General features: G+C 37.3%; 18 protein-coding genes, 1 long non-coding RNA gene, 6 other non-coding genes and 1 pseudogene across 40 annotated transcripts; 12 read left to right on the plus strand and 14 right to left on the minus strand.

Moving 5' to 3' along the window:
- Window positions 1–18,895: 18,895 nt before the first annotated feature.
- Window positions 18,896–28,079, minus strand: LOC125074792 (EP300-interacting inhibitor of differentiation 3). The gene is made up of 7 exons (XM_047686215.1): window positions 27,621–28,079; window positions 25,848–25,958; window positions 24,484–24,602; window positions 23,363–23,535; window positions 22,040–22,227; window positions 21,381–21,493; window positions 18,896–18,972 (listed from the first exon to the last, which is right to left on the minus strand). Exons 1-7 carry the CDS (start codon window positions 27,739–27,741, stop codon window positions 18,922–18,924), a joined length of 876 nt encoding a protein of 291 aa, XP_047542171.1. The 5' UTR covers window positions 27,742–28,079; the 3' UTR covers window positions 18,896–18,921.
- Window positions 28,080–34,406: 6,327 nt separating this feature from the next.
- Window positions 34,407–55,940, plus strand: LOC125074722 (phenoloxidase-activating factor 2-like). 4 transcript variants are annotated; one of them, XM_047686133.1, is made up of 9 exons: window positions 34,407–34,562; window positions 49,204–49,387; window positions 50,585–50,711; window positions 51,783–51,882; window positions 52,606–52,721; window positions 53,719–53,969; window positions 55,115–55,299; window positions 55,499–55,663; window positions 55,754–55,940. In XM_047686133.1, exons 2-9 carry the CDS (start codon window positions 49,204–49,206, stop codon window positions 55,913–55,915), a joined length of 1,290 nt encoding a protein of 429 aa, XP_047542089.1. In that variant the 5' UTR covers window positions 34,407–34,562; the 3' UTR covers window positions 55,916–55,940. The 4 variants fall into 4 exon arrangements, with proteins under 4 accessions (XP_047542089.1, XP_047542091.1, XP_047542090.1 ...); XM_047686135.1 differs by having other exon boundaries at window positions 53,740–53,969; XM_047686134.1 differs by having other exon boundaries at window positions 52,612–52,721.
- Window positions 55,941–57,869: 1,929 nt separating this feature from the next.
- Window positions 57,870–59,108, plus strand: LOC125074520 (MFS-type transporter clz9-like). The gene has a single exon (XM_047685850.1). It carries the CDS (start codon window positions 57,870–57,872, stop codon window positions 59,106–59,108), a length of 1,239 nt encoding a protein of 412 aa, XP_047541806.1.
- A 1,599-nt stretch (window positions 59,109–60,707) lies between these two features.
- On the plus strand, window positions 60,708–72,493 carry LOC125074813. Of its 2 annotated transcripts, none has more exons than XM_047686242.1 (10): window positions 60,708–60,758; window positions 62,002–62,067; window positions 62,383–62,448; window positions 63,829–63,951; window positions 67,461–67,529; window positions 68,098–68,238; window positions 69,482–69,597; window positions 70,048–70,229; window positions 70,928–71,111; window positions 72,320–72,493. In XM_047686242.1, exons 1-10 carry the CDS (start codon window positions 60,738–60,740, stop codon window positions 72,453–72,455), a joined length of 1,104 nt encoding a protein of 367 aa, XP_047542198.1. In that variant the 5' UTR covers window positions 60,708–60,737; the 3' UTR covers window positions 72,456–72,493. The 2 variants fall into 2 exon arrangements, with proteins under 2 accessions (XP_047542198.1, XP_047542199.1); XM_047686243.1 differs by lacking the exon at window positions 60,708–60,758 and adding an exon at window positions 61,066–61,095.
- A 2,090-nt stretch (window positions 72,494–74,583) lies between these two features.
- LOC125074894 (ATP-citrate synthase) lies at window positions 74,584–128,288 on the minus strand. 3 transcript variants are annotated; one of them, XM_047686383.1, is made up of 24 exons: window positions 128,156–128,288; window positions 90,585–90,697; window positions 88,608–88,713; window positions 87,179–87,364; window positions 86,663–86,776; window positions 86,256–86,335; window positions 85,617–85,875; window positions 85,038–85,250; window positions 84,581–84,738; window positions 83,912–84,074; window positions 83,352–83,519; window positions 83,085–83,208; window positions 82,277–82,374; window positions 81,172–81,270; window positions 80,537–80,652; window positions 80,042–80,182; window positions 79,695–79,834; window positions 78,973–79,121; window positions 78,796–78,885; window positions 78,433–78,575; window positions 77,895–78,057; window positions 77,475–77,608; window positions 76,687–76,893; window positions 74,584–76,606 (listed from the first exon to the last, which is right to left on the minus strand). In XM_047686383.1, exons 2-24 carry the CDS (start codon window positions 90,632–90,634, stop codon window positions 76,444–76,446), a joined length of 3,264 nt encoding a protein of 1,087 aa, XP_047542339.1. In that variant the 5' UTR covers window positions 90,635–90,697; window positions 128,156–128,288; the 3' UTR covers window positions 74,584–76,443. The 3 variants fall into 3 exon arrangements, with proteins under 3 accessions (XP_047542339.1, XP_047542337.1, XP_047542338.1); XM_047686381.1 differs by lacking the exon at window positions 128,156–128,288 and adding an exon at window positions 107,245–107,393; XM_047686382.1 differs by lacking the exon at window positions 128,156–128,288 and adding an exon at window positions 107,245–107,393 and having other exon boundaries at window positions 79,695–79,830; window positions 80,038–80,182.
- Window positions 128,289–131,870: 3,582 nt separating this feature from the next.
- On the plus strand, window positions 131,871–136,410 carry LOC125074795 (zinc finger protein 771-like). Of its 4 annotated transcripts, none has more exons than XR_007120159.1 (7): window positions 131,871–132,114; window positions 132,560–132,885; window positions 134,037–134,220; window positions 134,813–134,954; window positions 135,544–135,727; window positions 135,802–136,017; window positions 136,104–136,410. XR_007120159.1 is itself a non-coding variant. In XM_047686218.1 (6 exons), the coding sequence occupies exons 1-6, from the start codon at window positions 131,929–131,931 to the stop codon at window positions 135,944–135,946; spliced, it is 1,167 nt and encodes a 388-aa protein (XP_047542174.1). In that variant the 5' UTR covers window positions 131,871–131,928; the 3' UTR covers window positions 135,947–136,092. The 4 variants fall into 4 exon arrangements, 2 of the variants coding, with proteins under 2 accessions (XP_047542174.1, XP_047542177.1); XR_007120160.1 differs by having other exon boundaries at window positions 131,871–132,048; XM_047686218.1 differs by lacking the exon at window positions 136,104–136,410 and having other exon boundaries at window positions 135,802–136,092.
- Window positions 136,411–136,869: 459 nt separating this feature from the next.
- LOC125074901 lies at window positions 136,870–136,988 on the minus strand. The gene has a single exon (XR_007120168.1). It is a non-coding gene; the product is annotated as a 5S ribosomal RNA (ribosomal RNA).
- Window positions 136,989–138,049: 1,061 nt separating this feature from the next.
- LOC125074856 lies at window positions 138,050–138,909 on the plus strand. Its single transcript, XM_047686313.1, has 3 exons — window positions 138,050–138,237; window positions 138,312–138,527; window positions 138,614–138,909. Exons 2-3 carry the CDS (start codon window positions 138,318–138,320, stop codon window positions 138,740–138,742), a joined length of 339 nt encoding a protein of 112 aa, XP_047542269.1. The 5' UTR covers window positions 138,050–138,237; window positions 138,312–138,317; the 3' UTR covers window positions 138,743–138,909.
- A 470-nt stretch (window positions 138,910–139,379) lies between these two features.
- Window positions 139,380–139,498, minus strand: LOC125074904. Its single transcript, XR_007120171.1, has one exon. It is a non-coding gene; the product is annotated as a 5S ribosomal RNA (ribosomal RNA).
- A 925-nt stretch (window positions 139,499–140,423) lies between these two features.
- LOC125074522 (zinc finger protein 691-like) lies at window positions 140,424–141,086 on the plus strand. The gene is made up of 3 exons (XM_047685851.1): window positions 140,424–140,490; window positions 140,564–140,747; window positions 140,822–141,086. The coding sequence occupies exons 1-3, from the start codon at window positions 140,424–140,426 to the stop codon at window positions 140,964–140,966; spliced, it is 396 nt and encodes a 131-aa protein (XP_047541807.1). The 3' UTR covers window positions 140,967–141,086.
- An 803-nt stretch (window positions 141,087–141,889) lies between these two features.
- Window positions 141,890–142,008, minus strand: LOC125074905. The gene has a single exon (XR_007120172.1). It is a non-coding gene; the product is annotated as a 5S ribosomal RNA (ribosomal RNA).
- Window positions 142,009–143,070: 1,062 nt separating this feature from the next.
- On the plus strand, window positions 143,071–143,930 carry LOC125074855. The gene is made up of 3 exons (XM_047686311.1): window positions 143,071–143,258; window positions 143,333–143,548; window positions 143,635–143,930. Exons 2-3 carry the CDS (start codon window positions 143,339–143,341, stop codon window positions 143,761–143,763), a joined length of 339 nt encoding a protein of 112 aa, XP_047542267.1. The 5' UTR covers window positions 143,071–143,258; window positions 143,333–143,338; the 3' UTR covers window positions 143,764–143,930.
- Window positions 143,931–144,400: 470 nt separating this feature from the next.
- LOC125074906 lies at window positions 144,401–144,519 on the minus strand. Its single transcript, XR_007120173.1, has one exon. It is a non-coding gene; the product is annotated as a 5S ribosomal RNA (ribosomal RNA).
- A 1,061-nt stretch (window positions 144,520–145,580) lies between these two features.
- On the plus strand, window positions 145,581–146,440 carry LOC125074575. Its single transcript, XM_047685915.1, has 3 exons — window positions 145,581–145,768; window positions 145,843–146,058; window positions 146,145–146,440. The coding sequence occupies exons 2-3, from the start codon at window positions 145,849–145,851 to the stop codon at window positions 146,271–146,273; spliced, it is 339 nt and encodes a 112-aa protein (XP_047541871.1). The 5' UTR covers window positions 145,581–145,768; window positions 145,843–145,848; the 3' UTR covers window positions 146,274–146,440.
- Window positions 146,441–146,910: 470 nt separating this feature from the next.
- Window positions 146,911–147,029, minus strand: LOC125074907. Its single transcript, XR_007120174.1, has one exon. It is a non-coding gene; the product is annotated as a 5S ribosomal RNA (ribosomal RNA).
- A 2,451-nt stretch (window positions 147,030–149,480) lies between these two features.
- Window positions 149,481–150,328, plus strand: LOC125074574. Its single transcript, XM_047685913.1, has 3 exons — window positions 149,481–149,654; window positions 149,729–149,944; window positions 150,031–150,328. Exons 2-3 carry the CDS (start codon window positions 149,735–149,737, stop codon window positions 150,163–150,165), a joined length of 345 nt encoding a protein of 114 aa, XP_047541869.1. The 5' UTR covers window positions 149,481–149,654; window positions 149,729–149,734; the 3' UTR covers window positions 150,166–150,328.
- A 469-nt stretch (window positions 150,329–150,797) lies between these two features.
- Window positions 150,798–150,916, minus strand: LOC125074902. The gene has a single exon (XR_007120169.1). It is a non-coding gene; the product is annotated as a 5S ribosomal RNA (ribosomal RNA).
- Window positions 150,917–151,746: 830 nt separating this feature from the next.
- Window positions 151,747–179,493, minus strand: LOC125074573 (DDB1- and CUL4-associated factor 1). Of its 7 annotated transcripts, none has more exons than XM_047685910.1 (35): window positions 179,138–179,493; window positions 172,504–172,654; window positions 172,056–172,193; window positions 171,375–171,499; window positions 170,659–170,731; window positions 169,784–169,892; window positions 169,102–169,197; window positions 168,158–168,265; window positions 167,122–167,207; window positions 166,182–166,349; window positions 165,225–165,358; window positions 164,262–164,373; window positions 163,704–163,840; window positions 163,436–163,520; window positions 163,011–163,171; window positions 162,647–162,777; window positions 162,549–162,551; window positions 161,722–161,813; window positions 160,942–161,064; window positions 160,075–160,228; window positions 159,432–159,577; window positions 159,065–159,265; window positions 158,859–158,992; window positions 158,364–158,588; window positions 157,781–157,997; window positions 157,364–157,483; window positions 156,962–157,053; window positions 156,465–156,661; window positions 155,371–155,468; window positions 154,516–154,593; window positions 153,262–153,382; window positions 152,728–152,885; window positions 152,506–152,587; window positions 151,931–152,049; window positions 151,747–151,847 (listed from the first exon to the last, which is right to left on the minus strand). In XM_047685910.1, exons 1-35 carry the CDS (start codon window positions 179,233–179,235, stop codon window positions 151,773–151,775), a joined length of 4,347 nt encoding a protein of 1,448 aa, XP_047541866.1. In that variant the 5' UTR covers window positions 179,236–179,493; the 3' UTR covers window positions 151,747–151,772. The 7 variants fall into 7 exon arrangements, 6 of the variants coding, with proteins under 6 accessions (XP_047541866.1, XP_047541863.1, XP_047541868.1 ...); XM_047685907.1 differs by having other exon boundaries at window positions 151,931–152,052; XM_047685912.1 differs by lacking the exon at window positions 168,158–168,265 and having other exon boundaries at window positions 151,931–152,052.
- Window positions 179,494–198,174: 18,681 nt separating this feature from the next.
- On the plus strand, window positions 198,175–199,065 carry LOC125074523. Its single transcript, XM_047685852.1, has one exon. It carries the CDS (start codon window positions 198,175–198,177, stop codon window positions 199,063–199,065), a length of 891 nt encoding a protein of 296 aa, XP_047541808.1.
- A 23,727-nt stretch (window positions 199,066–222,792) lies between these two features.
- LOC125074524 lies at window positions 222,793–224,034 on the plus strand. Its single transcript, XM_047685853.1, has 2 exons — window positions 222,793–222,997; window positions 223,520–224,034. Exons 1-2 carry the CDS (start codon window positions 222,793–222,795, stop codon window positions 224,032–224,034), a joined length of 720 nt encoding a protein of 239 aa, XP_047541809.1.
- A 3,554-nt stretch (window positions 224,035–227,588) lies between these two features.
- LOC125074525 (piggyBac transposable element-derived protein 3-like) lies at window positions 227,589–228,263 on the minus strand. Its single transcript, XM_047685855.1, has one exon. The coding sequence runs from the start codon at window positions 228,261–228,263 to the stop codon at window positions 227,589–227,591; it is 675 nt and encodes a 224-aa protein (XP_047541811.1).
- Window positions 228,264–230,473: 2,210 nt separating this feature from the next.
- LOC125074873 lies at window positions 230,474–231,364 on the minus strand. The gene is made up of 3 exons (XR_007120165.1): window positions 231,183–231,364; window positions 230,768–231,036; window positions 230,474–230,519 (listed from the first exon to the last, which is right to left on the minus strand). It is a non-coding gene; the product is annotated as an uncharacterized LOC125074873 (long non-coding RNA).
- Window positions 231,365–246,569: 15,205 nt separating this feature from the next.
- Window positions 246,570–253,157, minus strand: LOC125074526 (annotated as a pseudogene).
- Window positions 253,158–261,832: 8,675 nt separating this feature from the next.
- LOC125074854 (putative nuclease HARBI1) lies at window positions 261,833–263,546 on the plus strand. Its single transcript, XM_047686310.1, has 5 exons — window positions 261,833–262,197; window positions 262,462–262,652; window positions 262,723–262,855; window positions 262,931–263,072; window positions 263,151–263,546. The coding sequence occupies exons 1-5, from the start codon at window positions 261,973–261,975 to the stop codon at window positions 263,168–263,170; spliced, it is 711 nt and encodes a 236-aa protein (XP_047542266.1). The 5' UTR covers window positions 261,833–261,972; the 3' UTR covers window positions 263,171–263,546.
- An 811-nt stretch (window positions 263,547–264,357) lies between these two features.
- On the minus strand, window positions 264,358–265,639 carry LOC125074527. The gene is made up of 4 exons (XM_047685856.1): window positions 265,494–265,639; window positions 265,157–265,289; window positions 264,861–265,004; window positions 264,358–264,528 (listed from the first exon to the last, which is right to left on the minus strand). Exons 1-4 carry the CDS (start codon window positions 265,586–265,588, stop codon window positions 264,358–264,360), a joined length of 543 nt encoding a protein of 180 aa, XP_047541812.1. The 5' UTR covers window positions 265,589–265,639.
- Window positions 265,640–274,564: 8,925 nt separating this feature from the next.
- LOC125074528 (protein ANTAGONIST OF LIKE HETEROCHROMATIN PROTEIN 1-like) lies at window positions 274,565–278,576 on the minus strand. Its single transcript, XM_047685857.1, has 3 exons — window positions 278,141–278,576; window positions 275,676–276,378; window positions 274,565–274,702 (listed from the first exon to the last, which is right to left on the minus strand). The coding sequence occupies exons 1-3, from the start codon at window positions 278,434–278,436 to the stop codon at window positions 274,565–274,567; spliced, it is 1,137 nt and encodes a 378-aa protein (XP_047541813.1). The 5' UTR covers window positions 278,437–278,576.
- Window positions 278,577–288,358: the final 9,782 nt, after the last annotated feature.

Consider the following 288,358-nt stretch of genomic DNA (forward strand, 5'->3'; position numbering starts at 1 on the left):
CCTGGGCGTTCTGCTGGAGTTGATTGCGTAGTGGATCTGAGGGTTTTAAAGTATAATCCTAACGGCACAATAGAGTTTTAAAAACACTTTAAAGATGATTTCAGCCCACTTCCTCGGAGACCAAAACCTATTTCAGCTGTAGTTGATAATGTACCCCCCCTGTATTCATCTAGACTGCCTATATTAGACAGTAAGTATCAACACTTACAGCAATTAAAGAGTGTGATACCTGCAGATTGTCACTTATTTTACGATAATTTGCCATTTAAGAAAAAGTAATGTTTTATTGATCTCATTTTTAACAAAGATCTCAATGCGCAATTATTATTCAACTCAAAAGTAATATTTTTATACGTTTTAAAAAGTACCCTCTCAACAAGGTGTTGGTCAATGTTTAACATACTTAGCTATAAAGAGCTATTTTTTTTTAACTTTATGGGGATTTATGGTGTTAATTTCCTGTGTATTGTTGATTACCTAATGTACCGGTGATAAATATGTGCCAAAAATTAAACTCTGAAGTTGTCTGAATTAATAATTATAAGATGTTGATTATATTCTTTTGTTTTATTTCGGCGGACAATTCCGCGTAAGTGACATAAAAAAACTCATTTTGATTTTATTTGTGATAATAAAACCGCGAAAGTCGATTTACTAATTAATTAATACATATTTAACATAACGAATACATGCCATACATGCCTACAATACCAAGAAGAATATTATAATTTGACAATTTAAAAGTTTAAACAATGGAAAGTCATGTGGTTTAGTAAATATCATGTTTTTCCTCGTGCCTGTAAAATTCACAGCTCCTACCTTACGCTGTTTTAAACACTGTTAGTTCCGCGGTTTCAGAATATCACCGACGAAATAATACTACTGACCTATAATCATATTAATTAATTATAATTTTAATATTTTAATTACTGATCTACCTTACTGGCATTTTTACCTTGGTACCGCTATACAGTACCACAGAAATTTAGCTTTAATAATTAATTTGATAGTGCCGTAGTAATTAGATAGTAGTTTGATAGTATTTTTATCGTATTTCCGTGCAATTATTGTGATCTTGTCTTTGACTCAAACACAAAAGTGTAACTTCTGTATATTCTAGACGTATTTTGAAATATCAAATGTTGCGCACTCCAGCAAAATCTCAGAGTGATGAAAGTGGTGATTCTATTTCCCAAAGGAATAATACAAACTTGACAGGGAAAGCAGTTACTTCCCTAATGAACTCGACATTTACCTCTGTGAGAAAGAGCGTAGGGGATTGGGAGATTAGCCAGGAAAACACTAAGATACCGGTGACTCGATCCCAGCCGATACTAAGTTCAAGAAATTCGTTGTCAGAGGGAGCTCGATATCTTTCAAGAGGACTTTGATAAGCCCTAATAGTGCGTTAAAAGCTTCACCAAAGAAAAATGCTTCCAAAATCTAGAGTAGAGTTGAGTTAGCACGAGAGCAAAATAACAAAGCAAAGATCCTCTTGTCGAACTCTCATTTTGGAAGCCCTACGAAAACAAAACCGTTCTGCATTTAACGGCCTGGACACAGAAGAGGACCGAATAACTGTAAAATACCGTAAAAGGACACGAAATCCACTAAATGGTCATATTATTCTAAGAGTCCCCTCAATTGTGGAACAGGCTATTGGAAGCAAGAAAAGTGCGTATTGACCTCCAACAAATTTGGGTGGAGGACCAGTCGCCTTTAGTGCAGTGCACAAGGTGCCTAGGATATGGCCATAGCAGAAGTTCTGCAAAGAAAAGGCTGATTTATGTAGTCCCTGTGACGGCTTGCACTTAAGCGCGAAGTGCCCGGAAAGAATTTCAGGAGCCCCACCAGAATGTAAAAACTGCACCAGGGCCAAATTCGATCATTGCCCACAATACATTTAGCAACGAGTGTCAGAAGGAAATGGGACAAGTTGGCGCGAGCTTCGGAAGCGTATTGCTAAGGTTACCACAAAGAACAACTCCCAGTCCAAATATAATATAAAATGTTTCAAACAAACCTCCAAAGAAGCAAGTTAGCCACAAACAAACTTAACAAAATTAGAAGCCGAAAAACTGCTCTGGTACAGGAACCATACTCTGGAAACACTGGCGTATGGAAAAACTAACGCGGAATTCGGGTCTTTCAGAATTTTGTGCATGAAAGAGAAGTAGTGAAGGCGGCCATTGTCGTCTTTGACTACCAGCTCGATGTCATCCAATACCAGAACTGACCACAAATAATATCGTCGTTGTGAGAGTTCAGACCAAAGCTTGGCATATTGACGGATTTAGTACACTGTGTAAGAGTGAAAAAAATGGATGAAACAAGTAACAAGCCTCGGTCCATAATCGTAAAGCTTACTTCCACCAGAGCCAGAGACGAGGTACTAACCGCTGTTTCTTATTTTAATAAATCAAACAAGGAAAATAAATTACATAGCGGTCATCTTGGTTTCGGCACAAAGAAAACACCTATCTACGTTTCTGAACATCTATCTCCTCACAGTAAATATTTATACGCCCGAACAAGACAAACAGCTCGTGAAAAGGGCATTGCATACGTGTGGATTAGAAACGGACGCATATTTATTCGTAAAAATGATACATCTCCAGCCAAACAGATACGTCACATTGAAGCATTAGGAAAAATTTAAATTTTCCAATATGGAATATAAGTCCGTATATCATTATATGTAAATTCAATGTATATATGGGCGCAAGTCGCCATTTATCGGCAATGGTTTAAAATATTAATAATATAAAATAATAATTATAAGTATATTGTCAATTATCATTTTAATGTTTATATTTTATTATGTAAGTAAAACTTCATTTGGATTCGTCTTGTAGCGCCACCTGTAATGTGTCATAACGGACTATGTAATAAAAATATTATATTATTTTTTAAGTAATTCAATTGTAATTAATTAAGAGCTATAATTAATAATAATAACCAAATAGATATTCATCTTTAATATTAAACTATATTTTAAGAATGAATTTGCAGTAATTGCATTAATTTATTATAAAAAGTTGTAGTTGTGAATATCCGTTTGATTCATTTGAAAAGGACGCCTTAGAAACGGGCATTGTTATAGCAACGCCATATTGCATTGACACATTTTTAAAAAAAGACAATAAATTGTTAACAGAACTAATAAAGATTATTTATATTGATTGCGTTTCACTGCGATGGAAGCTGTAAACCCGACTACTTCTCCGACATATACTATTAAAATGTCCGCGGTTTAAAAACCAAATTACAGGAATTAAGACTTGCATCTTTGAATAACAATCACGATATTATAGCTGCAACTGAAACTTAGCTGGATGACTCAATAGATGACAATGAAATATTGAATAATAATTATTAGATTTACAGGAGAGATCGATGCACGACTTCATTAAAAGAAAGAAAGGGTGGCGGCGTCTTATTTGCAGTGTCCAATAGTCTGCACTCAAAACGAGTAAAACATCTTGAGAGTGACAATGAAGATTTATGGATTTCTGTTCGTTTAAGTGAAAGTGGTATAACCAAAAATATTTTGTTTTGTGTAGTGTACTTATCTCCACCAGTAGCGTCTAACGTACTGGATAATATCTTCAATAACATAAATGGTGTTATGGAAAGCAACTTATGTGACACTATAATTATCGGTGATTTTAATTTGGGTTTCATAGACTGGAAACCTGGTCCTAGACGAGATTATTTACCTGACAATAATACCAAAAATTTAGGATATATTTTAGAAGATTTCATGGCATTAAATAATTTTTTACAATACAATAATGTTAAAAATAGCAATAATAGAACTCTAGACTTAGTTTTCGGAAATTTTCCAGGTTGTCTATTACTTAGACACTGGAGTCCGATACCGAACTCAATAAAACAAAATTGCTTCAAAAACTAGTATAATATCTTCTTGTAATCTAGTACAGCTTGTATCGTTAGTTAATAAGATGGCTTATAAGTAAGTGAAAAAAAACAAAAGAAGGAAAACAACACACTCGCGATGACACATTCTTTTTTATAAAAATGTTGTAAAAAAAGGTTGATTATATAGAAAATAAAGCTATTTAAAATTAAATCAATGATCTGTATTATAAATACAGATAAATTAGTTGTCGTAGGCGCGAACATCATCCCCGCCGTTAAAATCACCAGATTTTAACCCTCAGTTTGATTCTCTGTTACTGGTAGAGGGCTTAGTCGTGTGAAAGGTCTTCGAAAGGTCCCTCGAGTCGTTTGAACGTCCGCCACGCGACATACAGACGTCAGCGCCAGGGAACAGCTTAATGATGCGCCCTACACGCCAACACAGTGGTGGCATATTTTCCTCTTGCAATAGCACCAGGTCTCCAAGCCTCAAAGGGATGTCAGGAACACGCCACTTTGTTCTCTGTTGTAGCTCTGCCAAGTACTCGTGTTGCCATCTTCTCCAAAAATGTTGTCGAATTTGTTCGAGCCGTTGGTAACGTCGGAGACTAGAAGCCTTGCAGTCGACGAGATTCGGTGATGGCAATGCGGTTAGCGGCCGACCAAGCAGAAAGTGCCCCGGGGTGAGGAATTGAAGGTCATTTGGAGACGAAGACATAGGACAGATGGGACGGCTATTTAGTATGGCTTCAACTTGCGCAAACAGGGTGCCTATCTCCTCGTATGTTAAATGCGAATTGCCCATAACACGCCTGATGTGAAACTTTGCGGATTTCACTCCAGCCTCTCAGATGCCACCAAAATGGGGAGCATAGGTAGGAGAAAATACAAATTTAATTTCTTCCTCACTACAAAAGGAATGTATGGAATTCTTATTAGATTTTAAAAAATTGCCTATTTCTTTCGAGGCGGCTACAAAATTTCGGCCGTTATCACAAAAAATCTCTGTAGGCCTTCCGCGACGGGCCACAAATCTACGTAAAGTTAAAATGAAAGCTTCTCTTGAAAGGTCGCCGACAGCTTCCAAGTGCAAGCATTTAAACCTCAAACAAACAAAGATACATAAATAACATTTTGTTGTTCTTGCTCCGCGTCCCTTTCGATTTAGGATAAGGAAAGGACCAGCCATATCCACACCAACACTACGAAACGGGAAGTCCACCGTAATACGCTGTGAGGGCAAGTTTCCCATCAACGGAGTCAAAGTTTTGCCTTGCACCTTCCTACACTGTAAACAATTGTGCACAGTACTTCTCGCGAGGCGCCGGCCATTAATGGGCCACACATAGTTCCGCACACTAGCGAGAAGCAACTGTGGACCAGCGTGTAACTTATGCAAATGCTCCCGCTCAAAGATAAGTTTAGTTAGGTAGTGTGATGAATGTAATAAAATTGAATGCTTGCTCTCAAATGGAAGTGACGATTGGTCTAAGCGACCTCCTACACGTATCAATCCACTAGCATCCATGAAAGGTGTAAGAGCTATAATGCTAGACCGAGAGCTGATTGTCCTATTTTTAGCCAATAAGCCATATTCGACAGGAAATGATTCCTGTTGTGCTACGCGACAAAGCAAATGAAACGAGCCTTGCAATTCTTGCACACTTAATGCTTCTAGACGCTTAGACTTAGGATTTCTTAAATTGTAAAGAAATCGCAACACGTATGCATACACTCGCTTTAGTCGATTTAATTTAGAAAAGTTATGGAATTGAATTACCGATGAAATGCTATTATCTAGATTGGCAACATTTGCCTTTAACTCTAGACCATTTAAGTCTTGTTGAAGATTTTTGGACAAGGTAGGCCAAGATGATTCGTCTTGCAATAAAAAACTCCGGACCAGACCACCACAAATTATTATTCCTAAGCTCTTCAGGATACGCCCCGCGGGAAATGAGATCAGCCGGATTCTGAAAAGTAGGAACATAGCGCCAACACCCAGCATCGGTTAACTCCAGCACCTCTGCGACTCTGTTGGCCACAAATGTTTTAAGTTTTCTAGAGCTAGTGCGCAGCCAAGCAAGGACGACGCTAGAGTCACACCAGTGGATCCTGCGTTCTATAGGAAACCTCAACGAGTCAATGACTACCTTACATAGACGAGCCGCTAGCACAGCGGCGCATAGTTCTAGGCGAGGTATAGTGCAGGCCTTCACAGGTGCTACTTTCGATTTGGAACCTAAAAGATTAACACTTACGTTGTTTGCTGCATCTACAGACTTAATAAAGACGCACGCGCCGTACGCTCTCTGCGAGGCGTCCTGAAGGAATGTAATTCTATTATAACTGGTAAGTCGCATAAAACCTGCCTAGGTATAGAGAATGCAAATAAAATATTTAGAGTATTATAAAATTTAAGCCAAGCCCTTTGCATATCATTTGAAATTTCGTCATCCCAATCAAATTTATCTAGCCATAACTGCTGCATAATTAATTTAGGGATAATTATACAGGGGGACACAAAACCTAGTGGGTCAAAGATTTTAAAAGATGTCGATAATATAAATCGCTTAGTTATTTTCTGAGTACTAGGAGGCATGTCAAAATAATAAAATAAGCGATCTATTGCTGAGTCCCACCCTAAACCGAGAGCGCTGGCAGACTCACTTAAACCAGTTTATCAGTAGAACTTGAAGAACAGGACTGCAGAACTAAAGGAGAGTTCGATTTATATTTGCGTAAATTAAAACATCCTGCCTTTAAGGCCTCCGAGACAGATTGTTGAATGCATTTCAATTCATTTTCGTCATTGCAACCAGTAATTAGATCATCCACGTATAGGTCATGTTGTAGAATAGTTTTCGTGAGTGGATCCTCGCACTCCTCCCCCAGCTGCCAAAGACACCTCGTGCTCAAATAGCTAGCACTTGCGAAACCGTAAGTAATAGTATTAAGTCTCAGTGTTTTGAGAGGCTCACGCTCATCTTCTCTCCATAAGATAAGTTGTAAATTGCGATCAGACTCATCTATCACAACTTGCCGGTACATCTTTTCTATATCCGCGGTCAGGATGTACTTGTACAGGCGAGCCCGAACTAATATGGAAAACAGAGAGTCTTGAATTTGAGGCCCTACCATCTGAATGTCATTGACAGATACGCCGGAAGAGGTGCGAGCAGATGCGTCAAACACCACCCTTATTTTCGTTAACTCACTGTTCTCTTTGAACTCGGATGATGAGGCAAGTAGTAACATAAATTCAATGTAGGACTATCGAGTGTTACTTCCGAGAGATGACCCAATTCTGCGTATTCCCGGATAAACGCTATATACTGAGATTTGACCTCAGGCTGTCTCTTAAAGCGCTTCTCTAAATTATAAAATCTTTTCTTGGCCATGGTATGTGAATCACCAAGACAGTCGGGTGATTTAAACAAAGGAAGTCTCACACAGAATCTACCATTGGACAAGCGACGGGTGTGTTGCACGAAATGCCTTTCACATGCCTGCTCGCTGTCATTTAAATGAACTTTAGAAGGAATCTCCTCTAATTCCCAAAACCTACTCATTTTAGTATAAGGATCATCATCACCTTGTGCAAAATTAGTAAAAACAGTATTACACTTTACATTATTATTAGTTTCCTTGCTATACAAAGGCACAGGACCACCAATAAGCCAGCCCAACTTTGAACTGTGTAATCTAGGACACCCTGGGCCCAATGACTGTTGCTCAGAGCCGATTATGTCCCAAAACAGATCCGAACCGATGAGCATATCAACTTGAGACGGTTCATAGAACTTGGGATCCGCTAGGATAATATTGCTAGGAATTTTAAGTGAACTAATATCAAAACTAGAATTAGGTAGCGAACTAGTAAGTTGGCTCATGACATAAAAGTTGGATGTAATATTAAAAGACGTATTAAATGATTTAATTTGAACAGCACAACATTCTGTGATAGTTCCTGAATAATTATTACCAAAGCCAATGACATTCGTACAGCTTAAAGGAGTGACATCTAGAGACAATTTTCCTTTCAAATTTAAAGTTAAAAATGAGGTTTGGCTGCCACAATCTAATAAGGCACGCACGGTTACCGATTTACGCGTCCTTGGATTGACAGCCTCAATCAGAGCTGTCGACAGTAGGACTTGACTAATATTCTCATTACAAAAGTTGGCTAGTGTGTCGAAGGGGCCAATATTGCTTACAGCACTAGTTGTATTGCCTTCGACATTTGTAGTAAGGTGCAGGAGTGAGTTGTGCCTTTTTTTACACTCTCGGCAAGGACCGAAGCGACATTGACGAGAAAAATGACCAGGCTTCAAACAATTCTTACATAGTTTCAATTTAGTCGTCTTGGTTATACGATCACTAACGCTCATCGCCTTAAATGATGGACAATCAAATATCCTATGCTCAGTGGAATTACAACAAGCACATAAATTAGAAGGAGACGGTCTTTGTTGTTGATTACTATTAGTGTTGCTGTTACTAGTGCACGCATATGACTTCAAGTGTGAACGTTCCGGTTTAGCATTAGTAGTAGTCGCGGCTCGCTGCTGACCATGAGATTTAGAAGAGCTCTCAGCCCTACTGCGGTGTACTGATTCTAGAATGGATGCACGATCGTTCAGAAACTTGTGAAAATCTTTAAGCGTGGGTGTATCAGTTGACATCGTATTACGGTGTTCCTCCCATCTCATGAATGTGTTACTATCTAGCTTAGATGAAACCAAATGTATGACAATAACGTCCCAATGCTCAGTTGCCTGTCCTAGATTGGACAGTGCACGCAAATTCTTAGTCACGTGATCGACTAGGAAGCGCAGCGACTTTTCAGATTCTTTTTGTAGAGCGGTAATATTAAAAAGCGAACTGAGGTGATGATCTATTAATAAAAGTTTGTTGTCATAACGCTGTAATAGCAGGCTCCAAGCCTCCGCATAATTATTGGAAGAAACTTCGAGATTCGCAACAGTACGAGCTGGTTCCCCCTCCAAATATGACAGTAAATAATGAAACTTATTCACGGGGCTAATTCGACTATTTTGATGAACTAGAGATTTAAATGTATCTCGAAATTCCATCCACTTAAGATGCGAACCATCAAACTTAGCAATGTTAATTAACGGAAGCCTAATACCGGTTTCATTATGGTCGAGCCCACAATGGCTTACATTATGATAGTTACTAGATTCGTGGTCACTGTCAACGTGACTCTGCACCTGCAACAGGGTTTGAGCCGCCACAATATTGCTAATAAAGGCCCTCTCAATGATTTCTCGTTCTGCGAGCTCCTCGTCTAACTTATTATAATTAATAACCTCAATGTTGCTTTGTAAATCATCAAATTTAGAAGATAACGCTTCAAATCTACTAAGCTTAAGAGTTAGTTCGGCCCTTTCCGTCGTAGTAAGCGTTTCCAACTTATCGAATCTATCAACATAATTTTTAAACTTGGTTATTTGTCCCTTAATAGAACTACGCTTGGTAATTAGTTCCACCAATTTTTTAACGTCGTCCTCGTTTCCCATCGTAAAATATTAAAGATTATGGCAAATTCGTGAGGAAGAAATTAAATTAAAGTTTATAACTAAAAATAACGAATAAAAATGCTCACGCCCCTTTCCGGTGGCATCTACCGCACGGGAGGTCGAGGAGATGCCTTAGCGGGCACAAACAGCGCGGCGACGTGGCGGTGCGGCGCTACGGCGCGGCGGCGGTGGCGGGAAGTATCGGTCCCGCTCACTATCACGGCAACCCTAGAATATTCGGTGGAATAATCACCACACAGAAAGTCACGTGGGACACAAGAATGACGGCGTTTAGGGCTTCACAAATAAACAAAATTAAAGAGGCACCTAAGCAATGGTAAAATTAGTTACGGTCGCTATATCGACGATAAAATTTACTAACGGTAGCCTTAAAAGCACTAAAAAGGCCAATTTAAGATTTAACAACTATATTTGATATTAATCTCTGCCTGATATTGTTTAAATATAACAAGTAAACGGAGAGATTACTTATTTTCTAGAGAGAACTCGACAATAAAATCGAATGACGCAATACCTACCATAGCTTATTCGCAAAGGCAAAAATGTAATTACGTATTATCTATTATGTTTGCACAAGTTAACACCATTAAAGGATGTTCATAAAATGATTGAAGAGGGATTAGGGCACTGAAAGGGACACTTAGCTGCAATTATAGTCTGCTGCGCTGTGAGTAGTCCAATGTCCAACGACCGGCAGTGCTAGCTCCGTGATTCCTTTCAAATGTGCACAAATGTTCCGTGGGGTTTAGCTCGTTCCTCAATACTTGACTGGACTCGGTGCGGTGCTGCCCGATAGCTGATTGCTACGGCGCTGTTGCTGACCAATTCCAGCAGGACTCCAAGCTTCCACAATCAAAATACTTGAATCGATATTGTTTTCGACAGTTTTTGTCCTGTCACGGTCGCCAATTATGTCTATTACTTAGACACTGGAGTCCGATACCGAACTCAGTAAAACAAAATTGCTTCAAAAACTAGTATAATATCTTCTTGTAATCTAGTACAGCTTGTATCGTTAGTTAATAAGATGGCTTATAAGTAAGTGAAAAAAAACAAAAGAAGGAAAACAACACACTCGCGATGACACATTCTTTTTTATAAAAATGTTGTAAAAAAAGGTTGATTATATAGAAAATAAAGCTATTTAAAATTAAATCAATGATCTGTATTATAAATACAGATAAATTAGTTGTCGTAGGCGCGAACACAGGTATTACGGTTAATAATAGCCCACACATACTAACAAGGGTTGACCCGCACCATCCACCTTTGGAAATTAATTTAAAATTTTTCGAACCTTGTATGTTAACTGAAAAACCTTTTGCTACTCATAATTTTAAAAAAGCTAACTATGAGCTTGTAAATGCGAAACTCAAAGCTATTAATTGGGAATCGGAATTTCGATCAGCTGCCGACAATGTGGATGATATGGTGTCTATTTTTTACAATGTATTAAAATTAATTATCAATAATAATGTACCTAAAACTAAACTTAGAAATCGAAAATATCCTGCTTGGTACTCCTTAGCTTTATTGAAGATTATAGCCGAAAAAGAGAAAACTAGATTAAAATATAAAAAGTATGGTAATCCTAGAGACGCTTTACAACTGTTAAATTCCCGTATTACAAGAGTATCAAGTAGTTGTTATACTAGTTATAGGGAAGGTGTTGAGGGAACCGTTACTAAAAATCCGAAAAAATTTTGGTCTTTTATTAAAACTACTCGTGGGAGCTCTTCTAATATTCCAAAAGAAATGAGGAAGTCTGATTGCAAAAATATTGCTAAAACTGGCGAAGAAATATGCAATCTTTTTAAATTAAAATTTGAATCCATTTTTACTCAAGATAAGACTATCAAAAATACCAACATATTTTCTTCACATAATACATATCCCCAATTTTCTCTAAGCTCTGTATACTTTAGTGAACGTTCCATTCATAAAATTTTAAAATCAATTGATCCTTGTAAAGGAGCTGGCCCTGATGGAATACCTTCCATATTCATTAAAAAAACTCACAACAATCTAACTTTGCCACTAAAATTAATTTTTGAAACTTCGTTTAAGACCGGGGTATTTCCGTCAATATGGAAAATAGCTAATGTTATTCCTCTTTATAAAAAAGGTGATAAAGACTTAGTCGATAATTACAGACCGATATCCATACTAAATCATTTTGCTAAAGTATTTGAATTCATTATTTGTCAATCATTATCAAAATATAGCTCAAAAGTTATCTCAACAAAACAACACGGTTTCTGTAAAAATAAGTCTACTATTAGCAATCTTGTAAGTTATGTTACAGATATCTCCAATTGCGTTGATAGCGGTATTCAGGTAGACTCCATCTACACAGACTTTACTAACGCTTTTGACAAAGTTGATCACTTAATTTTGTTACGCAAGCTAAAATATTATGGAATACACGGGGATCTACTGCGATGGTTAGAATCTTACTTAAAAGACAGACTGCAACAAGTAGTAGTCAAAGGTTATAATTCACAGACTTATACTTAGACCTATTCGGGCGTTCCGCAAGGTTCCCATCTTGGTCCTATACTATTTCTGTTTTTTATAAATGACATTACGGACTACATAAATCACAGTGAGTGTTTAATATTTGCTGATGATCTAAAGCTGTATAGGCCTATTGAAACTGTTAATGATACAGTACTACTGCAGCAAGATTTGAGTGCTGTGCAAACTTGGTGTATTCATAATAGAATGGTACTAAATATTAATAAATGTCAGCATATCAAATTTAGTAAAAAAAAGAAAAACTTCATACCATCAACTTACTACATAGATAATCAATTAATATCCGAAGTTGAAAAGTTACGAGATTTAGGTGTAATTATAGATAAAAGAATTCAATTAAAAGATCACATATATATGTCGGCGCAAAAGCATTTTTAGTTTTATCTAATTATTTTAAGTTAGTCTTTTAACGATTACTTTGTTTAAGTAAATCACGTGGTAGGAAATATTTATTGATTAATTTGTTGTGTATTGTTAATCGGATCTTTTAACCCGTTTTATGTTGCTGTAAATTCATATTGCAATTTATTATGAATATTACTTGCGTAAACATAATTTTTGGACAATTAATTTAAAATTTAATGTTGGCATAGCAGTCGCATAACAACTAAAATGTTTTGTAACAAATAAATCAAATTATTATGTAATCGTGGTCCAAAAATTATAATTCGAATTTACAAATAGTAATTGGTGATTTTTAATGTGATTTTTCTAATGTAAAAGTATTTCCGCCGGACAAAACTAGTCTTTAAAAGACGTCGATAAAGATGGCGGAATCGATTTTTGTTTGAGCTTCGGTGCAAACAAGTGGTGTCAGTGTTGTGTTCAATTATATCTGGTAAGTTGAGAAATTGTTATTTTGATTCTAGTTTAACTATTCACAATAATAAAATTAGCTTTTATTTAAATTTGCTGGTTATAATTTGAAATACAGATTTTTGTTTAAATAAGTGTTTCATTATTTGTGATGAGCGAACCAAGTGATGCAAATTGTGACGTCAGCACTGCTGACGTCACTCTTTCTAAAAATTCCGATGGTCCCGATTTTCCGTTATATACAATCGTAAAAAAATGCTTGAAAATGATAGGATTTATTAAAAGAACATGTCATGATTTTAAAAACGTAAATGCCATTCTAACTTTATATTTTTCACTAAGCCGTAGTATTATTGAATATGCTTCACCTGCATGGAATCCAACTTATAAAATTCACATTAATCGCCTTGAAAGAATTCAAAAAGGATTTACAAAGTTTTTGGCATATAAAGATAGAAGCTGTCCATATCGCGCAGACTATAACACACGACTGAAACACTTCAAACTTGCCACATTGGAGAAACGTAGGTGCAATCATGACTTAATGTTTCTGCATAAATTAATCCATGGTTCAATAGACTCGCAAAAATTACTTTCACAAATCTATATAAATGTCCCAAGAACCGCCCAATACAAAACACCTTCGCTATTCCTAGATTCCGTACAAATGTAGGAAAGTTTTCGCCTATTATCCGATATATGAGTCGTTACAATAATATCACTTCTCATGAGATTGATATATTTAGCCATAACAGCAATAGTTTTAAGAAAAAATTAGACTGTTTGCTCAATTTGTGTCAAGATTTTGTATTTTTTTAGTTTTTGCTTTTATTTCTTTTAATTTGGAGTAATTTATTATTGTATTGGTTTCCTTTTTGTTACTTCATATCTTTCATATTTTTGTTGTTATTTTAAAGATTTATTAATGTAAGAGTGTAATGTTTTGTTATTATTTTGTTATTTGATGTGTAAAATGTAAACGCCTGTAGTGGTGTATCACACCGTACAAGAATGTATTTCTTACTTTTTCTTAAATATTTTGTGAATATGCCGATGGTGTTTCGAAAATTAATAAATAAATAAAATAAAATAAATATCACTCTGGTGATATACTCTGGATCCTTATCTTGACTTAATCAAAAAGATAGAGCGCAAAACGGGTCCCCAAAGACTAATATTAGGTGGAGATGCAAATGCTAAGAGAGCCTGGTAGGCAAGCGGCATAGAGGACCTGAGGGGTGAGCAAATTAATGGTTTCCTGAACGAAACCGATAGGGAGGATAGGGAGGGAGTCTGGGAGGGAATTTACAGGGTGATAGGTATAACTGTGGTAAGATAATATGATACACCTATACAATCAAACGGAATTACGCTGGATGCAAAAGGTTCAGCAAAGTTTCTAGCGCAGACCTTTTACCCTGATGATAGGAGGGATGATAATGACATGGACCAAGCTCAAACAAGTGTACAGGCAGAAGAAGTAAATTTGTTGGATCATAATGATACGTATGATCCGCCATTTACCCATACAGAGTTCAATGTGGCCATGAAATCATTTAACCCCATGAAGACCCCGGGAGCAGATGGCTTTATAGCAGACATCTGCACCAGTGCAGTCAGTTGCGACCCTGCATTTTTCTTGGCTCTTTTTAATGAGGGTCTCGAATACCACTATTTTCCGCACATTTGGAAAGAGGCCATAGTAGTGATGCTCAGAAAACCAGGGAAGGACTCGTACAATGTCCCTAAGTCTTACAGGACGATTGGGCTTTTTCCTGTTTTGGGCAAAGTGTACGAGAAGATGCTGATGGCTCGTCGCAAGTTTTAAATTTTACCACGGATTAGTACTCGCCAATACGGTTTTATGCCCCAAAAGTGCATCGAAGACTCCCTATTCAACTTGATGTGCGTCATACGAGGAAAACTGGAGCAAAAAAGAATCGTTACGCTAGTATCCTTAGTTATCGAAAGAGCCTTCGACAGAGCTTGGTGGCCTGCGATTAGGACACGATTAGCTGAGGAAATGTGCCCAAAAAACCTGAGGAGAGTCGTCGAGAGTTATGTACGCCGTCATTGAATCGTAATTTTCGAGCCGTATAGAGATGAGAGTTCGCAACAAACTGATAGCGATTTTAGCTTTGTCCAAACACCGTGCACTGTTTTTCACACTTTATATGCACATACAGGGATGAATCGATGGTCATTACTAATTTCGCTTTTGCCTTTTGATTAAATAAATAAATATTGAAGAATCGACTGTTATGCGGTACGAAGTTCGCAGGGTCAGCTCACATATACACATTTGTTGTAGAAGCATTTGCTACATTTGTAGGTTAACCGAATAAAATGCTAAGTCGGTATTTGAAGAAAAAAAAAATACAATACTCTTTTTCTTATCATAAACTCACTACTACCGACAATATACTACCTATGTAATATTACGATGTACTGTATATATTTATTGTATATATATATGTAATGACACATATATGTGGTATTATATATTACATGTTGGGTTAATTTTTTAATGTTACACCTCCTTACTAGAGGTTTTATTTTATGTAAGTTCGGTGACTCGAGACAGCTGCAGGCTCCGCCTAGTTCAGGCGCAACCCATTGTAGGGTAAAGGCGGGATAGATGCCACATTTTCTAAAAACGTAACTTTCCAAACTCGCGACTAACAAACAATAGTATAACTAAGAGCCGCAGTAACCCCGCACCCCAGCTAGCCACGAGCCGTCGTGCGGTGAGGATTATGTTCTTGGACTCCAGAACAATTGCAGTTACCTTTTGAGGAAATGGACAGAAATACCATGGGGATAAACGAAATATCACGACAGTTTGGAATCCCATTGAAAAGACGTTATGCTGCTAAAAATACAACGAAGCAGACACTGGGTATGTATTAAAGGGTATGTTATACAAGATATAACTAATAGGTGTACGTTTTCAATAGATTTATTAACGTAAATATTATTTTTTGTAGGAAAACATCCTTGCTTGGATTTTGACAACGAAGAAAGGCTAGTAAAATAGCACATTCTAAAGATTAGAGATGCACGATTTCCCCCAAATAGACAATCCATACATGCTTATCAATTTGCTGAAAAGCTAGAGCTAATACATAATATTGACCACGAAACCGAAATGGCTGGAGCTGCCTGGTTCAAAAGTTTAATTAACGAATTTCAAAGCTGTCTTTTAAACAAGCTGAAGGCTTATCTGTAGCTAGAGCCAAGGGTCTGAGTAGAGAAGAAGTAAATAACTTCTATGATCTTTTGATAAAATTCTTAACCGAAAATGATTTGTTGGATAAACTGGAAAGATTATACAATATGGATGAATCCGGAATCCAATTAAATAATAAACCCGGAAAAGTTATTGCGAAAAAAGGTGCCAAAGTCGTCAATTCAGTCATATCTGCCGAGAAAGGTGAAACAATGACAATCGTTGGCTGTTGTAATGCAATTGGTAATTTTCTTCCGCCAGTTTTTATAATAAAAGGTGAACAAGAAACCAGAAATTGAAGAGAGACTTCCAATGGGCTCAAAAGTATATATGAACAAAAAGTCTGCATACATAAATGCTGCACTTTTCTATAAATGGCTAACAGAACATTTTATACCCCTGAAGCCGCATGGTAAGGTTCTGCTTATTGTAGACGGCCACTCAGCACACTCAACCGCGCCAAATATGCTGCAATCTGCTGCAGATAACGACATAATTTTATTGTGTTTACCTAGTCACACAACTTCAGCTTTACAGCCTTTAGACAGAGCAGTATTTGGGTCACTTAAAACCTATTTTAATCAGGAAACTAATCAATTTAAGCGCCTTAATCCAAATAAAAAGATCAGCCGTTACAACGCAGAAAAGCTTATACGTAATGCTTGGATTCGCGCTGCCACTCCTGTAAATGCTCTAGCTGGCTTTAGAGGTAACGGTATTTATCCAGTTGACCGAAATGCTTTGCCAGATACTACATTCCTGATATCAGATACTGCACTGAATAGCAAACTCCTGGCACATCCCGTCCACCTCATCAAGTTGATCGAACGTCAACAACCCAGGCTCAAACGTCTTATTCGTTATATCGCCAACCAGAGTTTGTCAATGTCTCGGAAAGCATTGTATCCCGTGAACCTGTTGAACAAAGAACAGAGACCTTTCTACCTCAGACTTCTGCTTCTGTAGTTTGTGGAATACAGCTGGACAATCAAAAGGAAAATATTTCAGAATATGAACAAAATAAGACAACGCCAAACCACAACCCTTGACCGTGTCTAAGAGGGCGAAACAGTCCGCAGATATTTTGAATTCAAAAGAAAATATTAAACAAATTGCAAAATGTGGCTGAAAGGAAGGAAAAACTTTACTGTGATTGTGATATCTTTACTGTTATATTTAGTTTGTTATTTTCTACTTAATATTAGAACTTTGTAAATTATAGTATTAACTCTAAAAATTTTATATTATCATTGTTTGTAATTATTGTTAGTTATTTTTTTTTACTTCATTTATTTGCTAATTGTTTAAATGTTAAGTAATTAATAAGCGTGTTATATTGCAGTCTGTAGTATTTATTAAATAGAGTATTGTTAAAAAAATTGTTATTGGAGGCTAACGTAACTATTAATGCTGTATATACCTATTAAGTGTTTGAAATTGTATCTGTCATTTTATCGTATTCTTGTTTTAAGTGCTATATTTCAAATACTGTGGTGTATCGATTAAATAAATAAATAAAAACAAACGGAAACTAAGTTAGACAAGAAATACAAGGCTGAAACTACCAAAGAAAAAAGAGCACTTAAGAAAACAAAGAAACAAACCAACATGGAACGACAACAAAAAACCAAAGGAATTTTTATAGTGACAATGACGATGATAACCTAGCTGATTCATGTGATAAAGAAAATGATAAGTATTTAAAAGTATTTAAAACCAGGGTCGCGAATAGCGAAAACGGCGAATTATTTACAGTTCCAGCAGTGAAGGTTAAGACAATTCACCTCACTATACAATTAAGGGAAAGAAAGCTAAAGGTTTGCCGGTAAAGAGCATTAAGAGAGATGAGATGGACAGGATAAGCCTAAAGATAACTGTACAGAATGTTTTGAAAACTATAAAAAAACTAAGTCTAAATCCGGCTGGATTCAATGTATAATGTGCCAGAATTGGCTACATGAAACCTATACACTTTTCAGAAATTATTGCTCAAAATGTGGATAACTGAAACTATGCGGACAAGCATCATTTAAGTAGGATTACAAAATGATAATCTTTATTGCATTATTTTAGTTTTTAAAAAAGAATAAACTTTTATGATTATGCACGTTGAGACTTAAAAATTAATATTTTATACCAAATAATAATTTAGAATTCCTATGTTTGTTCAACAAATACTTTTAGAATTTATTGATAATTATATTCTAAAGACGACAATTCAGACATTTTAGAAACTATAAAATTTTTATTATTATGCCCGTGTTTCTTGGAGACAATTTTTGTATTAGGAGTAGCCTTCTCTGCCAAAACACCAATTGTCCTCAAAACCTGATGAAAGTTTGGTTGTTTTTCGCTTATACAGTGTAAAGGGCTTCATAGTATTTTCAAGGTGGGCAACTATCCATACGGTTAGGCATCTATCCTCAACAGAGGAGTTCCATAAAAAGCTAAAACGTGCAAAAACTGTAATTTATAGGTCCAAAAAAACAAATCACAGTAAAACATAAAGGATTAAACTAGCTAAATTCATAGACATTTTTTATATAAAATTAATACTTTTAAAATGAGGATATTTTAAAAAGTGGGGCATCTATCCCGCGTTTACCCCATGAGCACGTACTAATTGTAATGTTATTCATAAGTATGATATGTGTATGTTTATGTTTTTTGTTTGGCTGTGGTTTTAATAAATAAACAAATATTATAAAACTGCAGAGCCTGACGTCCTGGGTTCAAGCCCTTGGTCGGGCCAAGATCGACCAAAACGATTTACCCAAAAACCTTAAAAACACGCTGAAAATAATGATACAGATTTCATGACAAAATAATATGGGTTTCTAGGTTGCGCGTTAAAGAAAACACCGATTTTTTTATATATCTATAATGTCAATATCAAAACTTCCGGAACATAGGTTCATTAATGTTGAACGCTTCTACTAAATCCTGTAAAAAAAAAATTCATTATTAAAAAAAAAAGTCGATTTACAGAAACATCCTATATATATATTCCATTGCTAGGCCAACGCCTCCTCCCCCCTTACTATCCCTAAAATAGTGATTACATGTACGTTCGATGAAAAAGAGCTATACTGAGTTTCTTACCGGTTTTTCCAGAAGAATTTTTATTTGGTAGTTCAAATTTAAATTCATTCTTGAAGTTATACTAATGTTACTTTTTTTTTTTTTATTATTCTTTATTGTACAAATAACACATGTACAGAGGGCGGACTTAACGCTATAACAGCATTTTCTGCCAGCCAACCCAGAATAGTGTAGGAGAGTAGTCAGTAGGGTGTGCACAGAAGTTAAAGAATAATTTTAAAAAATATATACATAGCAATACATGCCTATAAATAAAACTTTTGGTTCGTTATGAAAAATTGTTCAGTTTTTATTTTTGATGCGCACGCAGTGTGACATGACAACTACAGGATGAAGCTCGCTATTATACTCTGTACAAGTTAGCTTGATCTTTTTGAAAAATGTAAATTTTTCTGATCGACATAACTTTGCAATGACGAACATATTATTTTCTTAATTTATTGATTAAAAATTGTTAAAATATATATAAATATATTTATATAACACAAAAGTCACAAAAGATTCAAGCGTTATCCGAAAATTTTGAGACTTTTTTTGGATTACTCGATATTTTCTGTTTCCCATCACTAGCCCGTCTGTCGAAAAGATGAAGCTAACTTGAACAGGATACAGCCGCCAATGAAGTGTCAAGTCGCTCGAAATAGACAACTTCACACCTTTTATAACAATGTTTATTTTATTACAAATTTAATTCGTTTAAATTTATTTGTGTGTATGTGTGCGTGTGTTATAGTAGTGATGAAAAACGAAGGAATTAGGCACATTTATCAAAATAGTAATAATTACGTGCATACCATTAAAAAATATTTATAATTGCACCGAAGATTTAGAACTTCCGACGCGCGTTGTTAAGTACACAGCCTTTTTTTATTTATATAAATACGTAAAAAAACTGGAAAATGGGTCGGCTGATGTAAGTGGTTCACCAGCACGCGTAACCAATATAAACCAATACGGGTCCGGTCTTGGGAACTAAGGTATTGCGTCCCGTGTAACAGTTACGTAGGATCACTAACCCTTCAAACCAAGACACAACTATACTCATGGAGGTGGAGTAACTGATGTGCCTTGTGCCTGTAGTTACGTCAGAAGAGTGACCTTCGAATTGGGACACCGCGAACCTGAGTATTACTGTTTAGCGGTAGAATATGTTCATTGGAGATTATAAAGCTAGATGGTAGGTCTTTGTGCAAGCCCGTTTGGGTAGATACCATCCACTCATCAAATATTCCACCGCTAAACGACGTTTCGATGTTAATTTAAAGCAGTAGTTCCCAAACTTATTTTCCTCGTGGACCACCTATTGACATGTGTCCGTAACCACAGTTTGAGAGAAACACTAAAATATGAACTAAATTTAAACTTGTTTAATATTGGTGCTTTTAATTCTACCCTTAGCAACCCTACGAGTATTTCAGCAATTAAAATCTATAAATTTGTTAGTGATTCTCTCAAATTGATAAAGAAAAAAAAAGGTGCTCAAGTTCATGTCTGAACAAGCATTAAACATTGTCGGGCGGATAGCGCTTTGCAAGTCTGTACACGAAATTGTACGTAATATCGAATACGCAAGTTTGGACAAGTAACAGTCGCTTGCCTTATTAAAATATTTATCTGCTTAGTTAGGTACTTAAAACAATGTAGGTAGGCCCTTATAAAAACTATGCTTACATTTTTGCTCTTTACTATAAAAAGCAGATAAATTTTCGTGGACCCCTATTAACATCTTATGGACCCCTATTTTTTATTCACGCCTAGGTCCAGGTGGAGCCCTGGGTGTCCACCTGGACCACTTTGGGAATCACTGATTTGAAGGATGTCGACGTTATTCAAAGCGCACTGTCTATACTCGACTCAGATATGGCAAAAATGATTTACCAGTTTAAGTTAAAATGAGTTGTGATTATTAGTTTATTATTATTGTTGCTGGTGGTGGAAATGTTATTGAGGGAACGATGGGACTAACATTTTTGTCGCTAAAAAGTCGCAAAAAAAAACAAAATAAAAAAACAGTTCTCAGTATTGTTGTGTTCCGGTTTGAAGGGTGAGTGAGCCAGTGTAAGTACAGGAACGTATCATCTCAGTTCCCAAGGTCGGTGGCGCATTGGCAATGTAAGGAATGGTTAATATTTTTCTTACAGCGTCATTGTCTATGGGGCAGTGACTTACCATCATCACCATCACGTGGCCCATATGAGAGTCCGCCAACCATTGCCATACAAAAAAAAAATGTTTGAAATAACACTCACCCTCCACCGCTCCATGTCTAAGGATACGATGAACTGTTTCTCCGACGAATTCTCCGCACGTCGTCGTTTGTGGTGAGACACCATGTCGATATAGGGCACGCCCGACGCCTCATCTGAAAAACATGGCACCTTGAAAATGTGAAAATGTAAATGTGTAAAATGACTGTTTTGAAGGTTACCGATACAAAGAGTTAATTAATTATTATTAATAAAAAGTACTGAATGAAATTTATTTATTATTATTATTAAATATATTTATTAATTTATTGTTCAAATGAAACTGTACAATAATAATTAGGGGAAAAAATCCGTATGGAGATAGTTTAAGTCGCGGGGGCATGATATTTTTTAATTCACCCCTCGAGGGGATAAAATGGGGGTAACGATTTGTACGCTATAGACAGTAGAAAACAACCGCAGGTCTATTTAGTCTTACAAAAAACTAATATATTATTTTATATATATATATATATACACAGACGCCAACCGTCGATCTATTCGTCCTTACTATTCCAATGCGTGCCATCAATCATAAAATCCTAACAATTTTTTTTTTGGTATCAGAGACATTTCGAACGCTTTCTGGGATCCTGTTATAGAACAAAATTGCCCCACGAAGGAGTCACTGACTCTGAGCAGTAAATATAAAACATAGTTACCCAAATAGACAGAGACTCTTCCGTCTCGCACGAGGAACGATAAGTGGTAGATGTTCTCCACGGAGCGACTGAAGCTGGTCGGGTCCAGGACCACGCGGAAGTAGCTACAGGGACCGTCCTTGCAGATCTTCTTCAAGGAGCGGTGGAGTATCTCCGCCACTTCGGAGCTCTCCTCTTGCGTGGCTACACTAGTGAAGTTTTAAAGCGAGTTAATGTTTTGACTGCCTCATCGGTATTACATTACATTACATTAACAGCCTGTAAATTTCCCACTTAGGCTTCTTCTCCCTTTGAGGAGAAGGTTTGGAGCATATTCCACCACGGTGCTCCAATACGGTTTGGTAGAATACACATGTGCCAGAATTTCGTTGAAATTAAACACATGCAGGTTCCCTCGCGATGTTCCCCTTCACCGCCGAGCACGAGATCTATTATAAATGCCTGTCTGGGTTTGAACCCGAATTCATCGGTTAAGATGCACGCGTTCCACAGGGCAACTCGGCCTATACATTAGTATAGTTGCTAGATATTATTCCGTACATCACGAGGCACGGGAATCAAACGGCAGTAAAAAAATAATTGGTGTTTTCTATCGACAATTTCTCAGTACCAACTCGGGAGACGGGAGTTTCAAGTACGCTCCCGTGCCTCAGAGAGCACGTACTCTTTATATACGTGTAAGAGCCATTGCACAGAAACTGCGTTTGCACACACCCTCGTTCACTATAAAATATCCTGTGTAGTCGGTAAGTCTCCTCCACATGTTAACTTCCCAAGTGATGCATTATTGATATATCAACTGGTTGGAAATGGTTAATACTTCTCTTAGCGCCAAGGGTTATAGTCGGTGATGACCAGATTTGACTTAACCATTTTTAATAAACGACCACCTATATATTACCGTATATTATATTCGAAATCACATACATATTACACATAGCTCAACCGCTAGGTGGGAACAGGTGTGACCACAAACTAACGGGAGACGCTTGATCAAAATAAAAGCTCGTTAAAAACGTCACAATAACTATAACGTAACTAATTAGTTATTTAATTATCCATCCCAAAAAAAAGTAGTTGTTGCGAGGAATAGTTTGGATTGCCCCCGGCCGCTGAAGGTGTATTCACACCCTCGAACATCGCGTCAGAACTCTAAATTCTATCCACGCAACCTCGATATCTGGAAATTGACAACGACGATCCACGTTTTTTGGGCTCGCACAACTTCTCTGCTCTGCTGCGGTTTTTCCGAAGCCGTACCGACGTGGGAACCTTCAAGAAGAGAGTCGAACACGAAAAGGCGCCCCTACGGGTGGGACTCACTTGGCGGGCTTCTTGGGCGCGCGCGCGGCGGGCGGCGGGCGCTGCGCGGCGCGGCGCGCGCCGGCCCGCGCCGCGCGCGGCGGCAGCGGCGTGGGCGCGAACGTCCCGTACAGGAACGCCACGGCGGGCGCCTCCAGGGGAAACGAAAACTCCCAAAAGTCCTCGTTACGTCTCTGAAAGGAAGCCTCGACATGATGATTTCAACCTAAATGAGTTTTTTTTGTAATGTGTTAACCCTCGTCCGATAATTAGTATACCTCCGAGAACGGATTTTACGAAACTCCACGCCTAAGGGGGCAAGACGGGCGGTTAGAAACATGTGTTTTATTAAATTCGCGCAGGTTAGTTACATCATAAAAGTCAATCGTGAAAGGGACGTAGGTGCTTGCTACCTATTTAAAAAAATCACCTTAAAATGAATACACCCAGGGTTTTTGTTATGATAATATTTTTACGAAAGAAAACTATGATGCAGACCTTTATGTCTATATGTTTAAATTTAAATACGTTTCTTGGTGGTAGAGCTTTGTGCTAACAAGTCTGGGTAGGTACTACCCTCTCATTTTACCGCCAAGCAGTACTTTGTACTGTTGTGTTTCGGTTTGTAGGATATGTAAGCTAGTGTAACTATTACACGGGACACAATAACTTCGTTCCCAAGGTTGATAACGCATTGGTCATGTAAGGAATGGTTATATTTCTCACAGCACCATTGTCTATGGGCGATGGTGATCACGTGCATTAACCGATGATCACCACTGAATTTTCATGTGCTTAATTTGTGTTTGTAATGTCATTTCGTAAACTGAAAGAAACCATCGTGAGGAAACCTAAATTTTTTCCAATTTCAATGAAATTCTACCACTTTTGGTTAGGTCATCTTGTAGCTGTGCATAAATAAATTAACATCGTTATAATTGTATTTTTTTAAAATCATAAATTAAGATCAGCTTCTTAATCCTACAGCAGGGCTAAAGCCTCCTCCACGACAATGCTCCAAAGCGAGCCGGTGGCACATGAGGCGTTTACAATGGTGCTTAGATGATAAACTCGGACCCGTCACTTCAGATTCACGTCTGTTTACTGCCACGCGGCTACTGTGATAGTAAAACGTAACTCACGATGTGGTCAGCCAGTTCGAATTTGTCGTACTTGTTCACGTTGCTGCTTATGGCTTGCGAGCAACGAACGATCACGTCACTGGAGGCTCTCAGCAGTTGTGAATCCAAGAAATTCTCCGCTGAAGAAGACAAACAATCAAGACTGTTATTACGAATCGACGACTGGCAAATGGGCCATCTGATGGTGCGTGGTCACCACCAATGTAAGCAATGGCGCTTTAAGAAATATTAACCTTGGCAGCTAAGATGTTAAGTCCCTTGTGGTTGTAGTTACACTGGCCCACTCACCCTTCAATACAACAATAAAGAAATACATGAAGAGTAGGTGGTATCTACCCAAAAAAGGTTTCGCACCAAGTTCTCGCCGAGTAGAAACCAACAGACAGGACAATGAAAACACCTTATTGGGGTGTATTCGGTACTCACCACGAATAATCCGCTCGAAGGAGGATCTTGGAGGGTTAATCGTATAGCCTAATCCAATGGAAGCAGGAAAAAGCTAAAGAAACCTTAGTTTTACGTATTTCATGCGACTTGCTAATAACTCAGCTATATTGTGCACTGCTAAGAGTTTATGATTAATATATCTTTGTTTATAATACAAGACTGATAAACTTAACTAGTTATATCCACTTTAATTTTATTTCCAAAATTTCGATAACAGTTTCGTCGACGTTCAAGACGTCATTTTCTCGCAAATCCATAGTGAATATCATAGATTAATCGAGCTCTCGACCAATGATTTCGGGTCAATTTGCTGTCAAATGTTGTTTATTTAGCTTTTCTCTTATGATTGGAAAAGAGTATTTAAACATCGTGAGCGATGTTTACATATTCCTGAACTTTGTCACAAGCGGTCGTATTAAGAGGTTTTTTGCGATGGATTTGACAAGAGAATACTCTTTAAGTTCGATTACAAATTCAATGAAGTTCGCGATGGATTGGACGAAGCGCCTTTTTAGGACTTTTGTTCATAAACCAGAGAGAACCCCGTGATATGGGATCTTCAGCACATGTTGCAAAAAAAAGAAAACTAATAATTCGGCTACTTAACGAACTTTACGACTAAATAATTTACTATAATCGCGCCTATCAGCAAACAACTAATATGTACATTACATGGTCTGTGAACTGTGTACTTTTGTGGTACTAGGGCTTTGTACAAGCCTGTATGGGTAGGTACCACCCACAAATCATATATCCTACCGTCAAACAACAATACTAAGTAATCTTGCTTTTCGGTTTGTATGCCTTCGATTAATATGCCTTCTTTACAAATGTATTTTTACAAATGATTTGAATTTATGAAAAGGCAAAGTTAAAATATTTTACATATATATTTTTTAAATTAAATACATCTTTACCGGGATGAAGAACTCTCTCCTCTATGCTGCCGTTCGAAAACAGTATATTTGCTTCTCTTACTATCTCTTTGGTCATTTCCAACATCTCCATTGTATTGGAAGTTTTATTTTCTGTAAAATAAAAAATAAAAAATCTTTATGTTTACCGTAGTTGTTTCGAAACAAGAATTAGTTGTTAAAATGTTTACATAGAACAAAAATATTATAACTGCAATAAATTATAAATGAATACCACCTGATGGTAAGTGGTCACCACCCCCTATAGACAATGACGCTGTAAGAAATAATAACCATTCCTTACGTCACCAATGCGCCACCAATGCTGGGAACTAAGATGTTATATCCCTTGTGCCTGTAGTTATCTCTTTTTAACACAAGCTTTCATGTGTATAAAATTTTCAGTCCAGCTATCGTTCATCTGGAGCCAATCCTGAGTTGAATCAGGATATGCTTACTTTGAATATGTCATTGGATCTAAGCCAATGTGTATAATTAGCCCAGCAGTGGGAAATTTACATGCTGTTAATGTTATAACATGTATATTATATCAGTTACATAAGTTATTAGTTTTAATGTATTGTGTAGTTAATGGTATGTATATAAAGGTATATATACACTGATCTCTCTATTTTAAAATGTCAGAACTGAACGAAAAGTTTCAAAAGAACTTTGTAGTAAGACTATCATTGTGTTGCAAATATAACTGTAATTCATTTTTAACTTAATCAGTAAGTAATTATATAATTAAATGATATAACAATCGATTAAAACTAAGCAAATATTATGTTTATACTTAAAATATATTTGATTTAATAAATTAAAAAGAAAATTGTTCTCTAGCTAAGATTGCTCAATATTTACAATACAAATAGTCTAAACATGTTTTGGAATATTTTTTAATCTATCTATACTAATAAATTTACATTAAACTTGTACCAATACATTTTTTTTGCATTAACAGCCTGTAAATTTTCCCACTGCTGGGCTAAAGGCCTCCTCTCCCTTTGAGGAGAAGGTTTGGAGCATATTCCACCACGCTGCTCCAATGCGGGTTGGCGGAATCCACATGTGGCAGAATTTCGTTGAAATTAGACACACCCAGGTTTTTTAGCGATGTTTTCCTTCACCGCCGAGCACGAGATGAATTATAAACACAAATTAAGCACATGAAAATTCAATGGTGCCTGCCTGGGTTTGAACCCGAAATCATCGGTTAAGATGCACGCATTCTAACCACTGGGCCATCTCGGCTCAGTATTTAACTAATGTACCAATACATACATAAAGAGAAAGATTAGTAAATAAGGTCCTGAAGCCTGTAGTTTAATTCGCCTTAAATATAATATATTTATTTTTTTGTAATTGTACATCATTATTTGTTTAAACATAATATGTAAGTCTGTTACAGCACTAAATACTCCAATTCTAGTTTAAAGAATATTTTTGAGTGAGTCGAGTCTTAATGCCAAGTTTGTATGTATAAATAGTTCAAGATTAGTTCTCCACTTTTACTATTTATACTTGACTTGTACCACTCGTGGTTGTTAAGGCCGAAAGCTCACATTTATTAAGGTTTTATTAACACTTACTGGTTACTTAACAATTATTAATTTACTTTGTGTCTTATTGTAGTTCCATAAGAGCAATCCAATAATTCTTGCTCTGATTAATCAAAATTTTATTATTGATAGAACAGTTTATGAAGTTCTCATAAAAAAAATTATGCAAGTTAATTTAAGTTTATATGTTTTAAATAAATACGTAAATACAAACCAATGTTATTCGTTTCATTGATTAGGTTTTTCATGAGCATAACTCTGTCGCGGCTTTCATATGTAAAACTAGAAGACTGAGAATCTCTTTGGGTAGATGTAGACGGACGAATCGAAGCCATGTTTACAAATCTCACAATTGATCCCTTTCAAAGTATTTTCCAGTGTCTTTTTAATCAACCAAGATCAATTATTCATAAAGCGGTTCACTATTACGCGGATATGTCACAATATTTATTGATACATGAAGGATTCGTGAGTCTCTCGAGATATAAACTTAGTTATAATTCCACTTCAATAATATCACATAATATATTTTTAATACATTAAATATTATTACAGATATTTACTCAATGTCTAATTTCAAAATTATACATTGATAACAAACAGCCAATGAGTAAAGTTTATTAAAAAAAACAAGTGTGACCATCAAAAAACATTAAGCTACCAGTACACGTTGGGTCAGTTTGATTGACGTTGGCCGTTTGATAATGAAGAATGTAGGTATTAGTTATTATCGAAATATACATATTTCTACAGCTACTATGCCTATTCCAAGCACAACAATTATTAAGTAAATAATATTTTTTTTTTTATTCTAAACTAAAACTTTTATTAATAAAAATTTTATTTAACTCATTTTTAGAAGCAAATTAATGCGCTTTCATAATTAGATATCAAATTAATTATGAATATCAAATAAAATTAGTAATTATATTCATTTTTATGTTATCATTCGTTGGTTTTATTTAACGATTTACAAAAATTTCGTCTGATTGCTATTTAAAAAATCCTTTTTATTTTTTTGTGTTTAGAGATTGTTAATGTCGATAGTAGTGATGCATATCGATACATACTTTCGATTGTTTATGGATAGTTAAGGTGTAAAGCTTACATTGTAAGTAATAGTATCGATAGTCTATCGATAGCTCGATGAGCAATACTATTGATATCAGCGATACTATAGTATAAATAAAAGACGTACCGTCTTGTATAGATATCCTAAATAGTTTTCGCGGTCAAAAATCGATAATCAAGCTATCGATAGTTCTGCAACATTGGTCGATAGAAATAGTGACAGTAATGTCCAACAACTTTGCTTCGTATCTGTCTATCACAAAACAGAGTATGTCTATATCAAAAACAAACTTATGTTGCAAATTAAGAATTTAAACTTTGACGCTCATTTATATAAAATTAACAAATTGTGACTTATCACCTTCTTCAAAATGTGTAAGAACGACACGACACATGTTGAAAAATGCATCAACTCACTAATTGAAAAAAAAAAGAAAAAAGAATACTATTTCTAACACAATATATACGTAAAATGGGCGGAGCTATCTCTACTATACGGTCAACACATTGGAGAGCTAGGGAATCGCAATCAATTATTTATAATATTATCGACATTTTGTTTTTTTTTCTTCAGTTATCATTACATAGTACAAAACAAAGTCGCTTACCGCTATCTGTCTGTCCCTGTGTATGCTTAGATCTTTAAAATTACACAGCAGATTTTGATGCGTTTTTTTTAATAGATTGAGTGAATCACTCAAGGGGAAGATTCATATATGCATATGTATTATACACGCGCAATATATTAGAGAAACACTAATAATTTTAGAGGTTTCTAATATGATGTCGTAAATTTTTTTGGACTTTCATTGCCAACGCTGGCTGAACCCTACAAGATAGATCAAAATAAAGTACTACAGTATTGTACACCTTAAAAGAGTCTACAAAAAAGTCCATGATGGTATATCTCTAAGGAATAGCCCGCAAAAACCGAATTTTTTATTCTTTACTTTTTACGAGAAGTAATGGCTTATTTTTTAAGCGATTTTAAGCAATACGGCAATAATCCTTATCCAATTATGTACCTTAAATACATTGTGCATTTAGTATAAATTGTCTAATTACTGAAAAACTGTGAAAGATGTAGAGATAAACATACTGTAATATATTTAGTATCAGCATTGCCGCGTACGAAGTCGGTATTCAAAAATATTTTATTAATTATACATATATTCAAATTTTATATATAAATACTCAATAAAAATTAAATGAAAATTAATAGTCCCATTGCTGAGCTAAGGCTTCCTCTCTCTTTAGAGAAGTTTTGGAGGTTATTCCTTCACACAGCTCCAATGCGGGTTGGGCATGGGCAACATGGGCAATTGCCTTGTTCTGCCTGCTCCACAAGAAAAGGAGGGCCCTTTTACAATAGGGATTTCGACGAGTTACAAATATTCAGTATAGGTAAGTGTTTAGATTTCGAGATATAGTAAAATTATAATTAAATCATTAATTACTATATTTTAAAAGTACAATAAATGTATTGTCAAACCTGAATGATAAGAAAATTTTCAAATTAATTTGTAAAATAATAATTAGGGTCTTCACTCGTCTGTTGGTCTTTTGTGACCCCTGAGCCTCCGGTAATTTTAATTCAGCTCTGGAAATATATTTTATTATTGTTTAAATTTGATTTATTTATTAGTTTAATAGTTCAATGTTATTTAAATAATTTAAGTATTCATATTAATTTATATATTCCATTTGCTGTCGAAACACTTGGCCCTTGGAGTAGTGGTGCAAAAAGCTTCATCAAAAGCATAACACCTCGCCTTATTGCCTCCACTGGTAATAGGAGGGCTGGTTCGTTTTTAGCCCAGAGGATCGGAATTGCGATTCAACGGGGAAATGCTGCTAGCATTCTTGCCACCATTCCACGCGGTCAAGATTTATACAGTAACTAACTTTATTTAAGCACTTAATGATATCAATTCTTATGTTAATAAAACTATTTATATATTTACTGTAATTCATTATTTTTTAATTATTGTATAAAAAAGCATCCGACAGTTTTCATGCTTAGGAGTAATCTAGCTCAAAATTGTGTAAGTCCGTAATTTTAAAGTATATTGTGATTGTATTCTGTTTGTTGACTCATGAATAAATAAATAAATAAATATCAGGCTTAAGAAGAACCGTTGAAAAAAATTGTTGAACTGTGTGACAGTTTTATCATAATTTTACGTATAAAGACCAAGATAAAGACCAATTAAACGAAATTTGTCATTAAAATGACGCGACATCATTAATCAAGCTCTCGACCAATGATATCCAGCCAAGTCAAGTCAAAGGCAAAAATAGACGATAATGCGAAAGAATCCATAACTTTATTAAATTAAACAGATCGTATGGTTTGCAGCCCTGCGAGTCCTGCAATTAATCAAACCCATTCAATTAATTTAATTCAAGTCTTCGTTCAGGTGTATCTTAAGTGGGGCCACTAAGTAGTAATTAGCCCAGGGCCCCCTAAAATCACGGTCCGGACCTGTATGGAAGCGATCGTTTCATTGCCAAGGACCGCTCTATCGATATTATAAATACGAAAGTGATTTTGTCTATCTGTTTGTTGGTTACGTTTTCATGGCTAAGCCATTGAACCGAATACTTTTTGTCACCGCACGGGGGAATACGCAAGCGAAAGAAGAAAACTATAATGTCTGATAGGTCTTTGACTTTTTTAGTGATTTCAGAAGCACCGAAAATACCTTGCATCAATCTTCTCAATCTTGAAGAGACTCCTATACTGTCTGTTAATCGGGTCAACCATTTTTTTTCAAGTATAGGTAGTTCCCTTGCTCAGGCTATCACTGAAAACTTACATGTTGTATGTACCGGTCCAGATACTTCTAGTTCTCAGGTAAGTTCTTTTGGGCTACTATGTACAGATCCATTTGAAGTAGAGAGTACGCTTATGAACTTAGACTCAAATAGTGCAATAGGTTGGGATACCATCCCGACCGCATTCCTAAAAATGGCCAAGGACATTGTTGTTCCTATCATAAGTAAAATAATTAATTTGAGTTTCGAACAAGGTACATTTCCGGAGGCCTTTAAGGAATCTATAATCACACCAGTATATAAGAGCGGGAACAGGGATGATATAACAAATTATAGACCAATATCTGTTTTTACATGTATTTCAAAAATTATGGAAAAAATAGTGAATAGAAGGCTCCAGAACTACCTTGACAAATACAGTATTATTTCCAAATCGCAGTATGGTTTCCGTAAAGGCGTGTCCACTCAGGATGCGGTCGGGGATCTCACTAAACTAATTGTTCGGCAGGTTGATAAGGGCAAAAAATGTTTAGCGGTGTTTCTAGATCTGAAAAAAGCCTTCGACACGGTGTCTGTGCCTGTTCTATTGAGGAGACTGGAGGGTCTTGGGTTTAGGGATAAATCTCTTTCGCTTCTCACAAGTTACCTTAAAGACAGAAAGCAATCCGTCAAAATAGGAGAATTTATGAGTGATACTGTTACTGTTAATTACGGAGTCCCCCAAGAAAGCGTGATTGGCCCGACCCTGTTTTTGACTTACATTAATCAATTATATAATATGGAGCTTGAAGACGGCCAAATTTTTACATATGCAGAAGATACTGCCATCGTATTCATGGCAGACACTTGGTCTTCTTTGAAGGAAACAGCGGAATTAGGACTTAAAAAAGTTGCAAATTGGCTAAATGAAAACTTATTGACTTTGAACACCTCCAAAACAATTTACGTTTGCTTTACGAAAGTTAGCAGCACTCAACCAAAATCTGATTTTATGATAAAGATTCATAAATGCCCGACCTTGAGTCTGATTGTGACTGTCCTCAAATAAATAAAGTTGCTAGTGTAAAATACCTTGGTGTTATGATTGACCAAAGATTATCTTGGTATTCGCAATTGGAACTGATGATAACTAGGGTTAGAAAGTTTATATGGATTTTTAAGTCTCTACGGTATGTATGTATAAAGTCCTTACTAAATAAAATGTATATAGCTTTAGTACAATCAACGTTGGGCTACTGCATTCCTGAATGGGGTGGAGCAGCTAAGACTGGATTCCTTGAACTGAAAAGAGCCCAAAGATGTTTGATAAGGGTGATGTACAGGAAACCATATAGATTTCTTACCACTGCACTGTACGAGATAAGTGGTCTACTTACGGTGAGAAAACTTTATATAGTAGCGACAGTATTAAGGCTCCATAAAAGCTTGAAATATTTACCCCCATCAACAAATAAACGCAAGAAGTACACAGTGCCATATAATGAATCTATCAAAAGTAAATTTGCCTCATGACAATACTCAAGATAATCTATTTATTTCTTTAATAAAATAAACCAGGAAGTGGACATATATTCCAGTACATACTATGATTGCAAAAAAGCCTTAACAGACTGTTTGTTAAAACGTAATTATAAAGAAATAGAATCCTTGCTTGAATACATCACCTAACACGCTGTGGGAATAAACAACACAGGCAAACACAAACACACGCATTCATACAGTCACTTATACACACACACACCCTCAAACATATTAATACTGCTATAAAAATACTCATTTTGGATAAACTTTGTTATTATATTACCATGATTCTCATTATTTTAAATTTTATAATGAGAAAATTATTATATATAGTATAGTATATTTTGTAACTGCTGTCTTGTAGTACTTACCTCTGATTGTATAAGGGAAGAGCGGGGCCTCCTACCACAGGTATTGATATACTTAAAAGGGGGTACTCAACGATGTATAAACAAGTGTACTACTTTGAATGAAATAAATTATTTTTATTTTTTTATTTTTTTCAGGGTCCTTTTGTAAAATTGTATATATCGACCTTAAACTGTAACAGGAGTGACAAGTATATTTTTGTTTTCTGTATTAATAACATGAGTGTCACAATTATAGAAAATTCATTCACGTGTCTGATATCACATCAATGGGACAGCAAATACGCGTCAGTGTGGATTAGAGAGAGTTTATGCGCAGGCGCGTAGGTAATCATTTCGCGCCATTTATGTATCTATAAGAATTTATAAAATTCTTGTTTGACCTTAATGACCGCGGTGTTATTTTAAGATAAATAATAGCTACAAAAACTTCTATTAGATTAATTTACATATAATTTTTTTTTTAATTATATAATGTTCATATTTTTAATTTGTGTTAAATTCTTACAACTTAGTTTATCAATAAATTTTTAAAAAAACTTTTTTTTTAATTTTCTAGAATATTCCAAAATAAGGAATGACATTTACTGCAGATTATCTTCTATACAGAGGACCGAAGTTTATCTGTGGAACCGAGATTTAATTAAAAATTTAAAATACCTACTTATTAAAACTATATGAAAAGCATATCTTTTTATTTTTGAATTTTTTTAAAATCATCCTATAAAATGTTCTTGGTAACTTGTTGCCGCACACCCCAAGATCCTAGGTTCAAACCTCAGTACGGCAATTAAACTGTTATTGTGTGTTTCTAACCAAAAATTCACAATAGCATTTCCGAGTCTGGACACTGGAAGTGTGTTTCGTGCCACGGAAATCCTGGAAGTCGTTGGACCTCTTTCTTGTCGAACTCAGTCAGAACGATCAACACAATCACAACCACCATCTTCATCAACACAATCAAAACTCAAAACTTTACAGTAAATAATAGATACTATTTTAAAATAAATTATCTTATGTTGTCTCTAAAGACATTATTTAATTGAATTCGAATTCGAAATTATTCTAAAATCCAAATATAAATAAAAAGGAATTCATACAAAACAGTTTTTTAAGTAAATCATTCGATTTTCAAATTATACATGATGATACGTAATATTTCTACGGAATTACAGATTATAATAAGTTAACAAATCGAACGTTTGTTTTGTCGTAAACAAAGCGATGCTAGTCTATAGTTCTATACGTATCTGGCAGCCGGACCTTGTGTCTTGTGTATAAGGAAAATATTATTAAAAAATAAAAAATTGACCAACGCGTCGGCCGTCGCCCAGCGGGACAGTCAGTCGCCCGATCGCCTTCGTCGTTTGTGCGCGTTCGTGGTTAATACTACTATGTTTTAAACTTCAATATTAAAGGTGAGTGTTTTTTTTTTAAATAATTAACTACACATTCTAATTACAAAACGTTTTATAAATAGTATTTTTATATACTATGCATATGAATGTTTTAATTTTACAATTTTTCGAACCTGTTATTGTTTTGCTAAAAAGTTTTTTTTTCTTTAGTTAGATAATGTTAAATGATGATTTTATAGGTACTGCTAATAATATAACCTTTGAATTTGTTTATATAACGCTTGATAATTAATCGGTAGGAATTTGATTAATACAAGTCGGATACGGGTTTTTAACGACGAGTTTGTGTTAAATAAAGTTTTTTTTTTTTTTTATAAATGTGTCTCAATTTTGTATTTATAATATTTATTATAATTTGTTTTTTTTTTTTGTCAATGTATTAAATGATCTAGGGTATAAATTCGTGGTCATGTCAACTTGAGGACCGATTGCATTCGTCTTGTTTTTAAGTTTCCTAATACTTTGAAGAAGATTCTTAAAATTAAAAGCTTAGGAGCGATAATGGCCTTTTAACGGTTCACACGGGTTTTCTAATAAGGACTGTGACTCATTAAAACATAAAATTGAACCTGTGCGAAGCCGGGTCAGGTGGTGGCTAGTATAAAAAAAGTCGACATAAATAATAGTGAATTAAAGTTAATTTGAATATTAAAAGATATATAAATGTTGTGACGCCGATTAATTTAAGTAACTATTTAAAATGACAGACATACAAAGACTTTAAACTGTTAACATTTGTTTTTGGTGTTTGTCTATAAGTAAAGTTTTAGAGGAGAAGGCTTAAGAGATGATTCCACCGCTCCAATACGAGTGTTGCATATTTTTATCCGTCGCTTGAAGGTTGCCTCACGATATCCTTCAGCGTAAAGCACAAGACGAATTATAAACACAGATTGAGTACATAAAAATTCAATAGTGCTTGCCGAGAATCCAACCCGCAACCTTCGGTTGACGTCCACGTGCTTAGACACATATGATGATAGAACTAGAAATACATTTTATTATTTATCGAATTTCAAAGATAGTATATTTATAGATACAAATATATATGCCATAAACATTCGTTTATATACTAGGAATTGTTTAAGTTATGTTTATAAATAACTATTTATCATGAAAACAATTATTCTCGGCGTTATTTTTTTCTTGTTAATATTAATTTCCTTGTTCATATAAAAACCTTATTCAAAGAGTTCTTACTTAGATTTACTTCCCTTATTTATGAATATTATATATTATACAAGATAAACACCCGGCTTCGCTTAGGTAAAATAAATTAAACAAGTATAAATATACTAACTACCGTACCACTGCACGAAATTACTTTTTGGAACACTCTTTCTGAACGCACCCGTAAACGTCAAACATGGCCGCCCGTTGAACTGTCACGTCATTAAATTCCATGGATTTAATATCGTAATATCTCGATTAAACGAATTTTGCGGATACATATTGTCGACTATAAAATCATTATTTTTTAACGATCTTTAATTGTGGACAGATTTCAATCGGGTCTATCGTAGACCTGCACGAAACTATAACACTTACAAACTTGAAATTTGGCATGTAGGTTCCTTATAGGGTGTAGACATCCGCTAAGAATTTTACGAAACTCCACCTCTAAGGCAGTAAAACAAGGGTTGGAAGTTGGTGTAAAGTCTGTAAATTTTCCGCTGCTGGGCTAAGGCTTCCCTTTGAGGAGAAGGTTTTGGAGCAAATTCCACAATTTTGTGGTTGGTGGAATACACATGTGGCAGAATTTCGTTGAAATTAGACACATGCAGGTTTCCTAACGATGTTTTCGTTCACCGTCGAGCACGAGATGAATTATAAACACAAATTAGGCATATGAAAATTATGGTGCCTGCCTGGGTTTGAACCCAAACTCATCGGTTAAGATGCACGCGATCTAAACACTGGACCACTTTCTTTATACATTTTCTTTATACTAATTAGTTAAGAGGTCGCACAAATGGGCTGATAATAAGTGGTCACTGCTCATAGACATGGGCGCCTTATGAAATCTGAATTTCTTACATAACCAATGCACCACCATTGGGAACTGAGATTCTGATTGATATCAGATGAATAAGTTACTCAACAGAATCCCGATACGGCTGAACGGATCTGAATGAAATTTCGCACAGATATAGTCTGGAACAGCACATAGGCTACTTTTTATCTTGGCAAAATGTACCTAATACTTACAAAACGCAAACAAACGCCCCCCCCCCCTCCTTACAAGCACGAAGTCGCGTGCGGAAACAGTCAGTAGATGTCTTTTGAGGATAGCATTTCAAGGTTACACCACGTTGCTCCCAGCTAGTGGGTAGCTAGACACGTGGCGGAAGTTAATATAGCACTAACAAAAGAACCCCCTAATATGCGCGATTCGCGGGCGGCATTCTGTAAATGTCTTTAGGTGTGTAATTTTTGAGGTTACACGATGTTGCTCTAAGCTGGTCGGTGTCTAGACAGTGGCGGAGCTTCATAAAACATATGCAGATCTCCTCACGATGTTTTTGTTTTGCTGCATTACAATAATAAACGAATGATAAACGACTATTTACGTAATTTTAAACGCAGTACACGTATTTACATCTTTACATACTACTGAGATTCTTGCTCTTTTCGGTACTACATTCCGAATCGGTGGTAACATTAAACTCTGTAAGATGTCGATTCAAAAGTGCTTGTAAAAGCCTAAATATAAAGTAAATTTTGATTTTGAAAGCAAAATACGCAAGTAACAGCTTGTATATTCCCCACTGTTGGGCTAAGAGCTCCTCTCGTGAGATTTACAGCGAATTCAACCCCGCTGCTTCAATTTGTGTTGATCGGGCGTTGATATTGATTTTAGTCTAATTACATTATTCTAATTATATAAATTACAAATTGATAGTTTAGAAGAATTTATAATTAAATCTGGGATCCTACTCCACCACGCTGCCCCAATGTGGGTCTGGGGATGCGAGCTGAATTTCATTGAAATTAGACACATGCAGGTTTCATCACGTTCGCTTCACCGCCGAGCACGAATGATGAATTAAAAACATACAAATTCAGCGGTGCCTGCCTTTGTTTGAACCCGCAATCATCGCTCGACAAACAAATTTAATTGAATTTATTTTAACAAATATTTTATTCTACTTATTATAGTATATGAGTGTATTCACAACGCACACGAGCTGGACTGACTCTACCATATGGCTTTTTGGGCTTAAGTCCAGGGCCCCGTGGATTCAAGGGATCCCCAGCTAAGACAAGTCAAAGTCAAAAATAGACGATAATACGAAAGAATCCATAAATTAAACAGATTGGTTTGCAGCCCTGCGAGTCCTGCAATTAATCAAACCCATTCAATTAATTTAGTTCAAGTCTACGTTCAGATATGTCTTAGATCGGCCCCTAAGTAGTGTTAGCCCAGGGCCTAAACTTACGGTCCGGCCCTGCACACAAGGAAAGATATGACGTCATAAGAGAGCGTCACGCCGTTGTTTCTCACGGTGGCGAGCCGGTCTCGTAACTATCTTCGAACCGGCAAACTTATATGTATTCTACGTAGTTCATTGAACTGTATAATTATTATTACATATGACTCTATCAAGCTCAACAACTGACCTGTCAACTTTTTTTTTTAGATTTGATTTTGTGTTTGACAAGCTTATTTAAAAAAAAAATATGTAGATTGTAATCGATTTGAAATTCAATTCGATTTTTAAATTGTTAACGAATTTTATACGAACACAGACGGTTTTGTTTTTTTTTTTTTAAACTAGTGGTCGCTTCGTGATCGAAGATCTCTGTCGTTATTTGTGGAAACTATAGATGAATTAGCAACACCAATCAAGAGCTATATAAAAAATAATAATCGGTTTACCAGTAGAACAGAAAAAGGTTATCAAATGCCTTTGTTTATTTATATAAATAAGACAATTTTTTTTTTTAATTGTGACGTTGAATGTCGAAGATAATTCAATTCAGAGCTTTGCTTACTTTTAATTGACTTTGACTTTTCGAAATTAATATTAATAAAGAGTATATATTTACACTATATACACACATACATACACAATATAAAAATAAAAACAAAAATATGACTTATGGCTAATAAGCCATCTCTTCCAGACAACAGATATACTGTGCCATGCGTATTTAATTTCAAACAAAGAGCAAACTCTGCCATCATTGATTCGTAACAGAAAATACCCTGACCTGAGAAAAACCGGCGAAAGAAACTCAGCGGGTCTTTTTTTGTAAATTTGCGATAATTAACAAATATTCAATATAAAAAATGAGGAAATAGATTTATGAACAGTAGCCTGTGAATATCCCACTACTGGGCTAACCTTACCTTACCCTTGAAGCGGGTTCGGATCTGATTCCGTCACGATTCACAATGATTTCCTTCACCGAGCACGAGATGAATTATAAACACAAATTAAAAACATGAAAATTCAGCATTACTTGATAGTAGGGCTCCGTGCAAGCCTTTCTGGGTAGGTGCCACCCACTCATCAGACACTCTACCGCAAAATAGCAGTACTTAGTATTGTTGTGTTCCACTGTTACCACTTCCCGTCCTGTCAAAATCGGTCCAGCCGTTCGTAGATTAGCCTGAACAAACAGACAGACAGACAGGCAGGCAAGCAAAAATTGTAAAAAATGTTATTTTGGTACCGTGTACACATAGATATGCATTTAATAAAAAGCGTTTTTTTTAATATTACGAACAGACACTCTAATTTTATTATATGTATAGGTAAAATGTAATAATAGCCTTGTTTTCTTGATCTCAAGATTATATATTCATCGTTACAGCTTGTCCAAATTCAGAGTGTGTCTCAATAAAGTTTTAACGTAATATTATTAATACAATCTAAAAAAATAATTTTTTTTTAGTTTATAAGCTTTTTCCTAATTTTAAGATTTTAATTTTACTTTTTGTAGTTTTTACTTCTATTTACTACTTTCTCACTTTTAATTTCTTTATGTTTAAAAATATTGTTTTTGTTGTGCATGCTGTGGTCTCCTGTAATTGAAGGAGCACATAAGTTGTGTAACCCTTACACTGTTTTATTTTGAATGTGTAATTAGTGTGTATCCTTTGTTGGGGACTCATAAATAAATAAATAAATAAATAAATAAATAAATAAATAAATAAACATTTCTCTTGCGTGGGGAATCCCCCATTGCTGGGGAATTGTGTGACGTAAAATCATTAAAGCGTTATCTATATTTTCATTGTAAGAATATTTCATTTAAACTAGTTCATTGTTCATATATATCATTAAGGAGTACGTTTTTATCTTTAATTTATCGGATTTAGAGGTCTGGAGGATTTGGTCCAAGAGGTCGGAGGTCTTAAATTATTTTCAAAATTTATTTTTAAATGTGTTTTTTTTATGATATAAGTTGGCGGACGAGCAAATGGGCCACCTGGTGGTAAGTGGTCACCATCGCCCCTAGACGATGGCTCTGTAAGAAATGTCGCCAATGCACCACCAACCTTAGATGGGGGGAACTAAGATGTTATGTCCCTTGTGCCTGTACCTTGACTGACTTACCCTTCAAATCGGACCACAACAATACTGAGTACTGTTGGTAGAATATCTGATGATAAATTCAATTCAATAGTAACAAATCATTAAAGAGTATAAAACAAAGTCGATTACCGCTGTCTGTCCATATGTATGCTTAGAGTTTTTTTAATATGTAGATAGATTTATTCAAGGGGAAGGTTTATATGTTTAATAAATGCACAGTATAGTAGAGAAACACTGATAATTTTAGAGGTTTCTTAAGTGATGTCGTAAATAAACACATTTTTTGCGGTTACATTACAAACGCTGGCTGTGAACCCTAATAGACAGATCATAGGTCTTCAAAAAGTCTATAAATCGATGGTATATGTCTATCTCCTAGGGATAACCCACAATAACCATTTTTATCCTTTACTTTTTACGATAAATAATGGCTTATTTTCGAAGCGATTTCAAGCAAATTCAAATTAAGAATGATGACGTCATTGACCAATCAAATGATTTCGTATTCGACGTTCCAAATTCGAATCATAAATACAATTTATGCGATTTAAATCGTCATTACACAAGACTAATTTATATGTAAAGCTAAGCATTGTAATAAACTGTGACTCCAATTGCAAATGACCTTGATACCGGGTTCTTTACCGAAACCGAGTTTAATGAAACGAGTTTTTATGTAAATTCCATTTTTAAATTAATAAATTCCAAAAATGTATTCTTTATGATCCAAAATGTCCAATAATAAAAAAAAAATAGTTTTTTTCGTTGTCATAGTATATGAACCTATTAGAATTTTTTTTTTATTAATATTTCGGGCCAAGACTCGAACCCTGCCCATCAAAATATTGAATCAATTGAGGGAAGAATCTCTGGTGACCTGATCGGGTCCTCCAGTTTCCCCATTTTTTACTAGCTTACCTAGCTGATAAGACTTGTATTCTATGTAAAAATACCTACATTAATTCCCTAGCTAAAAATATCTCTAGATGAAATCTTAAATTTCTATCCTATTAAGTCGGGTCGGTCGTATATATATTATTATTATTATTATATATATATTATTACAAATAGAAAATGAAAATGATAATTAAAAAAAATATTGTAATGGTCAACAGACATTTTCCTTCTATGACAGGCCGTCGATATTTGGACAGCGAAGAGGATAGACGAGTACCGCCAACCGTCATCCGTTATATATCCGGTCGCAGTGTTGCTATTTGTGACTTTAATTTTCTTCTAACAATATATATATAACAATTTACAATTTCAAGTTACGTAGATGTTATAGTTTCTGAGATTTCGTGATTAATCAGCGAGTGATATTTCGCTTATATATAATACTAGTTATCTCCCGCGGCTTCGCTCGCGTTTTAGGGGTTGGTTGTCATGTTAGGCAAAAAAAGTAGCCTATGTCCTTCCTTGGAGTTCATGTTTGCTTCACACCAAATTTCGTCAAATTCCGTTCATTGGTTTGGCAGTGAAAGAGCTACAGAATGACAGACAGACAAATTACTTTCTCATTTATAATATTAGTATAGATTAATCAAAGTATTCCTGTTTGACGGTAGAATTGTACCCACCACCCAGACTTGTACTTAATACCTACCATTTTAAATATAAATACTGAGATTACCCGTTCGAACTAATTTCAATCTATTATAAATATTTAAATAATATTAACATTAATTGATAAAACTGACCTCCGAGTTCAAGAGAGACCTCTATTCCAAATACGATTACAGTCAACAGATAAGCAAATGACACAACGCGAGTAATTCCAAGATGGCGTCACAGATTTACCCGCCATTAAGGTATTCCCTGTACAAGCGTAACTTAGCCGAAATTATAAGGAAAAAAATACTTTTTTCCAAAGTATCAACGTGGTATCTGTAATTTTTTTTATCTCTTAAATATTATCTGTGTTATAAATTTAAGTTAATTGGCTTTAAATGTAATGTCTCCTTTTAAAAAGGGGCCCACGGAGGTTCTTCGTAACAAATGTAACTAGGGGCACATGTGACATATCATCTTAGTTGTCAAGGTTAATGGCGTATTTAATTAAAATTAAAAATATTTAATTAAAAATCCAAACAACAAATAACGCAAGTGTATAAACAGTTATAAAGAGTACGCAATCGACCCGTACTATCAACTGATACTGTATTGATTTTCTTGGTATTTATTATAAGATGATTTAATCAACAAAGATAGGCCGAGATGGCCCAGTGGTTAGAACGAGTGCATCTGAACCGATGATTGCGGGTTTAAACCCAGGCAAGAACTATTGAATTTTCATGTGCTTAATTTGTGTTTATAATTCATCTCGTGCTCAGTGGTGAAGGAAAACATCGTGCGGAAACGTACATGTGTCTAATTTCAACGAAATTCCGTCATATGTGTATTCCACCAACCCGCATTGGAGCATTGGATTATGCTCCAAACCTGTTCCTCAAAGGGAGAGGAGGCCTTAGCCCAGCAGTGGGAAGTTTACAGGCCGATAATGTAATGTAATTGGCGAAGACCACCAAGCGAATAGAAATCAAATAAGAACTATATTAATGTCATTTTATATGACGCCTGATTATTGCAAGACAATTAATACTTTTTACTGTTGACGTATTAAAAAAAAAACCGTAACACAAACAAAACAACTAATGATGTCGCTGGATGAGATCAGAGTGTAACGATACACTGATGTATTGATGTACTAATTGCCCGCAACTCCGCTCATGATTTAGGGGTTGGTCGTCAAGTGCTAGGTACAAAGAAGTATCCTTCGTCCTATTCCTTGGGGTTGATGTTTGCTTCCTGACAAATTTCAACAAATCCGTGATGACTTTACATACATACTTACTCACGCATTCATAATATTGGTATTTGTTATATTATATATGTGTTTAAAATATAGACAGTACATGTAGATCTATTTGATAGATATTTATTATTACTTAGATACTATATAGGTACATATGTGTATATGTTTATATTTTATGGTATCTGTAGGTAGACGAGCAAATGGGCCACCTGATGGTAAGCGGTCACCTGCCATAGACAATGGCGCTGTAAGAAATATTAACCATTCCTTACATCGCCAATGCGCCACCGACCTTGGGAGCTAAGATGTCATGTCCCTTGTACCTGTAGTTACACTGGCTCACCGTTCAAACCGGAACACAACAATACTGAGTACTGCTGTTTCGCGATAGAATATCTGATGAGTGGGTGGTACCTACCCAGACGGGCTTGCACAAAGCACTACCACCAAGTAGATTTTTTTATAGTTTTAATGACTCTTTTCCACTATTTTAATTACAGAATATGCCAGTAAAGTACAATTTTTTTTTATATACTGCTTACATATCATCAAATATTTATTCCACGCTTTTTATAATGAATATAATCTTGTATTGAGTATACCTAAGTATTATTATTGAATGGAATGATTCAAATTTTTTACGGAGCCAATGTCTGGGCGGTGGTGACCACTTACCATCAGGTGTACCATTTATCCGTACACCTACCAACTAAAGAAGTCAAATTAAACACTACCACCGGTTCGGAAAAGGAAACACCCTGACCTGAGAAGAATCGGCGAAAGAAACTCAGCGGGTCTTTTTTTTTTTTTGTCAAACTAATCTAATATTAAGCAAACGCTTTTTTATCATTTATATTATTAATTAACGAATGAACTCAACAAATCTTATTTTATCCGCTTCAAATGTAATTTAAAACATGAATCGTCACAAACGTCACCAATACGACGATATGTTGAAACAACATAAAAGAACATAATCAATAAAGACCAGTTTACCTTGAACTATGTTTGATTCAAATTTTCTTAGAATCCTAAGGTCAAGTTTGTTACGCGAACATTAATGAACGTATAATATTTAATTTTTAGGGTTCCGTAACGAAACGGTAGAAGACCCTATTACTGAGACGCCGCTGCCCGTCCGTCTGTATCTCATGAACCGTGCTACTGTTAGACAGTTGAAATTTTCACAGATAATGTATTTCTGTTGCCGCTTTTATAACAGATACTAAAAAAAAAATATAAGAGGGATTCCATATAACAGATTATTTTTGCCGTTTTTTATCGATTACGGAACCCTTCGTGCGCGAATCCTACTCGCACTTTGTCGGTTTTTTATTTCACTTGAAGCGAAGGTTGCGATTTCAACAGGCAACGACGTAAGAAGTGCTATTCATTTTATTTGCAAAGTAAACACACAAAGTTGAACGACGTCGACAGAAGTACAAATACAATTGATTTTCCGTATTGCAAAACGTTTAAATATATGTACTAGGTAGGTATTAGTTGTCAAGTCAGAGTGGCATGCGGAAGCTATCCCGGGGCGCCCGCTGAAAAGACGGAGAGGGTACTGCTGGTTTTTTAGTGGCTATTCCGGTGTACTCGCAGTCCTGGGCACCGGCGTGTCCCACATAACCCTCTATTTCACGTGGGGAAAACGCGTTATGCGTTTTTCCAGCTAGAAAAAAGTTACTAGTTGTCGCATGCAGTTATCATCGACTTTGAGGGATTGGTCGTCAATGTCAATGGTCGTGAATGATCAACAGAGAGACAGGCTTACTTTCTCGTTTATAATATTAGTATTTATTTATTTTAAGTTGGTCATTGATGTACAAGTCACTATGAATGTATATTGTTACGCTGTTATTTGGAATTGTTTATAAAACCTGTCGAGTTGAATTCAAAGTTGACATAGCGGTAAATTAATTTATTGCTTACATACGCAAGCCGTAGAAACTGCCAACGAATCGTAGAAAATATTATTCAACAGCAAAATCGAAATAAACTTTATTCGAGTAGGCTTTTACAAGCACTTATGAATACTATGATACTAAAAAAATGATTATTTTTTTTTACAATCCGATCGAAATCTATCCATAATAATTATATACTAACATACATTAAATTAACAGCCTGTAAATTTCCCACTGCTGGGCTAAGGCCTCCTCTACCTTTTTTCCCTCCAATGCGGGTTGGTGGAATACACGTGTGGCAGAATTTCGTTGAAATTAGACACATGCAAGTTTCCTCACGGTGTTTTCCATCATCGCCGAGCACGAGATGTCATATAAACACAAATTAAGCACATGAAAATTCAGTGGTGCTTCACTGGGTTTGAACCCGAAATCATCGGTTAAGATGCACGCGTTCTAACCACTGGGCCATCTCGGCTATAAATATATATAGGATAGGTTTATAGATTACGTAATTTATTTAGATGATTCGAAAGACACGTAGGAAAAGTTAGACTCAAATAACGATACCTTCTCACTATTATACTTCTCACTCAAAAATTGCGTTGACTTTCATCTTTGACATGACGTGTGTTGTCAATGGCAGAATATGCGTAAACTATGAACGTTTCTGGTTTAGTATTAAATATTACGAGATAGACGTCTATGTGTTAACTTATCTAAGTGTTTGTAAGGTTTTCTTTTATTTTATTTTTTTAATCTTTACATATAATAAAATTGGTGTGTTTGTTTGTATTAAAATAACCCATTTTTACTAAATGCATATGTATACACGGTATATATACCAAAATAACATTTTTTACAATTTTTTTCTGTATGCCTGTCTGTCTGTTTGTTCCGGCGAATCTCTGGAACGGCTGAACCGATTTCGAAGGGACTTTCACTGGCAGATAGCGGATGTAATAAGGAGTAACTTAGGCTACTTTTATTTTAGAATTATATATAGAATAAAAATAAAATCACGCTACAATATCCAAACAACTTAAATTCAAACAACGCACACGAAGTCGCGGGGACAGCTAGTTTTAATTAATTTTAATGTATTTCTAATGCATATTTAATAAAAATATTAGCTTCCTGCGCTCCTTCTCCAGATATAACAGTGGTAAATATCATACACCTCCGTGCGCGTCTTTTTGGTAAAAAATGGGGTACGAAGTTATTGCTTCACGCGTTATTATTCGAAGTTGTGAATCCTCTAAGTTATAAAGTCTCAAGATGTATGTCGTTACGAGAATTTAGCTCATTCTACCGGAATATATGACCTTCTGAGTGCTGACTAGATTGACTCGCGTTTCGTCGAACCGGTTCTAGCATAATTTATTATATATAAAGAATATCATACGCCGGTTCCACACGATCGTCCAACAGTTCAACTATTTATCCAATATCCCACGTGTAGAGGTAGTTTGTGATGTTGGATCGTTGCCGATCGCTTCGATGGCAGTTAACTGTACGTAAGGTCAATACTACTTACATAGTCTACGATTACGTTTCCTATTCTATTACGATTCAACTTCGATTACTCCTCACATAAATAAAACTCGGCTTAATCGAAACAAAGTTGACATATTGAAATCTATTTATTTTTTATGATAAAATTTGCAAACCAAACCATTCCTTACATCGCCAATGCACCACCGACATTGGGAACTAAGATGTTATGTCCCTTGTGCCTGTAGTTACACTGGCTCACTCACCCTTCGAACCGGAACCCAAAAATAAGGATGACCGCTTTTTGGCCGTAGAATATCTGATGAATGGTACCTACCCAGACGGGCTTGTAAAAATCCCTACCACCAAGTATAATATTACCTTATATAAATAAGATCGATTACGATACGATCCCGATTATCTTTCGATCCAATTTCGACCGAACCGCAACTGGATTGTTGTGTTTTTACGATAGGAAAACGGCTGAACGGCAACGATAACATTTCGATTCGATTGCAATAGTGAGTCGAGTTGTTAGTATAATATAGAATGGGCGTCCTGATCGGGAATTGGCCGACTCACACGAACGAACTGTTACCAAAAGAAAAATCGCGAGTCTTTTTAAAAAAATATATATTTTATTAGCACAAAAATAAATCGGAGTAAAAAATAATTATTCGTTGGTAGGAAACACGGCAAGTGCTTATGGTTTTGCGATCAAATCTGAACTGAACTTTAAATAAAATATAACTCTCTAGAAAATAAAGTGGCTTAATCAGCGCTTATTCATTATGAATAGAATAGAACGCCCCACACTCTGTGTCGAGGTATTGAAGCACCTATCACTCAACGTCCTCCAGAGTGAATAACTTACTTAATGAAGGGCCTTAATCAAGACCGTGTATATATATGATATGGTGATATGATATGATACCGTGTATAGAGATATGGGTATCACCAATCCATCACATATTCTTAACCTGTAACAGGCACTGAGCCGAGATGGTCCAGTGGTTAGAACGCGTATATCTTAATCGATGCTTTCGGGTCCAAACACCGGTAAGCACCACTGAATTTTCATGTGCGTTTATAATTCATCTAGTGCTCGGCGGTGAAGGAAAACATCCCGAGGAAACCTGCTTGTGTCTAATTTCAACTAAATTCGGCCACATGTGTTTTCCACCAATCCGCATTGGAGGGAAAAAAAGGGAGAGTAGGCCTTAGCCCAGCAGTGGAAAATTTATAGTTAACGTTACAGGCACAAGGGACATAACATCTTAGCTACCAAGGTCGGTGGCGCATTGGCGATGTAAATACAGAGCCAATTTCTACTTGTGGTGTTGACCATTTACCATTAGCTGGGTATATACCGTAATGAGATTGGAACGTATATATGTGTGTGTGTTTTGATGTCGTGATCGTGTGTTGGGACTGGTCAATCATTGATTCACGAATAAACGAAAAAAAAAAATTTAAATCAGTATTCGTACCTTTTGATTGATCCTTTGATGTTTGACTCAACATTTACTTAAAACCTTATTGTGTTGATTGTCAATTTTGGACTGGTTGTAATATGTAATTATTCACCAGGTACATCGGCGTACGATGGTCGCCTTTGTCTCCAAGACGGCCCCGATATCTCCGAAAACCCCATACTCAAAGGCGATGAGGAGCTATCAAGGGTTTATCAGACTCTAACGTTACCACCTCTATCACGGTTGGCCAGCTGGACGATCGTGTCGATATCCAAATATTTGTTACCACATAACCCTCTAACGGCTTGACGGAATATTATTTAATAGTTATGTGGTAAACCTTGACCTTCACGATGGATTATAGATTTAATTCAGATCGTTATTTGATATTAATCCAACCTTGCAATTATGACACCAGCCGTCTATTCAAAAATAGTAGCAATACCCATTATAAGGAATTACTAATTTACCTTTTTACCCCTCCATTTAAACTTAAAGCTTGTGTTAGGATTGCGTTAGGAATGGGGACGACGATAGTCCAAGGGACCGGAATTGATGCTGCGACTTTTACATCGCTAGACGGTTTAACCATTGTGCTATTGAAGCTTTTATTTATTTATGTTATATAAATAATAATTTTCCGGTTTTGTATTGAAAGCTGACGCGGTCTTCAATTCAACAATAAAATCCGGCATATACTTTTGGATCGGCCATTTTATTAATTTAAATCTCACAATAAATGTTAATAGAGAAAAAAATAACAGACGTTCAATGTTCCACTGGTGGACAAAGGCCTCCTCTCCTTTTTGAGAAGGTATGGGCCCACCACGCTCCAATGCGGGTTGTTGGATACACGTGGATGTTTCTCAACCACGTGCAAATTTCCTTACGATGTTTACCTTACGCACGTGAAAATTCATTGATGCATCTGCCTGATTTGAATGAAAACTAATATTTCATGAGTTTAATGTCATCGTACTTAGAATGACTAATAAACTAAACCTGCAGCTTTACCCGCGCGAAATTTATAAATTTTTACGAATAGCGCACAAACGGTCACTCCCAATTTTATTTTTAATTAAAAAAAAATGTAGCCCAGGTCCTTTCTTGGGACTGAAACTATTTCTATAGAACATTTTATCGAAATCAGTTCAGCTGTTTAAGCGTGAAGAGGTAACTAATTTATAAAATACAAACTTCCAACCCCCGTTTTAGGGGTAGGGTTTCGTAAAATCCGTTCTAAGCGGATGTCTACACCCTGTAAGGAACCTGCCAAATTTCTAGTTTGTAGGCGTTATATTTTCTGAGATTTCGTGATTAATAAGTGAGCGAGAGAGTGGTATATCGCTGTTATATATATATAGATCGCTGTTATATTAATAAGTACATAACTATTTCCAGATGCAGAGAATAATATTGACGCTCGGTATCCTGGCGCTGGTGTGGGCCGCCCCCCAGGACATGTCGTCCGGCGACTTAGACTCAGTACTGGAACAGATCTTTGGCAAGCCAGCCCAGAAGGCGACCACAGAGAGCAGCGTCGGCAACAAAAACCAACCATCAACCATCGTGCCTCCTGTAAAAAGTAAGAGCATTAATAATAAAAAACATGTCACGGCTGGTATTCTCAATATAGTCTTGTTACTCGAGACATTTGATAGTGCACAGGTGTGCGTGCGTTCTTTATACTGAGGGGGTGTTAACACTCCCAAATGCAGAACGCTCCTGAGAATTTCTCGACAGAAAACCCTATATTTTCTATTGATCCGATATAAATATTTGTTTTATTTGGTGGTAGGGCTTTGTGCAATGTCTGGTTAGGTATGACTTGCTCATATATTCTACTGAAAAGAAGAATGCCTTATGATCGTGTTCTAGTTTGACTGGTGAGTGTGTCAGTGTAACTACAGACAAAAGGGATATGACATGTGAGCTTCCAAGTTTGTGGGGGGGCATTGGCAATGTAAGGAATTATTGGTTAATATTTCTTGCAGCTCCAATGTCTATGGGCAGTTGTGACCACACACGATCAGGTGGCCCATTTACTTGAACCTCAAATCTGGGAATTGTAGCCTTAAGCCAAAAGACCAATGAGGCAGTTAAACTAAAGGAGTCTGCCCAGTTCCTTGTCTCGTACCATAAGCGTGCTACGAGCATATTTGATACAGACAAGCCCTGGACAAGTTACGGACTTCCATGTCACCAGTATGTCGAACCCGAATATAACGGCTTAAGTGTTATATCCTTATGGTTTCCACTCATAGTATTTCATGTGATATACATGCTGAGCCTGCTTAGACAAAAAATATTTTAACGTTGCTAGCTCGCTCATGGTATGGAACGGTGTAGTAGATCCTTTATGGAAACCATATTTAAACATATTATAGAAATGCCTTCAAAACCACAAGTTTCTTCACTTAAGGCATCTGTGGCTGACTAACATCCGCTAATGTGTTGCGGTTTTTCAAGAAAAACATATTCAATTGTAATATATCGTTAAGGTCGCGCTAATTTTAAATACAGCGTTCAAGAGCTATTTTAGAAAAACCGGTAAAAATAAGAAGAAAAATCATCCTAGAAACCGAAATTTTAGTTCTTCACTTTCGAAAGCAGACAAATTTTCTTGCACTTAAGCGAGGGCTTACGAATTGTGAACTCTAATTTTTGTTGTCACGCCAACGTGGAACCCTGTCCAGTCTCCTGTTGACCCCTGGTGTCCACGACAACTTTAGAAACTAAGGCTCTACATTTAATAGTCTAAATGCATGTCCTTTTGTTGCAGAGACTGATGAAACGACCAGCACAGCGTGTAAGACGGATGACGGTTTAGACGGCGAGTGCGTCCATTATTACCTTTGTAACAGCAACAATTCCATTATCACAGACGGTGTCGGCGTTATTGATATTAGGTAAGTCATACATACACTCATACAGACGGCTGAAATTAATATTATATATTTAGAGTCAAGGTTAGCTCTAGTTAGGCTAGAAGTGGACTGGTCATCTCTCCAGGTGCCTTGACTGCTGATGAAGCCGATGCATGATACAGTGAGGACCATGCTTAGGCGAATGTAGTTTAGGACGCTCTGTGGCGAGGTCGATGGACGATTTAAAAGAGGGGGCAGGTTGTCGTTGTGGGAGGCTTTTTTCCAGCAGAGGACGGCAAAGGACTGGAAAAAAAATCAACTGTTGTGTAAAAAATTGAATCAGTTCGCTACAGGACGATAATCCAAGTCCCGAAACAAACTTAGAGAGTGCCTTAAATGTTATTTGTTCAAAAGTATTATATTATATATATATACTAGTTTATGCACGCGGCTTTCCTCATATCTTAGGGGATTGTCAGCATATTTTTTATGCCTAACACATTGTGGCTATATCGGATATAGATATAGATATAGGCCTCGGATTTCAAGCTTCATTTGTTAAAGCAATTTCATTATAATAAGTAAAAAATATTTTGTTTAATTATAAAGTTTTTCCACGTGATAATAGATGGCGTTAGTGGTAAATTAAATCGCGGTATTGTGTGGTTCATTTAATTATATAGTAGAAAGATTATTGTTGTAAAATTGTATGTCAACAACATAGTGGTCCTCTGGAAGCATTGTCTTTACGCTTGACCCAAGGTTGCAAGCAGCGTTGCGGAACTATCGATAGTTCGATTCCCGACCGAGTCGATGTAGAAAAAGTTCATTAGTTTTCTATATTGTCTTGGGTCTGGGTGTTTGTGGTACCGTCCTTACGTCTGATTTTCCATAACACAAGTGCTTTAGCTACTTACATTGGGATCTGAGTAATTCATGTGTTGTTGTCCAATATTTATTATTTATTTATATCGATAATATTAACGATTTGGACTAGTTTAGGATAAAAGTAATGGTTTTTGCAATACTATCGATAGTATTGACACGTGACAGACAGACAGTTACTTTAATAATAATATCAGTAAAGTATTATATATTTTATAAATATTCCAGGGTCCAAGGAGACAAGTGCGCTTCGTATTTGGACGTGTGCTGTATCCCCCCCGACACGAGGACGCCGGACAACCCCATCACACCGGCCCCAGAAATTCAGGTATATATTCGCAAGTAATTCATCGTCCTCATCGTCAGCCAGCCTTTCTATAGGCCGAACCTACTCTTCCTACTATAACAGCCATAAAATGTCTCTGTTGGGATAAGGCCACCTATCTCGTGGAGAAGTTTTAGAACCTATTCGACATGTGGTAGAATTTAATTGAAATTAGACTAGGCCAAGTGTTTTAACAGCAATATCTGTCCTTGCCGGTTCTTTTCGACTCTTCGAGGCATGGAACACAATGATCACTCATTTCCACCATTTTAATTACAGATTATATCAGTAAAGTATTCAATAAATACAAAGTCCATAAAGTCCAAGATCTTGAATTGAACATGAATTATTTATTAATGTTTTTTGACGTGAGCTTTAAATTATTCAATAGACCAAGTTAAAAATAACTTTGGAATCATATCATAGACACGAAACCGTATCCCAGGAAGGATTTATTGACATTTCGAAGTCAGAAACTAAGTGTTATTAGTGACCTTTAGTATATTAAATATTTGCAATTTAAAACAATTGTAATTCCTTTCACGTGTATTTTACAGTCCTGTGCCCATGTGGCTGGGTGAGACCCCTTTACAGTCCTGTGCCCATGTAGCTGGAGGAAGCCCCTGTGTGTGTAGTAGGAGGAGGAGGAGTAGGCCTGGAAGGGATCGATATGGCAACTAACATTTGGATTAACGTTTGCGTGCAATAAATAATTAAATAAAAACTTCACAGCGTGACGGCTGCGGGTGGAGGAATCCAGACGGAGTGGGCTTCCGCACCAAAGGAGATAACGATAACGAAGCGAAGTTCGGCGAGTTCCCATGGATGGTGGCAATTCTTAAGTGAGTAACGCTTACGATCCGAGCACGATTACCAGGGCTTTTGTATGAAACTGAGCACCGTATCTGCATAGCACTGTTTTATTCAATAATTACATTCTTAAACACGGAGCACGCCAGTAGATCCACTCTAGTCATTATGTATCTGAAATTGTTCACAATCATTGTTATATTTCAGCCAATTTACACTAAAACATAATAAATAGTACACGTGATCCTTCCTCATGAATCACTGCGTCCGTTGGTGTCATTCATATGATAATCCGTCCAGTAGTTTTTGAGTTTGTCGCGTTCGGATAAACATTTACTCGGTGGTATGGCTTTGTGCAAGCAAGTCTGGGTAGGTAGGTACCACTCATCAGATATTCTACCGCCAAACAACAGTTCTTAGTATTGTTGTGTTCCGGTTTGAAAGGTGAGCCGGTATAACTACAGGCACAAGGGACAACATCTTGGTTCCCAAGGTTGGTGGCGCATTGGCGATGTAAGGAATGGTTAAAATTAAAATGGTGACCACTTATCATCAGGCGACCTAGGTTCAACAAGCATTAACTCCACGCTTTTTTATCATCCATATAATCTCGTAGCGAATAATATGCCTTCTTTACCAATGTATATTTTTCAAATGATTTGAATGTATGAAACGGAAAAGTTAAATTAAAACAATTGTTGTCTTTGTGTTGTTTTTTTTTTTTGTAAAATAATTTATATGCTTGGTATTTCGGAACAGTTCGTGCTAGGCGAACTAGTATATTTCCACTTGCGCCCAAGTCAGGCTCATTAGTATGTATCAAGTCAGAATTATTTAACATTCCAGTTGAACTTGAGTGTATCTCAAGCGAACAAAGCGGAACAAAAACCTTTGCTCCATACCTTCACCTCAAAAGGAGGAGGAGGCCCTAAGGCCTAATCCAGTAGTGGGAAATTTACAGGCAGGCAGACGATGTGTTTGCAAGTACTTCGACATCGTTATAAATTATCATAATAATCTTACACAAAGCGTGAACTATGTCGATCCTAGGATCGAGCCGGTGAACGACAACGATCCGGACGGTCAGAAACTGAACGTGTACGTCGGCGGCGGCTCGCTGATCCACCCCAGCGTGGTGCTGACCGCGGCTCACTACGTGGCCGTCAGCAAGACCCTCAGGGTCCGAGCGGGAGAATGGGACACGCAGACCACGAAGGAGATCTACTCGTACCAAGACAGAGACGTCAGCTCTACCGTCGTGCACAAGGACTTCAATAAAAGTGAGTTGTGTCGTAACTGACAGACGGTTCTAATTCGCGCGTCGTCTGATTGCGATGGGACCCTGTCAAAGTGAATGGTGATACTTGCTAATGTCACTCTGAACGGGGTCCTCCTGTCGATACGACGACGCACGCAACGCGAGCTTGGACGCGAGTTTGCCGACGCGTGACGTCACGGCTGGCGGCGGACCGGGTTGTGTTGTCGCTCGCGTCTACGCAGACATAGTTTGTAGGAGGTACATTGAGTCTAGGGTTAGTTAATCTAATGAACACGAGTACAGTTAACATTTTAATGCAGTAATTTTGTTTATTAGTTACTGTCATATTCATTAAAATAAACGTCATTTCGCAGTACTGAAGATTTGTATTAGCTTTTTTTTTTCATAATCGGAGTACATGCTTAACTTACTTCAGACCGGATATTACTAGATAATACTAGCGTTCAAGCTTTCCTTAGTGTTATGTTCACATGTAAAGTCGATTTAACAATTAGATAAAATAAATATTATATTTAAATTACAGCTCGCTCTGTGCAGAGCGTCTTCACCGCGAGCGACTTTTTATATTTTTCTCTTTTCCCGCACTTTCGCGATGTGTCACTCGAGATGACAGATGCATAAATACACAGATAATATATATTTATATAAAATATAAATCTAATACTAATGAATATGTCATTATAGATCTGTGTACACTACACTCAGTGTCAGCTAAGGATAATAATTTGTAATATTATAATTTAGATAATTATATATGTCTACTGGAATCGAATTGAATTTTGTTAAACGACTCATGACCATTGAGATTTTATCTGTGGAAAAAAGATACGTAGGTTTAGCGGGCTTTTAAAAAAAGATTCAATTGGAGCAAATTTAAAAATGGCGTCTCAATTTTAGTTTAACGCTTCAGTTAAACAATAAATCTTTTTAAACAATAATTAAATAAGTTTTCTTAAATTAGAAAGTATTTACGAACTATGTGTTAAAATTAAGAAGTTTGAGGGGTTTTGTACGTCAAAATCTTTTCTGTCGTGTATAATGATGCGTGTTAAGGGTTAAACTAAATAAATTTTCTTGTTATAATTATTATTTATACCGATTTAAAACTAAGAGCAATCGTTTATCTAATATAATAATGATTGCCAGATAACCTGTTCTACGACATCGCGCTGCTGTTCCTGGCGTCGCCGCTGGAGATGGCGCCCAACGTGGGCATCGTGTGTCTGCCGCCGCCGCGACAGCTCGTGCCCGGCGGGACGCCGTGTCTCGCGTCCGGCTGGGGGAAGGACAAGTTCGGGAAGGAGGGCCGCTACCAAGTCATACTTAAGCGGGTACGTGCACACACACAAACACATATATATATATATATATATATATAGTAATGACATAAAATTTGCGCGCAATACTCGCGTCGGTAACCGACTCGGGAATCCACTTAGGTCTTGACTAAACTAGCAACTAGACCTAAAGGTTTGCTTGCTTTACACAATGATGTATTATTAATGTAAAATATAATAAAAATTTCTTCAGGTGGAGCTGCCGGTGGTGGAGCGGCGCCAGTGCCAGACCGCGCTGCGGAAAACCCGCCTCGGACACTTCTTCGAGCTGCACTCCTCCTTCATGTGCGCGGGCGGCGGCCCCAACAGGGACACCTGCAAGGGGGACGGCGGCTCTCCGCTCGTCTGCCCCATCGAGGTGAGCCCAAACTAGCATCCGCCAGAGTCTGCACTATATTTGAGTTGGAACATTTGGGGGACATATTTGAACTGTTCGTTTTGTCTGCAGGGTGAAAAGGACCGATACATGCAGAGCGGTATCGTCGCGTGGGGCATCGGCTGCGGGGACGACGGCACACCCGGGGTGTACGTCGACGTCTCCAACCTGCGCAACTGGATCGACGACAAGATAGCGGGCAAGGGCTTGAACCCTAAAATCTACACCGCCTGAGAAAATACGCTTTATAATTACAAGCCCCCAGCAACAGAGGGCCTAAGACCCTTGGTATAAAAAAAAATGACAGTCTAATATTTTTTATGAAAGTAAATATAAATTAATTTATACTTAAAAATGATTATGTCCTCTGAATATTTTTATTTTTTTGAATCTCAGAATAGACAAGAAATTAAATCTAAATACTCACCCGTGAAAATGTTTTTAATCTGTGAAATAAATAAATTAATAATGTAAAAGTTGTTTTAATTAATTGTTTCGAATGGATGTGGATGGATATAGAGGTAGGCGACGACCCAAGAAACGATGGATGGATTGTGTGAAAGGCGATATGGTTAGAAAGAATGTTACTTGTGAGAGTCATCTCACAGTCCGACTGAGAAGTATGGAAAAAGACATGCTGCGTCGACTCCAAGTAAATTTGGGATAAGGGCAGGAGGATAATTGTTGTTTTAATTAATTGTTTCAATTTTAAAATAAAAATCAGTAAAATATAAATGCCTACAATTTTAGTAGAAATAATCACATTTTTCCATCATGTAAAAATTATAAAATAATGTTAATCGGTCATATAATAACTATAGGTATAATCAGCGATATCAAACGGGAGGTCCGTTCACTCCGACAGACCGATCACGACTGACCCAAGTTCTGTTATTAAACTGAGACTTGCAAAAGAAATGTTTTAAAACCATATTTATGAACAGAGTTTGAATTTGAACATTGATATATTTATTAACATATTCTATACACACAATGATTATAATTTACAAGCTAATTTCAACTTATGCTACATTATATTTATATTAAAAGCCTGTTAAATTCCCACTGCTGGGCTAAGGCCTCTTTGAGGAGAAGGCTTGGAGCATATTCCACGCTGCTCCAATGCGGGTTGGTTAACACATATGACAGAATATCGTTGAAATTACCCACATGCATGTTTCCTCACGATGTTTTCCTTGACCGCCGAACAAGAGATGAATTATAAACACAAATTAAGCACATGAAAACTCAGTCGAGCTTGCCTGGGTTTGAACCCGCAATCATCCGTTAAGATATACGCGTTCCAGCCACAGGGCCTTCTTGGCTCTTTTTTATTTTTTTTAATAAGTTTAATTAATCATGTAGGGTAAGGTGGTACACAGTGGCAGCAAGCAGGAACAGTGGCGCACCAGCTATCTACGTCAAACTAACAGAGATATAGACACGTCTCTTTCACTCGTCGGTAACTCTTGCAGCGCGAACGTGTTCAATCGAGTTGCGCGGTCTCTGCGATACGAATTGTTTAAGTGACGAACTATTTTCTGTTATTGCCGAAAAAAAAAACTATTTGAAGGTAAGATATTCACTGTACTATTTTTTCTTAGATATGTTTCTTTTTTCTATAAAGTATTCATATAGTAGGCATATTCAAGAATGTTTTTGCATGAAAATGACTCTGAATTTGTAGGTTATAGTAGTGTGAATGTGATGTTCAATTTAAAATGGCGACCACGTTAACAGTGGATCATTCCGCTATGGTTCACAGTGAATCATGAGCCACTGTGTACTTTGTATATTATTTAAGTTTGTGTCACTTGTTTTTATGATATAATCTTTTAGTTACAGAATGCCGCGGCCCGAAAAGCCTCGGTCTATTGGAGACCACACCCAAGCAGACATGTTGGAAGCTTAGCGACATATACAGAGTGGTATGACCATAAGAAAGGCATCAACAACGTATAAAATTCCATTTACTACTTTGAGAAGGTATTATTTAAAGGCGAAGAATGTAGAAAATTTGGAGTCAATGCGTCTGGTGCCAAATTATGAAGTCAACAAGATCTTCAATCAAGAGCAAGAAAAAGAACTCAAAGAATATTACATATATTGTTCCTTAATATTTTATGGTTTGACTGAGAAAGGTTCACGAAGAGTCGCATACCAAATGGCGAAAACAAATAATATAAAGATGCCTCAAAACTGGATAGAAAATGGAATGGCTGGGAAGGAATGGTTGCGGAGCTATAGGCGTAGACACAAAGATGTCAGTCTTCGAAAACCAGAACCATGTAGTCTTGCCCGAGCGACTGCTTTTAACAAAACTAACGTCGAAACATTTTACAACAACCTGGAAAAACTGTACGAAAGAAACCCAACATTTGCAGATGGACCACGAATTTATAATCTTGATGAGACTTCTACCATGACAGTCCAAAAACCTCAGCGTATCATTGCCCTCAAAGGCCGTCGAAATGTAAGTAAAGTCACTAGTGGGGAACGAGGGACATTAGTGACAACTTGCTGCATAGTAAGTGCTAGTGGCACAGCATTGCCTCCAGTAATGGTGTTTCCTCGCAAAAATTTTAAGAATTACATGATCAAAAACACTCCTGCTGGTACTTTGGGTCTAGCAGCACCAAGCGGATGGATGAATTCGGAAATATTCCCTGAAGTTATCCAACACTTCATCAAACACACAAATTCTACACCGGAAAATCCGAGCATTTTGATTATGGATAATCATGAATCTCATTTGTCCATCAAAGCCTTAAATTTAGCTAAAGCTGCAGGCGTCAATATATTAACATTGCCCCCGCACACTTCAGCGAAGTTGCAGCCTTTGGACGTGGGTATATTTAGTCCTTTTAAGACATACTACAATGCAGCCATAGATTCCTGGCTATTACGAAACCCAGGCAGACCCGTTTCTATTTATGAAGTTGGGGAGCTTGTTGGAGTTGCGTTTTTAAAGGCAATGACACCAACCAACATAACAAATGCATTCAGAAAATGCGGAATTTTTCCATTTCATCGGAACGTATTTGTTGAAGAAGATTTTATGCCTAGCCTTGTGACAGATCGGCCATGTCCAGCTCAAGAAGAGAGATCAGTATTGCTTGGTACTTCTCGACAAACAGACTTGGGCCGAACTCGTATCCGATCCATTGATTCTGATATTACTGTTTGTGAAGATGATGTTGTGCAATCTTTAGAGCCTTTAAGAGATAATTCACCATCAATATTTGAGGATTCAGGCTTACATATTTATAACTCACCATCAAAACGAATACCGAGCTCAACAGTCGTCTCTCCGACCCTAACACAGCAAGTTTCATCAAATCACAAAAACTGTGAAAACTCCTACAAATCACAAGTATTTACTGAATCCACGACACATAACATTGGCATTCCATCTCATCCGATCTAAAAGAAAACCTTTTTATCTCCATTTGAATTTATGAGTCCAATAAAAGCACCACCCAGAAAAAATAATCGGAAAACAAGAAAACCAGGCCGAAGTTTAATAGCTACAGATACACCCGAAAAAACTGAAATAGAAATGGCTAAGGCTTCATCACTGAAAAGAAACAATCCGAAAAGAAAAAAAGTTACAAAAAGAGTATTGCAAAGTGATTCAGAGGAGGAAGAACTACAAACGAATGTTGTATACCAAGAATCTGATGATGATATGGATTGGTTGGATGAAGATATGGAAAACGAAATTACTAATTGTGTCTTAACTGAAGAAATAATTGACGAGCCTTTGGCTCGTGTTCCAGTAGAAGGGGAATATATTTTGGTTTTATTCACTACCAAGAAAAAAAGAGTGTATTATGTTGGTAAGGTTTTAGAAGAGAGAAATGACAATTTAGAATATTATATTAGTTTTCTGAGGAAAAAAAGTTACAACAAATATCACTTGCCAGCTGTACCGGATCTTGCAAGTGTGAAAGAGCATGACATTAAGTTTATATTGCCCAAACCCACTATAACGGGCAGTACTACACGCCAGAAATCATATCATAGTTTTTCTGTTGATCTGTTTTTCTTAAATATGTGTTAGAATTTCTTTTTTTTTTTTTAGTTTTGATTATTTTAGACTCTATTATGCGTGTTTTTCGATCTCATTATTAAGTATCTAATAGCTCTAACTTAATTGATGTTGTTGATTTTAATAACTTGTTTTTTTGTTGCTTCTACTTAAATTGAAGATAATTTGAATACCGAAGAAGACTGTTTTTTTTTCGTTGTGTTTTATTTTATTGATGTAATCTTTAGCAGAAGATGCTATATTTTGTTTGCTTTTTTCAAGATTGCATAAAACTGATTTGTGAAGTATATCGTTTGTTTATTTTTTGAGGTCTACGCCTAATTATTCACTGTGTACTACATGATCCATAGTGTACTTTAGGATGAGCCACTGTAGAAACCTCACGGTACACAGTGGATCAATTTCCATTTTTCAAAAAATCCCTTGTTCGTAAATTATTATTACACTATTTAAAAAAAATATCATGCACTCTTAAACTATGATAAACTCGTTGCAATTTGGTATCAAATACAAAATTACAACGAAAGGTGAACCAGAAATAAAAGGATCAGAAAAAAAAGTTAACCACTGTGTACCACCTTACCCTACGAAATTTTCACCAACACCGAAATATTTAAAAAAATTGATATATCAATTCATAAAATCAATTCATCTAATATTTACAAATTCTCTTACAAATAATATAACAAATATTTTGAAGAGCTAAGATTTGTTTGTTTGTACGTAACCTCCGGATCGAATTTTAAAAACAAATTAAAACCTATTTACTTATTTGAATTATATAATTTTCTTTATTACTAAACCCGCGTAAAGCTGGGCCGTTTGGGTCGCTAGTATTTGATAGAAAATATTTTTATTATTCTTTCGTTTAAAAATAATTTAAACAATTAAAATTAATTGGAAAAAAATAACGAACAGAAAAATTTATAGTCTAATAAAAATAACGTTATTAGAATTAATTTTCCTCATACGGTCGCTCTGTTAGGAGCGATTTGTTTGTGTAAAATGTTAAAATCATTTTATTTGGTAAGTAGGTATTTTTGTTCAAAATATTTATAATTAATCCAGTCATTATATTTATATAGACGTTTGAAATGTCTTTTCGGCGAAGAAAGATGAAAAAACGGAAAAACTAGTTACGATGACTTTATTTTTCAGTTTCGCGCTCTATATATTAATAATAAATATAATATAATGCAGGTTTCAGGTTTTTTTTTTTTTTGCTTTTACAAGCACTTTTGAATCGTCATTTAACAAACTATTTAAAGTAAAGCTACCACCGGTTCGGAATGTAGATTCTACCGAGAAGAACCGGCAAGAAACTCAGTAGTTGCTCTTTTTCAACATCTAAAATTACAGTCATGTTAGTTAAATACAATTATATATTAAAATTAATTTATTAATTTTATTTAATAATTTATCTTAATAACCATCAACTTTAGGTTAAAAATGTGTGAGACCTAAATCGTAAAACGTTAATGAAGCAACAAAAAAGTATTTTATCATAATTCTCGTATCGCGACGCACAGCGGAGTTATCGCAAAAAAACGAAATACAATTCCGTTTTCAAGATGGCGGCGAACTCACATACGATAGAGATGTTCAGCCAAGTTAAGCTTTTCTAAGCCCTTCCTACAGCACATCCATATCACCCTTGTCGGTTCATTTACATTTCTCGTTTTTTCTATGTACAAAGACTAGACTAAATTAGCAAAATTACAAAATGAGCGGAGTACAGTCACAAAAGACTATGACATGTTTAACATCGGACATCTCACCTTGTTAATTGACCATACACATGTGAGAGAAAGAGAAGCAATTAATCAATATTCAAGTAGGCTTTTACAAGCACTTTTGAATCGTCATTTAACAAACTATTTAAAGTAAAGCTACCACCGGTTCGGAATGTAGATACTACCGAGAAGAACCGGCAAGAAACTCAGTTGTTACTCTTTTTCAACATCTAAAAACACAGTCATTTTAGTTAAATACAATTATATATGTATGTTACGTCTCCTGCCTGGAAGTCAACAAGCATTAACTCCACGCTTTTTTATCATCTATATAATCTTGTATCGAATAATATGCCTTCTTTACCAATGTATTTTTTACAAATGATTTGAATTTATGAAACGGCAAAGTTACAAATGTCTGCGGAATTTTATTATAGAAAGGGATACCTTGCCTCAAGAATGATTTATTGACTTTGCGGAGTCGGAAACTTGCCGTTATAAGCTTCTTGTGTGTGCATTATGTTTTATGTTGACAGGTGCTGCTGATGGCGTCAATAACAAAGCCGGAACCAGCGTCTATTTTTGATTTCAGTTACCCGAATGTAAGTATCCCACGGCTGGGGATTATATTACCACAATTTTGATATAATATCAATTGCGTAAAAACAATAATATCACTTCAGTCGTTTTAATTTTGCTTTGTTGATTTTATTGGGTTATCCAATGTTATATTTGTGTATAAAAATTTAACGGAATAACATTTATGTATGTATCATGTTTTATGTTGAGCCAAGACGGTCCTGTGGTTAGAACTCGTGTAACTTAACTGATAATTTCGGGATTAAGCCCAGACAAGAACAACTAAATTCTGTGTTCTGAATTAGTTTTAATAATTCAAAGTTTGACACAATTTTCAGATCAAAGATGACATTTACGAGCAACCAGTTAACCTGATGACGTCCAAGAAAAATCCACATACGAAGGTAACGTGCAATTAATGAAATATAAGCCCAAAATCAAGTGTAGGGAACCAGACTCAGAATTAGTATACCATTCCCTACAAAATTTCATTATATTAGGTCTTTAACTAGGTCACTTGATCCGTTAAATCTTGTGCCTGTAGTTACACTGGCTCACTCACGTTTAAAACCGAATCAAAATCGTAATTATTGCTGCTTGATGGTAGAACAATGAGTTGTACCCAGACGAACCTGCACAAAACTCAACCGCCAAGTTGGTAACTATTTTTTTCAACGCGTTCAACTGTGAGAGCCGAGATAGCCCAGTGGTTAGAACGCATGCATCTTAACCGATGATTTCAGGCTCAAACCCAATCAAGCACCACTGAATTTTGATGTGCTTAATTTGCGTTTATAATTCATCTCGTGCTCGGTGGTGACGGAACCTGCTTGTGTCTAATTTCAACGAAATTCTGCTACATGTGTATTCCAACACGCGTTGGAGCGGCGTGGTGTAATATGCTGCAAAACCTTCTCCTCAAAGGGAGAGGAGGCCTTAGCCCAGCAGTGGGAAATTTACAGGCTGTTAATGTAATGTATTTATAAATGTTCACAACTGTATATTTATAGTATAATCTATAGGCAAGGGTGATGACACCGTGACATCGGTTGTATAACGGATATTCGGATTAAATATCGGGTTTACATCCGATTTTAGATATCGCCCTGTCTTTATTTAACTTTACATTGTACGATATGTGAGAAAGAGATGAAACGAATGTGATATCGAAATCGGCTTAACATTCGCTTCATCTCTTTCTCACAGTTGGGTTACTGTTATGTTAAAGAGAGATAGGGCGAATAGTTCATGAGTTTAATTTTATCGTACTTTGAATGCATTGAGGTACCAAAACGATATTAATAGTACTTTTTTTATCTGTCTTTTATTTGTGCCAAGAGTTAGATAGTTCTTTAGATGCGGTGAAAGTCGTGACTCGTCAACATAAAATCGATGACATCTGATTTTCCGACGATATTCGATTTTACATTAGTTTACATATATCACACACGGACACGTGTCTAATAACCAAACGGCCTCCTGTAATCTAATTTTCAAGAGAGACAAAGCTAAATGCGCTAAACATATTCTAATGCACTAGTGGTTTTACGTATTTCCAAAGCCCGAGAATATGAACGCTAAGTTCAAGACTAGTCCTTTAATGAGAATTTCTGGACAGTAAAACTCAATTACATAATACTGGACTGCTCTTGAGTTTGTACCCACGTACAGCTGATAAAGCTACAGACGAGCGGCCGAACTAAACAAACAGGTGCTCTTCCCTAGTTTAATACTTTCGCCTATTTAAATGGGGTATATTTTGTTGGACCTTATGTTTTTCACAGGGTGACGTTGAAAAACCAACTACTGAGGACCCGTGGTCTCCATACGACTTCTCCAAGTTCGATGCTTATTTGGCTGGTCTCAAAGACGACTCTGAAAGCAATCGTGTCAAGCGAAGAGCTAAGGTAAGCAAATAAACCAACAAAAACTTATTGTCTATTCAAGCCAAAAGAGAGCAAACGTCAAAAAACATTTGGCATTAAATTGACGCGATATCATTGGTCGAGAGCTTGAATAATCTATGATATTCGTAATGAAGCTGTTTATATCTGTTGAAGCTGTTATCGTAACTTTGGAAGTAAGATTAAAGTGGATTTATTTAGTTAAGTGTAATAGTGCTGATTATAAATAAAGATATATTAATCAAGAACTTTTAGTAGTGCACAATATAGCTGAACTATTATCAAATCCCATGAAATACGTAAATAATGTAAAATTATGAACGTGAAATTTTAACGCTATCCACTTGTAACTCGCCTGTAAATAAATAAATCGCTATGTCATCGAAATTTGTCAAATTTTACCGAAAACGTCAGTTCTCGAGCGAAGCGTTAGTTAAGGAGAAGTTCTGAACAATAACTGTACCATTCTGGTGTGTCCAAGAGTGTTTGTATGTTACATGCCATACTAGTACTAACACACAGAATGATAACTTATCAAAAAAAAGATTTGCGTACTTTTATACGCGGGCATTTGCGGAACTTTTTTCGAATGTCAATGCGTCAGTGAACCACGCGTATCAGTTCCAAGAAGTCGCATTCCATTTTGATTGCACGTGTATTATCAACAAGACAGGAGAACCTAATACGACGACACGTAGCCAAGGGTATTTCTTCCAAAAGGGAGAAAGTATTCTTGCAGGAATAATAAAATCTTGATAGAGAAGTTATATAAAATGAAATGGCAATAAGGTTGACTGCCTCCCTGATATAGCGGTCAGCTTATAGTGGTCACAGCCCTCGAGGCCCAGGGTTCAAACCCCAGGGTGGAGTAATGAAAATATATTTATGTTTTGTCGAGATTTCCGCAACAGCCGGAAATCTGAAAGCACGTAAAACAGTCAATTGCCTAAAATATTTCTCGTCGACTTGGAATTCGTTAGTCAAGCTCCACAAATCCTTCCTGTCCTGCTGGAATAGCTGTCCTATCGGATTATGTGAGGGAATAGAGGCCTTTCTGTTTTCGCACACACTTGCGCTCTATAATGCATTACAATGGCCACTGAGGCAGAAGTTGGTCAGGAGAAAATCATCATAATCGCAAATAAATAAAACATATCGAAGAAAACATTTTGACGAATCTTATTTCTGCCACAGAACAGTCGACGATTCAATTCCGTTAACGGGCCGAAGCTTCGAGAACGTCCGAACCACTATCTTTACCCAGAACCAGTTAAAGACCGTATCCTAGAATTCACGACCACGACGAAGAAACCGGGAATCCTACCAGAAACGATGAATCCGGGGGTGATATTCCGCGTCAGGATGTCCGACGCGATTCTACGAATCAAACAAAGGATGTACGAGGACCCAGAGAGGCATATCGAAGCTGACATAATATATACGAATCTCATAAAGAAAGTAGTTATGGACGAAATCACGAAGTTCCACAACTTGCTTCTCATGTACAAGACGGACAAAAGCATCAAAGAGCATTTAGGGGAGTGTGGGGGGAGGATATATAAGTTCATTAGTTATATGACGATTAAGGTTCACATATACTGTCTGTTTGATGCCCTCTGGATCGACGGGAACCCGTACGTGGTCGGCGATGAGTACTCCGTGACGCCCGTGGAAGTTCCTCCCGTGCTGCAGTGCGACGCGTCAGAGTGCAATTCGATTATCTTCGTCGATTCAATAACCGAACCGAAGGATGTTGAAGAGTGATAAATAAATGTTTATCGTGTAAAAGGCTTTTTATTAATCAACTCACGTGTACTTTAATGTAATTTTGTAATATACTCGTTTTATTGTTAAAGGAAAAATAGTTTCTTTTTTAATTTTATAATGAAACTAGTTTTGTTATACTCTATTTCAATGAAAGTAGGAAACAAGATAAATAAACCTTAGATTTACGTATTCCATGCGACTTGCTAATAACTCAGCTATGTTGTGCACTGCTATGAGTTTATGATTAATATATCTTTTTTGGCAATACAACGCCATTGCATTTAATTACTTATTTCCACTTTAATTTTACTTCCAAAATTCCGATAACAGTTTCGTCGACGTTCAAAACGCAATTTTTTCGCAAATCCATAGTGAAAATTAATCAAGCTCTCGACCAATGATATCGCGTCAATTTGCTGTCAAATGTTGTGTTGGCCTTTTTCCTTTTGTGGTTGGATGTAACCACATGGACCACATGTAATCTAACTTGTGGTTTCGCTCCCATTTAGTTTGATTTATCAAGCTTACTATTTATTACCCTTAAATTTATTGCTAAGAATGACAATGATATATAAATATAATTAACACTGTATAGCTTTTAGGAATAATATAAATTTGGATTACTTCCGGAGATTACCGCCTACATTAACAAATTATAGTTTACTTGCTAGTAGGGCTTAACCAAACTGTTGAGCAGTGTTGTCATGAAGTTAGGAAAGACCGACGGTATTTTTCCTCTTTTTTTCCTTTTTTACTCCTGATGTGGTTAAAAAAATAACCCAAATGTCCAAAACAATTTCAAGATAAACGTTTTTTACGATGATAATTATTTTGTAAACCGGTGTTAGTGTTATAGATCCAAATTTAGTAGACTGAAGTTGCAGTGGGCTGGTTACGTATGTCAAAGGACCGATGGTTATTGGATAAGATAATTCGTAGAGTGGAGACCACAGCATCAGCAATTGCAGCATAGGTACCAGCCAAGTTGACCGATGACTTGAAGCAAGAAGTAGAAGGAAGAGGTAGTGAGAGTAGTCGGGCTACATGCAAACTCTGAAAAGGACTTTTTTCCAGGGCTGGATTAAGTTTCTTAATGTTGTGATTTTGCTAATACAAGCGCGGATTCTCGAAAGAGCAGATATTGCATGTATATTTTGTTACAGAACTCACAACTTGTACCAATCAAAATAATTAATTACGATAAAATATTACTAATCCACTTATAAAAAAATATTATTATGATAAATATACATAATTTCGCACTACATTTAAATTTCTAATAAAATAAACATTGTAAAAAAAGATAAGGTGTGAAGTTGTCTGTTACGAGCGATTCGGCACTTGATTGGCTGTTCAGCGAGCAACCTCACCCTGTAGTTTTCATAGTGACAATTCACAGGGTGACCAGTAAGCGCGCACCATAAAAATTCAATGTCATAATTTTCTCATTTATATATTAATTTTATAAATCTTTGTGTAATTTTAATAATTTTGTAATTAGTATCAGTGGAAACTTAGCTGATGTAATATTGTATATTATTATGCCATAAATGTCATCTCATTGTTTCCCTAAAATAAAATAAAAAATAAAAAACACAAAAGTGCTACCAAGTGTGAGTTAGTAGATGAGAATATTTTCAACACACACATAGTGACCGATACTTGCGTAAATTAGATGCAATATTTAATGCAATTTATAATGTTAACAGTAATTCTACTAAGTGTTATGTTTCAAACTGTTTCAGCGTCGTCGAGGACACAACAGACATCGTAACAAGACGCGTTCGTCTACAGTCACACCAGAAGAACACGAGGTATTAATTTATATTGAAACCAGCCACCCATCGCATTAGCATCCTACTCTTGAAAGATTTTTCAAGTGTTATTACAAATAATTCTACATGGCATACAGATTATTGTTACGAACTCATCATATTAAAAAAAAAACCTCAAGTCAAACATGCAAACAGCACAAGAAATATTTTTCTTTTATTGATGGGTCCTGCTAGCCGTTCGGGATCGGTAGCCCTATAAGCCGCTAGACAATAGGCGTTCAAGTTATATATAACTGTTTGTCTGTCTGTAAGTATGTTTGAACCCCAATCAAGGACATAGAATACCTTTTTTTATACGTACGACCGTCATAACATTCGAGCGTAAAACTATTATTATTATTATTTTAACAAAGAATAGTAGCAATGCCCCTAATTAATTAAGGAATTAATAATATTCCTATTTAGCCCCCCCCCCTTTTACTTGGGTTACTGGAGACGATAATAGCCAAAGGGTTGAGGATCGATACTGCCGTATACTAATTGACGTTTGATATTCCAATTAGAGTATCTACAAGTATCTTTTACAAGTTGTTATTTGAAATTTCAGTCGAAAAACGTATCAAGCACAGACGTGCCGGTGGCGAGACGCGCGGATCTCTCCGACACGCAAGAGGGCAAAGGAAAGAAACGCAAGAAAAATAAAAAGGACAGACATAAGAAATACGATTCGTACGAGCCCCCTGTTAAGGTGAAGTTAAACTTTTTAACTTGGTGGTAGGGCTATGTGCAAGCCTGAGTAGGTACCACCCACTCATCAGATACTCTACCACCAAACAGCAGTAGAGCCGAGATGGCCCAGTGGTTAGAACGCGTGCATCTTAACCGATGATTTCGGGCTCGAACCCAGGTAGGCACCACTGAATTTTCATGTGCTTAATTTGTGTTCATAAATCATCTCGTTGTTGGCGGTGAAGGAAAACATCGTAAGGAAACCTGCATGTGTCTAATTTCAACGAAATCCTGCCACATGTGTCTTCCACCATGCCCATTCGAGCAGCGTGGTGGATTATGCTCCAAACCTTCTCATAAAAGGAAGAGGAGGCCTAAGCCCAGCAGTGGGAAATTTACAGGCTGCTAATGTAAAAATGTAAACAGCAGTACTCAGTTTTGGTGTGTTCCAGTTTTCAAGAGAGGAATGTAACTACAGGCATAAGTGACATAACATCTTAGTACCCTTAGTTGATGGCTTATTGAAAGGGATGGTTAATATTTCTTATAGCACCGATGTCTGGCGGTGGTGAGCTTATAAAAAACACGTAGTAACATTTGAGGGATAGTAGAAATATTACGTATTAAGATTCAAAATTAAATCGGTCCTGTACCGAACCTCGATTATCCGAACGCTTAATAATATCAGAAAGTTAGTGCGTTGATGCCGTTCGTCAGTTAAAAATTGACGATTTTATAAGAAAAAATTATTTTATATTTTAATATGTATATCAATTTTTAATACACTACTGTTCTGTGTAAAGATAATTTGATTTTGTTTGATCATGTCTCATAATATATAATCATATTTCGATTATCCGAACTAATCTCGGTCCCAATTAGTTCGGATAATCGAGGTTCTATTGTCACCTGGCCAACTACGAAGGTACGAAGTAGGTATGATTTCAGATGTGATGTCCGTGCCGGTAGTTACAATGGCTCACTCACCCTTTAAGCCCGCAAAGTACTGTAATTATAAATCTGAAACGAAGAGGAGGTTAATTTAATCAATGACAGCTCATGGGCAATTTCCTTTAAGAATGTTGAGAACATTGGTAGAATGTGATTATTGCGTGCTAGCTACATACATATAGTCGGTATATTTAGGGTTAAACGGAAAATGAGTGTTAAATCTAGTTTTTCTCCAAGCTCTAGGAATTTTTACATTTGTGCTCTCATTGAAATTATCCATAAGCTTACTAAAGTCGTGATCTCGGTCTCAGGAATACGAGTCGTCTTTCGTTGAGATGCCCAAGGACTTGTACCAAGCGCACCTTCGACCGGGAGTCATCTTTCGTATCCACATGTCTGAAGCCATCCTTAAAATGCAATACCGGAAGTAAATATTTATGTACATAATTTATTGTGTAATGTATAATTCGCGTGTGATCAGGTTTTTCAAAACAGAGCCATGTGCGGTCCGCCCTGCGCCTCACCGGAAATCTATATAAACGACATATTCTATCTATGTTTAATGTGTGTGTGAATTGTATATACATACATATAAGTGTGTCGAATGACCGTGTAACTCTACAGGTAATAGCTCCGCCCACTTTGAGTGTTTTATTAGGAAATGTCTTCGTGTTGCAACTTTTTTCAATGTGTGTATCAAAAGTTTTTAAATGTGTGACGTTTTGAAATATTTGTTTTTGTAGTAGTTATTTATTTAGGAAAGAGTGGTGACTCTTGGACTCATAATCATGGCATAACTCTGATATTTATGGTTTTAAGCATAGACACGAAATCTTGTACATATAAGGTAGTTTTTATATGTTTTAACGGATATCAGTTACGGTGAAGATAAAGACGAGTCAGTAATCGAAGCGGACGTGGAGTACCTCCGGCTGACGCGCAAGGTGATCAACGACGAGATCACCAAGTTCGAGGACCTCAAGTGGCTCGTGGGCTGGTTCAGCAACCGCTCGGAGCTGATCCAGGAACACATGTGCAACACCAGATATTACGCAGTTGGTAAGTTTTTCTATGTCGATTGGTTCAATCGGTCTAAATCCCGTCCATCACGCGCCTGGTCCAATTGGCAATCGCAAGTTAGTTAAATTGGATTAATATTTGTTCGAAAGACCAAATTGGCGATATATTTTACTGTAACCAATATTTTTTTACTGTGTTTACCACCTTATTTATATATCTAGAGTATCGCGCTACAAACTAACTAAAACAAACGAACTAACTTTATTATCTTGGTGTGCGTGAGAGCCGAGATGGCTCAGTGGTTAGAACGCGTGCATATTAACCGATGATTTCGGGTTCAAACCCAGGCAAACACCACTGAATTTTCATGTGCTTGATTTGTATTCATAGTTCATCTCGTGCTCGGCGGTAAAGGAAAACATCGTGAGGAAACCTGCATGTGTCTAATTTCAACGAAATTCTGCCACATGCCTATCCCACCAACCCGCATTGTAGCAGCGTGGTAGAATATGCTCCAAAACTTCTCCTCAGAGGAAGTGGAGGCCTTAGCCCAGCAGTGGGAAATTTACAGGGTGCTTATGCTATATGCTATGCTTGTGCTATGCGTGACATCTACGCTCGAAACTCGCCGAACGTCATACTACTCTACTAGTATGCGTGCACTCAGAGGCCTACTGTTGGCCACCATTTTCATAGAAGCTTGATCTGTGCAATTGATATTAAATTATCCACACAAGGTATTCCTCCCACAATGTTCACGCACTCCGAGGAGTATATGAAGCGGATGTGCTTATTCGACAACGTGTACATCGACCACATCCCATACGTGGTGGGCGAGGACGGCTCCCTGATGGCGGCGGTGGCACCACCCGTGCTCCACTGTGACGCCGCAACGTGTACCTCCGTGCCATTCATTGACAGGTATATCTTCGTAATTTTTAACCAATTACAAAGAAACTATGGTGCAATAAAGTCCTACTCAGAAGATGAGATCATAATCCAGTAGTAAAACATTTATAATTTAATATTTGACTTTATAAAAGAAATTTATCTGCGTTAAGTATATCCTTACGACCGCCATCAGCGGTGACGTCACTGAAGTCGGCAAACTCGCGTCGATGCTCGCAGGACCTTTGATATATAATGTTTGTAAAAGAAAGTTATTTGTTAGTTAACTGCTGCTAGTTATTTGTACGGTGTATTTATATAAGTTGTATGTATCACTCTCGAAATTAATTAATAACGTTTTTCTATATTGGTTAAGTTAAGAATTAAAGTAAAACAAAACAGTAATGTAAGATAATGTTATAACAACGTTCCCGGTTCCAGCGTATCCAGAAGAGAGCTTAAATTTCATATATTTACTGAAAATCTAATAAATCACGTCGTCACGTCAAGTCACGTCAATGATGTTTTGTGTGTGCTTGCATTATTTTGTAGAACTCGCATTAGGCAGAATTTCTTTGCTGACGCTCCTTCGCTCGAGAACTTTCATTTTCGATACATATACCTTGACAAAGTTCCATTCTTACAGAACGTGGATTGTATTGTTAGTCAAATACATAACAGCGTTGATAGTATTATTGTACACCAATAAACACATACATAAGTCACGTTCAACAAAGATGCACAAGAGGCGGACTTATCGAAACAGCGATCTCTTCCAGACAAACTTAAGGTAGAGGAAAGAGGGGTAAAAGATTTAAAAAAAATATCTTAATAGCAGTTCGAATTGATTCTGGAAATATTATTTCGCGAAATTATGAAGTTGAATATATTTGAGCACGATGTCAATTTTCAAGATCGAAATGAATTACACCGTATCTAGTTAATGTCATGGAACAGCCTCTAAATTTCCCGCTGCTGGGCTAAGGCCTCCTCTCCCTTTTATGAGAAGGTTACATTTTCCACCACGCAGCTCCAATGCGGGTTGGTGGATTCATAATTAAACACATGCAGGTTTCCGCACGATGTTTACCCTCACCACCGAGCACGAGATGAATTATAAACACAAATTGAGCACATGAAAATTCAGTGGTGCTTGTTGGGTTTGAACCCGCAATGATCGGTTAAGATGGGTCATCTCGGCTCAATGAAACAGTTGTTTTAACGGTTCTGTCGTTTAATAGTATCATGTTCGACGAGCGCCTGTCCCGCACGAACGTGCGCACCGTGACGCGCTGCCAGGCGAGCTGCCGCGCGCACTGCCGCAACGACCCCGACTGCCTCAAGCGCTGCTCCGACCGCTGTTTGCGCGCCGACTGAGCGGCCGCGATTTACATCATTATACACTACGAATATTACAGATCGTTTTACTGAACCTCCTGCTTACTAACTAAAGACATTTATATCTATTTGCCAATAATATGGCCAAATACCACTTAGACAAAATTAGGAATCCAGAATACCACTAATCCTACCGCTGAGGTCAATTACAGAAGGAAAAACGATAAGATAAGCTCGGTACTTATTTCATATGGAATGTTTATATGCAGCAGATATTGGAATGAAAAAGAGCAATCCGAACTATTTACAATATTAGCCCTAGGACATCATTACGCGAAGCATTCAAAAATATTATTAAGGCTAATTAATAAATCTTATTATTCATTAAAAGAACGCCTGGATTTTAGGCTCGGGTTCCATTACAAGACTCTGAATCTGTTTATTTGAAAGAGAGTTACTCTTACGCGAGTTTCTTGCGGTTTCTTCTCGCTGGAGGCCGCTTGACGAAACTGTGGTAGTGTTTAAATATTGACGATTCAAAAACGGTGCATTGTGAAGTTTACTTGAATAAAATACATTTGATTTGATTTGATGTTATAAAAACCGTGTATCATAAAAAGAGACGAAGAGGAAGAGAAAGAGATGATGAATGAATGATCGTTTGATTGACGCTTCCTCCTTACGTGACGATTTCCGCCGGTTCACGCTACATTTTTTGAGTACTCTGTTTGTAGAGATGTGTCAATTATATATATTTATAAAAATGTCATTGTTGTTATAATTCCATGTTATCAAAGATATTTGTTATTTCTAGAATTGTTCAATATAATATCCATATAAGACAGGGAAAACTATGAAAGTAAAACACAGTTTAAGAATATAAAATACAAATAAAATATATATAGCGGAAAATTTTGATAGTGGTAGTGTCACGCTGCATACCGCTGAGTTGCAGCCGAATGGGCACGCCCGGGGAAGTACCACTCTCTCACATAAAATCAGCTTAAAGTTGTAGCTAAGCTGCCGCGTTTCGACCGGTATGTCCCGGAGCCTCGATCCCCCCAAAAACGAGTATTGCTGTTGGCCCAACTGGCCTTTACAGCGTCACCGAACGTTGGGGCGAGTGTTAAGACTCTGTCTTAGAGTGAACCCCTTTGGGCTCGAGAGTGACGTTCGTCCTGTGGGTGTCTCCTATGAGATCGCACCTCGGCTCAGAAGGTAGTCGGTGGGTTCATGATGGTTGTGCAGTATTTGGTTTTATTATCCCAGGAGGGTACCATCAGCGATTGCGGTGAAGATTACTCTGGGCATCCATGCTCAGGACGTACACCACCTGAGCAGGGATGCCCAGTTTGCCCTCCGAATTCTCGTAAACGTAAAGGATTAAAATATATATTATGTTATCCCTAAGAGGCATATACCATCGGGGACCTTTTGTGGACCTTTTGAAGGTGTACATTATTTTGATATATCTTGTAGGGTTCAGCCGGAGTTTGCAATGTAAGCGTAAAAAAATGTGTTTATGTCTTCATTAGAAACCTCTAGAATTATCAATGTCTCTCTACTATATTATGTGTAAACATATAAACCTTCCCCTTGAATCACTCTATATATTAAAAAACTGCATCAAAATACGTTGCGTAGTTTAAAAGATCTAAGCATATATAACGACAGACGGACAGTAGGAAGATGATGATGTATTAATAAAAAAATTAGCAGAGCACATGATGGCTGAGAGTCGAGATGGTCCAGTGGTTAGAACGCGTGCATCTTAACCGATGATTTCGGGTTTAAACCCAGACAGGCACCACTGAAATTTCATGTACTTAATTTGTGTTTATATTTCATCTCGTGCTCGGCGGTGAAGGAAAACATCGTGAGGAAACCTCCATGTGTCTAATTTCAACGAAATTCTGCCACATGTGTATTCCGCCAACCCGCATTGGAGCAGCGTGGTGGAATATGCTCCAAACCTTCTCCTCAAAGGAGAGGAGGCCTTTATCCCAGCAGTGGGACACTTACGGGCTGCTAATGCTAAAATGATGGCTGATCTATTCGCAAGTTGCATTGCATTTGTTTATCTTTTTTCCCTTTTCGATTTGAATAGACTATACTTACGACTTATCTTCGAGAACGTATCGGGCATATAAATAAAAAAGTCGGTAGATGACAGTTAATAACAAAATATATTCAAATAAGTTGACAAACTCCAGTATGTACAGACACCGGCCGACCATTCGCAAATATACCAATAAATAGAGTTAGACACACATCGCTTACAGCTACTTCCGGAACGCCTCGCCGAGACGCCGCGGACGTCGGCAAACGATCCGTTACGCTTACGGATGGAATCCACGACGAGCATTCGGATCACGATAATATAATTATACCCGTAAGCGAAACGAAAGGTATTGACAGGAGCCGGGCTTAAATCGTAGCGATTTAGTTCAGAAATAAAAAGACTTGTAATCAAATAAAACGAAACGATAATCCATCCATATATTACAATATTCTGTACAACAGTGTCGTCGCTTAGCGATAAACATCACGTGCGACATTCTCCTTAGTGTTATTAACGTTAAACAATCCAATTAAAATATCAATAAGTATAAAAATCTTCAAAAGATCGTTGTTAAAAATAAAGTGTATAACCTAAACGTATTCGAGAGGTCGCGACTCGCTGACGAGGCGTCCGCTGGCAGCGCGTACAGTTGTGCCATCGAAAGCTTTAAACCGTCAAGGATTTCCGTCAGAGATTTAATTAAAAACATATCTATACAATTTTATTACAAACATAACATTCAAAGAGACTGGTGTATCGAATAGGGGAGAATATTCTCGTCAGATATGCATACATGAGGGTTTTAAAATGGAGCGGAACGCGTACGCGTTATAAAGGCTGCGCCACACTCGCATAGATCGCGATACAATAATATCAGTCGCTAGCTTAACGAATGTCTCGATGGCGATGTATGTCGGATAACTTACACGCGGATCATGAGATGTAATGTTACAAGTGTATACAGTGTAATGTTCGCCGCGATGTCACCGAGTTCGCTCCGAAGTGAAGTGGAAACGTTTTCACTTGAATGACTACAGTTACGTGTTCACATCTCACATTCGAAATGATTATATTTCACCTTTATAAATTATTTAATATAAGTTAAGACGTAAAAAAAATATGATCGAAATATCAAAAATTAATAAATTAAGTAAATATATTGAATTTATTGGACGATTTTAACCATCGACGACAATTAAAACATCGACTTATACATTTCAATAGAATTATCTAAATCTTTGTGACCTAATATATATTATTATTAAAAAAAAAAATGTATATATTAGGATTCGACATTCGAGAAACTAATGCAGAGATTACTTCGACACGGTATCCAAGCATCGAGTTAAAAGAAAGTCCCAAATCATTAGTCAAGCATCAAATTTATATTGAAATCAAACCCATCACGATAAGTCAGGTCGTTTCCTATTTGAGCCACCAGAGGTCGCCACGGAATGTCGGATCCCAATAAACACAAACACCGATCGATTACATAGCACTGTAAACTGAACTACTTCGAAATGGAATGCGTTATATAAATGACAAATTACACACACACACAGCGGGCCGACTTGCGGGCGTTACATCGGATACGCACTGCGTACGCGACGTCGCCAAGCGCGGACCCTCCGTCTGAAGGCGCACTCATCTGGCAATACAGTGACGTCGTACGTTACAAAAGCTGTGTCCGAAACGTGAAACATAAAATAAAACTGAATACAAACTACATCAATGATATCCCTCTAAGCGTTACCTATGTATTGCTAATACGTTTTTTAACAACTAACTAAATCGCTCGACAGGTGGCGCCGCTCGTTCCGAAGATACTTTATGTACACGTCGAATTCCCTGTAAGTATTCCACCGTCCGCCGCCGCCCGGGGGAGGCCTCGAGGCCCCCCCGCCCCGCCCCCTGCCGGCGCGCTCGCTTACAGTATTAACTAGTGTGTATGGGGGGGCGGAGCGCTCAGTTGAGCGGCGACATGTAGGTGATGTCGTCCCACGGGTGGCGGTACAGCGGCTGCTTGAGCCGCTTCTGGTCCAGGTAGTGGCCCACCAGCCCGATGGTCCGGCCGAGCACGAACAGCGCGTTGATGGAGCCCATCGCGATGTAGTTGTTGCCTTCCTCCCTGGAAATTGCGTTACATCGTTAGCCGTATTCGTTGAGAACCATCTTATAGATACTGGGAGAGATTCCGTCGCGACTCACTGAGTGAAGAGCTGGCAGTGGCGGAAGAGGTCGACCATGGCGGCGGCCACGATGCCGTCCACGTTGAGGATGAGGTTGGGCTTCTTGCGGGTGGTGATGGCCTCCACGTCCAGCGCGTAGCGGGTCACGGGCCAGGCGGGCCAGCGTGACGTCACGTACGCCTTCAGCTCGCGCACGCGGGAGTCCGGGTTGTTGATCGACTTCACTCTGAGGAGTACAATTATTGCATAAGACACGTTCAACAGGCGAAGGTAAATTGTAGGAATCGAAGTAAATGTCTAAGGAATTAGGATTAAAAATAATAGAATATCAGGTTTACTTCGCGCTGCGTGAGATGGAAAAATTTAATCCTGTTGTTATACTGTGTGATATCAGTGAGTCTCCCCCAAGCCTTTAAACCCTTATCTGCTGTCATTATCTTTTTTAAGATATAATCTATTATCGTATCATAACAAGACAAAAACCGAATAAATTAAACTATGATAATAACTAAACGTCTTTTACGTCGACAAAACTGTAAAATTAAAGTGGAAATAAGTTGTTAAGAGTAACAGTGTTGTATTATAAATAAAGATATGTTAATCATAAACTCTTAGTGGTGCAAAACATAGCTGAGTTATTAGCAAGTCGCATGGAATACGTAAATCTAAGTTTTCTTAACTTTTTTCCTACTTCCACTGTAATGGGCTACATGTTAAAACAAGCATCACGAATATCATGTATATCAACATTTAACATCACTAATATATTATAAGTACGATCTCTCCGAGCACTCTGCCCCGCGGTACCTGTGGCCGATGCCCATGATGAGCTCCCCGCGGGCGCGCTTGTCGTTGACGAACTCCTGCGGGTGCTGTCCGCGGTCGTACGCCTCGCAGAAGTCCAGCGCGGCGCGGTCCAGCGCTCCGCCGAAGCGGTCCCCCTGCGCACACACACACATTGTCAAACACGGTTCATGTCCCGGTTCAAAACCTAGTTTTTCGGATGGTACCTTGACTTTGGGATTGGCAGCTTTACAAACAAGCTACTTATAACTAACGAGGCAACTAAACTGCCTCTTGTTATATTGACCGAAAATTTTTCAAAGAAAAAGTTTTTGTTAAAACGACCCTGGATTTGAACTCAGGACCTCGAAATTTGCACCCGCATAGCAGAGACGCACAAGATTACCACTGAGAGACTACGCCGGTACTCGGGGAATAACTTACGATGGTTAGCAGTCCGCTGACGACAGAGGAGATGAGGTCCTTTCCTGCTCTCGCCGTGACCATCGTGTTGTGGGCTCCGGACACTGCCGGCCCGTGGTCAGCCGTCACGATCAGCACCAGCTCGAAGAACTTGCTGGCCCAGTCCGGCAACTCGCGTTGGAACCTACACACATTATAAAAATAAAAACATGTTTATTACAAAAACAAAAATTAAATAAACTATTACCGGAATTTTGGAAGTGAAATTAAAGTGGATATAAGTAGTTAAGTGTAATAGTGTTGTATTATATATAAAGATACATTAATCATAAACTCTTAACAGTGCACAACATAGCTGAGTTATTAGCGAGTCGCATGAAATACGTAAATCTAAGGTTTGTTTAACTTTTTTCCTATATGAATTATTAGTAATAAATATATATATATATATATATATATATATATATATATATATATATATATATATAATATAATATCCTGTTTTTCTGACGTTACAATACATAGAAATTTAACTTTTTTTTTATAGCAATGTACTCACCACAGCAGGCTGATGGTACCGCCGACGCCGAGCTGCCTCTCGAGCACGGCGCTGATGGGCACGCCGCAGTAGCTGAGCTCCTGGCCGCGCTCGTCGCAGATGGTGCTGATGAAGGCGGCTGGCTTGCGGATGATGCCCAGTTTCTGTTCACGATACATGATAGAAACATTAATAATTATACTCGAGACAATTTGTGACCTCGTTCTGGTCTACCACCAAGTAAAAATAAATAATTATAAGAACTTTAATCTTGGATAAAATCCAACATTTATTTAAACAATTTCACGTAACGATTTTTATTCAGGTAGGCACATAAAATTATATTTTGATTTTTATTTCGAATTAAAAGAAATCTTGACTCACCCTCGCCCAGTCGTAGTCCATGGGGACCTTAGGTGGTTCCACTTCCTCCTTCACAATGATCTTGCCCTCCGACACTAGCCTCTTATAAACCTGAGGATCAGTGAAAGTTTAGATAGCTTTCCTTAGAGAGAACAGAAAATAGAATAATCAGTATTGAGCGAGGACAATCCCGGCTACCTTGTTGACGGCGGCGCCCAGCGTGTCGAAGCAGTCGGGCACCTCGACGCCGTACTGCTGCAGCGCCGCGTTCTTGGCGGCCGCCTTCTCCAGCGCCGAGCCCGCCAGCGAGCCCGCGTGCCCGAACTGCACCTCCGACGTGAACATGTCTGCGGCAGAGCGACGTTGAGCGGAAACGGATCAATTGCAACAAAATGCACCCACCATGCATAATATGTATTATAAAAATAAATTAAACGTAATCAATGATTAGAGATGAGAATTATAATGATCACAAATAAGAGTCTTTATTATTCGATTAAATTCTATCGTGACATATGTCTGAATCTTTTACTTGATTACTGATGTTGATGTATAGCAATGTTGACCTCGATATGAGGGTATTTTTTTATTATAAAATTTATTATTTTATAAAATCAATGTTCCCTTTATCTTATAAGTTTCAACTGGAAACAGAACTATTCACGAGAATCAAGCTCGTACTTGATCAATATCCAAAATATTTACATGAATTATTAATAATATAGTTCAAGTAGGTAATTATTGCGAGACCAATTCCGATCAAAGGAGGATTAATAAACAAAACATTGGTTCTAAATATCCTATGCGATTTTTTAACAGCTCTGCTTTATCGAGTACTACAAACAGTTCTTGATTCGTATACTTTTTTTTTATAAAAGGTTGGAATAGAGTACACGTATATACGAGGTATGTGGACATACCGGAGCAGGTCCCGATGCACCAGGCGACGAGAGGCTTGGTGATGCGACCGTCGCGGATAGCGCGACACACGTGGTACTCCTCCACTCCCCCCACCTCTCCCAGCAGTACCATCATCTTCACATTGGGATCCGCTTCATATCTTATTGGAAACGAAATATTATTAAACACATGTCATAATTGATGCGTCTTTTCACGTCTTAAATACTCAACCGTTCAACATGAAATTATCATAACACTTGAACCCCCCTCCCCCCCTATTTACACGCAGGCGAAGCCACGAACGGAAACAACTGCATACTATAACTTTATAGCCATAAATAGTCTTATGACGCGTAGTGGTTAGTACCTGAGCAAGTGGTCGATGAAGGTGGTTCCAGGGTAGCGGTCACCACCGATGGCGACACCCTCGTACACGCCGTCAGCTTCCTTCGACAGTATGTTGTTCAGCTCGTTACTCATACCACCCGAACGGGACACATACGCGACGCTGTAACGATATAATAATAATTTTTGTCTATCTGTCTGTATGTTTGTTCCGGCTAATCTGTGAAACGGCTGGACCGATTTTGATGTCACGTCACTGGCAGATAGGTGATGTAATAAGGAGTAACTTAGACTACAACAGCAACCTTTTGTTAAAAACAAAGGTACACGAAGTCGCGGGCACAGATAGTATCTTATATATTCTTACTTATTGTACATAGTGTGTATTTAGATTATATACTTGTATTTTTATTTTTATATGTATTGGATATTTATTTGTTTATTAGTTTTAGATACAGGGATGAATCAATTTCTAACATAACACAGTAAATGGTCTTCGACGGTGGGTGGTACGTACCTGCCAGGACGGTAGAGCTTGCTGTCGATGATGTTATCGATCATACCGGCCGTGTTTCCGATCTTGAAACAGCCCGGTTTGATGCCTCCGACCGTCGCCGGACCGATTATGTTCACCTGCGCGTCATACACACGAATTAACAAGGTGGTTTAGAAGCGTCAATTGCGCGATGGTTTAGGGCCGCCTAGCGCAGTAAAAAGCCGGAGTGTCCCCACTCCTAAGTCAAGTTTTAAGCTTAAATGGAGGGGTATATATGAATATTAGTGATTCCTTATAACGGGGCATTGATACTATTATTATTATACATAGTTACCGTGTCGATATATATAACTTTGAACTTGAATCGACATGACATTATCGGTCGAGATTTGAATTATTCATGACATTAATTGTGGATTCATAAAAAAAATGGTCTTAAAAGTTGTAATCGTAACTCTGGAAGTAATATTAAAGTGGACATAAGTTAAGTGAGTCGTGTTTTTATAATCGAATGTTTATTAATCAAGAACGTTTTGTAGTTCATAATATAGCCGAGCGATTAGCAAATCACATATAAATATACAAGATTATTTTTACTCCTGTTAGTACGTAGCATAAATTTAACTGAATAATTTAAAGTAACGCATTATACTGACCCCCCTCGCGTCAGCCAACTTGACAATCTTCCGCGTCATGTTCTCCGGGATGCCCTCCGCGATGATAACTATGGTGTTGATCTGAGGATGCTGCATCGCCTGAAAGATAAAAGTTAAAACTAAAGTAACAATCTGTTTTTCCGTGTTTCACCATGACGGTGGTGTATATCTGTTGCCGCTAAAAACAAATACTAATAATAAATAAACTGAATAAAATAAATATTTAAGGCAGCTCCCACACAACAAACGTGATATTTTGCCGTTTTTATAGATAGTACGTGCCCTTGCAACCTTGGGTAGTTACACTGGCTCACTCAGCCCTTCAAACCGGAAAACAACAACTCTGGGTGCTGCTGTTTGGTAGTAGAATATCTAGAGTGGGTGGTACCTACCCAGACCGGCTAGTACAAAGCCCTACCACCGCTTAAAATTAGGTTCGTAACCACCTATAGTCTAATCAAACTACAAGAGGGCAAATAAACAACATTCGACATCGAATTCACGCGATATCATTGGTCGAGAGCTTGAATTATTAATCACTTTATAGTATTTGGAAGAAATAGCGTTTTGAACGTCTCATTAGCAGCCCATAAATGTCCCACTGCTGGGATAAAGGCCTCTTCTCCCTTTGAGGAGAAGGTTTGGAGCATATTCCACCACGCTGAACGTCTACGAAACTGTTATCGGAGCTTTGGAAGTAAAATTAAAGTGATTTGTAGTTTAGTGGAATATTGTCGTATCGTATGGATATAATAAAATTGTAGTGTCTGTTTGTAATATTAAAATAACCGCTATTTAGTTAATGCATATGTATGTATACGCGGTACATATACCATTTTTTTTTTCAAGTTTAATCTGTCGTCTGTTTGTTTCGGCTAATCTCTGGAACGGCTGGACCGATTTTGACGGGAATTTCACTGGCAGATAGCTGATATAATAAGGAGTAACTTAGACTACAACAATAACTTTTTTTACAACTTAGAACAGCACAGCACAGACACAGCTTAGAACTTTTGTACAATATAGCCGAGAAACTAGCAAATCGCATGGAATATGTCAGTCTAACATTTGTTTATATTTTCCGACCGGCACCGGGCGTGCGTACCTGCATGGTGCTGTCGTAGGCGGACCTGAGCGACGCGAAGTTGACGAGCACGGTGGCCTCCTGGTGCTTGCGCATCGCCACGTCCATGTCGCTGAACACTGCGGACGGCACACACAGACTATATATGTCGTGTAAGTTATTCGTAAAAGCTAAACGACTGCATATGTCCTCCTGCTGGGTTAACCCTCCTCCCATTTAAGATTTTATTCGGATTTCACTACACTGATCCACTGCTCGTTGGTGGATTTTCACATGCGACAGATTTTTATTCGACATGTGCAGGTTCTCAGGATGTTTTGACAGTGAAAAATTTGACAGGATTTTAATTCAAATTACTTTACAAGATTAACGTACCACTCGTGGCTGCACTAGACAATCTTGTAAATTAATCTTATGAATTAAAAAAAATATATGTGTATGATTATTTTGAAATGATTATACTTTTTTTAATTTTTTTAATTTTCTATTGCACGTATAAGCACGATCCTGCACTTCCTACGGCACCTGCCTCGTGTGTTAAAGACTGATAAAGAGGTTGCTTGGTTTTTTTTTTTATATATATATATATATATATAATAAACATAGGCTAACGAGCAAATAGGTCACCTTATGATAAGTGGTTACCATCGTCAATAGACATTGATACTGTGAGAATTATTAAGCACTTCTTACATCACCAATGCGCCCCAACCTTGGGTACTAAGCTGTTATGTCCCTTGTGCTCGAAGTAAGATTCTAGAGTCACAAGCCTCTTGTACGATATAAATATTTTATGTCGTTGAATAAAGCTTTAAATAAATAATCATACCTGGTATGAAGACCTCCTTGTTCCCGAAGTAGTATTTCTGCTTGTGGTCAGCCGTGAAGGGGTACACGATGGCCACCACGGACGGCTCCGAGCGACGGCAGATGTAGTCGAAGTCCAGCATACCCTGAAAACATTAAATATAATTTAAGAACGCAGTCAATTTACAAGCACTTTTGAACGTAAAGTTACCTCCAGTTTGTAATATAGATTCTACCGAAACGAACCGGCAATCCAGCCAATAATTGTATTCATATTAATGAGCATTACCTGTATGGCTCGGTTTTGCATGCCCCACACGATGGCCTTCGTGCGGTCGCTGAAGAGCGCCCGTGCGGTCGAAAGCTGCTGGCCCAGGTCCAGCCGGGTGGGCGCCGACGAGCACGCCAGGTCCAGTAATGCGTCCGTGAGCACGGGCAAGTCCACCTTGCTTGGCGGCTGCGGATAGGAATAATATACATAAGTCGGGATTGAAAAACTTTAAAAAATATATAAATACGGTTTTTTTCTTTCAATCAGGGGCAGCTGCTTAGATGTGTGCGTGCGTGTGTGTGTGGGGGGGGGCGTGTGTGTCGGCGGGCTCACCGGGGACCCCGGCTTGGGCAGCTGCTTAGATGTGTGCGTGCGTGTGTGTGTGGGGGGGGGGCGTGTGTGTCGGCGGGCTCACCGGGGGCTCCGGCTTGGGCAGCTGCTTAGATGTGTGCGTGCGTGTGTGTGTGTGGGGGGGGCGTGTGTGTCGGCGGGCTCACCAGGGACCCCGGCTTGGGCAGCTGCTTAGATGTGTGCGTGCGTGTGTGTGTGGGGGGGGGCGTGTGTGTCGGCGGGCTCACCGGGGGCTCCGGCTTGGGCAGCTGCTTGGGCGCGTAGTCGAGCTGGTGGTCGGGCGGGATGGGCGCGTGTCCGAGCGCGAGGCGCACGATGGCCGTCATGTTGCTCTCGGGGCCGAACACGTACATGGGGATGCGGAGCCGGTGACCGACCTCACGCATTTGTCTGGAAACATTCGTTATACATTGATTAATTTGTTCTCAGAGTCTCATTTAATAGGATAACGTACGTGGAACTCCTTCATTTTTATAAATCAATTAAAAATATTTCTTTAGTAATACTAAAACTTTTTTTTGTTTCATAATCAAGTCGAACAAGTCGAAAACAAATGAAATATTTTAATATATATCTGTTTATGCAAGAATTTTCATAAAAAAAAAAATCTAAGCCCTTTTTTGCTGGGTAGACATTGGTGGTAAGGCTTCGTCCTGGTTAAGTACGATCGACTTGTGTCGTATTTAAATACATTGTTATTGAATGTTATGCTGACCCTACCTATTTACGTACTTTAATTTATCTGCAATCATATTTCATCAAAATTGCGAAGACTCATGGTATATTGGCGATGTATGGAATGGATATTATTTATTACAGTTTTCAGGTGGAAGTTGGCCCAATTTGTGCCAGTCTACATAATGTTAAATAAATCAATTAAAGGCGGACTTAGTCACCTGAGCCCTTCCTGGTAGTTGGGACCACCTCTTCTTACGAATATGGTGACGTTGTACTGCAGCAGAGCGTCCTTGTAAGTCTCGATCGCCGTGATGATACCACGGAATGTGTCAGCTACGTTCGTGAAGTTCGCTATACCGCCGCCGATGATCAGCACCTACATATAGAAATATATGTGAAGTTTGTTACAATTGTCTTAATGCCACGAATTATTACATACATATAGAGATAGTTCTCTTGACTGATTTCAGGCAAGCTATCCTAAAGAAAGGCTAACGGAATAAAGTGCAAAGGTGTTTACTCCCTATATGTAAAAATTGCGTCGGCGTCGGCGTAACATATAATAAAAAGAAACGCTTATATTTTAAATACAGTAATAACTTACTGAAAATATACCACTTGGAACGCAAATCTCAGTGAGACTATCAGAATATAAGTTCAAGTAGTGTCGCATACCTTCCCCTTGGGATGCTTGTCGCGGCACATGAGGCTGAAGATGGTCTTGGCGTAGTCGGCGGTCTGGCTCTCGGTGGGCGCGCCGGAGTACTCCCCGTAGTTGGCGAGCTCGGCGGACGCGCCCAGCGCGCACACGGTGTCCGTGTACACCACGGACGCGCCCCCCCCGGCCACCATCGTCCACACGCGCCCCGCCTTGTTCAGCACCGTCAGCTGCGGCCCGAGAAACATTTTCACACAGTTAATTTATAACTACAGCCTTTTGATTATTTTTAGCATTGTGAAAGTGTTAAAGGATGGTCTATTGACTAAGTTCTGTGACCTTAACGTCATTGTCGATATGTTTTTTTTTTATTATATTCAAAATAGGTATACAGGTATAATAGGTAGGCAGGCTGACAAATGAGCCACCTGATGATGAGTGATCACCACCACCTGTAGGCATTGGCATCGTCAGTACGCCACCTACCTTGGGAACTAGATGTTGTGATCCTTGTGTCTGAAGTTAGACTGGGTGATTTACTGATCTGCAGGAGTGCTTGGCGGTAGAATATATGACCGAGTAAGTGTATGTCTCACCTTAAGACTGGCCCCACTCTTGGCGTCCAGGTCCGCGATGTGGGCCTCCTCGGGATACGCGTCCCGACCGAAGGGCGGCGGGAAGGTGATCTCGCCCCAGTTCTTGGCGCAGATGAAGTCCGCGGTCTGGTCCAGCTTGGCGGCCAAGTCGAGCAGGTATACGCGCTCGTTGGTGATCACTATTGGATTTATCTCCATGTACGTGAAGTATAAATCTACGAACACCCGGTATAAGGATAGGATGAACGTTGTCAAAATCCTGAAAGAATCAAAAGAACACGTGAATTAAAACGATGTCGGATTGCTGTTTTCAGGACACTTTTTAAACAAATTGTGAGCCAATTATTTTAAAGTTACTTAAACAAAAATAAATGTACAAAAGCTTAGTCTCTTTTTAATAGAATCTATTGAAAAAATCCTAAATAAACATTACTGATACTTGAAAAATTTTTTGTTAAGCATGTCTTCAAAAATTCTACATTTGAGTGTGAATTGAACGGTGTTTTACCCATAAAAATGAGTTTTAAGTTATTTTTGTAAACACTAACTCCACGAACCGATCATTTTATCGAAGAGAAGAAGTTTTTAAATAAGATTATTTACAAAATAAGCACAAACACATGTAGGACACACACATACCTTTTCGTGGTGGTCGATTTGACGTTCTTCAAAAGAACGCGGTCAATTTCCTCGCCAGTCGGGAACGTGTCCACTGGTACCTGAAAATAAACCCGTTGTTAGTATTATGTAATATTCGTTTGTGTGTGCGTGTGTGTGGGTCTAAATACAGGTGTAGGGTCAGAACTTCTTGATATAAAAACGTAAATGGTAGAACCAGTAGGTTTACTGACTTCACCCGTGAGTTGAACCCAAGACCTCGTGATCTGATCTCCAAGATTGCATACTAGTTACCTAGCCGCCGAGGCAGACAAAATTATATAGTGATACACGCGTGAGTCGCTCTTCCGTGCGTACGTATGTCATGCATGTGTATGTGAAACGCGGGTGCGTGTGTCTGCGTGCGCGTGCCACTCAGTGCCACTCACGTCGAGTCTGATGGCGAGCGCGTCCACGTCTCCCACGTCGACGCCACCTTGGTGGTGGAACAGGATGGTGTCGGAGCGACGCCCCGACTGGATGCACAGGTACATCTCCTCGTTCTGGAACATAATTTTTATATGATAAAACAAAACATACTTCATTTAAATAGATTCTTATGAGAACTTTACCATAATAATTTAATTGCTTTTAAAATAACCTAGACTTTGTACTGTGTATTGTAAAAAAAAATAATGTCTCTTGGACCAACATCTCAATCTAATCGGTAAATTAAAAAAAATGTAATTTATGCAAATTACATGTTTTTCTAAAATATTTAGTTATATTTCAAAGGAAACTGGATTATTTTTTTTATCTATAATTCAAACAATAACTTGAAAATTTATTACAACTGCTTCACAATTTTGATGTTTGTCTGGTATGAAGCCGCAATCGTTGTCAAGATTAACGTGCCTTACCACTGAATCACCTAGGCTATGATGATGCATGAAGTTTTCACTCACCGACTCATGTTTCACGAAGGGTTCGACGACGAAACGTCTAAGTTTCCCGGAAGCCGCGCCGACCGCCTGTTCCTTGCCGCTGTGGTCGGAGAGCCAACGCCTCACCTCCGCGGCCGTTTTGTTCACACCGACCAGACCGAGCTTACCACGACGCTTGATCAGCTGATCGGGTTTGACCACTAATTGCTGAAAATATATATTGAGTTTATTTTAACAACTCCTGTGATTATAGCCCGTATAGTTTATTCCAATGGAAGCAGGAAAAAAGATAAACAAACTTTAGATTTAAGTATTTTATGTGATCTGCTAATAACTCAGCTGTGTTGTGCACTGCTAAGCGTTTATGATTAATATATCTTTATTCATAATACAACACTATTACACTTAACTACTTATATCCACTTCAAAATTTTTCGACTTTTTCGAGTTTCGTCGACGTTTAAAACGCAATTTTTTCGCAAATCCATAGTGAATATCACAGATTAATCAAGCTCTCGACCAATGATATCGTGTTTGTTTGGTTTTTTCCTATTATGGTTGGAATAGAGTATACATAAGTAACCTTTGGACAAAAACTAACATTTAAGAAGCGAAAAAAAAAACTTAATACAATAGGCTTATTCTGTTTTATTTTCCGTGTCAATTATTTTGTTCGTTTCTTTTTTTTTTTTGTATTTGTCTATTTGTTTTTTCTCTCATTGTATCAACCCTTATAATAACGATTATTAATGTTTGTTTTATTTGATATGATGACGTCGACGCCACTCTGTCTAATGTTCGTTTGTAAAACATTATTCATTAAAAAAACTCGAAAAAGGATCTTCAAAAAGTTTGGCTGAATGTATGCTTTAAATTAGTAGAATCAACTGTTTATAAAAAAAATCATTCAACGCAAAAATAACTATTCAAGTCGGATAAGTAGCTCTTGAGATTATGTCGTGTAACTTTATAATGCACAAACGACCCGACCCGGCTTCGCACGCTTGCATTTTGTTACTAAGGAAAACTATTTGTAGGCGTTATAGTTTCTGAGATGTCGTGATTAATGTAGCATAAGTTACTTCTTATTACGTCAGCTATCTGCCAGTGAAAGTCTCGTCAAAATCCAGCGGTGCAAGAGATTAGCCGGAACAAACAGACACACAGACAAAAATAGAAAAAAAGTTATTTCGGTATATATACCGTGCATACGTATATATTTAGTAAAAAGCGGTTATTTTAATATTACAAACAGACACTCGAATTTTATTAAATGTATACAGATTTAGATTATATGATAAAATACTTCACATCCTACATTATTCAAGAATAATGTAACATTCATTTTGATTCATAGTAACTGAAATTGATTTGTACAGTTTCGACAAATTCTTTAAGGGATGGGAAATGGGGATGTTTCCCGTGTATAGTAAGTGTACATATAGCTTACCTCCTTGCTCAGCCACGGGTTCTTGCCGAGCTCATCCTCCCATACAGTGCCCTGTTCGAACACCGCGAACCTGCATGGCACCAGAGCTGTTCCGGAAGCTATGTGCCTGGAAAAAATAAAAATATATTTTTTATATTGTATAGGTATGCGGGCGAGCCCATGTGCCACCTGATGGTAAGCGGTCACCACCGCCCATCAACAATGGCACATGGGACATACCATCTTAGTTGTCAAGGTTAATGGCGTATTTAATTAAAATTAAAAATACATACATAAGCACAAAACGCAAGTGTATAAACAGTTATAAAGAGTACGCAATCGACCCGTACTATCAACTGATACTGTATTGATTGTCTCGGTAGGTAGATTTTTGTGCAAGTCCGTCTGGGTAGGTACCACCCACAACAGATATTCTACCTCCAAACATCAGTACTCTGTATTGTTGTGTTCCGCTTTGAAGAGTGAGTGAGCCAGTGTAAATACAAGGGAATAATCTTAGTTGCCAATGCCCAGGGTATGGGCATTGGCGATGTAGGGTATAGTAAATATTTCAGACAGCGCCATTGTCTATGGTGGTGACCACTTACCATCAGGTAGCACATTCGCCTGTCCGCCTACTTATGTCATTAAAAAAAAAGAATATTATAACCTAAATCGTAATAAATTCGATTTGAAATATTTGTTCAGAGCGTGTCAAAGGGTTGTGCCCAAAAATTGTCATATCCACGAGGAATTTAGAATTAAAAGTGCCACGCAAGCAATACCGAAGGACCGAGGTTGTTATTTAATAGATCACTTTCCTCTCTGTGTCTATCTGATTTAAGTATTTACCAGAGATAAGATTGTAAGTACCGTTAGCAGATTAAGAATTATTTTCTTCTGATTTTCCTTAAATATATTTTTTATCAAATCGTTCTATTTTCTTGTGTTATCTATCGCTCCATTGAGGAAAAAAAAACAACTGAAAATTAGACTTAAAAACAATTTCAATTTACATATAATGTTTGGTTTTAGTTTCTTAGTTTTTTTTGGTTGTAGAATTAATTATTATTATCAAAAAGGGAAATAAATCTTGATACTTGATTATAGGACGTTTGATCAAATGTTTAAACCTGAAGGGAGCGTTGTACGTCGGATTATGTCTGTGGATGGTGGTAGTGATGATGACAATAATTATAAGGGTGATGATGACGGTAAAGGGTGGTGGTGGTGATGGTGAAGGCGCTGTTGGTAATGATTATGACTATTACAAACATGAGGAGAGATGGTGACGATAATGATTGTGATGGTGGCGATGATGATGGTGATAGTCACGATGGCAATCATAAGGATAAAGGTGATGGTGACGGTGGTTTTGACGGTGCTGGTGGTGATAATAATGAGGATTATAAGCATGAAGCGCGATGGTGACGATGGTGATGATGATGACGATAAGGATGGTGGTGAGGGTGATGATGATGATTGGCTTTGCATTGAGGTAAGGTAAGGCTTATCTTCATCATATGTGTGCATCAGGCCGACATCGGTATACACACATATGTCGGTACTTTTATACATATTACTGTAAACATAATGTAACGTATACTCTATTCCAATCATAACAGGAAAAAAGCCAAACAAACAACATTTGACAGCAAATTGACGCGATATCATTGGTCAAGAGCTTGATTCATTTCTGATATTCACTATGGATTTGCGAAAAAATCGCCGTCGTAAAAATTAAACGTCGACGAAACTTAAAAATTATAGTAATTTTAGAAGTAAAATTAAACTGTATGTGTACAGTGGATATAACTAGTTAAGTGTAGTGTTGTATTATAAATAAAGATATATTTATCATAAACTCTTAGTAGTGCACAATACAGCTGAGCTAAAGAGTAACTCTAAGGTTTGTTTATCTTTTTTTCTACTTATATTGGAATGGGCTATGGTTTTTTATGAGTCTATGTTTCAATTACTTTTGATAATAAAATTTACCTGTTTATTAGATCCTTGCCAGTGGCCTCATAAATAGCCTTCGAAGACATGTTGTTTTAGTATTCGTAACTATTTGCGCTGGCTCCGCGTCATAGAGCTTTTGTCTTGTTATTCTGGAACAAAAAAAAAAACAATTAAATATTATATGAAATTGAGTTATCTGTACTAATATTGTTTTGTCGAGTTTGTTTGGTTGGAAACGCCAATCTCAGGAACTACTGGTCCGATTTACAAAACGGGGAGAAATTATTCCGTTTGCGAGTTAATTTCGTAAATCATGTACGACGGGATCTTTGATATAGCCGAGCGAAGTCGGGACGAGAAGCTAGTTGACCTTCGTTGTGTATACACTTATTAAAAGATAAATAATATAACAATAAAAGGAGTAGCCGTCTATTCAGGGCCGGACCGTAAGTTTAGGGGTAGTAGCACTACTTAGGGGCCCATCTAAGACATATCTGAACGTAGACTTGAATTAAATTAATTGAATGGGTTTGATTAATTGCAGGACTCGCAGGGCTGCAAACCAATCTGTTTAATTTAATAAAGTTATGGATTCTTTCGCATTATCGTCTATTTTTCCCTTTATCTTGACTTAGCTTGAATCCACGGGCCTTGGGCTTAAGCCCAATAAGCCACATGGTAGATCCGACCCTGAGTCTATTCCAATATTGGGTCTGGGTCTGCGATATACGTATCTAATGTGGCAGATTTTGGAACGAAGTTCTTATACGCAGTTTATAGTAAAGTGAACTGGCAGAAATCGTCACCTAAGAGAAAAGAGTTACGCCATCCACGCGACATTTCCCTCTCTTTCCTTTCAATCTCTCGGTCTCTTTCTATAAACTTTTATTCAATACTAGCTGAACCTGCGGCTTTAGCCGCTCGAAATTAATAAAACACAAAATTCCAAGACCTGTTTTACAACCTTAGGGGTAGAGTTTGGTAAATCTTAGCGTATGTCTACACCCTATAAGGAACCTACCTGCCAAATATCTAGTTTGTAGGCGTTATTTTTTCTGAGATTTCGTGATTAATCAGCGAGAAGTATTTAGCTTTTAGAAAAAGATTATTTAAACTATTTTTTGGTTTTGTTGTTATTCATTTAAAATAATATTTTTTGTGATTTATTTTCGTCTGATATTTAATATATAATATTTTTATAGCGAAGGCAAATCTGTTCCAACTAGATTTACTATATTTTAGTATCCTCGCGGTGTTTGCCTTCCCGCCAAAAATGACATTTCTAAACGCAAATTAGAATTAGGAAAATTCAATAGAGTTTGTGGTTTGAAGCCGCAAACTTCCGTTGAGATTCGATTTAAATTTAGAATATCGATGTGACAAGCGTGATTTCATATTCTAGAACAAAATTAAAAAAAAAATAAGAACGATATTATTTATCATTTTATTTTTTAGACTCGTCGGACTTCTCGGTATAAAATCCTGGCAACACCGATGACGAAAGGTCGCGAGTTCTTGTCACTATCCAAAAAATAACAATTTTATAATATATATTATCAATCAATCAATATATTTGTATGCTAATGTTAAAATTAATCACATAATATATTGGATAGGAGGGGGCCCAGTGATTAGAACGCTTGCATTGGAAACGATGACTGCGGGTTCAAACGCCACTCAAGCACTATTGAATTTTCATATGTTTGAATTAATTTGTGTTTATAATGCATCTCGTGCTCGGCGGTGAAGATAAACCTCGTGAGGAAAATACGCATGTGTTAAATTTACCACATGTGGAATTAGCTCCAAGTCTTCTCCCCAATGGGAGATCTCTTAGGCCCAGCCGTGAGATATTTACAGCGGTTGTTGTACTTTTATTTTTAATTGTATTCATTCACAAAAAGAGCCGAGATGACCCAGTGGTTAGAACGCGGGCATCTTAACCCATGATTTCGTTTTTAAGCCCAGGCAAGCACCACTGAATTTCATGTGCTTAATTAGTGCTTATAATTCATCTCGTGTTCGGCGGTGAAGGAAAACATCGTGAGGAAACCTGTATGTGTCTAATTTTAACGAAATTCTGCCACATGTGCATTCCACCAACCCGCATTGGAGCAGCGTGGTGTAATATGCTCCCAACCTTCTCTTCAAAGGGAGAGGAGGCCTTAGCTCACTGGGAAAATTACAGGCTGCTAAAATTCACAAAAATTATAAAGTAATCCTAAAAATAAAATTAATTCTCATTCCCTTGTCATTGTAAAACATAATAATAATTATAATTAAATATGAAAATGATACATCATATTTTTAATCTACGAATATTTACAAATCTTCAAAGATTTTAATAAAATAAACTATCTATAATTCAGAAAATTGAAATTTGAATGTGGAACGCGGCGCGACTCGATCGACGGAGCCTTGTGATTGGCCGAGAGCGATGGTGTGGTATCGCGTGATCACTGATCACCGTTCTCAAGCCGCGTCATTTTGTGCTAAGGACACCACAACATTATACCGAATACCATATCACATTTTTTTGACAAGACTTTAATTTAAAACTTTTACATTCCAATGTTAAATTTTACTAATTACGTTTTTAGAAATAGACTTTTGTAAGTAGTTAATAATTAATTTGCGTTAATTAGAACTTGAATAAAAATATAATAATAAGTTTATCTTTGTTTCCGTATTTTATTGCAGGAGATAAAATGTGTACGCGTATATCATTATTCAGCCTAAAAAGTATTTTTGTTTTTTGTACTTTTTAATATATTTATAATTAAGTATGGAATCGCTAAAAACAGGTTGTTGTGATTGGTCGATTTAATATGGTATGATATCGCGTGAGCTGTCTGTCGTCTTAATGGCGCGTTATTTAATTTTGTTTTCGCTGTGATTACTGAGTTTTTATTAATATTATTATTATAAAAACATTGCTCAATAATATTATACATTTGTTCAACGCGTTCCGGCTTTATTATTTAAATACTTATATGATAATTTCATTGATTCAAAAATACGTCTAGGTTATGTGGTCTTTGCCTGAGAGTGGGAAGTTATACCAATGTTAGTTAAGCAACAGTTTATTACCTAAATGATATATCTTGGACTACAATTGGAGGAAGTCATTTAATGTCGAATATAAATTAATACAATGGTTCCGCCGTTCTAGTGTCAACAAACATCCAAAAAACGAAGTGTGGCGGTGCCTTTACATCGTAATCCATTCGCATGTCTTAACATAAAAAAGCGGACTTTGCTATTTAATAAAGGATTTCGATAGCGCGTTTTCACGTTTTATATTAATGAGTTATAAAAAAAAAAACATTCTTATTTTTAAATTTCGAAAACATTCAGACATGCAGCGTTAATTTTGAAATTCAAATTTCGATAACTGTAAAGATATTTATAGACTGCAATAAAGGCTGATTAAACAATTTAATCTACGAAAATATTTTAAATATAGAATTACGGGTTAGAATTTGTGAATGTTGTGTTTTGTTCCAAGAATAATGAATTGCACGTCTGTGATATTTTCGTTTTTTTGTTTTTTAATAATGTAAAACATTTTATTTAAATAAATAAACGAAATATCACTATCGAAATTTTTATCGAGTTAGTGTCGTAAACTTTAATAAAGAATTGACATAATAATAATTTTCAACGAAAATATTTTATGAAATGAGATAGCACATTGGGGAGACGTTAACCTTAACCGATGATTGCCGGTTCAAAAATTTTAGCGCTCAATGTAATTCAGGCCTTTGATGGCGCTTAGTAGTCATAAGTTTGGTTTTATGATGAACCCACCTGACGGTAAGTGGTCAACTGGTGACGTTAAAACATTATTTACATCTCCAAACTGATTCTAAGACCAAACTTGTAATCTAAATAATATTATAAATGTGGAAGAAATTTTATCTGACTGTTTGTTACGCTTTTACGTCTTAACTACTGAACCGATCATCATGAAATCACCCATAAAAGTTGTAAAACAATAATAACACGAGACAAAAAAATGATCTATATTAATAATTTCGTACAATAGACAATTAAATAATAATGATTGTTTTAGTCGATAACATATATCCCGCAAAATTCGTATAATCGATATGTTTCGTTACTAAATCCATGAAATTCAATGACATGACAGTTCAACGGGCGGCCATGTTTGACGCTTACGGGTGCGTTCAGTAATTTAATTTTTTCGTTTGTTCTATTTATTTCACCCGAGCGAAGCCGGGTTTTGCATCTAGTAGATAATAATTTCGTTATCAAAAACAAATAATATATAAAGTAAACAATGAATCACGGTGAGCGTGATAATTGATAACCGATTCAATATTAAATATATTTATACCATATCGCTCATAAGGCGAGACGTCCCAGTGATAGCCGAAGGTAGTGAGTTCAAAATTGAGCAAGCACCACTAAAGATTACATATGCTTAAATTCTGATTATAATTCTTCGTATACCCGGAAAACGTTGTGAGAAAACTTCATATGTTGAATGAATCTCCTGATGATGAAGAGGATTTCGAAAAAATCAAGATTCAAGACGTGTCCGGACAACAAAACAAATACCTCCCAAGGGGGGATGGACACCTGACGATCGAAACTAATCGACAGAGTTCAAATAATAATGGAAAGTCCCGCTCAAAATAAGTAAAATTGGGACATGTCCAATTAAGCGGTACCTACGTGATCCGCTTATAGGTATACATCCGCGAGGTACACCTGGCTTCGCTACTAACAGTCAAGATCACGGGCGAGTGAAGGTCAAACGCCTCCACAGACCACGCCGCTGAGGACCGTTGACCCAGTTTAAGTCGCCGATAATTTAAGTTCATTTTGTTAAGCTATTTTTAACGCTCTTAACTCAAATTTGACCTTTTAGATACTTCGTATTCGTACTTCGATAAGAAAATCATACAGCAGACAAATAAGTTCGCAAAATTAATTTTGTTCTTTTTTTTTAAAGAGATGTTACATAAGCAGCCCGTAAATGTCCCACTGCTGGGATAAAGGCCTCCTCTCCCTTTGAGGAGAAGGTTTGGAGCATATTCCACCACGCTGCTTCAATGCGGGTTGGCGGAATACACATGTGGCAGAATTTCGTTGAAATTAGACACATGCAGGTTTCCTCACGATGTTTTCCTTCACCGCCGAGCACGAGATGAATTATAAACACAAATTAAGCACATGAAATTTCAGTGGTGCCTGCCTGGGTTTGAACCCGAAATCATCGGTTAAGATGCTCTCGTTCTAACCACTGGGCCATCTCGGCTGATGTAGCAATGTCCCTAAATTATTAAGGAATTACTAATTTCCTGTTTACACCTCCTTTTAAGCTTATCTACTTGTATTAGAAGTGGGGACGGCAATAGCCCAAGGGGTCAAGACCGATCTCACGATTTTTTTTGTACATCGCTAGGCCCGTAAACCATTGACGCTTCATTATTACAACTTTAAAATAAAAAAATACTGTTTTTTTTTGTTTGTTAAAGTAGTGAATGAGACGTTTTTGTAATGCCTAACTAAAAAAAAAAAAACCGATCACATTTTTGTACATTTACATATCGAATATAGTATACAAAAGTAAAGTTCACGCCAATTATAATTTAAATAAAAATTAAAAAATATAAAATACCACGTTGCTACTGAGACAATTGTTTGTGACGTCATAATATATAAAGTACCTCAATATTATAAGCGTAATCATTAGAATCTGTCTGTCATTGCGTCACGTCGACAGATTTAGCACCGTACAATCATGTACTTACGCACTGATAGGATCAGTACTCAGTAAAAAAAGAGATTTTATATCACTATATAGATACTAATTAAAAAAATATAAATCGAAGCTTCTAGAACATTTCGTTTCGAATGCACTTAAAATACAGTCAGGAATCAGGGAACGAAATATAATCATTTATATCGGTTTCCGATACCATTCCGATTCGAACTTCGATTACGCATCGAAATTAATAATACAAGAAATAAGAATAAACTTGTAACCCCTACTTTCCGTTTGCATACGGTACGGAGAACGTTTTTGGGCAATGGTATACGCATATATAATAGGATACCGGGAAATGTAACCAATTTACCATTTACGAAATTTAAAAAGTTTATCAAGACTAAATTAATAAATAAGTCTTACTATTCCTTAAAAGAGAACTTTTTAGAAAAAAACGCCTGGACATAGGCCCGGGTTCCATCACAGGACACTAATTATTGTTTTTAAATTTAAATTAAAAACAGAATTGTAAATATGTTTATTTGAAAAGAGCAACTAGTTTCTTGTCGTTTCTTCTCGCTGGAGGCTGCTTTCCGATACGATGGTAGTATTTAAATATCGACGATTAAAAAACGCTTCATTGTGAAGTTTACTTGAATAAAATTGATTTGATTTGGTTTGATTTGGTTTGATTTAAAAGACTAGACTAGATATTTGTTTTAGTAAACTGGGCAGCGATTACGTTGAAATTCGGCTACGATGAATCAAATCAAATCATATATTTTTTTATTTAATATAGAAAAAATCGGAAAAGAAAATGACCTATATACCTGAGAAGAACCGGCGAAAGAAACTCGACGGGTTTTTTTGTTGACAATTTATATTTTTTCATTAACAGCCTGTAAATTTCCCACTGCTGGGCTAAGGCCTCCTCTTAGAAATTAGACACATGCAGGTTTCCTCGCGATGTCTTCCTTCACCGCCGAGCACGAGAAGAATTATAAACACAACTTAAGCACGTGAAAATTCAGCGGTGCTTGCCTGGGTTTGAATCCGAAATCATCGGTTAAGATGCACGCGTTCTAACCACTGGGCCATCTCGGCCAATTTATGTTTATTTACATAAATATCAAAAATAAATAGACAGGATGAGATCGTTTAATTCCCGAGGTGTTCTATCACAAGAGTTCTTTAATATTTTTTTACAAATGGCAACAGAGGCATTTTGAACGCTCTATGGGAAAATCCAATTTTTTACCTTTTGTACGAAGTTTTTATTAACTTTGGACAATGTATCTCAAACATTGATTTCGTTTTTATGGTGTTAAATGTAAATCTTACATTTTTTAATTTAAAATCATAATATTTACTCTTTTGAAAGGTCAACAAACTATAATTGCTCGTTAGAACGACCTTCGCGTGGTCGTGATCTTCGCTTACTTCATGGCGTTATATAATCTAATATAATCCGTGTGCCCGCGACTTCTTGCGCTTTTGAATTTAAGTTACTTGGACATTGCAGCGTAACTTTATTTTTATTTTATATATAATTCTAAAATAAAAGTTACTGCTTATTACATCAGCTATCTGCCAGTGAAAGTCACGTCAATATCGGTCCAGCAGTTCCAGAGATGAGCCGGAAAAACAGACAGACAAAAATTTAAAAAAATGTTATTTTTGTACATGTGCCGTCTATTCATATGCATTTAATAAAAAGCGGTTATTTTAATATTACAAACAGACACTCCAATTTTATTATATGTATAGAAGATCATTTATTCGTAACGATCGTTATGTATATATTAAATGATTACAAGTATCTTTACTAATATTATAAATGCTAAAGTACTTCTGTCTGTCTGTTTCAGGGTTAAACCACTAAACTACGAAGCAAGCAAAGCTTTTTTAAAACCAACCTGCTGTATCGCCGATATATCGGTAACGGTATCGGATGCAACCCTACAAGACAACATAGAAAACCAATGATTTTTTTCTACATCGACTTGGCCGGGAATCGAACCCAGGACCTCGGAGTAGCGTACCCATGAAAACCGGTGTACACACTGCTCGACCACGGAGGTCGTCGAATATATTAATACGCGAAGCAAAAACTGTTTCCATTTTTAAGTAATATGAAGTTAAGTTTTATATGTATATATAGGTAAATATATATTCATTCAAATAGAATAGATTAATAAAAAAAAAGTCACACACACACTACTAGCGTTCGACACACACGCAGATATAACTATAAAAATATTTACGTAATATGAAACACTCATAGTTAACGTTCTACCAATGAGAGAACACGTCATTTCGAAATGAAAAATCAATGACGCTTATTTTGACATTTGTTTTTTTTTTATTCAAATGATGACAAGGTATCATCCAGCTCGGCCTCATTTTATTTATTCATTATTTTGTTAGACATGAGCAACTTCTATTATAGAAGTATTAAAGGTTAGTTATTTATTATTTCAAATAAGTTGTCACTACTAATATTAACCATTCCTAAAAGCGTCAAAGCGCCGTCAACCTTGGGAACTAAGATGTTATGTCCCTAGAGTCTATAGTTACATTGGATTCTAAGTATTGCTGATTGATGATGTCAAAATTTGTTTGATTCACTTTTTACCTCACATAGTTGGTTTTTTTTTATGTAATAGGGGCAACGAGCTGGAGGCTCACCTGATAGAAAGTGATTACCACTGCCCATGGACATGAACACCAGGGGGGTTGCAGGTGAGTTGCCGGCCTTTTAGGAATGAGTACGCTCTTTTTTTTAAGGTTCCCAATTCGTATCGGTTCGGAAAAACCGCCGGCGAAAGCTGGTTCTACAGAGTGCTTGTGCGAGGCAGAAATTTTCTTAAGGCTATATGTACTGTTATAGTTACTTACTGAATTTCAAGCGAAGACGCGTGTCATCCAGCAACCGAATAAAGTTTAAAGAGTGCGTATCAGATAATATTGCATGATATTATCATTCGTGTTACATAAAAACGTGTGGACGTCACGTGACGGTGTAATGTATTCGGGGTCAGGGGTGACGAGCGCGCCATCGGAGCATTTCAGTTATTTTGTGATCTTTATATTCATTTTCGAATAACGACGAGAGCCGAGATGGCCCGAAACGTGCCGAAGATGGCCATCGCGGGGGTTTCAGTTGGTAGGGATATCACATAGCCTGGCCTATTAAGAACTTATAGAACATACGAAATACAAGATTTTATTGATAATGAAAAAAGCGTGGACTTTGTATTGTGATGTATAAAAAACTAATTGTACTTTACTAACTTTTTCTGTAATTAAAATGATGAAAAAGAGTATCTATTGAGTTCATTGCCGGTTCTTCTCGGTAGAATCTACTTTCCGAACCGAAGCTACCTGCTTTAAATGAACTCAACACAACAAATAAAGTATATTTTGAATTACATTTTGATATCTGTTTTATCTCAGTACAAAAACGTCTTCACACGTGTGGAACCGACGTTGAATGTGGCGTGTGAGTATCCACTAACTAACCAACTCCGTTTATTTGAGGGCATCACGGGTTCGCTATGGATTTGTCCATAGCCTAACTCAGATACAATAAACCCATGTTTTAGCCAAGCGTGTCGATTCCTTCATTGGTATTGTAAATTAATCATCGCTGCGGAAATAATAAACTGAAGTCAATGAATCTCAACGGACATAAATGACCTTCGATTGATTCGCGTCGCTATGCCGTCTTGGCTGATGATGTGGTCCTGACCGATTTGGGTTTCGGCGCCCAATCTCAAGTAAGCCCAGCCAACTCAGAACATATTACCGTGCACATATGTATGCACAGACACAGTCTCTATTCCTCCAATTCGATGGGACGGCAAATCCGACACAACCGATGCAAACTCAGGGAGTGTACACACTTCTAATTTCCAGACTGTTACTGAGAATATTTGATGGAAAAACCCAATAAGATTTTTTCGTCCCGACCTTAAGTTTGAACGCAGGACCTGTAATCATAAACCAACGAGGCACCTTGGCTAGGATAATGCATGGCTTGACCATAGGAAAAACAATATACAATTATATGAATTGCCACAAATAATTAATATATATATAGCTTCTTCTGACGTGACTCAGTACGGGTAAACTTCATCAAAGAAACATACCCAAGATTGATTCTAAAAAAAATCTTTTTAGTGAGTGTTTTCGTTCATTAGCAGCCCGTAAATGTCCCACTGCTGGGATAAAGGCCTCTTTTCCCTTTGAGGAGAAGGTTTGGAGCATATTCCACCACGCTGCTCCAATGCGGGTTGGCGGAATACACATGTGGCAGAATTTCGTTGAAATTAGACACATGCAGGTTTCTTAACGATGATTTCCTTCACCGCCGAGCACGAGATGAATTATAAACACAAATTAAGCGCATGAAAATTCAGTGGTGCCTGCCTGGATTTGAACCCGAAGTCATCGGTTAAGATGCACGCGTTCTAACCACTGGGCCATCTCGGCTCTCGAGTGTTTTCGTTGTCAAGGAGTAACTGTGCTAAATTTCAAGACTTTCAAAATTTACTTGAAATAATTTTACCGGATTCAGTCGACGTACACGGGCCTAAGCCAAGTGCACGTCTGTAATACTGGTGTTACGTTGGATTTGTACGGTATTTTGTAATAGAATTTTTCTGACTATTCGACATATTATTTTATTTTTATATTTTATCTGTGATGGAGCAAAACATATATTAAAATAAAATAACAATATAACCAATAAAACGAACTCATATGTCTTTGAAGAAATGATAATTAAAAAAAATATACGTTATTATTATGAGTTTGAAGTGGCAACCCTAAATAACGCCGCTTACAAATTCGCCATCCAACGACAGGTCCAATCTAATGGCAAGACCACTCGAATAGTGATCAAATGACTTCTATTGAAATATTCATATCTTCAAGTGAGATTCTTCTTAATTCAAGTAGACTCATAAAAGCACTTTTGAATCGTCATGTTACAGTTTTGAATTGAATTTAAAAATAAAGATTCTATCGAGAAGAACCGGCCAGAAACTTAATAGTTTATCTTTTCCACAATTTTAATTGCAATATAGATGCAAGAGCATATCAGTACAATCAAATGTATATATATATCCAGCCTTTGCGTTTATATATAACACTAGCGACCCGCCCCGGCTTCGCACGGTTACAATGTTGATACTAAATATACTACAGAATGTGTTTATTTACGACATCACTTTAGAAACCTCTAAAATTATCAGTGTTTCTCTACTATATTATGCATGTATTATACATATAAACCTTCCCCTTGAATCAATCATCTGTTAAACCGCATCAAAATCCGTTGCGTAGTTTTAAGAATCTAAGCGTACACAGGGTCAGACAGACAACGGGAAGCTATTTTTTTTACTATGTAGTGATTTCGTGTCTGTGCTGTTGACCGTTGAGGAGTTGCTTCGTTTGAAGCCGATCCTGGGTTCAAAATAAGGTCATGATTACCATAAATTTATAGTTTTGACGTAGCATACTGATATGTATATGTACATATATATGTGTAATGATATTATAAATGCGTACTAATTATTTTTTTATGGCATAGGCTGAAAATTATCTCATTAGTAGTGGTGCAAAAAGCTTCATTAAAAGTATAACACGTCTTTTTTATGTTATAGGTGGCAAACGAGTAGGAGGCTCATCTGATGGAAAGTGACTACCACCGCCTATGGACATCTGCAACCCCGGGGGGCTTGCAGGTGCGTTGCCGGCCTTTCAGGAAGGAGTACGCACTTGAAGGTTCCCAAGTCGAATCGGTTCGGAAAAACCGCCGGCGAAAGCTGGTTACACAGAGTGCTTGTGCGAGGCAGAAAATGTCTAAAAAATCGCCTTATTGCCTCCACTGGTGACACGAGAGCTGGTTTCGTCCAGAGGAACGGAATTGCGATTCAACGGGGAAATGTTGCTAGCATTCCTGCCACCACACCCCACGGTCAATATTTACACAGTAAAATGTGTCAATTTATTTGGAAAATATTTAGGGGAACTTTGTTACCAGGGCCTCCTTACAAATGTAACTTTTCAAACCGTGGTCCACAGCTAAAGCAAGCACAGTAAAACATATATCGATTGTCATAACATATTAGAGACATCCCTAGCTCGTATTAAGTACCGTTGTGCGTTGAGGTCGATGCATCTTATCTTCGCGTTAGTCAACCGGAAGCATCCTTACAACACGACGAGATCAAATCACGTTCATCTTAAACATCAACAACATTTTGTCACTAAGGATAAGAAATTAACTTATGACAATCAACCAGAAGGAGGAAGGTTCGTAATTTCTCTGGATATTGCAGTGAACCGATTTTGATGGTTTTTTTTGCAAATTTTTCAGTTGAAATCTTTATTCGTTTTTCTGATTTATAAGTCATAAATGTTATTGAATTGGTGGTGCTGCCAGAGGTGACCATCACCACATCATACCACTACATAGCCTATTCCAGTGGAAGTAGGAAAAAAGATAAACAAACCTTAAAGTTACGTATTTCATGCGATACTGTGCATCTATACTGTGCTATATTGTGCATCGACGTTCAAAAACCCCATTTATTAGCAATCATATGTCAAATTGTTTTATTTGCATTTCCCCTCCATTGTGGTTGGAATGCACTATACATATATGCATGTAATATAATTATTTGCCCTGATGCTAAAGGGCCTTTATCAACCCTTACTGTTAGCTGTTTACAAACCACTCGATGAAAACCAGACTTAAAACTAAACAAAGACTCATCATTTACTTTTCATACTACTTTTGCATAAATTTTATGATTATCAAACATTTATATGGTGGTGGTGTTGAATAACAACAATACCAATAAAATTAAACGGATAAATTTTATTGACTCCGAATTAGTATTTTTTAACAATCTATAATTTATTGTGGAGTTTACATAAGTTTACATCGAGTCTACCGTTCCCCTGCACGAAATTATTATTTGGAACGCACCCGTAAACGTCAAACATGGCCGCCCGTTGAACTGTCACGTCATTGAATTTCATGGATTTAATATCGAATTATACGATTATACGAATTTTGCGGATACATGTTGTCGACAAAAAATTTAAATATTTTTAACGTTCGTAATTGTGGATAGGTTTCGATCGGTTCTACCGTAGACCTGCACGAATTTTTTTTTTTTTTTTATGTCATAAGGTGGCAAACGAGCAGGAGGCTCACCTGATGGAAAGTGACTACCACCGCCCATGGACATCTGCAACACCGGGGGGCTTGCAGGTGCGTTGCCGGCCTTTCAGGAAAGAGTACGCTCTTTTCTTGAAGGTTCCCAAGTCGTATCGGTTCGGAAAAACTGCCGGCGAAAGCTGGTTCCACAGAGTGGTTGTGCGAGGCAGAAAATGTCTTAAAAATCGCGCTGTTGTGGATTTTCGGACATCTAGGTGGTGCGGGTGATATTTGGAATTTTGACGAGATGTCCGAAGGTGAAATTCAGCAGCCGGGATTAATCCGAACAATTTCTCGGAACATTCCCCGTGATAAATTCTGTAGAAGATGCAGAGCGATCCAACACCAATTATTCATATAGATAATGAATGACGTTGGAATATATGATACCATTTCAGCACAAACAAAGTTATATTTGTTAAAATAAATGTTTTGAAACGCGTCGCCTAAATGAATTCATAATATACGCGAAAGGATATAATAATGGCTGCCCATTTCAAGGCTCGTTTCCGGTCGGAGAACCTTCGATTTAGCCTTTCACTGATAGGTATTTGACCTACATTTGTGTCGCTATAATATCGAACAGTTATTCTATCAGAATTAAAAGAAAACTATTTTTTTTTTACATTAATGCATATTTTTATTAGTTTTCCGCACTCCTACGAATAAACTTCATGGAACTTCGCGAATGAAGGAGATTCGCGTAAGTTACTTAAAGGGGGGCCAAAGTTTTAGCTTCACGTATATATATATAGGTTGCTAGTTGCCTCTCGCGGCTTTGCTTTAAGGGTTTAGAGTTTTTGGGTCTTAGGCATAAAGAAGGATCTCACTTTCATTGGAGTTCAGCTAGAATTGGAGTTTGTCGAAAACCTACTTTAATTTTGTTTAAGTTTTTAATTTTTTCTCTAACCGGTTATTAACTTTTTTCCGCTCTCTAAAATTAATTATTTGTTAAATCGTAACAATTTAGTAAACTGCAATCAAGAATCATGTTTAATTTTCTGCACATCTACGGCTGGAGCTCTTCAAAATGAGACCATAACCATTTTTTTGTATGTAGCATTCGTCCCATCATCACTGGGACAAAAATCAGCTTACGATATTAATATATAAGATTTCATTATAATTAAAAGCGACTTTAATTATGAAATATTTACAGCAATGATAATCAAAATGGTCTCTATCGACGTCTGGGATGGCGATGGCAACGCAATAGAAATCCGTGGAGCGAAAAAAGTATTGGGGGTCCAAAGTATTCGTAGTTTTACGATAGTGAAAAATGTCGTGCAAGGTAGTATATTAGGTAGGAATCGTGAGCGCAGATGGCAGTAGGGGAGGCAAGTTCGCTTATGAACACTTTCGATGAGAGTCCAATACATGTCAATCGCATCACGCGATCAACCTCGACGACCCCCGCTCCTTTAATCCTCCAAAGTGATCTAAAAATATACTGCGCAGGTCAAGGTTGCTCTCACGACTAATGTTGTTTATGTATATGTTGTTTGTACGCAAAACACGGACGGGGCTTTTTTATGGCATAGGATGGCGGACTAGCATACGGGCCACCTGATGGTAAGTGGTCCCACCCATAGAAAATGGAGCTGTAAGAAATATTAACCATTCCTTACATCTCATCACTCACCCTTCAAACACAACAATACTATTACTGTTTGGCGTTAGAATACATGATGAGCTTGCACACAGTCCCCACCAGTAAATATCAACGTCTTGTGGTCTAATCGTCACGGTACAAATTTGACAGCCATTACACGAACTTCGTAATGAGTGTTTTCGTTCTTTGAACGATTACAGGCAGAACAAAATATATCAGGTCTTTCTGATATTCTTTATAAATAAAAATTATATGTTTGTATGTTTTGATTGTATACATTTCTAAACTATTCGTCCGATTGCGTGAAACTTTGTTTAGTTGATCTACGAATGGCCGAAAATTCCTGACCCAACAAAACAAGAATTTATTATAACCTTTAATATAAAATTGTCATGTAGAGCCGTGCGAAGTCGGGACGAGAAGATACTGGCTTCTCACAAGTGCAACTTGGAAATTTCCCACTGCTAGGCCAAGGCCTCTTCACCCTTTGAAGAGAAAGTTAGGACACGTTCCGCCACATTCACATGTAGCAGAATTTAGCAAGTCTCCTCATGAGGTTTTCCTTCGCGAGAACGAGATGAATTATAAACACAAATCAAGCACATGCAAATTCAGCGGTGCTTGTCTGGGGGGGTTTGAACCCGCACTCATCGGATAAGATGTAAGCGTTCTAACCACTTGCCTATCTCGGCACAGGCTTCTAGTCCCGGCTTAATTACACACTAATTACATTATATTAAGTACTTAATGAAAAACGAATCAAATTAATTGCACACTGGAATGATTAATTATAACAATTTATAGAAAATTAATATTGAACCGTTGGTGATTACCAATACACTGATTATGTAATTATGAAAAAATACAAATAAAATGATACCATTAAAAAAAACCATTAAGTACACATCACATTTCTTAACGTAAACAATAATAGGGTACTACGAAAAAATCTACTTAATTTTACTTACCGTCTTACGCAATTAAAATAAAAACAATTAATAATAAATAGGAAGTAGATTATCCATTCATACGTATTTTCAAATATATTTGAATATTTTTTTCAAGACCGTCACGCTAGCTCCGATCCGAGAACCAGTAAGATATTCGTAATTATTCGAATTAGTTACTACTGATACAACGCACACGTATATCGATTAAATCAAATCAAAGTAGGCTTTTACAAGCACTTTTACAGTCATTTAACAGACTATTTTAAGTAAAGCTACCACCGGTTCGGAATGTAGATTGGAGACCGATGGAACCGGCAAGAAACTCAGATTACAATGATGTGACCAAGACATTACCATTGATAGTAAAATTTAATAAATATATATATACATATATATGCTCTCTAGAGACAAAATTGACGTTTTTGTAATAATAAAAATCTTTATTACAAAAGTATTAGAATTTCTTTTTGAGAAATAATAGCTTAGTTTCTACAATATTCAGAGTTTTTATTTTTTTATGGGGCTAGTTTTTTGTCACCAAATAAAATAGGCAAGAGTAAAATAAAAAAAAAAAAGCTAAAAGTTGATCTATATTCAATTAATATAATTCCAATTCTGTATTCATAGCATACTTTTCTAGGTATATAACATACATAATACACCGTTATATAAAATAATAAATTATTTTTTCCTGTACCGAGTTGAACTTTGACGCGCGTGCTAACAAACGAACGAAACCGGTTGTCCATTTGCAAATACACGATCATACCGTAACTACATAGTTGAAACGGACACAGTTAATTAATATTTAACATAGATAAAACATATATATATATATTTTTTTTTAAACAAAAACCTAATATATCATGGTCGTACATTTTATTTCAATGTTCAATTAAAATTAAAAAAATATAATTAAGAAACTTGTTACCTTAAAACTAAATGTTCGACGACATTCGATTTAAATTTAAAATAGCTAATTATTCCATAGCAATTCGATTTAATATTTAAATGTTCGATATTTAAAAGTAAAACCAAGTTCAGTGGAAGTTATGTAGTATGAAGTACGTCACGAGAGGCGCGTAACTTTCGCCCGCGCCGGTCTACAATCGTTCGCATGAATAATTTAATTGTATAAAAAAAAAAAATGGAACACTCACTTCCGAGCGACGTCCGTCGCTTCGAAGAGATTATAGCGAAATCCAACAAGGAATTTATCAGCACGGGTTTATCACTCGCGAACTATTTTGACGAGTGACGCGACCTCTCGCCACGGTTACCAGCGGACGACTGAATCAGATAGAAAATCGAGTAATCGGCTGAATACATTTACTTCGGCATGACACGTCGTTTGCGTTCATAAATTTGTAAATTGAGTTTTCGTAGTAGACGCGTTCGTAGTTTCGTACCGTAATATTATACGTCAGACAATCGGCGGTTGTTTTAAAATTCGATTTTCAAAATTATCCATCATATTCTATTCCTTTGAATTATTAGATTAATTTAATTTTGCTGTTTTTTTTTTTGTTATCACTGAATTTGTTAAAAATTTTCATAAATAATTTTTCAGAAAACAAAGAAGAACAATTATATTTCAAATTTTATTTTTATTTATCATAAATAATTTCGCCGGCTCCATACGGATAGCAGTAAGTATGTAGACATTGTATTCGGCCCGACTTATAAACCTTGTATAGCGAATGTTTCATTAAACTGCGATGTCCCTCTTTCTGACGTCATTATTTTCACGTTCGAAACTCTAAAACTAAACACTAGTCCCGCCTTAAGACCCGTCTCAAGCGCCCTGGGGCAAGCAGTGTTTTGAAGATACACCCCCCCCCCCATTCCAATCTTTTATAAGAGACTGTGGGGCGCCTTGACCTATGATCCAAGACTTGACCATGACCATCCCATCATCTAACGTACACCACGCGGGTTCTTTGCACCCGCTGCGCCCTTGATTTAGACGGGTCTGTTTACACACCATTTAAATAGAGGATATTCGAGAAAAAACAATAAATATTGTATAATATATCTTTACTAATATTATAAATGCGAAAGTTCACGCAGTGGAAACCTTCAGCAAGGGACCAGGATCCCTTACCGGGTTATGTGGGATTCCTACCCACAAAAACCACTGCGATGGCCGTTTTTTGTATCTTGTTTCAAGTAGTGCTGTAACTCTACTGGCCTTTACAGCGTCACCGAACGTTGGGGCGAGTGTTAAGACTCTACCTTAAGGTGAACCCTTTCGGGCTCGAGAGTGACGTTCGTCCTGAGGGTATCTCCTATGAGATCGCACCTCGGCACGGATTGGAGAGGCTGCGGGATCGTGTCGACATAACACATGCGCGGTCCATGCAGTGCTCCGCTCGTGGCTCGACGAAGCTCACCTCAGGGGGCGACGGTGATTTCGCCCCTGGCACTCCTCGACTTTTTAATCCCTAACACCCTGACGACAACTAGTCATTAAAACAACTATATAAAAACTAGCCGTGAGACACCATAGATCGCACTGTAACGTAACTTTTACTTACAAACAGAAGCATAAACACCAATTTCTATGTATGTAACTTAAAAAATTACGAACTTCCGTTAAATACTTCCATCCCCCATTTCATACTCCTGAGTGTTGAATCTTTAGAAACACTTCAACAAATGTCTTTTATTTAAAAAAAAAAATCCAATATACCGAGTGCCATATTTCTGTCTTTGACCCCCCATCTAACCCCCTTAAGAGATGAATTTTGAAAAACCCCCAATTAGAGCTCATCTACCATAAGGAATTCTTGTACATATATAATTTCATCATCTAAGACCCAAAAGTTTAGGTTGTTCGAATAGGTGTCATTTAAAAAAATAGTAGGAAAATTAATCATCGCATTTTCGAAGGTGGTGGCTTTAACCCAACTGTGGTCATATTTACCGACTCTTTAATCAGTACCTAATATTTTTTTAAATCATTGTTTGTAATATTTAAAACGCTGATCTTATCTGAACGCTCATTGGATGCTAACTACTGATGACGTAAGAGACGACCAATTAGGTTCAAGATCGACAAATATAATCTTAACTTTAAAGTAATATTCACAACACCTTACTAATGCCTTAAGCCACCCCCACACATACGAGCCAAGAACGGGTATAACTTAGGTAAATATTTTATTAACAAATGGTTTTAGAGTATTAACCTTTTTTTCATTTAAAATAAATAAAGGGATCATCTGAGACTCTATTCCAACCATAAGAGGAAAAAAAAGCCAAATAAACAACATTTGACAGCAAATTGACGCGATATCATTGGCCGAGAGCTTGATTAATCTATGATATTCACTGTGGATTGGCGAAAAAATGGCGTTTTGAACGTCGACGAAACTGCTATCGGTAGTTTGGAAGTAAAATTTAAGTGGATACAAGTTGTGTGTAGTGTAGTAGTGCTGTATTATAAATAAAGATATATTAATCATAAACTTGGTGGTAGGGCTTTGTGCAAGCCCGTCTGGGTAGGTACCACCCACTCATCAGATATTCTACCGCCAAATAACAGTACTCTGTACTGTTGTGTTCCGGCTAGAAGGGTGAGTGAGCCAGTGTAATCACAGGCACAAGGGACATAACATCTTAGTTCCCGAGGTTGGTGGCGCATAGGTGATGTAAGGAATGGTTAATATTTCTTACAGCGCCTTTGTCTATGGGCGGTGGTGACCACTTACCATCAGGTGGCCCATATGCTCGTCCGCCAACCAATGCCATAAAAAAAAACTCTTAGCAGTGCACAACATAGCTGAGTTATTAGCAAGTCGCATGAAATACGTAAATCTAAGGTTTGTTTAACTTTTTTCCTACTTACATTGCAATAGGCTATAAACAAATGTCAGTACTAATATTATAAATGCGAAAGTAACTCTGTCTGTATGTTACGCGTTCACAGCTTAACTACTGAATCAATTTTGATGTAATTTGGCACAAAACAAGTGAATATTGAAGATAAACTGTTGCAAATATCAGAAACTGTGTGGCTGTATATGATATTAGATTAAAGATATTATATCAAACATTTACCTCAAGCAGTTTTTGTCTCGCTCACTCACTCCACGCGAGATAAACCTGTCAGTGTTTTTTATCTTGATTTGAGAAAAAGACAATAAAATAACTTTATTGATGTCGAATTATATCACGAGAACATTTTAAATTAGCCGAATTACCTTTATTTAAAAACACCATTAAATATGTACAAAATACTTTTTAGTTAATTTTAAACTCTTTGTTTTCTGTTAATACTTTAATTTTACAGAAACAAAGAGAAGGCGGATTCTTAAGAGAAGAACCGGCAAGAAACTCAGCGGTTACTCTTTTCCAACATTTAAAATACATTATGTTAGGTAAATTCAATTACATATATATAATATATCCTGCCTGGAAGTCAACAAGTATCACCTCCACGCTTTTTTATCATCTATATAATCTCGTATCGAATAATATGCCTTTTTTATTAATATATTTTCAAATTATTTGAATTTATGAATCGGTAAAAAAAATATCTGCGGATTTTATTTATAGAAACGAATAACTTGCACCAAAAAGGATTTATTAACTGCGGAGTCTAAAACTTAGCGTTAAACAAATTTCCTTGTTGATTATTATAATTAAGGAAACATTTTCCTCATTGCTGATGGGAAATTTGTAATCTGAGAATTATCAAATTTTATGATATAAATTTGTATGATTACGTTTGATTAAGAAAATAAATAATACGTACTGACATGACGTAGCTTGCGGTTTGAAATTAGCTACGCTAATACAAGAGAGAGAAAAAATAATCCCGCTGAGTTTCTTTCGACGGTTCTTCGAGGTGTTAAATTCCGAACCGGTGGTAGATTTTCGACTATCAATAAGCAAGTGTAATCACTTCTATATTGAATAAAGACTTTTGACTTTGAGTGAGATGGTCGAGACGGACACCGGAATGAGCAAAAAAAATCAAATATTCTTCTCTTAGTATGAATAACTAAAAAACCAGCCAAGTTAGACGGACTCCCGCAAGTAGTATCATTATCGTATCGCATCATTATTTATACGATAAAACAATCAAGTTTGTTGTATAGGGGGCATCTTAAATATTTATTTAATTATATATTTTTAAAGTGAATATTTCTGTGAATATTTCAAGTCTAACTGTTGCCGTTATCAGTTTTTTTTTTTTTTCGTTTTCACTGTCTATCTCGGCTCATGGGGTACAGCCTGGTGTCAGACAGACAGACGGCCGGAAAGTGGACTAATAATAATAGGGTCCCGTTTTACCCTTTGGGTACGGAACTCTAAAAATATTTATAATATATTTTCTGCTGTGAATGGATCAATTTAGATATTTAAAAATTATATATCGAAGCTCTATCAATGCAAAACTTCGATAATGGTGCGGCATTCTTTACGGTATAGGCGTCTCGTTGGTATAGTGGCTTCCGGGTCAAATCAAGCTAAGAAAAAACACGATCCCGATCCCGCAGCCTCCCCAATCCGTGACAAGGACAGCTGACGCAGTGGTTTTAATGGGTACGAATCATGTGGGATTCGGTACTCGGGGTCCCGGATTACCTTACCGAAGGTTTCCTCCGCGTGAGAAAAAAAAAGCCAATGAAAAAAATACAGCCATCACGTCAAAACATCGAAATTAATAGTTACTAAAAGGAAATCAATAAATAAATATGGAAAAGACTCGTGAACAAGACATTCGTAGATAATGTCGAAATATCGAGCTCCACCAAATAATAATAAAAAACATGGTAAATATCCCGTTTTAAATACTGTTAGTAATAAAAATAACCATGTTAATTTAAAATCTTAAATAAATATGGAGTTAGATAAATAAAATAGTTGTTCCTTAATTAACACAAATCTATTTTTACTATTACGATGATAATACATAGCAACGAAGTACATAGCACACGCGTTACGCACACGAGTACACGGGAGGGTATGACGTCATGAAAGATCGTCACGCCGTTTTCCGTCACGGCATACGAGTCGACCTGAACCTCGCGACACCAATATCTGTCACAATTTTTTTTTATAAAGGTACACTTATACTTTTTCAGATAAAAAATCACGTGGACGAAGGTATGAGAAAGCTCGCCTTATGACATTGTAGGTTATGAAGGTCACAGCATCGATTCCTGCTATAAATAGAATTCGTTTTATATACGAACGTATACATGCAAATTAGTTTAATTTTTACTCACTTAAACATTAAATAATAGGAACGAATTGACAAGTAAACCTGACTGGCCTGATTACAATCGTTTGTTCTGACTATCAACGCACAGACAAAACTCCAGACAAGTTTAATAATAAATATGATTTATTTAAAAAGCATGTGCTACAAAAAAACGCTTATATAATTATACGAGGTTACAAAATAATTAAACCCGACTTCGCTTGCGTAAAATAAATAAAACTAAAGAAATATTAATATACACTAACTACCGTACCTCTGCACAAAATTATTATTTGGAACACACTCCCTGAACGCACCCGTAAACGTCAAACATGGCCGCCCGTTGAACTGTCATGTCATTGAATTTCATGGATTTAATATCGAAATATCTCGATTATACGAATTTTGCGGATACATGATGTCGACTAAAAAATCATTATTTTTTAACGATCTAAAATTGTGCATAGGTTTAGTTTTTATTATAGATAAGTATCGTCTCGTGCTCGGCGGTGAAGGAAAACATCGTGAGGAAACCTGCATGTGTCTAATTTCAACGAAATTCAGCCACATGTGTATTCCGCCAACCCGCATTGGAGCAGCGTGGTGGAATATGCTCCAAACCTTCTCCTCAAAGGGAGAGGAGGCCTTTATCCCAGCAGTGGGACATTTACGGGCTGCTTATGTATTATGTTTATGTAAGTATCGTCTTTACTAAATTAGTTTTATATTCTATCTAGAACGTAAGTACGTAAGTAAGGATTTTGAAATTTCAAGCTTTTCAAGAGATGTTATTTTGTATGAACTTTACCTGTACAAAGTCGGGACTCTGTCTGTCTGTAGCTTTTTCAAAACCACTGAACTAAATTTGATAGAATTTGGTATCAACCTTGAACTCCAAGGCTACATTTTTATGTGACGTAACGAACAACACGCAAAACGAAAGCGAAGCCGCGTACGACAATTAATTACAGAATATTTTAACATAGCTGTCGTTTGCTTTGATTATACCAAAAATCTTCCGTAACAAGTCGTGTAACTTCAGATATTAAACTGGAATTATATCTACAAGAAATATAGCGCATCTTCAGAACAGCATCTCGTCTACAAAACGTTATCTAATAATCTAAAGTGGCATACAATACCACTCGCGGTGACCAATTTGATACTTTAGGCGTCGACATGATAAGGCGTCTCTCATCATTACTATCTCACTAATCTCTATCCGTCTCCCTCTCCTGTCATTCATGCCGTCCTAGTACTTTGCTTCAACTTCCCACTACTCAACGTATCGTTTTCAGTAACGGTTCAGGAATTAAGATCTTCTAAGAGATTCTGACAGTATCTGACATCGAATGGTTTTGCCTCTAATATATTTAAAAAAAAACTTTTTACAACTAAAACCCATGTTTGGCATTGGAACAGCATAATGGACTAAGCTTTAAATCTTCATGGAACACGTAAAGATTTTAATGACATCTATATATATATACATATAATAAAATAGGAGTATCTGTTTGTAATGTTAATGTTAATACCAAAATAACTTTTTTTACTATTTTTGTATGTCTGTCTGTCTGTTTGTTCCGGCTCAACTCTGGAACGGCTGAAGCGAAAAGAAAATTGATTTATTATTATTGTAAATAACTGTTTCTCGAAAATTGTAATGTATTCTCTAATGTATTTTTCTATAATATAATCTTATACATACGGTATCCAATGCAAGTAGGAAAAAAGATAAACAAACCTTAGATTTACGTATTTCATGCGACTTGCTAATAACTCAGCTATATTCTGCACTAGTAAAAGTTTATGATTAATATATCTTTATTTATTACACTAGTCCACTTTAATTTTACTTCAAAAATACCGACAACAGTTTCGTCGACGTTTAAAACGCCATTTTTTCGCAAATCCATAGTGAATAACATAGATTAATCAAACTCTCAATCAATGATATCGCGTCAATTAGCTGTCAAATGTTGTTTGTTTTGCTTTTCTCCTCTTATGGTTGGAATAGAGTATAGATTTATTATATATCTCACTTGTCACACAACAAAAGAACTGTAATAAACGAGCCAACTTTATTATCATGGTGTGCGTGACAGTTACCCTTGACGCCTTGTATGTGTGTACTTTGTGGCCAATATTTGGACACAATTGTTTAAGACGCGTTCTCATCTTCGACAGTCTATCTAGATTTATGAATAATCATAGAATTAAATGAAATATTATTAAACTGGTTTCGCGTTTAAGACATTTGACAGTGATGTATATCATTCTGCCAAGCGTACTTTCACAAAAAAGAAGGTTGTATTATAATATTTACAAATATAATTAGTTTATATTACCAGCCATTTTATTTTTAGAACGTCTTAAAGTTAAACAGGAAATTATTTAATTATATATAGAGGCCGATTTAGTATATATTTGTATTTTATAAGACAACTTTTGCTAGACTTGTTTAATCAAATAGCATAATTAATCACAAATATAACATGAACTGCCTCGTTGGTCTTGTGGCTAAATCCCGAGGTCCTGGTTTCAAAGATGAGTTATTCTATCGAAAAATTCTCAGTGGCAACACGGAATCTTGGAATTTGTCTTCGAATCTTATCCGGTCGAAGTTGCCGTCCCATCAAATAACCTGTGTTAATATATCCTGTGTCTAGGTCTCCTATGAGATTGCCCGCCGTAGCCGATATCGGGCCTTAAATAATCTATTCCGACGGCAGGAGGAGTAAAGGCAAACCTTAAATTAACATATAACAATTTTTTTTTTCGATGGTTACCATCGCTCATAGACAATGGCGCTGTTAGAAATATTACCCATTTCCTACGTTACCAACACGCCACCAAGATGTTTTATCCCGTGCGCCTGTAGTTACATTGGCTCACTCGCCATGCAAAAAACACAACAATACTGAGTACTGCTGTTTAGTGGTAGAATGATGAGTGGGTGGTACCTCCCACCAATTTCCCACCACCTTCGTGTGATCATTTTGTGTTTATAATTCATCTCGTGCTCGGCGGTGAAGGTAAACATCATGAGGAAAACTGCACGTGTCTAATTTCAACGAAATTCTGCCACATGTGTATCCACCAACCGGCAGTGGAGCAGCGTGGTGGAATAAGCTCCAAACCTTCTCCTCAAATGGAGAGGAGGCCTTAGCCCAGCAGTGGGAAATCTACAGGCTGTTAATGTTATAATATTGAGGTAACATGATTTATCATTAACGATCGAAAAAAATCCTTTTTTAAATATCGACGATGTTGCTATCGATACTTTTCAAATGAAACTAAAGCAAGTATTTAAATTGAATTGTGTTGTATTATAAATAATAAATTAACAAGCGAACGAATCGAATATAATATGTTTCTTATTTATGAATGTTATATCAGATTCATTTAATTTTACTCCTCCTATTATACGCTATAGTACTACTGCATGTCAAAACACCTTGACACTTCCCTGAGAAAGGACATTGTTCTCAGAAATATGAAGCTTTGTTTTGTTAAAAGAATAAATTCATATTTAAAGTTTGAATAACAGCGAAACGTCTTTAAAGCGATTATTTTAACGACATTTCTGGTAATTGTATTAATTTAACACATTAGACGTTTTAATTAGAATAACTTAATGAATTCGTTTAAACAATAAGACTACGTAATTACGATAAAGCCGATAAACCGAAAATACGTACGACGAGAGACAAATTGTATTACGATTCAAAATCATTACAGCTAATATTATAATGGTTTTAATTGATACGACTTGAGAATCGAACCTGTGACATCATCGGCTATCACCTCTGTTTATGAAAGTAACATGAACGAAATACAACTGTCTGACATCGATTTTAATATATTATGTATTTTTTTTTATGATTCGTAACGCGGTTCAAGTACAAAAATCTGCAGTGGCGTAACTATCATAAGGCAAGGCGGTGAAGAGCACTAAGGCCTCCTAGCAACATATTAAAAAATGTTAAGGCTTAATTATGTTTTTTTTTTTTGGAAATTTGAAAGCTTAAATTAGATCAGAGTTATATAATTGCATAGAATTTGTAGCTCAAAAAATTTCACTACTCCTGCTTCCATTGGAATATACACACCGGTCACAGTAGCGAGCGATCCCGTGACAAACCCCGAAGAGAGGTTACCGTTAGTTTAGTAAGTATAACCCGTTTACTAATGGTAAACAGACATCCTGGGCACCGGCGAATTCCACATAAATCCTATTTATGTGGGAAAACGTGTAAAGCGTTTTTCCACCGAGATAAAACAGGGGATATTCGCACCAAACCCTTAAGCTTAGTCGGCTGCTTGAAAACTCGTTACAAGTTGAAAAACTTTGGGGCTAATTCTAAATATATAACGGTTACGATAGCTTGCCTATGCAGATCCAACTACAAATCCTCACAAAAATAAAACTTATACCAACCATAAGAGGAAAAAAGGCCAAATAAACAACACTTGACAGCTAATTGACGCGATATCATTGGTCGAGAGCTTGATTAATCTATGATATTCACTATGGTTTCGCAACAAAAGGCGTTTCGAACGTCGGCGAAACTGTTATCGGAATTTTGGAAGTAAAATTAAAGTGGATATGAGTAGTTAAGTGTAACAGTGTTGTATTATAAATAAAGATACATTAATCATAAACTCTTAGCAGTGCACAATATAGCCGAGTTGTTAGCGAATCGCATGGAATACGTAAATCTAAGGTTTGTTTATCTTTTTTCCTACTTCCATTGGAATAGGCTACATGTAAAGGCTACGATTCTATTTCGATCTAACATCGACCGAACTATAACTGGATTGGCCCTCCAAGTAACTGTAGTACTGATTGCAACTCGACGACGTGATACTCATACGATAATAGCCGTTGACAGTGTCGGCGTGTCGGCGTTTCGGCGAGTTCGGTGTGTAGAGTCCCTTAGAACCACTTGTTATTAATATACAGTTATTTATTTGGTTTTTGTATTGAAATTACTTCCTCGTTAAGTAATATTTATTTAGTATTTTAATGACGTTCGAGGTATTATGTAATTAATATTCTAAATACATTTAGCGGTATTTATGATTAATATAAAATCAGGACGCATAGGAAATATTTTCGTTCGTAGGGCTTTGTGCAGGCATGAATATAAGTACAACCCACACATATCCTACCGTAAAACAGTAATGCTTTGTACTGTTGTTTCGTTTTGGTGAGACAGTGTAATAAGGCCGAAGGGACGGAGATAATAACGCTGGTTTTCTAGTGAGTATTCATTAAGTACTAGGTGTTAGGTTAGGTTAGTCCCATTTCGGGAGAGGGAGAACGCGTAACGCGTTTATCCAATGGAAAAAGGCCTGTTTAGTTTTTATTATATCTTGAGTGTCTCGTTCGTCTAACGGTTAACTTGTATGGCTTTAGATCCTGAGGTCCCGAGTTTAAGTCTCGAGTCAAGTTGATAATTTATCGGAGCCCGAAGAAGTGACTCAGAGCGCTACTAATTTAAATGCTGCCTAAGATCTACTTCCCCTTATCCTACTGATCTGATATTTTCACATAGAATCGGTTCCCATGATAATGTATTTTTATAGTAATCATAACCTGTTTGACCTCAAACGAAGGTACTCCTTAACAGTCAACGGCATAGACACGCTTTTTTTTTTAATTTATTGAATAAAAGCAAAGCGTATATTTTTCCCAGCCTTGTCTGTGTGTGTGTGTGTATTTCAAATAAATGATCAATATTGTAATTACAGCATACCAATATTAATGGAAGTGCGTAGGTCAAATTCCTTTTAGCTATTGTACGTGAAAATCACACTGCGATCGTATTTAATTAATTCATGAAAAAATTACAAACAGAATTTGATGACATGTCATGACATGTATGTTATAAGACTTGTTGTGATATTCCATTGACCAATAAATCAAATCGTATAATGTAGAAAATAATCCATACTAATATTATAAACTAGATGAAAACCCGGCTTCGTTTAGGTAAAATAAATTAAACTAAACAAGTATAAATATACTAACTACCGTACCACTGCACGAAATTACTTTTTGGAACGCACTTTCTGAACGCACCCGTAAACGTCAAACATGGCCGCCCGTTGAACTGTCATGTCATTGAATTCCATGGATTTAACGATGTCTCGATTATACGAATTTTGCGGATACATATTGTCGACTATAAAGTAATTATTTTTTAACGATCTTTAATTGTGGATAGGTTTCGATCGGATCTATCGTAGACTTGCACGAGATTATTTATATAGAAATTCAAAAGTAAATCTGTCTGTCTGTTGCTCTTTCAAGGCCAACCACTGAAGCGAATTAGATGAAATTTCGTATGAAACAAGCTTGAACCCCAAGAATGTACTTAGGCTGTTTTTTACCTAACACCTAGCGACCCTTGGAACATGAGCGAAGCCGTTGACGCGGAGAAGATGAAGCAGTTCAGTACCTTTTCCTCCTGTGTTTGTCAACCAACCAGATCCTAGGCAGTATTTAAACGAGCTATTTTAATTGCTTGTGAACTGTGGGCGAACGCATGCACAATCAAGAGAGTATAGATACCGTAACCCTCATGATACAGCACGTGTAGTATTTTATATTGTCCCCTTCAAAATTGCTTATAACAAATAACTCAACAAATTTTATTAAACCGAACCGAGTACCTCGAGAGTATTGTAAACTACTCACTGGATCAACGGCGCCTAATTACATAACATACTTCCTTCGAATAGACTTTTTCATATTAAATCAGTCACTCAGTTTTATTTATTAATAAATTAACTAATTATTTATAGTACACACTTAAAACCCACATAAGAAATAACGTCTACTCTTAAATTAAAAAAAAAATAATTAAGCCGTAGTCATCTCGCTAACAAAAAAAAAAACACTCGTCTTGTCCTTTAGGCTGGAACGTTCTCTCATAGCGTCGACACGTGAACCCGTGACCCGCGCGATAGCGAGCCGGCCTTACCAATGTCAATTGAATGACACCGCGTCCTCTGATATAGCGGAAGGTACAGTAACCTTTCTTTGACCTTTACTTACTTTGCTTTAAGATATCTATATTAATAAATGTCGTGACGTCATTTTCGTAATGCCCAACTAAAAAAAAAATTACTAAGCAATGCACAATAAACTCATAGCAGACGACGCAGCGCCTTCCCGATAATGTTTTAGTACATAAAATTATTATATAAGAACCACTTCATAATTTTACACGCTTCATATTTAGACAAGCGTGTATTTCACGTGTATTTAAATAATATAAGAGTATGTTTTTAACGCAAAAATATTTACGAAAATTCAAAAACAAAAGAACTAAACATAAAAATATTTAGTAAGTACATCATTGCCTACTTTTGTTAAGTAAAAAAAAAAACTTACATACCTTGGTTTGAAATTGCGATCTTATAACCGGAAATGTCGACTTCAAAATTAAAGTAAAATTAAGGCTGGAAAGATATTTTCCCGTAATTCATATACTATATGATCTTTAATCGTTATGTATCTATAAGTATATAGCGAATATATAAGCGGAGTACCACTAACTGATTAATCACGATATCTCAGAAACTATAACACTTACAAACTTGAAATTTGACAGGTAGGTTCCTTATATGGTGTAGACATCCTCTATTCGGATTTTACGAATCTGAGGGGGTAAAAATTTTGGTTGGAAGTTTGTGTTTTTTTATAAATTTCGCGCGGGTCAATTCGCAGGATCAGCTAGTTTAACATAATTACATATAACTACAATTATTATAGAATTATTTTATCTATCTCGGTGATAGGGCTTTGTGCAAGCCGTACCTGATGGTAAGTGGTCACCAGCGTCCATAGACATTGACGCTGTAAGAAAAATCAATCCTTGCATCAGTCCAATGCGAGACCAACCTTGTCAGCTGAGGTTTTATGTCCCGTTTGCATAATATCCCGTATGCATAATATATCTTTATTTATAATACAACACTGTTACACTTAACTACTTTTTTTCACTTTAATTTTACTTCGAAAATTCCGATAACAGTTCCGTCGACGTTCAAAACGCATTTTTTCGCAAATCCATAGTGAATATCATAAATCAAATCAAATCAAAATATTTTATTATTTGAGTAGGCTTTTACAGGCACTTTTGAATCGTTATTTAACAAACTATTTAAAATAAAACTACCACCGGTTCGGAATGTAGATTCTACCGAGAAGAACCGGCAAGAAACTCAGTAGTTACTCTTTTTCAACATCTAAAAATACAGTCATGTTAGTTAAATACAATTATATATGTATGTTATGTCTCCTGCCTGGAAGTCAAGCATTAACTCCACGCTTTTTTATCATCTATATAATCTTGTATCGAATAATATGCCTTCTTTACTAATGTATTTTTCTACAAATGGCTTGAATCTATGAAACGGCAAAGTTAAAATTGTCTTCGGAATTTTATTATAGAAGCGGATAACTTGGAAACTTGGCGTTCTAAGCTTATCCTTACTTCTTGTGCACATACAATGAATATCACTGATTTTATCAAAGTGATCAACGCTACTGTGAATATACATAGATTAATCAAGCTCTCGTCCAACGATATCGCGTCAATTTGCTGTCAAATGTTGTTTTTACCAAAATTTGGCTTTTTTCCTCTAATGGTTTGAATAATGTGTAGAAAATAAATAAATAAAAATATATGTGTCTCTATAAGATTTTAAATTAACATGGTTATTTTTATTACTAACAGTATTTAAAACGGGATATTTACCATGTTTTTTATTTTTATTTGTTGGAGCTCGATATTTCGACATTATCTACGAATGTCTTGTTCACGAGAACATATCCCGTAAATATCCCGTTTTAAATACTATATGTGTCTCGTTTCGAATTCAATTTTATTAATTGTAGGTAATGTTATTTGTAACAGAGTTAATTCATAATAAAAATTTGTTTTTCAATTATATAACTGTCATGAGGAAGGAAATACTTGCAACATGTTACGACGGTGACTTTGTAAGTTTATTATATATATATATATATGTATATATATTAATATACATACATATTACATTTATATATCAAAATCACTTCATAAGCACTTTTGAATCATTTAAGTGAAGCTATCACCGGTTCGGAATGCAGATTTTACCGAGAAGATCCGGCAAGAAACTCAGCAGTTACTCTTTGAAAGTTATGTTAGTTAAATACAATTATCATCTACTTATATAATCTTGTAATGAATAATGCCTTCTTTACCAAAGTATTTTAATATATAAATAAATAACCGAATACAACACTCTTTAGTACGTTTTCCTAACGTTTTTCAGGCCATTTTTTTATATTAACCGAGTGGGCATATACACCACCATGGTAAGTGGAGTCCAAACGCGAAGACGGCCAGTACCGTCAGGGTGAGGCAACAACAGACCTCGCCATGCCGGCGCGGGCCCGCGGTTATTGGGGGGAATATTTTGTTCATTTTGTGTGGCTACTTATGTATGCGTTATATACTATTACTTATGTACGCACGTAAAAGTTCTACTTCTTTAGTTTTTAATTCCTTAAAGCCTAAGTCCTTCCTGGGGGGTCTAGTTTGCTTCATAGACAATTTCCTCAAATACGGTTCAGCGGTTTGGTTATGAAAGAGTACATGACATACAGACAGTTACTTCGCTTGAATAGGGTATTTTCGTCATTAAAAAATAAATTATCAAATTTGATAAAAATTAAGATCTATGTAGAAACATACTTAATATATTGATTTGGAGTCACAGAAACGCAGTATTATTTTATTATATTCAAATTAAAAATTGCAATTTTTAGTCTGTATATCACGTGACGTAAAACACGAGCCGCCATCTGACAATTTGATAAATAACTTTTCTGGAGTTTTAATGCTAGTATTTGTACATTACATACCAACGATAACGATTTTAATTCATTATTTTCCCAAAAACACCGAATATTAACAGCTGTTAACGTCGATTGAGTAGCCAGACTTAAACAACGGTGGTTTTTATCAATGTGACGTCACCAAAATTACTGAGAAGGCGGAGAATTAAGACTTTGGCAGGAATAAATAAGGTTTAAAATGAAATTATAATTTTGTTACAGGAAAGCGTGTTTATTTTGCCAAAATATTTTTTTTTGTGTCTTAAGGAAAATCAACATTTTAAAGTACTTTTTCAGACACAATAGAATACCCTATTCAAGATCGATGTTTTTATGTTTGAACTTATTATAATAAATTTACATGGCGGTAGGGCTTTGTGCAAGCCCGTTTGGGTAGGTACAACTCAATTATCAGATATTCTGTCGCCAAGCAGCAATACTTGGTATAGTTGTTCCGATTTGAAGGGAGAGTGAGCCAGTGTAACTACAGGCACAAGGGCCATAACATCGTAGTTCCCAAGTTGGTGTATTGGCGAAGGGATGGTTAATATTCCTAACAGCGCCAATGGCTATGGGCGGTGGTGACTACTTAATATCAGGTGGTTCATTTGCCGGTCTGCCCACCAGAATAAAAGAAAAAAAAAACCTGGAACACAGCTAGTATTGACAATGTACTGTAACAAACAAACAATGTAATGTAACTTTTGCTGACATTCCACTAAATTTTAATAATAGCTCCTTTTTTCACCACTTTATAAATCATTGACTAAAAATAACTCGTGCTTCAATCTTTATTTTACCCACACAAAGCACACAAAGTCGGAACGGACACCTTGTTATGACAAGAATATATATTATCAATATGACGTGTTTGAACTAATATTATTTTAAACTACACTATGTTCGTCATGACCCCTCTATATTTTTATTACTCTATGGTTCATCTTTATCATCTTGTTTACCGTTTGACGTCCGATTCTAATTTATTTATAGTCATACTAACTGAACCTGCGGCTTTACCCGCGCAAAATTTATAAAACACAAACTTCCAAACCGCGTTTTACCCCTTTAGAGGTGGAGTTTCGTAGGATCCGTTCTTAGCGGATGTCTACACCCTATAAGGAACCTACCTGACAAATTTTAAGTTTGTAAGTGTTATAGTTTCTGAGATATCATATATTAATATATATATATATATATATATATATATATATATAATTCGTATGTAAATAGAAGCGGTTCAGTGGATAGGGCATGTGGATCCTCATCCAACCATTTCTGGAGCAATGTTACGGCATCATCTCTAACTTTATCCTACTAAGGGGGGAGACTTTAGCCTAGGAGGATATTAATTGACTACTTCGTTAGTTTAGTGGTACAGATATGATACTACAGATCCTCGTATTCAAACCACAGATCGACCCTATAAAAGGTTATTGAGTTTCCCGGAGTAAGGTACTAATATGCGTGTGACTCGGCAAGCGCGTAAAGCTGGTCCTGACTCCTGAGCCTGCCGTCCCATCGGATTATGAGACTGAAGAATGTGCATCTGTGTTTGAGTGCACACTTGTGCACTTCTCCTTCGTATTTGACTGTTCTCTCTTGTGATAACCATCTCGGTGTCATCCTGGCCGGTAACAGGCTGTTACTTAAACTCTGTAAGTCTGTCTGTTAAGCTTTCTATCATGTTTTTTTTATTTTTGAGCATATGGGCCACCTGATGGTAAGTGGTCACCGCCGCCCATAGACAATGGCGCTGTACGAAATATTAACCATCCCTTACATCATCAATGCGCCACCAACCTTGGGAACTAAGATGTTATTACACTGGCTCAGTCACCCAGGGTAGGTACCCAGACAGGCTTGCACAAAGCCCTACCACCTAGAAAATCCAGCATAGGCTATAATAACGATAACAACGATAAACATAAATTAACGATATAAAAGGAAAGCGTTTCACGTCAGGATTTAAAGACAAAATTTTTATCTTTCATCTAAAAATATTTTTAACTTGACCTTTTAAGAAATTTAAATCTCATATCAAAAAACATATAAATAAGGCATATTACTCAATATAAGATTATATCAGTGATAAAAAAGCGTGGATATCCGTTGATTTTTAGGCAGAGTATACATATATTAATTTGATCGTACTGGATTGACATACTCTGCTATTATAATGGTGGAAAAGGATAACTGTGTTTCTTGCCGGTTTTCGTCGTCCGTCGTTTAAATTCAATTCAACAATGTAACATGGCGATTCAAAGACCAACAACGCATCTGTAAGCCCCCGGGGGCTGTTGTCCATGGTAGTCACTTTCCATCAAGTGAGCAACCTAAACTTTTGACACCTATACCACAAAAAAGTGCTTTTATGAGCATTCTTAAATAGAGAATACATATTTTGATTTTGATTTACTCGACAGGTTCGTGTATTGTAACCATAATTTGATTGAGTTTAGTGTTTTGACGAGCACGTTTTTCGTTCGTGTTCTAAGCAGCGTCACCATCAAAATTTCAGAACTGATAATTTTTCATCTGTTGTAGTTTTTACATCGTGCACTACCTTTAGTATCAGTAAATCAACGTCCTAATAAATGTTTAGGTGTTAATAACAATGTATTGTAATGAATAATGCAACGAGCACATCTATTTAGTACACGTTATGAATTTAAAACACAATAAATAACGTATGCAAATAAACTGATACAATAATGTTTATTTTGCTCTGATGTCTTCCTGGCCGATCGGCGCAACGACGGCCATTTTACGCGACGGTTTACTCCTTACTAACTTAACTTTTTGGGCGAATCCGTCTGGGTAGAAGAGACTGACTCACCACATATTCTAGCGTAAAACAGTAAATGCAATATATAAGGCAAATAGTTCATTTGTTTCATGCGGCACCAATATCTGTGAAGTGTCGCGACCTTCAGGTGGTCCATGTGGTCATTCGCCGACATTAAAATACTAAGAAGACAAGGCAACTAGGTATGGACTTCACTGTACGTGGACAAGTATAGCCATAAGACAAGTAAGAGTTGAGAAGTACGCAACGACCAGTAAGAGTGCAGCACAGTTCAGCAGCAAGTTATTACTGAGAGTTTCTTAAGCCCTGTGGTGGTAACTTTTAGGGCTGAACCCGGAGATCGTATTTGTATTATTAGAAGCCAATCACAAGACCAACGAGGCAAAATCATTTTGTTTATTTATTTTACATTTTAAAATAGATTGTCACAGACCATCACTATATAGTAACCATGAAACCATTGAAAATCAAATAAAATATGGTATTTCGGACACGATTTCAGTCACGAAACTCAAATCTCTTTTCTCTCTTGAGTTTTGTTTTTCGTTTAGGTTAAATATTGTATAATTCGTTTTTTTTTGGCGGAAGGCGGATCCGAATTCCACAGACTATAAAGACAAGTTAGGGAGTCAAGTAGGAGACTTTGAGAGGGTGGTATTATCTTTACGAACTTAATTTATATTTAATAATAGCCAGTGTAACTACAGGCACAAGGCACATTACATCTTAGTTCCCACGGTTGGTGGCGCTTTGGTGATGTAAGGAATGGTTAATATTTCTTACAGCGCCATTGTTCATAGGTGGTATGACCAATAACCATCAGGTGGCCCATATGCTCGTCCGCCAAACGAAACCACAAAAATAAAAAAAAACGTTTCTATTCACCGAAGTTTTCACCTCCGCTTATAAACAAGCCATTTCTGAAGCAAGGTATTCGTTGCTATGATGACATTCCGCTGATATTATATAACTATTAATAAATTTAAATTTCATGTTAAAAATAAATGATAAACCTTAGTACACAATACGTCAATTTAAATACAGATAATATGAAGCGTGACGTAGGTATTCGACTCCATGAAGAACATAGTAATTAAACTCTATAAAATTGTAAAAATATGTAAATATTTTGTTTTAGAGGGACATAACATCTTAATTCACAAGTTGGTGACACACTGGTGAGGTCACAGATCGTTAATATTCCTTACAAACTATTGACGTAACAACATCTATTAGCAGTGGTGACCACTGACACCTACCATTTCACTAGAGTATCTGATGGTAGCTTCACATTTAAGTTAAACGACTAAAATTACGTTTCAAAAGTGCCTAAATGTAAATATAAATATATTAAAATTTTTTTAAATATATAATTACTAAAAAAATGATTTTTTTTTTTTATACAAACCGTGTTTGTATAGCACTCAAAATATAAATAAATATACATAAATTGTCAAAGCACATATTTTCAATTAAGTATAAAGCTATAAAGCTATTAATTACATTAAATATCTACTTGTCCAAAATGGACAACGAATGATATATTTTAATATATCGAGTAAAACCGTAGACAGCCTGTAAATTTCCCACTACTCCTTTGAATGATAAAGTTTATTAAAGATTTTTTCCAAATGGTACTTCATTGCGGGTCAGTACAAATCTACTAATGTGAATATACTTTAATCTGACACATCCAAGTTTCCTTATTATGTTTTCCTTCAAAGCCGAGCACATGAATAAAACACACATTAGGCACATAAAAATCCATTTGTGTTATCCTGGGTTTGATCCCGCAATCGACAAATAAGATAAACAATATCCCATATCCGTTAAAGTATAATCAAAATCTTTAAACTATAAGACCACAGCTAATATATTCAAGTTAGACTAAACAAAATTGAAATCATAGACTTTATATAAGGCTAGCACTAGTCTAGATGTACTACAACACCACCTCACACAACAAAATTCAGTATAAACCTCCTCCATAGATGATATATCTTTGGAGACTTGATAGATTAAAAAAATACAATTGAACCTCAAAATAGTTGTCTATTTATTCTGAAAACAAGACGTTGGACAAGTTGCTACAGGAAACTTCAGGTATGAGTAACCTAAGGAAATTGATGGGTATTTTGTTACCGCATCGTTATATAAGGAAAAATTGTTATTGTACTCATAAGACTAAACAAACATATGTATATAACAAGATATAGACATTCTTCATATTCTAAAAATATTTCTTTATGTTTGTCACATAAAAATTACAATTTATATTTATTGTGATCTGTGACATTATTTCAAAGGAATTATATAAAATTAAATAATTAATACCAAATGTCTAATCTAACAGAATAACTACTGAGCTCTTTGAAAATTCTCTTTTATACAATTTACATTTCCGAACAGGTAATCACTTTACATTTGATATTGTAAAATGGCAATATAAAAGGGATGGATTTTATTTTTTAATTTGTGGACAAAATAATATTTCTAAGAAGCTATTGAATAAAGTTTAGATATATTTTCATTTCATTTGGTACTTTTTTTTTTTAATGCCATTGCAAGCGTAAGCTCTAAGTTTATGTACCAAATAAAAATTATAGTAAAAAATGGAACAATAGAAGCTCCAGTAACCAACAAAAATTGTAATAATTTTATTTATTCTGAGAATTAATAAATAACAAATATCATGTTATAACAATGATATCATCATAATCAGATAAAGTTTAATATATACAGATGATGTAAGTATTTTTGCTAATTTAAACCGTATAAGCAAAGGTATAAATTGAAAAAAAAGTACAGGTTTTCTTTAAAGTTTACAATAAAATAAACACAAGGTTATTTGTATATTTAAAATTATTCAATTATTAATGTGAAGCACGTATTATTGTTGTAAGCGTTAAATTACTTTTCCAAAGTATTTAATAAGAGGCAATACAGAATAAGTGTTTAAAATTCGTATAGGTAGAGTCGCGGGCATTGACCGGTCAATAATTAACAAGTTGTAATCAATTCTTGCCATCGGCACTTGTTACACCGGCTTATACAATCAGTAATATCGGTAAATATTGAAGTGATATAGATAAAAAAAACTATGATAAAAATTGCCGACATAACCTATAAGTAATGATTTATAAGACTCACCGAATATATTTAGCGTAGCTCGTTCAAACGTAATGTATGTTAAATTTACACAATTCGCCACGGAATAATGTTTGCGGTTAGTATTTCGACGCCTGACAAACACGATTTCAATTTGACATTTGAATGTAAAGCAAACTACATACTGTGTGACAAATAAACGCCTACTAATATTAATTCCGTTTTATTGACTCGTTGTAAACATTTATTATAGTTATGTCCGAAAATATTAAACTGATGATTCCACAAAGTGGAAATTGCTCAATTAATAATAAAAATATTTATAATCCGTTGCTTCAAAGTGATCTAAATTGGTTAATGACTATTTTTACTATTTTTTATAGCCTAAATATAATATTTCTCTTAACAAGAGCCATTTCAATAGTTTCTAGACTTTTTACTAACGGAGAGCGTCTTGAGAATGTTTCTGAGAGAGATTTGGGTATTTTGTTCTCCACTGTACAGAATATTCACTCATTCAAGGCTTAGGATTTGAGGGGGCTGATTACGGGAAATGTTTGTATTAATCCCGGTTGCTGACATCTTGTCAAATTTCACCTTCAAGACATTCGGTCTGTCACCACCTAAATGTTCCAAAATCCACAACAGCGCGATATTGTCAACAGTTTCTGCCTCGCACAACCACTCTGTGGAACCAGCTTTCACCGGCGGTTTTTCCGAACAGATACGACTTGGGAATCTTCAAGAAAAGAGGCCTCTTATTACTTAAAGGCCGGCAACGCACCTGCACGCACCACGATGTTGCAGATGTCCATTGGCAGTGATAATCACTTTCCATCAGGTGAGCGTCCTGCTCATTTGCACATTATAAAAAATAATCGAACGCAATCATCAATATCATCAGCATTTACAACAACAATTCGTAATAACGAGAAACCCACCAGCAAAATCATTATTCAAACGGCAGGAGACCATTTACGCCAGGGTAACCGGAACAGGGGTATATGTCAGTCACCTCCTCGTGGTGTACCCTGGGCAACGGGGCCGGCTTGAGCTTGCTCGTCGGCCGCGGGTAAGACTGGTGCGAAGGGATGCCGCGGGGCTGCTCCTGGTACGTCTCTGATTAGGCAGGGCGGACCATGTGAGTGGCCTCGTTGGCTAGGAGGGACTGGGAGGGCTCGCTACTCAAGGTGTTTTGCACTGGCGGTCAGCGGCGGAGCCAACCATCTTATCCGCCGCAGGGCGTCAGCTTCGTTGACGCCCAGCCTCTAGTGGCGGACTCGCGGGAGTCGTACAATCGCCATCAACCACTCGGCGCCATGGTGGAAACCGTGTGGGTAGTACAGGGCATTATCGTGCCCTGGCACGGAGCATCATGCCCCGGTTGAGTCCCACATATCCGTCCCGGTCCCCCGACCGGGCGGCATGCGTAAATACATTTTCTCCTCGTAAAACAAAAAAAAAACGGTAATCTGAACAACTGGCCCGGGGCCTCCACAAGAGAGAGAAATTCTATAAAAAAAACATACTTCCAACGAGTTCATTATTTTAATACAATATACGTGTAAATATAATAAAATACGAGTATAGCATGCATATTCGACGTTAATATTAATAGATAGAAATAGTTTACTCTTTTGCTTCAGGGCTTCCAAATCCTTGTTGTGTCAGAGCCTCCAGATCTCTAAATCCGGCCTTCAGAGTTTGGCGTTAAAATACTGCTAAATCCAAATCGTTCTTCCCGTGTTATTTATCACGAAGTTTCATTTTTAATAGTATAAATGGGTGGCCAAGTGAATTATTCTAATTCTAAACTAGTATTTATATTTGTAGCATTTTTGCAGTTCGCTGACGTTCGGGTAAATTCCTTGCAATTACCACTGCAATGCAATTACTTGATCCACCATCTTAGGCTCACAGCTCACAGTTCAGACTTGGTGTTGTGACATGGTTTGTTCTATGGTTTCTAACGCATTCAGATAAAGATATATTATTTGTCCATTATCCTCAATAACTAACAAAATAACGGGTAAATAATATTAAGCATATTTTAATTGAAAATAAAATGTGCGAACAACTTATTACTTGGGACATTGGTGTTACCATTTCCCATCAGGCCCAACGTAAACATTTTAAAAGCAATGAAATCGCGTATTGATGGTACGGAGTGATGATGAATTATAGTTAACATTTGAGATAAAACATACGTTGGCTAAAATTGTCTTCTTATTCAATTCAATGTCTGATTCTTTAATACCTAAAATATTAACGGTATGTTTTCTAAAACATGTTACTTATAAAACAAAAGAAATATTTTATTTAGTAATGACGATGTCTATAGGATGTGGACGGATATAGAGATAGGGGACGACCAAAGAAACGATGGATGGATTGTGTGAAAGGCGATATGGTTATAAAGAATGTTACTTGTGAGATGACGTCCGACAGAGAAGTATGGAAGAAGAAGACTTGCTTGCAGACAAGTAAAATTGGGATAAGGGCAGGAGGATGATGACGTCTATAGCATAGGACAGTGAAAAGAAATACTTACATGAAACAAAAAAGCAATTTTTTTTTATGGCATTGGTTGGCGGACGAGCATATGGGCCACCTGATGGTAAGTGGTCACCACCGCCCATAGAAATATTAACCATTCTTTATATCATCTATGCGCCACCAACCTTGGGAACTAAGATGTTATGTCCCTTGTGCCTGTGATTACACTGGCTCACTCACTCTTCTAACCGGGATACAACAATACAGTGTACTATTATTTGGCGGTAGAATATCTCATAAGTGGGTGGTACCTACCCAGACGGGCTTGCACAAAGCCCTACCACCAAGAAATCTATATGCCTAGCTAAACCTAATTGTTCAAATTAGTCAGCTCTGTTTTAAGTGGCTTTATAGTTAAACTAAGATTGATATGATACTCATTACCCACAAATAAAATAATGCGCGTCACTTATGTACGTGCTAGAGAATTTATTTATTTATTTAAAGAGAATTTCTTATTAAAAATAGTTTTTACTTGCATGTAACTGATTCCTTTTATTAAAATATTATTAGACTGCTTATGTATAATAAAATAATATTAATTGTTATAATAATTTAAGTAACACTACTACTATAATACTCAATAAGAAATTGAGAGATTCACACTTTAAATTTGTAATAAAATAATTAAGGGTACTTTGAGTGACTTGATTATTGTTTAAATTGGATTTTGTACATGCGAACATATCCATATTTATTATATTGTTATTTTTTTATCAAAATTATGTTCATAATAAAAAAAGGAAGATATTTTATTTTTAGTTTTTTATTTAATATTAAACTATTTACTTTTCTCTAATTGGCGGAGGGGATAATTTTTTAAATATATTTTTGGCTATTTCAATAGTTTGTTAACTGTTCTTAATGTTTTGATTGTTAAAAACAATTAGATATATAAAATATGTTGATTAAAAAAATAATCTTAAATTAATTTAAGGATTATTTTCTTTTTAATTTAAACAAAAACTATTGTCGCACAAAAAATAATTTTGATCGAACAATTAAATACACTTAATAAAAAAAATTATCTCCATCCACCAACTTAAGACAACTATTGCCGTGTAGCATTTTTAATCTATTAAATGCAGCTGTAGCTATAGTCTGTACTGTGTGATTGACGTGTAGTGTAAATTCAAATTGACAGATTATTATTTTAATTATTTCCCTGATGAGTGTATCTAAAAACAAAATAAGATTTATTTTATAAAATTAAAATTTTAATATTTACAAGTAGATACATATAATAATTTGAGCGTAAAATGTACGTTATAGAGTGTAATATGAATCTAGCGAGTGCTTATTGTGATACGAATGAAGTAAAACAAGATTTTGACCCTATTAACTCTTGTCGGGTGTGCCTTTCACAAAATATTAATATGGTAAATATATTTGAAGACAGTAATAATGAAATAATGGATAAAATTGAATTCTGTACTGGTATTCAAGTAAGTTTAAATATTTTCCTTTCGAATCAAAATATAATAAATAATAAAGTATTAATAATTTTACAAGATAAGATGTTTTTTCAGCCATTTGAGAATTTTACTCAGTAAATGTACATGTAACAAGAAAATATTATCAATTAAAAGTAATTAAGTGTTCTTACCGCATATTAATCTAAGGAATACAAGGAAAATAAAGATGGCTATTATCATAAATCACTGTATATCACATTTGTTTACACACACACATTTAAATATATAACAATATCACTGATTTTTTATTAAAAAAATTTCACTTTGCGTAATGATGTTTTGTCCTGAGGCATTTATAGTTGTCCTCGGCCTGCCTCACACCGCTACACTAAACTAGCAATGCCTCTAACACCTGCTCCTCACTTCACTTTACTCATTGTTAATATCTTAAAGCACGCATTGTAATTATTTTCAGTTGAAAGAAGAAAAGGGCCTACCCACAAATATATGTGATAACTGCTTAAAAGAACTATCAATAGCTTACAAGTTCAAAGCTATATGCCTACTCTCAGCGCAGACACTCCAACAGATTCATTTAAAGAAAGTAAAAGTTGAATTATCGGACAAAAATGACGATGTACTCGTTACCGTCAAAATCGATGAAGTCAACGACAGTTGTGATTTAAAAGAAGTGGAAGTTGAGAGAGATGTTTGTGAAGATTATTCATCGGATAAAGAAGAAAAAGGTCAACCAAATATAGCAAAAGTTGAAGGACCAAAATTGTTAACAGAAAAGCAGAGGTATATATTGTTTAATTGTTTTATAAACTGTTTGTGAATCTGTTTTTGACCTCAAAATACTGATGTGCTTGCCTGTAAAGATCAGTTCTGTGTTTTAAAGAAAAAAATGTGTGTGTGTGTGTGTGTGTGCAATGTAGCTCACTAGCCTAAAATATCATTACTGTCATACTTCCTTAATTTAAAATAATCAGGCCGACAAAGGTACCACCGAATGGTAAGCGGTCACCAGACAAAAGTAACCTTACATAGTCAATACCACACCAAACTCACACCCTTTTAACTTGAACACAACAAAATCAGGAGGTGAAAGAATATATACTATACAAGTTGTCGCCCGCGGGTTCTCTCGCATTTCAGGAGTTGGTAATCAGTTGTTAGGCACAATATGTAACCTACGTCCTACCTTGGAGTTCGTCAGACATATACTCTATTCCAACCGTAATAGGAGAAAAGCCAAACAAACAACATTTGACAGCAAATTGACGCGATATCATTGGTCGAGAGCTTGATTAATCTATGATATTCACTATGGATTGGCGAAAAAATTGCATTTTTGAACGTCGACGAAACTGTTATCGGTATTTTGGAATTAAAATAAAATTTCATATAAGTCATCATCATCATTGGCAGCCTGTAAATTTCCCGCTGCTGGGCTCAAGGCCTCCTCTCCCTTTGAGGAGAAGGTTTGGAGCACATTCCACCACGCTACTCCTATGCTGGTTGGTGGAATACACATGTAGCAGAATATCGTTGAAATTAGCCACATGCAGGTTTCCTCACGATGTTTTCCTTCACCACCGAGCACACAATTCAGTGCTGCTTGCCTGGGTTTGAACCCGAAACCATCGGTTAAGATGCACGCATTCTAACCACTGGGCCATGTCGACTCTTTGCATATAAGTAGTTAGGTGTGATAGTGTTGTATTATAAAAAAAGATAATAAAATAATCATAAACTCTTAGCAGTGCACAATATAGCTGAGTTATTAGCAAGTCGCGTGGAATACGTAAACCTAAGGTTTGTTTATCTTTTTTCCTACTTTCATTGGAATAGGGTATAGTTACTTTCGCATTTATAAAATTAGTAAATAAATACACCTATCACCCAAAAATATATTAAAATGATGTATAAAACTCATACACGTTTTGCAGTGAAACAGAAAACAAGGTGATAAGTAAACGCGGCCCGTACAAGAAGGGTGGGAGTCCACGCGTGAGGAAGTTCAAATTCAGTCGGTTAAGGTGTGAACCGTGCAACCTCAAGTTTACGTCCAAGCAGGAGTCGGACAAGCACAAGAAGGAAGCGCACTTGGAGAATACGAGCTGGATCTGTGAAGTTAGTGTTTGTTCTATTTATCTGTGTTAATAATCTCGTGCAGGTCTATGATAGAACCCATCCACAACTAAAGATCGTTAAAAAATTATTTACAGTCGACAACATGACGTACGCTAAATTCGTATAAGCAAAGTATTCAATGATACGTCAGGGCCTCGATTTAACATTAACGAGAATTTTGACTTCGTCATTATCCTTTCCTGAAAATTTATTTAATGACTTATCGATAGTCCAAAATTGTCGATACTATCGATGTTATCAATTGGAATTATTTGCGTCTCAACTAAACCTACCTCTTGATAAGCTCTGTTTATTTATGGAAACCGCATTAAAATCGGTTGAGCTGTTTATTAGATCTAAATGTACAGACGGTACTCCAGATTATAAAGTATATCTATACCACATTGTTGTCTTTAGTAACGAATTGCACGCGGGCGAAGTCGGGGAGGGTCGCTAGTTCATTATAATTCTAGTATAATTTACAGGCACGAGGGATGTGACATATAGAATCAGAGTCTATGGGGGGAGGTTGGGGGTTGGTGTTGCCAACAGCTGTTCTTGCCGGCCGTGTACAGTGGGGCGTTTGCTGCAGGTGTGCGGCAAGGCGTTCGTGCACCGCAGCTCGCTGTACACGCACGCGCGCTCGCACCTCCCGCCGCGCTACGCGTGCGAGCACTGCGACTACAGCTCCGGCATCAAGTACGACCTCGAGAAGCACCTCCGGACGCACTTCGGTAAGGACGTGAGCCCCACGAACTCGGAACTAGAGCTTTGGCTAGTTACCTCCCCACCCCCATTGCGGGCCAGTGAACAAGTGCTTAGTCTATTTCAATTTCAAGATGAGCAACTTAAACGCTACCTAAGTGGAGATTAGTCATGTAAGCTTTGGAGAATGAAACATTAACAGCCTGTAAATTTCCCACTGCTAGGCTAAGGCCTCCTCTCCCTTTACGGAGAAGGTTTGGAGAATGTAAATCATGTTTTAATTCGGCAAGAACTGAAACTGTAGTATTGTCGTCTTTTATTCGTAAAATTCATTAAAACTTATCTGCTTAAGACACAATTTGTAGTAATTAAACTCTTTTTCTACCTGTATTTGGTGTTCTACTGGGATCACATTAAGGACCCTCTTTATGATTCGGACTCACATTTTTTATTTTTTAAATCTTTTTATGATAATGATGCTTTAAACAAACAAAAAGTAAGATTATTTTGAGATAGAATTTATAGCAGAGTAGCAATATTCGACAGATGTCCATTAATGCTATAAGTTGGGTTGCATAAAAATTTGCACGAAACAGTAGTTATGTGTGTTTTCCGCAGGCGTGAAGAAGTACGCGTGCGCCTCGTGCGCGGCGCGCTTCCACACGACGTCCAACCTGCGCTCGCACGAGCGCCGCGCGCACCGCCCGCCCGACCAGCGCTACGCGTGCGCGCGCTGCGAGCGGCGCTTCCACGACCGCACCAAGCTGCGCCGGCACCTCGACGCGCACGACCACGTCAAACGGTACGCGCACACGTGCCGTGCGCTCTGCCGACTGCCTCACTTCGCTAGTTCGCTCATGATGATTGCGATTCCAGGTTTAAATGCGATCACTGTCTCGCGCGATTCTCTCGTCGCTGTCACTGGAAGCGGCACCTGGAGAGACAGCACGCCGTGTCGGTGCCCCCCCAGCGGCCCGGCCGGCGACCCACGCGCCTGCTGCTGGGGGAGCAGCCGCAGTGACGCGCAGCGACGCAGTCGCGGGGACACTCGTGGCGACTCGCAGGCCGCCGGGAGAGGATCTCTTCGTGACGGTGCGCGACGTCGACGCGACGCCGAGTGAGATTACGGATTATTGTTACGGATCGTACGTGTTCGCTGAAATGAGAATTCCTTCCAGGTCACATCACGAGCGGCTGAGGGTGGATTGCGGATTGCTCCGGCGATCGGTCTACCAGCTTTTCTTGTACGATATCACATCACGAAGCGACGAGTAGCGAGCGAACGAACGGACGGACGGAGCGCATAGCTTTGCATAAGAGACGTCCTCGGTAGAGACGATCATACGTATGGTGCTCGAAGCTGCTGAGATTAGTACAATACACCTATTTATTTACATATATGTACATATTATGTAGTTATCGATATGACTCACGTCACTAGGTGTGATATGTATTTATTATGTAAATAAAACAAATTAAATAATGTTATCGAATATTGGATTATTATTTGAATCGAAATACTTACTGATACACAACCGACAATGTCTTGGATGAAACTAAATTATAAAACAAACATTTCAGACAGACAGACGGACGGACAGACGTCCGCATACATACATACAAACATACAGCCTATTCCTCTACCTCCTCCTTCCCTAGGAGCCTTAGGCACCCGAGAGCAAGGGCCTCAGCGCTACGTAGACGCTTCATAGACATAATCTGCTAAAATCTCATTCCAAAAATATAATAATTACCAATTCATATTCGCAATTAATATCTCTGAAACGGAATGGCAACAGAATGGCGACCACGGGACGCTTTTCGTCTTCGACGACAAAATATTATCTAAAAGAATAAAATTATTTCATAGATTAGTGAAACAAATGTATCTAAAAATAACAATCGAAATCTCTTACGAGTGCGAAATAAAAGTAAAATAAAAAAGGCCAACGACACGCGGTGTTCCCAGGCGGTCACCCATCCAAGTACTGAACGCGCCCGATGTTGCTTAACTTCGGTGATCGGACGAGAACCGGTGTATTCAACATGGTATGGACGTTGGCTACGAGTCTAAGTAAAAACTTAAACATTACGATATCGATATACATATACATAATATACTACTTATGTAGGTATATGTTTTTATAAACAGATGAGCATTTCATTTTAACAAACATAAATACGACTTTTTAATTTGTTTTACATCGATATATAACTTCTACTTCGTTGCTTATTTTACGTTAATATGAATAAGAAATTATATTACTTATAATTTTTCATTTTTATTTTATTTATTTATTAATACCTGACTTTTGTAAGAATCTCCTTTCTGTAGTTGAAATAAAATTATAAAGGTATTTTTTTTAATTAATATGTCACACTTAATCGCTATTCCAACAATTCATGATTTATACTAATCAGGTATACAAAACAAACAAACACACGCCATTTTATTTTCTCTTCAATGTCATATTTATCCTAAAATCCCGCCAAAAATACTTACTTATTCATTATCCACAGATAATAATAAAATCTTAGGTTAGGTCATATCATAAGTCGATTAACAAATTTCTTTACATGAATTATTATTATCGGTTCGAAATATTAAGTAATTAATATTCTAAATTATAATCAATATACTTAAATAAAACGAACAAAATCGATCATTATAAATGATAATTTATTATTCTAGTCTCTTATACTTACTTACACCTCGATACTCGCTCGTATAACATGCGTAATTCACCAACTTTTGTGTTGATTGACCGTATAGTTTTATTCTTCTCTGTGGTAGAATGAAATAATAAAATTGTGTTTATGGGAACAGGAGAAATAAAAGACGTAAGCAGTTCCCCGAATCTGTATTCGGATACAGTAAAATCTAAAATTAAAAAAAAAAAAAGAAAAAAGTTTTATTTTCGTTAACAACGTCGACTAAATTCAGAGGAGAAATAGCGATTAATACATTCGAGTCGAGTCTGTTCGAGCATGTCCAATCTCTATTCGGATAAAACAAATAAAAAGAAGAATGGAAACGCAATGACGAATATCATAAGTATATAACGTAAGCGAGGCGAGGCGAGGCGAGGCGAGGCGACGCGAACGTCCGTCTCCCGCAAGTCCCGCAGGAGCGAAGAAGTACGCGTGCGCCTCGTGCGCGGCGCGCTTCCACACGACGTCCAACCTGCGCTCGCACGAGCGCCGCGCGCACCGCCCGCCCGACCAGCGCTACGCGTGCGCGCGCTGCGAGCGGCGCTTCCACGACCGCACCAAGCTGCGCCGGCACCTCGACGCGCACGACCACGTCAAACGGTACGCGCACACGTGCCGTGCGCTCTGCCGACTGCCTCACTTCGCTAGTTCGCTCATGATGATTGCGATTCCAGGTTTAAATGCGATCACTGTCTCGCGCGATTCTCTCGTCGCTGTCACTGGAAGCGGCACCTGGAGAGACAGCACGCCGTGTCGGTGCCCCCCCAGCGGCCCGGCCGGCGACCCACGCGCCTGCTGCTGGGGGAGCAGCCGCAGTGACGCGCAGCGACGCAGTCGCGGGGACACTCGTGGCGACTCGCAGGCCGCCGGGAGAGGATCTCTTCGTGACGGTGCGCGACGTCGACGCGACGCCGAGTGAGATTACGGATTATTGTTACGGATCGTACGTGTTCGCTGAAATGAGAATTCCTTCCAGGTCACATCACGAGCGGCTGAGGGTGGATTGCGGATTGCTCCGGCGATCGGTCTACCAGCTTTTCTTGTACGATATCACATCACGAAGCGACGAGTAGCGAGCGAACGAACGGACGGACGGAGCGCATAGCTTTGCATAAGAGACGTCCTCGGTAGAGACGATCATACGTATGGTGCTCGAAGCTGCTGAGATTAGTACAATACACCTATTTATTTACATATATGTACATATTATGTAGTTATCGATATGACTCACGTCACTAGGTGTGATATGTATTTATTATGTAAATAAAACAAATTAAATAATGTTATCGAATATTGGATTATTATTTGAATCGAAATACTTACTGATACACAACCGACAATGTCTTGGATGAAACTAAATTATAAAACAAACATTTCAGACAGACAGACGGACGGACAGACGTCCGCATACATACATACAAACATACAGCCTATTCCTCTACCTCCTCCTTCCCTAGGAGCCTTAGGCACCCGAGAGCAAGGGCCTCAGCGCTACGTAGACGCTTCATAGACATAATCTGCTAAAATCTCATTCCAAAAATATAATAATTACCAATTCATATTCGCAATTAATATCTCTGAAACGGAATGGCAACAGAATGGCGACCACGGGACGCTTTTCGTCTTCGACGACAAAATATTATCTAAAAGAATAAAATTATTTCATAGATTAGTGAAACAAATGTATCTAAAAATAACAATCGAAATCTCTTACGAGTGCGAAATAAAAGTAAAATAAAAAAGGCCAACGACACGCGGTGTTCCCAGGCGGTCACCCATCCAAGTACTGAACGCGCCCGATGTTGCTTAACTTCGGTGATCGGACGAGAACCGGTGTATTCAACATGGTATGGACGTTGGCTACGAGTCTAAGTAAAAACTTAAACATTACGATATCGATATACATATACATAATATACTACTTATGTAGGTATATGTTTTTATAAACAGATGAGCATTTCATTTTAACAAACATAAATACGACTTTTTAATTTGTTTTACATCGATATATAACTTCTACTTCGTTGCTTATTTTACGTTAATATGAATAAGAAATTATATTACTTATAATTTTTCATTTTTATTTTATTTATTTATTAATACCTGACTTTTGTAAGAATCTCCTTTCTGTAGTTGAAATAAAATTATAAAGGTATTTTTTTTAATTAATATGTCACACTTAATCGCTATTCCAACAATTCATGATTTATACTAATCAGGTATACAAAACAAACAAACACACGCCATTTTATTTTCTCTTCAATGTCATATTTATCCTAAAATCCCGCCAAAAATACTTACTTATTCATTATCCACAGATAATAATAAAATCTTAGGTTAGGTCATATCATAAGTCGATTAACAAATTTCTTTACATGAATTATTATTATCGGTTCGAAATATTAAGTAATTAATATTCTAAATTATAATCAATATACTTAAATAAAACGAACAAAATCGATCATTATAAATGATAATTTATTATTCTAGTCTCTTATACTTACTTACACCTCGATACTCGCTCGTATAACATGCGTAATTCACCAACTTTTGTGTTGATTGACCGTATAGTTTTATTCTTCTCTGTGGTAGAATGAAATAATAAAATTGTGTTTATGGGAACAGGAGAAATAAAAGACGTAAGCAGTTCCCCGAATCTGTATTCGGATACAGTAAAATCTAAAATTAAAAAAAAAAAAAGAAAAAAGTTTTATTTTCGTTAACAACGTCGACTAAATTCAGAGGAGAAATAGCGATTAATACATTCGAGTCGAGTCTGTTCGAGCATGTCCAATCTCTATTCGGATAAAACAAATAAAAAGAAGAATGGAAACGCAATGACGAATATCATAAGTATATAACGTAAGCGAGGCGAGGCGAGGCGAGGCGAGGCGACGCGAACGTCCGTCTCCCGCAAGTCCCGCAGGAGCGAAGAAGTACGCGTGCGCCTCGTGCGCGGCGCGCTTCCACACGACGTCCAACCTGCGCTCGCACGAGCGCCGCGCGCACCGCCCGCCCGACCAGCGCTACGCGTGCGCGCGCTGCGAGCGGCGCTTCCACGACCGCACCAAGCTGCGCCGGCACCTCGACGCGCACGACCACGTCAAACGGTACGCGCACACGTGCCGTGCGCTCTGCCGACTGCCTCACTTCGCTAGTTCGCTCATGATGATTGCGATTCCAGGTTTAAATGCGATCACTGTCTCGCGCGATTCTCTCGTCGCTGTCACTGGAAGCGGCACCTGGAGAGACAGCACGCCGTGTCGGTGCCCCCCCAGCGGCCCGGCCGGCGACCCACGCGCCTGCTGCTGGGGGAGCAGCCGCAGTGACGCGCAGCGACGCAGTCGCGGGGACACTCGTGGCGACTCGCAGGCCGCCGGGAGAGGATCTCTTCGTGACGGTGCGCGACGTCGACGCGACGCCGAGTGAGATTACGGATTATTGTTACGGATCGTACGTGTTCGCTGAAATGAGAATTCCTTCCAGGTCACATCACGAGCGGCTGAGGGTGGATTGCGGATTGCTCCGGCGATCGGTCTACCAGCTTTTCTTGTACGATATCACATCACGAAGCGACGAGTAGCGAGCGAACGAACGGACGGACGGAGCGCATAGCTTTGCATAAGAGACGTCCTCGGTAGAGACGATCATACGTATGGTGCTCGAAGCTGCTGAGATTAGTACAATACACCTATTTATTTACATATATGTACATATTATGTAGTTATCGATATGACTCACGTCACTAGGTGTGATATGTATTTATTATGTAAATAAAACAAATTAAATAATGTTATCGAATATTGGATTATTATTTGAATCGAAATACTTACTGATACACAACCGACAATGTCTTGGATGAAACTAAATTATAAAACAAACATTTCAGACAGACAGACGGACGGACAGACGTCCGCATACATACATACAAACATACAGCCTATTCCTCTACCTCCTCCTTCCCTAGGAGCCTTAGGCACCCGAGAGCAAGGGCCTCAGCGCTACGTAGACGCTTCATAGACATAATCTGCTAAAATCTCATTCCAAAAATATAATAATTACCAATTCATATTCGCAATTAATATCTCTGAAACGGAATGGCAACAGAATGGCGACCACGGGACGCTTTTCGTCTTCGACGACAAAATATTATCTAAAAGAATAAAATTATTTCATAGATTAGTGAAACAAATGTATCTAAAAATAACAATCGAAATCTCTTACGAGTGCGAAATAAAAGTAAAATAAAAAAGGCCAACGACACGCGGTGTTCCCAGGCGGTCACCCATCCAAGTACTGAACGCGCCCGATGTTGCTTAACTTCGGTGATCGGACGAGAACCGGTGTATTCAACATGGTATGGACGTTGGCTACGAGTCTAAGTAAAAACTTAAACATTACGATATCGATATACATATACATAATATACTACTTATGTAGGTATATGTTTTTATAAACAGATGAGCATTTCATTTTAACAAACATAAATACGACTTTTTAATTTGTTTTACATCGATATATAACTTCTACTTCGTTGCTTATTTTACGTTAATATGAATAAGAAATTATATTACTTATAATTTTTCATTTTTATTTTATTTATTTATTAATACCTGACTTTTGTAAGAATCTCCTTTCTGTAGTTGAAATAAAATTATAAAGGTATTTTTTTTAATTAATATGTCACACTTAATCGCTATTCCAACAATTCATGATTTATACTAATCAGGTATACAAAACAAACAAACACACGCCATTTTATTTTCTCTTCAATGTCATATTTATCCTAAAATCCCGCCAAAAATACTTACTTATTCATTATCCACAGATAATAATAAAATCTTAGGTTAGGTCATATCATAAGTCGATTAACAAATTTCTTTACATGAATTATTATTATCGGTTCGAAATATTAAGTAATTAATATTCTAAATTATAATCAATATACTTAAATAAAACGAACAAAATCGATCATTATAAATGATAATTTATTATTCTAGTCTCTTATACTTACTTACACCTCGATACTCGCTCGTATAACATGCGTAATTCACCAACTTTTGTGTTGATTGACCGTATAGTTTTATTCTTCTCTGTGGTAGAATGAAATAATAAAATTGTGTTTATGGGAACAGGAGAAATAAAAGACGTAAGCGGTTCCCCGAATATATAATTCGGATACAGTAAAATCTAAAATTAAAAAAAAAAAAAGAAAAAAGTTTTATTTTCGTTAACAACGTCGACTAAATTCAGAGGAGAAATAGCGATTAATACATTCGAGTCGAGTCTGTTCGAGCATGTCCAATCTCTATTCGGATAAAACAAATAAAAAGAAGAATGGAAACGCAATGACGAATATCATAAGTATATAACGTAAGCGAGGCGAGGCGAGGCGAGGCGAGGCGACGCGAACGTCCGTCTCCCGCAAGTCCCGCAGGAGCGAAGAAGTACGCGTGCGCCTCGTGCGCGGCGCGCTTCCACACGACGTCCAACCTGCGCTCGCACGAGCGCCGCGCGCACCGCCCGCCCGACCAGCGCTACGCGTGCGCGCGCTGCGAGCGGCGCTTCCACGACCGCACCAAGCTGCGCCGGCACCTCGACGCGCACGACCACGTCAAACGGTACGCGCACACGTGCCGTGCGCTCTGCCGACTGCCTCACTTCGCTAGTTCGCTCATGATGATTGCGATTCCAGGTTTAAATGCGATCACTGTCTCGCGCGATTCTCTCGTCGCTGTCACTGGAAGCGGCACCTGGAGAGACAGCACGCCGTGTCGGTGCCCCCCCAGCGGCCCGGCCGGCGACCCACGCGCCTGCTGCTGGGGGAGCAGCCGCAGTGACGCGCAGCGACGCAGTCGCGGGGACACTCGTGGCGACTCGCAGGCCGCCGGGAGAGGATCTCTTCGTGACGGTGCGCGACGTCGACGCGACGCCGAGTGAGATTACGGATTATTGTTACGGATCGTACGTGTTCGCTGAAATGAGAATTCCTTCCAGGTCACATCACGAGCGGCTGAGGGTGGATTGCGGATTGCTCCGGCGATCGGTCTACCAGCTTTTCTTGTACGATATCACATCACGAAGCGACGAGTAGCGAGCGAACGAACGGACGGACGGAGCGCATAGCTTTGCATAAGAGACGTCCTCGGTAGAGACGATCATACGTATGGTGCTCGAAGCTGCTGAGATTAGTACAATACACCTATTTATTTACATATATGTACATATTATGTAGTTATCGATATGACTCACGTCACTAGGTGTGATATGTATTTATTATGTAAATAAAACAAATTAAATAATGTTATCGAATATTGGATTATTATTTGAATCGAAATACTTACTGATACACAACCGACAATGTCTTGGATGAAACTAAATTATAAAACAAACATTTCAGACAGACAGACGGACGGACAGACGTCCGCATACATACATACAAACATACAGCCTATTCCTCTACCTCCTCCTTCCCTAGGAGCCTTAGGCACCCGAGAGCAAGGGCCTCAGCGCTACGTAGACGCTTCATAGACATAATCTGCTAAAATCTCATTCCAAAAATATAATAATTACCAATTCATATTCGCAATTAATATCTCTGAAACGGAATGGCAACAGAATGGCGACCACGGGACGCTTTTCGTCTTCGACGACAAAATATTATCTAAAAGAATAAAATTATTTCATAGATTAGTGAAACAAATGTATCTAAAAATAACAATCGAAATCTCTTACGAGTGCGAAATAAAAGTAAAATAAAAAAGGCCAACGACACGCGGTGTTCCCAGGCGGTCACCCATCCAAGTACTGAACGCGCCCGATGTTGCTTAACTTCGGTGATCGGACGAGAACCGGTGTATTCAACATGGTATGGACGTTGGCTACGAGTCTAAGTAAAAACTTAAACATTACGATATCGATATACATATACATAATATACTACTTATGTAGGTATATGTTTTTATAAACAGATGAGCATTTCATTTTAACAAACATAAATACGACTTTTTAATTTGTTTTACATCGATATATAACTTCTACTTCGTTGCTTATTTTACGTTAATATGAATAAGAAATTATATTACTTATAATTTTTCATTTTTATTTTATTTATTTATTAATACCTGACTTTTGTAAGAATCTCCTTTCTGTAGTTGAAATAAAATTATAAAGGTATTTTTTTTAATTAATATGTCACACTTAATCGCTATTCCAACAATTCATGATTTATACTAATCAGGTATACAAAACAAACAAACACACGCCATTTTATTTTCTCTTCAATGTCATATTTATCCTAAAATCCCGCCAAAAATACTTACTTATTCATTATCCACAGATAATAATAAAATCTTAGGTTAGGTCATATCATAAGTCGATTAACAAATTTCTTTACATGAATTATTATTATCGGTTCGAAATATTAAGTAATTAATATTCTAAATTATAATCAATATACTTAAATAAAACGAACAAAATCGATCATTATAAATGATAATTTATTATTCTAGTCTCTTATACTTACTTACACCTCGATACTCGCTCGTATAACATGCGTAATTCACCAACTTTTGTGTTGATTGACCGTATAGTTTTATTCTTCTCTGTGGTAGAATGAAATAATAAAATTGTGTTTATGGGAACAGGAGAAATAAAAGACGTAAGCAGTTCCCCGAATCTGTATTCGGATACAGTAAAATCTAAAATTAAAAAAAAAAAAAGAAAAAAGTTTTATTTTCGTTAACAACGTCGACTAAATTCAGAGGAGAAATAGCGATTAATACATTCGAGTCGAGTCTGTTCGAGCATGTCCAATCTCTATTCGGATAAAACAAATAAAAAGAAGAATGGAAACGCAATGACGAATATCATAAGTATATAACGTAAGCGAGGCGAGGCGAGGCGAGGCGAGGCGACGCGAACGTCCGTCTCCCGCAAGTCCCGCAGGAGCGAAGAAGTACGCGTGCGCCTCGTGCGCGGCGCGCTTCCACACGACGTCCAACCTGCGCTCGCACGAGCGCCGCGCGCACCGCCCGCCCGACCAGCGCTACGCGTGCGCGCGCTGCGAGCGGCGCTTCCACGACCGCACCAAGCTGCGCCGGCACCTCGACGCGCACGACCACGTCAAACGGTACGCGCACACGTGCCGTGCGCTCTGCCGACTGCCTCACTTCGCTAGTTCGCTCATGATGATTGCGATTCCAGGTTTAAATGCGATCACTGTCTCGCGCGATTCTCTCGTCGCTGTCACTGGAAGCGGCACCTGGAGAGACAGCACGCCGTGTCGGTGCCCCCCCAGCGGCCCGGCCGGCGACCCACGCGCCTGCTGCTGGGGGAGCAGCCGCAGTGACGCGCAGCGACGCAGTCGCGGGGACACTCGTGGCGACTCGCAGGCCGCCGGGAGAGGATCTCTTCGTGACGGTGCGCGACGTCGACGCGACGCCGAGTGAGATTACGGATTATTGTTACGGATCGTACGTGTTCGCTGAAATGAGAATTCCTTCCAGGTCACATCACGAGCGGCTGAGGGTGGATTGCGGATTGCTCCGGCGATCGGTCTACCAGCTTTTCTTGTACGATATCACATCACGAAGCGACGAGTAGCGAGCGAACGAACGGACGGACGGAGCGCATAGCTTTGCATAAGAGACGTCCTCGGTAGAGACGATCATACGTATGGTGCTCGAAGCTGCTGAGATTAGTACAATACACCTATTTATTTACATATATGTACATATTATGTAGTTATCGATATGACTCACGTCACTAGGTGTGATATGTATTTATTATGTAAATAAAACAAATTAAATAATGTTATCGAATATTGGATTATTATTTGAATCGAAATACTTACTGATACACAACCGACAATGTCTTGGATGAAACTAAATTATAAAACAAACATTTCAGACAGACAGACGGACGGACAGACGTCCGCATACATACATACAAACATACAGCCTATTCCTCTACCTCCTCCTTCCCTAGGAGCCTTAGGCACCCGAGAGCAAGGGCCTCAGCGCTACGTAGACGCTTCATAGACATAATCTGCTAAAATCTCATTCCAAAAATATAATAATTACCAATTCATATTCGCAATTAATATCTCTGAAACGGAATGGCAACAGAATGGCGACCACGGGACGCTTTTCGTCTTCGACGACAAAATATTATCTAAAAGAATAAAATTATTTCATAGATTAGTGAAACAAATGTATCTAAAAATAACAATCGAAATCTCTTACGAGTGCGAAATAAAAGTAAAATAAAAAAGGCCAACGACACGCGGTGTTCCCAGGCGGTCACCCATCCAAGTACTGAACGCGCCCGATGTTGCTTAACTTCGGTGATCGGACGAGAACCGGTGTATTCAACATGGTATGGACGTTGGCTACGAGTCTAAGTAAAAACTTAAACATTACGATATCGATATACATATACATAATATACTACTTATGTAGGTATATGTTTTTATAAACAGATGAGCATTTCATTTTAACAAACATAAATACGACTTTTTAATTTGTTTTACATCGATATATAACTTCTACTTCGTTGCTTATTTTACGTTAATATGAATAAGAAATTATATTACTTATAATTTTTCATTTTTATTTTATTTATTTATTAATACCTGACTTTTGTAAGAATCTCCTTTCTGTAGTTGAAATAAAATTATAAAGGTATTTTTTTTAATTAATATGTCACACTTAATCGCTATTCCAACAATTCATGATTTATACTAATCAGGTATACAAAACAAACAAACACACGCCATTTTATTTTCTCTTCAATGTCATATTTATCCTAAAATCCCGCCAAAAATACTTACTTATTCATTATCCACAGATAATAATAAAATCTTAGGTTAGGTCATATCATAAGTCGATTAACAAATTTCTTTACATGAATTATTATTATCGGTTCGAAATATTAAGTAATTAATATTCTAAATTATAATCAATATACTTAAATAAAACGAACAAAATCGATCATTATAAATGATAATTTATTATTCTAGTCTCTTATACTTACTTACACCTCGATACTCGCTCGTATAACATGCGTAATTCACCAACTTTTGTGTTGATTGACCGTATAGTTTTATTCTTCTCTGTGGTAGAATGAAATAATAAAATTGTGTTTATGGGAACAGGAGAAATAAAAGACGTAAGCGGTTCCCCGAATATATAATTCGGATACAGTAAAATCTAAAATTAAAAAAAAAAAAAGAAAAAAGTTTTATTTTCGTTAACAACGTCGACTAAATTCAGAGGAGAAATAGCGATTAATACATTCGAGTCGAGTCTGTTCGAGCATGTCCAATCTCTATTCGGATAAAACAAATAAAATAAATGGAAATATCGGTATACACGGTAATCTGCTAAGATGGATAGAGTCATATATACGTAACCGCAGCCAAGCTGTTTGTTTAAAAGGGTACTGTTCTAGTTATTTACCAGTACCTTCCGGTGTACCACAAGGTTCGCATCTTGGCCCCGTTCTTTTCTCCATATATATCAATGATATAAGTAGCGTCCTTCTAGATGTCGATCATTTACATTATGCTGACGATACAAAATTATTTACAGTTGTTACGCGTCCTGAAGACTGCTTAAGGTTACAATTAGGTTTAGATAGATTATCTCAGTATTGTAAAAACAACCAACTTTTTTTAAACGCTGAAAAATGTTGCCTAATGACTTACAGTAGAAAAAAGCAACCCATTTTATATAATTATAATTTGGATGGCAACTCTCTTTCGCGTGTTAAGAGCATTCGTGATTTAGGAATTATAATGGATCAAGAGGTTTCCTTTAAAGCACACTTTGATTTTATTATTAAAAAAGCGTTAAGAAATTTAGGTTTCATTAACAGAATAACTGCACCTTTCAAAAAACTTATTACCATTAAATTACTCTATTTTAGTTACGTTCGATCAATTTTAGATTTTGGTTGTTCCGTATGGAACCCTTCAATTAAGCAACACATTGATCGCCTGGAAAAAGTTCAAAAGAAATTTATTAAAATACTAAATTTCCGCAACCAGCAATCGCATACTTCATATAGTTCATCTCTTAAATATTACAAATTGTTAAGTCTTGAAAACCGCAGGAAACTTTTTGACATGGTTACACTTTTTAATATTATAAATAATAAGGTTGACTCTGCTAATTTACTTGCAAAAATAAACTTTATTATAAAAGCTCGACTTCCTTGTCGCCCCTCGAGAAATATACATGCCCTCATACCACCCAGATATCATAAAAACTACACCCGTAACAATTTCTTTTCACGTAGCATTACAACTTATAACAAAGAATTTAATGATATTGATCTCTTCAATAATTCCTTGAATACTTTTAAAACCAAAATCGCAGGAAAACTTCACTTATAATATATTAAAATATTTCATCTCTTTTTTCTCTTTTCGTTTTTTCTTTTTTGTTTTTGTGTTTTTTTAAATGTATTAGTGACTAAAATTATTTTTTATATAATTTCTTATTTACTTGTTCTCTATTTAATAGTTTAAGGTATGTATCATTTCTGTTTAGACGATTTTCACCACTTTTTTCAAACTGATGTTGTTAAAATATATATGTATATTCTAAATGTATTCAAGTTTGGACACTCCTTGTCTTTATGTTACTTAGTTTTAGATCATTGTACTTTTAGATTAATGACTGTTTGTGTCAAAATAAAGAGAAAAAAAAAAAAAAAAAAAAAAGAAGAATGGAAACGCAATGACGAATATCATAAGTATATAACGTAAGCGAGGCGAGGCGAGGCGAGGCGAGGCGACGCGAACGTCCGTCTCCCGCAAGTCCCGCAGGAGCGAAGAAGTACGCGTGCGCCTCGTGCGCGGCGCGCTTCCACACGACGTCCAACCTGCGCTCGCACGAGCGCCGCGCGCACCGCCCGCCCGACCAGCGCTACGCGTGCGCGCGCTGCGAGCGGCGCTTCCACGACCGCACCAAGCTGCGCCGGCACCTCGACGCGCACGACCACGTCAAACGGTACGCGCACACGTGCCGTGCGCTCTGCCGACTGCCTCACTTCGCTAGTTCGCTCATGATGATTGCGATTCCAGGTTTAAATGCGATCACTGTCTCGCGCGATTCTCTCGTCGCTGTCACTGGAAGCGGCACCTGGAGAGACAGCACGCCGTGTCGGTGCCCCCCCAGCGGCCCGGCCGGCGACCCACGCGCCTGCTGCTGGGGGAGCAGCCGCAGTGACGCGCAGCGACGCAGTCGCGGGGACACTCGTGGCGACTCGCAGGCCGCCGGGAGAGGATCTCTTCGTGACGGTGCGCGACGTCGACGCGACGCCGAGTGAGATTACGGATTATTGTTACGGATCGTACGTGTTCGCTGAAATGAGAATTCCTTCCAGGTCACATCACGAGCGGCTGAGGGTGGATTGCGGATTGCTCCGGCGATCGGTCTACCAGCTTTTCTTGTACGATATCAGATCACGAAGCGACGAGTAGCGAGCGAACGAACGGACGGAGCGCATAGCTTTGCATAAGAGACGTCCTCGGTAGAGACGATCATACGTATGGTGCTCGAAGCTGCTGAGATTAGTACAATACACCTATTTATTTACATATATGTACATATTATGTAGTTATCGATATGACTCACGTCACTAGGTGTGATATGTATTTATTATGTAAATAAAACAAATTAAATAATGTTATCGAATATTGGATTATTATTTGAATCGAAATACTTACTGATACACAACCGACAATGTTTCGGATGAAATTAAATTATAAAACAAACATTTCAGACAGACAGACGGACGGACGGACAGACGTCCGCATACATACATACAAACATACAGCCTATTCCTCTACCTCCTCCTTCCCTAGGAGCCTTAGGGCACCCGAGAGCAAGGGCCTCAGCGCTACGTAGACGCTTCATAGACATAATCTGCTAAAATCTTATTCCAAAAATATAATAATTACCAATTCATATTCGCAATTAATATCTCTGAAACGGAATGGCAACAGAATGGCGACCACGGGACGCTTTTCGTCTTCGACGACAAAATATTATCTAAAAAAATTAAATTATTTCATAGATTAGTGAAACAAATGTATCTAAAAATAACAATCGAAATCTCTTACGAGTGCGAAATAAAAGTAAAATAAAAAAGGCCAACGACACGCGGTGTTCCCAGGCGGTCACCCATCCAAGTACTGAACGCGCCCGATGTTGCTTAACTTCGGTGATCGGACGAGAACCGGTGTATTCAACATGGTATGGACGTTGGCTACGAGTCTAAGTAAAAACTTAAACATTACGATATCGATATACATATACATAATATATTACTTATGTAGGTATATGTTTTTATAAACAGATGAGCATTTCATTTTAACAAACATAAATACGACTTTTTAATTTGTTTTACATCGATATATAACTTCTAGTTCGTTGCTTATTTTACGTTAATATGAATAAGAAATTATATTACTTATAATTTTTCATTTTTATTTTATTTATTTATTAATACCTGACTTTTGTAAGAATCTCCTTTCTGTAGTTGAAATAAAATTATAAAGGTATTTTTTTTAATTAATATGTCACATTTAATCGCTATTCCAACAATTCATGATTTATACTAATCAGGTATACAAAACAAACAAACACACGCCATTTTATTTTCTCTTCAATGTCATATTTATCCTAAAAGCCCGCCAAAAATACTTACTTATTCATTATCCACAGATAATAATAAAATCTTAGGTTAGGTCATATCATAAGTCGATTAACAAATTTCTTTACATGAATTATTATTATCGGTTCGAAATATTAAGTAATTAATATTCTATTTGCGAGACAGAAACGAAACGATTGTTGATTTACAATTGATGGAGTGTTGCCAGTTTCAACATTTCAACGGATAAAGATGTTTTTCCAGTTTATATATCATTAGTAATAATTATTGAAAGCTTAGTGACAAAGTTAAATCAAATATAAAAAGTCGACAGATCGCTTATTATCGCAGCGACTGCTATGAAAACTACGAATAAAATTTTCTCTGTATAATACAAGTTCTCTACACTTCACATAACCCGCTACGTGCGAATAAAACACAAAATATCGTTCAAATGATTTATTGGCCCGCTAATCGATCTCAAACTCGATGATATTGTCGAAGTCAATGTCCCCGTCGCTGTCGCTGCTGTGCCCCTCGGCCGCCTGTCGACACGAATTACACGCGTTAAGAGCGAACATCTACAGAGAGAATCCGGTAACGAGTCAACCAGGCACTCAGCACGTACCCGCCTGCGCGTGCGCACTCGGCGTCGGCGCGGCTCGTCGTGTTCTCGCTCGCCGGACGAGTCGCCGGAGCCGGAGCCCTCCGCCAGCCCCAGCACCGCGTTGCGCAGCAGGCTGGACGCTACTGGAACAGGGGCTGGATGTACTGTCTGCCCGTGTGACACGACATGGGTACTTCATTCTTTTATTAGACCGCACCCGTAGATGATTTTTTAATATATTATTGACATCCCAGTAAAAACGACGTTAGGTACGAAACACGAGTATTCTAGAGAAAATTAATACTACAGAGGAGTTCTTTTTAATGTAGCGCTATTAGTAGTAAGTGAAGTATTGTCTAAATTTGTAGTTGTTTATTAAAATTCAATAATTTCAAAATTTTTAAGTTTCTTCTTTACGGAATGTCTTATGACAACAAGATTAAAGTGTAGAAAACTGTAAAAACTGAATATAACATTAAAAATTAATTTTAAACAAATGTCCTTTACGCCCTTTATAAGCTAAAGTCGATACGAATGTTAATGAAACAAACAAAGTCTCCTGAACTCTGTCGATGCAACTTGACGGGCTCACTCACAGTCGTCATCATTGTCGGAGCCGGAGTCCGAGCCGTCGTCATTGTCGGATCCTCCCGCTAACTCCTCCTCTTCTTCCTCCTCCTGCAAATAACAACAATTTCCTTAAACACTCTTCATCAAACTAAAAAACTTAGCTTTTTAAGAATTTACAGGGATTGATTTGAGATGGAACATTGCCCATTACCCAGGGTGAGTGTGTGTGTGGATGTGTTAGTACGTACCGCGTCGTCGTCGTGGTCCCTCTTCCGGCCCACGTCGTAGAGCTTGACGCAGGACTCCTGTACCTGCTCGAAGTCCCCCAAATTCTCCACGAGCGATATCTGCGTCCCGAAGCGGGAAACGCCCAGCGAGTAGATGTTGCGCTTCACGTCTATCGTAGCTGTTCACAGACGGTCAGACAATTTATGTAATATCTCTATTCTTATTGGAGGTCGTTTGGACCGATAAAAATCAAATTTAAAAGAGTATTATTAACATTATACTTCTGTGTTTTGTTTACAAACTAGAGGCTTTTCAAGTCTATATTAGTCACCGTTCAAACAAAGAAGGCAAAATTTAATAAGTTACAAACTTAATATTACTAATAATATTATAAATACAAAAATCTCTAGAAGAGATGTACGGATTTGGATGAAATTTGGAACAGAGCTAGATTATAGTCTGGAATAGTGCATAGATGGAGTTAATGCTTGTTGAATTCCTTTGTTGAAACTTATGGTTTGTATATGTTTACTCCTCCTGCCGTCGGAACGTACCTATGCTGGAGTAGTCGTAAGGGTCGAGCGTCTTGAAGCTGGTGTCGAACTGGCTGCGCTCCTCCGAGTCCTGGTCCGAGCACACCGCGTACAGCGCCGTGCACGTCGGGTTGAAGATCACCTGGCGACACAATGGCAACGATTTATATCTCACAGCTGGGTTAGGGCCTCCTCTCACGCTACTCCAATATAGATAGTTGGAGTATAAAATTTATTTTAAACAACAAATTAAGGACAAATTGGTTTAGAATATCTCGGATGTAATTACATTAAAAACCAAAGTAAAACACCGCTCTCCACCTTTCAATGCGATAAACTCAAAAACTATTAAACAGATTTTCAATAATTATTTGGTTTTCATTAGGTAGTAGATTTAGATGAGATTCATATCTCTCCAAGACACCCCAACCTACCTCTTCTCAAAGCGTCGTTATTTTTAAACCCTTATAACTTGGGTATGTATTATAAAAGATAATTAAAATTCTCGGTATATGTTGTCAATAGCGTACTTATTAAACATATAGAATTTTAATTGCATAGCTCTCATACTTTATATTTTATTGATATTTATTTATTTATTTATTATTATAGGATCACCAACAGAAATGACAATAGTATTACAAATATTATATAGTTAACAATTGAACACACTTGATAATTGTATTTCTTTTTATAGGTAATCACAGCATGTACTAAATACAATATAAAACATTAGTAATTATCACAAAATTGTTTTCTTTGGATCAAATATATAATTAAAAAGAAATTGAATTATTTAACAGTTTTATAACAATATCAATTGATTTGCATTTAAATGATCATATTAAATGCAAAATAAATTAAATAAAAAGTAAACATTTTTTAAATTAATTTTGAGTTAATAACAATAATTAATAATTTTAGTTTCAATAATTTATATTATTTTTTAAGAAACTTAACAAATTTGATTTAAAAATAGGCAATCTACAAAACAGTCACAAATCTTGTCTAAAGTATATAGTTTGTGAAGTTAGGAAGTGTAGAGTTATAACTTGGCTCTTGGCAACATTATACATGAAAATGTTTTCGGTGAGTTAGATATTGTATCAATTGTCATTGTGTATTTGACTTGACGGTTGAAGATTTCGGAAAATATCACGCCGACTGGGAGCCTTATCGGCGCCGCGGACATCAATTCGTGTATGTATTATGTTATGTAGACCCTCCTTATTCTTGGGACGGGTAGCCAGTTTATTAATAACAAAATCAACTCACTTCGGACTTGTCTAATGAAGGCACTGTTCTCAATAAATGAAACGTTCGAAGATCCCACACTTCAGTGTTCGATATCACCTGAAAATATCAAATAATAAGCATTAATTTATTGATGTAATAAAATAACATTTCCTAAGGCCTATATTTACAAACACTATGAGGATTCACGGTGCAAACGCAACATAATCGGTTCTATAATTGAATAAAGAACAAAATATCATTTTAGAAACAATTTGGCAAAAATCAAGAATCATACAAAATACTGGTTCTATAAATAATCCATTAGGCAAATAATTTCTATTGATTAGGTTAGTGATATACGTAGATCTAAAGTCTTTTACAATTACAAGAGGACAAAACCAAATAAACAACATTTGACATCGAATTGACGCGATATCATTGGTCGAGAGCTTGAATAGTCTATGATATTCACTATGGATTTGCGAAAAATTGCGTTTTGAACGTTGACGAAGCTGTCATCGTGAATTTGGAAGTAAAATTAAAGTGGATATTAATAGTTACGTGGAATAGTGTTGTATTATAAATAAAGATATTAATCAAGAACTCTTTCAATGTCAATCAAATAAAATAGTGCTTTGGTTTAAGGGCGGCCAAGCGATGTCAAGTCGCAGGTTCGATCCAGAGCCCTTGGGCTATTGTCAATCAAATTTTGGGTAAATAATAAAAAAAAACCAGCAACCCGCATTAGAGCAGCGTGGTGGAATATGCTCAAGCCTACTCCTCAAAAGGAGAGAGGGCCTTAGCCCAGCAGTGGGAAATTAACAGGCTGCTAATGTAATGTAATAAAAAATTGGAAATTCCTTATAACGGGGCATTGTACTGTAGAAAAATTACCTCCAGCCCGTTGGGATGGAAGACCCCGCTGTGCGTCTGGTTGAGTTTGTCGAACTTGTGTATCTCTTTGCCCGTGTTCACGTCCCACAGAACGCCGTCTGAAACAGGAGTGGCGGGTCATTTAGTTGTTTAATCATGACCACTGGCTTTAGGACTTCCTGCAAGCCTCGGCTACCTAACTTATCAAGACGTCTTCACGTAAATTGGATGTCGCTCGACAATTAATCGACTTGAACTGACTGAATGCTGTTGCCGTTTCATGGATTCAAGTCATTTGTAAAAAATACATTGGTAAAGAATACGAGATACAAGATTATATAGATGATAAAAAAGCGTGGAGTTAATGCTTGTTGACTTCCAGGCAGGAGACCATAACATACAAATATAAGTGTATTTAACTAACATGACTGTATTTTTAGACGTTGAAAAAGAGTAGCTACTGAGTTCCTTGCCGTTTCTTCTCGGTAGAATCTACATTCCGAACCGGTGGTATCTTTACTCTAAATAGTTTGTTAAATGACGATTCAAAAGTGCTTGTAAAAGTCTACTTGAATAAAGTATATTTTGATTTGATTTGAATAATTAATGCAGCATTCCAATCACAATAAAACATATGAAATTTTCATAGTTAATAATATTTTAAATTAAGGTTTTTTTAACTTAACTTGAATTGCCTCGTGAATTAAAAACATTATGCGCCGTCCATAATAATACACGTTAAACTGTTTTAATTATAACAAAACAGTCTTTATTGTCTGCCCGTGACCACGAACACTGCAAAGTGCTCGAAACGTCGGGATGTTAAAATAATTAATATAAGCGATTAAATCCGTTAAAAACTAGTTTTATTTCAAAGTGTAATAATCGCAAAAATATAAGACAACAGTCTATATTGTGTCACAGAGCAGAGTAATGCTAAGAAGAAAGAAAAAGGCGCGAAATTTACCACAGACTATACATAGTTGGCTATAGATAACTTATAATTTAACAATACAACAGTATAAATGGGCTTGCTTTATTATAAATTAACGATGCCTGGACCGGCGAAGCAGTGACTGAATGGGGAATAGCAAACAGTAGCTGTGCGACGATACCTGACAGGACGAGCTCGTCCGTGGGGTTGAAGGTGGCGCGGTTCTTCGCGTACTGGTTGCTGATGGCCGGCGTGAGGGTCATGAGCTCGTGTCCGGTGCGCGTATCGAAGATGCTCGCCGTCTCGCCTTTCGTGCCGATGATGCGATCGTCGGACATCTTCGAGAACTCGACGTACTCCTCGTTGTCGAGCTGGAAGCTGGTGGCAGATCTTGGTTATTCGTGTATAGGACAACTTCACTTATTATTAATACAACGTTCCTCCTTTTTAGAAGGCTTGGAGCTTATCCCACCAATTTTAACCGAAGATGTTTAGTCCCTTGTACCTGAAGTTAGCCAGTGTGGCTTACTCGCCCTACAAAATCGGATCACAACAATACTGAGTACTGCTGTTTGGCGGTATAATATATGATGCGTGGGTGGTACCAACACAGACGGGCTTGCACAAAATCCTACCACCTAGTTTAAATAACATAGCGAATGTTTGAATTGCACTTACAGTTGCTCGAACTCCTTCATGTTCCAGAGCGCAGAGAGCGTCCTCCACGATGTCGTCGAAGACGCTAGCAACAAGCACCCATCTCTGCTCGCCTATCACAAATGAAATAAAACTGTATTACTTGTAATTGTAACGATAAACGTAAAATACATAGTTAAACACAAATAATATATAAATGATAGAAGAGCTTGACCTTAAAAATCGTTGAAGGTCATACAAGATACATAAATGTAATCGTATATGATTATTATATGCAAAATGTCTGTGTTTGAAAAAGAGTAACTAAGAGTTGCTTGCCGGGTCTTCTCGGCAGAATCAACATCCCGAAAGGGTAGTATAGTCAAAAGTCCTTTGCCTTTTAATAAAATATATTTTGATATTGATTTCTTAGTGAACACATACCTGCATATGGTATATGTAAGATTCGTGCACTTGATACGAGTTCTCTTCGACTCCCGTGAACAAGTTGAATATCCGGATGTCGCCCGACGACGTCGCCGTCAGCAGCTGCTGTTGTGTCGGCTGGGGGGAGCGTATATGAGTTTATTTATTGAAGATCAAGCGTATTGAAATAAATTAATGGATTCGGAACATCGTCATCATTATGTTTGCGAGTATGTTTAATGCACATATGTATATATGTTTTGAATAATAAATAAACTATCATATATTTATCTTGAACAGAAATACCAGCAAGCATTTTTTTGTCGAGCCGAGATACTGAATTTTCATGTGCTTATTTTGTGTTTATAATTAATCTCGTGCTCGACGGAAGGAGGGATACATGTGTGCGTGCGTGCGTGTGTGCGTGCAACTCACGTGGAAGATGGTGTGCGTGAAGTAGGCGTCGTCGTCCTGCAGGCGCAGCGTGCGCACGTGCGCGAAGTGCGAGTGCGCGAGGCGCGCGTGCGCGCGGCGGGCGGGCGGCGCGCCCAGCTCGCGGCGCACCACGCGCGCCAGCACGCTGCCCGCCTCCGCGCCGCGCGCGCTCACCGACGCCAGCCCGCCCGCCGCCGGCGACGGGCACTTGTGCGGCCTGCGGCACGGGCACTCTCAGACCTCTACTACTACTCGTTTTTTTTTGGTAATAATTTTTCTTTCTCGTTTATTAAACAATTATAATTGAGAGCTCTTTATTCCAGTATTCTACTCTTATCATTATTGTAAACTTGTGGAATGCACTACATGATACAATATTGAAAGCTGATGAGTATTTCGTACTTACCCTAGCGAAAAAATGCTCTATAGTCCATTCCAAAGGTAGAAGTTAAAAATTTTTTTTTTGCTTTTTCATAATATTAATAGTAGTACCGTCACTCATTTAGAATGAGATTATGTTAATTCAAAATATCATCTCCTCCTTCCATTGGAATGAACTAGACTCCGGTTTAAGATTACTCACTCGAACAAATTAAATTGCGGACACGTGACCACGGGGTTCTTGCAGAGCGCGTGCTGGTTGTAGAGGTACTCGGTGATGATGGAGTGCAGCGTGATCCGCGGGGGGGACGGCGGCCGGTCGCCCCCCGCCGCGCTCAGCTGCTTCTGGAGGGAACGCTTGTGTTCGGAGCCAGGCGTCGTGGCGCCCCCTTGCACTGGCGAAGACAAGGCAGGGTTTTGGACTTTTCTGGAAGATCCGACAGTTGTATTAATGTACAAGTTTTTAAGTTCTACAATTTTCTTAATTCTTTCTGAATTTAAGCTTGCTCCACTCGAAACGGAAGTTTGAATTTTAAAGGGCTCTGCGCTAACATATTCGAATCGAAGACAAATTTAGCTACTAAATCGAATATAGGCATCCGACTTAGGGATCGAACCTAAGCTAGTCTCTAGTGTCTAGACCGACGAGACCGTCAAGTAGTGGCCATTTACATGACTTATGAGAAAGTAAACTAACCTCAGCTTGATAACGGTCGGCATGGGGCTGTCCTCGTGGTGCGCGTGCGTGTGCGCGTGCGAGAGCGAGGCGTGGTCCAGGCTGTCGCGGTGCAGCGCGCCGCAGCTGCTCGTGCGCGACACGGACAGGCGGGGCTGCGGGCAGAAGGCGGTCACGGACTGCGCTCGGGGCGGGGCGCGGGGGCGCGGCGGGCGCGGGGCACTCACCCGGGAGGGCGTGGCGGGCGTGTAGACGGGCGGCGGCGGCGGCGGCGGTGCGGGCGCGGCGGGCGCGGGCGGCGGCAGGCGAGCCTCGCGCACGAGCGCCGCCGCGCTGTCCCGCAGGCCGCGCGCGCGCAGGTGCTCGGCCACCAGCTGCAGCAGCTGCCGCTCGTTGTAGCTGATGCGCGTCTGCGCCACCACGTTCGCCTGTTCACCAGAAACATACACTGTCTTTGAAACTGGAATCATTATGGGAAATATTGAGCCTAACGGTTTTGGCTACCATAATCCTTTTTTTTTAATCCAACTCGAATTATCAATTGTCATCAGTGTAGGGATTAAAAGTCGTGGTGAAATAAGACACGCCACTAACCCTGTGTATGTTCGCTAGCGAGGTCTCGAACTCGGCTCCCATGTGCTTGCTCTTGCCGGAGACTCGTTCCAGCAGCTCCAGCGCGTACTTCTGGAACATCACGTGCTCCTGTCGTTTCTCCTGGAGTATCGGGTCTCGCATCAGCACTGGAACGTTAATAACTTACTTAAACGGCTATTCAGTACTCTATACTGGGTATGATTGACTATATTTTAGAAAATTATGCTATAGAACATTAGAATGAATCAATAGTAGAACATATGCATTGAAATACCCAGCGACTGGACACGCTTCTATGTTTTACAGACAATAATTTGGCCGGTAAGAAGCAAAGTTATGCTGAGGCAATTCGTAAATAATACTCAAGTCGTCCTTAGCTATGGAAACGCACTGCATAACGATCTGTGATTGGTCCATGTTACGACATGGAAGGTTTATAAAGGTTGTCAGATTATTGTTAAACAAGATTACAAAATTTATTTCACAAAAATGAAAATTTAAAGCGTATACTGTAAATCGCTTCTTACATACTAAAATTTTCTAAAAAAACTAATTACTAAAGTTTTATAAAATTGTTTTTTTTCAGATAGGCATAAGATTTGACGATTTGTCTATCTGAAATTTGTCCGTCCATTCTACCCACCCTGCAGATGTGACGTGGTGAAGAGCGGCAGCTTGGAGATGATCTGCCGCACGGTGGGACAGCGCGCCAGGCCGGCCAGCGCTCGGCACGCCAGCCCCCGGAGCCGGTCCGCGTCCGTGATGGGCGACTTCACCATCATCATCGACAGCAGCACCTGCGGCACGAGCAGAGGTCACTTAGCAACTTGACAATGAAATTTTATTTAATTATATATTACTAAATATTGTACTGTGTCGTAAGGTTAGAATGTTATGTGGGATCGAATGGTTTTTTTTTTGTGGTATAGGTAGAAAGGCCAATGGACCACCTCAGTAAGTGGTCACCTATACATTGGTGCTGTATGATACATTAACCAATCCTTACATCTCCAAAGAACAACCAACATTGGTAACTAAGATGTTACGTCCCTTACACATGTAGTTACATCGGCTCACACATCCGTCGAATTGGAACATAACAGTTTGACGAAAGATTATCTGATGAGTGTGTGGTACCTACCTAAGTGAGCTTGCATGAAACCCAACCACCAAATACCCGACATTACTTTACACGACATTACGCCCGTCTGGCGCTGGCGATTTCCCAAGACCAAGAGACCAAGTGCCTCACTCAACAAAGGAACACACACTGACAGATACACCATTAAATCTTTATTTATTTCCATCCGTTCCATCCATTCCATCGGTCGGCTGTGTAGCAAAATACTTACCCATCTTATATTTCTTATAGTTGACGTCTCCCAACTGACAATCTTTAAAACGTTAAAATCACGTCGTGTGTTATTGTCATTCTAATAAATGAGGTCGTAGACCTATACTTTACCATATATATATATATATATATATATATATATATCCATAAACGTACCATAATCCCGTTGTTCGTCCGTACACTCTCCCACACCTTCTGTATGACGTCCTCGTACGACTTGGCGGTTGTCTTCTTTTTACTGGAGCCCGTTATTGAGAAGCGCGTCGTTGAAGCGCCCGCCTGGAAATTCGTTGATAACATTATTTAGTACTGATTTCTATTGAGATAAAGAACTATGATATTATTGAATTTTAAATGAACTGCGCAATTCGTGAAGAAATAGAACCACAGTCAAAGAGCGATGGTGGTTCCTTACAAATAATGTATAAAACTATTTATACTCTGTTCCAACCATAACAGGAGATAAGCCAAATAAACAACATTTGACAGCAAATTGACGCGATATCGTTGGCCGAGAGCTTGATTAATCTACGATATTCACTGTAGATTTGCAAAAAATTTTACGTCGACGAAACTGCTATCGGAATTTTTGAAATACAAACAAAATATAATTTGTACAATTAGATGTAGAATGAATATTTTCTTATGAGATTAAATTTTGTAACTGCAAACTTCAAATGTTTGTACAATAAATGATATCAAATTAAACATTGCGTCATGCGTTCGGGAACCAGACGCACATCATTGGGTACTTTTAAAATTTGTTTTATTATTTTTTTCAACCTTTCCACACACAATTAATAATAATATATTTTTTAATACCATAATGAGTTATTTAATTTGATTTTGTCTAATGTGACACACATAAAAAAATTATAAATTAAAGCTAGAGGGAAAAGTAAATATAATCGCGGCGGTCGCGCGAGCGGTACGTACGCGCTGCACGGGCGCGCACACGCAGTTGACGAGCACGTTGAGCGCGGCGCGCTGCACCTCGGGCTCCGGCACGATGTCGCCGTCCGCCGCTCCTTCCGCACGGGCACACACTCATGAGGGGGCCGCACGGACACACAACGGACACACAACGCTCGCAGGGAGCCGAGCTACTCGCTCGTTATATTTGTACAAGAGCGGGGGACCGATGACTCAATTTTGATGAAATTTTTGTATTACGTGTCGGATTCGATTGTTCATACTTTTTTCTACTGATATGAGAGGCGAAAGTTACACCCACTAACATACTCGTAACGTGTAACATACACACACACATACGATTTTTAAAATTGTATTAAATTACATTTCTGGTTAGGATTTGGTCGCTTAAGGTTTTAATTGGGACTTCATATTATTGTATAGCAATCAAATTGTATTCTCGTTGAATAATAACAAAGGCAGTTTTGTAAGGAATTTAAATTCTATCCCATCCGATTCAGCGTAAACTTATAGATGACGACCATTCTATTAAGGGCTGGGATCGAACCTAGACCGCTCGGGTGCTGTTGAGATATGTAGTCTTTAAATGGTCATCAAAATCTGGCTAGCCTAGAAATAGACCACCTGGTGGTAAGTGGCCTACACTACGTAACCAACCATCCACCATCAATACGCCGCGTATTCTAAGACGTTATGTCTCATGTGCCTGTATTTAGACAGACTTACGCCATTAAAACTGAACCGCAGCTGTACAAGGCATTGTATTTATTTTTGTGTTTGTGGTACCACCGTCCGCCCCCCCCAAAAGGACTCGCATCAAGCCTTATTACCATCTGTAATAATATTTCGGAGATGCATTAATAAATATATAACACCCCTATTTGCAACTAACTCACTACTGTCGTCGGTGGTAGGTGTAGGTACTCACCAAGCACGATGTGCACGCCGGTGGTGAGGTCCGCGTCCCGCATGTCGATCTTCTCGGTGAGCAGCAGCTGCACCCGCGGAGCCACGCAGCACACGGACACCACGTCCAACGCTGAGCGAACTGTTTCCGCCCTGGAATTCACAAACGCATACGTACAGCGCATCGATTACGGCGTACAGCTAGATCCGCTCTAGATATTATAATTTTCCGGTTCTTAATGAAGATTTTACCAAGAATAAGATGTTTATAGAAATAGAATAAGAAATAAGAAACTGTTTTTATAAAAATAAATACATAAGGCCTATTGTATCGTGTATCACTCAGTCTGCGAGCGGAAGTCAAAACTGTTTTTCTTTTTGGTTACCTGCCGTTGAAATTCCAGTCGTAGGCGTACCCCACGACCTGCAGCAGCAACGCCACCCCTCCGAGCTCTAGCAGCTCGTCGACGGGCGGCCAGCGCGCCCAGGCCGCCCCCTGCACCATCTCGATCTGTTCTTGGATCTCCTCCGGAGTCGACTTCGACGCCTGGAATTTCATATTCCAACATAAATGCATAAATGTCTAAAATACTGATACCAACATTATTATCGAATTTTCCTATTAAAAGAAAATTTAAAAACATTTGTTCAATTAAAAAGATCATTTTAATTCAAGTCATCTAATAATATGAATTAAATGACTTCATTAAAAAAAAACACAAATTACAAAAAATCGACTCTATCCTTGTCTATTTTGTTAAATGTTTAAACTAATTGCATACGTGTAGTAATAACATTTTTCGACACTCACTTTGTACGGAGGTGGTTCGGGAACATTATCGCCTTGTTGTCTCGCAACTTGAGCGGCGCGTATCCTCAAATGAGCCTCAAAGTATCTGAAAAATATTTCCAATAGTGAAAAAAAAAATATATATTTTACAGTTATCATGCTATCTGTACCGAATTTTCTTACAACGATATAAATAGTTATGCTATCTGTGCTAGAAATGACGCATAAGCTATTAATTTCAGACATCTTGCAGGGTGTGCCTGCAGTGCGTGTGCGTGTGTGTGCGTACCTGCGCAGCGCGACGCACACGTGGCGCACGATCTGCCGCGCGGCGCACGTCTCGTCGTCGGACACGCGCGACTCCTCCTCCTCCGAGCCGAGGATCGGCAGCGTCGAGATCACGTTGTACAGTTTGCGGAGACCGTCCTGAGGGAGTGTCGTTATTTACACAGAGATTCATTCTTGAGCCTATCCCAATGGCAGGAGTATAGGCGATAAATGAAATCTTAAATAATATATGATAATCATTAAAGGATTTGAGAAAAAATTACATATTAACGACATTTTGTTAACCATGTTCGTATAGAATATCAAAGACTAAGTTTTCTTTATTTGTATTCCTGCCGTTGGAATAAACAAGGTCCAATCATACTGATATCATAATCGATACAATATCACAGCTAATTCGACAGGTCTCAAACACTTGCTATCTCTGTTAGCTTAAAGGACAAGAAAGAGATAACGAGATTCAATTACAATACTTTATAAAACCCATCTACTTAATCATTACCACACTTCACTTATCATTCAAACGCAACACAATACATATGAACGAGTGGTACCTCACCTGGTTATCAAACTCCTCGAGTATTACACGGAACTGGAAGGAGAGACCGAAGAACATGGTCGCGTGACAGCGGCCGGAGTCGTGAGAACATTCTAGAAGCCACAACGCATACCTGAAGCGAAAAACAATTTCAACTAAGTTTTATTCATACACACACATACATTTCGCACTTTGACATATATACCATATGTATACGTATACCCTATCGAATGGAATCAGGAAAAAAGATTAATAATTAAAGAAAAAAAAGTATTTCATGCGACTTGCTAATAACTCAGCTATATTGTGCACTGCTAAGAGTTTATGATTAATATATTAGCATTATTAGCATTAGCAGCCCGTAAATGTCCCACTGCTGGGATAAAGGCCTCCTCTCCCTTTGAGGAGAAGGTTTGGAGCATATTCCACCACGCTGCTCCAATGCGGGTTGGCGGAATACACATGTGGCAGAATTTCGTTTGAAATTAGACACATGCAGGTTTCCTCACGATGTTTTCCTTCACCGCCGAGCACGAGATGAATTATAAACACAAATTAAGCACATGAAATTTCAGTGGTGCCTGCCTGGGTTTGAACCCGAAATCATCGGTTAAGATGCACGCGTTCTAGCCACTGGGCCATCTCGGTGTTGTATTATGGATTAATATATATTTATCCATAATACAACACCATTGCACTCAACCACTTATTTCCACTTTAATTTGACTTCCCAAATTCCGATAATAGTCTCGTCGACGTTCAAATCGCCATAATTTCGCAAATCCACAGTGAATATCACAGATTAATCAAGCTCTCGACCAACGATATCGCGTCAATTTGCTGTCAAATGTTGTTTATTTGGCTTTTCTCCTCTTATGGTTGGAATAGACTATACATAAACACTCATATCGATAAACACTTGAAGTTCATGTAATGTAATGCTATGACTATATGATCGTATCGTACATACGCGGAAGTACTCACTTGACGAGGTCCGCGAGAGTGTGTCGCGGCATGAGGCACACTCTCTCCATGGCGTCCTCGCAGTACGCGAGGTAGTACAGGCAGATGGACACGCCGGTCGCGGCCACGGACGGACGAGGCACTTCGAGGAATTTCTGAAATCGCAAATACTTTAATAAGTAAATAAATAGCAATTTTACTATTTCTCATATGACTTTTTAATAATTTTGTATTCGATCTGAGAAGCCGTAGTCACAGTACTCTGCAAACCTACAAGCATTTACTTATTATTTTGTGTCTTACGACTTTTTTCATTTAAAATAGCTAAGCAAACAGGCCGAGAGCCGAGAGTTGAGAACCGAGATGGCCCAGGGGTTAGAACTCGTACATATTAACCGATGATTGCGGGTTCAGACCCAGGCAAGCACCACTGAATTTGCAAGTGCTTAATTTGTTTTTATAATTCATCTCGAGCTCGGAGGTGAAGGAAAACATCGTAAGGAAACCTGTGTCTAATTTCAACGAAATGGACCACTTGATTTCAACTGGTCACCACCGCCCATAGACAATGGCGCTGTAAGAAATATTAACCATTAATAACATCACCAACGCGCCACCAACCTTGGGAACTAAGATGTTATGTCCCTTGTACCTGTAGTTACACTGGCTAATAATAAAGAGTAATAGTAAAGTCAGCAAAAAAATTCAAATGCTCATTCGCCTACCGATACCAAAAAAAAACCACGCCTATTAAAAAAATTCTTACAAAACACGAACGTCCGTCACACTACAGCACTCGTGGTGGTACTCGACATCGTGAGAGAACTATACCATCAAGTAAATCACCTGCAAATGTGTCCGATATAGAAATCCGTGAACGGCTTATTTAGTGCAAACAGTACATGAGACCTAGCTTAAGATACTGAGCTACATATTTGAATGGAAAAAAATATGGGGGCGTCGACGTATTGTTGATACCTGTAGTCCACCCATGTTGATGAAGTCGATGGAGAATTTCTTATGGCACAGCAGCGCCGCGAGGTACTTGAGCGCTTCGAAGGCGAGCCTGGAGTCTCGAGACTCGCGCACGTTGAGGTAGCCCAGGATCAGGCCCAGGGCGTTCTTCTCGAACACGTGCGACAGGAACTGCCAGGGGAAGAGAAGGGGTGTGTTAAGACCAAGACTACAATTATGTAACGTCTTTTGTTCTTAATTTTTACTAAACTTTCATGACAAAATTATGATAAAATTATGAAATCTATAATAATTCATGAGGAGACATTTTTCTGTAATACTTCGTTGAAAAAACTTCTAAATCAATATACACAAATCTTATACCAGAATTTAATAATATTATATAATTAAATTAATTTGTTTTTATAATTCATCTCGTGCTAGGCGGTGAAGGAAAACATCGTGAGGAAATCTGCATGTGGCTAATTTCAACGATATTCTGCCACATGTGTATTCCACCAACCCGCATTGGAGCAGCGTGGTGGAATATGCTCCTAACCTTTTCCTCAAAGGGAGAGGAGGCCTTTAGCCCAGCTGGGAAATTTACAGGCTGCTAATGTAATATAATTAAATTGGATATTTATTCGTCGATCCTGTGGTGTCCACCGAAACGACGGAGAGGGTACCGCTGGTTTTTTAGTGGATAATCCGGTGTATTAGAGTCGTCCTAGGCACCGGCGCGTCTCACATAAACTCCCCCCCCCCCTTCCTCAGGTTGGGGAAACGCCTAACATGTTTTACCAGCAGGAGAGAGAAAGATATTTACAATACATAAATACACTAAGCTATACGCTCACACGCACACACACGCTCACATATACACGTGAAACACAGACACAATTAGTATAATCCGAACAATGATATTAATAATATTGGAACAATCAGTTTCCACGCGTACGCTCACCTCCTGATATTCCCCCATCGGCGTCAGATACCTTAATATCAACATCTGTTTGGTCGCGTCTGTCGGTGGATGGATTTGTATATTGCCTGAAACGTAAAACATTAACATTGAGCACTCTGAACGATCAGTCACAACAGAGTCAGTCATGGCAAGTTACATAATAGTGCAAGCATGTGATCAAGCACAGACACACATTATGACCTTGCTCTCACAGTTACTTCTGTAGCTTTTTATGTATTTATTTATTTATTTGGGAAACAAACAATCTTCTTTTAGGTATTCACTTAAAACTATTACAAATAAAAGACAACTTAAATAAAAAAGTATATAGGATGAAGTTAATGTTTAAATATACAAGTATTATGTATACTATTTTGGTTTTAGGTAGGCGGACAAGCAAATGGGGCACCTAATGGTAAGTGGTCACCACCACCCGTAGATAATGTCGCTGTAAGAAATATCGACCATGTCTTAACATCGCCAATGCACCACCAATCTTGGAATCTAAGACGTTATGTCCCATGTGTACTGGCTCACTCACCCTTTATACCGAAACACAATAACTGAGTAATGCTGTTTGACGGTAAAATACAAGAAAGTAGGTAAGTAGTATTTTTGACTTAAATATATCTAATTCTTTACAACGTATGATATAATTTTTACATGCATATTTAACTTTCCACAGCTACTGAAAAAGTATTCACAGAAAATCCTATTAACCGGTTTTTAATAACGAGAATCATCATTTTAATTTTTTTTTTAATTTAATAATACTTTACTGCGCAACACTTGAATAGAAAAAAAAATAGATAAATAGTGCGCAAAGGCGGTCTTATCGCTTATAGCGATCTCGCACAGACAACCTTTGGTGATAGAAGCTTAGAACGAAAACAAGTAAGTGCAGAATAGATAGAGAGAAGAGATAAAAACTATAACATAAGAATATTTATACTGCAGTATAATAATACACACATAAAAATATATCAAAATATATATACATATAATTGAAATTGTAAAACGATTCAAAGGGAGCTACCTATGACGTATGTCTCCATCTCGGCCCAGCTGGAGTTGGAGGACGTCTCGTGCGCGTGCGGGCGCGCCGGCGGCGACATCAGCCCGCGCTCCGGCGACGCCGCGTACGCTGCGGACCGCGCTCGCGCGTCACACGTCACACGTCACACGTCACACGTCACACGTCACACGTCACACGTCACACGACACACGTCAGTGCTCTCACTCAACCTAACTCACTCCTAACGACACGCTTTGCTGGCCATTGAATTCCTAATCAAAACTAAAGCTGTCCAGCATCGCTGGGTTGAATCCACGGCATTTAGAGTAGTCCAGTAATTATTTTTATATTGTTGAGTTTAGATTATTTCTGTAACTAGATAGAGTGTCACACTATAATATAACTAAATCAAACGAGCCAGCTATACCCGACACTCGCCGAACGTCAAACTACTTAACTAGTGTGCGTGTACTTCTCGGCTTTGACAAACTATCTAGACATCGCAATCAAAGTTGTTGAGTGTGCCTTAACGTTTAATACGCTAAGGCGACTTAAGGCGTGGACTTTTCCACGCCTTAAGTCGCCTCACTGGATTAAAAAAAACAATCACCTATTCAAGCAAAGCGTACTGTATACTAGGATTTATTTTTATGATATAGCTTGGCGGACGTGCAAATGGTACACATTAACGCTGTACAAAATAAATAAGAAAGAAAACCACCCTGTACATCTTTAATGTGCTACCAACCTAAGACGTTATCTCCCTTATGCCTTTATAGTTACTGGCTCACTTGCTATTCAAACTACAACAGAATACCAAATACTGCGGGCAATAGAATACACAGGGACCCACATAGATCTAGCACCGAGTGATACATTTATTTAAAAACTATTTGTCATTAAGAGATATTAAAAATGATTTAACCTCGAAAACATAATGTCTATAAGTACTGTGTCACACTCACTGCTGTAGTTCTTGACGGGAGTTTCTGGATCTTTGATGACGGGCGGGGTCTCATCGACCAACATGTCCCCCCCTCCGCCCTCGTCTTTGTCGCGATCTGAAATTATTTATTATTATTATTAGAAAAGTATTACAAAAATGTAATAAGATAATAAGTCTTAACGTCTTACACATCTGAACATAAAAGAGGAATAAAATTTGAACTAAAACTTTTTTCTTGAAAGCTTCATTTTTTAATGTGTGCCGTTCTTCTACATAAGTCTCTGCGGTAATTTTTTGAGACGGGAAAAGGGCGGAGACGCTTAAGACTCCTACTAATACACAAAATATAAAGAAAAAACGTTTTTCATCTTGAAAGACCCTTGGTATATATTTTAACGTGTGTTATTCTAATAGTATACTACTGTGTTTGAAGTATTTATTGAAAAGCGGCGACACTTAAGACTTCTGCTAATACGCAAAATTTTAAGAAAAAACCTTTTTGCTTAAAACCTCTTTCGTTTCTTTTGAACGCATTTTTTCGCGTTTCTTTCTAATGCATTCGTCTTCGTAGTAGTTATTTAGACGGGAAAAGAGTCGCGAAATTTGACTTCTTCCAACATACCTTTAAATGTATGTCACAACCCATTAACCACGATTAGAGTGTAACACACGAGTTTTAAATTTAGTGATATAATATAAACCTTTTTTATCCGGTGTCGGTCCGTTACATTTGATATCATTGTTCCTTCTCTTGTCGAAACGCGCGAAGTGTCTCGTCTGATTCGGTGGAGTCACTAAATTTTGATTTGGCTGAAAATATTATCAAAAAAAAAAATTAATTACTATTAATTATTAGGTATTTTTAATTGGAATGAATAGTTTATGAACGACTTTGAGACAATTAGAGAAATAATCATTAAATAAATATTGGACAACATCACTTACATTACTCTGATCCCAATGTAAGTGGCTAAAGCACTTGTGTTATGAAAATCAGAAGTAACGACGGTACCACAAACAGCCAGACCCAAGACAACATAGAAAATTAATGAACTTTTTCTAAATCGACTCAGAGTAGCCTCGGAGTAGCGTACCCATGAAAACCGATGTACACACTACTCGACCACGGAGGTCGTCAATATCATTGTGTCGAATGTGCATGAAATGGATGATTGTAATTTCAATAGTCTAAGTTTACATAATAAAAATATTATATACTAAAATGCACTGCATATTCAGGTATGCTTGGTGGTAGAGCCTTCTAAAGCCCGTCTGAGTTGAACCTGAGAAGTACTCATCAGATATTCTACGACCATACTTAGTATTCTTGTGTTCCAGTTTGAAGGGTGAGCGAATCAGTTCAACTAGAACATCTTAGTTCTCAGGGTTGGTGTTGAGAAAAAATTGTGAAGGAAAACATCAATTGGAAACCTACATGGGACGGTTCAAATGAGTGACCACCAACCTTAGCCACCCTTCAAACCACAACAAGGTTGGACGTCAGGAGACGTCGCTTTGCCCAACAATGGGCCATTCATTGGACCATTGGGGCAAGTTGTAATTTTAGATAACTTACTTTGTCATCATGTTTGTTCCTCAACTCGTGTAGCCTCTTCAGCATCAGTGGTATTAACATGGCGTTCAGATCTCTGAAAAATTAAAAACATTCAATTTAAATAACAATTATTGGCTCGGAAAATAAATTACCCAAATGCGAAGAACAGGAAAATGTAACACAACATGGTCCTGGTCCTTCGTGTGCGTGTGTGTGTGTGTGTGTGTGTGTGTGTGTGTGTGTGTCAAGCTTTATATCAATATAGGAACTGAATAGATAGGAGGTGGTCGTTTCAATCATAGGGCGCTATCATCTATAATTTTATTATATATAATATAAACAGCTTCGCCTGGGTAGACTAAGGGTCTATAGTCTATTTCAATCCTTCGCTACTTGGTTGGTACTTTGGTAGGGCTTTGTGCAAGCCCGTCTGGGTAGGTACCACCCACTCATCATATATTCTACCGCCAAATAACAGTACTCTGTATTGTTGTGTTCCGGTTAGAAAGGTGAGTGAGCCAGTGTAATCACAGGCACAAGGGATCGCATGAGGATAGCATGATCTTAATTATGATTATAGTGTACAAGTGTGTGCAAAAACACAGGTGCATTCTCTCACTCTCAATCTCCTAACTCTCTTATCTGATAGGACGGAAATCTTACACGCCCAAAGTGTTTTAGCAATACATGAAATCATTATTGCAGTCAAATAAGATTATTAGATTTAAATAACTAACCTGAAGTTAGTCGCGATCTCCTGCACTTCCATCGCAGCAGCTAGGAGACCTGTAGCGTAGCATTGCAGCGGTTCCGGCGAATTCGTCGCCCAATTGACTAACCGATGGATCAGAGCCTCGTTATCCTGTAATGTATGAATGGGCAACACTTTATTTCCAATCAAAATCTTTATGCCAAACTGTTTGTTATTCAAGGCATCGTTGTTAAAATTGTCCATACGTCAGGAATACTAAAACTATGACCTGAATCCCCCCCCCCCCTGGATTTTGTTAAATTCATTTTGTAGTTGGAAGAGACTACAGGTGTATGTATGTACTTATAGCCTATACCAATGGAAGTAGGAAATAAATTAACAAACCTCAGATTTGCGTATTTCATGCGACTTGCTAATAACTCAGCTATATTGTGCATTACTAAGAGTTTATGATTAATATATGTCTATTTATAATATAACATTATTACTCTTAACCATTTGTTTCCACTTTAATTTTACTTAAAAATTATAAAAATTCCAATAACAGTTCCGTCGACTTCTCAACGCCATTTTTTCGAAAATCCACAGTAAATATCACAGATTAATGAAGCCTCGACCAATGATATCGCGTCAATTTGCTGTCAAATGTTGTTTTTTTGTTTTTTTTTGGGATAGAGTATATATATAAATATATATGTGTGTATACCTGAAAGACGACGCTCATTTCGAGGCCGGGCATCAGATCCAGGGTCAGTCTGCAGGCGGCCACGTTTAGTTTATGTACATCCCGCCCCGTTATATTCTGCCTCGAGTAGTACGTGTCGCGGACGTAATCATTTACTAGCTGAAAAGAAGACAGTGAAAAAAATATTATACACGAAAGTAACACTGTCGGTCTGTGTGTCTGTTACGAATTCAGGGGCAAATCACTAAATCTGTTGACGGAATTTTGTATGAAACAAGCTTGAACCCAGTAAAGGCTAGTTTATTATTAAGTCACCCATTTATGGGGGCAAAGTTGGTTGAAGATTTATCGTACAACCACAATCACCCCTTCGCTCCCCACTCCTCAAAACGCAGACGAAGACACGGACGAAAACTATTTATATATAAATATACTTATAAGACATTTATAGAATACTATAAATATTTACCTTTGTCATAAAATTATCTTTTTTAAACATAACTTTAAGCGCATGCCCCAGCGCACACTCGGGGTCCGTCCGTGAGGGATGCCGTTCGTCGAACGGGTCAGGGTCTTTCTTCATAAAATTCTCCGTCTCCGCTTCTATTATTTCCGCGATCCTGGAATCAGTTTATTTTATATGATAAAAAAAATTTAAATGATATTATATTACATAGAGGAGGCCTTTATCCCAGCAGTGGGACATTTACGGGCTGCTTATGTTATGTATATTACATTAACAGCCTGTAAATTTCCCACTGCTGGGCTAAGGCTCCTGTCCCTTTGAGGAGAAGGTTTGGAGCATATTCCACCACGCTGCTCCAATGCGGGTTGGTGGACTACACATGTGGCAGAATTTCGTTGAAATTAGACACATGCAGGTGTTTTCCTTCACCGCCGAGCACGAGATGGATTATATAAATAATAAATAAATATTGGACAACATCACATACATTACTCTGATCCCAATGTAAGTAGCTAAAGCACTTGTGTTATGGAAATCAGAAGTAACGACGGTACCACAGACACCCAGACCCAAGACAACATAGAAAACTAATGAACTTTTTTCTACATCGACTCGGCCGGGAATCGAACCCGGGACCTCAGAGTGGCGTACCCATGAAAACCGGTGTACACACTACTCGACCACGGAGGTCGTCAAAACACGAATTAAGCACATGAAAATTCAGGGGTGCTTGCCTGGGTTCGAACAGGTAATCATCGGTTAATACGCTCGCGTTCTAACCACTGGGCCATCTCGGATCTTGCTAAAATGATAAATAAGCGTGGAGCTAATTCTTGTTGACTTCCTAATATATCCTATATTATATACATATATAATTGTATATAACTAACATGAATTGTATTTTTAATGTTAGAGAAAAAGTAAGTACTGAGCTTCTTGCCGGTTTTTCTCAATAGAATCTACATTCCAAACCGGTGGAAGCACCACTTAATATAGTTTTTTAAATCGACTATTCAAAAGCCTTCTTGATAAAAGTATACACATTTTGTTTTTTTTTTTTCATTTATAATAAGCCTTATTTAATCACGTCATACATGGAGATCGAGATGATCATTAATCCTTAATATTTTTGAAAGAGAACATTTTATTTATAGCAATATAGTTTTCGTGTACACGTGGCTCGTGATTACAAATATGGCGTAAATAGAGCAGTATATCTATTTTAAACGCGCCTTCTGGTTTTTTCTTATAATTCAAATGATTCATTTTTTTTTATATTATATTGTCTAATAGAGATGTTTTTATCTTTGCATCAATCATAAGGCAAGGAAAGACTTAAAAACAAAAGCAAATCGGCGATCAAAACTACAGCTCCTTGTGCTCCTGGGACTACATTCGCCTGAGCAAAAGTGAACCATCCAACACAGAGCCGGATCGTAAGATTAGGGGGCCCTGGGCTAACACTACTTAGGGGCCCACCTAAGACATATCTGAATGTAGACTTGAAAAAAATTAATTGAATGGGTTTGATTAATTGCAGGACTCGCAGAGCTGCAAACTATACGACCTGTTTAATTTAATAGGGTTATCGATTCTTTCGCATTATCGCAATATTTTTGACTTGAACTTGACTTAGCTGGGGCCCCAAATTGAATCCAAGGGGCCCTGGGCTGAAGCCCAAAAAGCCATATGGTAGATCCGGCCCTGATCCAACAACACAATAAAGAGTCCAACTTAGGTTAACCGAAGTCTGCCTATATAATTCTGGTCAACCTGTGTATTATCAAGTGCTTAATGTGTTTGTAATTCATTTCGTATTCGATTATGATAGAAATGCATATGAACAGTGAGTGAGCCAGTGTAATTACAAGCATTTAAACCATCAGATAAAGTGATTTATATAGTTTTCAGTAAAGTTCCAGTCGGTTCACTGGCGGCTTTATTCTTCTGAGTATTGTGACCACAGACGTGCTGTCAGTAATATGAACTAACACTATTTTATATTCAGTTAACGCATATCATTTAGTTAAATTTGTTCAATTTAAATTAATCGCAGGAGTTAAAAAAGTTGCTGGGCAAAATGCCAGACGAAATTTTAACAATAAAACGACGTACGATCTAAATATAACAATAAAATGTATTATAATATAGTTGGGTAGCAATATCTCGTCTATATCATAGATCGTTTTGATAGACCCAAAGTTTTTTGAATAAGTTCTTTTACGCGGCTGAGAGTAGAGTAAAATTATATACACTATGGATTTGCGAAATGGCGTTTTCAATGTCGACGAAACTGTTACCGGAATTTTGGAAGTAAAATGGAAATGAATGGTTAAGGGTAATAGTATTGTATTATAAATAAAGATATATTAATAATAAACTCTCAGCAGTGCACAATATAGCTGAGTTATTAGCAAATCGCATGAAATACGTAAATCTAAGGTTTGTTTATCTTTTTTCCTACTTACATTAGAATAGGCTATAGGAATGCTTAGCCTTAATTATTATTAATTGGAAAGTGATTTTGTTTTGCTTGTTACGTTTACAGTGTTAGACAAGCCCATTCCACACAACGGCAAAGTTATAGTCGAAAACATCAATTTTTATTCGTCGGTCGGTTTATTCGGACTCGGATCGTTTCAAGTAGAAAAAGTCCGGCTAAATCCGATATTCTGGTAACCCCAATACCAACTACGCTATGAAACATGTTAAGACTTGTATCTACATGTTCGGATTTGCACATTTATATTTAGATACGAACATCAAATTACCGCTTGTTACTAGGCATGGACGATATCCGATTTTTGTTAAATTGTGAAACGAATATTGGGATTAAATATCGATTTTGAGATGTCGCGCTGTCTTTTTTTAACTTAACATTGTACGGTTTGTGAGAAAGAGATGAAACGAATGACATAAAATGATAATATTGGTTTATTAGTTTTTTTCAATAAGGCAACCCAAAAATATAGTCGGCGTATTTATAATAAAAGCAATTTTGAATCGTCATGTTACAGTGTTAAATTAAATGTAAAGCCACCACTACCACCACCACCGGTTGGGTACAGTATAATATACGTGTAACACTAGCTGAACCTGCGGCTTAACTGGCGTGGTATTTAAAAAACTTTAGCTATCACACAAACCGTCACCCTCCCACTTAATCCCCCGAGGGGTGAATTTAAAGAAGCAGTCTATTTACCAAATTCCATCTATATCGTTTCACAGTGGTTTGGCCTTAAAAGAGCAACAGACAGACACGAGTTACTTTCGCATTGCGTACCGTCATTGCGTCGTTGTGTTTTTTTCTTATTTTTAGATTATTACATATGTCATTTTAATCGTTATTTCAATTTATGTAGCTTTCGATGTATAAACGTCACATAGGTAAATTTTAAAACTTTTAAGTCATTGAAGTTATCACAAAACCTTTTTTTACAGTACGTTCCTATTGAAATAACGATTAAAACGAAATAACAATCCAAAAATAAGAAAAAAAACACATAGCGACTTTTTTGCAGGCGCAACGACGGTAAGTACCTATGTTATATATGTAATACCGTACAAGTATATGAAGCCGCCTTTCACTATATATCGCCGAGATAATTATTACAATACTGTTCTTTACGCAACATTGTTGATTCATTGTTGAAGATAAAATTAGATTTATTTAGTCATTCTTTTAAACACCTTGAATGCGTCATAATATTAATTAGCTCATTACTACGACTGTAGTGTAGAGGTAAGGAAACCTATTTTATATACATATAGCCTATTCCAATGGAAGTAGGTACAACGATGAACGAACCTTAGATTTACGTATTTCATGCGACTTGCTAATAACTCAGCTGTGTTGTGCACTACTAAGAGTTTATGATTAATATATCTTTATTTATAAAACAACACTATTACACTTAACGACTTATTTCCACTTTAATTTTACTTCCAAAATTCCGATAACAGTTTTGCCGACGTTCAAAACGCCAGTTTTTCACAAATCCATAGTGAATATCATAGATTAATCAAGCTCTCGACCAATGATATCGCGTCAATTTGCTGTCAAATGTTGTATATTTGGCCTTTTCCCTGTTATGGTTGGAATAGAGTATATGCATTTATGGCATAGGCGACTTGATCGTAAGTGGTCACCACTGCTCATAGACATTGCCACCGCATGAAATATTATTCATATAATCATAACCAATGCGCCACCAACCCTGGGTACCGAGATGTTATGTTGATATTTCTAGTTACCTTGTTCACTCACCCTTCAAACCGGATAACAACTGTACTGAGTATTACAGCTTGGCAGTGTAAAATATAATGTCGGTACCCACCCAGACGGGCTTGCACAATGCTCTAGTACATAAGAGTTTTTAGCTAACTAACCTAACTATGAGGAATAGAAAAAAATACTCAAAGAAGTATTGGGGGGGGATTTTGATGAAAATCATTGATGTCTGATAAATCAAAATTCGTAGCCAGATTTATCTGGCTCTGTATTTTTATACCATTTGAAAGTGTTACTAATAAGGATCTGATTCTGGTGAATAATGGCATATATAGAAAATTTAAGGAGAACGAAAATGTATATTTAAGATTAGTTAGTTTTATCGCTTCTTTGACTGGAATACCGAATATTGTATTATTCTGTAATTTTCAAAACAATACTACAAAAAAAAAAATTGTCTATGTCATGTTTGACACGGGAATTAAAAAAAATACAGGAAATGTTGCAAGTATCTATAGCTTCTATGATATTAAATATTATATGTATGTAATTTTTTTTTAAATGTATTAGTCATGCCAAAGGGTTTAAAATATGTTGCAATATCCAATTGGATTTTTTTATCTATCACATATAACTTGTAAGCCAATGTTTTACAGTTCAACATACAATAGATGAAAAAGTTGACTCAAGTATCAAGATCATTACACAAAGTTACAATTTATTTGTTGGAAAAATATTCACCTCAATATAGAACCTTGTCATGTCAATAGACTCAAACTAGAGCACTTATAGTCTTTTCCAACCACGAGAGAACAAAACCCCAATAGACAATATTATTTTGACATCAAATTCTAGTCGAGAGCTTGAATAATCTATATAATTATGGAATTGTGATAAAATGGTGTTTTAAATGTCAAATAAATTGTTATTATTATAATATTCAAGAATATAAGTAGTTAAGTGAAATAGTGTTCCATTATAAATAAAGATGTATTAATCGAGAACTGTTAGTAACGCACAATATAGCTGAGCTATTAGCAAATATGTACATAAATCTAAGGATTATTTATTTTTATTCCTGCTTCTAGAATACACTATATATAAATATTTCACACCTTCTTTGAAACATCCTGTATCTAGTGTGCATTTAATTTATTTTGGTTTAGTACCTTTTTTTCAGTTCGGCATTACGAAAAACACTGCTCATTTATTAGTATAGATATATACTAGTACAACTCTACATACTTTTTGTGTGTCTGTTTATCCAAAAAAAGATTATAGCTTTTAATAAATGCATGCATTAAAAAACTGTTGAATATTTTGACATGAAATTTGTGCCATTATATTCAGTGTGTTCCAGAGTTATTTAGCTAATCATTATCATCTATACCAATATTATAAAATGTAAGTAACTCTGTCTGTCCATTGCTTTTTCACGGCCAAGCCACTGAACGGAATTCAGTAAAATTTGGCTACATTTTTATACCTTAATATAATATAACTATAACACTTGACTACTATAACGAGTACTATATAATTCAACATTTAAAGTAGCCACTGCAACTCTTGGGTCTACTGCCATTTTATATTGGCTGATGATCTGATGTTTGAAGTGGTGACCAGTGTTTATGCAGAAAACATATGAGAAAAGAGGTAGTCCAATATGGACACTTCTAATGCCGTCAACATCTACTCACAAACTTCAGTCTTTTGAACAAGACATTTGTAGATTATGTCGAAATATCGAGCTCCACCAATTAAAAATCATGGTAAATATCCCGTTTTAAATACTTATAGTCATATGGACATACATCTATACATATATATATATTTCTTTTTTTTTGTGTCACTGGTTCACCTATAGCAGTAAGTTAACTACTGAGACTCGGGGGAGAACTTGATCGCAGTGAGATGATCATTGTAGGAGTATATTTGGAGTTATATAAAAACAAAAGAATACACAATATTCTTCATGCTTAAATACTAGCGGTGGTGGTGAAATTGTCAGGGTGATTGATTAAATAATTGTTGATATTTTAATCATTGTATTGCAATTTATTATGAAATATTTATATAATACAGTGTACTGTCAATATTGCATTCCAATTCTACTTGAACATCGATATCACTAACAGACTGTCATATTTTTTTGTATATTGATTTTTATTTATGAAATATAAAGTTAAAATAACTTTTCAAGTTAAAAGTTTGCTTATAAATTAATTTCAAGCGATTCAAAAATTTTGTAAATTTTAAAACTGACTTATTTAATTTTTTTATTTAATTATACGGCGAAAAAATAAAAAAAAAATAATTCACTTGTTGCCTCGGCTAATAAACGGCGTAAGAGCACTCGCATCGTATACAATGTGGAACATTTGACATTTCATTGATAACGGAGCTCACCTTGTCAAAGTTGGTATAGGATCATAATTTGGGGACGTATGCTGCTCCTCCCATTGCCTCAGAAGCTCAGTAACTTCTTGAGCTGGTCCTGAATCCATTGTAATTCACTATCACGTTTGCAGAATTACTTGAAAACTCATCTAACCTAACACAATTCCAAAATCTGTCAAACACGCAACCACTTCGTACACACACCGCGAACAGTATGGACGTAAATTAAAATAATTTTATAATTTATAAAACATTCTTATCATACAAAAAGTTAATATTAGACTAATAAATTCATTTACAACGAGCGTATTGTATGAGCGTATTTTGTACCGCGCACTCTTCCGTTTCCACCATCAACTTAACAATAGGGATACCATATAAAATTATAAATTAGTCAAACATTGTAATCGGTGCCATTTATATTAAAAAAAAAATAACCTTAAAAAATATCAACACAGTGTTGCCGTCACATTAAATATTAAAAAGATTTAACATTCGTCTAATGTTAATCAATTGATCATAAAAAATCTAGTCGGCCATGAAAAAAGATATACTTTTAATGGATTGACTCGAAATTTTAAATTATTTGTTTTAATTATTTTAAAGAGTTTTTTGTATTTGCATTATTACAATGATAATATAAGAGAACTATAATATTTTTTTTCAATATATAGCAATAAAAAGGAAGTCATACCTATTTGTTCGCAACTTTATCATGCATCATTCATAAATATATAACATATATTATGCCATATCATATAATTCTATAGAGAAATAAAAAATATATATTTATATTAAATTTATTAGTTTAAATTGCATGAGAAGCTGTCGTTATTTTTGCGCCTAGTGCCTACATAACGCTGTTGTCACATCAACTTTTCGTACGCGATATTTGCTTGATACATTTACTCTCGATCATTTTAATTTTACCGGTCTCTAACTGTTATTTGATGATTTTGTTCACGTTGACGGTGGCATTAGTGTCAACAGTCTCCTAAACAATGCTTAACTGATGAATTTAGCTTCTCTGGATCAGGGCGAGGAAGAAAATGAAGAAGAACACTAATTTACATGGATTGAGGTAAGGAAATCTTGCTGCCCTACGCTTGTACGGCCTCAGAACGGAGGATTTCTTCGCAGTAAACAACACTATCGAAAATTCATTGTACAACGATATACTGAAGTCGCTCACTCAACAGAAAATTACGAACTTATTTTCAAAACAACCATTTGTAAATAATTGTACAAGTGTTTAAAATAATAAATCGTGAATTTTGATAAATCTCTTGTTTACTTTATTTTTTCTTTCCTCCTTTTCGGTTGAACTCTTGGTCATTTGAGGTTTTTTGTAATCCTTGGATTTATTAGCGTCAAATTATCTATAATTGACTGTATGATGAATCAACAAGGTCAAGATTATACAAAATTTAAATAATAATTAAATATAATTTCTCAACTGCTTGCCAATGTGTCCATATGTTTAAGGGTACGCTAGCGCAGCGCAGATACAATAGTGGAAAAAAATATGTTACAATGTCAAATGTCGACTGACAAGTTGACAACTAAGAAATAAAATTGAAAATACAAAAGAACAAGACAAATTGATAATTTCTTAGACGTTATACAGAAATAAAAGTTAAGTTTTAGTTTAAAGCATTATTTATTAATAAATTCAGTGAAATGGCAAAAACGTGACATATTACTAAAAATAAAAACTGAAAATTAAACCTAAGTGATTTCTCTCTGAGTTTTTGTGATCACCTGTATTATTTACAATAACAAATTGACATACAATTACGACTTATTCTAGATTTCAGTTTGCACCAACATAATGCGAAACGGATTACGGAATATCTGTAAAACTGTGAAATTGGAAATATGAGTTCAAATCATTTAATTATAATTAGGGCAACTCGTAAATTATTTAAAAACTAATAATTGAAATAATATGATTCGCATTATCAAGCATTGTCTGACTTAAAATGCAAACGTAAATGAAGTTAAAACATTGCTTATGTAGCTGAAATTTCTAAGTTGGTAGTTTCTCATAGTGTCTTAGTTATGGAACTGTTACTCGATATTGACCAATTTTACTGGAGCAAGAAAGTATATTGAAATATTCTATTTACAAAAGTTCATTGATTCTTGATGATGATTTAAAAATGGAATTTACTAGCCATTTCTACAATTTTTTTATTTTTAATTAATTGCATTTCATTTTAGATATATTTATACTATGAGAAATAAAATAAGGTAAGGTAAGATAATATTTGATATTTTTATGACTATTATTTATCCTAACATAACCTCTATATCTGTCAAGCTGTATTGTTCATTCAATATGAAAGACAGATCCATAGAATCAAACAAATTCACAGATAAATTATACATCAAAGCTATTATGCTGCAAATGCAAACTATCAACTAAATGAAGTATCATGCACTTTGTTTAGATATTTATTAATTTTCATGTATACAACAGTTTTTAAATCGGTTAATTAATGTTTAAATAAAGTGTTTAATAAAGTGTTTAACATTGAAAAATAGTTAAATATAAAATCATAACTATTCATAAAATATAACACTTAAGTAACATTAATCTTTAACTGAAATTCAATTCTTACAGAGTTTACCGAAGTTAATATTTTAAGTAAATGGATTAACAAGATATTGTTGATGTTCCCGCTGATAAAATTAAAAATCAAAGAATGTAAAAATAAACTCATTTATCATAACAGCTATGATAATCTTGCACCAACAATTTTTTCAGTACTTGAAGGGTGTTGAAACTCAACTGGTATAAAATCAATCTTTGCTCTGATAGGTAAGTTTGGATAAGGTCAGTACCTTATCCAAACCTACCTATCAGAGCAAAGATAATGACAGAGGTAGTATTTAACTGATAAATGGGAGTAAATCCTATTGCTCTCAAATTGGTCACAACAGGATCTTCAGGCTTTTCCCCTGGTTTTATGACCTTAAAAACTTAAGAATTTTCAATGTTTTTAAAAAAGATGTGTAGATTTTGAATGTCATTTAAGGATCCTTTTAACATTAATTTGTCATAATGTATGCATAATTCATAATCATCACGTACTATTTATAATACTAATATCTGATTTATTCTTTTGTTTTTTAAGTGTCTTTCAATACATGAACGCATACAATCACATTCCATCCAAGTTTTATCCTTAACCTTAAACTATGGATGTTTTATTTTTGTTAAACTACTATGAATGTGTGGCCTCACAGACTGCTATCTTTATGGGCTGGTTTCTATCTTGTTTTGTCGTTTAAATCCCTTAGAAGATTTACTAAATGTAAGTAAAATATGTAATTTTAATGAAAACGTTATTTATTTTAAATTAAATTTAACGATGTAACAATCAAAGGTACTTTTCAGACTTTTTAGCTTGAGATCACTATAGGTATATTACCACAGGAAATTACTTTTTTGGTTAGTTTAATTTCTTTCACAATAAAATATAAGAAACAAAGACCATAAAAAACTTAACATAATTTTCTTAAAAATAAATTTAAAATTTCGACAAGGGCCCAACTTGGTCGTATTTATTGGCAGTCTTTGTATAACGCCTTAGAGCATTGTAGGTACATTGACTGATTTTTTTTTTTTTATTAAGGACAACTTACAAAACATACACCATTTAGAGTTTAAAAATAAAGGTAATTACATTTTTAGCTTAGTGTTGTTTCAATTAAAAGTTATCACGGCATGGAAAAGGACAGTTTTATCTATTAACCTAACACAACTTTTTTCTACTATTGTTAGCGTTTAGTTATTTGAACGATAACCGGCGGCGAGCTGTCAATGGTTTTTTTTGACGTATAAAAACGTCATTCGATCGGAGGCGTCAGCGAATGAGAGTGTGTCCCGTGTAAATTGTGTCTGTGACATTTTTAAAATAAAAACTGTTTAATACATTTGATTGTGTTTTCTTACAATTCATTTGGAAAGTTCGGATCCACTCATTAAATATCTGTTCCTTGCAACATCAGAAGTGGTAAGAACGTTCGAGGATACTCACAGGTATGTTTTCTTATTTTATGTACTTATCTATCTGGAGATATTTATGTTCAGCGGTCAGCACTGTGGCGGCCGCGATCTTTATTGTAATAATGTACCTAACTATCCACCTCGACCAATAATATATATTAATTGGAATAAAAGCAAAGTTGTGGGGATGGGTAGGTTAAAAGGTAATATCTCCTTCAATGCATTCTCTGGCCTGGTACAAATAAAGAGGCTATAATTAAGTGGTTCCCTACCTGAGAATATTTCATCATCAAAATATCTATTGTTGTCATAATTAAACGCCTACTACAATTTAAAATTAATTATAATGTTAGTATAAACTTATCCATAAAACTACTGTAAAGTTCATACACAGTTTTCTAGATTCACGTCAAGACTATGTGAATTTAATTAAAAAGCTAGTATAGATTAATGTATATTTAAATTATTTTTGTTTGTAAATACATATCTTGATAAAATGGAAAGCATGCAAACTGTTACAAATATATCGTCGTAATTGTAATGTAAACAATGTGTTTAAGTAACAGTTTCAACTCAGTCGCGCGTTCTTTTTAATTATCTACCCTCCAAAATTGTGACAATATATAAGTAGGATTATATATATATATATGTGTGTGCGTATGTATGTGTGTGTATATATATGAACATTTTAAGTTTTTACGTGGTACAATACTTCCTTACGTAACTTTTTACCGTATACATATACATCAATATTTACATACATAAATGCTTATTCTCATGTTCGTAATAATTCGTACATGTCTTACCGAAGTTGCTTACTACTACATACGTGTACGAATTACCTATGCAATCGCAATGAACGATTATGTCTCATTTAAGTAATTATGTCTACTTTATTTGGGTAACTTATTTACATAATATTTTTCTATTTCTTCCTATTAATTTTACTTACCACTTTATATCATAATCACTGTAGCCTCCATTGAATAATCACTGACCTGAAAAGAAAGTACCCGTAGGAACAATATGTCGGATAGGTCAACGCATACCCCTCCCATTGAAGAAAATATAATTCCTAGACCAAGCAGGCGTTCCAGAAGTAATGTAAGAGCACAACCAACTACAAGTTATCGTAGACGGTATCGCAAGTTACGATACCCTTACCAGGGTTGTAGTAGTCTCGAGACATCGGATACGTCGGAAAGTGAAGCGCGTGGCTGTTCAAAAGGTCACCGCATAATGTCACGACGCATACACCGTTATAAAAGACCATCAACAATATCAAGTAGCTCGACTTCGAGTAGCAGTTCCAATGACTCATCTATTTCTGACTCGTCTCGCAATGATCGTGAAACAGATTATCCAAGAAAGACACGTGACAAGAAGCGTAAATCGAAAAGTAATGAAAGGAGTCGCAGAACGAATACTAAATTAGGTAGAAAACGAGATCGATCTATATCTGAAAGTATTGATAGTAATCACAGTTATGGTTTTTTCAAAAAATTCGTAAAATTTCTTGATGGAAAAGCTAAAGCGACTCCTTTTGACGGGGCACCAGAATTTAATCCTGATGCCAATACACAAACTGCTGCCGATTGGATTAAAAAGGGTAATGACACCGCAATCATTTACGGATGGAGTGACAAGCAGAAGATCTATCATGCAATACCCAAACTGGCTGGATATGCAAAGTAGTGGTATCAGGGTCAATATGAGTTGGAAACAGTGGCAGCGAAAGATATTAAGAACTTTTCCAGACGACAGAAACTATGCTGATAGACTCTATGAGATGTTAGAACGAAAGAGTAAAAGGGACGAATCTCTTGAAGAATACTTCCACGACAAAGCCCGACTAGTAAAGATGTGTGGTATCAGAGGTAGAAACGCAGTTGATTGCATAGTTAATGGGATATTCGACAACAATATAAGGTTGAATGCACAGGGATCAAATTTCAAGAGGCCATCGCAACTATTAATCTATTTACGCCGAATTTCTAAGAAAATTACCGCCAGTCTCGTTAAACGAGCTGCCTTTCAACGAACATATGTTAAAGATGATGGGCGGGCACGATCAACTTCTGCCTCCAAGCCATCTGGTGATTTACCTCGCAACACATATAAAAGTATACGATGTTACAATTGTAATGAGTTTGGTCACACTGTACATTCATGTTCAAAACCAATTAGGAAATGTGACAAGTGCTCACGCCTGGGACATAATACTTCCGATTGCACAAAACCGAGGCTTCGTCCTCAAGAAATGCCGACGACTACATATGTGTCACAAAGCGCGGACACCAAAAATGTACTCAATATTACTAAGGATGAGAAAGGGAACGGCAAGTATTTTAAAACTATTAAATTAAACGGTGTTACACATACAGCATATATAGACTTTGGTAGCCAATGCACACTTATAAAACGTACAGTAGCAAAACAGTTGAATTTAGAGTTAGATATGATACAGCTTCCGGTTATAAAAGGTTTCGGCTTAGGCAGCGTAGTACCATCCGGTGGGGTCACGGTAACAATAGTAGTGGATGCTGTGAAGGCTGACGTGAAGACATATGTAATAGACGATGAATTCATGAATACAAATGTTCTAATAGGTCAATCCTTAACCGAATTGCCATATGTGACCGTCTACAAGACTAGTACGCAACTAACACTGTATTGTGACGACACAAATGTAAGCAGATTAGGAGTAAAAGTAACTACAGACGTTACGTTTAATGGTCTGAGAGCAATGTCGGTGTATATAGACGACTCGGAATTTATCGGTCCCCTTTTCATTCCCGGGAATATTTGCATGAAACCAGGTGCAGAATACTGCTTAATTCAGGGTATATATCAGTTTCATGAAGGGAGAGGAAGCGTATTCGCCCTAAATTTTTCGACTACGCCCATTACAGTAAAGGGCGGTAACCTCTTATCCCGAGCCATTTTACTACCAAATAATGAAGATTTTAAATCAAAAGTAGATGCTGAGGTAAATGGAATTTCAAATGAAGATCTAAATGTTCCTTTACAAAATGAGCCCATGGAGAGCAAGGCGCCTATTACTCTAGAAATGATAAATATAGGACCAAATGTAGATGCAGCGCAGAGGGATAAACTAGTAGAGCTTTTGAACAGGTATAGGAATTGCTTTGCGTTTAATATGAGAGAACTCGGATTGACTAATATCACAGACATGACGATACGCTTAAATGACGACGTTCCGGTAACATACAAGCCGTATAGACTTCCTTTCAGTGAGAGAGCCGTTGTCAGATCAATGATTGGAGATTTAATGGCTAATGGGATTGTAAGGGAATCCAACTCACCCTATGCAAGCCCAATTGTATTGGTTCGTAAGAAAAACGGCGAGTATAGGCTGTGTGTTGACTACAGAGCTCTCAATAAAAAGACCGTCAAGGACAGTTATCCCATGCCAGCCATCGATGATCAGCTCGATAGGTAAGTGGCAAATCCCTGTTTACTAGTTTAGATTTAGCTTCAGGTTATTACCAATTCCCTGTTGCTGAATCATCACGACATCTCACTGCTTTCGTAACTCCGGATGGGCATTACGAGTACACAAAAATGCCCTTTGGTCTGGTTAATGCCCCAGCTGTATTCCAAAACATGATTAATAAAGCCCTAGGTAATAAGCGGTTCGACTTAGCTATTCCATACTTAGATGATCTATTGACTACCGGTAGCACCTTTTCAGAAGCTTTTGGAAAATTAGAGGAAATTCTAAAATTATTATCACAAGCTAATCTTACATTGAATCTAAAAAAGTGCTCCTTCTTCCAGTCGGAAATAGATTACCTAGGCTACGAAATCTCTGTATCAGGTCTTAGACCAGGTGGTAAAAAGGTCGAAGCTGTAGCAGAATTTCCGACCCCAACAAGTGTGCATCAAGTACGACAATTTGTTGGCCTTGCCAGTTTCTTTCGCCGATTTGTTTATAACTTTGCAACCCTAGCAAGACCACTCACGAAATTAACAAAGGCTGATACACTATGGCAATGGGGCCCCGAGCAGGAAGCAGCTTTTATGGAAATCAAATCTAAATTGACATCCAGACCCGTTCTCGCGTTATATAACCCGGAATATGACACGGAAGTACATTGTGACGCAAGTAAAGTTGGTGTCGGCGGCGTTCTATTACAGCGGTCGGATCAAAATTCTGCTTTGCGCCCTGTAGCGTACTTTAGCCGGCAAACGACTCGAGAAGAGGCAATGTGGCATTCTCACGAACTAGAGACCATGGCGGTTGTAATGTCACTTAAGAAGTTTCGGGTATATTTAATAGAGATTCGGTTTAAGGTGGTCACTGACTGCAATGCGCTACGAACTACCCTTACAAAACGGGATTTGTTGCCAAAAGTTACTAGATGGTGGCTAATGTTACAAGAGTATGATTTCGTGATAGAATACAAACCCGGGCATAACATGCAGCACGTAGATGCATTGAGTCGGAATCCAGTAACCCCAGCAGATGACGCCGAAGAGTTAGAGGTTTCACAAATATCCACTGAGGATTGGCTCCACACTGTACAAATGACCGATCCCCACTTGAAACATATAAAGGATATTCTTGACACTAAAGAGTGTGATTTTAAAGATATCCGAAACAATTATGTTTTGCGTAACGGTAGAATATATCAAAAAGTCGGGCGTGGTTTAAAGTGGGTAGTACCAAATGGGGCTCGTTGGCGTATTTGTCAGTTAAACCATGATGAGGCAGGGCATTTTGGTTTCGATAAAACTCTGGAGAAGATAGGCTCGGACTATTGGTTTCCCAAAATGAAAAGGTTTATTAAAAGTAGTTTGTAGCTGCGCTTATAATAAAGAGGTGACAGGTAAAAAGACCGGGTTCTTAAATCCAATACCCAAGACTCCTTGTATCTTCCATACTATACATATAGACCATCTAGGCCTATTTATAAAAAGTAAACGCGGAAATACATACATTTTAGCTGCCGTAGACGGGTTTAGCAAATATATATTTATTAGGGCTGTCCGGAACACAAAATCTAAAACATCAATAAAGATTCTTGAGGAAATCTTCGCTAATTTTGGTTGTCCGAATGTACTTATATCTGATCAAGGCACAAGCTTTACTTCACGGGAATTTAAAGATTTTATGACATCTAGGGGTATAAAACATGTCCTTAACGCTGTAGCGACTCCACGGGCAAACGGACAAGTTGAGCGCTATAATCGATCCATTCTAAACTCCTTGGCCGCTATGAACCACGGACTTCATGAAAGGGATTGGGACATTAATATTCATAAATTACAATGGAGTTTTAATAATACTTTAAATAAAGGTATCGGGAAATCTCCAGCTGAAGTAGTTTTTGGTAAACGGACAAATAATCCTGCTGAAAATATTTTAAAGGGGGTTTTAGAGGATGTACATGAGTTGGAAACCGGAGAAAATAGGGAAAAAGTCAGAGAAAAGGTAGCGGAAAATATAATAGAAAATCAAAAGAAAATGAAAATGACATTTGATAAAACTAGGGCACCTACAAAACTCTTTAAATATGCTGACTTAGTTATGATCCCTAACTACAATCCGGAAAAGGGTAAAAGTAAGAAATTGGCACTAAAGTTTAAAGGCCCTTTTATAGTAACAACTGTTTTAGATAATGATAGATACGAAATTTCTAGTATCGAAGGTCATACTGGCAAAAAGTACAAAAATATATATCCTGCTGATCAATTAAAGCCGTGGGTAACTTTCCAAGTTTCTCCTTCAATAAGCGGGAGTAATGACAGTAGTGGCGAGACTAACAGTGATTAGATTAACTTATCCTATAATATCCTTTCCTTACCATTTACAGTTTAGGTCTGATGTCTGAATCGATCAGGGCAAGCGAATAAAAAGAGACAATCCTATGAAATGACGAGTAAAATCAAATAGCAGGCCGTGTCCCGATGGCGGCAAACGGTAGCTTCATTATGTGACGTATAAGCAGGCCGTGTTCCGATGGTGACAAACGGTAGCTTCGTTATGTGACGTATGAGCAGGCCGTGTTCCGATGGTGACAAACGGTAGCTTACCTCGACTATGTGTTGTTAATGAGCAGGCCGTGTCCCGAGGGCGGCAAACGGTAGTTCAAGTCCAATAAGCTTAATACAATGTACGTCCAAATAAGAATGAAGTAATAGCTAATTTACTAGTGTAGTGATTAACCAGTGAAGTGTGCTATTAGTGTTTCTGACATTAACGGAATAACTATTGGTTAATTAAGTAATTGTATCATCTTAAATGTTTCTTAATGTTTGATCAAAACTTGAAATTATCAACCCACCTATTATGATTGTTATTTGAATAAATGTGTAAGCGTAACCATTTGATAAACTTAGAAATTAGCTATATTCTATGATTATCATTTAAATAAATGTGTAAAAACTTAACTGCGGTGTACTAGGTATTTACTGTAATATTTACTTTTGATTTTTATTTTACTTTTCGTTCTATGGAACTTCTACATAAATTTATTTAATTAAATCCCTTATCTTAAAACTTATTATATAATATATACATGTACTCTAAAATTTGTCGTATGTGGTCATACTCTAATTCGAATGGCCGAGCATTATTTGGGAATGGGGACATTCCAATAGCAGAATGGCCGTCTGTTAGCGTTTAGTTATTTGAACGATAACCGGCGGCGAGCTGTCAATGGTTTTTTTTGACGTATAAAAACGTCATTCGATCGGAGGCGTCAGCGAATGAGAGTGTGTCCCGTGTAAATTGTGCCTGTGACATTTTTAAATAAAAATTGTTTAATACATTTGATTGTGTTTTCTTACAATTCATTTGGAAAGTTCGGATCCACTCATTAAATATCTGTCCCTGCGTGTGACTTGCAACACTATATTATATAAAAAGGTGAAAAAAAACTAACAATAATAATACAATACAATAAACGCAAATACAAAAGACAAGACAATTACAAATTACTAAACATATAAAAAATTAAAATAAAAAAAATGTAACTTTTTTATAGGTAATAAAGATTTTATAAACAACAGTGCAACAACAGCCGCACACTGTAATAAAAAACGTAGACGATATAATATTACTGTTTTGCACTACAACAAAACAGGTATTATGTGTTGAATAAAACACACAGCGTTATGATGAAGAAAGCTGTTGTGTGAATCTGCCTTATCTTATAAATCTATGATAAAACTTACCAAATTATCTCTGGTTCTATACCTGTCTCTTTCTCTCACCAGCAGGATTCATCTTCTGTCTCAGGAATGTGATTGACAGCTCATAGAGTCTTCATCTCACCAGCAAGAATATTGCTTTAACGCTGTGTGTTTTATTCAACACATAATACCTGTTTTGTTGTAGTGCAAAACAGTCATATTATGTGATTTCCTAAAACACACAGCGTTATTATGAAGATGTGTTTGTATCTGCTGGTAGTAAACACAAACGCTATGATGAATTTTATTTGAAACTAGAATAAATTATAAAACTTTTCTTTGTGAAAATTTGTTTAATGAGTTGCTAATAATTAAAATATTATGAACAGTCTTACATCTTTTATTTCTATAATCAATACAGTATATCAATACAATATAATCAATACAGTTTATGAATAACACTAACAAAACTAGTTAGTGTTATTCATAAACTGTATTGATTCATAATTTCTTTAAAACAATAGTAAATTAACATTTTGTGTTAATTAATAATTTTAATCAACAATATAAAAGTAACAAACAAAAATAATCAACAATTTCTAGCAAACTTTTCAATTTCAACTCAAAAACAAAAAAAGACAGTATATATATTTATAATGTAACAATAATAAAGGTACAATAAATCAGTCTCATAATCATCTTTGACTAATTTAGCGATAAGAGTAATGTTATGAAAAAGAATAATTGTTAAAAAGTTTTAAAGATTAGTAAAGTTTGTACGTAGTAAATCAACACTACTATTAACTTTATCTTTATTGTTTACTGGCCGACAGTAAAATTTTCTGAAAGTTTCGATACTCTTCCAGTTTCCTCTATTAAGTATCTCCAGCACAGGTCTATTCTCTAACCAGCTTCTTGAGGCAACCGCTGACCTGATACTACCCGGTGGGGCATCAATGTCAACTTCCTTAAAAATACTACGTATCCAGCCTGCAATCATTGTTCTTGAGGCTGGTCTTAATTTTCCTGACAGGGAAACAAATAGACTTGTGATGCTACTGTCCATATTTCTTCTATTTTGAGAAGTAGTAATAAGGCTATTAATGTGCCTAATTGGGCAAACATGAGGATCTGGGTGCTTCCGCAGCAACCAACCTGATTGTCTATGTGTTTGACTGTCAGTTTTTGATCCGAATTTGGGCCATAGGGTAATCTCAAGATTTTTAAAATGAAATTTTCAGGACTGATATCTAGGAGAGTGAGGTCGTGAATTCGACGACCAGAAGCTAGCAAAAGTATTAAAGCTGTCCTTCTAGATGTATCAAATAATGAACCAGTATTAGCGGAATATATTAACCAATCATATAGAATTTTGGTATCCCATATTGGTAATCTTTTTTCTATAGGTTTCGCAAGAGAAATGACCTTTAATACTTGATTTACAAAAAAATTATTTGACATATCTACTCCTGATGCTGCACAGTATGTGGAAACCGCTGATTTATGTAACATTACGGTTATTTGTGCTAGCTTATCTGTTAAATATAAGTTTGCCAAAAACCTTGCAACTTCATGGCCCTGAGGCATTTTTGGGTTGACATTATTTTTATTACACCATAGTAACCATCTCTTAATTGGTGCATTATATGTTATTAAAGTAGATGTCCGCCAACTAATTTTTAGCAACTGCTGTTCTTCTGTGGTCCAGTGTGCGATCTGATCAGACCACCCCCAATTTTCCAGGCCAGAAGAGATAGCTCCTCCACTTGTGGAGGGCAGTTGCTGTAGTCAGATCTATCAAGACCTTCCGCAGGTTCTTTATAGGAATTGGTTCTGCTATTGCTCTCGACTGTAGGTCGGGAAGCCAATAACATTTGGTCCACTCCGTTGCTATTAGGACATACACTCCCTTCGCGCTGTTCAAATGAGCCAGTACTCTCGGTATTAAGTTGGGTGGGGGGAATATCCAGCCGAGTTGGTAGTCCCACTGACGACTGAAGGCGTCGCAAAAAATTGCAGAACCATCTCTGGAATCTAATGTTGCGTACTTTGCTACCACTGCCGACTCTTTTGACGCGAATAAGTCTACGTCTGGGACGCCCCAAATGTTGAATATGGCCTCCGTAGCCTGGGGCATTACATGACACTCTGGTACCCTGCGGCCCCTTGATAGGCGGTCCGCAATTCCGTTTAACCTCCCCGGGAGGTAGGTGGCTGAAAGAGTGATTTGTAACCTCTCTGTGAGTTTTAAAAGTCTGGTTGTCAATTTGAGAAGTGCCAGAGATCTGGTTCCCCCCTCGTTTCTGAGGTATGCAACCAGAGTTCTGTCGTCTGACTGTATCAGAATATGTGCACCTTTTAGAGTCATCCGCTGACTGTTTATGGTTGCGAATACAGCATACAACTCCTTTACGTTGGAGTGCCAACGTTTTTGATGAGGAGCCCATTTTCCTGAAATGTACATGCTGTTTAGTTCTGCTCCCCAGCCTGCATCCGCTGCATCTGAGGTCAGGTAGTGAGTGACACTCTTTTTTATTATTGGCATTGACCGATTCACATTCTCTAGCCACCATTTCAGATCATGCTGAACAAGTAATGGGAGTCTTTTTGTTTCCCTTAATCTGTTTTTTTAGCTGCAGAACTTCGTTCTGGTATACTAACCTGAGAAACCTGCGGTGTGCCTCTGCAATTGGTAAGTGAAAATAGGCCTGATGAATGTCTATTTTCACCAGCCAGTCGTTCAGTTGTAAAAAATCTGCTACATCTATTTGTGCAATGAATTGAAAATGTTTCACTGTCACAAAAGCATTTAGACCTCTGAGATCGAAGACAGGTCTCAGTACCCCGTCCGATTTTTTTACAAGAAACATTCGACAAAGAAAGCCTGGGCTCAAGTGTGGAGGTGTCTCTAATATTTTTTTCTGTTTTAATTGAAGAATCATGTCCGTCATGTCCTTCGTTACTTTGGTAGCAAATTTTTTTAAAATAAGGCTGTCTGGGTACTGTAATGGAGGTTTCTTCGAAAATGGAATTCGACCCCCAGTTAATAATTTCATTATGGAGTTGCTGGCTCCGAGCCGCTGCCACATATGAGCATACTCCTTCAGACAACCTCCCTTGAAGTTTTTGAATTGATAGTCAACTTTGTTTACTATTGCTACTGGTAGCAGGTGTGTTGGTGTGTCTTTTATGGTTTTTACGAAAGGGCTGATTATTTTTAAATTTATAATTTTGTTTCTTTTGAGGCCTATTATTTTTAATATTTGTTTTGAAGGAGCCTTTGTTCTGGTATTGTGATGTACTCAATCTCTTATTATCACTTAGATAAGCAGGTGTATTAAGCCACACCTGAGAGCCACCTAAGGAAGCTATAACAGGTTGCAAAGCTTCCCGGCTAAAAAGATACTCCTGACTTGGAGGCACATTCCTTAGGGTACTACGTAAATTAGGGTTAGCTATTTCTTTTAAAATGCGGTCCCTTCTCACCTCAATGCATTCTGCCCTTTTACCACAGATAATTTGCATTGCTGTTTCGGAATTTTTGTAAGACGGTGAACCCGGGTCAAATATATTAGAAATTTTATCAAATAACGAGTTAGAATTAATATTATTAGGATTCATAGCTGCCCAATCTATTAAATCCTGTAACCCTAACTTTAATAACTGTCTCTGCTGTAAAATATTATTTGACACACCTGCTAATAACTGTTCGGTGGATGCAAGATATTCTTTATTTTTATCAAAATGACATAATTCTTCATTAAGTTTTAAACCCATAAAACCGGGAATAGCAATACAAGATTGTAAAGATTTCTTATATCGAATGCCTTTCCAAGCAGGTGTGTCAGATTTTTGAAGAATACATAACTCTTGTAAAAGATCTTTGTCTGCTGGAGGAATTATTGTTCGTTCGTCAAACTCGGTTCCTAAGTTACCCAAAGATAGTTTACTTGAAGTTAGTGGATTTGTCAAGAATTGATATGTTGATGGCTCGTTATGATTTTGTTCACAATTAATTTGATCGTTATTAGCTAAATGTGGTAAATGTGATAAGTATTGAGACATGTACCCAACTTGTTGAATGAGTGTATCTATTCGCGGGTCCGAACATGTCTGAACACGTTTATACTTACTTTTCTTTCGTCTTTTGTTGGGCGGAGGTGAAGCTGTGCCTTCTTCATCCTCCGAGGATGAAGAAGGTCAGCACAGAAGTTGAAGTATTATTACTTATATTGTTCGAATGCCGATCTTCATCCGAAGCATCAGCAACAGAACTTGGTTCACCTCCGAAACTTACCGGATTGATTTCTTCCGGATCCATTTATAAACACTATTTAAACTATGTGTAAACAAATACGTATACGTATTTGACGCTGTGTGAAAATTTTACACAAATTCTAACTGTATTTAAACACTTTTTTACAATTTCTTAAACTCTGAAAAATTTTGCGATGTTTAAGCGGCAAAATTCACAAACGCTATGAGCTGTCAATCACATTCCTGAGACAGAAGATGAATCCTGCTGGTGAGAGAAAGAGACAGGTATAGAACCAGTGATAATTTGGTAAGTTTTATCATAGATTTATAAGATAAGGCAGATTCACACAACAGCTTTCTTCATCATAACGCTGTGTGTTTTAGGAAATCACATAATATATAATATAAACGTGATAGATATTGAAGAACATAGTGATCTTTATTTTATTTTATTATTTCTACTTTGTAGTTTATACTGGGTGATTTAAAGCTTGCTACAATCCTACTTTTAAATTTTGGCAGACTGTCTGAAAAAACTTTATACTGTCTAGGTAGCCTACTTATGATAGCATTCTGTCCCAAATTCGTTTTTGAACGTGGAATCGAAAAAGGAGCGTATTTATTTGCACGAGAAACCTTGAGGGTGTATTCATATTAATTTTTTCTACGAGATTGGGACAGTCTAATGTACCGTTGACTATTTTATGACGAAAAATCTGATCCAACAAATGTCTCCGATCGAATAAGCTATTTAGCTTAAAGTATTCTAACCGACTATGATATGTCGGCAACTGTTTTACCTTATTGCATTGATATTCAATGTGCCATAGGAAACGCTTTTGAACCCTCTCGATACGTTTAATGTGTACTTCATAGTGTGGAGACCAGACCTGAGCACAATATTCTAGACCAGATCTAACTAAGGAAGAATAAAGGCCAATCTTGGTCTATGGTTTCTTAAAATCTTTACTATTTCTTATTAAAAAACTGCATCCTATACAAGTGTGGGTCGTCTTTCGTTTTATCTTTAGTTATGCATACTTTACACATCTTACGTTTAGGAACTATATTTTTTTTTTCACTTGGTGGCTCTTGGAATGGCATATCAGGGCCCAAAACTCATTTCAGTGTCATAACTAATTAATTTGGTAAATGAGGGTTTAAAATATATGTGGAACCACCTGGGATCATGCTAATTTCTTCAGAAATTTACCTCTTTCTAGTCCTTTGTCTTGGTGTTGATTGAATAAAGTGTAGGCATTAATTCCACACAAGTTCAGAACTCTGTAGAAAATTACCACAGGCTACCTTCTAGATTGGCTCGAGTAAATTGAACATTTTTTGTCTGTTTCATCTACCCCCTCCATCTTTGGTGGAATTATAGAATAATATCATTTCGGATTTCTTTGTATATTCATCGATAGTATTATCATGATGCATAATGACGATATCAGGAGCACAGCGTTAATTTTATTTGGCACATGAGAACATTATTTGGTTTTACGAAAGACAAGACGTCTTTCGTAAAACCGAATAAAGTTGAATCAATCTCTAGACTTTCTACCTAAAATAGATTCGGTATTTCTCTTTTATTTTTTTTCAAAGTCCCAACATACTTTAGGTTACCCTTAGACGGGTCATCTAGAAGTTCAATGGACGAAATCCAGTTGTTTGCTGTCACGTTACGCATTGAGTGGGAACAAGAATTTTGTTCTCGTCAGCTGATAGATCGCCGCCATCGCTACCTTTTCTCAATATAAATAACCATTATAAAAGTAAATGGTCTTCGCATCACCCAAGGCACGAATTAGTATGCCATATTTACCGGGCGTTTGGGGAATGTATGAAATCTTGTGCCAGTTTGGGTAAAAAGGTCAGTTATCATCGCTGATAGTATTAGTGACTACCCTGATGTACTACTTTTGAACAAAGGAGATTTATACGCGGAGTTAAATTTATTGAAAGTGCACACCGCATGTCATGCTGAGGATCCAGTCTATTTCTGTGCTTGGTTTTTAAAACAGCAAGGCACGAAAATCCTGCTTCATACAGAAATGTAGTTGGAAATGGCAGCAGAGCCTTTTCAGCTTCATTGCTGAGAATAAACTTCCCAATTAATTCTGCTTAAAGCTTTGTGAGACTCATTGTGGCAAATATTTCTTTTAAAGCTCTATCACCCTGCAATTCAAGCAATTCTTGTAATCCAGCTTTATGATTTTAAACCGCCGTTAAAAGGAATTCAACTTCAAAAGGATTTCTTATCCAACTGTATTACTCGATATGGACATTTTGTGGAATATATCTTGCCATTTCATTTTCAAGATGCCTCAAATATTCTAAAAAGATAGGCATGGTCTCTAGAAAAATATTGTTGTCATTAAGATCTTCTAAAAACATTCAAAACCCTTTTACAAATCTCAGACTAGTTTATATGCCTAGTCTAATTATAAAAATTACAAAATAAAAATGAAAATTAATAATGGTTTAGTTTTCACCAGAATCAGTTTCTTTGTCCATATAACATTGATTGATATTTATGATATTTTTCATACATAACTTACATTGCGTTTTTGATTGCCGTCTTTTTTTATCTGGACATATTTGACAGGTTAATGCAGAGTGCATTAACTACCAGAACTACCTGATTCTCTATCAGCAGCATTTCCAAATGCTCTCTTATGTTTCTTTTTAGTTTTCTTGGAAGGCCTACCATCGTTGATCTTCTCTGAACGTATTAATTTATCAATTCAGTGCCTAATACCCGAAAATACATTTTCATAGAGTTACATTATTCGCCTTTCCGTAGAGTTACATTATTTGTCCTCAATATCACCATACTACGTATTTATTCCAGCAATATGCAGAAAGCGAAAGAAGAGTGTCAATGGCCATCTATTATTCTTCCTTCATCAACACCCCCCTTTGTTTTATTGTAAAAAGCAACGATGCTGGGTTTGCTTATCATTTGTATTTTCATCAATTTCTGCAGCACAATGAAGTGATGAAATAAGAACTACAAATCTTTTCTTTTTAGGCACGTAAAATACCGAGTGTAGCTGACTTGAATATTCTGATCGCTTTTTATCTATAAAGCAAGGAGGTATTTCTTTCTTGTATTTTACGCATCACAACAGAAATCTGATTGATTGAAGAAGTCGTACGGGCCGTTGCGTGCGGCGGTCGTTGAATTGTTTAACATATTTATGCAAGTGTTATATGTATATGCAGTGATAAAATAAAACTTCAAACTTAATTTATTATTATTTATTTCACCGTATTTCACTAGCGAAACAATAAGTGCAAAAATTTACAAAATTAAATTTAAGTGATCTAATATAATAACTTTAAAACGGTAAAAAAGTGTAAAAAAAAAAAAAAAATTACCTTATATTCCAAAATAGATTACATCTCTGATTCATACATACTGCATAACAATTTAATATATACGTATAAACACGATATAAAATACAACTATTCGTAGTATTTGGTTATTTACACGTGCATAACCATAACGAAAATGGCAAATAAATGCAGTAGCTGCGGAAAGTTTTTAGCTGCGGCCGATAGTGTGAAATGTGTACGGTGCTCCTGTTTATTCCACCGAGCTTGTGTAATGAACTCCAGCCCAGATGCAAGGGTACCAAAGTGGATTTGTAAGGGCTGTAAGCCGAAGCCGTGTTCTCCTGCTTTAGTCACCGACACAGCTTCCACGCAAGGGGAACTTGTAACACACACCGAACTTCCCCCATCTCTGTCAGGAATTGAAGATCCACTTATCGTGAGCTCACTTTTAGACCAAATGAAGCTCCTTCGGGTTGAATTGGCCGCAGTGACGCATGAGGTGTCTTCGTTTAGGCAGGAGCTCGCGTTATTAAAAGGTACGTTAAGCGAAGTAGGTAAAAGGGTCGACAGCGTAGAAGCACGATTGACTCAACTTGAGAATAAAGCACCGTGCACCATTTCAGAGAGCCATTTACTGGAAGATTTTGCCAAGTTGAAGTCGGATCTTAATGAGCGCGAACAGTCGTGTCTATTAAACGACATCGAGATTACAGGTATCACAGAACGGAATGAGGAAAATCTGCATCATGTCACAGGCCTTATTGCAAGTAAAATCGGAGTCACCTTGGACGAGCGCGACGTTGTTTACGTTGAACGCTCAGGACCGCGGCCGGCTTATAATGAAACCGGTGAACGATCTCGCCCGCGCCCTATCGTAGTGCGACTAGCGCGCCGCTCGATTCGCGATCAACTACTGCGAGCGGCGCGCGTGCGACGCGGGGTTGATACAACGGGCCTTGAAATAGACAAGGAACCCAAGCGGTTTTATATAAATGAGCGTCTGACAAAAACAAACCGTGTCTTGTTCTATCATGCACGAGAGGAAGGCCGTCGCAATGGGTGGCGTTATATTTGGATCCGCGAGGGGCGAATATATGCGCAGCGGAGTAAAGATACTGCGGCTCAAAGGATAAAAACACAAAATGATATTTCTAAGGTATAATAGGTAGGAAGATTTATTTTATAGTTTGTTTTTTAAAATTATATTCTATTAATGTTAGTTGGATTATTTTTTACTTAAGGTCTTAAAAATAAGTTCTCGCAGCAGTGTAATATACAACAACCAGACATTATACATACTGAGCCCATATAACTATAAAATACAAGGAGGTATTGTTTACATTGTGTGTTACTTGGTATTATTAATTGAATATTTTAAAATCATTAATTTATTTTTACTATTTCAACAGGTAACATTAGTTAGCAATTTTATTTATAAATGATTAGACTGCGCAATTTAAAAGTTGGTTTCCTGAATCCGTGTTCTCTAGGAACTAATCATGAGGAATTCATAGTCGCAGTAGAAAGGCATAATGTGGACGTTCTGGGCCTAAATGAGACTTGGCTGAAGGCTGGAGAAGATGGCCGTGCTCCTATTATACCGGGTTACAAATTACAGCATATACATACGCGCACGCGGTGGCGGCGTAGGATTTTATGTCAGAAAAGGCCTGAATGTTCGCACCCTCAGTCACCCTCCCTCCCCTTGCGTTGAGCAAATGTGGATATGCTATAAAAGTCGAGGTAAAAACTTAGTAATAGGAACGGCATATAGGCCACCATGGTTAAGGGTACAAACATTTTTTGATGCTTTGTACGAGACTTTATCCTTGTTTACGTGGCGGGATCAGCTCATCATCATTGGAGATTTTAATATTAATTATTTTGATAAAAATAACAAAAACAGTAAATTACTCACTGACTTCTTAAATAGTTTAAATTTGACGCAACACATTAATGAGCCAACGCATTTCACAAATCGCAGTGAAACTCTCTTAGATTTGTTTTGTACCGATGCAGATATTTGTCAGGTCTGGGTTGATTATGTATGCACTTTAAGCAGTCACTCATTTATATCTTGTGACGTCACTATAACTAGAGATAAATTTACACCAAAAAAATTTTTTTACAGGGACATTACATCTATAGATCCAAGTGAATTAGACAAATGTCTGGCACTTGTGAACTGGGACTGCATTGCCGGACTTCAATGCGTAGATGATATGGTAGGGCAATTTAATACAGAGATTCGACGCATTTATGACACACTTGCACCTCTAAAATCCTTGCACTCTAAGTTCCGTCATTATCCCTGGATCACATCTATTATTAAGTTTATGATGAGACTACGGGATATTGCGCATATAAGAGCACGTAAAAGTAAAATAGACGCGCACATTAATTATTATAAAGATTTGAAAAATATAGTTCGTGTTTCAATTAAAAATGAAAAAAAGGCTTATTTCGAAACTTTTATTAATCAAAATTTAAAAAATGCAAAAATTCTTTGGAAACACATTAAATATAATGTTAACATCAATAGAAAAGGTGATCTGATTCTACCAGAACAGTTACGTGACCCAAATGAAGTTAATAATTTTTTCCTTGCAATTCCCGGTAGTCTAAATGCGGATCGATTAGTTATTGAATATTTTCAACGCAATAAATTTAGTGACGCAAGCTTTTACTTGAAAACAGTTACAGAATCCGAAATTTTTAAAATTATTAAAACATTAACTTCTAATGCAATCGGGGCAGATGGGATCTCTCTGGACATGATATTACCAACCCTGCAATACACAATAAAGGTAATTACTGCAATCGTCAACTCCTCCATATTAACATCCAAATTCCCAGATCTTTGGTGCAAAGCTATTGTAAGACCTATACCTAAGATCGACACGCCCTTAGAATTTAAAGATTTACGTCCAATAAGCATTCTACCATGTTTGTCCAAGATTCTTGAAAAAGTTGTATGCAATCAACTAAGAGACTTTTTGGAGTGAAATAAAATTTTGCCAGATAAACAATCAGGATTTAGGAAAAATCGAGGGATTACGACTGCTTTAGCAGACGTTGTCGATGATATCCTATCTGCTCGAGACAGGGGCGAGGGTACTATACTAGTACTCCTAGACTACTCTCGTGCGTTTGACACCATAAACATTCCATTGTTGATATCAAAGCTGTCATATTATGGGTTCGACGACAAAACTGTACAATGGTTTGCGAGTTATATGAGTTGCCGCAGCCAATACGTAGAGATTAAGTCAGAAGATGGGAGTGTTGCTAAATCTGACATAAGGCATGTAACTAGAGGAGTACCACAAGGCTCTATTTTAGGACCAATTTTATTTACGATTTATACAACTGATATTGTAAAACAAATTAATCACTGCAACTATCACTTGTATGCTGATGATCTGCAGTTGTATATTTCTTTTAAGCCATGTAAGGTACAAGCAGCTTTGCAACAACTCAACCAAGATTTGGATCGTATAGCCCGTTGGTCAATTTCAAACACGCTAGAAATGATCCCTAACAAAACTAAATACATGATACTTGGTACAGAGCGGCAAATTCAAATTATTAGTAATTGTGATCCAAATATTGATATAAAAGGTGTACGTATACAAAGGGTGACTGAAGCGCGCAACCTAGGTGTTCTATTTGACGAGGAACTTCGTTTTGAAAAGCATGTAAATAATATTGCCAAAAACTGTTTTTATAGGTTAAAAATTCTTTATAATATTAGAGACTCCATTTCTACCAAAGTACGCATTAGACTTTGTGAGGCGTTAGTTCTTTCTAAATTTAATTATGCAGATGTAGTTATAGGGCCCCGTTTACTTGAACGTACAAAAAAAATCATCCAACGAGTCCAGAACGCCTGCGCTCGCTACTGCTTTAAAATACCGCCACGTACACATATCACACCATATTTAAATAATGCTAACATCTTAAAAATGAATTATCGTATGCAATTACATTTCGCTACGTTACTTTTTGGCACTATAAAATACCAGGTTCCACCTTACCTCTATCATAAATTACAGTGGTTAGGAAATAATGATAGTGAGCATGTCACTAGAGCGTCATTGATAAAACTTAGAATGCCAATACATAGAACGGTGAGTTTCCGAGGAAGCTTTAGGTTCTGCGCCACTAGGTGCTGGAATGACCTGCCTCCTCCTCTTCGTAACCTGAAAACAATAACAAATTTCAGACATAAATATAAATTATTTTTATTAGAAAAACAAAAAGATTGTAGTTAATTATTGCCTATTATTATTAATCAAAATGTTATATAATTCATATATGTATTTGTTAATTTATTTAATTTGGTTCTCTAACAATGAGTATGTGTAACAATAACGTATGTATTTGTATCTATATATGTGTGTATGTATATATACATATATAATTATTACATATTTTTAAAGATCTAATTACGCGAACCTGTCTGTTTGCGGCACGAAAGCAATAGGCTAGGTCTGGTCAGCGCTTGGGGAACTCATCCCTTGACCTTGGCTTCCTCGTACACTTCCACTGTTTTAACCACCAGTTTTTTACTGTAACCGTCTATCCTCCTTTGCTTGTATGTAACTTTTAAATCCCTAACCTAAAAAAAAAGAAGGCAAGATAAATTACTTATGTCTAGAATATTAATCATTGGCCAAGTCAATATGTGTGTAAACACAACAATGAATACTATATATACAATTTCTTACCTGATATTGTTCTGTCCAATTTTAATCTTGAATCAATATGTTAATTGTGTCACTATTTGCATTTGTTGTAATGTTCGTGAATGTGGGACAAGCGAGCGGCGCGCGGGAAGTACGGTGTTTGCTGTCAGCCGCTGCATTCATACTTAATAAAACCCAATATTTATTATTAACTATTAGGTATACTACGCTTATGCCGTCCTCCCGCGCGCCCCGATACGCCCCGCGCCGCTGAGCGCTGGTGCGACAATTAAACATTATTTTTTTGTCCTTAGTTCTTTATATTATATAAATTTACTTTCTATGTTTGGTTCCTTCATGTTCAATTTTTATAAATTTATATTGTTTTTTTTTCCTTTTAAATTATATCTTTTATCTGCAACGGCTGTCAGTAATGACATTAGGAGGCCACTGAAAATCAGTGTAGAAGCTAACATGTTTCTATACTGAGTGGTCTCCTTTTGGCTGAATTACACTGCTGCGCACTTATACATACCTACTACTATTTCTTTTCTAAGTAATTTTTGTTTATTTGTTATTTTTTTTTTTTTTGTCTGTAGTAGTGTAATTTATTCAGCCAATAAAGATTAAAAAAAAAAAAAAATCTCTGATGACTTAACCCTTAATTTGATTTTGTTCACTGTGAGAAACATATGAGAAAAAAATGATTTCGTTATATTTTTACACCAAATTCGTATTTTTTGTAATATTATCATACCGTATATAATATTTTTTAATAGTAAAAAAATAGTCTACGCACCTGGCAACACTTTTACTTGTCATTGTCAAAGCAAAATGTCGGCGCAATGTTGTCTTAGATTTTCGCGATTATTACACATTGAAATAAAACTAGTTTTTAACTTAGTTTTTTGAACTCGTTTTTTGAACTCGTGGTCACGGGCAGACTGCCCGTGACCACGAACACTGCAATGTGCTCGAAACGTCGGGATGTTAAAATAATTATTATACGCGATTAAATCCGTTAAAAACTAGTTTTATTTCAAAATGTCGGCGCCTCGCAGGTCGTCTATGTTCCGCAAGGTAAATATAAAGATTTTACTTGATTTTCTATTGTTTCAAGTATTTTAATGCTTTCACTAACTTATCTAGACTATTTGTTATATTTTGGTGTGTGAATTATGTGCCTTTATGTGAATCCACAAGTTTTATGACCCGCCAAAAGCTTATGTTTATTGTGATGAACATTGCCAAATAACCTATAAAGTACCTACAATTTGTTATGTTTATCACGATAAACGATGCCAAATACCTAACGATAAATTAATCCAAAATAGTTATGTTTTTTTTAACATTTTGAAGTTATGGGTTCTATTTTGCTTATTTTGGTATTTTCTGTTGCCAACAGCATACTTTGCATGGACGCACGGCAAAAATATTGGCGCTTGTGCCTATACAGCATGCTCCCTCAGATACCAGTGATAGGTCCGACATGGACAATGAATTGGCAGATCTGCATACTCCAAGTTTAGCTTCATCATCATCACCATCTCTATATTCATCTTTAGAGCGAATGCATATTTTAAGCAGTCCTGAACCAGATGCTGAAGATCATGGCAGGATCATGAAGGCTGGGGACGATCCACCTGAATTTGATTTTACAGAAACATAATTGCAATTGACTCCAGTTCTACGTCAAATTTGCCCAGCTACGCCGACTAGAGAACATACCTTCCTTATCTTCTATACCATCTCTTCCGTCTGAAGCCCCTTTATCAACTCCTGAAAGTGCTACCAGGAAAACTCGAGCCCAAAGGCACATTACTCCAGTGCTGGGTAAAAGACGAAAGAAAGTTCCGAAATTCGTACTAACCTATAAATGGAAAAAAAGAGCCACCTTCCGTCACCAAGCTACAATTGAAGAAAACCAAGACCATAATATAATGAATGCCTCTTTCCTGCCCACTGCAGATTCCCTACAATATTTTAATTTTTTTTTTCTTCAGACATTGTGACCGATATTACCGTACAGTCAAATCTATACTCTGTTCAAAAAACTGGCAAATCTATTCAAGTGACAGAAGACGAAATGCGTGATTTTATAGCTATCCATATACTTATGGGTATTGTCTCAATGCCTAGTTACCTAGACTATTGGAGCAGTGGATTCCGGTGTGCTCCGATAGCAGATCTAATGAGTTTAAAACGCTATCAACAGATTCGTAGATTTCTACACTTTGCTGATAATAGCTTAGAAGATACTGATAGATATTACAAAGTAAGACCAATAGCAGAAAAAATAAGAAAAATCTGTTTGCTGCAAGAAAATGAAAACAAATTTAGTATAGATGAGATGATGATTGCTTATAAAGGAAGAAAGGCAGGCAACAGAAAGCAGTACATGAAAGATAAACCTAACAAGTGGGGGTTCAAAAATTACGTGCGAGCTGGAGTAAGTGGCATGATTTATGACTTTACCCTATATGGAGGAGAAGATACAATCCGTTTTCATAAATTCACTGAACAAGAAATTTCAATTGGGTTTCGAGCACAAATTGTAATAGCTCTTTGTCAATCTATTCAAAGAAAGCCAGCCACCATATTTTGTAACAATTTTTTTTCATCGCCTGAGTTATTTTATATTTTAAAAGAAAATTATGGCGTATTTGGTTTAGGCACGATTCGTAACAATAGAACCAGGGGAGCTGGATCTATTTTGCCTAGTGAAAAGGCAATGAAAAACAAAAAGAGAGGAGCTTATTCACAGGTCGTATGTGACAAAACCAAGCTGGCTCTCGTTCGCTGGAACGACAATAAGCCCGTGACCCTGATAAGTTCATTTGTTGGATGCACACCTGTGCATAAAATAAAGAGATATTGTAAGGTAGAAAAGCGAAAGTTAGATGTTGACTGTCCTCAAATAGTAAGGGAGTACAATAAACATATGGGGGGTGTAGACCTGGGTGATATGTTAGTATCTCTTTATAAAATACCATTCAAGTCTAGAAGATGGTATATAGGTATATTTTGCCAGTTGTTAGATATAAGTATAAATAATTCATGGATTTTATATAAAAAAAATACTAACGACAGAAAAAAAATGTCTTTGAAAATATTTCGGCAAGATCTATATCTAAATTTAACAAAAAAGAACCGGTCTATATGTTCTCACTCTATCGTTGAAAATTCAACAATAAAGAACCCTAAGTTACCCAGGCCCATTAGCCCCATACGTTTCGACAATATTTGCCACTTTCCTAATACAAAAGAAGACATGGGGAGGTGCAAATATTGCCTAAAAATACTACTGTGTACTGCATGAAATGTAATATAAGACTTTGTTTTGTTACCGGAAAAAAATCTCGTAATTGTTTTCTCAATTTTCATACAAAATAATACAAAGTTTTTTGTGAAAAGCTAGAAGAGGCTCTATTCTGTTTTAAAAGATATTTTGTTATGTCTTTGTTTTGTTTTTTATATAAATAAAAATATTTTCTAAACCGCACTACCTGTTTGAATGTGTACCCTAATTTGATTATGTTCATCACAGTAAACGTTACAATAAAGTGGTATTTCTCGACAGATTTGGCAATGTTCACTCTGATGAACATTGGTTTCCTGGAAACCTGAAGGTCGCAAAATTTATTTTTTATTTTTTCTGGATTCCTTACTACCCTAAACTTATAAATATACATAAATTTTACATATATATAACACATTGAACCTCTGCCAAATTAAGGGTTAAAGATGGGTGCAAAGCTTTAAGGAGAAGCTAGTATAGGCAATTCAAAACTATTTAGGCCAAGGTTGTCATAGACAAAGTCTGCCTATTTTTTTTCAAGCAAGATTTGAAGTTTTTTTTTAAAAAAAATCTGCACTTTTTTAAAATAGCTAGCTTAATATAAAAAAGTAGGCAAAGTTTGATTTTATTTTACTAAATTAATGTTCAACCAATCTTCGGAAAGCAATTATCAAGCATGTACGTCATAAGAAAAAAAATACAGTCATTTTAAGTGCGTGAAATCTATCAAACAAAATTCTATTGAGTTGATTTCACATTAATTAATAAAAAAAGGAGATAATATTTTTTGGTTCAATACTTTCTAAAAATATGCTTGATTATCCCTCTTTCTTTTGAGGTATTATTTATGAAGGTATCTTACACATTAGCAAAGTTATGACTTAGTAACTGATATGAGGGAAAGGAATTGTATGTAAGTAAAACAACATTCATAATTAAATAATAAATTTGTTATGTTCAAAATGCCCGCCATGGTTGCGGATACAGGCACGAGAACGTTTCCTGATCTGCGTAGTTGTAACTTTTAATAGCATCTCCAGCTTCATGGTGACGAAAGCCGCAATAATCCTTTCGATTAACTCTTCTTTCGTTTGGATTTCTGTTGTGTAGACGAGTTATTTCGCTCGACCCCACACAAAGAAGTCCATTGGCGTTAAGTCTGGTGACCTAGCGGGCCAAGGGATAGGTCCGCCTCTGCCGATCCAGCTTTGTGGGAAGGAATCATCAAGGTACTCCCTTACATTTAATGTCCAGTGGGCTGGGCATCCGTCTTGTTCGAATATAATTTCCCTCTCGCTCTCTAGAATGAGCGCGTAGGACTCTTCTAATAGCATCGGCAAATCATATTGGAGAAATTCCAGATAATTTTGGCCGTTTAAGTTGTCCGGTAAGAAATGGGGCCCAACTAACGTTCTCCCTATTACCCCAGCCCACACATTAACCGAAAACTTTCGTTGGAAAGACATCTGCTTTTTCCAATGGGGATTGGAATCCTTATCGGCCCATTTGTGGAGATTGTGGAAGTTCGTAACTCCCTCTCTTGAAAACTTGCTCTCGTCGGTCCACAAAATGGATTTAAAAAACCATTGATTCTCAATATCTCTGTTTAACAGGAACCGGCAGAATGAGATTCTTCTTTGGGGATCATGCTCCTCTAGACCTTGCACGCCTGTCCCATGGAATGGGTATTTGTCGTTCTGGTGCATTGTGTGCCACACCTTAAATTGCGACAAATTAAGGTTTCTCGCTACTACTCTTGTGCTTGTACTGGGGTCCGATTGGAAAGCTTCTAAAATGGCTTCTTCTACGTCTGGGGCATGACTACCCGGGTTAACCCTTAAAATACCCCCATTGGGGTTAGGGGTGTTTAATTATTAATGGCTAAATAAATATTTGTGTTTCATATATAATCTTTTATTGTCTTATAACCTTAAAATATAATAAAATATTAAAGAAATAGAAATTATCTTAAAATATCGTGACATAATGTATTAACTCTGTATAAAAAAATCTAACAAGTGCATTTCCCCACGTCAGGAACGCAAAAGATGCACGTGAGGCGTGGAACAACCCGAGCAAAGCCTATGAGGATAAAGGGCTGTGCCGAAGACTAGGTCTGTTGAGAACGTTGTTCAGTACTAAACTGTCAGAGTATAATGGCATGGAAAGCTACCTTGGCCGACTGCAGGAACTATCTCAACAATTGCATGATATCAATTCATCTCTGGATGATGAATTCTTGGCTGTCATCATGCTCAGTGGGTTACCAAGTAATTAGTACTTATTCCTCGATAATAATCTAAATGTATATTTCTGATTTCATTTCCGGTCGCTAGGAATCTATAACATAAATAGAAAAAAAAGGATTAATTTATATAACAAACTTGAAAAGTAAAGAACACTAACCGACATAAACGTATATAAATTATTTTAATTTAATTAATTGGTAGACAACGCTTCTAGCATTAAGTTCGCCTATTGTTCTGTACAATTGGTATTTGATGAATAATAAAGATGAATATATAAATGAATAAATTAAATATTGTCTATTTTTTTTTGCAGGTAATACAGTAATACAAAAATGGAGGGGGATTAAGGATACCTTTAATAAATATGAAAAGAAACTCAAAGATGCAAGTAAGTCAGTGTCTGAAACCAGCTGCAACTCCATTACAAAAAGGAATCAAATTACCAAAATGTGATCATAAAAGTGAAAATTCTCATTACAGAAATTTGCTTGGCTGTTTGATGTACATCGCAGTGTGCACCCGACCAGATATCGCTCATACGGTGAGTATGCTCAGTCAATTCAATGAGTGTCACACTGAAACTCACTGGAAAGCTTTGAAGCGCGTTCTTCGCTATCTTAAAGGTACGCTGAACTATAGGTTACTTTTTCAGAAGAGTGGTTTGGATGTAATTGCTCATGTAAATGCTAATTGGGGTGGGAATTAACTTGATCGTAGATCTTTCACTGGTTTTATTTTTAAGCTAGGTAATTCATTGATTTCTTGGAAAAGTCGAAAGCAAAAGACTGTTGCTCTCTCCAGCACAGAGGCTGAATACATGGCAATCTCTGATAATTGTAAAGAAGCACTTTTTATAATAGGTTTTCTTCAAGAATTGTTGAATATTAAATGTAAAGTTACTTTATACAATGATAACCAATCTGCACAAAAATTAACTGCTAATTGTATGTATCATAGTAGAACTAAACACATTGATGTAAGGCATCATTTCATTAGAGAAAACATTAAGACAAATATTATTAATGTTAAGTATTTGCCAACAGATTTAATGATTGCTGATTTGTTGACAAAACCTCTGACAAAAGAGAAACATGATCAATTTGTGAAAGGTTTAAGTTTACATAATTATGTTTAAGCTTTGTTTATGCTTTTTTTTTGGGTGTGTTGAAATAAAATTGCATTAACTTAGTGATATTGTATTTAAGTTTTATAGACATCAATAAGTAAATATATGTTGATTGTAATTCTGATAGATAACTACATATAGTTAGTTATTATGACATCGGTTTAGGGGGTAGTATTAGAGCTGTCTTTATAAACACAATGTCATAAGAAAATAATTATGAATTAGGTCTCACATAATGTCTATTGTGACTTACTCTTTTAATGCTTAATAATTGGGTCTCAAAGAATGTTCCTAACTGTATAGTTTTAAAAATGACATCTCTCACTTGCTTCTGGAACGTTCTCGAATGTGTTAATATACGGATTAAAAATATTTTCTCACCTCTTATGTGTTTGCATTTCCAACATTAATCTATCACAGACGATATCAATCTCCTCATCCAGAATGACGATTGCTGACTTTATTGGTTTCGACCTACTCCGAGTGCACTGAAACGCCCTGTACCCAGATATTTTCGCAACTTCACCGCCCGAGCCGACATATGGTTCTTGCACCAGCGCCACCCCTATGCCTCTCTTTTTGGCCTCCTCTACCAGTTCCAGCGTTGCCAACTTTTTGCGCTGTAGGTTTGCCTGAACGAACTTTATTTCATAAGCCTGGTTTCTTTCGTTGTCCTCATCATTAGCAATACGCTACACTAATACGTGCAATTTTGTCCCATTTTTGGCGGAAGGGGCAGTTTTCGTCAAAGCTATTATGTACGTTATTCGCTATGTTTGCACGCTTACAATTTATACACGCTGGTGGGCTTCCCGATTGTCTGGACGGGCAGTCCTTCCGGAGATGCGGACCCGAGCAGTGGCTGCAGAGGTCTATTTCTGTTCTGCAGCTTCGGCCTCCATGTCCAAATTCTAAGCACTTAGAGCACTGGATCACTGGTGATTTGTCTTCTCTCCTCCCTCTGGAGGTCTATGTGAATTCTTCCCACATCTGTTAAGACTCTCCATAGTGGCGATGAGACCTGCAATACCACATGATTTTCGTGTATATTGCGTGCTCTCTGCCTGTATTTTACCACTGCCCTGTAATCCGCTTACGGGATGTTCTCCACCAGGTGTTTATTTTGTCTTTTTATTGAGTGCAGTATATCATCATCACTGTTATAGTTCAGTAGGTTCCTCAGGATTATAAGAGGATCTTTGTTTTCTCGCTCTTCTACCCTGAGTTTTGAACCCGCCTACCTATTCTTAACCCTTTTTAGTTCATCCCTGTCTCTGCAGCGAAGCGGACTTGGGTTTGGTTTCTTTCAGTATGCGCAGGTCTAAGGACATTGTTGTTAATGATTTTTTTTTAAGTCTTGTCTGTGGGGAGTCGGGTCTTGCGTTGGAATGTGTGGCTTCTTCTTTTCCATTTGTGATTGTATGTCTATGAGTTTTTGTTGTAGTTTAGTCATGGTTTCTTTGAGGCTGCTGTCGACCTCAGGGGAGTTGGGGAACGACTATTTGTGGCGTAGACGGGAGGTCTACGACAAGGCATTTGGTCTTCTCTGCCTCCTGTCCTGCGAGGACATCGAGCTGGTTACTTAGGGAACCAATACATCGTTGGATCCCTATGATGCCGGCCTCCATCTTCTCCCATCTCTTATCGTCTTTTGTGGTGGTGGTGATGGGAGTTTGGGTTATTAGTTGTCCCTCCATCCTCTCCTGCATCTCTCGGATCATATTGATGTTTGCGAAAAGCTCTGCGTTCTCGTAGCCTAGCCAGCTTCGGACCGCCTGGGTTTCCTTTAAGGTGGAGACGAGGAGGGGCAATTGCCAACTATGGCTTGATGGGCATGGTTTGTCTGTATGATTTACTAGGACAAGGGATGGACTTAGAAAGACTAGGGTTAGATGGGATGTACGTAGGAACAGAGAACAACTCTTTTGCTACATCAGCGTAGGATACTACGGACATTAGGGAAGCGAGAGGCAGCTTCCATATAAGAAAAATTGTCCTGAGACATTACAATTTTAATTAAGTGCTGTCGCGAATACTCTGGACAATCCTTATCTGTTGCAAAGTGTTTGCAAGAGCAGTGTAAGCATGTAGCATTATTTTTAACAACCTCACACGACTCACCTGTATGAGATTGGGAACATTTAAAGCACCTGGGAGTGGATCTACACTGAGCCTTTATATGGCCATAACGACAACAGTTCAAGCGTATTATAGTGGGGAGATTATATGTTTCTACGGGAAGGGATGTATGGTAGGAAAATATTTTACCAGGTCGGATTTGACCTTTAAAAGTTATAACAACCGATTGAGTTGTGATCCAGGACACAACTCCTTCGTTAATAGTCTTGCGGTTAAGACGTCTCAATTTTATTACTTCCCCACATCCATGAGGAAGCTCAATTGATTCCATCAGATCTTCCATCGACCAGTCCACCGGGATGCCCTTAACTAAACCCTTTCTGGTAATATTGTTGTATACCTAATACTAGCATTCTATTTGCAAAGCTCTAAAATTGGCTTTTTTAAGAAATTATATGCTGCTTGTACTGTTAAAAATTGAATTTCTATTTTATTTCGACCCACATTTTTAAGACCATCATTCACAATAGATCCAATCTTGTGTTTGTGTAAAAATTGTCCAAATTTAATAACTCGTATAGAATTCCCTGCAGCTGTTTCAGCAACTTCCTGAGAAACGTGGACAATGAAGGGACCTTTGTCGTCATCCGTATAGTTTGTAGGGCCATCGATAAAAGAAGGATTTATATAGACAGTCTGGATAGAGGGACATGCGGTAGTAGGGTGGACTACTGTTTTTTTTACAGAGGAATCAGGAAATTAAGAAGACTTATCCCCGGAACGTTTGCGAGAAGAGGATGTTAAGAGATCAATTTGTAGTTCTGAACCCCCGGGATCGGGCGGTTCGGGAGGAGGGTCGACATCCATTATAACCTATTATTAACTACTGTAACTTAAATAATATCAGCTAAACCTAGTCCATTTCAACCCCAAAAAGACGCAAGTTTGCGCGTTAACTGCTAAAAAAACACCATTTGTCGTATCTCCACGATTCGAGAACATTCCGTTAGCCGCCACATCCGCCGCTAGTATCGGAATACTTGGCGTCGATGTCTCGAGCATCTTTCAGTTCCGCGGTCAATTGGAAGGCAAAGCCAAATTGGCATCAAAAAAGCTCGGTGTGCTCAGCAAGGCAAGACAGTATTTCACGTCGGCCCATCGTCTAAGACTATACAAGGCGCAAATTCGGCCTCACATGGAATACTGCTCTCACCTCTGGGCGGATGCTCCCCAGTACCAGCTCCTTCCATTTGACCGTATCCAACGTAAAGCGAATTATCGACGATCAAGCCCTTTCCGATCTGATTGATCCTTTGGCTTTGCGTAGAGATGTTGGATCGCTCTGCATCTTCTACAGAATTTATCACGGGGAATGTTCCGAGGAATTGTTTGGATTAATCCCGGCTGCTGAATTTCACCTTCGGACATCTCGTCAAAATTCCAAATATCACCCGCATCACCTAGATGTCCGAAAATCCACAACAGCGCGATTTTTAAGACATTTTCTGCCTCGCACAACCACTCTGTGGAACCAGCTTTCGCCGGCGGTTTTTCCGAACCGATACGACTTGGGAACTATTAAGAAAAGAGCGTACTCTTTCCTGAAAGGCCGGCAATGCACCTGCAAGCCCCCCGGTGTTGCAGATGTCCATGGGCGGTGGTAGTCACTTTCCATCAGGTGAGCCTCCTGCTCGTTTGCCACCTATGCCATAAAAAAAATAAAATATAGTATATCTATAAAAAAAAAAAAAAACACTCACCGTAACCGAATTATGTTAGTAAAACCCACAAACCATAAAAATTAACTATTACCACTGAAAATTTATAAAAGAATTAGACAGAATTGTTTTAAAATCACAGATATCTCCCTAACACGTGTAAAACATACTCATATTAACAGACATAGATTTTTATTACACAATGATGTTTCGGTTATCGACACCGTGTTGTTGCACTCCCGCCACTTCGGTCTCGTATCGCGGGTGGCGAGCTGGTATTTCCTGTCACGGACAAGCGCGGGATTTTGGAACCGGGAAAAAGCAGGAGTTAGTTAAAAACTACGAAGGACGGAGATTGGCTGACTTTGCTGTTAAAGTTATTAATATAGTGGTGTTGGAATATACCAAAATTCAAGCCTCTATAGATAATAGATTTCTCTTTCATTATATTATTCAATCTTTCACTCATTCACATTCGCTCACCACTCATTCAATCAACGAACATCTTTACTTTGATTATTTAATATTAATTTGAAATAATTAAAATTAATAGTAAAAGTGTTTCTCAAAATGGATTCGCGAAGTAAAAGAAATATACAACAATTTAACGGTGATCGCTATAGTACTTGGAAGTTTCGTATAAGGTCACTACTAGAAGAAATGCAGTTATTGCCTGTTATTGACGCAGAACCACCACCAATAACAGATAATGAGTGGATTAAGAAGAATATGCTAGCAAAAGGTACGATTGTAGATTACTTGGGTGACACATTTTTTATGCTTTGCAAGAGGTTCTTCTATTGCAAAATCCATAATGGCCGAGCTAGACAAAGTATATGAGCGGAGGAGCTTAGCGACTCAATTGGCTTTACGTAAACAGTTACTTAATATGAAACTACAGCCAGATGTGACACTATTCGAACATTTTAACAATTTTGATAATATCATTACCGAATTAATATCGGCTGGTGCAAAATTGGATGAGATGGACAAAATATCACATTTACTTTTAACTCTACCCACATCATACGATGGTGTTATAACGGCGCTGGAAGCACTTGGAGAAGAACAATTGCATCTAATTTTTGTTAAAACTCGTCTTCTAGATCATATGTATGTTTAGCAACGCATTGTCAGTTTGGTACTCTTGGTACGCCTGCACTACAGCTAAAACAGAAGCATGAAATATCATACGAACAGTCCATTTTTTTGATTTTATGAAGGTTCTGTAGTAGCTCATGCGTTGATCTAAAAGGTCAACTCCCCCCCCATTGCGTGATTGTATTTCCTGACCACTTCGGGGCGTTCAACATCAATAAATTTCTTGTCTTTCTTACACCATCTGTTGACTAAGCCTTTTTCACCAATACCAACAAAATTAGAAGCAAGATGGGTAATCTTATTATCCAGCCACTTGACCACAGTTACATCTTCGTCAAAACTACTTACTTCTTGAGAAAATCCTCGAGGCTTTTTGTTAATTTCTTTATCGCTTAGTAGCGATGGGTTGGAGAATCTATTTATACGAGCTGTGCATGCAGCCTTAATGCCTCTTTGTTTCATAATTTGTAATAAATTATATGACGAGAAGTAGTTATCAAAGTACAGTTCGCGGCCCTTGCTTTCTCCAATTCTTTTAGTGAGATGAAGGACAATAGCTGCACCGTAACCAATTTTTTTTGTCAAATTATTATCTCTCTTTCAACGATTTACTTAAATATTATCACATGACCTCCTTTATAACTCGTAGAAATATTATAGATCTTATAGTTCTATACAAAATTATACATGGGGTGATAGATTGTAGTGATCTTCTACATAAGCTTCAAATCAATGTTCCTTCTCGCTTGCCTCGTATAAAAGCATATAACCATTTTATATATTCCGAGATTTCAATCAAACCTAGGACATAACGCTGCTGTTCCAAGGCTCTGTAGACAATATAACGCACTTACTAGATGTAATATCGAACTCGATATTCATCGTTACAGCTTGTCCAAATTCAGAGTGTGTCTCAATAAAGTTTTAACGTAATATTATTAATACAATCTAAAAAAATAATTTTTTTTTTAGTTTATAAGCTTTTTCCTAATTTTAAGATTTTAATTTTACTTTTTGTAGTTTTTACTTCTATTTACTACTTTCTCACTTTTAATATGTTTAAAAATATTGTTTTTGTTGTGCATGCTGTGGTCTCCTGTAATTGAAGGAGCACATAAGTTGTGTAACCCTTACACTGTTTTATTTTGAATGTGTAATTAGTGTGTATCCTTTGTTGGGGACTCATAAATAAATAAATAAATAAAGTTCTGGACTAGAGCTTTGATACAGTAGAAAATCAGGCTTGCCCATGTTTACCACATAAGAAAAATATATTAAGCCCCCATGGACAAGGTTTACCTTTTATGTATGGTTTGGCAACATGTTTCCCAGTAAAAGGAATCATCTGCTCATCAACGCAAAATTCTTTTTCAAGTGGTAACTCTAAACATCGATTCCTAACAGCATCAAATATTGGTCGAACTTTGTAAAATGGTACCTGGTATTATTGTATTATCAACGAGGTGTAAATTATTACGTAATTCAAAAAAGCGATCCCGGGCCATATTCTCCGAGAACAAGGGTATGCTGATGCCAGTTTCCCAGTACATTTTCAAGCAAGGGTAGCTAAATATACCAGTAGCTAAATGTAACCCAAATAAAATTTCTATTTCTTGTGTAGCAGTAGTGGGTTTATACCTGGGTTTATTTGAATGTATTGCGTAAATGTTAGTCATTTCAGCCATAATTTCAAATAATTGTTTTGGCACGTACCGAAAGTAATAATCAACTGAGGCTTCAACAGTAGGGTCAATTGATATTCTGCTTAGGTGTAATATTCTGAAGTATATTTTCATGAGGGGACTCTAATTATGTTGTCGGTGGTACTTCGAGAACCACTTCATCGCAGGTGTCAGTAACTTCTGGATCATTCGTTCTAATCCACAATGAGCTGGGCCCGTCCTCTTCGTCAGTGTCGGGTGGGAATACTTCTCGTTGGTTTTGATTGATGACATCTGCACCAACTTGGACAGACTGCAACTCTCTTTCAGATGTAAAACCAAACGGCTCTTCGTCATCAGACGATAGCTCCAAATCGGAAAGAGTTCCAGTGAAAAGGGCATTCAAGGCGTCCGGTGAAAACATATCGGTGTTTTTTTATCTGAAAATGTAAAAAATATATTTTATTTCAACATATAACATATATTTTATATAGCATCAACAACAACATTAATAATATAATAATAATTATTATTTATTTATTTAAGACAATTACAGTCAAATATACAAATATACAAACATATTCAAAATAGATTTTGCAAATACAGCTAGAATACTTCAATCGTAAAAACATCGTTTACGCCTGATGTGTACATTTGTGTACAAATATAAAAATTGTGATAATTGATTCAAAAATAGAATAATAAAATCAAATTATATATTACTTGTGACCTTAGGAATATAACACATCAATTCATATTTTTGCAGCGCGTATTTAGAGCTATTTCCTACTTTTTAGAAATAAAAATGACGAGCTTACCCACATAGCTCCAACTTCGGTCAGCCACTGATCGAACCATGTCGAAAAAGTCACAAAAAATGCTAAGAGATGGCGTTAATAGTATACACTTTTGTAGTTTATAATGTGGACATATGAACACAAGCGTTCTCAATTGCACTTGTAGCGAAATAAGTACCAAAATTTTGTTTTATATTTTATGTGTACATTTGTGTACGCCAGGTCTGAAAAGGTTAAAACTATTTCTTGGAATTAGAATTCAAAGAACAACTAATAATACAATTTCTTTAGATCAAACAACATATATGCAAAATGTTCTAAATAAATTTTCTATGAAAGATTGTAATCCATCGAATTCACCTTTTCCTTCTAAAATCAATTTTGTAGCTTTAAATTCAGACACTCACTATGATGCACCTTGTAAAAATGTTATAGGATGCCTTATGTATGCAATGCTTTGCACAAGGCCAGATATTTGTGCTTGTATTAATATATTAAGTAGATGTCAATCTAAAAATAACGGAGAGTTGTGGAAATATTTAAAACATCTCTTACGATACATTAAAGGTACAATTAATTTAAAATTGGTTTATAAAAAATCTGAATATAAAGAGATAATAAGTGGGGAGGCAGATTCCGACGGGGGAGGTGACGAGAACGACAGAAAAAGTACAACTGGCCATTTGTTTAAGGCCTTTAATAATTGTACAATTTCGTGGACCACACGAAAACAAAATACTGTCGCCGTCTTTTCAACGGAACATGGCTCTCTTTGAGGCTGTGAGAGAAACGGTCTGGATAAGGTCATTGTTAAATAGTACAACGCGCGAACAAACGACCGAACGCGCAAACAAAAACGGATTAACCTAATTGAATGCGGTTTTCACGATAGCGTTGCGGTTTGCTGGAATTAACATTTAGTCTTTGTTTTGTTTCAATCGGTTCATAAATAAAAAAGTTATGTAAATCTAAAGAATCGCATTATCACATCAATCAATCAAATCAAATTAAAAATAAAATGCCACAATATTGTATTCATCCTTATCGGAATAAATTATTTTATATTCAAGTCTGTTTCAACACCTACTAATTACTTTTTGACTTACTCAAATCGGACATTTCGTTCAAAAGATATTAAACCCAAAGCGCAGTGGTTTAAATTTCTTAGTAGTTTCCGTTTAATTTTGCTAGATGGCGCTGTACCTTCAGCCACAATTCCTAAAACGCGGTGTCAAGATTTTTGTGAAAATAATGACCTACCCAGGCAGCTATCCTCCGTGCAGGACAGTCTTGGTTTAGCAGCCGAGCAGTGCACACTACTTAGCTCTGACCCGAGACTTTTTCCTGTAATAACAGTGTGCCTTGGCGCGCTGTCTATTACAACCGCGTTAATTCGCGGTGGAATACCAAACTTTCGCTCAGTAACAGTTAGCCGTTGCTCGCTAACGACCCCTCACGGGATCCGCAGCATGAGCCGGCCGACTAGCGCTGAGCCTGAATCTGGGCCTGTAATGGGTCCAGAGGAGGACGTTGAAATTTTCAAGAGAGAATTTCGCAGGCAGCACTCGAGGTCGCCGACGACGAGCGAGAGGAGAGACCGGTCTCACCGTCACGTTGTCCGACCCGTCACCGGCCCCCACCACTCGCCGTCCCTGCAGATGGACCTCTCGCAAGGTCACAGCCAGCAGTCGAGCGGCGAGGCTGGTAGCGGGATCACCGCAGCGCCTCCGACTACAACCCCGGACTTGCCAACACGAAGCGTTGTTGTGCAAGTCAAGCTAACGCCGGAACATCTGGCAAGTATGCGTGCAACGCTACCCAAACCCAACTGCTCTCTTTCTGTGCACAGCATGGAAATCGACGAGCAACCCAACGCGCTCAGGAGGAGCCACTCCACGCCGTCCGAAGAGGACGCCACGGAGTTGAAAAGGAGGTGACCAGAGGAGAGGCCGAGGGACTACGCCAGTGCGCTCCGCGCAAAGGCGCCAGTCCAACAGAAGGAGCCCGCTGCCGGGCCAAAGAAGACCGCCACAGCGACAGGCGCGGAAAAGCCTGCCGCCAAAAAGCCGAGGTACCCACCACTTGTGGTGGAGAGCCTCCCGAATTGGGCACACCACTTCCGTGTGCTCAAACAGAAACTCGGACGACCCCCGAGCGCACGCCCATACCAACGAGGCGTGCGATTCTCACCCGCAACAGAGGAGGAGTACCGCATCATACAGCGGTATTTCACGGCTCTGGAGAAAGAAGAGAACATCTCTTGGTTCTCCTATTCGCTACCAGCGGAAAGGAGCCTGAAGGTAGCCATCAGAGGACTACCATTCAACACCACGGCCGAAGAGGTCGAACAGGAACTACGTGAACTGGGATTCGAACCAGAGGTAGTAAAACAAATCCAGGCCAGAAAAGGCCGCCCTGGGTGCATGTATTTCACCCAGCTGAAAAAGACCCCTGGACTGACACCGGCGATATACGAAGTGACAGAGCTTCTTTGTATGTCCGGAGTAAAAATCGAAGCATAGCGAGGGAAGAAAGGCCACGCACAATGCCACAGATGCCAACAGTTTAGACACTCGTCTCACTGCTGCCACCGACCACCAGCATGAGTCCGATGCGGAGGTGAACACCTCGCAAAGGACTGCGAGAGGAAGAGGGAGGACCCAACGACGTGCGCCAACTGTGGAGGCGCACACACGGCCAACAACACGGCCTGCCTGGTCTACAAGAGAGAGGCCAAACACCGCGGAGCCGGCACCATTGCCCTATCCGCACCACCAAAGAAGACCACCAACACGGTCTCACCGCCGAAACCTGCACCTGCACCCGCACCTGCACCAGAGCCAGCGACCTCGCTCATGGCTCCAGCGAACGCTCCCACAGCTCGTGACTCGAGCACCGGGAAGAAGAAGCGACACCCAAAGAAGAAGAGCAAACCTGCTCCGAAGAGCAAGCCCAGTGCGACCACAAAAGTCGCACCTGCGCCTGCACCCACGCCAGCACCGGCGCCAGCGCCGGCACATAAACCAGCTGCCACCACCGCGACACACACGCGGTCGAAAGCAGCATCCTCGGGTCAAGATAAGGAAATTATCAAGACCGCCATCACAATTCTGCAAGGGGTACTTAGCGCCCTGCTAGAAGACCGTCACCCAGTGCCCGTAATATTACAGGGCATCACTCTCCTGCTCAGCCGCAATGAATAACAAACTCCGTGTTATTCACTGGAATGCCAACGGGCTCAGAAGCAAGCAACTGCTGCTTCAAACCCTCCTGCAAGAGCAGGACATAGACGTGGCTCTCATATCAGAGACCCACGTCACAGACTCGGATCGACTGAAGTTTGCAAACTACCATATATACCGCAAGGACGAACGCTCGGATGTGAGCAATCACGCCTATAGAGGCCTCGCGGAACTTGTCAAGAGGAGAGTTGTACACACGCCTACATCGTTAGGGACGATGTACGCCTTGGGCATCGAAGTGTGCACTGGAGGGACAGCCCTACGCCTCTTCGCCTGCTACAAAGCTCCCAAAGCAAGAATGGACCCTGCAGACATCCGATCATTGCTGGACTCACCGACTCCAACAATCATCGTAGGAGATCTGAACTGCAAACACACCTAGTGCAACTCGGCCACCAACACACCGGATGGCAGACGACTCTGCCAAGACGCTGAAAAGAGCGGATACACAGTCAGCGGTCCGGAGACCCCGACCCACTACTCGTTCCGATCAGACCTGGCACCCGACGTGCTAGACATAGCCGTCCACAGAGGGCTCACACAGAGACTCCCGCAGAAAGTCTTGGCGGACGATATGGGTTCCGACCACCAATCGGTTCTCCTAACGCTGCAAGCAACCCTAGCTGCAGCCAGACGACCACCTCGCCGGTGCACCGACTGGACTACCTACAGGGAACATCTGGAGGAGAACACGAGGATGAAACCAGCAACCGACGCTGAGGAGATAGAAGACCTCGCCTTAGACGTCAGAGACACCCTGCGTCATGCCTACGAGGCAGCGACGCACACACAGGAGGTATCACACCGATACCACACCCTACCTGGCCATATAAGGAAGCTTCTATCGAGGAAGAGAGAGCTACGCAAGCTGTGGCAGCGAACCCGCTGCCCCATGCTAAAGCGACAACTCAACCGCCTCAACGAACGAGCCACAGAGACAGTGAGCGACCACCGATCCCGAACATGGGAGAGAACCATCGAGACAGCAGAAGAAGACATGAAGACGCTTCATCGTCTCAACCGCAACCTCACTAACTCGAGTGAACCTAGACGTCCACTCCGAGCGAACGATGGAACTCTACGATACCAGACAGCGGATCGGGCTGAGATCTTTGCAGCCACGCTAGAGCAGCAGTTCACACCGAACCCTGCTCGCTACCCGGCACACAGCACAGCAGTCGAAGAACAAGTTCGAGAATACCTGGCAGAACCACTGTCCCCCACCCGATGACCCCATAGTCATCACACCGGGACAAGTACTGCGGATAACAAGGCGTGTGAACCCACGTAAGGCCCCGGGGTGCGACGGAATCACAAGTTCCGCCTTCCGCCATCTACCACCGCGTAGTATAGCCGCGATCACGCGGCTATTCAACGGAATACTCCGCACGGGCCACTTTCCATCTACGTGGAAGCAAGGCCGAGTCATCATGATACCGAAGCCCGGCAAAAACACACTTTTGCCGGAGAGCTACAGGCCCATCACACTGCTGCCAACTATCTCGAAAATGTTCGAGAGATTGCTGCTGAAGCACCTACGACCACCCATCGAACCTCGGCCGGAACAATTTGGCTTTCGAGCTGGACATTCGACCACGCACCAAATAGCGAGAATACTGCACTACGCCGCAGTGGCACTGAACAAGAGGGAGTTCCCAGTGGCAGTATTCCTCGATATGGAGAAAGCCTTTGACCGAGTATGGCACGAAGGGCTGCTATACAAGCTGGCTCTTCGACCATCCATGCCGAAGCGAATCGTACACATCATAGCGTCATTCCTAGAAAACCGACGCTTCCAAGTCGATGTTGAAGGAGCTCTGTCCACAGAGCGACGGATCACCGCCGGTGTCCCGCAGGGAAGCTGCCTATCTCCGGTATGCTATTCCTGCTACACTGACGACATCCCACTGATGGACGGAGCCGTCCTGGCCCTATACACACTGCGGGCCATCACGAATGCGCCACGCTACGTGCGAAATGCAACCATCGCAAGAGATCGAAACTGTCGAGGAATTCATCAGACGCCTAGCCACGAAGATGTTCATGCGTGCCGATCAGTCGGACCATACCCACATCAAGGACATGGCACCGCAGCACGCACGGCCACCTGACGGCTGGGCATACCCGAGCGAGCTCATCAACGATGACGCCCTCAGCGAGAGCCGACCACCGCGTCGCCTCCCGCCCGCTCCTCGACAGACCGTCGACCCAGCTGACACCACGACACTCCAGCCCGGAAACACTGACGTCCGCTAACGATGCATCGGACCAGAGGTAGCCCCCACGGGGACCACCCTACTGGACTCGGCTGCATCAAGGACGCCTACCTGCAGAAAAGCCCATGATCGCTGGTCGCTCGCTGGACCTCCCCGAACGGGGTCTCATCCGGTGCGCTTGATCGAATCATGAGTAATTCTGCAGACCCGGACAGGAGTGTCACATTAGCTGGACGCACTGAAATACCATCAGATCACATTCCAGACCTAAGACGACGCCAACAACGCCAGGACAATACAATGAAAGGAACACCACTGACGCAAAACCTGCGCCAGTTCCAACAAACACCCGGCTCCTACAAAGAGCCGCACCCGACGAACCGGTCTGTACAATACAGTCTACGCGGTCACGGACCGGGTTCGCCGAAACACAACCACAACCTTCAGAACACCAACATCCCATCGGAACGCCGAATACCACCTCTTCTCCGCTTCTTCTCTACTTGCCACCTCACTCATCCGCAGTCTTCACCACCAGCGACATGATTTCATCGTGACACATTTGGCAGCAGCAAGATGTCTTCGAACCCTCCTTCTGTACCACGACATCTGTCGTGCGCAGACATTCCCAGAGCAGGTCGTTCGCTGGACCTCCCCTTATGAGGTCTCATCCGGTGCGCTTGATCGCTCTGAGAATGTACGGAGGACCAAGAGATGTCTGCTGCACACGCCACGAGGGTACTTCCAATGCAATTACCCGCCCCCAACGACCCGTCCGTAGTAACGGATGGCGAACAGAACACCGCAGTAGATAGGGCACGGCCCGAGCAACTGCCATCACCATTCCCCAAACCAGGGGGGTGCGTGAAATACCAACGTCCGTCCGTGCAGGTTCTATCCCTGTTAATAAGAGTGTTCGGTTGTTGTTGCGTTTGTGAAAAATATTTGGGTTGTTTGGTCAAAAACAGTATCAATTCAATTAAATAATTAATTGTTAACTTTGTCTTTAACCCCTTGCAGATTTCTATCCCTGATTCGCATTATAAACTTATGAGAGTCGGTCGTTAAGCAAAATTAAAATACCCGCTCTCGGTCTCAGGTTCTTTCCCTGACGCGAATTGTATGTGGAGTCCACATTCAAATTAGTTATAAATTCTAATAGTTCTGTGTAGGCCGGTAGGGTGAGAACTATTAAATTAGTATTAAGTGTTAATAATAGCTCTTTTAAATATTTTCAATTAAGAGATTTTATTGCAGTATTTCGTTTAGAATAGTTTGTTGTGCATTTTTTTTGTGTTAGTAGTAATACTTTGACTTACGTAGGTAAATTAATAGTTGTAAGTAACAGTAAGAAGATTTTAATTTAGTTTTTTTGTTAGTTTCGTTTGTTGTTTTACTTACATTACTTTGTTAATATAATAGTTGTATCATAGTTAGTGAGAATGCCTCTATCTAATTAATCTCAGCCAATGTAGCAGAGATGCTAAACGGATGAGAATAATTCGATCACAGGAATCGGAACAGGATCATGCAGCAAGACTTATTGCATCTCAGGAACGTCAGGCTAGGTTACGTGCTTCAGAAACATCACGTCAGCGAGAATTACGACTTAGGTCAGAACGTTCTCGATTGATGGCCTTTCGAAATAGAGAGAGTAGTGAACAGCGTAATGCACGTTTAGCAGCCGATCGTGAGGTGCATGCTCTATCGCGTGAGTCTGAGAACTTGATTGACAGGGAATCTCGCTTGAGTTCTCAAAGAGTGCTGTCAGCTCGAATTCATTCTCAAGAAACAGATGAACAACGTGAAGCACGTTTAACTGCCGATAAAGACGCTCATGCTTTGTCGCGTGAATCTGAGACTTTTACTGATAGAGAATCTCGCTTGAGTTATCTAAGAGCATTGTCAGCTCGAATTCGATCTCATGAAACGGATGAACAACGCGCAGCACGTTAGATTGCCGATCGAAAGGCTCATGCTTTGTCGCGTGAAACTGAGACTTTCACTGACAGAGTCTCGCTTGAGTTCTCAAAGATTTCGGTCTTTGCAGTCTAGAGAGCTGGAAAGTAGTTCAGAACGTAAAGAGCGTTTAAAAACTGATCGTGAGCGAAATAACAATGCGAGAATTCTTGAAAATGAAGATGAACATGGACATAGACTACAAACAGCTAGAGAAAATTATAATCTAACCCGTGAGGATAAGGAATTGTTTTTATCAGCAGAGAGAGAAAGATTGAGGGAAATACGGCACGAAGAAACTGTAGACCAACGTCAGTCACGATTAAGTGCCGATCGACTTTGACATCGAATTAATAGAATATCCTTGAATTCGATAGAAGGCTCGGATGATGGTTCAGATAGTAATTTTTGTTCCTTGGGTCACAAAGGAGAAATCAGGATTTCTGTATACGCCCAGAATAGACTACTCTGGATTCGCTTCTTTAGGAGGTGTGGAGGTATGTTGCCAGTTTTGTAACGCTTTAAAATGGAGAAAAGAACCAAATGGAATGTGCTGTTCATATGGTAAAGTGCTCATTAATAATTTTCGTGAGCCTCCAGAATTCTTAAAAGCATTACTCGATGGTAACCATCCTCAGTCTAAACATTTCTTAGATAATGTACGTAATTATAATAGTGCATTCCAAATGACGTCTTTTGGCGCCAAACAAATTACAGAAGGACCATTTATGCCGACTTTTAAGGTGCAAGGCCAAATATACCATCTTATTGGATCGTTGCTTCCCCAAAATGAGCCTGGATTTTTACAAATATATTTTGTGTCAAATTATAATGAACAGGCCAATATCCGTAACGGATTTTTTTCAGAACTGAACATCAACCTAATAGCTGAACTACAAAATATGTTACACCAAGTAAATCCATATGTTAGGAGTTTCAAAGCCGCATTAGACTCTATCCCACGAGATCAAAATAATGACTACAAAGTTGTAATTAAGGCTGATAGACGTCCTGCAGCAGAACATCGTGGACGGTATAATGCTCCTGTTGTAGATGAAGTTGCAATAGTCATGGTTGATCAGGAATGCGATAGACGAGACATTGTTTTGCGCACTCACGACGATCGCTTGCAGCGTATTTATGAAACACACCGAGCTTATGATGTCTTGCAATATCCTATAATATATTGTCATGGGGAAGACGGGTACAATTTTGGACTCTACCAAGTCGATTCAACTACCAGGGTTACAAATTATAGAAAAAAAATTCTGCCCTTCAGTTTTATTCATATAAAATACAAATAAGACAAAATAATTTTAATTATTTGCAGCGATTTCGAGGATTGTTTAATCAATTCATCGTAGACATGTATGCCAAAATCGAAATAGAAAGGTTAGTTTATGTACGTACTAACCAGACACGATTACGTGCTGAGGATTATGTGCATCTGCGAGATGCAATGCAACATGATGAAAACGTGGAGAACTTGAGACGATTAGTCATTTTACCATCGACTTTTATAGGAGGTCCACGTTACATGCACGAACGAACGCAAGACGCGTTTTGCTATGTTCGTAAATACGGTCGTCCTGACCTTTTCATTACTTTTACAACGAACCCAAAGTGGATTGAAATTTCAGAACTACTTTTTCCTGGTCAGGCATCTCATGATAGGCATGATATAATGGCCCGAGTTTTTCATTTAAAGCTTAAGCTGTTGATTGACTTAATCACTAAAAAAAAAAGTTTTCGGGTCATCTTTATGCTATATGTACACTGTCAAGTGCCAAAAACGAGGATTGCCCCATGCCCACATATTGCTATGGTTTGAAGAAAAAATTAGGCCTGATGCTATTGATTCTATTATAAGTGCTGAATTTCCTGATCGTAATCAAGATCCCATTCTATATGAAATTGTAAGGACTAACATGGTACATGGCCCTTGCGGCACATTAAACAGGAATTCTCCCTGAATGCAAAATGGTCAATGCTCTAAAAAATATCCTTTCACTTTCAGAACACAAAATATCAGGGGAAAACGGATATCCTTTGTATCGCAGAAAATCACCCCAACAAGGTGGTTTCACAGCTAAAATCAAATTAAACCGCTAAGAAATAGAAGTGGATAATAAATGGATAGTACCATATTCACCGGTGCTATCCAGAACATTTCAAGCTCATGTTAACGTAGAAGTATGTAATAGTGTCCAATCCATTAAATACATATGTAAATATGTAAATAAGGGTAGTGACCAGGCAACAGTAGGATTCACAAATAATAATAACGATGAAATTACAAGATTTCAGTCTGGTCGGTATATTAGCTCTTCTGAAGCTGTTTGGCGTATTTTAAGTTTTCTTGTCCACATAAGATATCCACCCGTTATCCACCTCGATGTACATCTCGAAGGTGGACAACGGGTGTATTTTAACCCCGATAATGTGATAGAACGCTTAGAAAACTCAAAACGAACCACTCTACTTGCATTCTTTGAACTTTGCAACACAGATGCATTTGCTAAGACATTACTTTACAACGAAGTTCCATTATACTATACTTACAATAAACAACAGGGTATTTTTAACCGCAGAAGACGTGGCACACCCGTAGATGGTGAATCAAGCATTTATAAAGAACATGTTATCGGTAGAGTATATACTGTATATCCCAATAATTCTGAATGCTTTTACCTGCGCTTGCTTTTGCATACTGTTAGAGGTCCTACTTCTTTTGAAGAACTTCGAAAAGTTAATGATATTGTTCACCCTACTTACCAAGCTGCTTGCCGGGCACGTCACTTGCTAGACAATGACCAACACTGGGATAATGCTTTGTCCGAAGCAAGTGTCAGTGATAGTCCTCAAAGATTGCGTCATTTGTTTGCAGTCATGCTGGTATTCTGTGCACTTTGTAAAGTTGTTTAAATAATTAAAATTAATAGTAAAAGTGTTTCTCAAAATGGATTCGCGAAGTAAAAGAAATATACAACAATTTAACGGTGATCGCTATAGTACTTGGAAGTTTCGTATAAGGTCACTACTAGAAGAAATGCAGGTATTGCCTGTTATTGATGAAGAACCAGCACCAATACCAGATAATGAGTGGATTAAGAAGAATATGCTAGCAAAAGGTACAATTGTAGATTACTTGGGTGACACATTTTTTATGCTTTGCAAGAGGTTCTTCTACTGCAAAATCCATAATGGCCGAGCTAGACAAAGTATATGAGCGGAGGAGCTTAGCGACTCAATTGGCTTTACGTAAACAGTTACTTAATATGAAACTACAGCCAGATGTGACACTATTCGAACATTTTAACAATTTTGATAATATCATTACCGAATTAATATCGGCTGGTGCAAAATTGGATGAGATGGACAAAATATCACATTTACTTTTAACTCTACCCACATCATACGATGGTGTTATAACGGCGCTTGAAACACTTGGAGAGGAACAATTGCATCTAACTTTTGTTAAAACTCGTCTTCTAGATCATATGTATGTTTAGCAACGCATTGTCAGTTTGGTACTCTTGGTACACCTGCACTTAAGCTAAAGCAGAAGCATGAAATATCATGCGAACAGTCCATTTTTTTGATTTTATGAAGGTTCTGTAGTAGCTCATGCGTTGATCTAAAAGGTCAACTCCCCCCATTGCGTGATTGTATTTCCTGACCACTTCGGGGCGTTCAACATCAATAAATTTCTTGTCTTTCTTACACCATCTGTTGACTAAGCCTTTTTCACCAATACCAACAAAATTAGAAGCAAGATGGGTAATCTTATTATCCAGCCACTTGACCACAGTTACATCTTCGTCAAAACTACTTACTTCTTGAGAAAATCCTCGAGCCTTTTTGTTAATTTCTTTATCGCTTAGTAGCGATGGGTTGGAGAATCTATTTATACGAGCTGTGCATGCAGCCTTAATGCCTCTTTGTTTCATAATTTGTAATAAATTATATGACGAGAAGTAGTTATCAAAGTACAGTTCGCGGCCCTTGCTTTCTCCAATTCTTTTAGTGAGATGAAGGACAATAGCTGCACCGTAACCAATTTTTTTTGTCAAATTATTTTCAAGTTCTGGACTAGAGCTTTGATACAGTAGAAAATCATAGGCTTGCCCATGTTTACCACATAAGAAAAATATATTAAGCCCCCATGGACAAGGTTTACCTTTTATGTATGGTTTGGCAACATGTTTCCCAGTAAAAGGAATCATCTGCTCATCAACGCAAAATTCTTTTTCAAGTGGTAACTCTAAACATCGATTCCTAACAGCATCAAATATTGGTCGAACTTTGTAAAATGCATCTTTGCATCAATCATGAATGGTGTAAATTATTAACTATGAATTCGATATTAGTTATCGAAGCCGAATATAATATAGTACAGCGCAATGAACAAATGATGAACTCACAATTCTCGCTTGTTAAAGAGCGCCTACAGAGTGCTACGAAAGAAATTAATCAAATACAATCGGATGTTATGAGTGGTATCTACATCACGTCGTCAGCTTTGGCTATTACCCTAATCTTCGAAAATCTGAAACGCATACAGAACTCGCTTATAGATACAGTTACTGACATTAGCCACGGTCGCATCGATACACACTTACTGTCAACCGAACAGCTAGAAAATCAAATTAATTTTATTTCGGGCCAACTACATGGTGATCTGAAGGTACCAGTGGAAACTGAAAGTATACGGGACCTACATAAACAACTAAAGGTATTTATTTGACAATGAAAGGTTTAACATTTGACATAAATGTTTCTTTCGTGGGAGCTCAGAGATAAGTGTGTACTTTTTTCTTCGACGAGTTTGAAGCAGGTTTTATCTAGAAGATCTGCGAATTTTATAAATTAATTTCTTTTGTTTACGATATATGTGATCTTATTCTTAGAAGAAATGTAAATATTTTCAAGTCTGCTATTGGCAGTTTAAGGCAATCTTTATTTTTTGGTGGGTTGTATATTCCCTCTGCCTGTCTGCCTGTACATTTTATGGTGGTTTGAATATTCCCTCTGTCTGTGTGGCGCTCGTTTGTTGTCGCTTGGTATGGCTTGCGATTCCTTTTTACTTGATTTCAAAAATGAATCGACACTTGAAAGATTTTGAAGTAGAGGAGGCCCTTCAAGACATGTTTAGCTTACCCAACGACCCTAATCAAGCGGAAGATGATTTAGAATCTCACAACGAATGTCCAAATTTTAGTAATACTTGCCTTGAGCAAATAATAAACTCCGGTTATCTTTTGCTGCTATAGCAAAGACACCTACTACAGCACCATCTTCTAAGCAAGGTCAAAGAAAGCGAAAACAACATGCTACCTTTTTAACTGCAAATCCTATGAAAATTTATTTATAAGATAGAAGAAAAGAAAAAAGTAGAGAAACTTCAGAAGACAGGAAATAATCTTGCTAAAGAGAAGAACAAACCTAAGAAACAAAAATCATACAAGAGAAAAAATTTCCAGTTCAGTTCTTATAGTGAAGATGAAGAGCACCTTTGCGACAATGACAGTGTTGAAGAAACGAATGTGGATGATGAAAATTATAACAAATGCATTATTTGCGAAGAATTTGGAAAAAATAATGAGATGTGGTATCGTTGCACCATCTGCGGACTGCAGGCCCATGCTGTAAAGTCAGGGTAGGATTGCCAGATGGATTTATCTGTGATCTGTGTATCCAAAAATAATATATACCATTTTCTAATTCATCCCATATATCTAACAATAATAATTATTTAATAATACTATGTTAATTAAAGTCAATTAGAATGTTGATTTTAAGTTTGACAACTTTACAGTTATTACCATTTTTGTTAAATTGAAAAAGGCTGATCTTTTGTACAAATGGGGGATAATTTATACTAATTTGTTTTTGTAGATTTTACTATTATTTTATAACGTTGATCTTATTACTGTATCTTTTATCAAAACATATATTATTTGTTATATTCTAAAAAAAAATGTTTGATCGTCATTACCTCCCTACCCCCATAGTCAGGGGACAATGCCGCTTAAGCATGTTTTATTTTAAAATGTTTTTCTACTACTAGTAGATCAAAGATATATTTGATCTTTTATTGTAGAATTGTTGATTACTCAAGAGCTAAAGACTTTGTTACTTCTATTAATTTTTCATTTAAAATATATAATTTAAAAAATAAATCATGTTTTAGTTAAGTGAACGCCATTCACTCCTTACCCTAAATCAAAATGTAGTAGATACTTTCCATGGGGAGGTTGAAATATCTTTAGTTTTTAACCTTGTTTGCACTGACTTGCTCCTATAATGCACATTTGCTTTCACTGTTACTTGAATACATTTATTAACCATTTATTTATTTATTTATTTATTTATTATTTATTTATTTATTATTATTTATTTATTTATTTATTTATTTATTTATTATTAACCATTATTATATAGGATCAGTTGTGTTTTCTGTGTCTCGTTATTTGGTGTTTCTGAAAAGTGAAATATTCAAGTTTATTACACTTAAATACAATGTAAACAAAAAAGTATTTACATGTATATACTTTAAATACCTATCTAACATTATTTTTGATTTTCCACACTTCAAATTTTAATGTTACTTTTTAACCCACTGTAAGTTAACAACCTATCTCCAGTAAGCCAAAGAACAAAGTGAACATTAAAGTTTCCAAGTAATAAATGAGTAAAGAAATGTAATGGCATTATGTATGTTACATACCTTCATCAGGTTCAATAGCTTACTGTACAATATTGTCATCTATTTGCAGTCTCCGTCATGTCCTTACTTTAAACATGGAGTCCTTCTTCAATTTGTTTGAGAAGCTCCATCCTTTTTTCTTTTAGCAATTATTGCACTCTGATGATTAGGGTCGCCCAACCGACGCTTACGATCCTCTTGGCAGAGTTTGGCACCGCCTCATCAGTCAAAAGAATCTTCGAACTAAAGCCCATTTTGTACTTCATGTAATTAATTGTATCTCTTTCCATCTGAAATGTAATAATCAAAGCTATTTAAAAACAAGACATTTTAATCAAAAGGTTTTAGGTTATGTATATACTTATTTGGTTTTACAAAAATCTATTTTAACTTATTTCCTATTGCTATTCTAATCAAATATTATTGGCATACTTACATCAAAGTTATTTTCACACATAAAACATTTGTATGAGATAAAATGCTTTTTGGGTCTCTTCGAGCTAACTGTAACCACTTATTACGTCTCTTAGGGTTCGTTGGAACAGAAACAAACAGTTTTTGTGGAGTTTTTATAGAAGTATTTGTACATTGTGGCACAATACACCATTTATACACCATTTTTGCCGGTAAATTAACAGAAAAAATATTATAAACACGCTGAATGTTTACAAAATGGTTACTTTGGTACATTACTTGTCTGTGACGTCACGCAAATCATATGTCGTCCGTCATTACAGAAACAGCGTTTTTAGCGCGAATATTATAATTTAAATTTTAACACAATGTTTTACGGAAAATACTGCAAATTTCGCAGAAATATACAGGTTGTGCATTAATCATATACCAACGAATAATTCAAAACAATTTTTCATAATCAGTCAAATAGTCTATTATATAATTTTATTAATTTTTATTTAAATGTTATACTACACTATAATACACACTACGAAATAAAGTAAAACCGATAAATCAAATTGATGATTGATTTAAAATTTTTAATTATTTTTTTGAAACGAAAAGCGTTTTTGATATAATTCATCAAATATGATGTTTTTTGTTCTAATTTTAATAATATATATCCATTTTTGACTTAACATATATTTACATTTAAATTCGTTTAGTATTTTAGAATATTGAATAAAAATATTTTTTAAGCATTTGTGTTGTGTATTTTTTTCATTATTTATTAGGAGCACAAATATATCAGAATATATCGGATCAGAGGTAAAATTGAAATTCTTACTTTCGGAATTGGGAATTCAATTCCTTATAGTAATGTATTTATTAAAACAACATAAATACTATTCAATTATTAATTCCTGTGCAATAGAATATTGGGGTTGACAAATGTCTTCTGTCATTATTAATATTTCATTACGTTGTTTGTTTTTTTGTTATGACTTGCGTTACTCAAATGCGTGCTCATTTTATTTGATTTAGTTTCTTTTGATGATTTTGCTAGAAGGCAATTTTCGACAAACCCCCCTCCCACCCAAATCACCCTCCCCAGCTACTTACTGTATCTCAGGCACAGCTGGAGCCAGAAGACTGTGCGAGGAATCAAACAAAAGGGTAACATAAGACCTACATTTTTGCCCCGGCAGAGTCCCGATTTTGAGGAACACCGGGAAGAAACAGGAACAAACGCCCACACTCACTTAAAACATCCACGTGGGTCTGGAATCATAGCAGCAACTATCGTCAGCTGCATCCAGGTCGCATACATCCCTTCGTTAATTGCGCCTCAACCCCCCGGAAGTCAACCCGTCCATCTTAAGACTAACAGGACCGTGATACGGCTCATTTGAGCCGTCTTCGAAGGTTCTGTAAATTAGACCCGGCGAAACCGGCGAAAAAAGAACACCGGCGAACCAGGGAAGATCAAGTCCACTCAGACGACCACGACAGCAGCTGAACATCGCATACCACCATCTTCAGCGCCGCTGCAAAACTGTACAGTCCATTAATTATTAGATATATGTTTAAATTAAATTTTAATTAATCATAGCTGGACACACATTTTACAGCCAGCCAGCTATAACCTATACTTTGTATTATATTATATACAACCTACTTATTGTTTAAAAAAAAAAAAACATTACCTCAATGTCATCGTCCCCGGCTGAAAAAGCAATAACACAGGGGACTGAGGATCGATGCGTATCTCCTGGCGAAGTCAAGCTTGGCTTACCCACGTCGCCAAACGCCTAACTGCAGAGGAGGGACCAAGACAAGGCCCTTCACAGAAATCCGATGCAGAACTATCTGGAGACTAAACCAAAACAAAACAGACGCGGACAGGACCTGGACTCAGCACAGTCTCAGTCCTTATCAAGAAAAGAAAAGCGGCCACAAAAACGAGCCCACCCAAGGGTTCGCTTGAACTGGGGAGAACCTGGGCCCAGGCGATGTCCACCCAGAAAAACACTACAACAGTAGGCCACGGGGGCTGGCAATGACCAGAACGGCCCAATCAACGGCAAGACAAATAAACATGGTCGTCGCAAGGCAACTGGCCGAAGTCTCTATGTTGGACAAAACCCTGGAAACCACCCTACTCATACATCAGAAACAATCAATGGATCTGGACTCGCGAAAGTCCACCTCGCTACCCACCCGCACCTTCCCAAAAGTAGAACACTACTCGATAGTGATCTCAAACACCCCAACAACAAAGGAGACATCCCCGGGATCCGGGAGGGAAGATGAATCTGAGGCGAACTGGACGGACATAGAGAGCCAGACGTCGGAGAGTCGACTGAGCATATGCCCACCAATGGGGTCGCAATTCTTGTCAGTCTTATCGACAAGACCATATTATCCTAGAATTTTATTTAAGAAACAGACGGTGCGAAGGGGCTATTCATCGCAAATAAGACAGTGGCCTTCAGAGCTATGAGATAAGCAGTTTCGAAATTCATTCATTTTAAGGTTAGAATTACAGTTTGAATTTTTGCCAACATATCAGGAAAGTAGTATTTTCGCGAATTGGGAATGGTCCCGGGATATAGGGAAATACCAACAATTTCTCTTTTCTCCCCGATCTTCGCCCCCCTTGTCTGGCAAAATTCTTAAGCCAACCCCATCAGTACTTCCAGTCGAATATTCTAATTGATTTTTAAAATTTTCATGTTAAGTTCTTACCACATGCTAAAAAAACAATACAACTCATATTAGTACATTTTCCAATTTTAAATTTTTTCAATTTCAAATGTTATTTAATTATTTTAACTAAACTTTTAAGATTTACACTTTGAAATAATTCAAATTATTATTTATTCAGTCACACCTTTAACATTTTAAAATTTTAACACATTTTCAATACTATTATTTATTAATTTTAAAAGTAAAATTTTAAAAATATAACATTTTATTGCTCATTTTATCTTATTTAAATTGGACTTCGAATTTTAAATTCTATAAACTTAAAACTATTATTCAAATTATATTGTCTTAGATTTTCGCGATTGACAATCGCGACAGACTGTGTCTGCCCGTGACCACGAACACTGCAAAGTGCTCGAAACGTCGGGATGTTAAAATAATTAATATACGTGATTAAATCCGTTAAAAACTAGTTTTATTTCAATATTATTCAAATTAATTATTTTATCTAAATAAGAAATTAAAATTTTTATACACGTTTACCTAGTCATTTGACAGACGAACTTAGTTTAAGTTTTATTCTTGACTTAGAATTAACGACGCAGCTCCCCCTAAAATGTACAAGTTTAAAAAAGGGACAAGTACGGAAAAGAGCCCCAGGATTGCCTCGACATCTTCCAACCACACTGAAACGACAGGAACGTCCAGCACAAGTGAGACCTCCCAAGTTAGAAAAAGTATTGGAGAATGGGAAACTAAAGGACCAGTCACTAAGAAAATGAACTAACCGCAGGATAACAAAGAAGGACCTAAACGAGCCTCATCCGAAGCCTTCATCATTTCGCCAGGAAAAGACAGAGATCAGGTGAAACCCACTGACAGGGTGACCCAGGCCCGGATCTGGCTCCGGAAAGCGAAGACCCACCTTAGTGAGTCTCGCAATCTGAAGACAGATCTAAAGGCCAGGATCACAATGGCACTGGACGAAATGTTCAAGCTTATAAAGGAAGAGGCAGGAGAAGCGAAAAAAGGACAACAAGCGAAAAGGGACGGCACCTTCATAAAAGAAAAAAGTGAGAAAGGTACAATGACAGAAAGTAACGAAATAAACATAGAAAATGGAGAAGTGATGGAAATACTAAAATAGCAAAAGAAAAAAATGGAGGACACTTTCCTGGAAATCGAGAAAGTCCGAGAGGCCATCACAACCTTACAAAATTCTGCGCCAACACAAACAAGGACCTATGCCAAGGCAGCAACAGCAGCATCCAGTCAAAAACTTAGGGAACCGGCATTGCACTGCACTCCATACTAATCGCACCAAAAGACGACAAAGACACCGGATACCAAGTCCTAGAAAGAGTGCGTAAAGCGGTCAACGCAAAAGACGGCTGGATCACGGTGGAAAAGGTGCGCAAAGTCAAGGACAGAAAGGTAATAGTGGGCTGCAAGACAACAGAAGAAAGAGATAAACTAAAGGAACGGATGAGGTGTGTGGAGGAACACATACACGTGGAGGAGGTCAAAAACCAGGACCCCATGTTGATTCTGAAAGACGTACTCGCCGTGCATAACGAAGAGGAAATTCTCACGTCGCTGAGGAATCAAAACAAAACAGTGTTCCACAGCCTCAACAAAGCGGACGATAGGGTGTATATCAAATACTATAAAAAGCAAGAAACCCACACACTAGACACGTTGTGCTCAGGGTCTCTCCGGCTATCCACAGTAAAATATTGCAAATTGGTACGGTGCATTTAGATATGCAAAAGATAGATATAGAGCCTTAGACCAGTCCCCACTAGTGCAATGCTCCATGTGCCTAGGCTACGGACATGGGAGGCGTTTTTGCAAACAAACCGAGCCGAAGTGTTGTCACTGTGGTCGACTACATTTAAAAGAAAAATGTCCCGACTGGATAGCCGGAGCAGCACCACGCTGCATAATGCAACTGCACCAGTGCAAAACTAGAAGACGTTGAGCACAAAGCATTCAGTGACCAGTGCCCGATACGGAGAAGGTGGGAGGCACTAGCTAGGGCTAAGATAGCCTACTGCTAAGGTGGTCCCCAGCCGTTCCAGGGTAGGCAACCTCACCAGGAAATATGCAGTAGCCCAAGCTAACCTCCAGCGTAAGGAACTGGCAACCAACGAACTCATGATTGAGGCCAGTGAACACAAAATCGCATTTGCGTTGGTCCAGGAGCCATATGTGGGCGGCGTGAGAAGAATGAAGGAATACCGTGGTGTAAGAGTCTTCCAGAGCGCAGTTATAGGAGATGGGACTGTGAAGGCAGCCGTAGTTGTCTTCAACGACGATCTGGATGTCATCCAGTGCCAGAAACTTACAAACAACAATATTGTTGTAGTAAGGATCCGAACCAGCGCCTGGGAAATCGTAGCGGTGTCCTTCTACTTCGAACCGGATCAGCCCATAGGGCCATACTTGGACCAAATAAAGAACATCAGAGAGGAGCTGGGCTCCACAAAACTACTGATAGGAGGAGACTGCAACGCTAAGAGCACTTGGTGGGGTAGCACCATAGAGGACCACAGGGGAGAAGAAATGTCCGGGACCCTGGAAGAGTCCGAATTACAGGTTAGGGAATACACCCACGTTCGACACTATACGAGGGAACAGAAGGTTCACCAGTATAGTGGATATAACTGCATGCTCAATACACCTGCTGGAACTTATTGAAGACTGGAGGGTAGACCAAACCACCACCAGCTCCGACCACAGTACCATATTGTTTAGTATGAAAATGCAAAAAAGTAAGGGTATAAACATCGAAAGAACTACAAGAGCTTACAATACAAAAAAAGCCAATTGGCACCTCTTTGGAGATATCCTAGCGCGGGCAAAGTCAGAAAAAGACGTAAATCAAGAAAATATAAAAAGAATATGCAACAAAGAGGATCTTAAGCACGTAGTAAATAAGTATATACAGGCAATAACGACAGCCTGTAACAAAAGTATACCCTTACAGAACACTAAAACAGTACTTACCATCCCGTGCTGGAGCGAAGAGTTATCCCAACTCAAGAAGACGGTGGTGAGATACAGACGCAGGATAAAGAACGCCGCGAAATCGCGAAGAGAGCATGTAGTCGAAGAGTACCTGAAAAAGAAAGAATAATATGAGTGCCAAGCCAATGCGAGAAACAGGATAGGGAAGGAGTATGGGATGGAGTTTACAGAATTATAAGGAAAACCACCAGGAGACAAGAAGACTTGACCCTAACCAAAGATGGAGCACACCTAAACCCCAAAGAGTCAGCTGACTTGCTAGCTGAGACGTTCTACCCCGAGGATCTCGCTATCGTAGACAATGTCCACCATCGCCGCACCAGAGAGGCGGCAGAGCGAATAAACGACAGGCAGGATGCTGAGCATCACGACCCGCCGTTTATTATGCTGGAATTAAAGACCGTGAGGATTTAATCTAAAGAAGGCTCCAGGGGCGGATGGTTTCACCGCGGACATATGCGGTCGAGCTATATACCAGGACCCGGACGTCTTCCTTACCCTGTACAATAAGTGTCTAGAGATAGGATACTTCCCGGACACCGGAAGAAACGGTAAGAGCCACAAACAAAGGATGTGTGCAAGGGTCAATAGGTGGCCCTATCCTGTGGAATCTCTTGCTAGACCCATTATTACAGGAAATGGAGAAGAAAAAGTATTTCTGTTAAGCATTCGCTGACGACGTATTGATGATTTTTGCGGAAGACACGGCTCTTGAGATTGAGAGACAGGCCGGAGCCGCCCTGAGTTTTGCTCACGAATGGGGTTTAGCGAATAAACTGAAATTCGCACCACATAAGACCTGCGCAATGATCATGACAAATAAATTAAACGTATTTTAATAATACGGGGTGTATTATTAGTGTAACGTTTGAGCATGGCCGGGGTGGATATCGGAATGTCTGACGAGATCAAAATCCTGGGGCTCACGATAGACAGAAAGCTCACTTTCAACAAACACGTCGCGAACATATGTGCCAAAGGCACAGATATATACAAAAGGCTGTCGAAAGCCGCAAGGGTTAGCTGGGGTTTACACCCAGAAATAATTAGGCTAATTTATACAGCAGCAATAGAGCCAATCATTACTTACACAGCAGCGGCGTGGGCGCCTGCGGCGGGAAAACTTGGCGTACAAAAACATGAGGTTTCGCTCAGAAGCTCTGTAAATCCTACCGCACAGTCTCTCTGAACGCGGCACTAGGACTGGCCGGGATACTGCCTCTCGACCTAAGAGTGAAGGAAGCAGCCTCCCTTTACGAGGCACGGAGAGGGTCATCCCGCTTAGTAATGGGCGATCGAGAGACCGAACGAGCGGCTGGTTTTGCGGACGCTCCTCACCCGGCGATGCAGATGGACCTGGAGATCCGAAGTCTCTCAGACCAGAATCAGGTAGACCAAAACAATGTGCAGCAGCTGCGAATCTTCACCGAGCAAGATTGGCGGCCGGGTCGGGGCTGCATTATCCTTATGGAATAATGAGGTCGAGACCAAGGCAGTCAAACTCAGTCTACCCGCGTACTGCACAGTCTACCAGGCGGAACTCCTGGCCATCTGCAGAGCCACAAGCGAGATCCTCAAGAATGGAGGGAGTTCCTTTGGTCTGTATAGTGACTCCAGAGCAGCGCTGGAGACCGTAACGGGCCAATGGAACCTTCAGCCGTTGGCGGTGGAGATTAGACGCAATTTACATCGGGATTGGTACAAAACAAGATGGTATCATTGTTTTGGATCAAAGCCCTCGGGTCTCCCCGGAAACGAACGCGCAGACTGCCTGGCGAAGGAAGCGGCGCTCTCGAGCCGGAGAAAGCCGGACTACGACCAGGTTCCGGTTTCATTCGTCAAGAGGAACATTCGTGAGAAGACTCTCGATGAATGGAACCGGCGATACCAGTCGAGAGGGACGGCTTCCGTAACGAGAGCGTTCTTTCCGGACGCGGTAAAGGCGCATAAAACTATTAGAAAAATAAAACCTCAGGGCTACCTAACGCAGATGCTCACGGGACATGGTGGATTCTCCGAATACTTGCACCGGTTCAAGTGTAGGGAGAACCCATCATGTCTATGCGATCCACAGGCGATGGAATCAACGCTGCATTGTTTGCTCGAGTTTTTTCATCCCCAGTAAAAAGTCAGACACAAAAAACATTATTCGATAGCCAGGCGTGTTGATAAATAAATAAAATAATGATGGTCTACTTTTATTAACCAATACCAAGGATGGGCATTTTTCTTTACAAAACCGTCAATTTTCATGTGTAAAACTATTAAACGAGTAATTCCAGCAAGTAGCATGAAACTGCATTAGGCATGTGTTCGATATATCGAAACACATCTAAAATCAGATGTCGTCGGAATATCAGATATCATCGATTTAATGTTGACGGTTATTTACCACTAATTATTGCATCTAGTCATCCATATTAGATGAAAGTTATAATTCATTATTTATTTGAAAAATAATAGTATAATGTTGGCAGAAATGGTTAATTTAAGTTTTAAAAACAAAACAATTTTATTTGTAAATAAATAGTTATAATTTTTTATTATGTCATAAACGCAATTAATAAACTTAAACAGTTTTTTTTTTCTTTAAAAAATTATCTTTGTAAAATATACATTACACTACAAAATAATAACGCAGATAATTATGTAATGACGTATGTGTCCATCAAATCCGCTGTTTTAAATTAGATACCGCAAAACCAATTACCCCACTTAAGCATATATATATAAACACACATCAGAATACAAATACACACACATCAGAATCTAATATTTATATATTTTTTGAGTTATGTTAATACTGCTGAGCGATTATAATGATTCGAATAATCATACATTCTGTTTTCTATCGATTAAACGCTCTAAAAAGTTTACGGTTATCTGTAATGTAATTTATATAATCTATGCTTGCATATGAACTGCAGACTGCAGTTGCAGTATACACTATACACTCTTAATGTAAGTCATTATTGCAGGTATGAAGAAGTTTTGCATTTTGCGTTCAGTATTAATTATTTATTTATCAGTCTTTTAAAATATATTGTGATATATATTGTATAAGTTAGTGAAGTTGATCCTCGATGTCTATTATTATTCCTAATTTTTTGTTCTAGTGACTAGTGACTACTGGAAAGCAAAGTTTCGACAATTGTACCTATTTTATATAATTATAAAACATGTTTTAATGATGTTTTTAACTGTTTATTACCTCATACCATACCCTGTTATTGTAAAATAGATTAAATCAGCCTTTTAAAAGGTAAGTTAATTCATGTTTAGTACTTCAACTGCCATTATTTTTACGTCGCGCAACTATAGGTATAATTTTAATCGTATTTTCATATTCACGTCAATTTATAATTGCCAATCCACTCAGAATGTTCCTATCAACAGGATTATCGTTAACAATCATCAATCTACATCGAAACATATCCGTCGCTAATAGATTATTTTCACAACTTTACGCTTTATTTACAGAAACAGTTTTAAATGTGACGAATGACGGACCTCTAAAATGCACTAGTGTATTTTGTAGGTTAAAAAAATGTTGTCCAAGAATTACTTAATTCGTTAAGAATAAGCAAAGTATACTTTAAATATTTAGACACTGCTACTATAAAAAGTGAAAAAATAGTACAACAGAAAAAATATACTTAGGTTTATAGAGTGTAAAATAATAATATGATTGTATTTTATGACAGCCACACTTTTATTAAATTTTTAATTTATCAATTATGATTAGATATAGTTATAGAATCTTAAAATATATATTGTAAAAGATGAGCAAGATCTCCTGCTTAAATGGTTTACTTAAATGTCTAGACTCATTGTTTCTAAATGTAAACACTTATAAAACAATAAAATATTTTGACTCTGCTCAGGTTAGGGTTATTTTGTGTGGCTTGGACTATCAAATATCAAATAAGTAAAATTATCATATATAATATTTGTAGATTTTGTTTTAGAAAGAGGACAATTAAAAGTGTAATCAAAGTTTACTATTGTTTCATTATTAATCACAACACTCTTCATCCATCAATTTATTATTTATTTAATTAAAATTTACGACACCAGTGGCTCACTTGGATAGGCAGAGAACCCTATTATGACTCCAGGTGTAGCGGGTTTGATTCCCGCATAAGGCAAAAATTTATGTAATAAGCATTTGTGTTTGTCTTGAGTCTGGGTGTTCGTATATATAATCTGTATGTGCATATTTACAAAATAAATTATATATATGTATCCTATCCCTTGTCTAGTACCCATTACACAAGCTTTAGTACCATAATTTTGGACTAGATGACGCTGTGTGGAATGTCCAATAATATTTATTATTTACACCTTATAATTTAAAAAAAAAAATGATTGAACAGGCTAAATAAAAAAAAGGTATGTTAAGTAGATATGTTATATTTACTTTCATTTCTGGCAGTAAATCAGCCTCTGTGCCAAATTACACAAACACCTTTAAAAAGTTGCTGCCATTGTCGGTTGTTGTCCTAGGAAGTAAATATAAGTTTAGGTTCAATACATACAGGTAACACAAGACAAAAGACATAAGGATTACTTATCAACTTACCTTGCTGGGGTTTTTGATCCGTAGAGCTCTTGTGGTAATATGTGGCCCATATCGCATCCTTCATGGCTTGCACAGAATGTGAATTTTGGCGGATAGCAAGGCCATAGTATTTTGTGAGTTCTCCGATCACTTTATCTGTGAGTTTGCCTGCCCCTTTTCCTCCAAGTCCCTTGGTAGCTTTTTTCAAATTCCTCAATCTCGTTTCCAGTCTTTTTTCGACGTGACCATTCTTTTTTTTGTACAGTAACGTCATCATAGGGATCGGCTTCAAGTAATCCCTTAAACGTGTTACTGTCACCATCCCCGATGACGTATTTGACTTCGTGCAATTCTACCGATCGGAGAAGCATTTCGGTGATTGCGTCGGTTTCCATCTTTCCTGCCACAATGGTTCCCGTTGTGGTTTGGGGAGCAAGTTTTCACGTGTGTTTTCTTCCATTCATAGTAAGCAGCAGGATCTTCGTCTTTTTTTTTCTCCCAAAAGCTGCAAAATTTCGATTTGACCATGGCGTCGACAACTTTTTTGGTGTGGTATCCAATGAGACTAGTCACGCCAATGAGAGATGAAAACCCTTTCTTTTTCCCCGTGCCATCTCCTGAAACGATGAAGTGATCTTCCTGTAGTCCCCGAGAAACGTTTTCTTTCTTCTCCTCTGCTACAGCTTTCTTCAGAACTATGTCGTAAATCGATTTCGTCGCGATTTTTATATTTTCTAGACAACCGTAATATACTGTGGTGGTCATTCCGCTGACAATGTCCATCATGCCACAAAACCTGTTGAAACCCTTTATTCCGAGGCCTAATAAACGAAAAACAAACACGATTTGGCGATTTATTACACTTTTTTCCCCGCATTCGCATTTTAAATTCAATTTGAAACCGATGCCTCGTCGATCACGCATGGAAAAAGCGATTCGTCCGTTGCACTTATTAAACAAAACGTTATCGGATAAAAAGTTAAAAACTAATACGAAGTTCAAAAAGCTGTACACTGAATGAACACTTAGTTCATAACGTCCCAATTTGCCACTTTGTAGAATTTTCTGCGCTGACGTGCTTGTGAACGAGCAGATGTGATCTTTTGCGCCCGTACTGTTTCGGTTGATCATTTGTATCCTTTCGAGGCATATTGCACACAAATTTCACATAAATAACTTGAAAATAACGTGAAAGAAAAAGAAACATACGCTACAATGTTTTTGCTTTCAATGCGAAAATCTGGCTTCGCCAGACTGAAATAACCGTTCCAAAATCGAATGAGGACAAAGTAGGGACCCTATTCAAAGGTTTCTACGTATTAAAAAGCTCTGTATAACTGTATAACTGTACAGCTAGCGGGGCGCTCCTCTGAGACGACAGATTTATTTCTTCTTACATGTAGATTGAAAATCCTTACTAAAAAAAATGATTTTTTGAAAGTTTCAAGGACGAAGTCTCCCTTAAGGCACTAATGAATCATCTTACAGACTATTATATTTTGGTCTAAAAATAACAAAGGTTACAACTTATCAGTATTTATGTTACAATTTTCGCAAACAAAAATCGCGTGTTCCAGGCAAATATGACTTGTCCAAGAGACACAGGTGTATATAGACTTGCGATCCTTTTGACTAGGGCATACATAATAACACCTTTTTATACCAAAAACATGTCTTTTGGGTAGTGGCTCTGAAGGTTCCCCTAAATGAGATTCTCTTACGTAAAGTAGTGTAATATGGAGCAGTCAATGCCATGGCCTATTTTTATAAAGTTCCTTCTAGTTATACTTGTATCCGAATTGTGTAACATATGAATATATTTTGCGTTTATGGCAGCAGTGTTGAGAATCCAGAACAAAATAGTCAAAGGCCATCTTTTAGAATTTCGAGATACATCATATGTACGTATCAATTTGTCTACGTTATCTACACAACTTTTTGTCTTTTTGTTGAAAGTTATAATTGCAGGTTGTTGAACACCTGTTTAAGATCTATATCGCCATCGTGATGAAGAGACGACATCATAAAACCTTTCTTATTTTGTTTCGAAATATAAGATAATATTGTCAAATCCTTCTGAAATCCAAAAAGTGCCGAGTTAACGTCACGTTTTATTTGGAACTTTCGCGGAATACAGGCTTTATTACTTTTCATTATCCCTACAGCAGTCAATTTATGATTTATCAGTAAATGTTCATAAGGGGGTAGCTTGTGAACCAATTGTCTATCGTTACGTACTTAATGGTTCTTCTACGAACTATACCTTTCAGCAGCTTTTTATGTGCTTTGTATTTCTTTTTCCATCGCTTGGACCTACCAGTCTTGCAGCCGACACCAAGTCATTTTCAGACCACACTGCTCGTTTGCAATCCATGTAAAACAGTAAGTATTATTCGGTATAGCCTCAATAATAAAAAGGTCGAATAAAAATTGAAGAGACGTCAGAAACATGAGCTGACTCCTTTCATCTATCAAAGACTGAGACGACCATCCTGAAACTTTATTAAATTCTAGACTTGAATAGATATAAGTAGTGGGTCGATCTGGTGTTGTAACGTTACCGAAAAAAAATTTCAGTTAGAATTGAAGGTGTACTAGGATCTGCGGGTACTACAAAAGGATAAAGGGTTTGAATCCATTCATTATATTGGTTTAAGACATACATTTTGGCCATGTTCGCAAGATATTTTTGTTAAATACAGCTTCGTTTAAAGTTCTCTCTTGAAAATTGCCCAGGTACAGTTGGAACAACAATCCACGGAAAAAAGATTATATCAGCTTATATATTTATTTATTGGGTTTGATACATACATGTTTAAATGGTTTATAAGTCACTCTGTTTATTGTATAAATTAGGTTATGGTGTGAGTAAGGATTTGTAATCAGACATCTACCTAATTGTTTAGTTTTAAAATATAGTATAATAGATGTTTATTAAAGGTAATTTCAACGATAAACGTCTATTCTAGCCTTTTTTCTTTTGAATATCTCGTAATGAAAGATTCAGGATTGTTTTCAACGTATGAAGAGTACATATTGACTGTCTCCTTATACATCCACACAGTGACACTCATGTACACGTCTTCGAAGTGCTTGGTAAATTTCTATCTTTTGCTCTTTTCAGCTGAATAGGTCCTGATAGAATCCTATTCTTATGCAAAAATGTCATTTGAGTATTTCACTTCTCCTTTTATATATTTTTCACACTTTTACACTCCTATTTTTTTTATAAGCATCTATTGATGCGTCTCCAGGCTAAACGACACGTTCCTGATTTCTTTCTTCAGTCTCTGGTCCACGCCACGAACGACTGAAAGCGCTCCTGGCCATCTCCTGACGCATCCAGCTTATGTGGCTGCGTTTATATAATTTATATATGGCAAACTTTGCCCCCAAAATTAAAAGTAAAAGAAAAATACCCAAAATTATATTTGTCACTTTCTGATTTTGGTGTATTAGCTCCACGTCGGCCGAATTCACGCCTCCTGCGGCATTTTGTGCAATCACAATTTGTTCTTTACTTTGTTCTTTGCCCATTTTGTATTATGACGCTACTAACGTTCGAACAATTAAATACACGAATGTCCAATATTACACAGAGCGACATTATATTGTTATACTGCACTTCGTTAGAACCCGAAACCGAACCTTAAATGGCAGGGTCGCCATGTAAGGACGGGACTAGGTAAATAAAGTGGATGTTTAAGGTTTGAAGATAAATTTATTACTGCCCCTCAATACCATGTGTCATCTTCTTATATACTACACTACAACAGATAGACTAAATCTCTATAGGATTCTCATTGAGCCTTCCTGCTACTGGACTACGCAAGTAGATTGATAATTCATCAGAAATTGCATCATCTGATTGTGATGATAATCCCATAAGGAAAAGCTCGTTGTTCATATAGCAAAAGTACACGAGCCCACTCTAGTCGTCGCCCACAATTTCCTCGGCGTAGTGCTGGAAGTACGAAGCGGTCTGCGAGCATGAAGGTTAGCTTCATGCAGCCTTCTCCTTACAGTTTGGTCACTCACAAGCAACAGGTCCTCTGACTGGAGCCTCTGAACTAACTGCAATGCCGTAACATTTGGTTCTCTTTTCGCGGCAACTTGCAAATATCGGTCTTGTCGTTGAGTGGTTATGCACTTTCCACCTCGATGTTTTTCAGCCACTTCACCAGTAGAACGGTAGCGTGACCATAACCTAGATATAATATTGTCTTGTTCCAATCTCCTCAGCAATACTCCGTTGAGGAGCTTGGAGCATGTCTACTGCCCTTAGCATTTCTTCTCTCGTTAAATGGCGCCGCTGCATGATGCACACAATAGGTTTAACTCGAAATTTATCGATAAGTTATAAAACTTAAATTTGACAATGACAAAAAATATCTCAATATTGTACGTAAACGAACATGTACATTATATCATTGTTTACAATGCGTAACTATAAAAATCTCTCAATCATATAACAAGTGCTGTTCCATCTTGTTGAAACTTCATGAATTAACTTTGTTTCTTTTTCAGTGATTTTGTTAGTACCTTTCGAAATTTTACTAATATAAATGCCCCATTCAGAACAAAAATTCAAAAGTATCTCAGCAATATAATCAGAATTGTAACGGTCAAATGACTGATATACTCCAAGAGTAATAGAAAAAAAATTGGTAAGATATACCAAAGCGACCTGTAAACCTGTGACCGGCGAAGTAAGGGAGCCTCAAAGAAAGATAATCGGAGAACTTATCTAATAGTTTAAGCCGCTTTGTGAGCGCACACTATTCCCCCGCAATTAGTATATAAGTTCGACTTTAAGGAGAAGTTCATCATAATGCCTCCGGGTGGCAAGCATAAAGGACAGTCGCTGTACACAAGCATAAAAACGAAAAACAACGCTTAGGAAGAAGGGCAGAAGATTCGCGGACACGCAACACGTGAATTTTCAAGAACACACGGTCCGTTTCGTAACGTGGGCCCAGGAACATGACAGCGGTTAGATGATACATCTGAAGGGAGTCAAGAAAGTATTAGTATCGGTGAATATTTGGCAGATTTTCCTAGTTCTTTCGATATTAGCCCTGACATGGTTGATATACAAAATAATCTGCCAAATGCTCCGAGTGCATCTCAGGTTGCCGCGGGCGGTGGAGCAAGTTCTATGGACACCGATGCATCGTTGGAAGGAGGAGCAGGAGGACCTGGAGCGTCTTCCGTCGGCGGTGGATTTTCTTCGAAACCAGGTTCGAAATTTGGTTCATTCCATTGTATGATTCGGCGTTGAACACATTCTTGTAAAGGAAAATTACAATATTTATTAAAATTACTCATACACCCAAAATTAATAAAAGCATGACAAACACAATCGAAAAAATAATTCTTCCCACTATTGGGATCGCCTTCTTCGGCGGCATTACTTCCTCTTCCTCGGCGGAATCTTCGTCCGTCGTTGACGGTTTGCGAGGACGCTTCGCCGAGGCCAAGATCGACTTTTTCGCAATCGTTTTCGACTTCGAAGTCAAAGCTTTGCTCGATTGCTGACCACTGCTGTTGCGATTGAATGTCACTGTTTTCTTTTTCAGTTGTGTATTCTCTCGCATAAATCTACGTCGGCAACTTCCTCCGCTGTACGTGCAGTCGTGGATAACATGGAAGTGATCGTTGTGTCCGGTAATGAACAAGATTCCTCTTCCTCGTCTTACAATAGCTGCTTACAATAACTCTTTATAAGAGCGCTGATTTTACATTTAATATTTACAATTTATTGCTAAAATACAAAACAATATTCGAATATTATTAATAATATTCATTTAAGCACCATTTAATTCGTAACTATGATAGAAGTTTATAATCAGAGTTATAATAAATTTGACAGAAGTATGACCCATACGAATTAACTTCACACGAGGGGAGCACGCTATCCTCCCCATGCCCGTATTTTCAGCTCCCTCGTGACGTTACATTGACGCGTCAGTCCTGCTAGCAAGCGATGCTCACGTTGATGGACGTCATCCGAGGGAAGTCTCAAGCTTACTCTTGCAGGTTTATTATTAGAAATCTTCAGAAGATCATCGCGATTATAATTATAACAGAATGTGTTGAATCCATATTAATTTTCTAAAGGATAGGTCACTATTCCCTCTAGAAATCACGTCCTGGCCTCCTGTAAAATACTCAAGTTACATTAACCTGTTAACCGGCGTAGTGTACGCCGCCGTAACCTTAACATTATTTATAAACGAGGATATAGTCAGTGGCGTAATTATCATAGGGCCTGGTGGTGTAGTGGCCCAGGGCTCCGGAGCTCATGGGGCCCTCTGAGCTATGCTTTGAAAAGAGCGGGACAGCCAACTCGCCAGCTCCTGATGCTGATGCGCGGTTTACAGCTTTTCGCTCCTCTCTCGATGCATATAACCGAAAATTTGACAAAATAGACAATTTTTTCACTGGATTTTGCCTTTTTAGTCAATGAAATAGCTACTGTTACTATTTGAAATTGTTGCAGAAAATCCCGCTAAATAATCAGAGTCCTTAACATAATCTGCTGTTATTGCCACTCCGGAGCTTTCTAGGGCCATGATCATCGGTTGATACATTTCTGGTAAACCTAGTAACAGAGTGCCGAGCCACTCATCATCAATATTTCTGAGAGGTGCTGATGACATAATTTTGTTGACATATTCTTCTATATTTTGACAATTTTCTAATGTTGTGGTTATCAGTTCACGTAGCAGACCAACCCGTCGCGTCAATCCTTTATCATCAAAGGCCTTGGCGAGATTATCCCATACCTCTTTTGCCGTTGTTGCTTCTTGTATTTGTATATGTACATAATTAATTGGATTTACAAGCAGAATTATCTTAGATTTTGATTTTATGTCGAGTTTGCTGTCATCCATAATTCTTCGTGTTCAAGGTATGTTTGCACCGCAAAGGGCAATGTCCATTTTTGGCCTAGCGTGAACAAGCTGCTATCAAAAAAACAAGTTTATGAAAAAAATAATATTAATTTTTAGCTAGCCATTCTATTATTGTTTGAGTGTACATTTGTATTTTATTGAAAAAATATTTTTAAAGTATCTTCATTGATTTGCTTTATTGATCCACGTTTTGTGTTACCAGCGAGATCAAGTAACGATTGCGTCAAATCGAATCATCTCGCAGTACTTAATACAACTATAAGTATTTAATACAAAAAAAAAAAAAAATTGTTTTAATTAGTTTCATCATTTAAAACGTTTTATAAACTGAAATATGAAGAATGTTAAACGTAATCATATCTGTTTTCGATCGATTTTGTAATGATTTTTTTCTAATGCAACACTAATAAAACAAAAAAATACAAATTGACATTGGTATGTCACAGACTGATTTTTACATTCGCTTTGTTTTCCTACATTGAGAGTGTTGATTTATTGTGGATTTTCTTACAACGATTGTTTATTCATTATGGACTCCGACCTATCTTTTTCCAATGACCCCGGCACATCTACGGACCCCGAATTTCGCTCAAACGATGACCCTGGCTTTTGTATTATGGACTCCGAACATAGCATAAACAATGACCAACACTCACGTAATATGGACCCCGAAACTAGCTCCATCGCTAACTACGGCTTGAATATGGACATTGAACAATACCAAAGCGTGTCTCATGATAGTCTGCACACAGAAGAAGTGACTTCTTGCCAATCCGTATCTCTGAGATGCATGAACTGTGGAACTGATTTGATAGAGCGAAGGCGACATAGTCTAGATCTTAATCAGGTTCAGTCAATACATATTAATAACATGATGTCTAAATATAATGATGAATAAAAATAAATCATAAAAAATTTTGTTTTATTTCGCTTTAACCTGTTTTTCCTCACATGACAAAAATCTCTTTTAAAACATTTTGATACAAAATTAAGTTCATATTCTCATTATTACTAGTTAGTGCTTTTAAACTACTTACAAAAAATATGATAAAATGTCTGTTCACGTCAGGCCAAAGTCCCCATACTAAGTGGACAATCTCCTTTGGGTAATTTTGTATGGGCCTTTGCAAGGTTTTTTTTTTTTCAGCGACCACTTATGTAAATGTTGCTAACGTATAAGGAAGTTAAGAAGGACACAATCGGAGGACCCCAAAACTAAGAATAATTGAAACTACTATTTTAAATAAAAAGTTAACTAATTAGAAACAAAAATGTACATAAATTCTACCGAAACTAAATGAAATCAGTCTTATATATTAGTAGCTCAAAAGTAATCATTTTTATCAGTCTCTAGCAATTTTTGGCATTCAAAAATAAATTTATATAAAATCAGATTATGAAAAAAATCTGGGATCAGTGACATATATTTTGAAGTAATTGAGAACACATAAAGCTGGTTTTTCTGGGCACACAGGACAAAAATAAGAGGTTTCTTTGCGTTTTTTTTCTTTTGTACAAAATCTACACGGCTTTCCTGGCATCTTCGTTTTTTCATTGGGAAGTATTTTTTCCATGTAATGGAAGTTATCTGGAGAAACTTGAGACAGTTGGTTTGCTGGTTGGTTTGATTGGAATGTGACGTCACAAAAAGCTAAGAAAACAACTACGATTCCGCTAACAATACATATAGTAATATTGCGAGTGAAACATAGACAAATTTCTTCTTTGATAAAACAACATCTAAAGCCTTTATTTCAGGTATTGATATCTCTTTTACAGGAAATAAGCTCTTTTAACTTCAATAGGAGTCATAACCTTTCACACAAATTCCATCCTCTCAAATCAAACCGACTCACTGACAGTGACAGTGACATCTCCCTAACCACATGGATAAGGCGGAAAACTCAGAAGAGATAACTAAGAAAAGCGATACAATAATGTAGTGATTTTCTTTACATACATAATAGATTCGACTCGAAATATGACGCGATTTTATTTTGCCTCTCAGCAGCCAAGGGTCACAATATTCAGGATTTTTCCTCCTTAGGTCTTCCAAATGATGTTCTTTAAATATTTTTATTAAATACGATCCGTTTTTAATATGCCTTCCATAATAACTACGTGCTTGCTGAATTTGGTACGTATCCAAAATGTATATTATTAGATCGTCGGCACTTAAAACCGGAAACTCATCGCCATCAGGAATCACAGCATTTATAGGCTGAAAATGAGCTCGTTATTATTATTATTATTTTGCAAAACATATTCACTAAGCGAATTCCCATTCTCTTCTTGATATTCTACTTATTACGTCATGAACTAATCGGTGATCAGTTAAAGGTGCACCAAATGCGTTCAGTAGTGCCGACGCAATTTTTATCTCTTCAAACACTTGTTTGTGTTGCAGCTACATTGAAGTTTTGGGATCGTAATTGACGAGATTGAGTTAATCTACCGTTTATTGTTTCTACGACCCAGCGACACATGGTGACTTTTCTAAACCCATTGCCTTGTTGAACACTTAGCTGGTGCTCTGCCTCGTCTTTTGTAGCGGGCAGGCACGGTACCCACATGTCTCCACTTAATATCAACACATCATCTTCATGGAAGAACCAATGAAAAAGAGGGCTTCTCATTACATCATAATAATATATAAGTATACATAATTAATTATTATGTATTTTAATAAAAATAACCACACTCGAGCCTATTTTATATTAAAAAAATATATGATAAAGTATAATTTTTTAATAATAATGTTATTTTCCAGATATCTCGCTTCTGGAACAAGTTATAAACGCCTTCAGAATAAGTACAGAATTTCGAAAAAAACGTTGGTTAAATTAATAAAAGAAACATGTGGAATTGTATGGAAAGTGCTAACACCTAAAGAAATGGCAGCCCCGAACAAAGAATCGTGGAAAAGAATCTCAGAAGGATTTAAAGACAACGCGAATTTCCCACATTGCTTGGGAACACTAGACGGCAAACACATTCGAATTCAGTGCCCTCGGAATTCCGGCTCTCTATACTTTAATTATAAAAAGTACAACTAAATCGTTTTATTGGCTTTGGTGGATTCGAATTGTTTATTTACTGTGATTGACGTAGGTTCTTATGGCCGTGAAAATGATTCTACCATTTTTCAATCTTCAATTCTAGGCCAGAAGCTAAATAAAGAAGCCCTTGATTTGCCGGAAGAAGAAGAACTGGTATTTGGCGGACCCAAAATGCCATATGTGATTGTAGCTGATGAGGCCTTTGGTATGCATCGAAATTTAATGCGGCCGTATCCAAATCAATGTCTTCCTACGGATAAAAAGATTTTCAACTACAGACTGTCTCGTGTGAGACGTTACATAGAATGTGTCTTTGGGCAAATCTCCTCAAAATTTCGCATATTTCATAATACAATAAATCTTCAACCGGACAGTTCAATCCTTGTAGTAAAAGCAGCTTGCATTTTGCACAACTTCATAAAGCGTCGAGCAATAAATGCTACTGACGGGGAAAAGGAAGACATATCCAATCAACAAAATATGACACCTGTACTTCAAAGGACAAGGAATTCGGGGTTGCAAATTCTATCTATCTATCTCAAGTAGTGTCTCAACTGCAGCCACGTTTTCTGAAGCCTCTGCATCAACTGGCCATCCGGATCAAAAATCGACAGACAAGTTCAAATTTTGGAACTCTTTGTAATGCCAATACACTGAGCTACGGGTTGGTGCTTCCGCATTAAACATAAATTTCAATTCACTGACAAAATGATTAGTAATTATAGAATATAATTGCTCGAAAATCGGGACGCGCTAACTCTGGCAACTTATAATAATTAAATATTCACAAAAAAATATTGGAGGTAGGTTGTTTTTTTTTTTTACTTGCTACCCATTTCCATATGAGATGTGCTATCATTGGTTATGTGATCTACGGATAATCAGCTAATTAAATGTTACCCAGTATATTAATATTTCATAAAATAAAATATTTTTAGATAATAATGTCATTTATGTAAATTATATGACATTAATTTTTCGGAAAACTAAACCAAAAAGTCACTTTCTAACTTTTTAAACAGTCTTTAATGTTCATTTCAATCATTATAAATTGTTATAATCACCGTTTTTTCATTTATTTCAACTCCTGATTTTTGTATAGCTTTTGCTGTTTTTTATGTCTCGGCTAGCTTTTCTCCAAAAAGAAAACTGTCAATTTCGGTAGAATATAAGTGATCCTTAATTTCTTTTTTAATAGTCGATGTTACAAAACTTCGACGAGACATAGATTCAATATACTGGGAGTCACATAATAGTCTAGCTGCATCTAATAAAAGTTTTATTATACCAGAGTCTTTATTTTGACTTGAAAATATAGTTGTCAAAGCCTGACCTATACATGTAATAGCGTTTGCTTGTTGTTTCTGTTTTAATTCTATAGCTTTGTCCTTTTTTAGCAATATGTCAGACAACGCAGCTTTAATTTCAGGATTTAATTGGGGTGAACCAATTTTGAGGCAGTTTTCTGCTAAGAAATATTTCTCAAGAAGATCTCTTTTTATTTCTTTTGATAGACCCGTGGTAGCAATGTGTTCCCACCGGATGGCAAGTTCAGTTTGTATTGATGAACTGAATTTTTTACTTTTAGAAGGGGTTTCACCTAGCAGTTCCAGAATATTATTATCCAAAACAACCGGAGTTTCACTTGGTGCTTCAGAAGTTGAAGGTATATCGGAAATATTTTCCTTGATCGGTTGGTCCAATCCCACTTCAACTGGTGACGAATGAATTATACTCATCGTATCATCTATGCTGTCGATGATTGCGGGAACATCTGCTGACACATCCGGTTGATTGTCTAAAATAAAAATTTTAAACTCGGTTACTATGTTCGTAACAAAGACACAGGCTCACAACCTGTGCTCAACATATTAATGTGAAGGTATAATCCTTAGAAGAATCCTCAACACTTTTTTGTTATAATTCATACAAAGGCGATAGTCTCACAAACTATCCTCAATGTATATTATCGTGAAGGTAACACTCTCTATGGAAGTGTACTCAACACTTAGGCTAAGTTCATATGGCCGCGCGGCACCGCGCGCCGCCGCGCGATGTGAGAGTTCACATGACAGGGTATATACGAGCGCCAGTCTGGCATTAACATTGATATACAATGGACGTGGAGGAGGCAATTTGCTTGTGGATTTTATATAGAAGACTGAGACGTCGCAGAAGACGACAAAGGCGATACTGGGTGCATCCAATATTAAGTGACAGACTTTCTTCAAGCCTGTTTGTCACCTTATACCCTGAGTTGAGGTTACATGAAGAAAAATTTTTTAATTATTTCCGTATGTCAGTTGCAACCTTTGATTTTTTATACGATTTCATTGAAAATGATTTAAAATCCAGTGAAAATGCTGTAAGATATTGCATATCACCAAAAGAAAAACTCATTGTAACATTGCGGTAAGTTAACTGTTTATTAATCATAATCACAGTAAAAATTATAAAAGATAAGAAATTATGAGCGAGGCTTCTTAGCAAATTAAAGTTTAATTGAACAGATCTAATTCTTGAGAATCTTCGTATGACGGGTCACAAGTAACATCACCCGGGGGTGATGTTGCTTGCGATGAACTTGTGGGAGGTGAAGTGTATGAATTAGTTGTATAGCCATATTGTGTTGATTCTCTATCAGAGTACTGCATTGGGTTGCTATATTGAGAACTTTGAAATGAAGCATGATAGTTTCTGGGTGGTCGTTGTGAGCTATATGAAGTAGACGGGTAGTTAAAATCTTCAAGTGGCTGTGCTCGTGTAGCTTGGTATCGTTCTAATAAATTATAAATTTCAATAATTTTCAGTTTTAAACGCCGGTTTTCAGGAACTTTTTTTATTTCCCTAACCAATGAAAGACAAAATAATTTATCTTCATCGTCATCTTTCTTTTCTGCTGCATTATTATTTCGAGTATTTATGCTTTGTTGTAAAAGATTTGCAAAATGTTCATCGGCAGGGTGAAGTTTGAATTTTTTCCGGGGCACATTTTCTGTTGAAGCTTGAACGCCGCTGCTGTTAACTGCACTATCCAAATCAGGATTCTCTGTAACTTCCGCAACATCAAGGCTGTTGTCAGTTTTTCTTTTCTGGACAACTTGTTTAAGAAATGACAATCTTTGGAAATACGCAAATGAAGATGGTGTTGATGCTGAGGAACCGGACTTCAAATGTTTTGTTTTCTTAAGTTCTTTTACATAGGCATCTCGTAAATTTTTCCATTTTTTTTGCAAAATCGATCCTAGAAAGTAAATAATTAATTATTAGTTTTCATTGCAAAACTATTGAAAAATGTTGTACGATACGGGTGCATAAAGAGTCCTTATGACCTACTTTATGCAAATTGTACTTTGTGCACTTTATGCTCACGTGCCACACTGTAAACACTCGCTATGAATGTGTTTTCTTTGTAGCACTTATTCAGTAAAGATTTACTTAAAAGAAATAGACATAGACATAGAATTAGGAATAGGAATAGGAGTAAGTAGGGGTAGGAATAGGTATGGGAATAGGAATTTGACGAGGAATAGGAGTAGGAATAGAAATGGAATATTTATCGTGGCACGTGAGCATATACACTTTATGCTCGCGTGCCACACTGTAAACACTCGCTATGCTTGTGTTTTCACTGTAGCACTTATTCGGTAAAGATCTACTTTATGCACGTGTATCTTAAATAACTATTATGTTACAGGTACCTAGCAACTGGTTCTTCATTTGCAGAGTTACAATATTATTATAAAATTGGCAAGTCTACGATATCGGGTATAATTAAGCAAGTGTGCCAAGTTTTATGGAGAAATTTAAAAACTTTGGTCATGAGTCCACCAACAAAAGAAATCTGGACACAAATATCTATACAATTTGAAAATAAAGCATATTTTCCAAATTGTGTTGGAGCGTTGGACGGCAAACACGTTCGTTTAATACAGCCACCAGAATCAGGATCAATGTATTACAATTACAAACACTTTTTCTCATTAGTTTTAATGGCTTTATGTGATGCTAACTATTGCTTCATATGGATAGACGTTGGAGCTTACGGAAAAGACAGTGATTCGGGTGTTTTCAAGGAAACGTCATTATTCAAAAAACTCTCAGAAAATTCGTTGAACTTACCAGAGCCTAGATCTATCACAAATAATGAGAGCGATGCATTTAAACTACCATACGTAATTGTAGCTGACGAGGCTTTCGCTATGACTAAAAATTTGATGAGACCCTATGGTGGTAAAATGTTGTCAAAAGAAAAAAAAATATTTAACTACCGCCTTTCTTTAGCACGAAGGTATGTCGAATGTACATTTGGCATAATGTGTAACAACTGGCGTATCTTACACCGGCCAATAGACGTGAAGATAGATTTTGCTGTTGATATCGTCAAAGCTATTTGTGTTTTACATAACTTGGTAAGGATGAGAGATGGTATAAATGAGGATGATATGATCAATCCAGCGCCATTACCTAATGTGAATCCAACTAACAGTGGACGAGCAATCCATGAAGTAGATAATATTCGAACTAAATTCACAAATTATTTTGTTACTGAAGGTAAATTAGATTGGCAAGATAAAATGGTGTAATAGGTACCTACCTATGATTTTATAAAACTTATTTTAAATAAATAAAACTAATTAAAAAAAATACTTACCCAAATTTTTCTTTTTTTCTTCGGAATCATCATTTTTGCAAAAAATTAAAACTAGTTCTTCCCAAGACCTTCTTTTTAATATTTTATTTGAATAATCCTTAGAGTTAAGATTCCAAATCGCATCTCTTTTTTCGATTTCGTCGATAAGCAAATCGATAGGCACAATGTCATCTTCGGTACTCATTGCATCGATCTATGTGTCTTTCCGTCTCAAGGCGCGCGGATCAACTGAACAGGTCGATACAGGTTTGAAATACTTGTGCCGCGCGGCAGCGCGCGGTTCTAGATCTTGCGCGCGGGTCAGAGCGCGCCGCGCGTTGGCGTGCGGTACCGCGCGGTAATGTAGACGATAATTATCGTTTATATTGATCTTGTGCCGCGCGGTTCGTAGTTCCGCGCGGTACCGCGCGGCCATATGAACTTAGCCTTAACAATGTTGGGGCGATAAAAAGTCAGTTTGTCACATGTCATATGAACGGCTATACCTAACGTTAGTACTTCACGTCCAATCATGATGTCATAATGTAAAAGGTGATCAGGTAAGACATGAAAAACAACCTCTACCGGGATATCATTGATTTCACTGCGATACAATTTGTAACGTACTGCTAATAGTGTTTTTGCCTCTAACAGACATCACAACAACATTATTAAAACATTTTCCATGAAATTTACAAGCTATAGACTCTTTCATTAGCGAGCACTCAGCACCAGAATCGTAAGTAAAATTAAACTGCTCACCAGCATTTCGAAGCAGCCCCTCAGGCGAGTTGACGACACACACGTGGACTCGCTTCTCTTAATAATAATAATAATAATAATCTTTATTTTGAAAAATATAAGCATTACAGTAATTACACCAAGTCGCTTATATCTACACTAATTACTTAACAATTTTTTTCTTTTTTTTTAAATATTCATACTAATTTGACTAAAACATACTAAAATTTAGTAAAAATAAAAATATAATTTATAAAAAAAGTAAACAAAAATAAGCTTAAATCTATTTAGCTTGCAAAGGCCCGGCCACACTGCTAGTGCTGTCCTCTTTATTGCCCCTCCGTGAACAGTTTTTCGCATAGTGCCCTGTGGCATGGCAGTTGAAACAGGTAACAGAAGCAGCAGAAGAAGTCTTCCTTGGCATGGCATCAGCAACTGGTGGCTTTGGTTTCACGTCTTGACTCCTTGCTCCGCTTCTTGAGTGACATTGTACTGCTTTGTGACCCGGTTTGCCACTAATGTAACACTTTGCAGCAGCGGTATCAGAAGTAAAACGAGATCTTTTCGGATCGTGACTGTGATCATGTGCGTAGGATGATTTCCGTTTCAAAAGTGAAGTAGCTTTAAGTTCTTGTTGCAGGCGGTTTCTGGTGGTAATATTTTCCGTGAAGGAGAGGTTCAAATTGAGAAATATGCGCTAGGATAGTGGACACTGCAATTTGTTCAACTGAGAGATTTTTCCACTTCGACATAATAGATGACATCAATTTTGCCGCGTATGAGGCTAAACATTCGTTTTCTTTTGGTCTACCATTGTTTAAATTAATCAAAAACGCAGCAGAAGTTTCGGCACTCTCATACCTGGCAGTAAATAAATCCTTAAAGTTGGTCCAGGTCATTCCATGAAATGACACTTGCGATAGGCCAGGCCGAAGCTTGTCCTTTAAGCGCACGACTCAAAGCCATCATGAGTGAAGCGCCTTGTAAGTCTTGATCCTTGATGCACATGTCCGCGGTTGTAATCCATGCGCGAGCATCCACGTTGTAATATACGTTGTTCAAAAAATCCGAATTTTCCAAAGCGACCTTTTGTAAGCTAAGTCCTTTTATCAGTGAAATTATTAAAGAAATTGTGACGTAATCTTCGTCTGATATTTCAACAGTGCAAGTCTCTAGTGGTTCGAATATATTTATTAATTCTTCAACGACTGAATAGTCATTCGTAATAAGATTTGCTGGTGTATTCGGAAGCTCACTTAAAGTTAATGTCAGCTCTTACTTCTAGTATTCGTTTTAGCATGTAAAATGCAGAAAACCACCTAGTTTCTACAAATTTTATTAATTTTAATTGAGGCCATGAGAACCATAGTGGCCTAATTCAATGGACAAGCTTTTTGAGTACCATAGAAAATAGAAACAGTATTTTTTTAATCAACTAACACTCTTAAGAATACAAACTTTTTATTACTTTTATGTTTTATTTGAACTATTAATGTTCCAATTTATGATTGTAATAGTGAGAAAATAGCTTTTTTGCTATTTTTCTACATTTTATACACAGATAGGCCACTATGGCAGTAGGTTTTTGGCAAAAGGTTAGAAAAAAAATGGTTGTTAGGCCAATTGTTTATTAAAAAACACTTACTAAAAAAAGCAACATCAACAGCAATAACAATAAAGGTATTCTTAGTCACTATCAATGTCATCCTCAACATCTATGACATTTCTTACCGACACATTATCTTTGATACTGGTATAAAAGCTGTGATGCACTGGAGGTATAAAAGGCAAAAGATCTAATAAGTCCTTTTTTTTCTCACAACTTATGGGTTTTCCATCAGGGTTTAAAGGATCCAGCTTAATACCAGTCAAATCTGTAGAGCCCCTTTTCTTTAAATCTACATTTTCAAATAAAACATCTTCATTATTAGAATATTTAAAAAATAATTTAAATGGATGCATTTTATGAAACAGGAGCCACTGTATGCTGAGCCACTGTACCTTTGATTTTTCAGCAGTTATCTTCCTGTTGGTAATGTTATTCTCCAACTTTTTGTTGAAATAAAGTCATCTTTTGTCATTTTTATGACATCAAATGGGTTCCTGTCCCTAGCTGCCTTAATAACAGTAGTCCAGTCATCCGGTAAGTAAATATTTTTGAAAAACTTGTTCTTTTTCTCCACTAATCCAAAATCTTGGTCACATGCTAAGTATGAGTGCCCACTGACATAGAACTTATGGTCTATGTTATCTACTGTGTAATCTGGATGGGCAACAATATACTGGCAAAGAGTAGCCATTTTAATATTTCTGTTTTGACCACCGCACTGGTCTGAGTACATAATTAACTTTTTAGTCTTGACTTTCTCTTTGATAAAACGCAATAAGCAGGAACCAATCTCCTGAGGACCCCTGGAAGCTATAGTTTCATCCCACACATACATAGTTACTTCATCATTATTAGCATTATGAATTCCCAGGCAGTAAGTCCAAAGCTGTCTTTTATAATAGCAAATTCCTGTAGAAATAACAGGAGTAGGTAAAGTTTTCATGAGATCAAATAAATAATAATAATAACTGTTAAATCAGAATCATCTGCAGCTCTATTCTTATATATCTTAAAATTATTTCTTGCAGATTCAGTCTTTAAGAGATGTAGTTTCCTTTGAGAATCAAGTTCATCCTTTTTGACAGATGATTCTTCAGCTTCTATTTTTATTTTAAAATTATCACATTTTTTACAGGAATCAGTAATTGGTGCATGAAAAGATAGGTTGAATTGCTCATTAAAAACTTTTCTAAACATAAAATTTTCACTTGACACTTGTTCAGAAGGTGGTGTTTCTTCTTTATATAAAGAAATCAGTTTAGGCAAGCCCAAGTCAGATGCTAAATACATTCGGTTTGTGCTCTTGTGTAGGGTATAATGTGCCTCATATTTGGGAAATTTATTGATAAAGTTTTTAACAATTTATATTTTGTTCTCTGGAGTTTTATTTGAAGGCACATGGTTTCCTCTTAGATCTGTGGAAGGTGTGGGAATAACTAGTTTATCTTTTAAAACTCTAGACAATCAGCCATCACTGACACCAAAAAGCTTTTTAAAAAATGTTTTGCATACAGTAACATATAAGCCATCACCATTAAGAACTTGATACACCCTTGAATTTGAACGCCTAGATTCAGCAGAAGCAGTGCATGTCTTTTTTGGCATCACCTTAATTAACACGTTAACTGCCATGTCAGGCACCGGTGCTTGACAGACATCGTACCTGTTAAGGCCATGTCAGTCCCGGGTGACTGACGCCACAGTATGTAATTCAGATGATCCCAGGGAGCTGTCCGGCACGTTTAGCTCATTATTGTCTATTAAAATTGACTGACAAAACCCTGGAAAAACTATGTTCAACTTGGCCTAACGTTTTTATGTTTAGAACGGGATTTATTTAGGTTTTATTGAGAAAAATAAAATGTGACACAATGAAACTATGAGAACTTTTTATTGTTCGATATAATCATATTTTGGGCTTATAGAGCTTAGAAAATTATAAAAAAAATGTCATTTTAAGTAATGAAATACCATCAGGGCCGTCTTAAGTGTATTCTGCGCCGGGGTGCGGGACTCAGCCTGCTCCCTCGGAGGCTGCCCGGCGCCTGCTGCTGAACATAGGCAATGGCGTTAAGTTCAATAAAATATCCAACAATTCGGCGCTCAAAAGGCGCCCGCGTGCGCTCCGCGCCCGTGTGCACCGTACCCCTAGCATCCTCTGGTAAAGACGGCCCTGAATACAATAATCAGTTAGAGAGGTCAAAGAAAAGTTACATTGTTTTATGTTCCTCGTTGAAACGAGATAGGCAAAAATGTGGTTCGTTGGGGCATTGTGGGCAATAAGTATTCACTTGCTTGGGCAATATGTACGCACTATGCGGATAGCCGGATAGATAGATAGATAGATAGATAGATAGGTCAACCGACCGGTGAGCCGCAGGACGCGGTTGCAACTGCGGTTAACCGGGCGGCGGCTAGCCGTAACCGCAACCGGAAAGTGCGGATAGGATAACTTTGCGGTTTCATCGAACCATTTCGAAGATGGACGCTGAAGAAGTCGCAGCTATTTACTTGCGCTATCTGCCGCTCGTCCTCTTTCAGTTTCTCGGCGGCTGCTGCAGCCTTCGTTGCAGCCGCAGCCTCTCGCCTGGATAGGCCGATACCGGCATATTTGCCGGTAGTAGCGGGTCTACCTTTCCCTTTCTTCTCCCTGTCGCTTAGCGCCGAATCCGACCCTGAATCTGCAACCTCTCTCGCGCGTTTGCATGAGCGTTTGGTGTTGTCGCTCACCGCGCTCGCCACGCTCATGCGGCTCGACACGCTGTCGGTATCCGATAGCGCGCCCATTCTCTCCAGTCGTACCACAGGTACCTTCGTAAAATCGATGTCCGTTGTGCATGCGGTGTGGTCGTCAGAAAAAATCGGTCGTGCTACTTTGTCCCCCTCAGATTTCGAAATGGGACAGCCCGATACTTCCAATACCTTGAGTTAACTCTCCATTGCCAACTTTTAACAGCATCTCTGAAAAAAGCTTGTTTTCACGTAAAGACAAAGAAACACTCATGTTTGCTTTAAGTTGTAATATTTGACGAAAATCTCCTGAGAATAGAGTAGTACATCCACCCATTGGTGAATTTTTGTTACGCAAATCTCGCATTGGTCTATCCAGTGCTTCCACAGACGTCTTGTGTGACATAGTGGTTTCGCCCCAGACTATTAATGAGCAGTCACGCATCAATTGGGCTGTATTGCTCTGAGGGCTTAGCCAAGTTGGCATTCTACAATCGTAATCGCTAATAGAAAACTAAACAAATGTATGGGCATGACGTCATCTCAACGCTAAGTCACGTGATCGAAACAAACGAATAGAAAAGTCGTAGACAAGTTGACAATCGTTTAAAATGATAGAATTGAATATAATCGTTTCTACAACGATAATCGCTAACTCCATACAAAATGGTAGACAAGTTACAGTTTTGACAAGCGCTGACGAAACGATGTCGAAGTTTTTGATCGATAACTAAGCGATCTTAGAGACTCAATAGTTAACGCTAAAAAAATGGCGTCTTACATGGTGATCGACAAGTGTTTTGTTTGTTAAACTTATTTTTTTCTATTATTACCTTTTAAAATGCATACTTTAAATATGTTGTGGTGTGCTCATAATGAAGAAGTGTGGCTTAGGCGGCAAAAAAGAGACAAAAATCGTCAGTGCATGGAAAACATACGCGAAATGCCGGCAACATTATTTGTGCAGCAATTTCGGCTAGACAAAGCAACCTTTGAAGCTCTTTGTCATGAACTCCGACACAAGACTTCGTTAAAAGGAACCAAAGAGATTCCATTCAATGTTAAGGTAAGTGCTTAATAATCTTATTGATAATTTATTTATTTATTAAGGACACACCACATGTCATAATAAAAACATATTCAGAATTAACATAAAGTGTGTGACTCTTCAAGACAGCCACAACAGTTATTTACGTTACAGTTATATAATAATAACATAAACAATATTTTTACAATAATAAAATTACTCACAATAGAATATTGTATTTGATATTTATTTTTTAACGTAACTATGATAAATTTCCTTTCCTGAATTGTTGTGTGTTTGTAGGTATTGTGCACTCTTAGTTTCCTAGCAACAGGATCCTATCAGCGAATTGTTGGGGTTTCTCAGCATCTTGCCCAACGGACAGCTAGTCGGTGCATAAGACAAGTCATTGATGCTTTGAACCACTCTGCTATCATGGAAAAATGGATCAAGTTTCCGAAAACACGACAAGACAGAGCATTTATAAAACAAGAGTGAGCATTTAAAGTAACAATATTTAATTTATGAAATAAATTTAATAAACATAACATTTTAATTTACGAGGTTCCAAAGAAGATTTGGCCTGCCTGGTGTAATTGGGTGCATAGACTGCACCCATATAGCTTTGGTAAAGCCCAACCATGAAGAGCATCTTTTTTATAATAGAAAAGGATATCATTCCTTAAATGTTCAAATGGTAGATATAATTATTATTTATATTGTACGGCATGTTAGAGTGAGATATCAGTCTTAATAGAGGTTTTATTTTCAGGTTTGTGATAGTAATCTTTTAATTTTAAATGTAAATGCAAAGTTTGGTGGAGCTACACATGATTCACATATATGGTCTTCTAGTAGAGTTGAATTATATATACGTGAACTTAATCAAAATAATGAGCAAGTATGGCTCTTAGGTAGGTATTTATAATAATAAAAAGATCTAATCTAAAAGAGTTTAATTGTGACTAACCAAATTTTAAAATAATTTTCAGGTGACTCTGGATATCCATAACGCCCTTGGCTTATGACACCTATCCTCAATGCAGTTGAAGGTTCTAGGGAAGACCAATACACTCGATTGCATGTGCAAGCCCGTAACTGCATTAAGCGATGTTTTGGATTACTCAAAGCAAGGTGGAGATGTTTGCTTAGAGACAGGGTTCTTCACTATCATCCTCGTGTAGCTAGCAAAATTACAATGGCATGTTGTGTATTACACAATATAGCTCTGCAAGCTGGGCTGCCACCACCACAATGATACAATGATGCAAGATCCCACATCCACTGTGTTTGTAGGTAGCCAGAGTGAAGTAATCCAAGGAAGAGCCATGCTGAGTTGTTTATTGAATAGGATATAGTAAGATTATTTTAAGCTTTAATATGAATCTATTTTACATTTCTTAATTATAAATCAAACTTTTATACTCTATACTTAATTTATCTTCTGTAAATATTAATAAGTTGATTGTGTTGTGAATCAAATATCAAGTAAATCAAGTCTAGGTAATTTTACTTTAAATGTAATTTATTTAATAATAAAACAGATTTATTATTACAACAATTTTTTTATTAAAACATTTATAATTAAATAAAAGACGTTAAAATATAATTATATTATATATATTAAAATATAATATAATATAAATAATTTAGTATTATTGTGTAGGTAAGAACAAAAAAAGAACATTTAGGTAAAATCAGGTTTCTTAAATGCTACAACAAAATTAAAGTAATCAAAATAAAATTATTCTTATTTAAGTAGACTTTTGAAACATTATTTTACAAAACTATATTAAGTGGCTACCGCCGGTTCTACACAGAAGAACTGACAAGAACCTCAATAGTTACTCTTTTCAAACATTTAAAATACAAACGAATATGAATGTATGAATCAACATAATTAAAAATAGCTGTAGAATTTTATTATACAAACGGATACATTGCAACAAGGATTTACTAGCATTGCGGAGTCAGAAACTTTAAAAAAAATAACTAATACTGTAGGCAATTTGAAATGTACGTAAGCCACAGCTGAGATCATTATTACTACATTGATATTTTATGGGATAATATCTGTTGAAGGCAGTGATGATGGTCTTAACTGTGGTAAAATTTCTATTAAATTGACTACTGTATTAGCTAAACTGTTTAAAATTTCGTTTTGCTTTTCTTGGACCTCAATTCTTTTAGACTCTAGTTTTAATCTTTCCAACTCTCTTTGATGGTAATTTTATTCACGGTCTGCCTCAAGTTGGAGCCGGCATTTCTCAACAGCCACAAACTCACTTGTGGCTCGTTCAAAGGGTGTTTGAACCCGGCGTGTGCGCGCTCGGAGGAGCCTACGGCGCCGCGGAGTTGAGTTGGGCGACGCTGAAGGATAAAGGCTTTTGTTGTTGCTAATAAAATAAAAAACTATATTTTAAATTGGGCACAAATAAATAAAAAAGGTACCTTGTATAGAGCATGAAGGAATAAAATCCAACATAATTTCATCCGTGGCTGTGGTAGAAATTTGGGGTGGACAGACCGTACAATTAGAATCTCTGGTCAGGGATGGTTGTGTTTCTCATTGATGGTTGAGCCTGAAAATATGGACAACTTGATAATTTTTATTTAAAGAAGAAAATACACTAATAAGCCAAGACCCCAAGCAAAAAAAAACTAGCATCAAAGCGTCTCTCTATAATTCCAGCTTGACCAACAACAGCAGTCAAACCCATTATACATAACACCCTCTCTTCTGAAGCAGTTAGAGTATTATCTGCTGGACCACCACCAGTACCAGAAGCCTCACGACGTATTGCTAAAGCTTTTTTCTTAGTTTTAGCTTTCCAGTCTGCCCACACCTGGACATTATTTGTTAATTTTTGTCATTAATATTTTCATCAATTATTTTATAATTTTTGAAATAAGCTGATTGATAATAATGAAGTGAATGAATGATAATTATAGAAAACTATAAAATAATATTTGTAGGGGGGTTTTATTAGAACCATACTTTTTTCCACTTGTCCCTTGGTTTTACTACTCCTCCACCTATGGAGTTTAATAACTCTTCTAATTGCTGCCACAGTCGGTCAGCTTTAATTCGGCCTTGTGGCCCTTGCTGGGGTCTCGTTATATCGCCATAACTAGAAGAAGTTAAAACTATTTCAGAGAAACAAAGGGTCTATTGATTAGGTAAAGAATCAAACACAATTATTGTTTGTTTCGTAAGTTAGTTCCTATCGCGTATCGCGTCATTGTTTATGTTTCAAACTTTCAAGTGCTACAGTATGATAGATTTTCAAATAACAAAGGAATATATTTACGAAATAACTAATAATTTTACGTACCTTTCCATAAATTCCAATAAAGTTGCAAACTGTTCTGGGCTTGCTTGAGATTTATATTTCATTCTATAAAAGTTATCATTTAAGGTATCGGTCATACTTAAGCAGGATAATAAAATAAAATTTCGAGTCACAAGTAATGTTTAAATTTACATTCGACACTGTGATATTGTTATAAACCAAATACAAGGAGAATATATACTCACCCTATTTAATTTACTTATTTTTTAACACTTCAAATAAATATTCTTCAAACTTCAATTCAAAACAAGAGTTGATCCCGCGCTCAAAGTACACAACTGCGACTTTGACGTTGGTTTGACGTTTGTAAGATCGCTCACCATAGACTGAAGTATAGGTTTTTTCTAAGTTCATTGTAGAATGAGCGATCGAATCACTCGTGTCAATTTGGCTAGCAACTTATCGTTTTCTATAATCGCTTACGCCGAAGCGTTAACGATTGTAGAAAGAGATTCGATATGAAACTTCACATACTAGATGACTACGCTCATGCATCGCCGCAACGCAACAACTAAGTTGTCTACATAAACTAAGCCAATACAAGTCTTGCGGCCAAACACGACATGGATTTGGTTTTCTACAAGGTAGCCTGCAGTCACGTGTCATGATTTTGGTCAAATAATGCGTGAAGTGCTTTGACTTTATGGACAGTCAGCTAATAAAATGGTTTGCCACCCAAGGGTTTGTTGAATGACGCGCAGTTTAAAAGACAACATCAGTTTCGTTTGCAGATCGATCTGAAAACTTTTATAAGTAGTGACTACAAATCATGTTAACTTTTTTACAAACAAAGACAAAAGTAAGTAATATACTACTGTTGCCGAACGTATCACACATGGTGGGGGCGCGTCCTGATTATTAGCCTAAGGCGGTCAGAAATCTTGATCAGCCGCTGGTTTCACCTGCAGAACAAATTGCTGCTGGTGAAATGGAATGCAGGAGGGAACTGCACAAAATACAAGTTGAAAATTAAAAAATTAAAACAGATAATTTAAAGTTAGAGGCAGAATTATTAGCCCGTGAGAAGGCGCGCTATGAGCATTTTGCTCACGCAAAATATTATTGCGATTATTATCTATGTTAAAAACCCTCAAGCACTACGAGCTTCTCAGCACCTTCCCAACATTCCATCCCCTCTCCGCTGACGCTATTCGCGCGCCACTCAGTGCCGCAGCGTCCGCGCAGCAAGGTGTTTGTGTGCATCGCATCGTGCAGCGCGGCATTTCGCTCATCGCGCGCCTATCATGGTGTTGGTTATGTAAGTATTTTTTTGTTAGTAATACAATTTATTTTAACGTGTATTTTGTTTTTTATGCATATTTATGTAATTTATCCCAGTAAAAATATTGTTAATATATCCGTCAATTGTTTTCAGTATAAATTTCTTAGTTGGCTAGAAGACCTTGAATCAGAGGAAGAAGAGCCATTAGATCTTAAGGATATAGGCGTGAATCGTGCTGATGATGCTGAAAGTGACGGTCCAGTAATAGAAGGCCTCCACGACGACGATACTGAACAGTCCTCAGATGAATTGGAGAATGACGAAATGCAAGAACTAAGAGGTAGGATACCATATTATACAGGAAAAGATAAGACTACAAAATGGCTTGTCCATAAGCCTTTACGTAATGTGCGCAATAGTAGCTGCAATATAGTAACACATTTACCCGGGGTCAAACAAGTAGCTAAAAACGCCACGACACCCTTGCAATCTATTTCATTGTTTGTGGACGATGAAATGTTAGAAAAAATATATTTCTTACACAAATATATACATAAAAAAATTACAAGAAAAATTTTCTCGAGAAAGAGATTGTAAACAAACAGATTTAGTTGAAATTAAAGCATTAATTGGTTTATTATATATGGCTGGATTGAAAAAAAATAAGTCATCTAAATGTAAAAGAAATCTGGCTTGATGATGGTACAGCGTGTGATTTTTTTAAAGCAAGCATGTTCATAAAACGTTTTTTATTTTTATTGAGGGTGTTGAGGTTTGATGATATGAGTACACGACACGAAAGAAAGCAATTAGATAATCTGGCTCCTATCCGAGAAATATTTGAAAGCTTTGTTGGACATTGTACTGCCAACTATATACTGGAAGAGTACTGTACCATCGACAAAATGTTGGAGTCGTTCCGTGGCCGCTGTAAGTTTAGGGTTTATATTGCAAATAAATCGGCAAAATATGGAATAAAAATCTATGCTCTTGTGGATACGAAAACCTTTTATTCATGCAATTTATAAATATATGCCGGTAAACAACCAATAGGACCTTGTGATTTGAGTAATACAACTTCAGAAGTAGTTACAAGAGTAGCTACACCGATATTGAATACGGGAAGAAATATTACCATGGATAATTATTTCAGCTCAGTGCCACTCTTCAACGACTTGAAAAATACCTACAGAACAACAGCAGTAGGTACACTTAGAAATAACAAAAAAGAGATTCCTCCCCTATTCCTTTCAACTAAGGACAGGCCAATGCCCAGTACTATTTTTGGATTCAGTGAAAATATTGTTATCGCGACTTATGTACCAAAAAAGAAACCAAAAAATCACATAAATTGAGAATCATTGGCTTTCATGTAGACGACGAGTGGTTTGGGATACTTTAATTGTCTGGCCTCCCAGAGAGTTACACACCAATGATAATAACGATTGAAAGTTCTGATAAGATTAGATTAGCTCTCATTCAATAAAATCTAAAATTCTACAAGATTTCAAAACAACTGAATCTGATTCAACTGCTCTCGCAACTACTACTTTACCTACACATAATATTACTAGAATGGGTCTAATAAAATGCATCCCAGTTGATTGGTCTAAGGAGGATCTTATGAGTTCAATTGAGCTCCCTCATGGATATGGAGAAATAATAATAATGCGACGACTTAATTGCAAGAGTATTAACGAAGGAGTTGCGTCCTGGTCCAACTCAATCGGTTGTTATAACTTTTAAAGGTCAAATCCTACCTGGTAAAATATTTTCCTACCATACATCCCTTCCCGTAGAAACATATAATCATCCCACTATATTACGCTTGAACTATTGTCGTTATGGCTATATTAAGACTCAGTGTAGATCCACTCCTAGGTGCTTTAAAGGCTCCCAATCTCATACAGGTGAGATGTGTGAGGTTGTTAAGTAATGCTACATGCTTACACTGTTCTGGCAAACACTTTGCCACAGATAAGGATTGTCCGGAGTATTCGCGACAGCACTCGATAAAATTGTAATGTCCAGGGTAACGTTTCTTATATGGAAGCTGCCTCACGCTTCCCTAATGTCCATTGATCCTACGCTGAGGTAGCAAAAGAGTTGTTTTCCGTTCCCACATACAGCCCATCTAACCCTGGTCCTTCTAAGTCCACCCTCTGTCCTAGTAAATCATACAGACAAACCATTGTCCGCTCCCCCCCCCCTAGACTTCCTCAAGGGAAAAGGTATAATAATCATGCCCATCAAGCCATAGTTGACTCCTCTCTTAATGTGCCTTAAATGTTGCTAACCCGTCCCCTCCTAATAATAATCCTAACTTATTGGAACTACTTACCAAAATCCTCCTAAATATCCTCAGCACATGCAATGAAATCCCTTTACCGTCCAACGTTACTAATGACTTAAATCAATTATTTAACATCCTCCACAATGGTCCCAATCAGATTCCTTCAATGGAATTGCCAAAGCGTCCGTCTTAAAAAACCTGAACTCCTCCCATTTATTAATTTGTATAAACCTGTCATTGTTGCCATCTTCGAGACATGGTTGATTCCCGGTTTTCGATTTCGGATTCCGGGTTTCACCTGTTTGAGGGATGACAGAAGTGATGGGTATGCAGGTAGTGCCATCTTGGTCAGGCACTCCATTTGTATAGATGAAAAATTAAAAAACTATTTTATAAAAAGAAAATTTTATTACAAAATGTGAAAAATTGTAATGATTAAAGATATATAAATAAATAATTTAAATTTAAAATATCTTTCTATGAATTGCCGTCTCCTTGTAGTTCGGCTCATTATGCAACACAGCACATGCCACATTCTGGTTCTAATGTGAGCACTGATGTATCGTTCCTCTTGAGATGTTGTAGGGTTCAGTACAGGAGGAAACAAATACGGTGTACACAGTAACGCGGCGACCATTATCGTCGACGAAAAAATATGGCCCTATGACGCCGCCGGCATGCAAACCGCACCAAACAGTTATCTATTGTGGATGAAGTGGTTTTTCATTAAGCATATGTGGATTTCCTTTTTCTGTTTCATTTTCTCTTAAAGTAGCGGCCACCGACTACGAACTTCTTTAGTAAATTTTTATGATTTGCAGACGTTGTTCGTTCGTGTACTTCACCATGATGAAAATGTTATGTCTACTGAATAAACCGACAGTAACAGTTCGAAGTGAAAAGGTTAGTTCACAATCTAAATTCAAAATTGTCAAGTCCCTATTGGAAAACCCCTTAGATTCAAAGAAAAAACTTATGAGTTAATATCTGCTTGCCTAAATAAATGATAACAATATTAATATTGTATTGATGTACAGTAATAGATATTGAGGGATGGAAATCCTTTGCGGTTAATAAATAGATGACCACCATCTAGATTTAACTTTTGAACTCTAATATGAGTACAGTCGATTGCACTAATTACTGTAGGGAGGTTTGTTATTCTACGAAATTTTTGCATTGCTTCCTCTTGTTCTGTTAATGTAGCAGGCATTTTTATAACTCTATGTGATATTTGAGAGATTTTTGACACGTTTAACTTATAAAAGGTTGTGATAGTCCATGTAAATCGGCTATGTCATTCTTTATCTATAATACAAACAATAGCGTATATTAGTATGAAACTTAGGGCATAATTTAGTACGCACTAATACTCGTACTAATGTGATACATTCAATTTAAGATTTTAATCTACTTACTTTATGTCGAGCCCAGCTTCGTAATGCGCAAACGACTTGTATTTCGGGAGGCACTGAGGATCCTCTAGGATCTTTGATTAAATCTTCCCCTATCGAGTCAATTATTTTCTTTGCGTAACGTTTGTTAAACCTATACTTTTGCTTGAAATCTTCATCGGATAGCTCAAAGAAAGGATTTCTTCGCAGACGATTTATGTTGTATACGCATGGTGTATGTGATAACTCGGCGACTTCCATGTCCTCGATATCCATCAAATCAACCGTGTCCATGTCCATTTTTTTACGTTAAAACTAGACAACACAACACAACAACAAAAAGAAAATTTTAAAATAAATTTACCTCGTCTTTTGCGCAAAAGAATCTTGTATTTTGTGGTTGGACCTGCCGAGGAACAACCTAGAAAAATTTCAGGGACTCGCAGGTTGCGGTGTCAAATATGTCCGGCCAAAAAGGACAAGAAAACAAAGATTATAACGATTTGGCCATTATCCTGGAAAAAAATCAAGTATCAAGACCATCAATGGATGATTTGTGGAGACTTCAAAATACTGACAATGCTTTTGGGTCAGCAGGCAGCCTATACCAAATACCCATGCTTTTTATGCTTGTGGGATAGTAGAGCCAGAGAACAGTACTGGATAAAAAGTGATTGGCCATCCCGAAAAACTTTAAAACCTGGAGAGAAAAATGTTATAAACACTACCTTGGTACCACCAGAAAAGGATTTGTTGCCCCTCTCTATATCAAATTGGGGTTGATGAAACAATTTGTAAAATCGCTGCAAAAGGATGGAGCCTATTTCAAATATTTATGTACAAAATTCCCGAAGCTGTCAGAAGCAAAGTTGAAAGAGGGAGTTTTCACCGGCCCCGACATAAGAAAACTTTTAACGAACCCTTCATTTGTGGAAACTATGAATGAGAAGGAAAAAGAAGCTTGGGTATCGTTCAAGGACGTAGTGCGTAAGTTTTTGGGAAATAGTAAGGATCCTAACTATAAAACCATTGTGCAACGGATGTTAGCAGCATACGAAGCTCAAGGCTGCAAGATGAGCTTGAAGGTCCATTTTTTACACTCTCACATAGACTATTTTCCTGAAAACCTGGGAGCTCACAGTGAAGAGCAGAGGGAGCGATTTCACCAGGATGTCCGTGATATTGAGAGAAGGTACCAAGGGCGATGGGATGTCACTATGCTTGCTGACTACTGTTGGCTGCTTAAGCGAGGAACTGAAGATGGAAATCGGAAAAAGACTCGTCAAAGTATCAAGCAAAAGAAGAAGAGGTTTCATAAAAAACATGAATAAGTATACATGTGTAATTGATACCCTCAAAGATAGGTATTGTTATGTCTTCACACGACTATTTTTGGATCACACAGTAGAATATTATTTATTAACCCCGCTCAGCTACCAGGTTTTATTTATTGGAGCGATTGGTGATGTTAATAAATAATGCGGAATTATTGTTTTATACTTTAATTAACAGAGACTTATAAAATATCGACTACATCGGTACGGAGGCCATGACAGAGAGATTTCACCTTTTAACTATAGGTGGCGCTAGACGTTCACAGACTATAATTATAAATTTACCACAGATTACAACAAGTACGATTACCGGAAAATAAAAGGAAAGCCAAAGATAGTTATCAAATTATGAAGACAACAATTATAATTATCCCCAAGATGACTTGAATACGCGGAGACCGCAATCAAAAGAGAGTTCCTTTAATAAAATTTCATCAAATCATGAAGAGCTGCAATATCAAGATATCATATTCTGTAATCTGTCGCCTTAAGCCATTTTGTATAGTACAACCAAATTAAACCGATAGAAACATACGAGAAATATTTCAAAAGTAGTGCTAAGAGACGGTATCAATTCGCTGAATTCCAGGACTTCCTTGACTTGAAACCACACGAAATGCTTCATACATCACAAACTCGTTGGCTCTCTCTATTTGAAAACTGTTCTTTACAAAGACATGGCTTAGTGATAAGTTTATTTCAACAGAACTCCTATTTAACTTGCATGAATTTTGCACAAATTTACAGTTTTTTTTTTCAGACAGTAAGCGTTGTCATAACTTTTCTAAACAACAAAATTCAAAGTTTATACCGTGACATACTACTCTGTTTTTTAACCCATGGCATGCCTGGTAGGGTCTGTCAGACCTACACATACGCGCGAACCGTTGTAGTTCGTTTAAATTTGAATTTCGCGCCTCACCGTTTTTAGTAGCTGGCCGTTACTAAACGCGGAATGCCCTCCGCCCGCTTCCCCAGTCCGCGGCGAGCTACGAGCGTAAAAGGACGTGCGTAAAGTGCGTACGGGTCCCACAGACCCCACCAGGCATACGGCGTGACTTTATTTTGTAAGTATTTATTTTTCTTTTTTCTTATAAATATTGGCATTTGTCCGTTAAATAATATTAGTTTGTACATTACATTATCCTATTATTATTTTTTTCAGTTTAATCATGAATAAACAACTAACAGACGAGGATATAGCTAGTTTATTATTCCAAGAGTTGGATGAGGAAGACTTCTTTGCATTTGATTCAAGTGGAGAAGAGTTTGACGTTGCTCTAGAGGATGAAGAAGCTGTTTCTGAGGAGGAAGAAAATGATACAGGCTCCACCTCTTCGGATTCTGAAATGGAGGTGCATCTGTCCATCCTTGCGACTGTGCCCACAGAAGAAACTTACAGAGGTAAAGATGAAACAATATGGTTGAAAAATCCACACCTAATGTACGAACACGTAGTGAAAAGATATTGACGGGCACTCCGGGAGTAAATGGTCAAGCAAAAAATGCAAAGACTCCATTAGAATTTTTTGAACTCTTTATAAATAAGTCACTGTTGTCATATATTTTGTGTCATACCAGGGATAAAAAAAAAAGAATTCAAATGCTTCTAATGAATATTCAAATTGTGATGTTTCTATGATAGAACTACGTGCCACAATTGGTCTTATTTTTTTTTTGGCTTAATAAATCGGCTAGACAAAACTTACAAGATCTGTGGTCCAATGATGGCACAGGTATTGCTCTTTTTCCCATAACAATGAGTCTAAGAAGATTTTCTTACGTTGTCAATCATCTGAAGAAAGACTAGCACAAGACCACCATTTCGTAAACTTTTTGTAGATTTTGTTGCTAATTGCCAATTGCATTATACGACTTTTGAGAATCTAACGATTGACGAAGAACTGGTGGCATTTCGAGGACGTTGCAAATTCCGTCAATACTTACCGAGTAAACCTGCCAAATATTCATTAATAAATTAAAGAATTTAGATATGAATAAGGGTGCTGGATGGGTGTTATGTAAAAAAACTATAGGCCTATTTCAATCCTTTCTATCTTTGGTAAGGTGTTGGAGTCTCTAATATATCCATATATTTACAGTCATGTTAAATGTTTTCTTAGTGCCCACCAGCATGGCTTCATAGCCGGTAGATCTACATGCACAAATCTAGTAAATTACTCCGAAATCTTATTTGAATCTGTTGATAGGCACAAGAGAGTGGATGTTATCTACACAGACTTAAGTAAAGCATTTGACCTGGTTCCATGTTCAGTACTAGTCTTGAAGTTGACCAATTATGGTATTGTCGGATCTTTACTGAGATTTCTAGCATCATATCTCACAGAAAGACATTTTTATGTTGTTCCAGGCGGTTATGAATCGGTTGAATGCGATGTAAAATTTGGAGTCCCTCAAGGGTCACACCTGAGTCCACTTCTGTATGCTGACGATGTCAAACTTCTTAAAATAATTGAAGAACCAAATGACACTATTCTTTTACAAGATGATCTGACAATATTATAAATAAATAAATAAATAAAAAATGAGACTTAATTCAGTAAAATATTCATGCATATCATTCACCAGGAGTTTAAAAGAATTTCAAACGAATTATTACATAGCTGGTGCCCCTATTAAATCTGTGGACAGAATTTCGGACCTGGGAGTAATCTTCGACAAAAAACTAACTTTCATACCTCATATTGATGGTGTAATTAGCCGTGCCTCGAAAATGTTGGGTTTTGTAATAAGAAATGGAAGATTATTTCGAAAACCTAGAACAAAAATTGTTTTATTTAATAGCTTAGTCAGGAGTATACTGGAATACGGAAGCGTTGTTTGGAGGCCACATTATGCAACACACTGCCTAAGGTGCAACGCAAATAGAAGACGGCGAGACGAAGGTACGGTACAGACACGGCGCAGGTACGGTGCAGGCGCGATATCTGCGCAAACAGACGCGGGGACGGTACGGCACAGAGTATTATTATATAAGGTGCTATTTAGTGGAAATAACATTTAATACACATCCTTTCGGTTTTTTTTCGAATACTAATTCCCTCCTTTTGTATCATTATAATTCCTATGTACAGTCGACAGCACATCAAGTGTAAAACATTGCGCTACGAAAGCCGCCACTATTACAAGTGCAATAAAGGCGTGCTCAAGGTCAAACTGTATAGCTTGATGTGCTGTCGACTGTACTTATGTTTGCAATATGTAACCGCTATGTTTGCTATTTAACTACTTTAAAATACGAATAACATCGAAATACATAAATCAAATCATAATAAGTTAAATTACATCGGATTTTCATTAAAATCATGGATTAGCTACTGTATCAATGTAAATCAGCCTTTAAATATCCATATGGACGAAAATTTGAACAGTTTAAGATATATCGCTACGTATCTTTGTTCATACTGTATATAATGCGAGACGCCGCTTGCGCCTTACCGTTATTACATCTGCTGGCGACGTGGCGGGGGGCGAGGAGCGGCGTGCCTACGCCGTCCGCTTGCCGCCTTCAGTCACGAACAAAAGATAACGCAAGACGCACGTCGCTTCGTATACAGGATGCGTGACGATATTGAGTTTAATATTGAGTTTTGCGAGTTAATTGAGCAATACCCGAATATCTATGACTACACTAAGACAGGGTACAGTAACAGAAATGTGCAAGACAAAATATGGCAAGAAATAGCAATAAAAGTCGGTGCAACAGGTATGTATTTTATTTAAATTTTAAACATTATGTCTAGTCTGAAACGGAATCGGAGATCGTTGTGTTAGATATGTTGTAAGATATTCCCTGATATGGTAGGGATTTTCTCCCATTAATCGCATGTTAATGTTTGCTCCTATCAAATTATTTCTAAACCGTGGATTTGATTTTTTACCATCACATGTGCGAATTACGTTATGCAATACACACATTGCTTTTATAATATTATCAACATATTCTGGTTTGCAGCAAATAGGCGTGTAAAGTCCACCAAACTTTGACGCTAACATACCATAGGCACATTCTACTGACTTACGTGCCCTTGACAACCTGTTATTATAAGCTCTTCTCTCATTAGTCAATTGATTTCGACCATATGGTCTCATAATATTTCTTTTTAGTGGAAAAGCTTCATCTGCCACAAAATAAAAGGGCACATTCTGTGTTTCTCCAGGCAAAGGTGTAGGTTTCGGTAAATCGAGATCGCCTAGATCTATAGCTTGTCCAAAAGAGCTAACTTGTAATACTCGCCCATCACTATTTCGGCCGTATTCACCAACATCTATAGTTAAAAAGAAACCATCTGCATCTACAACTGCTAACAATACAATAGAGAAATATCCCTTATAATTTATGAAAGTCGAACCCGAGTTGATGGGCGCTGTAATTCTAATATGCTTTCCATCTAAACTCCCAACACAATTCGGTAAATTCCAGAGAGTGTAAAACCGTTCAGCAACTTCTACCCATTTTTGTCGTGTAGGTACAGGCATATATTCCGGCTGTAGGCATTCCCACAAAACGCTAGAGGTTTCATGCACAATTTGCCGGACGGTACTGCCTCCTCTCAATACATATCCAGAAAGTGATGTAAACGAACAGCCATCTGAGTAGTATCTGTAACAAAAATAAAATAGCAATAAGTATGTAACATATGTGTGTTTAGATTGAGGTGCCACTTTTCGCATCGTAAAGTGGCTAATGGAGTTTTTTAGTAGTAGTTTAGAAAATTTTGTAGAACGGATATTGGATTTTGTAGTATGAGGTGCCACTCAGAACTGGGAAATTTCATCCATAATTTTCCCAGTTCTGAGTGGCACCTCAATCCAAACAGTTAGATTGAGGTGCCACCTTTATATTCATTTAACTTTTGAAGTATTCTACTACATAATCCAATATCCGTTCTACAAAATTTTCTAAACTACTACTAAAAAACTCCATTAGCCACTTTACGATGCGAAAAGTGGCACCTCAATCTAAACACACATTGTAACTAATCTCCTTAAATATTTTTCAGCCCAAGAATGTAAAGAACGGTGGAAGAATATTCGATGTAGTTACAGCAAAAACAAGAAAAGGCTAGATTTGCCATCTGGATCAGGTGCAAAGACGATTAAAGAGTACTACCTTTCACCACATCTACATTTTTTAGACAATTACTTGAAGTCCCGACCAACCAAAAGTAATCTAAGCAAATATGATAGCACAGACGGTAATGATAGTGAAGAAGTCGATGAGACACTGTGTACTGGTCAACTACCTTGTGAAAACACAAATTCGGATTCCATCTCCAATCAATCCACGCCAACACCGCCACTGCTACCACCATTAAATAAATCTAGGGCAATCTCTTTAAAAGATGTCAATAAATCAGCACATGAATATTTCAGTCAAAGAGCATTACAAATGAAGACCATACATAGAGCTGAGCCTGAAATAGACAGCGATCTAGCTTTTTTTCAAAGCATGCTTCCAGATATGAAAACAATGACACCAGCCCAAAAACGAAGATTTAAAATGGGCGTTCTCAATTTATCAGAGCAAATTTTAAATGACCCAGTACCTAGTTATCCTAGGACACAGCCGTATTATCCACGAACACCTTCTCGAGAGACAGATTATGATCCTAATGAAGGTGCAACCCAGCAGACTCTTACATCCAGAGCTAATACAAATCCAGCACCTTCGTTTACCTCGACTCAGCAGACAGCTAAACATACTGCAGCAGCTAACAAAAATCCGGAAACTCAGCTGACTTTGATATCCGGAGAGTATATAAATCCAGCACCACCGGCGGCAGTGGCTGTAATTGAACAAATAGCTGGGCCTTCAAGACACCGAACTTATGATGAGAAAGCTTATCAACTCAGCATTTCAGAATATCAGCAAACGCGGACACCGGGAGCTTATGAAAGAGCACAATCCTTAGCAATTCCGGCAACTCCAACTACATTATATTTGCCAATATTTTCACCAATAACTCCAGCTACACCTCACCCGAATCCAGAGACATCTATCCAATCTCATGAAGACGAAATAAGTGATTTTAATGAGAACTATCCAATGCCTTGAACTAGGCCTGTATTTATATAGGTATATTCCCGCTGTAGCGGGAATATACCTTATTTATAAATGGCTCTTAGTGCGACAGCTAGCTTGAGTAGTCATGTGCTGTCCCTGTCCGCATGCGCTGATTCTGTATTGTGAGATAAGGACAGCACATGATGACAGCTTGACAGATACTCAAATTAGCTGTAACACTGAGAGCAATTTATAAATACTAATTGTAGCAAAGATGCTAAACCAAAAACATTTTCAATGAATATTATCTTTTGATTTGTCAATAAAAGTTTGATCTGTAAAAAATAGTTTCACTTACCTTAAAGTTATCAGTAGTCTTTCTTCAGGGCTGATTGGTTTTCTCCAATTTGTTACTTGCTTCCGAAGTCCTTCTCTTACTTTTGACAATACGATATGGTAACATTCCAGTGACATTTTATAAACTGTGCGAAAACGATCAGGATATTCATATAATGTTTCCATTATTTTATAGTACCTGTGCTCTTCTGCATTTCTCCACACTGGATGTATCCAATACCTTCTTGGTCTTTGCTGTAAATTAATAATCTGTAGCAAAGCCAGTGCATCTTCATCTTCGTCTGAAGAGGAATACATGTCTTATCCCGTCAATATCACGCTCTATAATGACTTAACTTGCCGTATCGTCCCCGCGTCTGTTTGCGCAGATATCGCGCCTGCACCGTATCTGCGCCGTGTCTGTACCGTACCTTCGTCTCGCCGTCTTCTATTTGCGTTGCCCCTTAAATCACTTCAATAAAATAGTGAAGCCCACACTTAAAAACAAATGTCTGCTGCTTATAAATGGCAATACGCTACACTCAAACATTTTAAGAGCGTAGTTTGTAAGCGTGGGAATTTATTTTAGAACACACACATAGGTACTTTCCAATAATACAGTTGCATTATGCAGTGTATCGTACGCATCCCCGGAGACAATTAGTTGCTTGTTTTAGGTGCAACGAATAAATTAAATTTTCATTGCGCGTTCATAACGTAGGATTTATAAAAATACATTTAATTACGAGTAATGTATTAGCTATAAGGTTGTCACTCGCAAACACAATTATAAATTATTTGTTTGCATAGGGTGCGGTCAGAGTGCATTAAGATGCTTAATATACATTATGATTTTTATTGTTTCAACCGCATTTGTCTAACTAAACAATTAATATTATCTGGATATTTTAAGGTTGGGAGGTAACCGAATTAGGGCGTAAAGAACATAAATTTTATAAATAAAAATAGGTAAATATTAATCAAATATCTTTTTTAACTAACAAAAAACTAAAGCCAAAATTCTTTTTCTTGGTTAAATAAGGCTTTATTAAAAAAAAGTATTTTTATGAAATAATTCAATAAAAATTATTTTATATTACACAAAAATCAGGGGGGTGGGCCGTTGACGGTATCTGGTCATGAAAGGTACTAAGTATAGCATCAATACACAATGGAATGTATATCAACCGTTTTTTCTTAGCACTATGCACTATTTTAATAAAGCATTTAAATAATTAGAAATTAACCAGACGAACTAAGCGACTTGGCGTTTGTTTTAAATTTCGAATTTAGAGAAAAAAATAAGCAGGATAGTGCAAACATTACATTACATTCAGGTATATTCAGGTATTCACTATGTTTATTCTTACAATTTTGTACTTTTAATTCGACATTAGGGGAAAGAGGTTACCCTTCATACACTTTTTAGATTTGATTTTCTTACTATGTGATTAATTATCGCATTTACCTAGTTTATGTACTTAACAAATATATTATAGTTTGTTACAAAAAAGTCCAAAACTATTATAAAAAGTAAAAATTAACAATTGCATCAAACGACACTCGCGCCCCACCCTTATGCTAACTTATCTATGTGTGCGTAGACGTTTCGCGAAATTATAAGACTCGGCTCGAAATAAAAACTGACGTGCTCTCACCTTGGGCTCTGGGGAGGGACTGAACATTTATTGAAAGAAATGTCGAATAATAAGTCAAAACCGTCAAATTATTTTCTCCATACTAAATAGTATGGACGACGAATGCCAAAAAGTAAGCAATATTTAAATAAAAATTACTATAATATTGTGTTATATAATAGAAATTGAACATGGTGAATTTATTATTTACACTTTTGTGTCCCCATTTAACTAAAAATATAAACTGGCCGCTAAATAGCTTAAAAATGTTAATAGAAAAGGCGATTTCAGTATTTGGAGTGATGTTGACGATGAATTTACTAAGTTATTGATATATATTTTAAAAATATGATCCGGTGAAACTTGAGATATATCTATTCACATACTGAATGTATTTTTTAATCCATAATCAATGCTCCAGTTTTAATTTATTTTGAAAATAGTAAGCGCTATTTTAGCGTTCCGCAAGGACTGTCCTCTTAAGCTCTGTGTTTAGCAAAAGATAATGGAATAATACTGTTACAAATACCAAGTCATAAGACAAATCGAATTAAGCCTTTTGACGTTTCGTTTTTCAAACCACTGAGTACTTATTATATCCAAAGCAAAAATCCAACACATTGACTTGATTGATTAATGTCTTTCATTTCAAAGTGTTCTTGTAGTTTCCACTTGAAAAATTTTTTTGTGTTTTCTTCTGCAATAAGTAAAAGTAAATCATCCACCCAGATAGCTAAATAAAAGTATTATTCTCTGCATTATAATAGACACACGGATCTGTTTTGCAACTGTAACTTGCACTGTTTCGTAAACTGGCATACGAGTTGGCGATTAAAAACGGAAAAACAATTCCCGAAAGACGGCGCGATAGGCAAATGGCTGGTAAGTTATTCCTGCTTAAGAAAATGATAATCCTAATGACAGCACCGCTTTTGATATCAGTAGAAATAATTTCTTCTCTGTTGAAAGCCCGGTGCCGATACTGCATTCAGGTCAAAAATATTCCCAGACAAGTGAACATCTATTGCCAAATACTGCAAATCGTTCTGATAATAATTCAAAGCACCCAACTCAAGTAATAGACCGAAATTCATAGAACCCAAGCCAAGTGTTTATGACGATTTCGATAGTAGTGAGGAGATTCCTTTATCCAAGCTAAAACAGCACAAGAATAATATTGACTCGAAAACTGAATCAAGTCTGCTCCAATTTAATGACTCATATTCATTTTTTTGTGAAATTTTAAAAAGCCCCGAGAAGACTTCAGGTCCAAAAACTAAAGCTAGAGCAAAATATATTAATAGTCTGGCACAGAAGCTAACAAAATCAATGTTTACAGAGAAAAATAATAAGCCATTGGATGGTCCAAAGCAAGTAAACAAAAAATTGTTTTCTCTATATCTAGTCTCTTCTCAAAAAAGGAAACAGTATTCTACTAAAATAGACAAGACTGAAGCAGTCACTTCTAAGGTTTCTAATCAAAAAGGCAAAGGCCATGTTACGTTTGCGATGAGACTATGCTTTTTATGTCCAACGTACGCCCATGAAGACGAAGTGATGAAGTTTAACAAAAGAACACACTAATAAATTTGTTTGCACTCGGTGCGGTCAGGACTATTTCTAAATACTTATTTCATTAGATTTACTTACTTTTTTTCTATTTTAACATATCATTGTGATTTATAAGATTGAACTTAGCATTTTAAGTTTAAAATGAAGAAGACTTATTGAATGTCATTGTTGATTTTATCTTTCATTTATATTTCTTGTAAAGATGGTTCTTATTTGTACTAAATATCGCCCAACGAATGTCTTTTAAATAAATCTTCTATTAAAATATAATAACTATTTTTATATTATTTTATTTAGAAGTTTTTTAATCGAACTAATTCATAAAGTAAACATGGCCACATCTTTGGCCATATTTACCTCCCCCGTCGAAAATATGGCCAATTTCTATATTTTTAATTGCTGTTAATGTTGTATACTGTATTTTTTCTCATTATTATTATTATAGTTGTGTTGATTGATGTCAATACTACAGTACACACAGTGTTATTCTTATAAGAAAGAAAGAAAAATTTTAAGTGTTGATAACATTGTTCCTTTATCACCTAAGAGTTAAAAAAAAATTAAATTAGAAATTATAATTTTGTGTGATTTTTAACGAAAGTGAGAATGCGTTTATTTTTATAAGATATTTTCTGTAGTACATGTATTTATTTATTGGTTTTAGCCTGATACCTTTGCTCTTTTATCATGACGAGCCAACGAGCATTGACTGATGATGAAATATGTCGATTGGTGACTGAAGAGGATGACAACGAGCATGGTGAACGTCAGGAAAGTGACAGTGAGTCTGAAGATCGTGTCACTGAAGATGATGTGCAGAGTGATTTCGATGAGATACAAGAAGGTTCGAATAATACACAAAATGAAGACGACATAACTCCACCTATATCTTCAGAGCCCACTGGAACTTCAGAAACATCGCGTCGTGACCATCGAGTAATCGTTCCTTATTGACGTGTAATTCGGGGTAAGAACAACATAGCTGGTCTACTACTAAAGGACAAAATCGTGGAAGAATATCTGCCATAAATATTGTGCGAACTAACGCATGTTTCGAAATATATATATGTAAAGAAAAAAATGTATTTATCTTTAATTTGAATTCCGCGCATGAACCGTCATCGAATGCGCAGTGACATGACAACTAAATTTTGTTAGCCATGAAAAATATTATCAATCTCGTGATTGTCAAAAGTAAAGTATCTAGTTATGCAACCAGTACCACGAAGAATATTCACGGTAAAAACCTAAAAATTGCATTGTTGCATTCTAGCGTTGGGTGGTCGTTGTACTGGGAAACATAACAATGTAGGGTCATGGAGGCAACAGTGACTCGGTCGGCTACAGTGGCTTAGTCATGTTTCGACCTGAAGGGATAGGAATATATATTTGTCTCTTTTACCGATTCGAAGGCCTTGGTACTCGTGCACGTTTAAACCAGTTTGCTCGCCGTTCGAGCGCCGCGCGGAAGTGTGGGGGAGTGTTTTTTGTTTTCGCGCCCACTAAATTACTTTCTAAGGTGAGTTTCGATTGTTTTCATATCTTTGTTTGTTGCTATAGGTAATAGCTATTATATTTATTGGATAGTAGGTCTTGTATCAATTGTCTTTAACCCGTATTTTGACTTATTTGTTTTAAATCTCGGTTGTTGTGATCAAATATTTTCAAAATAGCGTAAAAGTAAACAGTGACTCAATTTTTACAGGTACACAGTGGCTCACGAGCCACTGTGTACCTTCTCAATTTCAATACTTTTGTAGCTTATACAAATTCAATATTTTTGTAACTTTTAAATCAAATTTTGTTATTTTATTTATAGAATGCCACGGAAAAAGACCGCCAGAAAAATAGGAAACACTTCGCATGAAAAAATTAAAGAAGGCTTGCAGTTTATAAGGACGGGAGAATCTATAAGAAACGCATCAACAAGAGTTAATGTACCGTTTGCTTCACTTAAAAGGTATTATTGGAAGACTAAGAACTGTGAGTCACTTGATGAATTGTTACCCTCGGAGTTAGAACCTAACTATTCGGTCAATAAAATATTCACCGATAGCCAAGCGATTGCACTTAAAAACTATTACTCGCATTGTGCTCTTTTGTTTTATGGATTGACCGCCAAAGACAGTCGAAAAGTAGCATATCAGTGTGCTAAAATTAATAATTTAAAAATGCCTGCCTCTTGGGAGACGAAGCAAATGGCTGGCAAGGATTGGTTAATTTCATTTAGACGCAGACATAATATCACATTAAAAAAGCCTGAACCATGCAGCCTCAGTAGGGCAACAGCTTTCAATCAAAGCAATGTCGGGAAATTTTACGACAATTTAGAAGATCTTATTTCACGAAACAGTGCTTTCTCTGATGGAACCAGAATATTTAATCTGGACGAAACATCTACGACGACGGTACAAAAGCCACAAAAAGTGCTAGCCCCAATAGGTCGAAAAGTCATTGGTAAGGTGACTAGCGGAGAAAGAGGGACATTAGTTACGACTTGCTGTATCGTGAGTGCCAGTGGAAATTTCTTGCCACCGGTCATGGTCTTTCCTAGAAAGAATTTTAAAGATCACATGATTAAAAATACACCACCGGGAACTCTCGGATTGGCTACACCTACCGGAAGGATGAATTCGTCGATATTTCCAGAGGTTATGAAACATTTCGTTTAACATACAAATGCTTCGAAAGAAAATCCATGCATTTTAATCATGGATAACCATGAATCACATTTAAGTCTAGAAGCTCTCAATTGCGCCAAAAATGCGGGAGTGCATATTTTGACTCTTCATCCTCACACATCTGCAAAGTTGCAGCCCCTAGACGTTGGTATCTATGGTCCATTCAAAACATATTACAACGCTGCCATTGACTCCTGGCTGTTGCGAAATCCGGGTAAACCCGTTACAATTTATGATTTAGGCGAAATAATCGGATCTGCCTTTCAAAAGGCAATGACGCCAAGAAATATAACAAACGCCTTTGCAAAGTGTGGTATTTATCCATTCGACCGACACATTTTCACAGAAGAAGACTTTCTTCCTAGTTCGGTAACTGATCGAAGAGTGTGGTCTCGAAGCTCTTGTAGAAGCACCTGAATCAAATGTTATTACGCAACCTGATTTAAATATGACACCTCCCATTAAAAGTCCTGAAAAAGTCGGTTTAAACATAGCTGATGATGCAAAAGAAATATCTGAACCAATTTTTGATCAGTCTGCTCACTTTTCTGGACAATCCACATCTCAGAATCAATCGGTCAATTCTCCAGATTCTACTAATAGAAACAAACCACCAAAGTCAGCCAAAGAACTGTCTTTCAAATCGCCTTTTGATTTTCGAAATCCTATAAAAGCTGGTCCAAGAAAAACTAACAGGAAACGAAGGAAGCCTGGACGTAGTCTAATACTTACCGACACGCCAGAGAAAACTTTGATAGAGCAAGAAAAAAAAAACGGTTAAAAGAAAGACCGAGGCAAAGATAAGTAAAATTATACGCACGATATTAGATAGCGACGACGAAAAAGAAAGCCTTGATGAAGTTCAATTTGCAGAATTCGATGATGACGATGGATGGCTTGAATCACCAGTAGAGGATCAAGATGATAATGTGAATATTCTACCGACCTAAAGAATCAATTACCTCATCCACCCAAGGAAGGAGAATATGTTATAGTTGAATTGACAACTAAAATATAGAGGTCGTTATATATTGGGAAGGTAATAGAAGAAAGAAACAATGAGCTTGAATACTACGTATCATTTTTGAAACGCAAGTCTGGTACTTATAAGTTCCATATGCCTGCTAAACCTGATCTTTCCCTTGTGAAGGAGAATGATTTAAAATATATTCTTCCAAAGCCTACATTGGTTGGTACGTCTTCTAGACCATTCTACAATTTCTCGATTGATTTTACTCGTCTTATCATTTATTAGTTGCTACCTTATTATTGTTCTAACGATAGTACAAATGATTGTTGTTTTTTATGTTATGTTGTTTTTCATAAACCATAATGTTACCCTAATGGTCATTGTTATTGTTGATTGCTTAAAACATAGTATTTACTAAGTGTAACAGATGTTAATATATCAATGTATATGATATTGTTTTGAGTAATTTTGATTTTAATATGTTAGTTAGGTACATAGGTTGTTAATTGATAAAAAGACTAAAATTGTTAACGAAGAGACTGAAATTACTTAAGATCTTATTATTTAGCAATAAAAGTCCTAAGAGTCGTGTTGATTATAATAAAAATAGCTTGTAACAGTTTTGTTATTATTTCTAATAAAAAGAACTACGTGGAATGGGCATTATCTTTTCTTATAAATACCGCCGAAACACCGTTTACCACTAGAGCCACTGTGTACCACAACAGTGAGTCAGTGTGTACACCTAGTTGTCCACAGTGGCTCAGTTATAATTTTTTTGTTTTATGTTCCTAATTTGACATAAGTTATAAATAGATGAAAATTAGGCAAGGTGAATCGTATTTAGAATTTTGCAATAGAGTACAGTCTGTTCGTTCAGTTTTAATTTCGAAAGTGAATTTAATTACGGATTCTAATCTTAAGCAGAGTAAAATTATTATCTATAATAACACTTCGCTAAATGTTTTCCTGTACAATTTACCGGAAAATATGGTTAGAGTAGTTCGGTTAAAATCACCGCGTAGTCTAGAAGAAGCCTTAAGCGTTGTCACGGAAGAGGTAAATTTTCACGACCAATATACCGCACGTAACAGAATGAATAATAAATCGAATATCGTAGCTCCATCCCCCGGTATTCCGTCGACATTTAAATTTGGAAATAACGTGCTTTCCCCTAGACTAAATAGTTTTAATTCGACAAACCAATTGTTCCCAAGTTCAAATTTGGTGTACCACAAATTCAAAGTCAGGCTCAAGCGCCTTCAAACCAACCTCAACAATTCTCAGGTTATCGGCCACCACAACCGACAGGTTATCGACCTCAGTTAGGCTATAGACCATCGTTTGGCTATCAGCCCCAGTGGGGCATACGTCCCCAACAATTCGGAATGCGTCCACAACAGCTTGGTATGCGTGATTATAGGTGAAATTTGGTTTCCTAATTATAGGTGAAATTTCTTAGGGGCTTGGTATTATCCAACTCTGTTACTTAAAAATATAAAAGATTCCTTTGAAAACGTATTTTACTCAAGTTTTTGAAGACGCCAAAGCCTTAGCTTCTGAAATTGATTGCGAGGTGTTACTCTTTTAAATCTTCGCAATTTACTTTCTAAGTAAGTGTGTGTAAGTAAATTGCGAATAGGCTCAATGATTGGTTCGTCAAACCAATCATTGAGCCTATTAAAAAATATAAAATTGAAGTATATTTCTACATTATGGATACAGCCATAACTGCTTTGAATTAAGATTTTAAGAGCAGCAGATTTCTGAGAACAGTAAACATTTTGCTTTTTTTTATAACATAGATGCCTTATGAGAACTCTCAAAAGATCCACATTTATTGTGAGAAGATAGATGGTATCGCTTTAAAATAAATAAGTGGAACGTAATTTTAAATGGAAAAAAATATTGGGCCATTCCAATTAACTGAAAATTTGACTGACGAGGTATATTTGGATTTTATAGTAACCATTTACCAAATTTATTAGAAGACGTCTCACTTGAAATTTAAAGAAGCGTGGTTTCAACAAGACGGCTGGCCCGCACATTATACTCGCTCATTCAAAGAATTTCTCGATGTAGAATACCGGGGTAGATGGATAGGACGGTCTGGTCCAATTTCGTGGCCGTTCACCGGACTAAAAGCTAAAAGAAAAAGTAATCTTCCTGTAATATCAGTGTACCTTGTGGCGTTGTTTACAACCTCGATAATTCGCGGTGGAACATCCATTCATACCGAGCTTTCGCTCAGTACATAGTTATCCATTGCTCGCTAATCGAACAATCGTGCGCCGCAGGCGCACATGATTATGTTCATGATTACTGTTGTGGTATGCGTTGGATTTATAAAGAAATTTTTAGATAAAAATTTCAAGTTATATAAAGACTTTACGGTGGAGATTTCAGTCATTCGCATTCGAGCGCTAGTGAAGTTAGCATCATTGAGTCTCTCAAAGAATTTTTGGTGTTTAAGAATACAAATGGACAACAACAATCAATTTCAAAATATGTCACAAGAAAACGAAGATTGTGTCCAGATTGTGGCCTTGAACGAAGGTCAGTAGGAAACGACGGAGAATTTATTGGAGCAAAATACTCAGTATGTTCTGGAAGTGGAAACTGTTCCAAAAAAGCTAAACAAAGGAAAACAGTTGATGTCTTCGAAGAAGCGACAAATAGCAGTGGTCAAGAAAAGTCCTATTTACATATGGTTAGAGAATTTATGGCAAAGCGACATAACTCTCCGTGTGATGAAGCCATGGCTTCAACTGATAAACAAAAAGAGTCTGGCTACGAAGAACATGAAGTTGTATCAAGTGGGTCAAATTATAACGAAAATTATGAAAGAGTTTCTGATGTATGCGAAGAACGCAAAGGTAAACTTGACGAACTGTGGCTTCGGAGTTTTCGCGGAGTGGATAGGCGAAGACGGATTATCCACGACACATGGGAAGCTCCAAGCGATGGACTGGGACGAAGGTTTGAATACAATATTATTCGACCACTATTCGGAGGCAGTAATGGAACTGGAGAGTCGTCAAGAAGAAACAGAGGAAGAACTGGTATATTCGTCATCGGTGAACACGAAAGACACCTGCATGTCATCCACGACTGCCAATACTCGGGAAGTACATGCAGGTGCGTCCACATCCAAAGATTTCGAGACTACGTCACAGACGACGTTGAAGAAGAAAAAATCTGGAACAGTGAAAAGCAACCAAACATTCCAGAAGGAGAAATCACCCTTGAAGAGGCTGAGGAAAGCGAGCAGCGACGACGAATACGTTCCAGGGACTCTTTATCAAGAACTAGCACAGACACAAGGGAGCGTAGAAGACGAGAGCGAACCGGACGTGGACATCTGCCCGGAAATGCCGAAA

Source organism: Vanessa atalanta, chromosome 28 (assembly GCF_905147765.1).
Source record: "Vanessa atalanta chromosome 28, ilVanAtal1.2, whole genome shotgun sequence".
Classification (NCBI taxonomy): domain Eukaryota; kingdom Metazoa; phylum Arthropoda; class Insecta; order Lepidoptera; family Nymphalidae; genus Vanessa; species Vanessa atalanta.

Coding starts and splice junctions, on each gene's coding strand:
- LOC125074792 (XM_047686215.1), bottom strand. CDS start 27,741: ATGGCTTCGATTCGTCCGTCTACATCTACCCAAAGAGATTCTCAGTCT. Junction 23,536..24,483: donor TCGAACTGGCTGACCACATC/GTGAGTTACGTT, acceptor GCTTCCTTTCAG/AGACGTAACGAGGACTTTTG. Junction 22,228..23,362: donor GCGCCCAAGAAGCCCGCCAA/GTGAGTCCCACC, acceptor AAACTTCACTAG/TGTAGCCACGCAAGAGGAGA.
- LOC125074722 (XM_047686133.1), top strand. CDS start 49,204: ATGCAGAGAATAATATTGACGCTCGGTATCCTGGCGCTGGTGTGGGCC. Junction 51,883..52,605: donor CACCGGCCCCAGAAATTCAG/GTATATATTCGC, acceptor TAAATAAAAACT/TCACAGCGTGACGGCTGCGG. Junction 55,664..55,753: donor CGCTCGTCTGCCCCATCGAG/GTGAGCCCAAAC, acceptor TTTTGTCTGCAG/GGTGAAAAGGACCGATACAT.
- LOC125074520 (XM_047685850.1), top strand. CDS start 57,870: ATGCCTCAAAACTGGATAGAAAATGGAATGGCTGGGAAGGAATGGTTG.
- LOC125074813 (XM_047686242.1), top strand. CDS start 60,738: ATGTTAAAATCATTTTATTTG. Junction 63,952..67,460: donor GTGTCAAGCGAAGAGCTAAG/GTAAGCAAATAA, acceptor AAACTGTTTCAG/CGTCGTCGAGGACACAACAG. Junction 69,598..70,047: donor CTTAAAATGCAATACCGGAA/GTAAATATTTAT, acceptor AACGGATATCAG/TTACGGTGAAGATAAAGACG.
- LOC125074894 (XM_047686383.1), bottom strand. CDS start 90,634: ATGTCTTCGAAGGCTATTTATGAGGCCACTGGCAAGGATCTAATAAAC. Junction 85,876..86,255: donor AAATCGACCACCACGAAAAG/GTATGTGTGTGT, acceptor TGATTCTTTCAG/GATTTTGACAACGTTCATCC. Junction 85,251..85,616: donor AGAGTGGGGCCAGTCTTAAG/GTGAGACATACA, acceptor CTCGGGCCGCAG/CTGACGGTGCTGAACAAGGC.
- LOC125074795 (XM_047686218.1), top strand. CDS start 131,929: ATGTACGTTATAGAGTGTAATATGAATCTAGCGAGTGCTTATTGTGAT. Junction 132,886..134,036: donor TTGTTAACAGAAAAGCAGAG/GTATATATTGTT, acceptor CACGTTTTGCAG/TGAAACAGAAAACAAGGTGA. Junction 135,728..135,801: donor GCGCACGACCACGTCAAACG/GTACGCGCACAC, acceptor TTGCGATTCCAG/GTTTAAATGCGATCACTGTC.
- LOC125074856 (XM_047686313.1), top strand. CDS start 138,318: ATGCGATCACTGTCTCGCGCGATTCTCTCGTCGCTGTCACTGGAAGCG. Junction 138,528..138,613: donor GAGAGGATCTCTTCGTGACG/GTGCGCGACGTC, acceptor AATTCCTTCCAG/GTCACATCACGAGCGGCTGA.
- LOC125074522 (XM_047685851.1), top strand. CDS start 140,424: ATGTCCAATCTCTATTCGGATAAAACAAATAAAAAGAAGAATGGAAAC. Junction 140,491..140,563: donor CGCAATGACGAATATCATAA/GTATATAACGTA, acceptor CAAGTCCCGCAG/GAGCGAAGAAGTACGCGTGC. Junction 140,748..140,821: donor GCGCACGACCACGTCAAACG/GTACGCGCACAC, acceptor TTGCGATTCCAG/GTTTAAATGCGATCACTGTC.
- LOC125074855 (XM_047686311.1), top strand. CDS start 143,339: ATGCGATCACTGTCTCGCGCGATTCTCTCGTCGCTGTCACTGGAAGCG. Junction 143,549..143,634: donor GAGAGGATCTCTTCGTGACG/GTGCGCGACGTC, acceptor AATTCCTTCCAG/GTCACATCACGAGCGGCTGA.
- LOC125074575 (XM_047685915.1), top strand. CDS start 145,849: ATGCGATCACTGTCTCGCGCGATTCTCTCGTCGCTGTCACTGGAAGCG. Junction 146,059..146,144: donor GAGAGGATCTCTTCGTGACG/GTGCGCGACGTC, acceptor AATTCCTTCCAG/GTCACATCACGAGCGGCTGA.
- LOC125074574 (XM_047685913.1), top strand. CDS start 149,735: ATGCGATCACTGTCTCGCGCGATTCTCTCGTCGCTGTCACTGGAAGCG. Junction 149,945..150,030: donor GAGAGGATCTCTTCGTGACG/GTGCGCGACGTC, acceptor AATTCCTTCCAG/GTCACATCACGAGCGGCTGA.
- LOC125074573 (XM_047685908.1), bottom strand. CDS start 179,235: ATGGATTCAGGACCAGCTCAAGAAGTTACTGAGCTTCTGAGGCAATGG. Junction 169,893..170,658: donor GGAACAAACATGATGACAAA/GTAAGTTATCTA, acceptor TAATATTTTCAG/CCAAATCAAAATTTAGTGAC. Junction 163,521..163,703: donor GTGTGCGTCGCGCTGCGCAG/GTACGCACACAC, acceptor AATATTTTTCAG/ATACTTTGAGGCTCATTTGA.
- LOC125074523 (XM_047685852.1), top strand. CDS start 198,175: ATGAACTCCAGCCCAGATGCAAGGGTACCAAAGTGGATTTGTAAGGGC.
- LOC125074524 (XM_047685853.1), top strand. CDS start 222,793: ATGTCTGCTGCACACGCCACGAGGGTACTTCCAATGCAATTACCCGCC. Junction 222,998..223,519: donor CCTGTTAATAAGAGTGTTCG/GTTGTTGTTGCG, acceptor ATAGTTAGTGAG/AATGCCTCTATCTAATTAAT.
- LOC125074525 (XM_047685855.1), bottom strand. CDS start 228,263: ATGATTCCTTTTACTGGGAAACATGTTGCCAAACCATACATAAAAGGT.
- LOC125074854 (XM_047686310.1), top strand. CDS start 261,973: ATGCATACTTTAAATATGTTGTGGTGTGCTCATAATGAAGAAGTGTGG. Junction 262,198..262,461: donor AGATTCCATTCAATGTTAAG/GTAAGTGCTTAA, acceptor GTGTGTTTGTAG/GTATTGTGCACTCTTAGTTT. Junction 262,653..262,722: donor AGAGCATTTATAAAACAAGA/GTGAGCATTTAA, acceptor TTAATTTACGAG/GTTCCAAAGAAGATTTGGCC.
- LOC125074527 (XM_047685856.1), bottom strand. CDS start 265,588: ATGACCGATACCTTAAATGATAACTTTTATAGAATGAAATATAAATCT. Junction 265,290..265,493: donor TTATTGGAATTTATGGAAAG/GTACGTAAAATT, acceptor AACTTCTTCTAG/TTATGGCGATATAACGAGAC. Junction 265,005..265,156: donor CAAGGGACAAGTGGAAAAAA/GTATGGTTCTAA, acceptor AATAATGTCCAG/GTGTGGGCAGACTGGAAAGC.
- LOC125074528 (XM_047685857.1), bottom strand. CDS start 278,436: ATGTATTCCTCTTCAGACGAAGATGAAGATGCACTGGCTTTGCTACAG. Junction 276,379..278,140: donor AGACTACTGATAACTTTAAG/GTAAGTGAAACT, acceptor TTTTTGTTACAG/ATACTACTCAGATGGCTGTT. Junction 274,703..275,675: donor CAATGTGTGTATTGCATAAC/GTAATTCGCACA, acceptor CTGTTTGCGCAG/ATATCGCGCCTGCACCGTAC.